At 44.4% G+C, this 288358-nt stretch overlaps 3 long non-coding RNA genes across 5 annotated transcripts; all 3 read right to left on the bottom strand.

Moving 5' to 3' along the window:
- Positions 1 to 11991: 11991 nt before the first annotated feature.
- LOC148123263 (uncharacterized) lies at positions 11992 to 13366 on the bottom strand. The gene is made up of 2 exons (XR_015736397.1): positions 12892 to 13366; positions 11992 to 12806 (listed from the first exon to the last, which is right to left on the bottom strand). It is a non-coding gene; the product is annotated as an uncharacterized LOC148123263 (long non-coding RNA).
- A 59283-nt stretch (positions 13367 to 72649) lies between these two features.
- LOC125416400 (uncharacterized) lies at positions 72650 to 202983 on the bottom strand. The gene is made up of 3 exons (XR_015736280.1): positions 202847 to 202983; positions 202073 to 202158; positions 72650 to 73250 (listed from the first exon to the last, which is right to left on the bottom strand). It is a non-coding gene; the product is annotated as an uncharacterized LOC125416400 (long non-coding RNA).
- A 28771-nt stretch (positions 202984 to 231754) lies between these two features.
- On the bottom strand, positions 231755 to 288099 carry LOC125416299 (uncharacterized). Of its 3 annotated transcripts, none has more exons than XR_007236836.3 (3): positions 287420 to 288090; positions 284027 to 284142; positions 231755 to 232941 (listed from the first exon to the last, which is right to left on the bottom strand). It is a non-coding gene; the product is annotated as an uncharacterized LOC125416299 (long non-coding RNA). The 3 variants fall into 3 exon arrangements; XR_015737514.1 differs by lacking the exon at positions 231755 to 232941 and adding an exon at positions 250753 to 251103 and having other exon boundaries at positions 287420 to 288095; XR_015004533.2 differs by lacking the exon at positions 231755 to 232941 and adding an exon at positions 271549 to 272567 and having other exon boundaries at positions 287420 to 288099.
- Between the last annotated feature and the right edge of the window lie 259 nt (positions 288100 to 288358).

The raw sequence follows: 288358 nt of genomic DNA, 5'->3' as shown, positions 1-288358 counted from the left end.
CCCAACCCCCTCTCTCCTCACGTGGCCCAGCTCAGTCTGGTCATGTCCACTCTGGACTCTCCCAACGTCCCTGCCTCTGACTATGCTCTCCTATCTATTGACAATAAACCTTCTTCTCCACCACACCTAGGAACAGTCCTGTCCTTCCTTATTTTACTGTTTTTCTCCACTCACACATGAATTGTCATCTGCTCCTCCTTACCGCCTCAAGAGTGCTCACAGCTGACGAGATGCCTGGTCAGAGACAGAGAATGTCTTTGCTCATGGCACGACAAGAAGTTTGGATATAGACTTGAGCTCCTCTTGTCTTCAAGTCCCACAGGAATGTCAGTGTGGGCCCAGGTGAGGCTGTGCGCACAGTGGATTTGCAACATCGAATGAGGGATGGTCAAGATAAAGAACATGCTAAGCTAAGGTAAGCAGCAGGCTACTCATTTTAGTACCCCAGAAAGAGCAATTTCCATATACCCCAGTATTGCAAAAGGAGCAGCAGGTTGCATTCCCGCCAGGGATCCCAGCTCCCCGGCTAGTTTACACCCGAAATAATTACATGGAAACTGTAGTCTTTTAAATACTGCCTGACCCATTATATCTAGCCTCTTCTTGGCTAACTCTCATATCTTAATTAACCCATTTCTCATAATCTGTATGTCACCAAGAGGTCGTGGCTTACCAGCATGAGTCTAGCCAGTGTTCAGCTCGGGAAGGGGAATCATGATGTCTGCCTGACTCTGCTTCTTTCTCCCAGCATCCTGTTCTGTCTACTCCGCCCATCTAAGCTGCTGTCCTATCAAAAGCCAAGGCAGTTTCTTTATTAACCAATGAAAGTAACACATAGACAGATGACCCTCCTACATCATCCCAAGCCTTCTCAGGAGAAACACCATCCCGGGAAATGATAAAGAATGGCCTGTATTTTGCCCCCTTTAACAAACTTAGCAAGAATGGCCCAGATACTCAAGACCTAGATCCTAATCCTTGACTGTTAAGCATACTGGCTATTGCCAGCCAGTGAGATCAGGCCTGTGGCACGATGTGTCACCAATCGACCTCTACATAAAAATCTAATCCCAATAGTGTGTGTGTTTCCTTACCTTTCCCTATACTTCTGCAAACCCATGGGTAAACGATCTTTGCTAGTCAAAGTTATAGCTTGAATTACAGAGAAGTTTCTTTAAGTGAACTCATTTATATGAAAGGACTCATCTGTGTGTCCACTTGAGATGCTACACCTTCTGTCTTTGCTTACAGCAATCCATACCCGCAGCAGGGCAGCCCTGTATAGAGAGAGCAGCACCTTACAAAAATCAGAACTTTCAACAGTAGCTGATTTGACCGCATCCTTAGAACCAGACCGTGCTTGAATGGCTCCCATCCCAACTTCAAAGCTACATCCATTTAATTCTTTAAAACTTTCCCAGAGCTGCAGTTCTATGCAGAACGTTCCTGGGTCAAGCCAGATAGTTCTGCATTGAGGGGATGATATCATTTATTGGAATGCAAAGCCAAAATATTGAAGCAATCTCTTTGCACATAATCCTCTAAAACCCCATCCACCTGGGCAGGAGGAGCACAGTGTAGTCAAAGACCCGCCAGAATTTCTATTTTCTCCCACCCTCTTTCCTGCATACTCTTCACAGACTTCCTTCCCTAGGGCCTCTGGGGCCCTCCCCCCCACAGTCTCTGTTGTTACCTTACTGATAAGAATTTGGAAATCCCATCAGTGTGGCTCAGAGCGATGTGGCAGACGCACAGGGCTTTCTAGGATGAAAAATGTCTGCTTTTCCCTTTACTAGATTACTTTTCAGAAAGGTATGAGTCACAGCCTGCAACAGTAAAGTCAGGTCAAAATGACATAAAATATAATTTCCCTGACATACCAGGAAAACAAAAACACTAATAAAAAGAAAAAGAACTTGCAGCCCCTGCCAGTGGTTCTTAATGGCTCTCGAGGAATCTCACAGAACTAAGAATGTGGGAAATACAAAATAAATTTTGAGTGTGAAAAATAAGAATGCACGCTGCTCAGTATAACCCAATGCCAAGTTTTATATTAGAGTAATACTTTCTGACTCATAAAATATGTTTCCATGCATGCTTGCATGAGGTGCTCACAACAAGCCTATGAGGAACAGTAGGCAAAATATTTGGGTCAAAAACAAATAAAAAAATTGATTTTCATTTGTAGTACAAAAACCAACCCTTTAAAGGTATCTATTCTTTTCCACAATTTGGTTCCATACTTGGGTACCAGATATTACCGCTACCAGCTACATCAGAAAATAGGACCCAAAGGATCTGCATATAGCTCTCTCTCTCTCCAGTAACCACATGGGTAGACCCTCAACTGGCTGACACTCATGGAGACACAGGGAGAGAATTGGAATTGTAGATTCATGTCTTGCTTGCAGGACTCAACACACTGGTCAGCATGCTTCCACTTGTGGCTAACTGTCTGGCCCAGCAGGGGCTCAGAACCCTCAGGTTTGTTTTATGGTTTGGTCAGGTAAGACTTTCCAATAGCCTAATTTGTTGTCTTCATAACATTTTGATGCGCCATCGGGTTTCCATTTGATGGAAGCTACTTTCTCTCCATGTCTATGGTTATGACTTAGTCACTACAACCGAGTGCCTGAATTTGCTGTGGCACCTCTAGTTATTGCACCCAAATTCATCCACTCTAGCGTCTCTCTCTGTCTCTCCTTGACCCCACTGTCTCATGCTCAAAAACAAAACAAAAAGCAGATTTTGGTGGTATTGTGGTTATGTGTCGTAAGACAAGTTAGATCCACAAGAGAAAACATGCAGATGCAATATATGACAACTGAGATTTGATTTGACATAATCCAGGAGTAGGCTCAATGAGAGCAAATACATAAAGATGGAATGCGACTGGCCATTTTTGGGTATCGCGTGCTGCTGCAGAAGGCAGAAAATCAGCCATAGACAGCATCCACATGAATGCACATGGCAGGGTTCCAACACGGCTCAATTCAGGGACACTCAGTTTTGAATTTCATGCGGTTATTGTGCGTCACGAAATATTATTCTTCTCTTCATCCTTTGAAACCCTTCATAAATATAAGAACTTATCTTAGTTTCTGGGCTTTACAAAAGTAGGGGACAGTCTGGGTTAGATCCATGGGCTAGTCCATAGTTTGTGGACTGGGCTGTCTAAAAAGTTGATCATACGCCCCACAGATCCTCAAAAAGCCCCTGTCTTGTTTCTTGTAATAATTTTCTGTTGTGTATATAAACAAATTGTCCCAAACTTAGCAGAATAAGACAACATGGGTTTAGTCTCTCATTGCTCTGGGGGTGAGAAGTCAAGTGTGAGGCTCGCAAGGCGAGAACTGAAGCGTTAGCAGGTGAGAGTCTGCATGGTGGCGCCAGCAAAAGTCTACTTCTTCCTCCTTCCACCATCCAGAGGCTGCTGTCATTTGCAATCAAACCACCCCAATTTCTATTTCTTTTATCGCATCTATTTTTCTGGCAGTCCTGCCTCCCTACTTATCTTTTAAAGACTCTGGTGATTACACCGGACCCGGTGGATAATCCAAGCTAATCTCCCCATCTCAAAAAATCCACCTCTTAATCCCATTAGCGTTGCCATGTAAAGTACTATATTCCCAGGCTTCTGAGATTAGCATGGCTTGAACACCTGGCAAGGGGCTGGTATTTGGCCAAGCACTCTAACAGCTCCATGGCAAACAAAAGAAGCTCCCTCCACTAGCCTCACCCGGATGCAGAGTGGATTCTCCTCCATCTCCATTGCCTCCCAGGAGAGTCACCCACCCACTCCTGAAAATAAAAGCTGAGGTCAACATTTTCCCAATTTCACCTCTCTAGCTTCGTCCTGTGGATCACAACCACTAAATTAGACACATTTCCAGTAACTGACGCGAAAGGAAATGAGCTCAGAAAACCCTCTCACTACTGGCCCTGTTTTCTTCTGTTTTATTTTTAAAGTTATCCACATTCTTCTCAAAGGCACACCAGAAATGTTCTCGTAGCTTCTTATCTATGCACAGCACAGACAATTGCATTATACCTAAGAGAATTAATGTGATTTAATTATATCATATTTGGGGGTAGTTTAATATCAAACTTCTTTTGTATAAGAAATTATTTCTTGGTGAAGTTAAACTCAGTTATTATGCTCATTCTTTATTCATTAAACTCATTAAGATCAGCTGGAGTTGCTTATAAATAACTATATTATTGATTCAAAATATAGTAGATAAGTGAACATATTCTAAGACTAGGAAAACATAATGCTTCTTAGTGACTTTCTCAGGAATTCCTATGCTGGAAATACAAGCATAGCATGTTTTGCAACAATGTATAGACACCATTTGAAAGTTCCCTTGCAAAGTTCTCTTGCAAAGAGAAGATGTACAGTAAATTAACTACTATTGTTCTCAAAATCCAGGGACATTGTGTCTGGTTGTATAGTTTATTCACCACACCCTTAAGAAGACACCCCCTTCAAAGAAGAAGGAGTCTGATATCTGATATGTGTTCTACTTGAAAGCCTTGTACCCTAGCACATCAGAGGGCTAGCAAAAGAAAGACTTTCATTTCTCTATTTGAGCGATTCTTATACTTATACTATGTGTTTTGATCAAGTTCACCCATAATGCGTCCTCCCAGTTCCTCCCAGAACTCCCCCATCACATCTCCCTTCCAGCTTCATAAACTCTTTATCTTTTTTAACCACTGAATCCAGTTGGTGCTGCCAGTATGTGCATGGCTGTAGTGCCACCCACTGGAGCAGGGGCAACCAATCTGGGACTACGTGTTTAAAGAAAGCTGACCCTCCGCCACCCAGCAGCTGTAAACTACCAGTAACTTCTCAGCTAGGTGTGGGGTTTTGTGGGCCCTCCCCCACATGGTGACATTTTGACTGGCTAGATCTTACAGAGATCTTGCACATGTAGCCACAGCAGCTCTGAGTTTGTGTGTGCAATGGGCCTCTCGTGTCTGAGAAACGCTGTTTCCGGGCGTTTTTCCTTAATTCACATTAAGACAAGATCTTCCCAAAAGCCCTTGCAGCCTCCGCATCGAGGGGATGTCCATCTGCTTTACAAAGGCACCTCGGGGACTATTAGAGGTTGTAGCTGAAATCTGCTGGGGTTGGAAAAAGAATCAAGAAGTTACAGCAAGGACAGAAGGGACGGCTGGTATCAATTGAGGTGTGAGCAAAATAATAGAAGGCTGTCAGCGGAGAGAGGTGACAACCAAGCAAGTCAGCATTTGCTGGCGCTTAAGGTCTTCACAGATTTGCCAGGTCAAAGTAATTCAGCCCACTCCTGAATGAGGGAGCTGAGAGGTGAAGAAACTTACCTAAAGTCACCCAAGGGAGTTCAGATCTAGGTATATTGTCTGCGGCATCCTCTGCTGCCCACCACTACATACAGCCTCCCTCACCCTGGCCATGTGGGTGGTGTCTCTATTCCCCTGTTATTCTGCTATAACAAAATTCCTAACAGTGGGTAACTTATAAGAAACAGAAATCTGTTCTCATGGTTCTGGGTTCTGGTGAGTTCCAAGATGGAAATACTGACAGATTTGAGTGGCTGGGAAGGGCCTGGCCTCCACTTCCAAGATAGTGTTGAATGACCATGTCTTCCAAGGGAGAGAATTCTGGGTCTTCATGTGGAGAAAGAATGGAAGGAGAAAAAAGCCTAAGCAAGTTTCTTCCAGCGCTTTCACAGGGTCAGAGCTGAGCCTTCCTGACTTAATCACTCCCTCAAAAGTCCCATCTCTTAATAGCATCACAGTGGGGACTAGTTTTCCATACATGAATTTGAGAAGACACATTCAGACCCTAGAGTGGCTTTAGAGCTACTCCAATTGTTTCCTATTGTTATTTCCTGAGCATGAAAGAGGGGCACAGTTTTCCTCGTGGTTAAGCAGATAGATGTGATTTCCTGTGGTCCCTGAAATATGAGAAGAGACACACACCACATCTCATTTGAAACCTGTAAAAGTCAGCACATGTTTCCCTTCTTTCCCCCACCACAGATGATCAGAGATCAGGTGATTGGTGGCTTTGTCAGCCCGCATCGCTGAAGGAGGACAGTGTGAAACAGAGTGAACTAATGAATTTACAGCTCAAGTGAAAAATAACCTGCCCCATTTAAGCCACTAATATTTGGGCTTGCTTGTTACTGCAGCACAACCTATTCCATCCTAGCCTATACAGTTCTGAGAACCTTTCCTGTTATTTCTACGAGTTGATAAATTGCCTCACTTAGTAAAACACACAAATTCCTCCCTATTTTCCTCAAATCTTGCCCGTCTCTAATAGACCAGCTATATCGCTCCTGCCAAAGGAAAATCGTGAACATTTCCATCTATATTAGTCCTTACTCTTTGCAATTGGGAACATATATACCATCAACATCATTTAAGTTCAAATTCTGCTATCTGTATGCAATGCCTATTTGTCATGTGCTACTTTTACTTATTTTTCAAGTGTGTCTCTTAACTGTTTAACTAAATGGTTAGTCTATTGTGGGCAGAGGTTCTACTCTATATTTCCATAGCCTCCGAAAGAGTGGCCAGGATTTGGCAAGAAGATGTAGGGACCCAAAAATACAAGATACAAAACTGACCCAAAAGAAGAGGGAAGACAGAACACCTTGACAGCTTTAAACAGTGGAGGAAGGAAAGAGTTAAACTTCAGTAGACTATATCCTGAGACAGCTCCCAGGGTTGGAGGCTATATTTCTCATTAATATAAAAGAGTTAATTATATATCTTAGAAATTCTATTCATGCCAAATCTTCTTTTAGGGTTAAGTCATGCATGATCCATTCCTATTCAGGCATCAGCCCTGACAGTGTCTTGTTCTGTAGGGCTGTCTGTGTGCCTGCCCAGTAAGATCCACAGGGGCTTGCGCAGGTTGTGCGCATCCTGGAACATTTTGCTGAGAAGATGACCTACACAGCAAAAGACTTTATATAACCAAAGGCAGGGTATAAATATTTTATAGCATGGAGTCCATGAAAACACATCTTCCTTCCCATAATGTGCAATCTCAGGACATATCACTGGGGAAGAAGACTGGCCTGAAGGATTCAACAGTTCCAATTTGCTGCTGCTCATTAGAGTACCCTAGAGAATAGTACAGCAAGTCCAGATCTCTGCAGCCTGTGGGCTCGTTAGCATGGACTGACCACACAAAAGCAACCTTCCCCCCCCCCCCCAAAAAAAGCCGCCTTGTGTTGCAAAGCACATTAATGAAGAGCCAGGCGACATGAGCCAAAGGGAGCCTGTGAGACATCCTTCTCCTACACATGACGAAGGGTAGATCCTGGAGACAATGGGAAGGCCCCCAAACAGCACAGTGAGCTGGGGCAGGACTCACAGTCTTCCCCTGTTACTGCCATAACCACACAGTAAAGACTCTTGGGTAAAGCAGGAGACATGAGCTCACACAATGGTCAGCCTTACACGCCCAGTTCAGAAATAGAGGCCCATGTCACCATCAGGCTGGGACATCCCTCTGCATAATTATCTGTTAATAATGTCAAGTTTCTCCTTGATGTGTTTTCTTTCAGATTTTAAAAAACTCTGCGTGTGTGTGTGTGTGTGTGTGTGTGTGTGTGTGTGTGTGTAAGGAATGTGCACAAGAGTGGAGGTCAGAAACAGACATTAGATAGGAACCAAACAGTGATCCTCTGCAAGAGTGGTACCCACTCTTAACTGCTGAGCCACCTCTCCAGTTCCAATAATGCTTTCATAAAAGCCAAGCCTCACCAGAACCTTTGCCTTGCCTTGGTATCTCCTGCCATTAATAATTCCATGAGCGACTATCTCCCACTTAGTGTTCTGAGATGCTGACTCCAAACCTCAACAGAAATTTCACGTCTTCATACCGTTTTTCCCTTTGTTCAAAATCGGTTCTACCCACCCAGATCTCCTGAGTCAATATGTCACTATACTGCACAATTAAATCCTAAAATAAAACAGTGAAACCTCCACACAAAACTGACTTTCCAATTTAGAGAGTTCTTCAAACCCTTGCCATGACCAGCAGAAAACTCTTCACCAGAGTTGCCGGTGGTGCTGACAATGGCTTGGTTTTCCTTTGCTAAACCATAGCTCACAACTAAAAGGCTGACTTTCTTGTTCCCTATCTGAGGTTTCTTTTTTGCTTCCTCCCCAAGAATGGTAAGTTTAAGGAAGTGATTATATAATCCTGTTTTTTAAATGGCCCTTTAAAATGTGATTTGAATCATTCAGAGCGGAAAGAGGCGTGGGGGGGCACTCTTTCAGATGTAGGCTAGGTAGAAACAGGCCTACTGCTCCAACAGCAAGATCTTGGATCGCCTTAACAAATACTGATGGCTTCGGGAACTTTGGTCAGGAAGTAAAGGAAGCCAAGGAGAAATGGAAACACCCCTGAGCTCTGAATCTCTCAGCTGAGAAATCTCTCAGCTATGGTTTAAATGTGTCTTGTTCCCCAGAGGCTCAGGAGCTCAAAGTCTGTTCCCCAGGGTGGGGGACTTTGCTATGGACTTAAAATAATATTTCCCAACAATGCCCCCGAGAGCAGACTGTGCTAAGAGGAAGCCCCTCCCAGTCTGGTCTCCTACTTCCTTTCCCTTGCATAGGCTCCTTCAGGAACTGGCCAGTTCCCATTCTACTTCTTTATCGCCTGTGACAGAGCCAGAATGGCACTTTTGGAACCCCCCAAGCCACCAGAATTGTGAGTCCCCAGAAGCCCACATTTACACTGTATTACCCAACCTTCATTATTTTGCCATAGCAATGCAAACGCTTACGTACTCTCTTAATGCCAGCTAATAGAAAATAAACTAGGAAAAGCCCACACTCTTAACAACAAAATTAAACGTGGTAATCCATTGATTCTAGGATCTATCCTTTATGCATTAAACTAAGATGATCCCCAAATATCACTTTGTACTACAAGTAGGATTCCACTTTGTGAAACAAATGACGTCAGAGACTGGAAGGGCGGGTGCTGGAACAGCGCTTTCTATCTTAGCCCACTCAGAACTCAAGGCTGTGTGTAGCCCGGAAGTCTGTGTAGGCGCAGATTCTCTGAAGTCTGGCCATCTTGCCATTTTCCGTATTCCCTTCACAGTGGCTTTGCATCACCCCTTTAGAAACAAGACTTTGTGTAGCCTTTAAAAACAAACAAACAAACAAACAGAAGAATTGCCCATGGCACATGGGAAATCTACTCTCTGAAGTAATGCAGTACTCTGGAGGCAGGGAGAGCAGAGAGAGCCAAGAGGAACCTGGAACATTCTAGAGATGGTGGTTCCTTTGCACAGGCATCGTTTAAAGGTAGCAGAAGCTTAGGTGGTGAACTCATTGCTGAAATTGCGGCTAGATTTGGGGATCTTCACTCACACAGTCGTGTGTTTCAGCAAGACTTCACTTCAGAGAAATGCGAACATTTACTTCCAATCAGACAGAGAAAGGGTTCATGGGCAGACCAACTAATGGACGGGAATACTTTGTAACTGTATTACAGGGGGAACCTTTGTAACTACAGAGATCTTGCCTCATGCAAAGAGAAGACAAAAAGCTATTCCAGTGTTGATGCGAAAATACAATCAGACAAACGAGAGAAAGAAGAGCAACAAACAGATGCACTTCCGAAATTATCTTACCATGAATATAGAAGAAAGCAGAGCCGAATAAAAAAGAATATTAAGACAATGCTTTTATTAAAAAGACAAGGTACACAGAAGACACTTGCACAATGGAAAGAAAAACAGACAAGTAGGTAGAGGAAGACAGCTGAGAACTAAACACAGCCAAGGATCCATGATGACAAGGACAGAGATAATGCGACCACAGAACCTTCATATGGCGAAGGATGGAGATAGAGACAGAAACACTTATTGGAACACTGGGCTTAACTCCCTAGGTCCAAATGAGAAGCAGAGGGAGGGAGATCGTGAGCAAGGAAAGCAGAACCAGAGGGAACCTTCATCCAACGATGGATGGAGATAGTGACGGAGACCCACATTGGAGCACTGGACTGAGCCTCCAAGGTCCAAATGAGAAGCAGAAGGAGGGAGAACATGAACAAGGAAGTTAGGACCGCGAAGGGTGCGTTCACCCACTGATACAAGGGGACTGATCGAATGAGAGCTCACCAAGGCCAGCTGGACTGGGACTGAACGAGCATGTGATCAAACCGGATTCTCTGAATGTGGCTGACATGGGGGATGACTGAGAAGCCATTGACAATGGCACTGGGTCTTGTTTCGTCTGCATGGACTGGCTTTTTGGGATCCTGGCCTGTTTGGATGCTCACCTCCTGGACCTGGAGGGAGGGGGGAGGAACTTGGATTTCCCACAGGGCAGGAAACCCTGACTGCTCTTGGGAATGGTAAGGGAGTGGGGAGGGGAGCGGGATGGTACTGGGAGAATAAGAAAAAATTTTAGAATTAAAATTAATAAAAAAAAATGGAAAAAAAAGAAAGGAAAAAAGTCACCTCTGCAAGCCGCAAGATTAACATCTCAATGCCTTCTCTGTTTGCACCAGGCAGAGCTGAAGACAATGAGGGTAACTGGAGGGAAGACACAGAATAGGTAGTAAACACGAATGAAGAATGTTTCTAGGGGCTGGAGAGATGGCTCAGTGGTTAAGAGCATTGCTGGCTCTTCCAAAGGTCCTGAGTTCAATTCCCGGCAACCACATGGTGGCTCACAACCATCTGTAACGAGGTCTGGTGCCCTCTTCTGGCCTGCAGACATACACACAGACAGAATATTGTATACATAATAAATAAATAAATAAATAAAAAGAATGTTTCTAAATAAAATACTGGAATTAAAAACACACACAGCAGAAGAGAAAGCATCCCAGGCAGAAGATACACTGTTTTCTGTTTGGAAGGATGTTCTGTGAACCAGAAGGGGGGGAAAAAAATCAATGAAAAGCAGCATTTCACCTAGATTAAATTTTGTAATTTTTGAAAAGCACATGAATAAAGAAGACAGACTTCAAATTTTCAAAAAGAAACAATAGGTTATTGATGAAGGGAAGAGAACCGGGCCAGCCCAGCCTTGTCTTCTGCAGCACTAATTGCCAGAACCTAACTAAGAGGGAGCTGTCGTTTTCAAAGCGCCCATTTGTCTTCTCCAAGCAAACACAACATGAAGCGCTACTCAGACAAACAAGGGCTAAATTATATATTACTGACCTGTCTTCCCTCCCCACCGAAAAGCCGTGCAATGAGATGCAATTGGTCAAGAGAGTAAACAAAACTAAGGGGTTTGTTTTTCTAATTTTCTCATTATGTTTATTTGGCGGATGGGGGTGCCATGGTGCACACATGGAGGCCAGAGGAAAACTTGCAGAATCATCTCTCCCTCCACCATGTGGGTCCCAGGCCTTGAACTCAAATTGTCAAGCTTGGTGGCAAACACCCTTATCCACCAAGTCATCCAATAGCCATAAAAGAAGGCTTTTAAGAATTGGGGCTTTTGTTGTTGCTGTGTTGTTGTTGTATTTAAAGTAGAGACGAGGGAGATGGCTCAGTGGGTGAGGGGACTTGCTTTGTAGCATAAGGACCTGAGCTCAACTCCACTCTACCTACTCAACAGGGCCATAGCTGTTTGTGTCTGTAACTCCTGGGGAAAGGGGGAGCTTCCCTTTCATTGAGAGTTCCTATCTAAAAGTGTAAGGCAGGGAACCGTTCTCTGGGCCCTCCATTCACACATGCGCACATAGTCATATGCATGTACTGACCATATGTGTATACATACCAACACACACACACTCTGTCTCTCTCTCACACACACATATACTGCAAACATTCTTACATACACACACTCATACACACACTTGCACATACATTCACACACACACAGAGACACATACTCTCACCACACACTTGCACACATTCATATACACACATACTCATACATGCAATAGTTCAGTAGCAGAAGGTAACTTGGTGGGTTGCAGCCAAGAGACACAACAAAGTCACATCATGCAACAGAGCTCACATGGGAGGTTTATTGGGAGGAGGTGCAGAGGCAGCCTCTGAGCAAGAGCAGAAGGAAAGAGAGGGGCAAGAAAGGCTTGTCTTTTATAAGAGGAATATAGTGCATACACATAGGAAAAGTTCTCTACTTGGTGGCTGCAGTAGCTACAATGTCACATCTTAGCTGCTGCTGGTGACTTGTCCTGCTACGTCCCTGAGAGCAAGTCAGGTAAATGCCTGAATGCTAAAATTCCTCCCCTTTGTTTATTATAAAAGATGAGAGAAAAGGGAAAGGCTGGGTTATGGGTGTGGTCTTTTAGACTGCTTCCTGTTGTCTAGGGACACAGATATATCTGGGGTACTTTTGCTTCTCACCATCTGGGCACATTTGGTAGTCTTGTTCCCCTAGCTCTGGGACCAACGGTTGATAGTCCTGTAACAATAGTTGATTAGTTGTTTGATTGGAGATTTTTGAATATGTCGTTGGGGAAACAGAAGAAACTGATAAATCAGAGTGTGGTTAGTAAAGCCAGGAAAACGAGGAGAGGGGACAGGAAGGAAAGCTTCCTCTTCCATATGGGATCCTCAATCCAGTAGAGTTGAGCATGGCTGCCAGGGTGAAGCCTCGTTCTTCTGGAGTCGGGGACAAAGCAGTCGATCTCAGTGTCCAGGCTTTGTGCGACAGTCTCCGGCGATAGTAGCTAGGAAAGTACAGGCCTAGTTGAAGCAGTCAGTGAGGTTAGATCACTTAGGGCAGCCACTTTGAAGCTGTCCTTGATGCAGATTTTTGAGGGGACACCTGGACCTGGACCTGGCAGGCTGCTGGCAGAGCAGAAGATAAAGTTAAGAAGTTTAGGGGGAATTTTTTTCTTAGGTCCTGGTAATTGAGGGAGGGGAGTGCCATTACCAGGGAAAGGTAGTCAGGAACAGGCGGTAGGTGGGGAAAAGTAGACTGTTGGTCGACAGTACTTATCTGGAGTCCATTGGACCTGTTCAAGGTGGATCCAAGTCAACTGCCTGGAGCTTGTAACTCTTCTAGTCACCGGTAAGGCTGTACTGCACTTCCGGGTTCTAAAGCAGGCGCATGTACCTGTGTGCGCATGCGTGGGTCGCCTGCCATCTGCATCATCAGCATCACGCAAAAGCCACTGTACGCAGGTGCAAGGCATAGCGTCGCCCGTCATCAGCGTCTGTAGTAGGCACGTCTTTCCCCTCGTGCGCATGTGCCAGGAAGCCTTTAAAAGCTGGACACACCATTTTTACGCTCTCTCTTTCCTTCCACACCGTTTTCTCGGGCCGGTGAGCACAACTCCTTTTAATAAACTCTTAAGTGGGTTCGTTTGCGTCTCATGTCTTCTCATTCCCGCCAGATATCTTCAGAGCTTACAAGATCTTTTTGAGTTTACAAAAGACAAAACAAAACAACAAAACGCCATAAATTTTAGACACATTAGCATTCCCACTCTTTATAATCTGTACTGAAATCCACACTGAAGAAAAGGCCATATACGTATGCCCTTGAGTCATAGAGGACCCAGAAAGTATTCTGGTTAAAAGCATTGACACTCTTTCCTCTATCCAGAAGACTAGGTGTACATAGATTAGACAGATGCTTTTAGCACAAGGTGACGCCCTTTTAAATCTATAGTTAGAAAAAAACCAAAAAGAATTTAAAATCTTGCACTTGTGACTATGATAATAGCAGTAGTACTTCGGCAGAGCTAGATTAATAGCTTATCAAAATACCATTGATTAATGTTAAGACTATGAACTTTTGGAGGCTTAATACAACAGACCAGCAAGAGAAAGAAATCTAAAACATGTTTCATTCTTTTATACACCTCGGGTCATTTTCTTCTTATCACCACTTAAGATTTTTCATCCACAGGCGTTTATAACTTGCATTTACACACTGCTGTAGAACAACCCTCTTGTATACCATGAAGATTTGTCACTCGACTTGGCTTACTAAATACTGATTGGCCAGTAACTAGACGGGAAGTATAGGTGAGGCAACTAAATTAAAGATGATGGGAAGGAGGACAGAGTAAGAAGTCACTAGCAGATGTAGAGGAAGCGGGATATGAATGTGCCCTGTTAATAAAGGTACTGCCATGTGGCAGAGTGTAAATAAGAAATAAAGGTTAATATAAATATATTTAGATAGATAGATAGATAGATAGATAGATAGATCTAGCTCTTATAAGAGCTAGATAGTAATAAGACTCAGATATCAACCAAGAATTTATAATTTGTATTCAACTTCTGAGTCAATTATTTGGGACTGAACAGTCAGGACAGAAAATGTCTGATTACATGTGATGCCCATTGTGGGGCACCAGATGAAATGTAAATCTAATTAATCTTATCAACAAAAACAAGGAGTCAGCTATCAGGGTAAAAACCTGAAAAATCAGAGAAGCAGGAAGCAGTCACCAGTGACTTCCTACCTCTACAGTTCGTTTGACCAAAAAGGCCTAGATCCTCTCTCTGCCCTTCACCTTAAACCTACAGTCCTCTATGGCTAACTAGTGGCTACCTCTTTCCTCTGACTCCAAATAAGCTTTATTTTTGAGAACAACAAAAAAACAGTCACATAACAATGTGCCTTAATCACTTACATTTATACACCTTAAGTCACTCTCTTAGACCTTAAAACAGTCTTATGTCCTCACATCTTAAGTTTTTGTCAGAAGCCAAGACCTGTATTTTGAGACCTGTATTTTGTTTATGCCATCTTAACTTCACAAGATGTTTTTTGCAGGGCAAGTTCAGCAGGTAGGAAATTAGCCAAGTGAGACCTGCAGGCCCCAGGCTTTAGAAACAATTGCATTTTCTTTGTTAGTTAACAATCACAGACCCTCAGTATTTCCTTATCAGCTACGAATGTCTCCAGACCTAAATTCCAGCAGACCTGACACCCTACCCCCCCCCACTTGCTTGTTTGCTATATAATAGCTTCTGAGGAATTAATATAAAGTGGCAGCTTGATCAAAAGGCCTGTCTTGCTGTTATTTCTCGTGCCTCTTGTCCTTCTATTCCTCTTCCTCCTCCAGGTTTATCAGAGACCACCATTCGTATCTCACTGGCTGGGATAGCTGGTGCCCAACGTTGGGCTTGAGGACACCATGGAAGTTTGGGGAATGTCACTGCACATGGAGGAAAGGCTTGTCCACTCACTTGGACCACCATGGCCAGTGGGCAAAGTACCAGTCCAACAAGAATCGCCATGGGGAACCCAACCATGAGACAGATTCGAGGTGATTCCACAGTGACATAGGTTAAAAATTTTTTTTTTTTTTTTTACTATTGGGCAAGCATCTTGTAAACAGGATATGTTTATTCATGGACTCAAGGAGTCCCTCAAAACATGAGAAGTAAGGGTAAAATTCACACAGCTACGCCTGCCAGGCAGGCTGGCTGACAGGCTGAGAGAGCCTGTGTTGTAACCCCCTGAAGTGCTGAGCACCTTCAACCAGAAGCTGACAGGCAGATTAGCAAAACAAGGAACTAGCCTACTAAAGAGGTCAGAGATAATAGGTTTAAGTCCTCTGAGGCTCTGTGTACTGGGCTTGGGTGATGTACCAGGTAGGGCCCTGTAATTGGATGATGGTGGGGGAATGGTGTTTAGCAACAAACAGATTTTGGGTATCCCAGATTTGGGGATTCACTTGGACGGCTGGAAAAGGAGATAACATGTTGGAACCAGTAGGTTGGGTAGCTAGGAGGAAGAGGAGAGGGGCTGCTGGTGAGCTTGAGGTCAGACAAATGGAGGAAGCAAAAGAAATAGAGGTTCCCACTTTGGCTAGAAGATCCCTTCCTGGTAAGGGGATGGTACAAGTTGGTACCACCAGGAAGAAATAAGAGGAGAATATATATATATAATATATACTGAAAGTAGTAGATTTCAGGCTTCATCACTAGCAGGAGCTGAGTTGCATGGGAGAACAGGAAGGCAGAGGGAGGGTTTGAAGTAAAGATAAGAGAAAGCTTGGACATAGGGTACCTCCTTCATTGTACTTGATCCTATATAATATTGGGATCTAGGGTGCCAGTAGGTAGGCATTTGGATTGATTATCTAAGGGGTATTGGGGCCAGAATTGACTGCAAAGATAGATAAGTTTAGAAGACCTTAAGTCAGGTGAAAGGTATAGAGCTCTGAGATTTTCTAAAAATCACAGGGGAGATCTTGGAGGTATGGTAGAAGATGTAATTCCCATGAGTGAGGTAGAGGAAAAAGATCCAACGCCTGAATGTCCTGGTGTCCCAGGGATATAGGGAGGATCAGATTGAGTAGACAACAAACTGTCCAGTGAGTTGTCACACACTGAACAGGGGCAAAGGGCTAGAAACCCAAGTGAGACATGGTCACCTGGTATCAGAGCTTACAAACAAGGCCAAAAAGCAAGAAACCATGCTCAAGAGATTAAGTCCCATGATGTGGGATTTCCCTCTGTATCCTATGAATGTTTTATTACCATTGGTTAATAAAGAAGTTGCAAGACCTGCCCCCCCCCCCCCCAGAAATGTCTCCATGAACCTAAAAATACTTTGCCCAAGGAAGAACAGAAAGCAGTTCGGAGAAAACAATGCCCAAGTTCCCAAAATGCTTGTTTATAAATGTTTGTTTTCATTTAAAGGGGGATATGACCTTTAAAGATGAATATTTTGCATTGGTATAGATTTTGGTCTATTAATACAAGTTTGGAGTTGATTTTGTTACACTGTGCATATGTATTTCTGTTCTTGCTTAAGGTATTGTGCTTGTGAAGTTTATTTAAAAATATAATGAGTAAAAAAATATAATAAGTAGTTAAGAAATACAGATTAATAGATAGTTATCTGTAATAATCAAATGTGTAGTCATGTTAGTTAGGTTTTCTAGATATATAGAGATATTTTAGTTAGATAATCTTCAACACTTCAAAGACCTACAGACTATGGCATTTAAAAGGTTTTGTTAACTTAGGATTTTTCATGACAACGAGACACATCGGCTCCTAGCAACACACTATGTGGCCTGGAAACATCTCTGTGTATGGCAGCAGGAGCCACCATGCTCTCCTACCTGTGCATGCCTAGCAGACCTGATTCAGTTGTTTTCCCAGACGAGGGTGTTGAGTGGCAGGCACCCTCTCAGCTACTTTCCACCTAACCCTGAGCAGGCAATACATCTTAGCCCCCACGTTGGATGCAATTTTGTAGGTGGAGACTGCTCGTTTGTTTTCTGGCTGCCCAGACCCGAATAATAACTCAGAAATTATATTAATTGCAATATTATTTGGCCAATAGCTTAGGCATATTTCTAGCTATCTCTTACATTTTAAATTAACCATTTCTATTAAAATGTGTATCACCAAGAGACTATGACTTACTGATAAGAATTCTCCTGGTGGTTGGCATCTTTCTTCTTCAGCAGCCACATAACATCTGCCTCCTTCAGCAGTTACATTACATCTCTTTGACTCAGGCAAAAAATTAGCCTGGAACACACACACATATATGTTCCATATATATATATGTTCCAGCCTAATATATATATGTGTGTATGTATATATATTCCAGCCTAATTTATATATATGTGTGTATATATATATATATATGTTCCAGCCTAATTTTTCTTATATATATATATGTTCCAGCCTAATATATATATGTGTGTGTGTATATACATATGTGTATGTATATATATATGTGTGTGTGTATATATTCCAACCTAATTTATATGTGTGTGTGTGTGTGTGTGTATATATATATATATATATATATATATATATATATATATTCCAGCCTAATTTTTCCCTGCCATAGGCCAAATCAGCTTTATTCATTAACAAGTAAGAGTAACATATACACAGAAGGACATCCCACATCACTTGAGTCATTGGCCAAGCAATGTTTTAATTAATAGTTTCTGTGTTATTATTTAGGTCTGGGTGGCCAGAATGAACAAGCAGTCTCTGTTTATGGAGCAACCATATCCACATAAAAACTGAGAGAGCTTGGGAAGGAAATCCATACATAAAAGAACAGAGTTAAGCACAACATTTTGTCGTCACATTTTGGTAGGCTGTTTGCAGCAAGCAGAATCATGGCTCCTTTAAGAGAAGTCTTCCTGACTCAGTATTAGTAGCAAAAATTACATGACTTCTTTAAGATCCAACTGTCTGGTTCATACTGGCAGCAAGAACTGGTCTGGATTTTTCAGGAGGTCCTGCTATGAAGCATTTAAGTGGGGTTTGTGAGCAGAGTGCTAAAAGTTGCATAATAGTGGCATGGAAATGATGTGTCCCTGGAGCAAGGTGGTGAGCACGGCTTTATTCAAGTCAAGATTTGAGTTTAAGGATATGTTCATTTGGAAAAGAGGTTCTGTTTTTGTTTCCACAGAGGATATGAACCTGTGGATTCTTCCCAAACTAACGTGTTTTGATGGAACAAGCTCCCCCCTCAAAAGGTCTCTATAAACCGTAAAATTACTTTGCCCAAGAAACAGCAGGAAGCAGTTTGGAGAAAACTATGCCCAAGTTCCCAAAATGATTATTGATAAATGTTTGTTTTCATTTAAAGGGGGAATATGATATAGAAATGAATATTTTTATATTGGTATCTATCTGGGTCTATTGATATAAATTTAAGGTTGATTTTGTTATACTGTGTATATGTATTTCTGCTCTTGTTTAAGGTATTGTGTTTGTGTAACTCATATAAAAATGTAACACACAATTTAAAATTGCAGAAGAATAGATAGTCATTTATAATAGTCAAACTTACAGTCATGTTAGTTAGGTTTTCTAGATATACAAAGATATATTTCAGTTACATAGAGATAATCACCAACACTTCAAAGACCTACAGAAGATGGCATTTAAAATGTTTTAAGAACTTAGACTTTTCTCAACAATGAGATATGTCTGTTCCTGGTAGCACCAATTACTTCGAGAGGAAGATGGACACTGAAGAATCTCCTTATGGACTTTGTGAGTCATTTGGGCAAGAAACTGCTCTTGCCTGTACTGCTGGTATGAACTGGACATGCAGGGCCCACAGAAAAGTGACTGCTGAACTTTCTGAAAGATGGGATAGTCTTACTCCACAGAAGAAACTGCCAGACAGTCTGCAGGACTCAGGAGAAAGCAAGTGATGAACTTTGTCATTACAAGGCAGAACAGATCTTTAAATTTCCTGCTTCATGGAAAAGTCTGCTGAATACTATGGGCCTGTAGGTTGAATATGGATGCCCCAATGTTACAGAAGAACTTCGGGTAACTGTCTAGGCAGCAAAACATCTCTGTCAATCCTAGAGTTTTTGGAAGTTGCTTACAATGCATTTCCTGATTACTTAGGTAATATTATATCCTTCTGGGATCTTTGAGAGTTGAAGACAAATAACTATAGTTTTCTTTAGTTATGATAAAAGATAAATTAGATATGGAACTTTCCAGATACGAATAGACTAAATATTGCTATTGTAATTCTTGCTTGATACCTGTTTTATTATATGTAATTTTACTACATTCAAGTTAAAAATCTTCCTTTTTATTTAGACAGAAAAGGGGAGATGATGTGGGATTCCCCTCTGTATGTTATGAATGTTTTATTATAATTGGTTAAAAAAAAAACTGTGTCATCCTATAGTAGGGAAGAATATAGCCAGGCTGAAAGGAAGACACTATGTAGTTGCCAAAGGAGAAAGATGCTTAGAACCTTTAGCAGTAACACAGCCTTGTGGTGATACACAGATTAATAGAAATTGATTAATTCAAGATGTAAGAGCTAACTAGAAATGCGCCTGAGTCTTTGACCAAGCAGTATTTTAATTGATATAGTTTCTTTGTGATTATTTGAATCTGGAAGACTGGGAAAGAGTGAGCAGTCTCTGTTTACAGCCCCACTCATGGGAAATTGCCAGAGGTGAATGTTGGCAATGGGATCTCCTACAGCCTTTAAGACCATGGCTGGAAGTTTCTCCTCCTCCAAGAATACCAGAGGGGTGACAGATGCTCAAAAGTAACACTCACTCCCACAGATCCAGGGAAGCGTTTACTGGGAGAAGGGGGATTTGCCAATCCTTGCTGGTGGTGGGTGAAGTGACCAGCAATTGATTAACTGGAAAATGAGCCTGTTGTAGGTAGACTGGGTATAGGGTAGTGGTGTGTCTCAGATGGCCAGTGGGCAGGAGGAGCCACCAGGAAGGCCTGCCAGAGTCTTGGTACCGATATAATAGTTTATTGGTGAAAGGCGATCTTGGAGGATTGGAGCCAAGGGTCACCACAAAGTCACACCATGCAACAGAGCTCACGTGGGAGAGAACTGCAGGGCTGGCTACTGAGCAAGAGCAGAAGGAAGGAGGTGGAGAGAGGTGAGAATGGCTTGGCTTTTATAAGGACACACACACACACACACACACACACACACACACACACACACATTGTGCATGTACATAAGGAGAGCTCTTTACTTGGTGACTACAATATCGCATCTTGGCTGCTTCTAATGAAGTACCCTGCTAGGTCCATGAGAGGAGCAGGCCAGTCAGTGTAAATGCCTGAACTGAACAATACACACATAGAATTAAATGATCAAGTTATAAAAGGACTAGTATTGTACATGAAGCTAATCAGAGAGATAAACTTATATCATTGCAATAGGATCAATGTAATATCAAAATTCATCTTGAATGTAAAATCATACAATGTTAAAAATGCTTCATATTATAGTTGATTTTAGAGGGAGATAAATCTGATTTAGAAGAGATTTAAAGGACAGAGTATCATTAACAGTAGACCTTTTCCTCACTACCGTGGAACATAGGGGCCTTTTATAAAAATAGGCTCTCTCTAGTCTATGTAGCACTAGCTTTTCTAGCACTTGTACCATAGACCAGGCTAACCTCAAACTCACAGAGATTCTCCTGCCTCTGCCTCCTGAGTTCTGGTATTAAAGACATGCACCTCCACTGCCCAGCTCAATCCTAATTTTTTAAATCATTTTTTTACACATTATGTATTTTAGGGTATCAAAAGTTATACACAGGGAGTGGAGAAACCCAAATGACTTTTTCCAGCAGGTTCACGGAAATGAACACTGGCTTGAAAATGAAGATTTATATTTTCTTCCATTTGCTTTTTAGTATACAAGTAGTTTGTGCCAAACGGTGCTTAAATATAAACACCATAAATATAAAACAGCCTTGTAATATATGGTAGGGGCTAGCAAGTTTCTTTTTCCCACAGAAAATCAAACACGGTAATAAATATTGCAGACTTTGGAGTCATATAATATTTGTTTAGCCACTCATCTTTGCCACTGTACTGCAAATGCAGCCAGACAATATGTGGCCAAATGAGTGTGACCGTGTCCCAGTGAAGCTTTATAGATGCAGCTTAGGCTATAATTCAATTCACCATTCACAAAGTCTTGGGTTTGATCTCCACCCTCTGATCCCAGAACAAGAGAGGTAGAGCAAGACTATCAGAAATTAAGGTCCTCCTCAGCTACATAGCAAGTCCAAGACCAGCCTAGACTACGTGAGACCCTAAACTTCAAAATCAAGTGCTATTTAGAAAAAAAAAAATCTTTGGAGACCATGACTAGATAACCCTTATTATACATCAATGACTCTAAAGACTTAATGTCATTATTATTAGTAACTATTTAAATGTATAATATTCCTGTTTTCTACAGTTAATCTGAACAAATGGCATGCGTCTAGATCCTCACTGTCTTGTGGAATTTTCTGTCATGAAGAAAACTGGGCCTATACTACCTCGCACAAGAGGAACTAGCCACATGTGATACTGAGCTGTTTAACGAAGCTAGTGCGACTCAGGAATTTGTTGTTAATTTAATAAATATAGATTTAAATAACTACATGTGAATCACTTTGTGGCCAAATGACCCATCACTAAGCTACAGCCCCGACAATGAGGGCCATTTTGATCACAGCTCTAGATCACAGGCTTTGTCTATACGTTCCACATTCCATATCCCAGAGACAACTGCCTATCACTTCCCTTCAGGCTCATTGCTTCTCAATTCTTATAAAAACTCCCTTACTATGAAGGACCATTCTGAGGGCTGGAAAGACGGCTTAGTCAATTTAGTGTTTACTGTATAAGCATGAAGACATGAGTTCAAATCCCAGGCACCCATGTGAAAGCCAAGTGAGATGGTACTACAGCTGCAATTCCAGGGATGGGAGCACAACAAGACAGAAAGATCTCTGCAGCTTGCCAGCCAGTCAGTCAAATTAGCTCCTGAGAGAGCCATAGAGGAAGACACCCAGTGCTGACCTCCAACTTCAACAAACAGATTGGCTGGGTACACATGCATACACCAAACACATAGAGAGAACACACACAGAGAACACACACAAAAACACACACACACACAAGCATGCACATGTGTGCACAAGAACATCATGAGGATTCTCTGAAGGACATTTATTTACCCACATGTGTCCAACAATGTTCACTCAGCTCCTACCACGTGCAGGGCTCTCTGCCAAGCTCTGGGAACAGTACTGAATGGATTCCCTAAGTCCCTACTCTAACATTTTGTTTTACAAATAAGTTAAGGATGATATTTTTAATCTTTTGCTATTACAACATACATGACACCAGGTAATCTATAAAGAATAAAAGTTCAAAAGCATGCTGGAGGTTTTGTTGCATTGTAATTTGCTGGAATCTATCACATGGCAAGACAGAGCAAGCATGCTGGTTCTGGTCACTCCTCCTCTTCTTGCAAATATATTAGTGCCATCCTAGAGGCTCTATTCTCTACCAACCCACCAAATTAGAAAAGCCCCACCTCAAAACACTATTAATATGTGAACTGGGGGACTGTTTCCAATACCTGAATTTGGGGAGACACATTCAAATCACAGCAATTACTTAAACTTAATTACCAGTAAAAATTGATAAAATGAGTAAGAAGTCCAAACATGTACTGCTCATAGGAAGAATAGATGTAGCATGTGTGAGAGAGTACCATCGAAGGATAAAAGGATGCTACAGAAGGATGGGATCTATGGAACTACAAAGAGTTAATCAGTAAGGGCAGATCACATGTATATGTATGTTTATACCACTTTGGAGGCCAGCTAAACCTCTCTGTAGGCAAGAGCCATCCCATCCAGCCAGCAGCCACGTGCTAAGCAGCCACCTAACTCTCGCCTTATTTAAACCCAAAGATGTCATTTCTATCCTCAAAAGCTGGGTCTCAAATGACTGACAGATACATACTCTTATCTTATGGAAACTGTGAATCTTTCCTTAAATATCATTTACATTATACTTTAAATTAAGCATAAAATAAACACAAAGATTTAGAGTTTCATCCGACACGTTTCAAAGATTGGACATGCCCAGGTAACTGCCACTCCAGCTGAGATGTAGGACAGGAGTTGGCAAACGATAGTCAGGTCCGTGTCTATTTCTATATGACCAGCAAGCAAAGAATGGCTTTCACATTTTTATATGGCTGGAAAAAATGTAAATAGCACTTCAAGGCATGTGAACTACATGTAAAATTTAAATTTCAATGTCCATGAATAAAATGTTGTTGGGTTGCAGCCACACGCCTTCATCTGCATATTGTCTGTGGTTGATTTGGGGCAGTGATGGATGGCAGGGGTACACAATTGCCACCTAGTTCTTCTGATGGGGTAAACCCAAAAGCTTTACTATCTAGCCATGATAAAACACTCTGACTGAAGGCAGCTTAAGGAAAAGAGGGGTTTACCTTGGCTTCCAGTCCAGAGGGATGAGTGAAATGGCAACAGGGTAGAGGCATGGCACCAAGTGGCGGGCACAGTGGTGAAGCTGAAGACTTACATTGTCAACAACAATCAGGAAGCAAAGCAACCTAGAAGTGAGGTGTGATGACTAACCTTGGGGGTCAGCTTGACTGCACCTAGCTAACAGCCAAGCAGCTGGGCAAGCCCGGAAGGGTGTGCTAGCTACTTTCATGTCAACTTGACACCCGCTAGAGTCTTTTGAGGAGAAGAAATCTCAACTGAGGAAATACCCACACCAAGCTGACTGGTGGGCAGGACTGTGGTACAAATCTCTTGATTGGTGATTGGCAGGAGATGGCCCTGCCCTTTGTAGGTGGTGCCGCTCCTAGGCAGGTGGCCCTGCATGATAAAAGGAAGCAGGCTAGGCAAGTCAGTAACCGGCATTCCTCCATAGCCTCTGCTCCAGTCCCTGACTCCAGTTTCCAGCCTTGCGGTCCTGCCCTGAATTCCTTTGATGATGAACTATGATATGGAACTATAAGCTGAAATAAACCCTTTCCTTTCCATGTTTGATCATGGTATTTTAATCACAGAAAAGAAACCCTATCTGAGACAGAAGAATTTTCTTCTTGACTGGGCTGTTTGAGGTGAGTAGATACACCCCAATACCTTCTGGTGTCCACCCACATAAAAGGACATGGAAGAAGGAAGCTTTAGGCCTGCTTGCCCTCATTCTCACTGGCAAACCCATCTACCCTGTTACTGAGGCACTCCTTCCTTGGCATTTGAACCTATTTGTTCAGGATTCCAAGATAAACCAGAGAGCAGCAGCTCTCTAGGAATCCTCCAGAACTCTGGATGTTCAGACATCCTGTCTGGTGGCCTGAACAACTTGCAGATCTTGACCCTTCCATCAGGAGACAGAAAACACTCACTGGCCTCTTCCTTAAGAGGATTGCTATTGGGTTAGAAAATTCTCTCCAGACCTTTTTAATGAGTTTTCCATGCCCTGTATCTGGTAATGACTGATCTAGTCTCTGTTGCTAGAGAAATTTGCCTGATACAGGATTTAATATAAATGAGTGGAATATACCCTTCTTGTCTACCTTATATCTCTCAAATGTCTGTGGAGTAGATCCATGCCATTGTAAGCATCAGCAGCTGTTTGCCGTTGTTGTTAAATGGTGTTCTATTATTTAAATAAAGCAAGGTTGTTTATCAATCCACATGTTGGGAGCTAAGTAATTTCAGCTCTTCACTATTATAAACAAAGCTGCTGCTTCTGTTCATGTCCAACCCATGAATAAGTCTCCAAACTAGAAAGTGAGAGACAATATTGGGTCATACGTATGTATGTATATTTAATTTCACAGGGAAAGCTCCCAAAGCAGTTAATACAGAGATCCACAGCCAGCCCGAATGCAGAAGACGCGTTAACTGTGGAGCACTCAGACCTACATGAGACCTACATGAGACCCCCATCATGCTTCCTTCCCACATGCAGCAGGGTGCATTATGGAAGTAGGCACAGAAAGAGTGTGAGAACCCGTGGGAGCCAGGTTTCCAGGGCAGCTGTGAAACAGTGTCTTCTGGGTACACTGGGATCGTTGGAATCATGAACTTACAGTGACTGCAGCTGCTTGCACAAAACCTACACAAGACCAAGCCGGTAAAACGTCCAGCATAAAGAAAATTGGACGAACAAAAGGAGGAAGAAGTCCCTGTGCAAGCTTGCAGTCTGTTCTCTCAGCTTCCTGTCTGCCGGCAGCTTCCACCACCATGTGCTCCTGTCACCAAGATGCCCCCTGATCCTCTCAGGCCCAAAGCAATCATCCAAACAACCCTGGACGGAAACCTCTGAAGCCAGGAGCCAAAACAAACCTCCTCTGGGATTTTCTTGGGGACATTCTGTAATTCTGTTTGGGAACACACCAGGTGACAACAGAAAAGGGGGAACAAAGTGGTTGGCTGGACTCACATGACAGAGCATTGAGAATCCAAAGGCTATGTCCCTGTGCTTCAGGTACTCGCAGGAAAGGAAGGCAGCCGCAAGACAAGGCCACAGGTGCTGTGCGGCAGATGACTGCCTGAAGAACCGTGAGGTGTCGGGGGTGGGAGGGAGCTATGGGCACGGAGCTTCTTACTGAGTGTTGACCAGTGATTCTAGCAATGAATCACTATTTGCTAGAAAATGGTAAAGCCCTGAGGGTTCTGGAAAAGTGGGTATCTAACTGAATCTTGCAGAGTCAGGGAATGTCTGGCAAAAAGTATGTGAGGGCTGCCAGGAACATGAAGAATCTAGCCCAACTTCAGCACAAAATGTGAGCTATCAGAGAAAGGAAGGGTGGGTTGTGTGTCTCCGTTAGCTTCCTGCTGTTGTAATAAAACACCGTGGCAAAAGGCTACCTGGGGAGGAAAGGGCTTATTTCGCTCATACGTTCACATCACAGTCCATTGAAGGACGTCAGGACAGGAACTCAAGGCAGGAACTGAAGAGGAAACCATGGAGGAATGATGGCTACTGGCCTGTTCCAACTTGCCTTCCTATACACCCAAGGACCACCTGCCAGAAGTGGCACAACTCCTGATAGGCTGGGCCATCACCCGCAGTTACTAATCAAAAATATAACAGCGGCTTGCTCATAGGTCAACCCTATGGCATCATCTTCTCAATTGAAATTTCCCCGTCCCAGTGATTCTAGCTTGTGTCAAGCTAGATAAAACTAGCGAGCGCATCGTGTGAGCTCCAACACCCCAGTGAAGTCACACAGCCAAAGCCAAGTCAAGGGACAGGCAGAAATTGCCCCTCTGTTATGATGGGAACTTCATAACATTGTAAAGAATGTGGCCATGGGGGAAGGTAAAGAATTGAGGCCATGCGTGCAATCTACCACCTCGGCTTCTACCAGGGAAAGGTGCGGGCAGAAAAAACAAACAAACAAATAAAAGCAAACAAGCAAAACCACGTAAACAATAGAGCTTTGAACTGGATTTCTGAGCAAGATGTGGGTATAAGCATTGTCTAGGGTGTGATTTCACACCACCAGGACACGGCAGGGAAGAACAGGAAGAACAAGGCAGTCCTCCACGCGCATGAGCAACAGTGCAGGTACTGCCAAAGGCAGAGGACGGTTAAGTGAACCAAAACCACACCTGACAAACTGAAACCCACCTAGCGATGGTGTGGTTACTGCATTGCTTTCTGCACATGTTTGCTTTTTTTATATATATATTCAGAAATTCAGCCTGAAAATCCCACGTCAGTCGCCTTCCACCAGCCAGTTATCATTAAGCATGTGATTCCAGTCATCGGATAATTAAACTGGAATGGAGATCCAGTGCAGTCGCTGCGCTTGCGTTGGTAAAATATTCCTGAGCAGGGAGCTCAACCCAGAACTAGTTAACTGCTATGCTAATGTCTTGGCACATGTGACTAATAACGGGATGAGTTATAACTGTGTTTGGATCACATTACATTGCTTCAAGTGTATCATAATATTTTATAGCTTAATGGAGAATCTGGCTTATAGCAGTACAGGAAAAATAAATCCCAGCCAATCGTCATCTGGTTTTTCTGTATAAAGAAAATCTACATTTTGCAGCTGACAAGGCTTTTTTGCCATCAATAACAATTATTCTGAAACCTTTCTGACACAATAGGTAGGTATTTAACATCAATAACGTAAGACACACCCTCACTAATGGAGATATATTAAATATTGATTAGTTATGCAAGAAAGTTTATGCTTATTCCGTTCCCACTCATAATTATGAGCATGCGATTGACTACTCCTTGAACTCCATCTTTTAGTCCATTTACCGTTTTCTACCCCGGAGTACACTTGGCTGGCAGATAATCAGAGCAAACAGGCGTTCCTAGAAAATGCGAACCATATGTGCAAGCGGTGCTGCCAGCACTTACTGAATGCCTACTAGGTGCTCGTCTAGGGTTCTGGAGGAGGGGAGGGTGCCCGAAACACAGAGCCCCTTTGCTCAAGATGCGTGGAGTCTAGTTGGGAGGACTACAAAACATAAAGTGGGGCAAACAGGGTGGGAGATGCTTTGAGAAACAGTCAAGGCGCCTTGTGGGGAAATGGACAAGCCACTAATGATTGTACCAGAAGGCGTGGGAGGGAAGCAGCCGTGGGGCGGGGAGGAAGTAGTGGCGCTGGAGCACAGCCTCCGAGCTTGGAACCCCTCAGCATTTGTCTAAGGTTAATAGGTGACTATGTCAGCCAGTCAGTCGCTAGGATTCTAAGGGGGCGGGGATGTTAAAGGAAGTCAGGAGAAAGTTCACCGCAGAGGTGTGAATAAGGGATTCACCAACTTGATTTCAGCGTCCAGCTCAATCCAGGTTCTTACAGGGACGTAGAAACCCAATACCTCTCCTCCCAAAGTCAAGGTCAGCCTTTCAAAAAACAAACAAACAACTGCACGGGATTCTAGAGCTTAGAAGGGGGGAAGTGCTGAAGACCAAGGGTAGTAAAGAATGGGCAGCAGAAATTCTGAAGAAACTCCTCCATTGAAGCAACAAAATAGCAGAAGTATCCTGTGTTTATAGAGGGAGCTAATTAGCAGAAGCATCACTGTTCTTGGACAAATTAAATCCCAATCTCTCTGTCTCTCTGTCTCTCTCTCTCTCTGTCTCTCTGTCTCTCTCTCTCTCTCTCTCTCTGTGTGTGTGTCTTTCTCTGTCTCTGTCTCTCTCTCTCTGTCTGTCTCTCTCTGTCTCTGTATGTGTGTGTGTGTGTGTCTATCTGTCTCTCTCTGTCTCTGTCTCTCTTTGTGTGTGTCTCTCTCTGGGTGTCTGTGTCTGTGTCTCTCTCTTCCTCCCTCTCTCCCTCCCTCCCTCCCTCCCTTTCTCCCTCCTGAAGAGATTCTTGTCTCACTCCCCTCCAGAATCCTCGCTTCTGCATGGTAAGCACGGTGGTCAGGATTCTCTGTGCATTTCAGGATTATCCAGGGAGTCGGAATCACCACTTCTGATCCCCAGGCATCCGAGCCAGCAGTCACCCTGGACTAAGGAACACGGGTAACTCTCTGGGCAGCAGGAAAACAAACGTTAAAGGTACCTCTGAGCTCCCTTAGGCCTTCCTGGGACGGAAGCTCATCTGCAATGCAAAGCAGCAAGGAGTGCATTCTCTCCATTCTCTCGGCACTGAAGATCTGTACCAACTCCCCCAGACAGTAGGCTGGTTCTTGGTTCTTTTGTTTTTTAAAGAAGATTCCCGGTTTTTTGTTTTGTTTTGTTTTGCTTTTGACACATCCCCATGAATGGTACAGAGGTAAAGAAGACTCTTTTAAGAACATGATCTTTCTTGTGTGCAGACTGCTGAGAATGCCCACACCCGCAGGCTACAGGAGAAACCATAAGAATTTCCTTTGCTCTAAATTAAAAGACAACGGAGCCGACACCTCAAAGCTATTTCTGCCTTGGAAACCGTCCCTCAAGCATGGTGTTTCACAACTACAATGCTATTAACAAAGAATGATTTTCTCTGAGCCAGGAGTTGAAAGGAAACCCGGAAGCCCTGCTGGTCAGCTGGGCAGCGAGGCTGTTGCAAAACAAATAACAAAACATCCGAAGCTGTCTGGGTTTCTCAACAGAAAATTTACATGTGGCGGTGATGTAAAACCTTATTTTCTGCCCTCAGTGCTCAGGAGGAGTTCTCTGCCACGTTCCAAGAGTCCCTAAAGACCTTCTGGCACAGACAAGGCCAAGAAAGAAGTGCCTCCCCCAACACCCCAGAGTTCAGGGAAGACCCCCAACTGCCTCTACTTCAAATTGTGTGAGTTAGGGCAAATGCTAATGTGCCTTTGGCACTGTGGGTCCCCCATGCTGTCCACTGAAGACTCATCAAGTCCTTCTAACGCCCATCTAAGGCTGTGGGACATCTGTCTTCTTCAGCTGGCTGATAAGCAGCCAGTAGCTGAGTGAGTCCCATTCCAATTCTCAGCTCCTACCACTGGTCTTGGCTACTAAGAGGCAATTAATACATGCTTATTAAATTAGTGATGCAGAGTGTAATACCCCATAAGCTGGTCACTCTCCCAAGATCACCGCTATAACAGAATCAACCTGTCTGCCTGCTCCCAGCACCGTGTGTTCTTCTCAGTGTCTGGACATGTATAAAGATAATCACAACTAGCTTCCATTGGTTGAATATTCATTTTGTGTCCTGCCACTCCCCTGGCATTTATATGTATATTGTTCGTTTATTCTTAGTGTGTGCCCAGTTTCCAAATACTGAACCAAGTCTCCACTGTCCAAAGTAAATGAACAAGTCAACGGAAGAGCTGGAACATGAATGTAGACCTACCTGCCTGGACCTACATCTCTCCTCCCACATCCCCAGTCCAGAATCACCTGCTCCTAAGCACCAGAAACCAAATATGTTTGTCACCATGAATCGTAAAATCTTGGTATGACTAGAAAATGGCTGCTGTATTTTTTGTGGTGTGTGATTGAAGATTTCTTTTTGAAAACAATTTTATTTTTAAAAAAATCAGAATCTAGTTAAAATTAGAAAAAGAAAGGAAAGCAAGGATTTAAAGAGGCTACATATTGATTTAAATAGTAATTAAATAGAAAAGTTCAAAATGAATTCCACTAGGTATAAAAATAATACAGAGACACGAACTTCTAGACACCTAGAAGGCTGCGGAATAGCAGGAGTAGCTGTCTGCATGTGCCTCGGTCCTGTGGGCTCAGACATTTAAAGGGCTCCTAAAAAAAGCAAACAAAGCTTGAAAGGCTGGACCTATGTCTCCCTTAAACAGCCAAGGACAGCAAGCTCCTGCCCGGAGACTGTCACAAACACGCGGAGAATCATGTTACACCACAGCAGTCTTTTACCTACAGTTCGGAAATGTGATCTGTTCTGTTCAAATGTGGTTGAAATTTGTTGGGACTGGAAAATAGATTATTCTTTCCTTAAAAAGGCATACCGACCGCTCTGTGGCTAGTGCAAACAGGTTTGATCTCGGCTGATTGAGACTCCACTGTGTCAGATTGGACCCAAACAATATGTCTAGTCTAATTCCTTTCCCGTATCTTATCTAGACAGTGAGGATCAGGGAGGTTTCAGTGGTTTGCGTGCCAGAATGTCAAATACTAGCCTTGAGGTTCAAGTTACACATACACATACACACGTACACACACACACATGCACATATACGCATATATACATATGTACACACAAACACACATGAACATGCATACATGCACATACATGAGCACATGTGCACACATGCACGCACATGAACGCACAAATGTACAGGCACATGCATATACACAAACACGTGCACACATACACAAAAATGCACACATGCATACACATATGCACACACAAATATGCACATACATGAGCACATGCACACACACACACACACACACACTAAGAACCACAGTGAGAATTAGACTTGTTAGGTGGTCTGTCTGTAACTCTAATTCAGGGAATAGTCACCATTACACACACATATATGCAGGCAAAACACCAATGTACAAAAAATAAAAATAAGTAAATCATTAAAAATACAATAAAAGGAAGACACAAAGTTGGGTGGGTAGGGAAGGGGCAGTAGATATTGGAAGAACTGGGAGAGAGATGAATTTGACCAAATACATTGTACAAAATTTGTAAAAACCTATTGAAAAAAATTTAAAGGACCGCAATCATTGGAGTACAAATCCAAATCATATGTACTCCAATCCCATGAACTGTTTGCATGAATAGAATCAAGAATGACGCGATCCGGTCTCCTCGGGTTGCAGGCAGGAAACTTGGGCATCAAGAAAAGTAACTCGGGTTTATGAATCCTTCAACAAAAGGAATTTACAGATACATTCAGAAACAAAATATGGTCTGTAGACCCAGTGGAATACGACTCATCCTTTAAAAGGATGAGAATTGTCATACTTTTCACAGCGTGGATGAGCTTTAAAAGAGAGCGTGAATGAAGCCAGTGATAAGATGGGAATATTGTGAGATTGCATGTCCCTTAGATACCCCCAGGGTTCAAATGCAGAGGCAGCAGGCAGTGGGAGCTGTGAGCTAAAGGGGAACAAGAATGGAAAATTAATGTTTAATGAACACAGAATTTCAGTTGAGAAAGATGAAAAAAACGGGAGACAGATGGTAAAGACACAATAACATCGACGTACTTCGAAATGGCCAAAATGATGAATCCATGTTACATATGTTTTATTAGGATGAAAACTTTAGAAGTTTCCACATAAACACCCAAACTCCCTGTGTCATTTGATAAACAGCAGAGTTTGTGGCACTGGGCCCGTGTTCCCACAGGAGTCTCCAGTGCCTTCTCCATAAGCAAACGCCCTCATGTTTTACATGGCTGTCCTCTCAACCACTTCACCAGCTGGGTTCTGAAGGTCAGCTCATTCCCAGACAACTGGAGAGTACAAGCAACAGAAGGGGGCACCACACTCAGGCTCCACCCCAGATAATCTCAGCAGAATCTCTGTAGGGCAAGACCCAGACACTGAAGTTCAAGAATGTCCTGTGTGATCTGGCGCATATGCAGAACCCGGGACCGCAGACCCCGGTTTCATTTCTCAGGGTTATCTGCAAGATGGTATCACTGAGGTTCTAGAAACCTCTGGGGCCTCCTCTATAGGTTCTGAAGTAACTGTCACGAGGGGTAGCTGCAGATCAAAGTTATCTAAAGTTCACTGGATACCTGAATATACAACAAAGACTGGGGACCAGTGCCCACTGTTGCCATTTCCACTGCATGTCACATAGAACGTCTTCCTTCCCCACAGTCTGAACACACTGTGCTAAATGGTGTGTGTGTGTGTGTGTGTGTGTGTGTGTGTGTGTGTGTGTGTACTCTGCTGCTATATCAGAAAACATGAGACTAGGTAATTTATAAAGGAAAGAAGCTTGCTTGGCCTCACAGTTCTAGAGACTAGAAAATCCAAAGGTATGTCCCTAATGATGAAATTGGCGCTGTGTGACTTCAATTCACAGAAGGCAAAAGGGCAAGCAGAACAAAGCGAACAAGAAAGAACATGAAAGATGGCCTTGACTTTCTTACAGCAATCTGCCTTTGGGTACCTAATCTAACTCTGGGTAAATGAAGAACTCACTGGAGAGAGGCAGTGTCGTTCAGTGGTTCTCAACCTTCCTAATGCTGTGACCCTTTAACACAGTTCCTCATGTGTTGTGGTGACCTCCAACCATAAAATTATTTCATTGCTATTTCATAATTGCAGTTTTGCTACTGTTGTTAATTATAATGTAAACATCTGATACGCAACCCCCAAAAGGGCACAACCCACATGTTGAGAATCACTGGCTTAGATCATGTGATCCAAACAGCTATGATTAAATCCCACCTTTCAACACTGTCAGCCCCATTGAGAAATTAAGAAGTAAGGCTCAACATGAATTTGGGTGTGGACAAACTATATACAAACCACAACATGTTCACTTTACACATGCACACGCATACTCAACACACACACACACAAAATCTGTCCTTCAGTCACTTTATTGTACGTGGTTCAACATTTACCCCACAGACCAAAGATGAATCATTGAGACATCGAGGTCAGGTTTCAGGTTGATGCTCTGTGATCTGAGTGACTCCAACCTCCTTGGAATTGAAGACAAAAGCTACCATTCTGCAAACATTCACAGCACCCATGATCTCTTCTTACACATCTCGTCCAAGACTCCAGCAACACGCTTGGGACAGACACACTGTCATCCTCACCTGGGGTGAGGTAGGTGTGAAGCCCCACGCACTCATTTTGTTAAAGGGAACATACCACCCCTTTGAATTTACAAGTTCTGGACTTTTTCTTCAAATCAGCCATAATCTTTTACAATCATACCTTGTATGTTTCCAAAGTGTCCTGTTAAATGGGATTTTTGTAATGTGAGTCTCATTTTAAAGGCACCAGGGGAATTTGGTATTTTAGGGAGCACCGGAGAACCTTAATATAAAACAAATTACGTCTCAGTGCTAACCCTAAACTATTAAATGTGGCTATTTTGTGAGGTAGGGGTTTGGCAGAAGTGGCTTGCTCATTGGTTACCGAATCTCTTTCCAAGGCATACCCACCCTGAAGTGGAGATGAGTAAAGAGAAGACTGCAGAAGCTGGAGCTTGAGAGATGGCTCAACAATCAAGAGCACTCACTGCTCTTTCAGAGGACCCGGGTTCAGTTCCCAGTACCCACATGGAGGCTCACAACCATCTATTAACTCCAGTTTGAGGTTCGGACATTCTCTTCTGGTCTCTGCAGGCTCGGGGAACACACGCTGTGCACAGATGTATAGGCAGGCCAAGCTCCTGTACTCATAAGACCACGGTTGTTTGTTTGTTTGTTTGCTTGTTTAAAACTTTGAAATGAGAAGATTGAAGCAGTGCTCTGGGAGAAGTACTAAGCTGAGGAAGTCTACTTTCAGAAAAGACGAGATGGGGATGGGGTGGGTGATGTGGATAGTGTTTAGATGATGATGATGGTGGTGGCTGTGATGAAGATGATGATGATAAAAATACTTATTTTTCTTCCTCCCAGTTTTCAACTGCGAAGTTTATAATCACTTCTTACTGGAAGAATATCTGAACTTAATACTCTCTCAACTTTCCACCCTACATAAAAGGTCTAGCTATGATGAATTTTCTGTCCTTATGTCAGATAGTTCTTCTCCCTGCTGGAGTAATTTATTAACTAAAGTAACACCATGTATCCCAAACTCAAACGATTGCTCATAGACCATGTAGTGACCAACAAAAGACTGACCGAGCAGAAAGCAGTGCTACTGACTGTGTCATAGACAGAGAACGAGAGGCCTAGACCTTTAGAATGGAATGTTCCTTTAAAAACAGACCTTAAAGAAGTAACCCATTCTTCCAGTTAACAGCCAGGATGTAGTAGATTTCAGCCACACCCTCTCTGGAGCTACTGGGAGAAGAAAAGGACAGAACACAGAAGAAGCCCATTGGTTAGAAGTCAAGAAGGTTTCATGCTAACATCCAGGCGGTTTTCATGAAGAAGGCAGCTCCTAAAAGGTAGACCAATGGTTCCTTGCCTGCGGTTCCTTCTGTTGGCAGCACCAAATGTTAGCTTAATCCTTAACATCTTTGGATAGAAACACAGGTGCAAATAAATGTTCCTAAGTTCTGGGTCCCAGGACAATGCCTAAAATATGGCATGTGGTGCAAGGCCCGAAGTGGAGAAGGAAGACGGGCAGGGCTAGAATCTAGAGATAGTGTTCAAGCTATGAGCCATTGGGAAGGAGAGAGAAAACGAAGTGGAAAAGGATGTAGAGCTCTATTTTCAATGTTCCTAAGTTTGGATAAAGGCATTAACTTTGCAGATTCAATTAATCCAAAAAATAAATAGAAATACATGAGTAGGCACATAATGATCAAACTGCTGAAACCAAAGATAAAAAAATGTGACTACAGCCAGAGAAAAACAACATAATACATACAAGGGTAGATGATCTGAGCGACCACTGACATTTGATCAGAAAAATATGATGTCCAAAATAGTGATATAACATATTTAAAGACACAGAAAGTAAATTCGGACATACAATCATTTTAAAGACTTATATTTACTTTTATTTTTTATGTGTACGTGTTTTGTTTTCATGTGTGTACATCATGTGTGTGCAGTATCCTAAAGAGGATATTCCATCAGATCTTCTGAAAATGGAGCTACAGAAAGTTGTGAGCCACCATGTGGGTGCTGGGAACCAAATCCTTGCAAAAGCAGCAAGCACCTTAAATCACCAGACCATCTCTCCAGAATCATCCCCAGTTTTATTTATTTGACTTGTTAGGACTCAGTATAGCAACAACAACAACAAAATCCTGCAAGAATGAGGAGAAAATAAATGCCTTTTTATACAGATGAGAACAGAGAGAATCTATTTAACTAGAAACGTTAAAAGAATTCTCCAGCCCTGATAAATAAACAAACAAATAAACAAACGAACGAACGAATGAAAGGGGGGAAATGTCCAAGGACATGATTTAGATTGAAAAGAAATAACAATATATTGACACTTAAATCTACAGGAAGAAATTAAATCTCAACGGTGAATATCTGGGTGAAGAACATATTCCCTTCTTTATTTAAGATGCATGACTCATGTAAAAATTATAGTGTCTTATTCTGTGGCATTTCTAACACATAAGCTCAATAACTATGGCAACTACAGTCCAAGGAGAGAGAGTAAGGGTGGAACAAAGTCTTCAAGGACCTTTTTCTAAATAGCACAGTTTAATTATATAAATACACTGTATAAAAATTCAGCATTGTATAGTATAATCTCTATACTTTTTTGTTTGTTTGTTTTGGCTTTTGGTTTTTTGAGATAAGGTTTCTCTGTAACTTTGGAGCATGTTCTGGAACTAGCTCTTGTAGACCAGGCTGGCCTTGAACTCACAGAGATCTGCCTGCCTCTGCCTTCTGAGTGCTGGGATTAAAGGTGCACGTTATCACGGCCGGGCAACAATTTCTATACTTTTAAAAACTGTATAAAGGATTATCCGTTCCTATTCAACAACAACAACAACAAAATATCCAAAAGCACAAGACCACACAAAGAATTGAACAGAAATGTTGGCAACATATTTGCTCAAAAGTCTCAGACCTTGGAAATGGCCCAGGCTGCACAAACAGTGACTAAGCAACTGAATTAAAACTGTATGCTGCAGACCTCCAATAGCACTCAGTATGGGAAGGGAAGAGCTGCTCAAACACGCCACAACATAGATGAAGCTCAAACACACTACACTCATCAAAAGGCTTTCAGAGAGATTAACGCTAGTCAACAAAAATCAGACTTGAATTGGAGAAGGGAAACATCAGACTTGTAGAGGAGTCAGGCATGTGTCTCCGAGTCTGTCCTCCAGAGGGGTGTGTGTCTGTCGAAGCACTGTGTGACAGGCTTCTGATTCAGCCATTTCACTCTATGCAAATTCACCTCAAGAAACAAATTGATTTGAAGCAGAGACTAAGAGAGGATTACACTAGGTGATGAGGGAGGATGGAGAAAGGGCAAAAGAATACAGGAAACAGGAGGAGGAGTCAGAGGAGGCTATGGGGAGGGGGACAAAGATAAGGAAGATTGAAGGAAAGAGAATCACAAAAACACACTCTATTCAAGTGTCGTATTTGTTCAGCAGAGGAGAGGGTACCTGAACTGGCCTTGGCCCATAACCATACTGACGAATATTTTGCATATCACCATAAAACCTTCATCTGGCGATGGATGGAGATAGAGACAGAGACCCACATTGGAACACTGGGCTTAACTCCGTAGGTCCAAATGAGAAGCAGAAGGAGGGAGAACATGAACAAGGAAGTCAGGACCGCGAGGGGAGCGTTCACCCACTGATAAAAGGGGACTGATCTAATGAGAGCTCACCAAGGCCAGCAGGACTGGGACTGAATGAGCATGTGATCAAACCGGATTCTCTGAATGTGGCTGACATGGGGGATGACTGAGAAGCCATTGACAATGGCACTGGGACTTGTTTCGTCTGCATGGACTGGCTTTTTGGGATCCTAGTCTGCTTGGATGCTCACCTTCCTAGACCTGGAGGGAAGAGGGAGGAACTTGAACTTCCCACTGGGCAGGAAACCCTGACTGCTCTTAGGACTGGAGAGGGAGGAGGAGAGGGAGCGGGGGGGGGGGGGGGAGAGTATTGGGAGGAGGGGCGGAAGTGGAAATTTTTATAAATAAAAAAAATAATAAAAAAATAAAAAGCAAAAAAATAAAGTGTATATAAATATCAAAATAAAAACAAATAGAACCCAAAATGTTAATTATATGTAGGGGGACTATACTAATGTGTACTATTGTGTTTGACTTATTTTGAAATGCACCTAAAAAGAGAGAGGGGGGATGGGTGGATATGGGCATGAATGGATATATAGATATATGATAAGCAAAATGGAAAATTTTTTTAAAAGGTGGTAATTTGCCCTGAAAGATGCCACATAATTATCCCAAGACATGGTAAATACATTACCTTGTATGATAAAAAAAAAAAAAACCAACTTTGCAAATGTAACTAAGAACCTTGAAATAGGACCATTACCCTGGAGATTGTCACCGTTTGTCCAGTAAATCACAGGTCCTTAAAGACAGAATTAAGAAGGAAGGGGTAGAAGAGACATCATAACCAATGAAGCAGAGAACACCCAGCATGGCTGGGAACTAAGTATGTGAATAATTCATAGATGTAGGAAAAGGCAGCCATCGACCTCCCCGGGACTTCAGAACACACAGCACGATCATAATTTCACCTTAGTCTGATACGATGGCTCATTTTGATTCCCAACCACAATAACTATAATATAATACGCTTGTAGTCTTCTAATCCCACCAAATTTGTGACAATTATAGCAATGACAGAAAGCTTATACCTAAATGCATGGCTCTCTAATACATAATTCTTTCAACTTTTCTCTATTTTTCACTATAAAAACCCTGAAAAATATTTTTCAAAGTTCCTTGGTCAAATGTAGAATTTGGTGAAAGTCAAACTAGAAGACCATGTCACACTGACAACTGTACTGATATTTTGTTTGTGTTCTAACAAATAAAGCTTGCCTGAAGATCAGAGGGTGGAGCTAACCACTTGTTAACCATAGAGGCTGGGCAGTGGTGGCACACACCCTTGATCTCAGCACTTGGGTTCTCATGCCTTTGATCCCAAAACTTGGGAGGCACAGGACTTAAATCACAGCACTGGGAAGCTGGAGACAGGATCTCACCCACTCAGTCTTAGGGTTCTTAGATTAGAGACAGGATCTGGCCCATTCAGTCTGAGGATTCCTCGAGACAAGAGCTCAGGCCTTTTCTGTCTGAGGATTTTGTAAAGGTAAGAACTAGTGGCTGACTCTTTTACTGATCTTTCAGCATTTACCCCAGTATCCAACTCCGGGTTTTTATTATTTAGACCAGTTAGAATTCGCGCTATAGACAACTTCATCTTTCAAAAGTTATTTTGAAATTTGAAGTATAACCCTCATTAGGGATTAGAAGGAGGGAAAATGGAAGAAAACTTTCTTAAAGAATCCACTCCATGGAGATCCCAACCTGACCAAGCAGCTTTCTTGAATCATAGTTCCTAAAATGCTACAGTTTTCCATTTCTTCCTCTACTTCTGCACCTGTGACTTCTCCAAAGCATTCCAGATTTGTTATCATTTATCCTGTCTTTCCTTTGGAAGAATTCAGGACCAGAATGAAGAATGTAAAAGACTGGGGTCAATGAGACAGCCCAATGACCCAATGACCCAAGCCTAGTGACCTGAATTTAATACCCATGATGGAAGGAAAGAGGCAACTCTACAATGTTGACCTTTGACCACCACATGTGTACCCTGGAGATGTATGTATGCATATACAAGCACACACACACAACTGATAATAAGAAAATTTAAATTACATTTTGTGTATGTGCGTGTGTGTGTGTGTGTGTGTGTACCACAATGCATATGTAGATGTCAGGATAATACACAGGAGTCATCATGCAAGAGAGATATCACGTGGGACCCAGGGATTGAGTTCAGGTCATCAGACTTGGTAGAAAGTGTCTTTACCCACCAGGCCATCTTACCAGTCCTTTAATAAAAACTGTTTATTCTGTATGTGGAGTAATTTATTTTACAAATTGAGAAAGCAGAAAGGAGATAAGGCTAGGCAGCAAGTATATGATTGTTTGGATCAGTACTAGGATAGACAGACAGGCATGCAGGGCAAGAAGATAGGCAGGCAGGCAGGTAGGCAGACAGATGGACAGACATACAGACACACAGGTGGACAGATAGACAGTCAAACAGATAAATATAGCCTCTCTTTTCCCAGACAATGACAGGTGTCTCTCCTCTTTGCCTTTTCTTTTTCTGATCATTCAGACTGACAAAGTAGCCTTCATTGCATCATTCTTGAAGTGCAAACTGTCTCAGAAAAGAACAGTAAAAATTCACACTGAAGAGAAAGCAAACAAGCAGGCAAACTTTTAAGTTGGTCTTAAAATCAACGCTCCAAAATGGCAAACAACGCTCGAAAACTTTCAAGTTTATAGCCCAAGCCACGGCTAAAAATAGGAACTGTAGTCATGCGGGGAGGAACTCATACACACTCTCCACAGAGCCGCGTTCTCCGGAAAGGGGAGAGCTGATTTCTCAAAACCTGTTTCTCAAGCAGGATGAATAAAATATCTTAAATATTTTATTGCAAGTGCCAAACACGGCAGATGGCATTTGCATGGGGATTACATAACCATACTGAAAGCCAGCAATAAAGCTTGGAGACTATGCTCAGAATGGCAGTGTCTCTACCATGCCTCTCTGTATAGGGGGCTCTGCTCTTCTCTCTGGAAGAACACAGCCTGATGGACCAGACAGACCCATCAGGGAAGCTCTGACTCAAGGATGACCCTGAGATTGTAGCTTAGTCACTTCGCTGGTGTCCGCTTGCAGTCACAGACATCCTAAAGTCAGCAGAGCTGGTGAATTTTAAAAGGATCCCCTTTGGAACTCTTACATACTGTTCCCATGAAGCATCCAGATTTTCAATCCAAACAAATTATTTAGAAAGCAAATTACGTTTAGTGATCCTTTCAATGGCTAAACCAATGCTAGCATTGTTGTTTCAAGAGGTATTTTGTGTAAAAGAATCACGGCTAGGTGAAGTTCTAGTTTAGATACAGCGTTGCTCTCTACTGGGACATGAGAGAAAGTTATTTTCCTTCTAGAAGGCCCTGTGTCAGTCACTTTCCACCAGTCTACTAGACACCAACGAGTACAACCTATAATGAGGAAGTGCTTATTTGGGTTCATGGCTTCCAAGGCTCAAGTCCATAGCTTCTGGGGCAGGGAATATCCCTGAGCAAAACTTCCTCCTCATAGCTGCCCAGCAAGAAAGTGGAAGAGAGAGGAAAGGTCCAAAGCACCTCAAAGGGACCCTTCACCCAGTAACCTAGCTCTGATCCACTAGGCCTAGTCCATCCCTCACCCATAACATAGCTCCAATCCAGTAGGCCTAGTCATTTATTTATTTATTTATTTATTTATTTATTTATCTATCTATTTATTTATTTATTTATTTTAATGACTCTGGGAATCAAGCCCAGGACCTCACACATACTAGGCAATCACTCCATCACTGAGCTACATCCTTAGCCCCTCTTTTTGTGAGGTGAGGTCTCAGTATATAAAACATAGGACGGCCTTCAGTTTTCTGTGTAGCTTGGGCAGATGTCAAACTGTAGATCCTCCTGCCTCTTCCTCTCAGGAGCTGGTATTGTGGGTATGTACCACTGCTCCTGACTAAGCCATACCTCTTAAGGATCCACTACCTGCCAGTAGTAACATTGCAGTAGGATATAACACCTTAAACTTATTTAAAACATTATGATATTATGATGTAAGTGTGTGTCTGTTTTGTTTTGTTTTACAACTCAGTTGCATGACTCTTGAATGTGAATGCGGTAGATGATACTATGCTAACATGTATGTGGTGATGCCATGATATACATAACATGGTGTTAAACCATTAGACATTCCTGCTTTAACACACGGGACCCCTGAGAACAGTTAAGATTCAAACCACAACAGATCACAGCTTCCTTCTTTCTGACAAATTATACAACATTTGTCCCTCTACATCTAGCAAAGATGGCACATGCACCATCTCCACAAACACATGTTGAGTGGTTACTCCATTAAAAGACTTTAGTGAGCTATAAACTTGCATAAAGCAACACTTGCCGTGTTGAAGACTACGATCAGATCTAACTCAAATTTTCTGAGTCCTGAGTCTGAAATGTGCAGTGTCTTCAGCAGTAAGGACTTACCTCCAACCTCTGAGACACAACCAAGGACCACAGTCATCACCTAAATTGTTTTGGATGTCACCTGGGTCACCCTGACCAGCAACTCTAGAAATGACAGGGACGCTGTGCTCATAATACCTCAGCAATAAGGCTACCTAAATAATACTAACACCAATAGACATAATAATTTGGAACATGGAATCTCAGGGGATCCCACGCTGGACAAAAAGCTACTGGGGACAAACTATTGCTCAGAGAGGGAGAATTAGCCTATCCCAGGAATGAACTCCCTGATATAAATTGGTTAGCCCTGAAACCACATACACACAAACAACATTAAACAAACTCAGCAGAATTTATGTGATATACGTAGCATATATATGTAACAATAATAAAGAAAATGAGGTTATCATTTGAGATGGAGGGGGTATGGAAGGGAGCATGGGAAAGGTCGAAAGGGGAAAGTAAATGATGTAGCTACATTGTAATTAAAGATTTCTTTATAAAGAGAAAATATGATTAAATGATTTTCAAACAAATATTTACAGTCACGGTCACTATTGCTATAACTGAGACAGAGAAAATGCTGTCATATTTCTTTGCATTGAACTCCCTGGCCCCAGGAAGTTGCTGTGTATCCCGGCTGATTCTCCCTTTGTAGAATTTCACATATATTGAGTCATAGAGTATGTAACTTTTGAGTCTGGCTGGTTTCATTAATATGCAGCATGTGTGAGATTTACTCACGCTGTCGCATGAGTCGATTGTACATTCATTTTTATTCGTGAGTAATGTTGCTTTGTGTGGATACACTGTAGCTGGTGGGCATTGGGTGGCTTTCGGTTTTGAGCTGTAGGAATGGACTTCTCCTGACCATGAGTGCACAAGTCTGTGTAGGCAAAGGTTTTATGTTTCCCTGGGCAGATTCTAGCAAACAAATTCTCAGGTCATACAGTATGTGTGTATTCGAATTTGTAATAAATTGCTAAGCTTTATTCCCTGTTGGGAGTCATATTTTTGCATTCTCACCAGCAGAGGAGGATTCTGGGTGTTTCACATGCTCATCGGTATTTGGTACGGTCATTCTTTTTAATTTGGACGGCTCTGGTGATCATACAGTGGTATGTCATTGTACAGTTTTAATTGGTATTTCCCTAATGACTCATCCCATTGAGCATCACTCTGTGTGCTTAACATATTAATTCTGGTCATTGGGTTTTATATGGTATATTATTAAGCTTCGGAAGGGTCAAGTCTTTCCTCCATTAAACGTGTACTTAAATCCAAAGCCAGGCATTGAAAGCTACCTTGGAATAAGACTGCCCTAAAGGAGACCCACATTTGAGACAAAGGCGTCAGAAAACCCCAAAACCAGATCAATTATCTGTCTTCTCTGCCTTATGGGAGAGAAGCAGGAGGGGAGGAAAACAAAAGCTTTCTGCTCTCAAATAGAAGAAGCTAGGCTGAAAAGGCAGTTTCGTCTCCAACAGTTTTAACAGACACCCCCACATAACATATCCCGAGCTATCTGACGGCCATATGAGATCCGAAGGCTTCAGCACCCTAAATTTGACTCTCAGAAGAACCAAATGCTAAGCTATGACACACATGTCGTTAGTCTCTTGCAGTATTCAATTTTCTCCTCCACTTAGAATTTTTAGGTGGGATTCAAAACACCCACCAGGGACTTTTTTTCTTATTTTAATGAGAAAGAACGTTTTTCTGTTTTGGTAGAAAATGTGTTCTTTTTTCTACCAAATCATTTGTTAAGGTCTGTTCATTTAAGGTTTTGTATCTCCATAAGTATAATAAGCTGCTCAAGTTCATGACATCAACCCTGTCACCTCTCTGCTTAGGGAAAGAATAAAGCCAGTCCACACAGTTATCCTCTCCATCAGTAATGAGGCTGAAAGCCATCCTAGGGGACTCATCTCTGTAACCCTTCCAAACCCACCACTGTGAACTGGTAGAGACCCTGAAAGCCTCTCTCTCTCCTCCCAGGTTCCTATCCTCGCTCTGGGAACTGTATATACAGATATTCTCTCTCCAGCATTTAAATTAGAGAACTGACCTTAATAAATAGAATATTTTTCAAAGGCAGAAAGTTTCTTCAGAAGCAACTTATATAACAATCTTTTTTTTTCATCAGTAAGAAGAATAGAGAAGAGGAAAAAAAAAAAGATGAGGCAAAAACCCAGTCACGGCTAAGATCAGTTAGTTCAGACTGTCTTTTTCTAACCTTGACCTGTATGATGTCTGATGGGAATTGTAAATTTAGTTGGCCAGGGATATTTTGATCCTGCACGTGTGAATATAAGCCTGTGATGAAATGTGTGAGTCTTTCTAGGGCACTGAATAGATTCTCATGTGTAAACTATGGGCTGATGGTAACTACATCTGTACCAAACCAAAGATTCTAATTTCAATCTCTGAGATGAGGGGAATATTCCATTTTCATGCTTGACATTTCTCTGACAAGCAGATTTTCCACTCCGAGACATGCCACTTCAAATCTAAACAGAAGTGCAAATGCCAGACCTTAGTCAAAGGCACAGAAGTTGGATATTACATGAGAACACATGTTTTTCCTCACATGTTAATTACCCCAACCAGGACTGAACTTCCAAAGACCTGTGGCTTGACATTCATCAATTAATCCTTTCATAAAAATTGAAACCGCCTAATCAATTGCAAAACTCAGAAAGATTGATCAACACAAGGATGGCTTGCTCCTTTCACGTATTCTTTTGGGGAATCCTCTGTCACAATCCATCGCAATATCAGTGTTCGAGCCCTTTAAAGTCCCAAGGGATTGCTCCTACCGCCAATTCCAATATGTCCCAAGACCCCAGCTTCTTCGCTATTCATAATCCAACCCACAATCCCTTCATCTCTGCCGTCAGAGAGAGAAGAGTAATAGTCAAGCCCATGTTTGTAGGTGTGCCCCGTTATGAGAAGGTGCTGATCTGCTAAGGTCAGCTGCAGAATGCAGGAAATAAGAGAGAGATCTGAAAGCAGCATTCCCACAGCTCATGGCATCTTCTTAATAAGCAGAGCTACTGACTTTGCCTTTGCTAAAAATATCACCACACGCAAGTCATGCATTAGTAATGAAGCATATGTGTGTGAGTGTGTGTGTGTATGTGTGTGTGTGTGTGTGTGTGTGTGTGTGTGTGTGTGTGAGAGAGAGAGAGAGAGAGAGAGAGAGAGAGAGAGAGAGAGAGAGAGAGAGAGAGAATGCATGTGTGCACATCCCATGGCTATTCGCCTTAACAGTAAGTTATCTGGGGTACAGGGTAGAGGAAAAAACCCTCCCTTTTACCTCCCCTCCACACACTGAGGCTCATGCCACCTTAAATAGCTGGAGACATCAACCTTAAAAACACAGTTCAGGTCACTAAGAGAATGGGCAGGCAGGCTAGAATTCTCTAGTCCACACATACCAATGGGTGTCCCCCAATACATGCCTTTGTGCCCCACCAGTATAGAGCAGGGCTCTGACCACATGTGGGACCCAGCTCTTACATCAAGACCTTCATCAATATTTCTTCCTCATTTCTGGCTTCCAGAACATTTTTGTCCTGCTTCCCCTAGCAATCCTAGGCATCCAGTCCTTGCAATGCAACACTTACGTCCGGCTGACTGGCAGCATCTCTGAGCCCAGCCATCTGCACTTGCAAACAACCCCTATGGTTGAAAGACCTTCTCTCAGCCAAGCCTGGTCTAGGATACACTTTGATGTGGTGGCAGAGACACTTAAAGAACGTTTTTCAGACCAGGGATCTTCCCCCAGCTAGAGCACAAAAGTGGTCGGATTCCAAGTTGTTCAAGAAGCAGCATTAGATGGTGGCTGGAGGGAATGGATGGACCTCAGTTTGAATTTCCCATCTTACACACCATAGGTAAGTTTGTGTGTGTGTATGTATGTATGGGTGTTTGTTTATTTGTGTGTATGTGTATTTGTACATTTGTGTGTATGTCTCTCTCTGTGTGTGTGTGTGTAAGCCAGAGTCAATGATGGGTATTTTCCTCAATCTTGACAAGTTCTTTACATCTCTAAGCCTATTTACCCTTCTACTGAAGAAAAAGAATAATAGCAGTTGCCTCTTGAAATAAGAATAAGATTGAATGAGATAAAGTAAATACATGGCTTGAAGGCCATAACAATGACAGGGATCTGGGCTGCCTCCTGGACCCAAGCAGGTGTCTGAGAGCCATGCTGCCAGGGGAGGGGAAGGGCAAGCCTACTGAATGGCCTGGGCTGCCACCTGGGACCATGGTTGTTGTATGAGGTTGCTGGTTTGTTTCCTGGCCGCCCAGACTCCTGAAATAATCACACAGAATCTGTATTAATTTAATCACTGCTTAGCCTATTAGCTCTAGCTTCTTATGGGCTAGCTTTTACATTTTAATTTAACCTATTTCCATTATTTTATATTTTACCATGAGGTAAAAACCTACCAGCAAGTTTCCAACAGGTAATTCATGTCTTTCTCGTCTGGCAGCAACATGGCATCTCATTGACTCTGCTTTCTTTCTCCCAGCATTCAGTTTAGTTTTCCCTGCCTAGCTCTACCCTACCCTATCAGGCCAAGTCAGTTTCTTTATTAACCAATGGTATTCACAGCATACAGAGGAGAATCCCACATCATCTCCTCTTTTCTCTTTAAATAAAGTTAAATTACTTTAACATAGTAATTACATATAACAAAACAGTTATCAACTAAGAATTATAGTTATAACATTTATATTTACTTTATCTTTCATCATAACTAAGGAAAACTATAATTATAACTACATATTCTTTGACTCCATCAAAGACTCCAGAAGGATATAATATTACCTAAGTAAACAGGAAATGCTTCAGAAGTACCTTCCAAAACTCTAGAATTGACAGAAACATCTCACTGCCTGGACAGTCACCCCAAGTTCTTCTGTACCATTGAAGCATCCATCTTCAGCCTACTGGCCCACGGTATCCAGCAGCCTTTTCCATGAAGCAGGAAATTTCAAAGACAGTTCTGCCTATATTGGCACTTTGTCAGTCACTTTCTTCTGTGTCCTGGCAGAATGTCTGGCAGATTCTTTCACAAAGCAGGAACCCTGAAGGATCGCCTCACCTTTAGACAAGTTCAGCAGTCATTTCTCTGTGGGTCTTGCATGTCTAGTTCATACAGCATAACATCAAACAGTCCAGGCAAGATCAGTTTCTTGCCCAAATGGCTAACCAACTTCATAACAATCCTCTTCAATGCCCATCATCCTCTTGAAGTAGATTGGTGCTGCCAAGAGCAGATGTGTCTCATGACATGAAAGTACTCAGTTCTTAAAACATTAAATGTCATATTCTGAAGGTCTTTGAAAGACTTGAAGAATCCCTATCCATCAGAAATATATCACTGTACATTTATTTTTAAAAAAATATTTATTTTTATTTATTTATTATGTATACAATATTCTGTCTGTGTATGCCTGCAGGCCAGAAGAGGGCACCAGACCCCATTACAGATGGTTGTGAGACACCATGTGGTTGCTGGGAATTGAACTCAGGACCTTTGGAAGAGCAGGCAATGCTCTTAACTTCTAAGCCATCTCTCCAGCCCTATCTCTGTACATTTAGAGAACCTAACTAACATGACTATAAGCTTAACTATTAAGACCAGGAGGACAGAAACCTTTGTCAACAAATGGTGCCAATGCGGACAACTGCATCTACATCAAACCTGAGAGAGTTTGAGAAATAATTCTAGACACAAAAGAACAGAGTTAAGCATGGCTTCTTGGTAGCAGCATTTTCTAGGGTGGGCTCTGTTTGCTAGAGGCAAGAGCGTCTTATTTAAAAGAGGCTTCCTGACTCAGTTTTAGCCGCAAAAACCTTGCAGCTCTTTTAAAAGAACCTACCAACAAACACTTAAATGGTGTTTATGAATACCCAACATCATGCTTCTTGGTTGTGGCATGGACCTTGAAATGCCATAGAGTTGTGGCAATAAACATGACTCTGGCCAGTATCTCTGCCATGAGACTAGAAAGCTAAGGAATAGGGTGAATCCAGCCATCAGAGCCACGGCTTTAATCCTAGCCATATCACTTAGCAAATTAAAGACTCATGTGGTCAGAAAAAGAGAGATATACAGTAAAGATAGATTCAGATGAAGAAAACCTCTAAATGATTTACAGTGTGTTTAAAAATATGTGTAGGGTTGGGAGATAAAAGAAAAAGGATAAAGTCCTTAAAATAAAAAAAGAAAGAAAGAGAGTAATTGGTTTTGGTGGCAAAAACCTTTAATCCCAACACTTGGGAGGCAGAGGCAGGCAGATCTCTATGAGTTCAAGGAAACTTGGTCTATAGAGTGAGTGCCAGGACAGCCAAAGATACACAGAGGAACCTAGTCTCAACAAAAAATTAAAAAGAAAAAGAAAAAAATAGAGTTTAAAATAAAGCCACATAAAGATGGAAAATACACAGAGATACTGTATGTTATTATGTTGTCTTTGAATTGTTTGAATGCTGAGAAAGGAGCAACAACTGATAAAAGACATTTGATTATAAATGCCGCTGGATTAACCCAAGATAGGTATTTTGAAAATGCCTTAAATTCAAAATTTAAGTCAAAAAATATGTTACTTTGGAGAAGAGGTTTTGCTTTTGTTTCAACAGTAATGAGAGGGTGTGGATTCATTCTGAGTTGAGAAAAATCAGGTTTGATCAAGGAAGACCCCCTGAGAAATCTTCTGTAGGCGCAGATGGCCCAGATGTCTGAGTTCTACATCCAGAACAGTTTCAAGACTCCTGCCTGATATGATCAAGCCTCACAGAATACTCCAGTCAAGACTTGATCATAATTCTAAAATTTTGCTTAGGTCCCCATAAGATTATCAGCACCCCCAATCAGCAGGATGTAGTACAGAAAACTACACTTACAGTCCAAAAAAATGGATTATGGATGTTTGTCTTTGTTTAGAGTATTGGTTACAAGTTATTATGGATAATGGTCAGTAAAAAAGATAAACAAGGGAGATTAGATTCAGAGTTCTTATTTTTTTTAAAGGGGGGTGCTGTGGAACAATGGTCTTGTGCCTTGTCACTTATATTGCATTGTTTTAATAAAATGCTGATTGGCCAGTTAGCCAGGCAGGAAGTAGAGGCGGGGTGACCAAGCAAGAAGTAGAGGCGGGGTGATGAGAACAGGAGAGTCCTATGAAGATGAAAGAGTCAGTCTACAGTTGTCACAGAGGAAGCCAGACACAGAGCAAGCAAGATGAGAATGCCTCACTGATAAAAGGTACCAAGCCATGTGGCTAACATAAACAAGAATAATGGGCTAATTTAAGAAGTAAGAATTAGTTAATAAGAAGCCTGAGATAATAGGTCAACCAGTTTATAATTAATGTAGACCTCTGTGTATTTCTTTGGGACTGAATGGATGCAGAATTGGGCAGGACAGAAACTACTGTCAACACACGGTGACTTCTAGGCCCAGGTTGGTGTTGAGGAACATGTCTGAGTCCATGGTCCTACCACAGCTGGGTCCCTGGTAATGCCTGTGGTCCATGATGCTACCAAAGGCTACATAGATGCCCAGGATCTAGGCCAGAATCTGTGGCCATGCTGGTATCTGGAGGCCATTCCACCACTAGGGCTATGCTGATCTGAGTGGCTTGCTCTGCCATGTAGACCCATAGTCTCATCTGGGCCCAGGTTGCTGTCTAGGTCTGGGTCTATGGCCCTGCAGAAACTAGGGTCTGAGCTGATATCCATGACTCCTGTTACTACCAAGGATTGTACGGATGCTTGGGAACTGGTCAGTCACCTGAGACCATGTTGGTGTCCGAAGACCTTGCTGCCACCGGGGTCATTCTGATCTGGGTGTCCTGTGCTGTCACCGAGGCCATGGTGACCCCCAGACCCAAGTTGCTGCCAAAGGTCATGTCTGAGTCAGTGGTCCTTCTGCTGCTGGGGTCTGAATTGATATCCATGCCTGTGTTACCACAGGGGGGTCATAGGAACCACACACATTGAAATCTTAGGGCTATGCTGAGCCAACCTTGCCCTTCACTGACCCTGGGATAACTACCCTGCCCCTTGCTGAATACTGTAGCAGGAACGTTGGTCTCACCCCTCATCATAGGTGTGGGAGAACTGACCCGGATGGCACGAACCTAGGAGAGTTGGTTCCACCCCACACTTGAAGGGATGGTCCATGTGGCCCTGACAGACCAACTCAACTACCCACCCAGACCCACATCCTGGGCTTTTGGTTGGCCCACCCTGACACCTACTTTATCTATGACCTGCTGGAACATGTGAAGGGCCTGGCCCTTCAAAACAGTAACCACAGGATCCCCATGACTCGGGGCAACAGCAGCACATCCAAGAGGAGTTTTGGTGAGGGTCCAGTGACGATGGTGTGCCTTGAAGCAGACCAATGACTTATTGCCATGAACATTTTGCAAGTAGGGCTGAGTGGACAAATGCTACAGTGAATGGCACACTGCAGCTCCCAGTGCTACCAAGATGAATGGGGAGGTGTGGGAAAGACAGAGGAGCAAATGGATTTTAGATTGTGGTTTTATTATTTTGTTTTGAATTAATTTTGGGAAGGAACACTACAGGGATCAAGGGCAGATATGGAGGGACTTGGAAATTAGAGAGATTTGGTGCATGATGTGAAATTCCCAAAGAATCTATCATCTATCTATCTATCTATCTATCTATCTATCTATCTATCTATCTATCATATATCTATTTATCTATATACACATATATACATACATATATTTAAAAGGTGGGCATGTGATACCATGCCTGTCACCTGGCAACACAAATTAATAGCTGTTTCTTGTGGAGATTTTGTGTCTACATGTATGTGCTCAAGCTTGTGTGTGTATGTGCATACACGCATGGGTGTATACATATCTGTGCACTTATCAAAGTGTGTGCAGGTGTGTGTACAATTTAAAGTGATGGGTCAGATTACAACCTTAGAGGCCATTCCTTAAGTGTTATTCACGTATTCCTCTGTATCTCTAATTGGCCTGGAAGTTCCCAGCTAGACTGGAACTCTTCTGTCTCTTCCTCTCTGGTCCTGGGATTGCAGACACACACCACCACAATTGTTTGTTCATTTATAGGAGTGCTGGGGCTTGAACTCAGGTCCTTCTGCTTGCGTGCTAGCCATTTTACCAACTGAGCTATTGCCTTAGCTTACATTTTCAAACATTTTGTTGTATTAATTCCACCTCTCTTCACTGGAAAGAGAATTTCTCCTTGTTTTCATTCAATAAAGAAGGATGACCAGGACGGGGCAAAACCAGAAAATACTAATGCTGCTGTACCCTAAGGCTGGGAAAAATCTAAGGAACGATTCTGATCTGGCCATGTGTAGAGGGGAAGCAATTCCACCTGCTTTCCAGCACTTCTTAAGTATGTATTTATAGTCCATGTTTAGGTATTTGTGCTGTTTATATAATTAGCTGTTTTCTCCGGCATATCCAGTAATTATTTTATCAAATACACATCTGTTTTAATTAGGCATATACACACTTTACTATACTGTAAAATGTCAAACACACTGTAAAATAGCTCCCAGCCCATTAACACATTAAAAGCAAAACTTCACTTGACATATCACAAACAGCTGCAAGAGGCTCCTAGATCCAACCAGCTGCTGCTCAAAGACGCCCAGGCTAGAGCAGCTCTGTCAGCCCTCCAAGAAACCTCCCAAGCTGGAGCCCCGCTTCCTGTTTTCAGTTCTCACGCCTGAACTTACTATAAGGCATGTGGGAAACACGGATGACTTGGCTCGTACCACGCATGCCACTTCATCTTCTATTTACCAAGTTGGGGGCTCTCCGTGCAGATGCTAACACCCACTTCAAACCCAGAGCGGCTTCTGCTGTAGACTGCTACAACTCCCTATGGCACTGAGTTAGTGACTGAGCCAGGATCATGCCAGGTCACGTGATGCCCAATTCTGTGCTGCTTCCACCAAGCTGGCCTCTATGCCAAGCTGGTTATCAGATTCCTGAGAGGGGTGCATGTAAAAATATTGACCCCCCCAGAGTCCAACCCAGGGGAGCCGAGGAAAGGGCTGAGGAATGTGTATTTTAATAAAGGTTGCCAGAAGTCTCAGAATGGTCAGTCCAAGGACCTCTGCCGATGAAGCCAGGCCTACATCTCACCACCGTTCCCCGAAAGTTCTTTATATGTTGTCTCATTGCGGCATGTCTTCCCACATCTAACTGGCAGGTGCTGACAAGGCTGTACGGGTCTACCATGTTCACCTGCTGGGCTATTATTTCTGAACAGACTCATTCCTGGCAGGTTGCCACCACTGCTCACATTTGAAGGCTTTACACTATGGTAGAGTGTGTTGCAAAAGTATATATTGCCTCCGCACTGCTATGAACCGCTATCTCTCCAGAAGGTTTGGAGAGAGAGCATGCTAAGTACACAAACTAATTTTAGTATTCAAGAAAGGAACATTAATTACTCACCCCAGGAACCAAATTCTTGACAAAAAGCAATGTATAGAAAGCAAGGTTTATTTTACTCATGGTTTGAGGGGATACAGTCCAGTATGGAAGGCATGGTGGTGGGCAGCTCCACTGTGGTGGGAACACACAGTGGTTTCCTCACGTTTCTATGGACCAGGAAGGACCACATGCATGCTGTCCTCTGACCTCCACATGTAAGCTGTCCCCTGACCTCCACATAAGATACTTCTGAAAAACAAAGGACCAAGAGAGTCTACCATGAGCAACTTTTGACCATTAAACTGGACAACCAAGAAGAAATACATTCCTAAAATGTCACCTATCAAGAGTGAACTATGAGGAAACAGAAAGTCTGAAAAGGCCAAAACGAGTCAGGGAACTAAACCTATAGTCAGAAATTCCAAGCAAAGATGACTCCAGGTCCTGGTGCCAACTTTTATGGAAAAAAATTAGAGAAACACTTCCAAACTCAATTTCAAGGCCAGTGTTACCTTGTGTCAAAACCAGGGAAAGACACTATAAAAACAAAATTACAGGTCAATCTCTTTGAAGATGGGGGGGATCCTAAAAACATATAAATAAACACTAGCAAACCAAATGTATTGAAAAGCTCATACATGACAGTCAAGGGGAAATTAGCAACTGTCATCTACCCTATAAATAGAATGAAGAATAAAATTTATATGGTATCAATAAGCACAAAAAATTAAAAATTAAAAATCTCCTTATAATAACTATTCACAAGTTAGGTATATAAGAATATACCACAACATGAATGATAGAGGGCAGCAGGAGGAGGTGGGGCTAACATCATACTCAATGATGCAATGTTTCAAGTTGTTCCCCAATGAACAAGGCACAAATCCATGCACTTCTTCCATTATGGCACTGGAAATCCTAGCAAGGACAATCAGGCAAGAAAATGAACCAAGATTCCTGAAATGGCTGTTCTCGGTTGTCAACTTAACTATCTGGAATTAACTCAAACCCAAACAGTGGAAAGATCTATCTTTAATCTGTAATACATCGTTTACTAGTAGCCTATATAAAGGCGTGGGTTAGGGAAACTTGCTGTTTTTCTGTCTGCTTGCCCTCACTCACACTAGCAAGTCCAATTACAGCCTACTTTTGAGGGATTCTGGCATATTCTGAACACCAGCTGAGACATCCAGGCCAGTGGACTGAATAACTACTGGATTCTTGGACCTTCCATTGGTAGGCAGCCATTGCTGGACAAGCTGAACCACGGCCTGTAAGTCATTCTAATCAACTTGATAAATTCTGTTCCTCTAGACTGTAGAGTCTAGAGAACCCTGACTAACACAGTTAGCCACGTCAGAAAGGAGCATCTACAGGTTTCTCTTTGTAGCTGGTAATTTAGAAAAGTCTGCAGGTGCCATCAAAATCTGATTAGAACTAATAATAGTTTCTGGAAAACACCAATATAAACCTTACACGGAAAAAGATCACGTGTGTATCTATTCACTAACAATAAATAATCTGTCCAAATAAGAAAGCAATCCCATTTGTAACTGCTTCAAAATTATAATCACATCCTCAGGAATGGGGTAAAATATCTGGAGTGTTATTGGAAAAGGCTGAACGTATTTATATACGTGTATTTATATACGTGTAAATACAAAGGTCAAAATAATAGTGTTAAAGTGAATTATAGATTCAATGCAATTCCTATCAAAGCTATCATTTTTCTGTTTTTCACACAAAGAGGAAAGCAGTACAAAACCATATGAAATCAGAAATGACTCCAAGTAGGGAGACACACACCTGCAATCCCAGCATTCTGGAGGCTGAAGCAGGAGGATTGTCGGAAGCCAGTCTGGGCTGCAAAGATTGGAGGCTAGCCTAGGTTACATAGTAAAACTCTGCTTAAAAGAATACTATCTTTATTTGTATTCTTCATGGTGTTGCAAAAATAAATCTGCTAACCTGGCCAGTCACCTAGGTACCCTGCTCCTTTAAGAAACAAGTTCTACCCACTCCCAATCTCTCCCTTCCTGCTGAGGCAAGATCTCCTGCCTCCACTTCTCCTCTTTCTCTCTTTCTCTCTCTCTCTCTCTCTCTCTCTCTCTCTCTCTCTCTCTCTCTCTCTCTCTCTCTCCTTCTGAAGAGGTAGCTTCTGCTTTTTTTCCTTCTCTCCTTCCCCGCTTCTTCTCTTTCTCTTTCTCTCTCCTCCCCCACTAAATAAACTCTATACCCAAGCTCTCTCTGCATGGCGTATCTGTTTGTCTCTTATCCCCCAGGAGTCCTGCTGAGGTCACCCGCATCTTGTATAACATTGGTGCAAGACTCGGCCAGGCTCTCTCCATCTTCCCTCCCGCCCATGAGTGGGTGGGCTGAGGCAGGCAAAGACCCTAGACTCGGGCCACTTTCCACCTTCCTGTGTCCGCTCTATTGCTGCACACAACACCAACTAAATGGCAAGGTCCCCTTCTCCAAGTCAGCTTTCATTGACATTCATCTTTGCTAACTCCCCAGAGCTGAGGACTGGGATCTCTTTCTCGTGTCTCAGACTGTAGTCCCTCGGCCACTCAAAGTGGCCCTGGTCCCCACCCTCCCGGCTGACAAGGCTGAGCATGGCCTGACCTATTGCTGGACCTTTGGTCTGTCTCAAAGACGTTTGCAGATAGCTAGTCTTTGGGTCTCGTCTCTCTTTCACATCCTGGGCCACGGGAAATAAAGTTGCCTTACTTACAGATTCCTAACCTTACCCGTCTTTGCACTAACAAATGACCTACGTGCCACTTAAATAACCACCTAAACTGAGAGATTTCTCATCTCTATCAGCAAACAGGCAGATAAAAAAGTTCAGCCATGCTAAACTCTGTCCTTCCAGCATCTCATGCTGGGCAGTCCCCACCCCCACCCACCTGCAAATGCTCCTTTTTTCAATTCTCCCCTCTCTCTCTCTGCCACTGCTACCACTGGGATCCACGAGGCAGCTGTCCATGCAATGCTGAGTAATTTTCCTGTCTACTTCATGTACGAAAAAAATGTATGAATGGTGTGACCACATGGATGTGATTCTGTTTTAAATGTATGTTCTACAATTACTCAATGTCTCTCTTGTTATTTGTATCTGTTTAAAACTCCTGCCATGGCTCTGAAAACATGATTTCTCCATGCAATAGGTGATAGCCGCCATTTTGACTAAGGGCAAAGATGGCAGGTCGGATGACCTCACCACCATCTTGACTAAGGGCAGGTCAGGTAACCAAGTCTCAGCATCTTTACTGAGGTACTCCTTGCCCGTCTTGCCATCTACTTACATTTTTGTCTCTAAACTCCTCTTACTGACTCTGTTACATGTATGTTTTGTGTGGTGACATGCTTTTGGTAAAGAGCATACAGTTCATCCAACTCCTGTTTAATATATGTGTCATGCATGTGATTTTCGAGTTAACTTTATGTGTGAACCTAGGTTAGCTTTAGCTCTGTGTGTATATGCGTATGAAACTTGAATTCAACTGTGTATATTTGTACATGTACTTACTGTTAAAAAAATGTTTTAAGTAGTCCCAGTCCTAATGAGCTCTGTTCACTGTATCTCATTCCAGACTAAGAAAGCAATGAGTCTCAAACATTTTAAGTTGACAATGTACTTTCAAATCTGTTACAACCTACTGTATATGCAATCCGACTCTGCTTTAAAATGTATTAAGCTGTTCTCTACTTTTGTCAATGCTACTGTTAAGCTTCTATTGCGAACAGGTTTTTCTTCTTTGTTCTTCCACAAGTATAAATCTCACCTGTTCAGTTAAAAACCAGAACAGCCACGCTTGGACTCAGCATTCCATGCAGATTCTGTACTATAGTTATAGCTATATCCACAAACAGCCTCAAGTGCTCAGAGATCTGGGAATATGGTATTTAAATGTTTAATTACTAAAGGGCTTTGCATAACAGATTTGCTCCTAGCAGCAGCACCCCATTTTCTACGAAGAAGACAGAAGACAAATGGGCACAGAATGGGCACAGAACAATATCCATCTGCAATTTCTTTCATCAAGTGAAAGCACTAACCACTGGGAAAAACTGCCTTTCATTGAAACTTCTGAAGTTCTCCAGACAGTAGACAGAATCACGGGAATCGATTGCCCAGTTGCTCAGGTAAAGGTAGGCTTGTCTTCCTACAGATTCCTAACACAGAGAATCTTCTGAAGCCCTTCGTTTGTCAAATACAGCCCTGAGAGTCCCTCCCCTCAATGACCATGGAGGACCCTGAGGAGTAGCTCTAGGTATCCAATCAAGTTCCCTGTCATTTTTTTAAAATCAATAACTCAAGAAAAATTTTATTCTTCTCAAAGATCTCTAATGCAGTCTAAAAACTGAGAGCTTTTGATAGTTTAAGAAGAACAACCTCAACAAGAGAGAGAGGGGGGGGAGGCGGGAGATTTGCTTGTCTCTCTGTCATTCTTCTAAAGAGGCAGCTTCTGCCTCTTTTCCTTCTCCCTTCCTCTCTTCTTTCTTCTCTATCTCTTCCCCCCCCCCATATATAAACTAAATAAACTCTATACCCAAGCTCTCTCTGGATGGCAAGTCTGTCTCTCACCCGCCAGGGGACCTGCCGGGTTCACCCACATCATGAATGCTAACACATGGCTATTCCAAAACCCAAAACAATGTATAACCACTTACGAAGCATGTATCCACATAATGGAGTTTTGGTCAACAATAGAAAAAGCCAGTGATATATGCCATAATGGATTAATCTTATTGATATTGCCAGCCAAAGTCAGATCCCAAAGTTTACCCACTATAGGATGCCATTTCCAGGAAGTTACAGAATGGTAAAAAACCATCTGTGAGTATGGAAGTCAGGATGACTGATTGCTTTGAGAGGACGGCCAGACCCACCAAGAACGTCCCTATCACATAACAGAAATGCCTGGGCATAGCACGGTAGCACAGCTGTTTCCTCTGGATCGGACATGATGACCGCCATTTGAAAACAAAGCTGCTATGACGACACACCAGAGACTCCCACAGGACCACGCCTATTAACATTCTCTTGTGTGTGGGAGGCTCACAAGACACTCTCCAACAAAGTGATATAAGAGGTAGTCAGTTGACCAGGGTGTGGGTGGGTTTGTGGTGGTGTAGTGGCTTAGTTTGTCGGTCATTCTTGGATAAGGAGCTCGGTGAACTCATTGGTTCACCAAGTGGGGCTTGGATGGAATCCTTCATTTTGGCCTGTCAGTGTCTAGTCTGCCTGGGGTGAAGAAGGGTTTCTTTATACCTCACCAGGAAAAGTCATGCAACAACAGAGGTATAAGTCCATAGATGTTTACACTAATAAAGATTCATCAAGGAAGGCTAAAAGTGCTACCTCATGCCTATAAGTCCAACACTCATGAGGCAGAGGGCAGTAGGATTGTGTGTTCTAGGCCAGCCTGGGCTACTTACCAACAAACCATCTTGGGAAGATAAAAATCCAACAGAGATGAAGATGTTGACCAATAGCAAATTGCTTATCTAGTATACACACGTCCACAGGTCATGGGTTCCAGCTTTAGACTCACCGCTGACCACTCCTCCAGACACTACAAGACTGATAACACATATGAACTCATAAAGACTGTAGCAGCAAGCACAGGGCTGCAGAGGTCCAAGCCAGATAGGTCCCAGTGCTGAGTTAGGGAAATAGACTTCTAACCAAGAAGCTATCTCGGCAATTCATACTCACTTGCACAGGAAAAATTCGTCTTCTCCAATGGAGTCTCACTGGGTATATTAATCACACTTAATGGCAGGCTCCACACCTAGCAGTAGATGGCTAACACAGAACAAACTCTGGTGTTTTTGTAGACTTCTTATCTCATATAGTTTTGTTTGGACATGTTTTATATTATTAGTCTTTTACTTGTGTGTTTTGATTTCCTGTGTGTGTGTGTGTGTGTGTGTGTGTGTGTGTGTGTGTGTGTGTATGAGAGAGAGAGAGAGAGAGAGAGAGAGAGAGAGAGAGAGAGAGAGAGAGAGAGAGACATGAAGTTGGGTGAGTAGGGAGGTAGGGAAGATCTGAGGGAGTTGGGAGAGGGGAAGTGTGATCAGAATATATTTTATAAAAACAAATTTTTTCAATAAAAATAAATAAAACATCACTTTCATATAATAACAGACTCAGGGAATAAAATTTAAAATATAGCATCAGGTAAATTTGCGTATAATAATGCATAATACAATAATGCACAAAAACATATACATGAATACATATGTATGTATACACAGAGCATAGGTCTAAAGTTATATACATTTATACAGTGTGTACTCACAAACATTTCACACTATCGCAAAAGGAACTAATACATAATAATGCTTTTCTACTCTAAAAACTAAGGAGAAAATGGCAAAACATAACTCAAGCATAGAAGATAATGAAATACAAAAAATGAATTTAAAATACAAAGACAAAATTGATAAATGGTACCAAGGACTGGTTCTTTGAAAATTCAATAAAACAGACAAATATCTGGAAAAGCTAATCAATAAGTATAGAAAGAAAAATCATAAGTGAAGTCATTTAGGAATGAAAGATGACAGAGCAATGGGTCCCAGAGGTTTTTAATCATGAATTTTAAAAAATCTCCAGGTACACAGATGTACTAACAAATTTCGGTAGATGGGGAACCTTTGGCAGGGTCAGGTTATGTGTGAGAAAAAGTATCCTGAATCAAGATATAAGCTTATTTTTAATTATTCCCAGTGAAAGTTTTGGAGCCAGGCAACTTTATAGGCAAGTGAGTATAAATTTTAATATGAATCTTCTTTCCTAAGACAGTCTCAAGTAGTCCAGGCTGGCCTTGAACTCACTATGTTGCGGAAGACAACCTTGAATTCTTGATGCTCCAGCCTAGCCCGTGTGCTGGCATTACAGGTGTGCTGCCATACCCAGTTTAACTCTGCTATGATTAGAAATCCTCAATGACCAGAAAATTCTCAATCAGTTCTACAAAAAAAAAGGATTCAACTCATTTTATTAAGTTATTGTAAGTGTGACAAGCCACACACTGACAAAATGACACACACACACACACACACATACACTCACAAGTGTGTATACACATAGACATGATAAAGGTGAATACAGCAGGTCACACTGCTACACCTTGAAAGAACTGTTTACAAATCTGGCCCCCGGCAAGCATCTGGGATCTTGGCATTGGCGTACATTCCTCTCCTTCTGAGTGATGAACAACTCACCGAGTCCAAACTGTTTGAGGAAACAGTATGTTTGACGCTCACAGCAATTTTCCTTCCATCCATCTGGGATTCTTTGATTATGCCAAGCAGAGACTTGTCATTGGCTCATCCTCCAGTAAAATCCCTGGATGTTTAGTCAGGAGCCCTCCTGTGGGCATGGCCTCTCCTGTGTTGTCGTTGAAGTTGCTGGGAAACAAAGAGCTTCCTCTATGACTGACTGAATGAGAACTCTCAGGAGTCTGTGCCTCGAGTCTTCTGGACTCTGTTGCATGTACTCTCCTCCCACTAAGTTTGCTCTCTCTCCTGGCCAAACATCATAGCCTGAATTTGCATGCTGGGGCATATGAGTTCCTCTCAAAAATGAACCAGCTGAAGACAGTCAACACAAGAGGCAAAGCTCTTACGTGCAGATGCTGAAAGTCGATGTAAATCTGACATAAGTTGGTTACAGGTATGATGGCACATTCCTGTAACCCTAGCACTGAAGGGAGAGGAAGATTGAAAATATAAGACCGTCCTAAGCTATAGGGTGACACTGTGTTTCAAAATACAAGCACAAATCTAGCACAGAAAAAGAATATTCAGTAACAGAGTCCCCTTAGATCAGTAAAATTTATTTTAAAGTATAATTATCTTATCAAAGAAGTATAAAAGGCATTCCATAATATTTAATATTCCTACTAAGAAGGAGCTGGGGAGACGGCTTAGTGGGTGAAGTGTCTGCCATGGAAATACGAGGCCCCAGAAGCTACATTCAGTCAGATGTGGCGATGCACACGTGTAATCCCAGAATGCCTTTGACTAGCTGGGAGGTGCAGTCAAGGGAACCCCAGAATCGCAGGGTTCAACTGGACTGTCACATGCAGTCAGTCACAAGCAGCAAAGAGACCACACCTCAAACAAGGCTCAAGGCCGGAATAGAAGTCAAGGCTACCTTCTGACCTCCTCGTGTGCACCAGGGCACACCTGTGCCCACACACACACGTGCACAAATAACACACACATGCTTAAAACAATACCAAGGAGGTTTCAAACCGAAAAGAAAAGGATCTGCCATTTAGAGTACGCTATTTCTTTGGTGTGATACAGAATGTGCTCAAATCTGTACCGTCTCATACTAAGTTACCTTCCCAGCGCCAGGCCCATCGAAGTTAAAACCAAAACTAAGAATTTCCACCATCGGTCACTACAAGTAACGTTGTTGGGTAAATCTTTTTTCTTTCTTATTTATTTTCTAAAAACTCCATATATGAGTATTATATTTACATCATTGAGTACTGTACTACATCAATCCCTCTGCTGGGAAATCCTTCAGGATATAATAAAACTGCATCAAAAAAAAAAGGAGATACTTATCTGTCTAAAAAAATTCAGGTGTTTGAGAAATTATCCGAATATCAGGAAATGATATTGTTTAAGCAATTTGCTTTCTCCCACATAGTAATGGTAAGAACCGAGGAATAACCCGGTCATGGTACTTTCTGTCTGTAATGCTACCATTTGGGAAGCTGAAGCAGGAGGATTACTGTGAGTACAAGGGAAGCCTGGGATACCTAGTGAACTACATACAGGCCAGCCTGTACAGAGTGAGACTATCTTTAAAAAGCAAAAAAAAAAAAAAAAGAAAAGAAAAGAAAAACCCTACACAATGTCTAGAAATAGCCTTTTAAAGCCGCATAAATGATCCATAAAAAGAAAGCTCAGAACTCTATAGACTATACAAATAAATCAAAAGTTATTTCATGGATGACAATGCTTAATAGTGTTAAGATGCTACCTCAAGATGGTTTATAGTTTTAATAAAACAGGAAACTAAATATACAGTGACAAGATCTTGTATAAAAATAGAACTCTGGGGCTGGAAGGATGGCTCAGCTGTCAAGAGTGCTTGCTGCTCTTGTAGACAACTGGAGTTCAGTTTCCAGTACCCACAACAGGCGATTCACAACTGCTCCAGGGAACCTGACACCACTGCCTTCTCTGGTCCTCGCCAGCACCTGTCCATACATGGATGTGTACTTATCATGACACCTACAATAGCGACCTAGTATAGCAGCCTGTTACATGGCAGACTAGCAGAAGTCAGGCTACTATGCCTAGGAACAACCGAGGATGTTAGATCTAACTTCTCTAACAACCTATCCCAAATCGGCAAGACCTGGTTAGTAAGTGATAACTTCTCTCCTTTTCCTCCTGCTTTCTCACCGAGCACTAACAGGGAAAGTCAAGTGCACACCTCCAACATGTAAGTGAGAATCTGCTGGTAAGTCCATGACTTCCCTGGGATACAGCTGCCAACTTGACACATCTGAGCCCTTCATGTCTTCCACTGTGACACCCTCATCTCTTCTGTCTGCAGGGGAGTGGCTGTCACCAACACATGGGTGATAGAGTTCAACTCGTTATCATGGAGAGCTCTGAGCTCTGAAAAGCCTTGGCTTGCTCACACAAGGTTAGTCTTCGTTTCCACAATGAGGCAGACAAAAATTCCACAGAGGCTTCTTTCCAACCCTGACGAAGTAACTTTAAAGTACATCCTAAAGGGTAAGCATCTGAAAATAATCAAGAACACTAAAAAATAAAAGCAATGAGCATATACTAGCACTGCCTTGTTTTAAATCAAGGAGGATGATAATCAATCACCGGAATAGTAGTATAAGACATGACATGGTAACTCGATAAAGCACAGCATCAGTCTGTAGCTGACAACAATATGTAAACATTCGATATACAGAAAGACAGTCAACACAGGTAGGGAAAGATGAAACTCTGTCCTGTCAAAAAAATCCTAACAAGTTGGGGAGGGATTTTCATTTAAAACCTCATCTCAGAAGTCTTCCAACATGAATTCTAAATAGATTTTAAAAAGTGAAATGGAAGAAATTACAAGATTAAAGCATAAAATTCCACCATGAGTTGAGGAGCTACTGGCATTTGATAGCTGTGGGAGAAAGACCATCGGTTTTCTTTAGTGATGTCATTCATACGCATCCCCCAGTAAGTCGACCTTCCTTCCAAGGCCAGTTAGGCAGTACAAATTGGGCTTTATTGGAGAAAAAAAATAAGAAGAAGAAAACTCGAAGTTGGGAGTGTAGGGAGGGCAAGGTAGAGAGGGTGGTTATGGGAGGAGTTGAAGGAAGTGGGGCAAAGACTTCAAATATATAGAATTCTCAAATAGTAAAAATTACTTTTTAGGAAAAGATGAATTAAAACAAAATTATAAGAACGTATTTGAGTAGCATCTAATGTCCAAGTGACCAAACTGAATGAAAAGAGCAAAATGAAATAATTCATAATTCGTGCATTTGATTTGAACAAGACAAAAATAATTTTAACAGTGGCTGAAGAGATGGCTCAGCGGTTAAGTGAACTGGCTGCTCTTCCAGCGGTCCTGAGTTCAATTCCCAGCAGCCACATAGTGGTTCACAACCATCTGTAATAGGTTCCAATGCTCTCTTCTGGCATGCAGGCACAGGCAGAGCACTCCTACATAAAATATATAAAAATTGTAACAAATACAAATTAAAACTATGAATCTCTTTTATTTCTAAAGAGCCATTAGTAAGTAGATGGACAGAGAAGTGACCAATGCACAAAAATGTCACAAGCAAAAATGCTAACAGTGGAGTCTAAAACAGCAGTTAAAAGCACTTGCTGCCCATGCAGAGCCCCTGAGTTTGTTTCCCAACACTCATGGTGGAAGTTCACAACCACCGTATCTCCAGCTCCAGGGATCTGATATGACCTTCTGGCTTCCCCAGGAGCCTGCACGTGTGTGTGTGTGTGTGTGTGTGTGTGTGTGTGTGTGTGTGTGTGTGTCTACATGCATGCCCAAATAAAAATAAAATAAATTTTTAAAATATACACAGGACTTGCAAGCAAATATGGAAAAATAAAAAGTTCCAAGTATAACATTTTACCTCTAAATTGAGTCATTTACTTAACAATAAGATTACACAGGGCTGAAAAGTGTTTTGACAGCGCATATGAAGAACTCAGGCTCCTGTCAGTCAAACCAGTTTGCCTAAAACCAGGGGAGGAAAAGAATCTCTCCCCCCCTCCACACACACACACAGACACACACACACACACTCTCTCTCTCTCTCTCTTTCCCTCTCTCTTTCTCTCTCTCTCTCTACACACACACACACACACACACACACACACACACACACACACACGCTGCTAACTGCAGTGCTACTTGTAATAATAAACAACCTGGAAATGCTAAAGCTCCCCAAATGGGAGATCAGATAAGCAAATGGTGGTGCCTTAGGAAGAAACCATTCGTTGCTCTGTTAAAGTGTTTATAAAACCCTTTTGGTGATATGGAGAAATGATTATGTTAAACATTGAACTTGGTAAAAAGCAAAAGACACACAAATATTCATTTATTTAACACCGTATGATCTCAATTTTGTAAACAACGTAAATACATATGCATCATATGCACCTATAAATATACTTGTATATATGCCAAAATGTATATATAAGCATGTATATATAATACATATAGTGTGGGTTTGTGTGTGTGTTGTTTGTGTGTGTCTGTTTGTATGTGTGTGTTTGTATGTGTGTGTGTGTTTATGTGTGTGAGAGAAACTGTGCGTGGAATGTTAGTAGCAAGCACACTTTTTGATTCTTTCTACTTTTTGTCATTTTCAATTTTCTATTATAGGCTGGAGAGAGAAAAACTTGGCTTTAAAAAAATGGCATTTCTAAGTTTCTTATACCAGCAAGCCATTCGAAGAGATTTTCTTCAAAGAAAATGAGTTTTTCTTTGAGAAGGCACAATGTATATTGGTGCCTGGGGTAAAAGGGCAACCTGATTAGACACTGTCAAAGAGAAAAGGTTCAATATGTAGCAATGCCCTGTGCTCAGGCCAAGGAGACATAATTATCTTGGAAGAGTCCCCAGAACCTTCCAGAAACTGCCTGTTCTTGCCCTGTGTTGGAAAAGGTGGACTTGAAATTCGTAGCAGCGGGAAGCAATTTTTAAGTGCCATTTTTTTTTCTGTCTCTTTGAAACCAGTCACATGGAGTCCCACTAATATTTGTGGGTACAAAGGCCTTCCAAGCCCCCGATGTCACCCATGTGTGCTGGAATCCAGCATGAAAAAGTGGTATTCTTTACTGTAGTTTCACCAGGGAGAAAACCCATGCAAGTCACTATAGCAGAGTGATGGAGACTTGGAATCAAGAACTTTGAGTCTTCCTAGGCCTTTTCATAATTGCCCTCACCTCACCTTGGTTCGCCCTCCTCGGGGAGGCATAAATCATACACAGCTGCTCAACACTGCTCCATGAATGTGAAGCACAAACTCTGTTGTCCTTTGTTTTTCCAATCAGTCAGTCAGATCTCCATACATCTTAGTAGCATGGATTCTGGGCGCTCCCATGGAGACTCCTCGAGCCTCTGTTAATTCAGGCTAGCTAAGGAGACTTCTCCTGGACAGTGGTCACACTTCTCTCTAGAAATGCCATCCATTCCTTTGATACTGAGCCCCTTTGATGAAGACCTTGTGTTGAACCCCAAGATCTAGTCTTCACTGCTTCCTTCACAGAGGGTGTCACTTCTAACTCTCATACGGGTCTAGCTAGAGATCTTGCTCAAGATGCATGAACACAGAGACCTAGGAAGGTCTCAGGACCTTTTTCTTCCTCTTCCAATACGTATCCAAGACTACTTTTTCCCCCCATTTGATTTCTTCGAGACAGGGTTTCTCTGTAGTTTTAGAGCCGGTCCTGGAACTCACTCTGTAGATCAGGCTGGTCTCAAATTCACAGAGATACACCTGCTTCTGCTTCCCATATCTAAGACTTTAAAGCCCTAAAATACAAAGAGCCTGACCAGAAAACTCCTCAGGCAATGCCTACCTTTCTTAAAGTAGGCTTCCGGAACTTCCTTCCCACTCTCTGGAACTTCCCAATGACTCCAAGTAGCCATTCCCTGCTCCTCTACGGGTCCCCTTCATGGACTGGGAGGACAGGAAAGATCGTAACACATATAACATACTCTGCTGTGCTCCAATACAAAGACTTCCATTTCCGTAACAGGCATAGCTGCCATTGCGTCCCCATTAACAGACTGGGAACTTGAAGTCCAAAGTCTTGCCTACAGTCAGCAGGAGAAGCTACTCTGCCTTTCACAGCTGCAAACGCTGGTCCTGTTCTTTCCCTCCACGTCTTCTCCTCTTCTCCATCTTCATACTCATCAGCAATTTCATAGAGAACAAGCACCAGCCTAAATCTGTACGAGGATGCAGATGTGAACCTGGTGAGTTGTTATCCATGCTCTCAAGAAGGCTGTGATCTAGCTAAAGGGAGAAGGTCAGCACAGGGCAGGGAGCAGTCTCTGTTTCCACGCCTCATTTTGTCTTCACCACAGTCCCTGCCATTTCCTTGCCTCTTCTGTCAGAAAACAAATGTTGTCCCTTTTTTTCTCTTTTAAACATTTTGTTATTTAGATACATGTAGGCAACACATACATATATAATTCATAATGGCTAAAATTCATACTGAAGTGTATAGAATAATGATAAAAATCAGCATCTATGTATTTTCTGCTTTCCATGTCATGCAAACATTACCAGTCCATAGTTGCCTCTAAGTAAGTCAGATCATCTATTTGCCTGAGTGTTATGGAATAGACAGTTGTTTTGTGCTTTTTTGTTTGTTTCGTTTTGTTGTTCTTTTTCTCAAGGTTGAGCTTCTTTATTTTTTCTTTCCAACGAAAACACAAATGAAACAAAGCATGGTGCTGTCGACACATCTACCTTCTGTGGGCAGCCCTTTGCTCAGAGACACGGTGATGGCTAAGACATCCAGGCACTTGACTGTAGCAGCCTGCAGATGGTTAAGGGAGTCTTAGCGCTGGTCAAGGAAATGCAACCCCCATGCTTTACTGGAAAACACAGAGATGACTGAGTCCCTCACATAACGAACTGCCCACAGGAAGGTCCAGGAACTTCTAGGAGAGCCAAGTACCTGAGAAGGGGCTTGTGTCTAGGTGATGCCCTCAAACAGGAGGGTGGAGTGTCTCACTCTGGAGGCCTCATCTTTCAGCAATCGGAAGATGCTAGGTGACGTCTCAGAAGCAATACAAGGCAAGTAGGCCCATTTTAAATAGCTAAATATTTGATTGCCGTGACTATTTTTAAACCACTGAATGTATGAAATTTGCATTTGACACCAACAGCCTTTAGAATCAGTGGATCTTAGTCTTGTAGTGAAGAAGCAATCAAGGTAGGATCAGATGCAAAGAGACCATCTTAGCCCATGTAGGTAATAGACACTCACCTACTCAGTACGGAGGTGCCATCAGCTCCTAGAAAGATATTCCTTTCACTTGCTCCTTGTTCTCCTCTCTATAACTCCCAGTCCCCAGAGTTCAGCCTGACTGGCAGCCATTGGGTGATGCTGGAGAGAAATGGAAACTCTTAGTAAAGCAAATCTTTGTGTGAACCCCAGGCCTGAGAGTCGGCAACAGCAATAGACCTGCATGCCACCTCCATGGAATCACTATGTGACCTTCTCCTTTCTGTGACCACAGGGTCCTGCCGCTGTGATCACAGGTAAAGTGCCTTCCTTTCATGTATCTCTCTAAGTAGGGAATGGATTTCTCCTCTTCTATTTAAACACAAGCATACTATATATACACAGCAAATACATAGCAAACACTACAATATCACACACATGTGTGCATGCACACACACACATGCACGCACACAGTGTGATTTAAATGAGATTGACCCCCGTTCCAGGCTTATATACTTGAAAACTTGGTCCCTAGTTGGTTGAACTGTTTGAGAAGGATTAGAGGAGGCGTATCACTGAGGGTGGGCTTTGTGATTTTAGACTTGTTCTCTCTCTACATTGGGGTGGTCGATCGAGATGCTCTCCCAGCCATTCTTCCCCTCCCCATACCATTATAGACTTTAGCCCTCTGAAACCACAAGATACTAAACTAATCAGTTTCTTTTGTAAATACCTTGCTCATGGTGTTTTATTATAGCAGTAGAAAAGTAACTAAGACACACACCAAGTACCTAGCATATACCACACACATGTCAAATACACGCCATACCACACACACATATAAGCACACACTTACCCATACACCTATGTGCATGTTCTCTTTTTTTTTTAAAACGGCAGGCATAAGCTAAGCCTCAGAAAACAGAGATTTAATTGTGAGATTTTCCTCATCTTATTCAAGGTCAAAATGTTAAAAAAAAATCACAGCAAATTTTCTCAAGTCTTTCTTTTAGAGCAAAGCCTCTGCATCGAATGTCATCAGATATTAATTTGTAAGGAAAAAAATATCCAAGGAATATTTAGTAAGACGCTTAATAGTCATAATTCCTAAGAGCATATTTCTTTTAACCTAGTCAGATACAAAGAGAGTTAAAAATTTAAGAAGCATCAGGTCAGCCCGAGGTCCTGATGAGAAGATTATTCCTATAATGTACTTCCTAGGAGGCAGCTGTCTAATGGATGCTCCGTGGCATCCTTGGAAGACAACAGCACGGTTTTTCAGAAGACAGTCTCAAAGAGAGAAGTTCAGGTAGCAGTATAAAAGGAGCCAACTCCAGACAGGCTTGACCTCCTGGGTTGAGATCATCTCCCTGCATAACGTGAACTAAATTGAGGCAACTATCTGAGCAATTTCATCTCACCTTCTCCTTTCCTTTTATCTCAAAACACACTCCCAAGAGTCCAGTAAGAATGTAAACGGGCATCTTGTTTGATTGCCATTGTGCTTAATCAATCATCCAGCTGAACCCATCATTGGCCACCGTGTCCAGGGACAGACAAAGGATTAGGTGGTGCCCTCGTCTTTACTAGGTTCATGGGGAAAATATTCCTTTTTCCAGGCAATGTGACAAATTTTTGTCAGTTTTCCTTTCCCAGTGGGTGAAATTTAACCAATACTTTCTTAGCAGAGGTCTGGTCGTCCCCTGGGGGAAAATTACAGGAGGGAAGATATAACCTCTGCCATGCCATATACTCGTTTAAAAGGGTACGTTCCTGGGTCTTGCCTCCGTTTTAAAATTAGACTTTAAAAGGAATAGACTTGCTACAATGGATTTAAGGGGCAACATTCACTTACACTTCTCAAAATTACAGTGAGCAGGAATATTTCCATCTTATTACAGTCTGAAGGGGGGAAAAAAGAAATGCCCTGAGGAACAAAAGCAAAGCCATGATAGAGCATATGCTAACAGCATTAACTGTGCATTACACACACACACACACACACACACACACACACACACAAACCTTTCCATGAAAACAGTCCCCAGATGAAAACAGACATAACCAGTAACAGGAAACTGATAACATAGGACCGTCTGCCTGTCACTGCCAGGCTCCCCACAAGGCCATTTCCCCTGACAGCTTTTTTCTGGGATAGTACAACCCACTGTGAAAGCTGCCTGCTCCTTCACGCCTCCCTTTAAAGGAGAGATCTGCCAAAGCAATGTGGTCCATTTGTACAGACTTTATTAAACAACTTAATCCATCTCTGCCTGCTTAGTACGGCCTGGGGAGTCCTAATTAATCAATAAGCATTTATTGAGTGTCCTAATGTGCATAACAGTCCTGAGTCAGGTGCTGTGGGACCTTCAAGGATCTCGTTAGGAAAACAGAGCACATTTTCCTGTGAAGGGCTTCCTGACGGGATGAATTAGAACTTGAGGAGAAGGAAGTCACAGTGGTGGAGGGTCCTGAGCCACAACCCAGAGCTTCCGTTTGTGCTAGTCTGTCTGAGCGGCCACAAGGAAAAACTGTGCACCAGATGGCTTCAGTGGCACAAATGTGCTTCATCTGGGTTCTAGAGTCTTGAGTTCAAGGCTTAATTCTGAGGCCTCTCTTCTCAGCTGGAAAAGGACTGCTTTGGTTTGAAGCTAAAACGTCCCCCCATAGGCCTGTGTGTTTGAATACTCGGTCTCCAGTCCGGTGTGGCTGCTTTGGAAAGTTGTAGAGCCTGTGTGAAGGGGAGACTGGAAGAGGAAGTGCGTCACTGTGAGCAGGCTTCAGTTTCTTTCACAGGCTAGCCTCAGTTCCTATTTGTGTTCTGCTTCTTGGTTATGGTCACAATGTGACCAGCTGCCTTGTGCGCCTGACTCCACACTCTCCCTAGCATACTGGACTTTATGGAGCTGTAAAGCAAAATAAACCCTCCTTGTGGGTAAATTGGCTGACTGGGTAAATGCCTGTTGCCAAGCCTGATGCTGGGACAACATGGTGGAAGGATGGATAGATCAGGCTTCTGGAAGCTGCCTCTGAACTCTACACACATTCCACGGCATGCTCATGAACACACAGACAGACAGACAGACAGACAGACAGACACACACACACACACACACACACACTCGAGTTGCTCATTCCAGGCATTTGATTATACCAATGAGTCTAATACAAGGCCTACCCATCCTTTCTTCCCTTTCCTCTATGAGTGCACATAGAACATCCATATTTCTTTTGCTTCTGAGATCTTTGTCATACTGGGTATTAGAATCAACTCTTACTTAATATAATGACTTCATATCCAAGTAATGGCAGCTGGAGGTTGCGACTTCAATATATGAATTTAGGAGGGCATGATTAGGCTCATAACATAATCCTACCATTGGGTGGAAGGATGTCAGCTAGAACTCTTATGTTAAAAAGCAAACAGACAAAGTTGGTGGGGTGAGTCCAGCCCGGATTACCAGCTAAAGAAACTGAGGCACCAGGAGTCCAAGCTCAAGACCAGCCATGGATATAGAGGAAGTTCAAAGTCAACCTAAGCCAGCTTAGTAAGAACTTGTCTTAAAAATAAAAAGTAAAAAGCCAGCTGAGGGTATAGGTTTAGTTTAGTTTCTAGCATCTGCCCCTTATGTACAAGGCCCTAGGTTCAATACTCAGTATTAAGAGAAAGAGACAAGGAAATGAGAAAAAGCCCAAAGTGTGAATTAGGAGCAGGTTCATTTATGAACAACAACAACAAAAAAATCAAAGTGACTAAACGCAATGGAACATTATTCATTACTTCTCATCTCTAAATGTCAATAAATAGTCCCAAATTGGAATCCTCCTCTGTGGTATCAGGGATGCACATTTTCTGTTTTCATTTCCAAGGTCACTCTCTTGTCAAAGATGGCTGCTAAACCCCACCACGTTTACATTTTACTGCACTGATTCTTTTATCAGAAAAGCTATATCCCCTCACAGTTTTAAGATGGTTGATCCATGCTCAAACTTTTTTTTTCTCCCTACACCTTAAGTCCAGGAGAAAACAGCAAAAGTGCTTCTTCTTGTCTGAGCAGACTGACATAGCAAAGTTATGCTTGTGTTCCATTATCCTGATTAGATACCCTAGCAATCGCAATGACTGGGAAGATGTGATGCCCCAATTGGCTTGGGTTGAGCATCTTCCTACGGTTGCTCTAACCAGAGTATGGCTGGGATGGGCTCCAGAGGGAAATTACACAATACAAACCACAAATGTGCACAGAGTGCTATCCATGTGTTGAAGGCATATATTTTGAGACTTAGAAGATCTGGTCCTTATCCGGGTACTAGGAGTCAAACTCTGGTCTCAGTAACAAAGTCCTTTCTCTGTTTGCTGGTGTGGGAGAATTCTCTGTATTCTGTCAATTATGTTTTAAATAAACACTGATTGGCCAGGCAGGAGATGTAGGTGGGAAAGCCAGACAGAAAGTGGAAATGATGCAAGGAGAGCAGGAGAATTCTGGGGAGGAGGAAGTTGATTCCTCCCACTCCTGCCCAGATCACCGAAGCAGCAGGATGTGAGCTGCCCCACTGAAAAAGGTACTGAGCCACATGGCTAACATAGATCAGAAAAATGGGTTAATCAAGACATGAGAGTTAGCCAGTAAGAAGCCTGACCTAATGGGCCAATCAGCTTTATAACTTACAGAAATCTCTGTGTGGTTGATTTTCTCTGGGGCCTGCCGGCTGGGGGGTCAGGCAGAACAGAAACCCCTGACAAACAGGCCCCTTCATGTTACAGTTTGCCCTGAGCATCAATAGCTTCAAAATGATGGGACACCACTATGGGAGGGAGCAAGGTGGGAAACTTCCTGGGAGAGGTGAATTAATGAAGGTGAGATAAGACTAAATACACCCAAACCCAGGAACCTGACCTACATAAGAACTTGACAGACAGGGAGGTCTGGGGAGGTGTTACCTAGCCAAAGAGCAGAGGATCCTCAGGAGCAGCCACTGCCACTACCTTTGTGCTTGATGCTCAGACCCCTAATAAGCCTGGGAGAGAAGGGAGTGTTTCACAGCTAAGTGACTTTGGGGCGACAAACCATTGTGCAGCACTTTGAGGAGTCACAATAGGCATCAAAAACTAACACCCCTATAAACTCCTGGGATAACCTATGGCAGTGTAGAGTAAGCAGTATTCTCTACCACCACCAAAATTTTATTTGTTCCCTAGAATTTCTGTTTATTGGTTTATTGATTCTGACTATTTATTAACACCATTAATATCTTGAGAAGTCAGTGCATTTTTTAGTGCATACTACAGGACATAAGATCTACTGATTGAATTTCAAGTTTTGTTTCCGAATGAAAACCTGAAACTCAAAGAGGTCTTAAGAGGTGCAACCGACCTCTCTAGCAGGTGGATGGGAGCTCTGAGATGAAGCCTGGTAGCCTCGTTTCCAACTCATTTGTCCCCAGCCCATTTGTACTAAGCAGCATGTAAACGGTCCTTTGTTGGGGACTGCGAACCACTAGACCCTGAATTTCTTGTAAAGAACTGTTTTTCTCTGCTCTGAGCAGCCTGTAGCTGCTCTGAGCCTGAGACCCTGCTGGCAGGCTAGGGGGTCTGCGGCTGAAAGGTCCTGAGAGCTGGGGCGTGGCCAGAGCCCTAGATAAGCTGCCCCCTAGCACAATAAAGGGGGCATTCTTGGCACTCTTGTCTCAAGGATGTCCCTGTGGCCCTATCTCTGTCTGTATTTGTGTGTTTTTAAGTTTTCAGCCTAGTTCCCCTAACACATAGAGAGTAGAGTGTGGAACGGATCCGGTGGAGTTTTACAATCCTTTACAGAATATCCTTGTATTAGATATTATTACACTGAGCAAGACCAAATGTAATGCCTTCTCATTTAACACTTCCGTTTCATTGGGTAGCACTAGACAGGCTCATCTAAGCATCTGTTTCTATGTGCATGTGTGCATGCACGTGTATATGTATGTGAACATGTATTATTTTTTGTAAGGTTTTGCAGTCATCCATACCAAAGACTATCCCTCAGTAAGGTCACAAACATCCAGTCAAAGCCGGCTAAGGAATCTTCCTGTGCCCTCCTACTTCCTTTCTACAAAGCAGAAATACTAATCCATCGGTCAAGAAATGTTTATTAAGTGTTTACTACGCTCTCAGTGTTGTTCTAGACCACGTGGGGCCCACAAAACAACGGAACATCAATCCAACATGTTGAAGGTTTACTATGCATGAAGTATTATGGGAGGTACAAAGTTAAACAAGCTGTAGTTCCTTCCTCGAGAAGTCTGCTGTCTACTGAAGACTACCCAGTGCTCACGTAAGCGAGTGACAGGAAAAATGGGATCAAAGAGAGGTGGTCACTTGTCCTCCGTGGAGTGGGGAAGAGAGCTGTTCCTGTTGGCATAGATAGCGCTGGGCTGGCCTGGATGGCAGGACTCTTCACTCTGCAGGAGGGAAAGCAATGCTCTGGAAAGCTGCTGAGCTCCGGTTTTGCAGCTGGACACAGGAAAGCCTCTAGCAAAGTCTCAAGAGGACTGCAAATGATTAGAATCACCTGGGGAGGTTTGACAACACAGGTGTGTGAGGGTCCATCCTGAGCAGCTGGCTCCGAATTTTGGGGGTTTGGGCTTTAGGGCTGGATTTCCTCTTTCCTCGGGAGACTCAGGCATGATTGGGTTGAAAACTGTTGGCCTCGGGGGCTCTTGTAGTGGGCCAAACTAAAAAGGAAGAGCAGTAAAGTCGGGTAAATAGAAATGGAGAAATCATTGGACTTTAGGGTTGTAATGGGGATCTTGATGAGAGACTAGACACGGAAGACAAAGGAATCATTGAAAAGGGCCCACAGAAAATAAACAGCAAGGCATTCCTAGAGTGTTTTTTGGTGGCTATTAACAAAGCATTTGAGTCTGCATAGTCTTCTAGTTCTAGGGGCTGATGAGTCCAGGAGCATGGCAGCTGCGTCAGGAGAAGACCTTCACGTTACGTCACCATAACATCCATGGTGGGGAAGGAGAAAGAGAAAATAACCTGTAAGAGAGAGGGCCAACCTTGATTTTTAAGAAAATGCTCTCTTGCCACAACTAACCCACTCCCTCTGATCCTGAGGGCAGAGCCTAATCACCTTTTATTGGGTTTTTATATCTCAATACCATTGTATTAGGGATTGGGTCTCCAGTATTTGAATTTTAGCGACCGCTTTCAAACCATGCTAGTCTCAATCTGCCATTATAGAGACTCTACTGACCAAAAAGTACAAGTTAAATGAAGGCTTCAGGGGCTAGCAGCACAGCTCACTGTAGAGTACTTGCCCAGCATACACAAGGACCAAGGTTCAACTAAAAGCACGGCCTCCCCTAGAACAAGTACCAGGAGTCCAGCTAGCGTTAAACAATGTGGGTCAGGCTTTCTCTTCTGTTCTGTGAAGTAGCAGAGTCTAGGCTTTAGGCCTTTAAAGCTCCTAAAAAGCCCTGGCCATGCCAGGAAGCCACAACCCACTTCCCTTTGTCTGGTCAAGCTCTCCTGGGGGTGTAAGAAAATCTACAGGTTGCTGAGTGTCTACCAGAAGCTGTGGCCATGACGTTGAATCTGCTCTTCAACAATTCCATCCACCTGCCCCACGACTGATCTTACCTGGGTGAGGAACGTGTGACACATAGAAATCCAGGACTTTGTCAGTCTCCAGATCTTAGAAATGGGAGCGTGGAAAGAGGGAAGAGCGATGCGATTAAAGCAATGCCTGGATCTGCTTCGCATTCCTTTATGAAATGTCCATGTTGGCTGAATACTGACAGCTGCATTTGGGCTGATTTCCTCGCTACAGAAAGTCAAGTAACATCCAAGATCTGGTCAGAGGATGCCTGGGAGCTGATGTGATACACAGGTCTATCCAAGTCTAAAAAGAGGTTTCTATCACAACCCAGGCTACTTTCTCTGTAGCAGGGGTCTAACCTAGCACCCTGGCCTGATGTGCAACTCTTCACAAATCTCTTTGATTTGTTTCTCTTTGACCAGTGACAATTACTCCCTCCCACCGTGGACCCCAGCTCCCTACCGTGTGGCCTGTCACACTACTAAGTGGCTTAGGGTAACAATTAGGACAAACAGACAGAAGGCCCCCCTCATCTGTGGAAAATGTGATTGGAACAAAAGCCGGAGAGAATTCTTTAGTAGCCATTTGGAGCCCAGGAAATGTTTCCCTGCAGGGCAAAAGGATTAAAATTCTGCATGCTCACAGGCTAGGTGTGACTAACTAGAGTTTGGGGGGTGGGGCACTCTCCACAGGCTCCATCGTTTCCAGGATAAGCTGCATGCAGATTGACACAGGTCAGCCAAGGAGGATCCAGCCTGCCACGGGCTGCATCCACAAGCCACCTGGCTACTAAGGAAGGGTGTGGTAACAGCCTGGCTAAAAGTAGAAAAATAACCATCTCAACTGACCAGATGCAAGATTAGGCTGTCCGCTAAGGCCAGTATGATAACCCTCTGCCTGGAGGTGGTGGGAAGGGTGCTTGGGAAAGTAACTGTCCGGAAGTTGATACAGTGGCTAAGGCATTCGTCACACAGCTGGGCAGGTATGGTGACCCCCTTGTAATCCCAGCACTCAGAAGACAGAGACAAGGGAATCCCTGAAGCAAGCTAGCTAGACTGGCCAAATCAGCTAGCTGCAGGTTAAAGTGAGAGGTGTTGCTTCAATATAGGAAGTGAAGAGCCATCAAGAAAGATACCCAGTGTCCACCTCTGGCTTCCACATACATGTAGACACACACCTGCAAACATGTGCACCTAGGACATGAGAACACACACATAAGAACATCAGCAAGACAGCTCACAAATTCCAATGCCAGGCAAGGTCAGCAAAATCATCAAGTTCTTTGCAATTCCTCGTGGGGTGCCTAGTTATATGATGGCTAATTTTATGTATCAGTAGAACTGGGCTACTGGGTACACAGATGTTTGGTCAATGTTTCTAGGTGCTTCTAGGAGTGTTTATATTTTTTTTAAAAAAAAATTAACCATCTTTTTTAGGTTTTGATGTTGTGTGGGGTTTTGTTTTTATTTTTGTTCTTTTTTTCATTTGTTTTGCATTTTTGCTTTGAGACAGGGTGTCAGATAATCCATGCTGGCCTGAAATTCTGTAGCCAAGAATGACTTTAAACTGCTGATCTTCCTGCTTTCAATTCCCGAGCTGGAGATATAGACATGTACCTCCATACCCAACTTGTGGATCGAACCCAAGGCCTCCTGCATGTTACAGAACTGCTATACCAACTGAGTCACATCCCCGGCCCGGAGAGTAACCTTTAAATATGTGGGCTGGAGGGAAAGCAGTCTCCCTCTGTACTGCAGGTAGGCCACATCCCATCTCTCAAAGACCGCCTTGTGCATAAAAGAGGAATTCTACAACCGTTAACTGGATTTAAAGGGAAAACATTGACTCTTTCCTGGATCTCCAGGATGCGGAGGGTGAGACTGCCTGCCTCCTCAAGTGAGAAAGCCAGTCGTTTGGAGCAAATCTCTTTCTCCTGCATCCTACTGAATATGGTCTCTGGGGAGAGCCCTGGTGAGCAGTAAACTGGTCCAGGGACCTCTGTATCTCTAGAACTTCTTAGAAATGCAGTCGGGTAGGGCAAGATGGCTCAGTGGGTAAAGATGTTTGCCAACAAGCATGACAATCTGAGTTTGATCTCTAGGACCCATGTGGCGGAAGAAGAAAACTAAACTTATAGAAGTTGTGTACTGAACATCCACACATACATCATGACTTCCGTGCCCATGCCCAAACAAATAACTAAATGTAAACGAAAAACTTAAAATACAGACTCGCAGCCCCCAACCTTGAACCTTCCGACACCATAACCTTACCAAGACCACCTCCCCACATTCCGCCACCCCTACCCACCTCCCCACCCTGATTCCCTACCCACCTGGAACTGATGTATACATTAACATTCCAGAAGTACTGATCCTGTGATCTGAGGCCTGTTTCACAGATGAGGAAACAGCCCTAAGGAAGTCAAAGAGCTGTGGCCAGATTCCATGGCCACATGATGGCCAGCCTCTGATGTGTTAGAACCCGAGCAGACCGCATTCCTTATGTTATCCGGTCCTCTCAACACGTGCGTGGAATGGACAAGTCAGAAATATCCTCATTTACGAAGGAAACAAAGCACAGAGATATTAAGAGACTCGTCTGCAGAGCCATAGGAGCCAGCAGACCTAAGCAAACTCAAGGCAAGGATCCTACTTCTTTTTCATCAGGGTTCTGAGGCAGGGGTCTGCAGATATTGTAAAAGATTAAATGGCAAATGATACATATATGCTGAGCCAATCCAGCCTCTATAACAACAGTGCAACCCCACACACACACACACACCAGCCCCCACGCAAAGCAGCTATGGGCAATAAACCAATGGGTAAAATCACTTCCCAATAAAGCTTTATTTGTACATAGAGGCTGTTAACTGGATTTGTCCCCGGGCAACCCTTGTACTATGTCATCCAGTTCACGATCTCCATGCCAGCTTTCTTGGCCTATTGAGAGGCCCTGAAAAGAGGGAGGAGTTCCCGGGAGAAGGAAGTCTCTAGCGGCATCACACGCCTGAGAAAATGGACCGTTTTCATCCACCAGGGATGCAGAGTGTGAGTGAAGGGTGTGTGGGCGCCAGTGAGAGTCTAACTCCTTCCTTCTTGGCGCTCACCAGGTGGGACGCCGGCTCAGGCTGCACTAGCTGGAGGGAGCCCTGCCCTCTGCTAATTGCTCTGCCCAAAGAGGCTTCCTGACTGCCAGCTCCCTCCCAGTGGGGGTGCCTTTCCTACTTTGCACGGAGGAACTTCAAGTTAGCAGCAGCCCTGGCAACTCCGGTGCCCCACTATGGGCTGAGTTCTCCCTCCCCAAACCTTCCTGCAGGGAAGACTTGCTACAGCTGCTTCATTGTGGTGCGTCAGGGTGCAGGAGACAAAAGGAAAAACCTCCTGCCATGGCTGTCTGACTCAGGAAACAAAGCTGGGCACCAGCCTTTAATGTTTGCATTCATTAATGTTCCCGTCAATTTTAAACACTGGGGTAGAATTTCCAGACTTTGCAGATCATTTAAAAGCTTAAGGGATTATCAAACCAGTCATTTAAAATGACATTTTCACTGCACAAATATTATTCTATTAAAGAACACGCATGGCACAGGCCAGGATCGGCTTTGGCAGGGTTACAGGGCCCTTCCTCCATCGCAAACCCCACTGTTTCCTCATAAAGCTGTCAAGCCCCTGCTTAATGAAACATATATAAATGTGATGATGTTAGCCATGTCACAGCAAGCTAATTCATCCTGGCTTTTTCCCATTGCCCTACCCTGTGAAGGCTTTTATCATTGTACCCTCTTAGGATCGCCCCCAGAGGGTCTGCCATCAGCCTGAGGAGATGAAATCTAAGAAAGTGTTTAATTTCCAAACAGGCTAAACATCTTACATAAATAAATAACCAACAGACCTGGCTAGCGTGGTGGGGTGACATGCCTAAGACAGACCACTGGGTTTTATTAGGAAAGAGATACTAGGAGACGTATAAACAACTCCGATTCCTTCCTGGGGTCCCCTGACCTGATGCAGCTGCTAACTTCAGTTCGTGGGAGGTCGGTTTCCGTCTTTAGTTACCGAAAGAGAATCTGCTGGCCTGATCAGGGCTCCGCAAAACCCTTTCTAAGCTCCATTTCTAAATTGTCTTTCCAAAAAGCATGTCTGGAGGGGTTTTCAGGTTCTACCCGTCCCAGAATCCTTTGCGTGCGCGCTGGAAGCCTGAGAGGAATAAGGAGGGGCTCTGGGCTGTTGCGGGGCTTTTATTATTATTTTCTCTCTTTCTGAGCAGTCCAGTAAGATTAAACGATTTAGAAAGAAACTGTGGGGACCTTCAGAGACTCAGAAAATTCCACAGTTCAAGCCCTCTTAGGGACCAAGGGAAAATGAATAAAATGATGGACTCGTGAGAATTGGGCCAGCCCCGGAGGAGTCCTTACCGATTTACAGAGGTGCTGAAAACTGCTATCTCCTTTCAAAGGGAAAATAAGGAGACATGACTTTTCCGGAAAACAGCTACTTCCAGAGACTTTCTTGCCCCAGAATTACTTCCCTGCTTGCTTGTCCCTGAGAAAAGTCACACAAAATGGGCCCAAATGACTGCATATCACTATATTTGGCTACAGAAATCTGCTTGTGTCTACGGCAAGCTATAAATACCATAGCACTTGGGAATGTTTTTCAGTAGTCCCACCTGGGATTAGGCGTTGGCGTGTGTTTTTTGGGGTAATCCCTGGGCTGGGGTCTTCCTGAGCATAAATGGTAGGCAGGTCTATATTCTCCTACCACCATTCCAGCTACCTACCGGCCTAGACTCAGCATAGCCCTGTGCCCTGTGCTGACAAACACTGAATGGTCACCTGTCTAGCCTCCTCTGCAGGGAGAGTCTGGCATCTTGGCAGGAAGGCCAGGGGCGTAGCCTTCCAGGAAATACCTGCTTGGAAGTTCTGCTCAATCTACCTTACACCCTGGGGTCACTGCTGCCTTTGAGAGAGAAACACTTCCCAGGATGCAACCAGGCAGCTAAGTCAGAGTCAGAGAATGTGTGAAGTTTTAGATTTTATTTCAGAGAAAACGCTATATATCTGTTTCGGTGATTCGAAACTGATTTGCCTAGTGAAGGTGCTGCATTGGTTCTCAACCTTCCTAATGCTGTGACCCTTTAATATAGTTCCCCCATGCTGTGGTGACCCCAATCATAAAATTATTTCATTGCTCCTTTGTAACTGTAATTTTGTTACTGTCATGAATCATAGTGTAAGTATCTGATATGCAGGCTGTCTGATATGTGACCCCCAAAGGGGTCACGACCCACAGGTGAAACTCACTGTCCCAGGAAGTACTACAGTAGAGGTGTCCATTCACTTCTGTCAGACCCAGCATTTGGCTTTTGAAGCCATACTCCAGTTAAATCAGACTCAAGAACTGGTAAGACACAAACCAAACGAAAACTCCCAGAAAGAAAGACGCCCAAAGGACACTAAGTCTGTCACCCTCAAACAGTATATTTTCAGACCGGCATGGAAACTTCAAGGGAGTGGAGCAGCATCTGATTTTATTATATTCTGATTTTTTAAACACTACCAATCTCCCCGCTGTACTGTTAACTAGAGCAAACACCACATGGTGTGTGCAGCTGTGTACAGAAGACTCAGAGGCACGTGTGTGACCTCCCAGGCCATCCAGGGGAGAGGAGAATTTGTTGCTGAGAGGAAACCTAACAACACACTGCCAACACCAATAGCCTTCCTTCCACAACAGACTCGGTGCCTGTGCCAAAAACAGCTCTCGGTCCCTTTTTAATTCTGCCGCCCTTTATCCATGAAGACTGGGGGAAGATTATTTTGATTGGAATTAGACAACCACCTGCAGCTAGGTCTTCAGCTGCTATTAGTGTGCGTAAGCCCTTTCGCATCATGCTCATTGGAAAAGACAGTGGACTTTTGAAGTTGCCCAATACTATCTCTGGTGATTTTCTCAAGTTAACGACCTCCATACCAGTCACTTGTGTTGGCTGGGGGGGGAGGTGATAATCTCCTCCTCGGGGTTGTGGTTAGGAATTAAAGGGTCTGGGATAAATTACACAAGCGATCTCTGCCAAGAACGCTCTCCTCCTTGATCTCGCCCCACATCTCCACAATAGGTTCTTACTTTGACCCAATGTTCGGGTGTTTTTCTGTCATCGTTTTCCCAGACACCTTCCACCCCACCTCTGTGTCTCTCCTGGCATCACAACTACCCCAGGCTGGACCACTTTTGGGGTGATGTCTCCAGGCATTCTCACTTAAAGTGGTTTCTACTGGTTTTCCTACAGTCTCACTGGAAACACACAAGCAGTCCCTTCCGGTTCAGCATTCCTAACACTTCAGCCTCCAAGAACCTGAAAACTGTCGTAATCAGCTTTCCTGTTTTCTTGCCCATGCAGAGCCTCCGAAAACCTGCACATGACAGATTGCCCACTGGCTTTCAACCGGCCTGTTGGACACAATTTGGGGGCAAGCTCAGCGAACGCTGATTATCCAACTGATTGAGCAGGGAGCCAAAGTTGTTTCCAATTTTCTGGATCAGCAGCTGGAAGAATTCAACCAAGTGTGCGCTGGTCTCCATGACGAATTACGGAAAGGGACAGATGACAGGGGGATTCTGAGCTTCCTTCCCTGGCCCAAGGCAGAGTCCTAAAACTCAGAGGGCCCCTTAATCCCTCTTCACGCTTAGGATAAAACAGTGAGCAGTCTCAAAGAAGCCTTTTTCTCCCTTCCATCTTCCACTTAAACCTGTCTACTAATACTCAAGTATTGCATGCTGCTAGTTCTTCATCTGATTGGTTGCTTTTTCCTAAACGGCGAATACCACATTCTTCATTGTTAACTTCTTTCCACACAGAAAAGCAGAATTTTCTACAGAGGAGCTAAAGCAAGAGATGAGCTCAAAGGACGGTTCCCTGAGAAGTGGGTACACCAGTGTTCAAAGGCTAGCCTCCACTTCTCAGGGCCTTGGTTTTCTTGTCTATAAAATGGGCATAATCATAGGACCTCCTGCTTGGGGTCATCATGAGGGGTGAACAACAGGCAGTTTCTAACTCCTAACAAGCTTTAGGGGGCGTTTTTTCATCATGTGTTGTTGAGTTTAAAGGAGCCAAGACAGAAACCTAACCCAGACTTGAGTTTTTGAAACACTTAAGTGCACACTTGTGGTTTGGATCTTGAATGTTCTAGAAAGAGCTGTATATTACAGACATGGCTAACAGTTCATGGTAACTAAAGGTGATGAAATCTTTAGGAATGGCACCTCGCGGCAAGAAGTTGGAAACAGTGGATCCTGGTCTCCTTCTGTATTAGTCATGGTTTTCAAGAAGAACAGAACTAAAAAAATGAATGTGTGTGTGTGTGTGTGTGTGTGTATGTATGTATGTATGTGTGTGTATTTGTGCATGTGTCTGTGTGGTCTGTGTGTGTGTGTGTGTGTGTGTGGTGTGTGCCTGTGTAGTCTGTGTGTGAGAGAGTGTATGTGTGGTGTGTGTGTGTGTGTTTATTAGACTGGCTTACAGGAAGTGGTCCAACTAGACCAACAATGGTCTACCAAAAGAAACTCCAATAATCTATTAGCCGTTAGTTTCATGAAGCCAGATGTCTCAGTGAATCTTCAGTATACATTGGAATTCCAAAGAAGTAGACTCAAAACCTGATGAATCGAGAGCCAGGGCAAGCAAAGAGCAAGAGCTTCCTTCTTCCTTGTCCTTTATATAGGCGGCCACAATATTCAAGGTGGAAATTCCACCTCTAAAGATCCAGGTTTAGGGTGGATCTTCCCACTTCAAATAATGGAGTGAAGAGAAGTCCCTCGCAGGTGAATTTCCCCAGTCACTCGGGTTTTCATTTAATTCCAGATGTAGCCAAGCTGACAACCAAGATTAGTGTTACACTTCTCTCTCTCACTCTGTTTTCTGATTGTCATGAACCCACCATGGTGGATTGTGCTTACACGGGTCCAAAGCGTTGTGGTCAGGTGACCATGGACTGAATCCTCTGATATGTAAGCCAAAATTATTTTTTCCTGTGTTAAGTTAATTTTTTAACTTAATTGTCCCAGCAGTGGGAAGCTGAGCAACACATAGGGCGACTCATGTGTACTTCAGTCTTGCTACAGCCTCATGTCCACCCGTGCACTTCCTTCAGCCTTGTTGCAGCCTCATGCCCAACTCATGCTGTCTCTAGTTCATACAAAGGGCAATCAATAGTCCAGGACCATGAGAAACCATACAAAATCATGTTACAGAGACAGGATCTATTCTCTTCCAAACATATCCCACCAATCATATCAGAAAGAGGAAACCCACTGAAAAAAACAGTATCTCACTCATGGGTTGCTAAGAAAAAGCAAGTATCTGGCAACTCCAGAGAGATTATTTAATAGTTTCATGCAAGCTCGCTATTCCTTAATATATACCCCCCTACAATCATTCAATCAAACCAGAGAGAAGAGAGATAAGATTCTACAGCAATTTACCTGCTCGTCAGAATCACTGTGTCTGCTAAACCCACATACTATGATGTTTCAGAAGTTTCTAGAATACTGTACATCTGTGGGTTCTGAAGAACCAGAATGGTGACAGCAATGAATCAGAGCTGAGGAACAGCCTGCAGAGGCCTTTTTGGGTTCTGTTGCTGTTGCTTTCTGGTGTGTGTGTGTGTGTGGGTTCTGTTGCTGTTGCTTTCTGGTGTGTGTGTGTGTGTGTGTGTGTGTGTGTAGAGGTGGGAATACAGGCCAGAGGTCAACATTCAGCACCTTCCTCTATCCCTTCCACCTTGTTTCCTCAGTCAAGTTCTCTCAAAAAACCTGGAGCTCATGGATTCAGCTAGGTAGGTTGTCCAGAAGGACCCAAGAATCTTCCTGTCTCTGCTTCCCCAGGAGGAGAATTGCAGGTATATACCACAGTGCTGGCCTGTTACGTGTGTTCTGGGGGATTGAACTCTAGTCTCCAAGCTTGTTCAGCAAGCATCTTATTAGCTGGGCCCACTCCAAACCCTTGCTTGTTTTTTTGTATTTTACTATATTACATTATTTTATTGTTAACCCTGCAAATGAGACGACTTGTTCCACTTGAGAAAATGGAATATGCCTTCACCTTGCCAACCTGTGGGTGGCTGAGCCCATATTGTTGTAGAATAGAGAGTGGAGTTCCCGGGGAAGGATTCTGAGTGTACCCAGGGGGCCTGGGCAGAGCCTCAGAGGTAAGCTCCGCCCTCTTCACTCACTTGGGTTATCTGCTGCCTGCCTCACTGCAGCTATTACCCCATTAGCCAAAATGGGAACAGGATGGATAGTCAGAAGTGGAGTCGTCTGTCCGCTGCACCGACCTCTCATGAGGAGCTGTGAACTCAAGCCCTGGGAGTTCAGGGCAGTGAGGAGTACTCCATCTCAGAACACAGCAAATCTGGCAATGGGCATCCACTCCCTCACATTCTGGATGTAGAATACCAGAAGAACTTGATTTTCATAGTCAAGACCACAGAGTGAACTCCTAAGTGGAGAGAGGGTCTTCCAGGACTGGTATAGCGATCTAGATGTCACTCTGTGACACCTCCCTTGGCCATGGTGTTTTTTTAAGGCAGAAGATCACAGACAGATAAGCAGATCCTAGTAGCCAAGTAAAGACACCACTAAGACATGTGGGCAAGCCCTCGCACACCCACTCTTGAGAAGGAGCCTGCCCAGGCCCATGTGACATTGAAGCAAAGAGCTTTTCTTTCCAGGTATCCACTCTGCCCAAAGGCATAATGGAAAGACAGATGAGAAGCTCTTCCCACCATGCCCCAAGCTGCTCTTCACGGTGTCCTTTAGTCATGCAAAGGTAAAGAGCCAGTACCAAAAGGCCAGGCTAACAGCTCTGAAGGACAGCAGTGAGCAGTTCACAAGCTTGGAGTACAGGCTTAATTCTCCTGCCTCTGTCTGCTGAAAGTTGGGGAAATGAACAAGAACCCTCTAGGGGCACCTTAAGGTATTTAGATTCTCACAAATTCTCTTAAAGAATTTGGAACTTTACAGGCAATACCTTATAGCAGTGTTTCTCAACCTTCCTAAGGCTGTGACTCTTTAATACAGTTCCCCATGTTGTGATGACCCGAACCATAAAATTATTTTCATTCTTACTTTGTAACTGTAATTTTGCTACTGTTATAGATCATAATGTAAATATTCGATGTGCAGGTTATCTGATACATGACCCCTGTGACCAGACCATTCGACCCTCGAAGGGGTCGAGACCCAAAGGGGTTGAGAGCCACTGCCTGAAAAAAAATCACTGCCAAAATAAATAGCACAATAGCCTCGTACACACCCAAAGCTCTGAATCAAGAGGATGCCCTCCTGTGACCCTTGGGAGATGTCCTAAGCAAGGGAGTAGTTGAGTTGCATCTCAGAGTTCGTAATGCACCTTGGAATTTTCTCAAAGGTGCACCCCAACTCCTGCAACTCTACTTCTTGTCCCAAAGCTGGGATTTGTGCGACACGTGTGTTTGTGATGCTTTTCTGTCACATTATCTTCCGAGGTCCCATCTAACACATGGCTTGGCTAGGAGAAAGGCCGGCCAATTCCATAAACCTCCACAATGCCTAGCAGCCCCCTGGTCTCAGCCTGGTGTGGTTTTATAGACCAGGTGCCCGCCACAATCACACAGACTGGGCCTCACCACACACACACATACACACACACACACACACACACACAAAACGGGCCCTGTTTGACTCCTGTTTCAAATTAGCATAAGAATTTCTCAAGGCCCACCTTGTATAAAATTGAAAAATAGAATCAGAGGGAATCAACCTGATAGCCAATAAAACGGGAGGCTCCCTCCTCCAAAGGCTGCCTGTTTTGGCTCCCAGGTTTATACTGTGAAGCTCATTTGGGGCAGGCAAAACGAAGGCTGTGTCTTCCCCAGACTAGACTTGTAAGTGGAGGAGGAATTACCTGTCACCCCAGAGGAGCACAGGAACCTCATTCAGAGCCCTGCTGTTCTCTGGTGGCTGGAATGGGAGCTGGATTTCTGGCTAGGGCAGCTAAGCCCTGCCCCTATGAACCGCTCAGTCCTGCGTGGCCCTTATGCTCCTCCATTCATCTGGCAGAGATACAGGCTGCTGAACCCTTGGATGTTACTGTAAGTCTTCCTTACCAGGATTTTCAAGATGATCATAAAGTGAAAGCTGCCCCCTGGGGGCCGAAGGTCATGGTACAGAAGATGAGATTTATAGGGTGTTTCCAACAGCTCCATTGGCTCTGGGGCAGGAAAGGACGCCTGTATCCCAGTGGCAATGTCTAGATGCATGAGATGGAACGCAAACTCCAGACACAGCGCCAGCAATGGTGAGAATGAGTAATTCCTGCCCCTGTTGCTTAAAGTTCTTACACTTTAACTGTTCACCACCCTAAATTTTATTTTCACACTCATTTTAACACTCCAACTCTAGCAGTGCAATTGGGTAGAGAAATCACATTTTATGAAAATCATCTAAATATGCCTGAGGCTTCCACATGTTCCAGGATTGGCCTTCCTGCCAGAACATGAGTTCTGCATGGGGGCTGTGGTCTTAGTGGGCTGAGAACCTGGGGTTCAGGGAAGTCTAGGCTCAAATATTTGCCATGAGCAAAACTGCTTCATTCTACACCCCTCCGCCCCCAGGCTGAACAAGAGCTAAAGTGGCCACTGACTCTGGCAAATTCGACCTGGATCTCAAAGCAAGAAGGACCAGGATAACACTGTTTCCTGACTGCCAAGACACGTTGAGGATCTCACCATCTCTGGATCCTGGATCAGATCAGTGACTTGAAGAAAAGATAAGGAAATAAAAAGGAACAAGGCTAGAGAAGCCAGCATAGCATTTTGTGCATGGGGAACTGAACATGCCCAAATTGAAAGCTACCGAAATGACAGGCTCCGCCAGAGGCTTGCCTTGTTCCACGTCATGCTTACCCACCTTGCTGGTTTCTAAAAAGGTTACATGAGAATCTTAGAAGAAATGGAGTATCAGGAAAACTCTGTCCTCTGCCTTCAAGGCTAGTTAGAGTCTAAGATTCAGACAAAGGGAAGCCTCTTACAAAGGCCTCCGGTACTTCTGGTACTTGGGGCTGTTCACTACAGCGTTGGGAAGGACCTCACATTTCAGAAGGAGGTCCTGGCATCTCATACACATCCTCTCTCACTGAGACCCTGTGAGGTTGGAGACATGCAACCATGCAGGTCCCTCTCTTAGAGGTGGGAACGTCTAAGCTCTGTCTGACCCCGAAGAGAAGCTACCTCCTTGAGTGTCATTGCACGTCACAAGCCCTTCTAATAGATTATGGCCTGGGAGTTATTTCACAGTACCTGTGATTTAAATAACAGTGGCTGACTCATATTCCAAGCTTCCACCTTGAGAACCCTCTCTCTACTTAATGTTAAGTGTTGCTGACAGTAGGCACAGGCTCAAAACCTGCCTTTCATTGAAGCTCCATGTTATAAGTGGGTGTAGGAAATCTTGGTCCAAGAACATCCCAAGGGAAATCTTGATCTCATGGCAGGTGTGGTTCAGTGAATGAGGACACTCAACCTCCTGGATTCTAGTCTTTACCCTCCCGTTGTGTAGAAAACCTCATACTGGACCAACGTGGTAAACTCCTTGAATTGCAAATGCCCCGTCTTAATTATCCATGTAGCTATAGGACCTAGCAGAGAAATTACCACATCATGAACCCTTCATACAGGTTTGCTTATCAGAAGGATAGATATGACCAAGCCTAGTCACCCAGTTTCTTGGGATGCTTGGCTGGCTCCCCAGTCTGGCCCCAGCTTCTCTGGTCTCAATCCCCATCACTCCCTGGGAGAGCCCTCTGTCCCTGGCAGGTTGGCGTCCTCCCCATCCTCTGATGTGCCTCACGCATGCCAGATTCTGTGACTGCAGCCTTATAATTTTTCCCATCCACCCACCTTGGAATCTAGCCCACCACCTCTTCATCAAACACCATCCATCCATCCAGGAGAAAGAGCTCAAGACCTGTCATCACCAAGACGCTATACTTGCTCCAGTCCATAGGCTCTTCCTCTGCTTCTTCCAGCTAGCGAGCACATGGACATGAGTTGTAGATTGTTGTGTCTCTCCAGAAATATTTGCTGAAGCACTAACACACAATACCTTTGAATGCAACCTTACAAGATCTCTGTAATAATTAAGTTGAATTTATACTGGCTTGAGATTGGTCTCAAATCCAAAATCAATTCTCTGTCTATGGAGAGAGACAAATAAGGATACAGAAGAGAACACCATATGCTAAGCTATACCAAAATCTCTGCCATCTTCCAGACACTGGATATGGGGAGGGAATCATCTAGAGTTTTGGAGAGAGCATAGGCCTGCCTACATCTTCATCTAGGATTTCTAGTCTCCAAACCTACTTTCTGTTGTCTCGAGGCATCTGGATTAAGGTACTTTGTTATGTGAGCCCCAGGAACCCAACATGACATCTCAGGCCTCCCATTGGGTGGATGGATACCTGGCCCATTTTGTACGCCTAGCCACCCTCTCGACAGCACATCACAGGCTTGAGAACGGTTTGAGTACAGGAACCGACTGTCTAATGGCCTTGCAGCCTCTCTCACGCAAGGTGCCTGATAGTTGATTGCTTCACCCTCAGGTACGGTGACTTGATTTTCCATCAGGAAGAAGGCTACGGCAGGAGGGTAGTTTACATATAAACATGCACATGTGTGCATTGGTCTGTGAAAATTTTATAATGAAGCTCATTCGTAAAATAATTTTAAAAGTCAAAGAAAGGGGCACTTGCTTTCTACTCAAATTCAACAAGCGCTAAGACAAGGTGAGAAAATATTGAAGTCACTGTTTCCTCAGAGAGTAGAGCCCTGCCTCCCAGCTATAACTCAGTGTCTCAACTTACAGGACAAGCTCATCTAAATCTTATTTTTAAGCTCTATTGCCTCCAAACCCTATGTCCAGTACAGTCCAAATACATGTCTTTGACTCTCTGTCCCTCTTGGGCTGGACTACCCAGACCCTTTCCTTCCACCGCCACTACCACCACCCCCACACACATATGCCTTTGCCTACCATATAACCAAGCTAGATTTGTCTCTCCCTGTAGAGTGTGCAGAAGATTTCAAGGTGTGTGCTTTTCTCACAGCATAGCTCTAGAACCACTTGCCTCCCTCGGCACAGGACCCAAGCTGCAATAACAAGAGAAAATTTGATTATAGGTGATTCTCAGTTAATTGCTGACTATCGCGTGGCGTCTCAGTATCGTTTCATGTGCTTCCCCCTTCATAAGGACCGCCATTTGTCTATCGTTTCGCTTTGCAAATATAAACCCAGTGCAACCTACAATATCCAGTTCAAATGTGGCATTCTCCAATAAACTTCCTTCTGTTCTCCAAGAACTGACTCCAGTCTCTTAGTTCCCATTAAAACTTCTCTTTTGGCACGTGATTATAATTATCTTATTTCATGGGCGTCTGGCTATGCCTTTTATCTATTACTTGATCCTAGACTGGATGGCTCTTGAGAGGCAAGATCTTGTCTTCTAATTTCTCCCTTTCCAGGTTTAGGAAATGAAATGAGAAAATGTAATCACAGGGCCCTCACTGTGCCTGGCAACTAGTATGTGCTCAATAAATGTCAGATCTTCTCGCTCTTACACATCACTGGATCCCCAAGAGCACTTTGCAAAACCGTTTGAATCTCGGAGCTGTCTAGTAAATGTTGAGCACATGAATCAGGGACTATAAACGCAGTGTCCGACTGCTCTCCTAAGGTCAATGAGGGCATTTCAGACATTTTAATTTTCCTGCCTCCATTTCTGAGTTTGTGGGCCCATAAATATGCTCCTGTTCCACGGCTCTGAAGTGGAAGCAAGGCCGTGGTGCTTGCGGGGTGCATTGTCATTCAGTCATCAATCCAGACATGACAGCTACAGCCTTCGGGAATACGTTAGACAAAACCATGGCAACAGTTAAGCACACCTTGAAACCAGTTAACTAATTTTATCTTTATAAAGAAGTAATTGATCATGATTTCTGCACACATCTCAGTTCTTTCACAGATTTCTCGCATTCTCACACTTGCACATGTATGGTCATTTGAACATGTATGTTCAGCATCTCGCCACACTTCTGGGCAAATTGAAATCCTCAGAGTTTGAACCCAATAAGCACCAAGCGTTCTCACAGACTTGAAGCCTCGGGTTCTACAAGCTGGATACGTTTTCCATCTCTCTGAGAGGAGAAAGCAGAGCGGAGAAGTTTGTGAAGATGCTGCAGTGTCCTCCCACCCCTTCCTCCATTTGCTCTTTGCACTTGAACAGAGCCATGAAGCCCCCCTGAAGTGCCGCAAACCAGCTGGTCACTCCAGAGTCCTTGGGCTGTGTGCCTTGGGGAGGAGCAGGCCTTGCAGGAGCATTGAGTTACCTTTGTTTACATTAACAGAAAGAAAAGCCAGTGCAGAGCCCAGGACCCCCCTGGCAGAGGCCTGATTTCACACACATTTTCCCCAGATTCCTATTGGCTTGGCTGGAAACCACATATTAAAACCCACCAATCTTTCCACTTGAGTCTGATGAAAGCCCCAACAGAAACAGCTGCACTTCACATGTGGTTCCCGTTAGTGTCTGATCCCGATGGTTTAACTCTCGCTGGCTGGGCTGCTTTTTAATATGCACAATCTTCTTTTGTTTCGCATTAAGAATATGTCTTTCATTACTCGCCAGAGCAGAGGAACACAGTGAACCTGGTAGCACTTCATTTTTGAGATGTCTGAAATAATTGTTTGTATTGTGCATTATTCAAGACGCACTATGTGTGAGCAAGCTCAGAGGCAGGGGAAAGTGTTAAACAACCCTCATGCAAGCCTTGCTACACTGATGCGGAATGCTTCCCTCTTTAAAAAGCAAAACCACACACTAATGGCTCAGACTTAGCTTCTAAATTTCAGAGCTCATTGAGTCAAGTAACGTGATAACTTCATTGTTTTCTTCCTTCCAATGGCTCTCAAAACCATTGTGCCTTTTTATATGTAGGAAAGTGTAATCAACATGTAGCTAGTTCCCCATGCAGGCACATCACACACAATTTTCACATCCATACACATGCACACTTATGCACACAAAACCAAGATATACATATACATACACAAACATACGCACCAACACAAACACACTTCATAGCCTTGTTGGACATGAATAACTTCCAAGCTTATTGAAAATACACAAGTCTGCTTCTCTCACAAAATGCACATCAAATTCTAGAGGTTTTGCCTCAGCGGTAGCTCTCTGAAGAACATGACATCACCTACCACATCTTTACCAAATGATGTCATTGAGTATACAATGATGAGTTTGAGATCCTGGGAATATTCTGTAGTTTCTGTTTGCCGTGCCCAATGTCTTTAAAAAGTTGAACTGGAAAGACTTCGACAAGCCCCTTTTATTCACGAGTCCTTAAAGGTATGGCTACATTTCTGAACAGATCTTGAAGTTTTCTGGCGTTCTATTTCTGTTTTTCAGCCCTGAAGGAAAAGGGAGATATTGCCAATGTTTTGTGAGCTTTTAATATTTGTGGCACATGCATATGATCTAACTTAAACCTCATAACAAACCACCCATGAGGCACTGTTACTATCCCTGTCTGTGGGAAAAGTTAAAAGACAGGGAAACTCAATAGCTTCACAAGATGGCAGCGCTAGAGAGTTATTGGGTGCAGAGACCACCACGTGACCTCAATATCTTGCGTTTGAGTCTTCTCTAGTTGAAGAACTGTAGAAATCAGAATGGAATTAGCTGCTATTGATCAAGTATGCAGCCAGACAATGAAGATTATGTTGTAGGCAGAATTCTAAGATGGTGACAAGGACTCACTCCTGTCATCGGGTGCCCATGCCCTATAGATTCCCTTTCCTTAAACATAGGTGAGACCTATGAACAAGAGGAGATGCCTTCTCCCTTGATTAGGTTACACTACATGACATTAAAGGTGATTTTATATATGTGATTGAACCAATCTAAAGAGAGATGACTTGGGTAAGGTTTCTTTTTTTTTTGGTTTGTTGTTGTTGTTTTTGTTGTTGTTGTTGCTTGTTTTGTTTTGTTTTTCGAGACAGAGTTTTTCTATAGCTTTGGAGCCTGTCCTGGAACTAACTCTTATAGACCAGGCTGGCCTCGAACTCACAGAGATCTGCCTGCCTGCCTCTGCCTCCCATGTGCTGGGATTAAAGGCGTGCACCACCACCGCCTAGGTGAAGATGTGAGCTCTTTGAAAGGACCAGGCTGTTGATGAAGAAAGAGTCAATGACATAGAGGTACTCCTGTTGACCTTGAAAAGGAAGTGCCAAGTGGCAACATCAGCACCAACCTCTAGAAGCTGAAAAGGTATTCTAGCTGGCAGCCTGAAAAAGTGGAACTTTAGTCCCAAACACCACAGAGAACTGATCCTGCCCCCAACCACAGAACTTCAGATGAGGTGACATAAATGACAGCATGTTTTTTTCTACTTTAAGACACTCTGAGTCCAAGACCCAACTAGCCCTGCCAGTCCTCCTGACCTTCAGAAACTATGACATAATAAAAGTCTTCACTGATTTATTATACAGCAGTAGAAAAATTAATACAAATTATGCTTTCTAAACGCTTTTGTAGCTGTTGGATGCAACACATGAGTATTATCATGTGTCTAAGTTCTAGTGAGTGGATTTAGCTAGTGAGCAGCTTCCCTCTCATGCCCACTGCTTATTCCTTCTCCCTTCCTTCCTTCTGGTTAAGTGCGGGCATCATGGCGAGCTACCATGAAACAGGGAGACGAAAACAACACAGTGTAGAAGGTGGAGGTCAGATCCCTCACATCACAAGGTTGCCTTGCTGGCCTTGAACGACGTACAGTCATGCTGCTATGTGAATGGGAAATGGACCCTGGCCTTGCCTGTTAAAGGCATTGTTATTTGGTATGCGTTATGGAAATTGAACATCTGTACTCATTGGCAGAGTTCACCTGAACCCAGCAAGTGACTCCGGAGTCTATTTACGCAGAATTCTCATCACCCTGCCTCCCTGATTCCATACTGAAGCATGACAGAATTTGAATCCAATGTTATTAAAGCTAAATGCAGTGTAACTGGCCAGCAAGGTTGGCCAAGCAGGCAGAGAAGGGAATTCAGTTCACCATGAGAGACAAGAAGTCATTGCAAGAATCCATGGGGAAGATGGGGTATCACAGAAAGCTGCTTCCTCACCTTTATACCCCGATTCTGAGATACATAGTACTCACAGTGTGTCAGCTTGCGTAGCTCGAGAAATGGTACAGTGCACACTCGGGGGTGTCTGTAAAGATGTCCCCAGAAACAATTACAACATGAGAGTTCTGACCTCATGGAAGGACTCATCCCTCGATCTCTCTGAGGGGTGAAAGGTCAATGAGGCTATCCCCCTGGGGATGTATGCTGCTTTGGCCTCTTCTGGTATTCCCCCTTCTTCCTGTGTCCTGGCCACCATGATGCGAGCTGCTTAGCTCCTCCCACTGTCTCTCAACCATGAAAGGCTGGAGTTTCTGAAACCAGGAGCCCACGAAGCCCTTCCTCCCTTACGTGGTTTCTGTGAGGAGCTTGGTCACAGCAATGATAGGAGTAACCGACACACACAGCAGGCCCCCCAAGACCCACTCGAGTCCCTTATCATTTTTTAATAGTACTAAGTTCAGGTGAGTGTCAGAGTTCCTTAGCATTAAATTGAAAGAGAGTTTGGTTTGATTCAGTTGGTTTTCTGACCGTCAAATGAACACAGGCCAGTTCTTCATCAAGCATCTCAGAGTCTTGAAAAGATGTTCATCCTGAACCTCAGCACATCTGTATAACCCAATATATAACCTGTATATGGATACAAGGGTTTGCTTCTGTATTAGTTCTGTTGCTTAGTGTTATAACCAAATGCCTGACAGTTAGCAATTTCAGACAGGAAGGTTTCTTTCGACTGAGAGTTTGAGGGGATCTATCATGGTGAGGAAGGAGCAGGGAAGAAGCATGAGGCAACTGATCACATTATATCCAGACCGGAAGCAGAGAGCAGACAGGAAGTTGATCTGAACTCTGAAGCCTCAAGGCCTGCTCCAGTGACGTACTTCCCCAGCAAGTTTCTACTTCTTCAAAGTCCCACAGCCTTCACAAACAGTACCACCGGCTGGGGGACCAAGTGTTCAAACACAGGAACCTGTAGGGGTGTTTTACATTAAACAAGAACACTTTCCCTCCACCCATGTTAAGATAACATATAGGAAATGGTCTAGGCTGTTTTATCTGGAAGGGAGTGCTTGTGGCTACCACTCCTATCCTGAGGCAGGATGGGTCAGTCATCGTAGGGCAGGGCCCAAGAAAGGTCAGTGTTCTGAGCAGCTTCTTTTTGGCTAAGCACGACTGAGATTTCTCTACGTCTTGCTTTCTGCTTCTAGACATTGTCCCTTACATCACCTGGATGTCACCCAGGTGGGACCCCTACCTTAGCAGTCTGTCTTTCGCTTACTTGTGAGGGCAGCTTTCGAATCTCTGTCACTTCTTGCAGAGCACTGTTGTAAAAGACAAGACACACTGCGCCATACAGAACAAGCAGAGAATTAGGGCGAGGACTGAGCTGGCTTCAGGGGCACAGATTCAGAATCACAGCACTCCAAAGGAGTAAAGCAGGGAGATTGCCTTGAGTTTGAGGCCAGCCTGAACTATATAGTCAGACCCTGTCTCAAGAAACAGATGAGAACTATTTAAGAAAAGAGAGAGAGAGAGAGGAATAAAAGGCGAGAAAATAAATTCTTGAAGTCTTTAAAACCACTGGGTTTTGTTGTTGTTGTTGTTTTGTTTTTTTAAATATCTACATAACTCTCCAAGACCTCATCTTACATGTGCTGTTTCTTTGTAAGCTTGACCCTGGTGTATTTATTTTTCAATAAAGTCCAAAACCCAAAGTAACTCAACAGCGAATCCCCTCTGGGGTTCTACAGGCTTGGTAATAAAGCTCCTTATTGGATCTCACTTAAACCTTTCTGGAAATAGCTGGGTCCTCTTGCGCTGTCTCTGGGAATTCAGGGCAGCCAGTGTGCAGGGGTGGATTACAGGGAAGCAGGGCCGCAGATCTGGATATTAACCCTCCCCGCTTCTCCATACTGTCTGGTGACTGCCTTTTGAGATCACACATGGCTTCCACTGCTAGACATATCATTTAAGGGAGAAATTAAGCAAAAGTATAAAGGGGGACCAGCAGCATTTTAAGATATTTTGTTTCTTCTTAGAGTTTGTGCTCCTGTGCCAGAACCCACGAGGAGGTATTGTGTGATTCGGGGTCTCTGGAAACACTCAAAAAGACCCAGGCCCTTGGCCCAAGCTTCTCAGAAAACAGAAGCTAAAAAGCAAACAATATATCCACCTCTGTTCCTCTCACATCACCCTACGCTAAGTGGCTTGGCCCTCAGCATCCTGTCTGCACCAGAAAGTGCCTGAGAGTTGGTCATCCCCTCTACCCTCTAACCTCTGACTGAGACTGACCACTAGGCAGACGATGGTTAATTTCATTTGTCTGCTTGACTGCGCATGGTACTCATCGACTTGGTCAAACAATAGTCTAGGTGTTTCCTTGAAATTCTTCATGGATAAGGGATAGATTGAAATCGGTAGACTTGGGCCAAATGAGCCTAAATAAATGGAGGTGAGCTTCATGCAATCAGTGTAAGCTTTGAGGAAGCGAGCACTGATCCTCCCTGCTCAGTCCAGACCCAGAAGAAGTCCTGTCAGCAGACAGTCCTTGTTCTCAAACCTCAACTCTTTCTTAAGTCTCAACCTTACCCCAGCAGACGAACGCTGAATTCAAGACACCTCCATAATCACATCATCCAATTCTTTAAAAGAAATAAACAGCAAGCAAAAGAAGCACAAATCTCTACTGACTCCATTTGAGCATATGTGTATGCACACACGTGTGCATGTGCAGGCACACACATGCGCACACAGAGATGGTCATATGCACACAGGTACACATGTATGCATACGTGTGTGAAGGCCAAGGGATCTAGGTGCAGTCCACTATTCTTTTTTGGGGGGTGGGGTGGGGGACAAGGTCTCTCACTGGACAGGAATTTATCAAGAAGGGTTGGTTGGCTAGTGATGCCAATCTATCTGTCTCCAGGGTCAAACTTGTACTTTCTTGCTTACAAGGCAAGCATTCTCTTAATGGAGCTATCTCCCCAGCCCTTTTTACTTTCTCCTTACACACACACACACACACACACACACACACACACACAGACACACACACACACACACTGTTTCGGTTTCTCTGGAAATCCTTCTAGGTCATCCCCCTTAATTTATTGGAGTATGATTATTTGTGAAGGAGAGAACCGGACGGGTGAGATGTTCAGGGTTAGTGCAGCTAAATGTGCAGAGAAACATGGGCTGATGACATCCGAGAAGACTGCCGGGGCCGTGTGCTGACATGCAGGGGTCATGGCAAAAGTGGTGTGGCATTCCTGGCTTTTCTCCACGTCACTGCAACTGCTACATCCAGGGTCATTTTCCACATGCCCATTTTCTCCCATGACGTCATGCCCACGGGACACTCAACTTTTCCTGGGTGAAGATGTGTGTAGATGTGTGCATGGGCCCGTGAGTAGAGAAACCAGAGGCCAGTCTCAGGTGTCGTTCCTCAGGAGCGTTGTCTGCCCTCCTTTGTTTTTCCCTGAGGGGATGGAGGGAGACAGTGCAAATCACCATAGTGTGTCTGTGTGGGTTAAAGGACAACGTAGAGTTTCAGTCCTTGCCTTTCTGCCGTGTTTTCCACTGGCTCTTGTTTGACAGTGTACCCTCCCGCTTCTGAAGGTGAACAGAGGTTACAAATACTTGCAGGATTGTATCTCTCTTAGGTGGGTTCTGGGGCTCCAATGTTAAGTCACCAGATTTGCAAAGCAAACACTTTTATCCACTGAGCCATCTCCCAGCCGCCATCTTGGTTTTTGAAGCACAGTTTCTCATTGGCCTAGAGCTCACTAAGTGGGCTAAGATGGCTGGCCGTCAAGCTCTAGTGATCTTCCTGTTTCCACCTTCCCAGTGTTAGGATTACAGACACACCAGCTATTGTCGTTTTTAATATGAGTCCCCACTTTAATTCTGGAGCCATCTCCCTATCACCACACCCAGATTTGCTAGTACCTCACCTCACCTTCCCAGCAGCATCTCCATTCCCTCCCTACATGTCAGCATTGTATGCTACCCTACATCCCTGCATCCCATGCTACCCTATATCCCTACATCCCTTGCTACCCTACATACCTGCATCCCATACTACACTACACGCCTGCATCCCTTGCTACCCTACATCCCTATATCCCATGTTACACAATATCTCTGCACCCTATGCTACCCTACATCCCTGCATCCCGTACTACCCTACATCCCTGCATCCCCGATATCCTACATCCCTGCATCCCCTGCTATCCTACATCCCTGCATCCCCTGCTATCCTACATCCCTGCATCCCCTGCTACTCTACATCCCTGCATCCCCTGCTACCCTACATCCCTGCATCCCCTGCTACCCTACATCCCTGCATCCCCTGCTACTCTACATCCCTGCATCCCCTGCTACCCTACATCCCTGCATCCCCTGATATCCTACGTCCCTGCATCCCCTGCTATCCTACATCCCTGCATCCCCTGCTACCCTACATCCCTGCATCCCCTGCTACCCTACATCCCTGCATCCCCTGCTACCCTACATCCCTGCATCCCCTGCTACCCTACATCTCTGCATCCCGTGCTACTCTACATCCTTGCATCCCCTGCTACCCTACATCCCTGCATCCCGTGCTACCCTACATCCCTGCCTCTTGTGCTACCCTACATCCCTATGTCCTGTGCTATGCTTACATGCTACCTCACAACAAAAGAGAAACTTAAACATGAGGAAAAACTGGGCACCACTCCTACTGCTGTCTCTGCCCTGTTTTCTAGGGTTTCATTGCATCTCAACTTCCCATCTATCTTCCTCTCTCATGCAGCTCGCCAGCCAATCAAATGGCTTCAGTTTGTTTATTGTTGTCGCCTAATTCAAGTCTCCTGGGTACCATCTGCCCTGTACAGTCATGTTTGCAGCCAAGCCATTCTGGCGTTGAACAAGGTATAGGAATCTGTTGTCGCAGGTGATTGCTTTCGCTCCATTTTTATGTCGTGTGCTTGAGAACCATGGCAGTCTTTGTTTTCCGATGTTTCGTTTTCAGTGATTATTTTTTTAAAAAAATATTCCCCAAGGACTCTGGTTTTTAAAATAAACAAATACCTTGGGGAAAATGAAGATGGTGCAGATCTCAGGAAAATTTATGCTTGCATCTTCTTTCCTTCTGGATTTTGCTAGGTTGGGTTAAAAATAGCGATGTGCATTTTTTCAGCCTGCCTCAGTGTCTACCACGGAAAAAATGAAAAGCAATGAGAAATGTAAATGAGCAACATGACAAAGCCACTTCCCCCAAGGGCTCAGCTGAAAAGCAAAAGGGGACATGTGTAACTAGAGCTGGGTTGTAGAGTACCCACAATTAGCATATTCAACATCGGGGAGGTGCCAAGGGGTCTGAATTAATAAGCCTTTGGTCAGCCACTCAGGTAATGGTCTTGGAGTCAGAGTACACAAATACGGACTCACAAAAGCGACGCCCATGCTCAGACAATGGATCCTGAAATTCCCTTTTCACTCTGTAGCTCACGCTGGTCTGGAACTCATGACAATTCTCCTGTTTCAGCTTCCTAAATACTTGGGATTCTAGATGTGAACTACTATCCCTGGCTGGATTCTGACAAAATAAAATCGAGCTAACAAAGCAGTCAAAAGGCAAACTGCACACATCAGAGAAATCCTGCCTCAGATAGCAGAGAACTGAGCTACTGAACACAAATGCACTGTTCTGGACTGGATAGGTCCAAGAACGTCGTCGATAATAAAAGAATCATTTCCTCAACAACTCCCACGGAAGCAACTTTTGATCTGACACTGTCCATCTGTGGAAGAGTCCCACAAAGCCCCGATCTTGGCTTTCTTTAGATGTTGAAGCTCCCAGGGACACGAGCCCAACAAAGCACACCCTGGCTGCAAAAGAGACCGACCCTCATCTGCTGTGCTCCGAGCTCTCCAAAGATGGTGCTTCAGAATGCATGCAAACTTTGTGTGCTGTGTCTAACTGAGTCTGGCCACGCTTTAGTATCAAAGGAATAGTGTGCCTGTCTTACCAGGTAGATGGCAGCCTTTCTGGAGGCAAGAGACTGTATTATGTTTATCTTACAGGCATATCCATTCCGGGGCATGGCGATTGGAGAACTATAAATTTAAAATCAACTCTTGGGGCTGGAGAGGATGCTGCAGGGAAGAGCTCAGACTGTTCTTGCCCAGGACCCAAGTTGGGTTCCCAACCACAGCACCGGATCTCTTCCAGCTGCCTGTGACTCCCGCCTCCAGGGCATCTCACACCTCTGGCTCGCACACCTGCAAACCCACGCGTGGACACACACACACACAGTCATAAATAACAAAAAATAAATCTTTAACTTCAAATTTTAGGTAGTTGAATTTCAGTGAAAGGTTTTTGAGCCAAAAGGAATGGGTCCAAGGGATGCATCTGTGATGTGAAAGGCACTCAGCTGGGCTGGTGCTTTAGAAGAGGGCAGATGCCATTTCCCTGCCCGTGTTTCTCCTTCTGCAACAAAGCAACACTGGCCCTGGACTACCCTACTACCTTTCTAGAAATAATTTCTTTCTCTCAGGGTCATAAGAGGGACTCACTGAGATGTCTATCTTCATGCAGAGAAACAATGGACATATTCTCTCTCTCTCTCTCTCTCTCTCTCTCTCTCTCTCTCTCTCTCTTTCTCTTCTGACCTCCCCTAGAGTTCCCTGTGTCCTAGAACCCCACACTATCTCCTTAGAACGTGAACATTGGCCACTCTCTCCTCACTTTTGGTTCCAGGTCTTAGTCTGACAGAAAGAACAACTAGCAAAACTACCTGGGCCTTGGTTGCTGGCAGGATATAGATTTCTGAGTGGCCCAGACCACTCCCTTCATCTCGGGGTCTCTGGGGGATTCTGCCCACATATTCATGCAGGCATGCTCATCCATCCAGGAGGAACTCAGCCAGGACCTTCCCATGTATATGTCCATAGATCTAGCTCCCTGCTTGTTCCCTTTGGAGGATGTAGTAGCTAAAAGAAAAAAAAATTGTTTTTAAAAAGGAAGCAGAGTTACGGGCAGGCACCTGCCTGTTATCACAGCACTTGAGGAGTGGAGAAGGCAGGAGGGTCTCAAATTCAAGGCCAGCATGAGCTACATACCAAGACTGTGTCTCAAAAACAAACAAACAAATGAATAAACAAAAATTAAATTGCTTTCCCAATGCTCTTCTGAAGAGGCAGGTTGGTCCTTGCCTCTCCTTCCTCTTCCCCTTTTCTCTGTATTTCTCTCTTTCTCTCTTCCCTCCCCCACTCCCCTTTATCTCAATAAAACTCCCACATAAGCTCTTTCAAAAAAAAACTAAATTAAAAGTATTCTTGTGGATCAACCCAGAACTTCTGGCTTAAATGTGATAGAAAGCACTGATAACATAAACTGACTGCCTTCCTTGGTCAAAAAATAAGTTAGTCTCTTTTTAGGTCGATTAATGGCAAGCGGACTAGGAAAGTGAGTCGAACACCTACCGTCTGCTCTAAACCACATGCAGAAAAAACTCTCCTGCCTGGGGCCTGGCTGTAGAAAGGGAGACATTTTCACAGTGAGTGGGCGCAAATGTGAACGCCAGGGTAGCTTTTGTAGAACTTTGACTGCAAACAGCAGGGGCCTCTTCCAGGGCCCTTCCCAGCTCTATCACACTCTACCACAGGCGACCTTCAGGGGCTGGAGAGATGGCTCAATGGATAGAGGTATCTGCTGCCAAGGTTGATGACCTGACCTTACTGACCTGGTGAAGGAAAAACTGACTCCCGCAAATTCTACTCTAACATCGACATGCATGCCAAGGCACGCATGCTCCCCCCATCATTAAATAAATGGATAAAAGATGTCTAAGGGCCAGCAAGATGGTTCAGCAGGTAAAATCACTTGCCAATAAGAATAATGACCTAAATTTGATGTCCAAGATTCACGCGCTAGGAGAGAACCAATTTCCACAAGTTATTATCTGATTTCTACATGTGCGCCATGGCAAACACACACACACACACACACACAAATAAATAAATGTAGTTTTAATTTAAAAGATTATAATAAGGATGCCTCAGGGCTATCCTGTAATGACACCTGCCTTACTTACTCGGGCTCAGGTCCCCCTCCAAGGGAGGAGGTCACTAGGCAACCATTTCCTGGGCAACACAGATCATGTCCCAACTCTTGCCAGCTACATGTTTCCTCGGACCACGACAGAATTCCAAGGTTTCAGAATCCTTTTAAAGAATTCCCATCCTCCGTTGGTATCAGCATGAGATCTCTCTCTAGGATCTCTCACTCGGCCCTAGGTTAGAACTTGGCCTCTTCCTCAAACCAAAGTCATAGCAATCACTGGCTTAGTCTAGCTGGGCTTCTTGTCTGGTTATGGGGCTGAGGCTCAAAGTGTTCTCTGGATCAAACACTAAAGACGACTGTAAGTTGTGTGACTACTCCTTCTCTTAAAGTCATTTGTTTTCCGCCTATCAGAATCCTTGCCAAGTAACCCTACTGCGTCTTCTGAGGACCCCATGTCCACACAGAACCTGCAAGGGAGCAGAGGCAGCAAAAGTCTCCCTCCCATGCTCACACCTGCATAGACCTGGCTGTTAACAGGGGGCGCCACAATCACAGCCACACAGCAGCTGGCTGACGGTAGACACGGCCATATGTCCAGACATACATCCCATGGCTAGTGCTTGGTAACCAACAAACACCCCTCAACTCTTGAATGGGGACTGAGACCCCGTTATGTCTGGGATCGGATACCAGACAGTAGATTCTCTCTGTATAAATGCACTCCAACATGCCCAATCTTAGATGAGTTTACTCCTTCCTCCTGAAAAGGCTGTTTTCACTCATTGCCCCCATCCTGGCCCTTAATATACAGCATCCTTCTACTTCCTGTGTCCTGTGTGAGTTTTGGTTTTGTTTTGTTTTTGTTTTCGTTTTTGTTTGTTTTCGAGACAGGGTTTCTCTGTGTAACAGCCCTAACTGTCCTGGAACTAGCTCTTGTAGACCAGACCGGCCTTGAACTCACAGAGATCCATCTGTCTCTGCCTACCTAGTGCTAGGATTAAAGGTGTACGCCACCACTGCCCAGCCTTTTGCCAGTCTTAAAAGGGTCTCATGGCAAAATGGTAAGTTTTCAAGTGTGTTAAGTAACAGATAACAGAGCCACACAGCAGCCTAAGACTCCTGTCTGAACACAGAACACTTTGCAGATACGGCATAAATTCAGATTAACCTTTCCACTGAAGGGTGTTATCCACAAATCCCACCCATATGATAGCTGGCTCCGGTGAAGAGTGCATCGCTACCTCTGTTCCTTCAGCCTGGGTATCGCTGATCAATAGATGAGAGTAAAAGTGACACAGCACCAGTTCTGAGAACAAGCCCGAAAAGCGTTCTCTGATTTTTTTTTTACCTCTCGGAGTCCTAAACCACCATGTCGGAGACCACATTATGCCGATGAAGACAGAGACCATACCTAAACATCACTAAAGTACCGGTACCACCTATCTGAATCAGGTCAGCTTGGGTAGCTCTGTCTCCATCCATTGGAGCCCTCCCATCTGAGGCCCTAAACATGTTGGGACTGAGATGAGCTGCCTCATCCAAACAGCAAACATTAAAAAAAAAAAATTAGGAGAGTTGTCAGTCACTAAGTTGGGGGTGAGTTCTTTCTCAACGCCAGATACACAATACCAGCGAAAGTCCACTCTGATAAAAGAGTTCAAATTCTGGACTAGGAAAAGCCTTTATCTGCAAAGACTAAAGACAGGAATGCCGACTTAAACAAATCCTGTATTTCTTTGCCTTCATAACAAGAGGCAAAGGTTCCCCCGCATCACATCGGCCGGCGGTGCGGAACTCAGGTCTTGGCAGTCCTCTTGTTTCCCCTCATGTCCCTGGTACCGAGTAGCTCCGCACCAGTGGCCCGCCGTCCAGGCTGCGGAAGGAAGACGAAGCGCAGCTCTTATCAGAAAAGCACCATGTTCTAGAAATGTCCTTCGGGGATTCCCATTTAGATTTGTTTGCTAAATCACTCCGGGGATAGAAATAAAAAGGCCTGAGGAACAGCAGGCTCTGACTCACAGCAGCTATCTTAAACAAAATTGCCGCTTGGTTAGTAAGAGGAGAGAAAGATGCTGGAAAGACAGCGAGCTTGGGATCAGCGAGGACATCAACTGCATTAGACAAAGTCCAGAAGCTGAGCAAGGCCCCTGGGTCAACCCAGTAATGTTCTCACGCTCCCAGGAATCCCCATCCCTCTACTCTGCCGCTCAGAGCCTGGGGCCAGGTCCCCTCTACTTTGCAGGATGACAGCCAACAGTAATTAGGCGGCATTTGCCCACCCTGGTATCTGACAGGAAAACCTCGTATCTGAATTCACTTTCCCTTGCTGTGATGAAACACAGACCAAAACCAACACGGGGAAGAAAGGGTTTGTTTTGTTTTACAACCCCCAGGTCCTAATCCATCACTGAGAGAATGCAGGGCAGGAACCTGGAGGCAGGAACCGAAGCAGAAACCACGGAGGAACGCTGTTTCCTGGCTCGCTCTCCATGACTCACTCAGATTTCCTTCTACAACCCAGGGTCTCCTGTCTGGGTTGATATCACCCGTAGCGGACTAGACCCTTGCATATCAATCATCAATCAAGAAAATGTCCTCATAGACATGTCTATAGGCCAGTCTGAGGAAGGAGACTCTGTAATTGAAGTCTCTCCTCCCAGGAGACTTTAGTTTGGGTCAAGTTGACAAACAACCAGCATACCTGATTTCTTACCCATCTCTCTTAAGAGCAAGAAAGGCGCCTCTTAAGCACAAACACTAACTATTTCTGGTACAAACTAAGTACTTTCTCCTTTTCCTCCACCAGTGGAGATCTCACTGGCAACCACAATTTTCATGCGCAGGTTTTGGGTAGGCTGAGTGAGATGGTCTATTTCCATCCACCTCTTTTTCAAGCTGCAAAGACATAATTTCTCCGAGACTCCTTCTCTCTGCATGTGAGACTGGACAGACCAATAGTGTGTTCTGACACAGGTTAAATATAAGCAGTATATATGAAAATACAGACGAAGTACTTAGCATGGTGCATAGAAACCAGAGGGCAGCACTGGAATATGATTAGGTAGCATTTTGTAGACACAGAAATTAATGTCAGTCAGAGATGCCCAGCCATGCCCTCACCTCTCTGTGGCAATAAGGATGTCCCTTCCATGAGCACTTATTCAGAAGTGACCTGTTCCATCTCTCCAGGTAGACTTGAAATTCAAACCATTCATTGAGCACGCGGACGTAACCGAAAACACATCTGTACATTCATGTCTAAACAATCCACTGAAGGACCCCGTAATTAATCCAATTCAGCCGTTATCGCAAAGCTACTAAACGTATCATTAAATCGCCAATGTGGTACTTTCAGCTCTTTCCCACAATTCGTTTAAAAAAGAATCTCAGTACCTAGTAACCAAACACGTTCGTCTGTGCAGTGACTCCACCAATCGTATCATTGCCCGCACTCACAGTTACTCTGAAGAGCTAGCATTTTCTTCCGCTTGACTGAATGATCTAGACAGAACATAAAGCTCACTCTTCAATAAGAGCAAACTGTTAACTGTCTTTATTAACCATAACTACTGGCATTGTTCTAAGTTACTAGCTACGGGTACCACACTGAGGAGTCAGTAACCTTATCAGAAGCTACTGTTATTATCCTTTTCCTCCAGATGAGGAAACTGAGGGTCTAGGGAACTAAGATCAGAGTTTCCAAGTAATAATAGCATCAAGATTTAGAAGGCTGGTTCTATTCTGCCCCAGGAATATGGACTCCTTTTTAAAATAATATTTTATTATTCTTTGAAAATTCCAAATCTGTGTACAATGTATTTTGCTCCTTTGCTCGTAGCCACCCCAACCCCCCCTACCCCCCCCCCCGCAGCAGCTCCTCCCTATCACATCTTCCTCTTAACACTGTACCCTTTTTTCTTTCTCATAACCCACTGAGGTCAATTACCGCTCCCACATGCAATTGAATGGGGCCATCTGCTGGAGCATGGGCAACTTACAGGTGGCTTTACTCCCAAAGAAAACTGACTCTTCCCATACACACACACACACACACACACACACACACACACACACACACACACCGTAGCCATCATCAACCATTAGCTCATCATTTGGGGAATGCTCAGGGCTAAAGGGGTAAGGAGAGAACGAACTCTTGATAGCAAACACGGCTAGAGATCGCCACCTCTTTGGGAAAATCTTTCACAAACTCTTAAGTTTAATGTCTGAATTAAGAAGCCAGGAGACACGGAAATCATTTAGCCTGTATGAGTGTGATCTCTGTCCAGTTACTGAAACTTTCTGAGCCATACTTTCCCTGTCCCATAAAGGTGAGTGTGAGTCAGTGCTTAGCCCTGGCCCTCAATAAGCAACTGCCACTCCTGCCCCCTGGTTTCTGTCGTTTTTTAAGTCTAACCTGTATATTCTTCCGGAAAGAGGAAAAAAAAAACACCATTTAGTCAAGATTGGTCATTGGCTCAGGCCCTGGTCAGAATAGATAGTTCTATATTCAAAATTATTTGCATTCTTAAACGTCGGTAATGTGTGTGTGTTGCAGTCATTGTGTCTTCGAAACAATGCCTTACAAGGACTCTGGTTGTTTCTGTCAAAATGAAGTCCGTCCTTAGAGTCTGTGGTGCTTCCCTGCAGGGCAAAACTGGCCACAAAACCAGGCATGCATGGTCACCTCCTGGGTGTGTACCCATGAAGCTAGGAGCTAGACAGAATCCCCAGGAAGTCAGCAGCCTGGCAGGAGCCTGGGAATGTGAATGGGTGAGCTGCCTAGGCCCAACTCAGGAACAAGCTGACTGTCTCCCTTTGTCTCTTGCAGCACCTTCAAACAGCTTCTCTACCTCTGAGGGATTCCCCAGCCATGGAGTCCCCATCCCCCAGTCAGTCAGGTACTCTGACCAGGTCACCAACCACATGGCTCTCATCTCCATTTCCCATGAGTCTTTGTTCCTCCCAACAGGAGTCAGAGCTTATTTCCCAGACATAGAATCTGGACATGAGTCATGTCTGGGGGCTCAGAGATGAGGCACGGAGAGAAGCGGCCACTTCCACTCTTACCATCGGGGAACTTGTGCTGTCTTGTGAGGACGTCTTAGCTGGCCTCCTTGAAGAGGAGGCCTTGTAAGAGCGAGGACTAGTCAGAAAGACCAGCTGCCAATCATATGAGTGAGTTCGCACAGACCCTCCAGGCCCACCGAAAGCAGCCACACAGCCCGCAAAGCCCAGCAGCCAGTCAGCTAAGGCTGTGTGCTACGGAAGGGCTCATCAGGCGAGTTCCTCGCTATAAAAACATCACCAAGTGCATTTGTGCAAACATAGAGGGTAGCTCGATTATGCAAGGTAGCCTCTCGATGCAATCAAGAGATGGGGTAAACAGAAGCTGTACACGGCTGCTGCTGGCACAACACGGCAAATTGTCTCTCCATAAATGTTGTTTCGTGTACGTGGAAGGATTAACTTCTGAAATAACAGTTAAAAGCGTAGCATAATAATTGCGGAAACCAGAAACATGGTACTTTCCCATCCTTATCAGCTTTGTCCACTGAACTCAAATGTGCATATTATACCTTCGTACAACGGCTTGGTGGGACGTTTGACACCAGCCTCCCCACAAACACACAAGTAAGGCAGAATGCTAGGACGTTCAGATGGAGACGCGGCTGTTTCCAGCTCCATTATAATCTTAAAAGGTCACGGGTATATATGGGAGCTGTTGATGACAAAAATATCATTAAATGACAAAAATATCATTAAGCAGCGCCGGACTAGATGTTTTCAGCCACTGTACTTTGAGGTGCTATATTATACAACAATAAATGGGAGGCAAAAGAAAAAACAATGCTTTTCTTCAACCTTCATCATAGATAGAAAGAAATCAGGGAAAAAAACTTGTGATCCAAGGCCCAGCAATAAGACACCTTCACTTCAGATTCTAATAAAAAACAGTGACCCCGAAGAAGCCTCTGGGAAGAGGAGAGGTGATGTGTCTGGTTTCCAAGGGATGGTAGCAAAGGATCTTGAGGTCTCTGGTACCCAGGATCAGCAGTGATACTGTGGCCCTACGGAAGTGGCAACAATGTTGCCAAGGAACCACCTCTAGAGATAACTTAAAGTATTCCTTCTGGGTATGTGGCCTCCCAACCTTAATTGGGTACCCCCAGAAGCAGAGGCCAAAGCACAGAGTGAGGGTGTCAAGAGGAAAGAAGAGGAGAAAGAAGCCTGAATGAGTGTAAGCAACTGGGGCTCAGACCTCCTGAGGAACCACTGAGGAGCTCTCAAAATGAAGCCCAGAGACTCCACTCAAGTGTGGGAGCTAGGGAGTTGACCCAAAAAAATCAACTAAGCAGGACTCATGGGGGCTAACAGAGACTGAAGCAGCAACCCCAAATCCTGTATGGGTCTGTGCTAGGTCCTCTGCATATATGTTATGGTTGTGTAACTTGGTGTTTGGGGGGACTCCTAATAGTGGGAGTCTGGGAGTATCTGACTCTTTCATCTGCTGTTGGGACCCTTTTCTTCCTACTGGGCTACTTTGTCCAGTCTTGGTATGAGGGTTTGTGCCTAGCCTTATTGTAACTTGTTATTCCATGTTCGGTGGATATCCCTGGAAGGCCTACTCTTTTTGAAGGGAAATGGAGAAGCGGAGGGGGAGGTAGGGCTGGGAGGGGTAGAGGGAGGGGAAACTATGGTTGGGATGTAATGTATGAGAGAAAAATACATTTTTTAAAAAAATTAAATAAAAAAGACAAAAATGTGAGCATCTCACCCCAATCTGTTTAGGATGACGTCTGACAGCAGTAACTGCCTATTCCCTCCAGACTGGTTGCCGAGTGAAAGAAATGGGGAAACTTTGGGGTTTCTGGAGAAGCCCTGAGCCCCCAAAGGGGGAACAGAGACAAAACTCTTAGGGCAGGAGTAATCCTTCTGCAGCGGGACAACTACCGCTGAAGTTAGAGGCGCCCATGGAGACGGAAGGTGAGCACAGACACACCTGTTGTGCTTCCCCACTTTCCTCCAGCTGTATGCAGGCCGATGAGAGGAAGCTGGCGCAACAGGCTCAAACTGGAATGCTTGCCCACGCCCCTGGTGTGAACACCCCTGTCCCGGCTGAGTTCAAGCCACCAATACTGACCCACAACTTTAGAACTCGCCCAGGGTACAAATGCTGACTAGTTTTGAATGGATTCCTTTTCCAGGGCCCTGGAGACTTGGCCTCCTTGGTAAAGTGTTTGCCATGCAAGCATAAGGACCCGAGTTCAATCCTTGGCACCCACATATAACTGTAATTCTAGTGATGAATAAGGGAAGGCAAGAGGGTCCCTAGAGGCCACTGGATAGTCAGTATAGCTGAGTCAGTGCGCTTCAGACTCAGAAAAGGACCCTTTGTCAGATAGATAGATAGATAGATAGATAGATAGATAGATAGATAGATAGATAGATAGATAGAAAAAATGATCAAGGAAGAAGCCGGATGGCAACTTGGCTTCAATATATTCACACACATACATCCTCACACACATGAATACCTGCTCACACATACACACATGTGCAAACATACACACATGTGTACACGTACCCATGTTTTAAAAAAACATAAAAATAAAGCCCTTTTCTACATAAGCTAACTTAGAATGCTAAACCAAAAGCTTAAGCATTGAATGACAGCCGCCAAGAAGGAAGAATAAAACACAGGTTGGAAGCTAAGGATTGGGTAAGGCCACTAGGCTTCGTAGATGAATATATGCCTTTAAGCAATTTCTCCAAACTGCGATGTCCCTGCGCCTTTTCTACATCTCGGGACAGGAGTCCTGAGCTCCAAACTAGGGAATGCCGTTGACATCTGCAAAAACCTTGACGGAGGGGTTGGGTAAACAATAACAGAGTGTCTTCCAACAAGAAAGTCGTTTCAATGTCAGAAAATTCTCCTTTGCCTGAAAACCAAACCCCCTGTGTAGCAGTTTAAATGTTTTTCCTCCGGTTTTACTGGTGGTGGAGACAGAACAATTATCCACAACCTTCTACAAAGTAACCTTTCAGGTACTTGAAGGCTTTTCTCCTCCCGAGGAAACAGTCCAAGGTTGGCCTCTTGTCAGAAATTCAATTTTCGGACACTTTAACCTTCTCTGGGGCTTTCTTCCTAACCTTGCCCACACTCTACATGTCCTTATTAGCTATGGAACCCAGCCTGGGCCCAGGCTTCTTGCTGAGTGTTGGCTGCAGGGGAGAAAAGGAAGCATGGGGCCTCTCAGCCGGTGGTGTGTCTCAAGGCTGTACACAGGGCCAATCATTAGCACTTTTACCAACAGTGACAAGATAGTTGGGACAGAAAGAGAAGCCTTTAGGATGTGGTTACCCCACCCCTTTCACAGAGATCACAGAGATCCCAAAGCAGGAGACACATGTTAAATCATTTCTGTACCTCCGCATCCAAAGACCTGGCTGTCGTGGCCCAACATCCCACCAGGGGCTCAGCCCAAATGCCATTTTTGTTAACACCAGGACACTGGGATATTCCTTCAAGCTCCAACAGACAGACCCGCCAGAGGGAAACTGTTTAACTCTCAGAAAGGACACTAAATTCAAGAACTCATCAAAGGGACCCAGGGACAGGTCAGTGGTAAAGACCTCATGGTGTTCCTGCAGAAAACGAGTCTAGTTCCCAGCATCCATACCAGATATTCAGAAGTGCCTGTAACTCCAGCTCCAGGGCAGCCGGTGCCTGCTGGCCTCTGTGGACACCTGAGTGCATGTGCCTACACACACACACACACACACACACACACACACACACACACATCACTTCTTTTTTGCTCAGTTTGATTTGATTTTTCCAGACAGGGTTTCTCTTTGCATCCTTGGCTGTCCTGGAACTCACTTTGTAGACCAGGTTGGCCTCGAACTCAGAGCTTCCCTTGCCTCTGCCTCCTGAGCACTTGGATTAAAGGCGTGTGCCACCAAACCCAGCTACACATAATTTTAAAATAACAATAAATCCAAAAGGAAGCCATCACAAAAACGAAGGATTTTGACCTTAGACTCAAATAATGTTCTTGAAGAGTACCCCCAATCCCGTAGACACACAGCACGAGCCTGGTTTGCCAGACATCTGATTAAATCACAAACGTGAGTCACGTGTATAACTTCACTTTTTCTAGTGACCATATTTCTTTTAGCCATTAGATCCCATGTAGCACAGGTTACCCTTGAGCTTACCACCAAGCCAAGAATGATCTTGAACTTCTGGTCTCCTTTTCTATACCTCCTAAGTGCTGAGACTACAGGCCTACATCGCCTCTGCCCATTTGGGTGACCCTAGGGACTGAATCTAGAGCTTTATGCAGTCTGACACTTATCAAATGAGCTACATTTTTACCCCTCCACAGCAATCTTATCTTTTTTAAGAGAAAGAGGTGGAATTTATATTAAAACATATTTTACTTCACTGAGCATATATCATTCCCACGTATAACCAACACTCTCCAAATACAGAAATACTCTACATTCCTTTTTTTTTCTTTCCTATAGGGAGTCTTCAAACCCTCCTATATATTTGTATTCATGGCACATTTCTGTTTGGCCCAACCATATCCCAAGCACTAATGGTCACCAAAGGAAGCGGCACAGGTGAAAAGTATTGACCCTCAAAGGGGAGTCCCTGGAGCGGCTGCAGCAGATATGCAGAGGCTTCTTCTCTCCAGGGGAAGTACTCCAAGGCTGACCTTTGGGGAACTCGCTAGAAATGCAAGGTATAAGGGGCCACGTTAGAACAACTGAGTCCAACTCGGTGTGCCGCTGGCCACTGGTGCTTTCACAAGGCCTCTGGGTGCGTGTGATGCACAGCCAGGCTTGAGAACTGTGGCCAGAAATGCTTGATCTGTTCTTGCTTCCCAGCATCTCCAGTGTCTAACAGGGACACAAATCTTTAAGAAACTAACTTTCTGCCTCTTCCTGTTGCTAGGGAGCTTATAATAGCAAACCTTGTTCCCAGGAGATATGTTTTTATTTTTATTTTGGTGCCAATTCAATGAGCTTTCCATTGGCCTGCTCCTCTATCTAGAATGACCCGCTTTATTCTTCTTTCCCCTTGATGTTTGGGATTGGTTCTTTTGTTTTCTTTGCCTTTTATACTAACCACAACCTTATGAGATCCACTGATCATGACGTCATTTGTCATCTATTTGGCATTCAAATCTAACTGGGAACCTTGTATTGTTTCTGAAGATCTATTCATAGCTTTTCCAGCCTTCTAATTCTGAATTCCTTCATGGCCAGATTCTGAGGGTCTCTGGGATCAGTTAGGGTGGGGATGGAAGCTACCGAGGTGCAGTAGTGAGAACTGCAGGCTTTTGGTCCCATTCCCCAATAACTTGACTCAAAAAAAAAAATTCCCTAGATGAAGCCAGCTGCCCAAATGTCTTCCTGGACTTCCCAAGGATGACTCCTTTGGCTTCCAATGAGTGCCAGCTGCCTCTCAAGATCAAGCTCTCAAAAAAAAAAAAATCAAATTAAACAAAGCGAACACTGTCAGTCAATCAGAGCTGAACAAATGCACACACTTAGCTCCCAGCTCAAATTGGACCTCCAGATTTGCGCTATTGAAAGGGAAATTGGCCTCACTTGCTTCAAAACAGCCCCAAAGTGGGGAAATTAATACAGAAGACGCCAAGTCATAATGAAATCTGGCAACGGTAGCGGGTTGTGTGGCATCATCCAATTACAGCAAACATAGACACTGCCCAGGGGGAGAAGCCAGTCTGGACAACAGGCAAAATTAGGACCCTACACAGTAATTACCAGCCGAGACAGGAAATGTGTTAGGATGGTACAAAAATCACAGCTTAATGAACGCAAACACCCCAGCAACTGCAAAGAATCTCCACTCCACATAACTCCCAAATAAATGTTCTCAACACATACCAGACCTTGAGTTCCTCCTGCTGACAAAAGCCCTTTAAAACCAGGCCTTGGCTTGTGCACCACCTTTTCTGTTGCCCAGCATGGCCCCTCTGCAATCCCATATTGCTGACGAATGGATGTAGGTCTCCAGAAGAAATCTCCCCATCCCTAACCTGGTGCATTTTTCTTCTCCTGCTGGTAGACTATCTAGAGCCAGTGCTCAAGGACCGAGCCATGATTAACCTGCAGCAAACGGAGGTCTTCTGGAGAACCAAGATGATACCAAGATCCCGGCGAGAGAGAACTTGAGAATGGCCGAAGAGCAGAGGGAGAAGAGTCCAGCTGTTCTCCAAGTATCCATCCACATGAACCAAATAACCAAATGCTGAGGAAGTAAAGAAATGTCTGCGGTGCTCTGGACTCTGCTGGAGTGTATAATCAGGTAACGTTGTTTTAGGGAACCCTGAGATCTCTTCCACACTTAGGGGAACATTGACAGAGAGTTGGTGCTGGATGAAGTGGCTTCAACCTGAGCTTTCAGTTTTGAGTTTCTTCTGGGAGTCATTTGTCTGTGAGATTGTTGGTTTCGATTTCTGAACTTGCTAATGGCAAGAACTAATATCTCACAAAGGCAGCACAAAGACAAGATAGTGAGATCTGCCTGCCTTTGCCTCCCGAGTGTGGGGACTAAAGGCGTATGTCGCCACATCCATTGGCTGGTTTTTTTTTCCGAGGAAGATTAGTATGGTACAAATGCAGCAGGCCTTCAATAAGAGAGAGAGAAAACTGGGAAAACACAAGTAGCAAGAATTCAAAGGACCGAAGCTGCATGTGACATCCTCAGAGGGTTGTGGGTCTGAAATGAGTCTTACTGTTCTGGGAATTCCTTCCCTGGGGAGATATAAACACCCATCCCTTCCTCATAAGATTCCAACGTAAAACCCTAACCCCAAGGTTCACCCTAGGGAATCAGTGGGCCCACAGGGCTTCCTTACAGAGCATGGATGAGAAGGGACTATGGGTAGAGTGGAGGTGACTCCAAGGCAGCCACACTGGGCCATTTTCATGCAGCATGAATGATGGCTTCCCTAGAGCCACATAGACGAACCCTTTCTATTAACCTTCCCCAGTCTGGACCCTCTAGCACCTTCAAAGTTGTGAGCAATTGGAGTAAAACTGCACACAACCAGCTTGGGAGGGCAGTGAGAGTCCTGGGTAACACTCTCTCCACTCTCCTGTGAGGGAAGGTGGCCGTCGACAGGCTCATCATCATGGTCTCTTACAAGCAGCACAGGTGATCTGGGGAAGAGATCTGACGGAGGTTGTTTTGCTTGGAGGACAGAACTCTACAACACCAGGTGATGGTGCAGTTAGAAAACTCAATCTGATTACTGCTGTGGGGCAATGGTCTGTACCTTGTCACTTGTGTTTTAATAGAATGCTGATTGGCCAGTAGCTAGGCAGGAAGTATAGGCGGGGTGACCAGTCAGGAAATAGAGGCGGGGAAATGAGAAGAGGAGAATTCTGGGAAGAGGAAAGCTCAGTCTGCAGTCGTCACAGAGGAAGCCAGACACAGAGCAAGCAAGATGGGAATATCTCACTGTTATAAGGTACCAAGCCATGTGGCTAACATAGACAAGAATAATGGGCCAATTTAAGATGTAAGAATTAGTTAACAAGAAGCCTGAGCTAATAGGCCAACCAGTTTATAATTAATGTAGACCTCTGTGCGTTTCTTTAGGATTGGATGACTGCGGGGCCAGGCGGGACAGAAACCTCGGTCAACAGATTACTGAAGGTATTCAGCAACACTTCCATGATGACTTCCGGGGCACGAATCCTGTCTATGACAAACGTGCCCTGTGATCAAAGAAAAGCAGACCGCAACTGAAGCTCACGTTGACGTCAAGACTACCTATGGTCATCTGCTGTATCTGCCCCATGTTGACTTGACTACAAAACTCAAGATATTGAGAGTATACTAAGATACTGAAAGACTTCCTGAGCTCAGAACCATGAAGGCTACTCAAGTCTACAAGAAGATAACAGGAGGAAGTCATGACCTGAGAGGTGAAGAGAGCTGTCTTGAAAGAAGCAGTCAGTAAACTGATTTCTGACAGCTTTGGGAAAGGCAGAACAATGCCGAGGTGGCCTGTTCATCTTTATGATGATGAAGAAGCTGGCATCAGAACTGCAAACCTCCGTGCAGAAACACAACGGAAAGCAGTCATTCTGGAAAAGCTGCTGGAGACAAGACAGGATCTAATAATAGGACAAACCAATGAGAGCAAACCACCAGGCTAAGATCCATCAATAATTCAAACTTTTAGTAATTTCAAATAAAATGTCTTATTTGTTAGAGTCAGAAAGACGATGGCTCAGTCAATAAAAACCACCTGTAAAAACCCAAAATTGTCCTGTAGCTCCCATGTCACCACTGGACTGGTTGCGTGAGCCGGAAGTAAACTGAGACTTAAAAACACATAGACAGAGACATACAGAGACACAGAGAGAGACAAAGACACGGGTCACTCTTGATACAAGAGTGCCAATTGCCCCGTTTATTGCGTTCAGGGGCAGCTATATAGAAAATCCTTAGCCACGCCCAGTTCTGGGGATCTTGCAGGTGCAGGTCTCATCAGTCTTCCATCAGAGCAGCTGCAGACAGGGTCTCGTGCTCAGCTCACCCAGCAGGCAAAGAATCTGAAGTAGGCAAAGGAAATCAAGGGGCCAGGGATCTATGGCTCCCAACACTCATCTTTCAAGCATGAGAACCTAGGTTTGATACCTAGGATCTGCGTAAAAGCTGGGTGATGCAGGGGAATTGTCTGTATTCTGTCAATCATATTTTAATAAAACGCTGATTGGCCGGGCAGGCAGTATAGGTGGGAAAACCAGACAGGAAGTAGAGGTGATGCAATGAGAACAGGAGAATTCTGGGAAGCAGGGAGGTTCCTCTGCCATTCCTGTGCAGACCATTGAAGAGGCAGCATGTGAAGCTGACAGCTGGAAAAGGTACCAAGCCATATGGCTAACATAGATTAGAATAATGGGTTAAGATAAGTCATAAGAACTAATAAGAAGCCTGACCTAATGGGCCAATCAGTTTATAACCTAATGTAGACTCCGTGTGATTTTCCTTGGGACTTGCTGGCTTGTTGGGGTACTGGGCAGGACAGAAACCCCAACAAGCTAGCCTCATGCTACAGCTGGGCACAGTGGTAATCCCAGTGCTAGGGAGGCAGAAGCAGGAGGATGTCTGGGACTCAATGGCCACCTAATTGGGGAATGTAAGACCAGTGAGAGAGCCTGTCTCAAAGAAATCAGGTGGAAAATAACTTGAAGAACAACAGCCTGGGACATCCTCTGCACCCCGATAAAAAAAAAAGAGGTAAAAGTGATTTTCTTCATTTGTTCCATTACAGGCAGAGCAGCTCTTTAACACAAGTAAGGGTTAAATGTCAAGTGAACTAATGGGAGAAGTTTAGGCTCTGTGTCACCTTTCAGAGGCCAACAGGAAATAAAATAAAAAGATATAGCAAGGGTATGAGTCTCAAACAGATGATGTAACAGGAAGGAAGAAACTGTTATTTTTATAAGCAAAGTGTATTTTGAGCCAGGAAACTTAAAAGACTGGCAGGATTTCTCATAGAAAACTTTTCTTTTGGTTATATTTTAAAAAATAGGCATCAAAGTATTTTATTTTGGAAGGACGGAGCCCATGGAACTTCCTTAAACAAAGAATTAAATTGCTTTAGCAAGGGAAATACTAGGGTTGAAGAAATGTATTGGTGGTTAACTATCACTGAAGGAAGAGATTGGAGGGAAATGAAACAAAGAAAGAGGATAGAGACCTGAATAGGGGAGATGTGGGTACTTAAAGGGGAAACCTAGAGAGCAATTTCCATGCTAGAAAGGCCAAGATGAGTTTAACAGTCAGCAAAATATTGTCTGCAATTTGAAATGTGATCCTAAACCTTTGGTAACATACACGAGATCTTTCTGTTGTTGGAACCTTGTGAATTGGAATAGAGGGTGCTTGCAACCACATTCAAGATGATGTGGGACAAGGGGGAAAATGACATAAAAATGGCTAGACATTTGCTGGAGCAAGAGTTCCAGCAAGAACAGGAAACTGGAGTGAGAAGCCAACACAAAAGAATTTGAAGAAAAAAAAATCCCTCAAAAGTAGGAAGGTATGTCTTTCTTTCCTAGCCAAAATTAACTCCTGTGGTGGTAAACAGCAATTGTCAAATTGACAGGATCTAGAGTCTCCTAGGAGACAAACCTTTAAGTGTGTCTGTGAGGGGTTATATAGTTCCGGCTGATTAGAGTAAGAAGACCCATTTTAAATGTAGGTGGAATTATTCCATAGACGGGACCCAGGCTACATCAGAAGGAGAAAGTCAAGTGTGTAACGAGCAGTCATCTCTGTTGGATACAATGTGCCTCAAGTTCTTGCTGCCTTGACTTCCCCACAATGGTAGATGGCATCCTTAACTGAGAGCCAAAATAAACCCTATCATCCTTCAATTGCTTTGGCTCGGATATTTTATCACATTGACAGGAAAAGTAACACAATCCCCAACACTATAGCTATTTGGTTTGTACCTCAAGAATCAAAGCCAGTGAATACTTGAGAAGAAAACAGGGAAATGGGAGTGGAGAGGGTAGAAAGGATGAAAAGGAGAGACAGAGAGAGAGAGAGAGAGAGAGACTGAGATTGAACTAAACAAGAACAAGGTTGAAGGGGAAAGACAGGCTGCCAGTGACTGTTGTATCTGGCATTGGTTTAGTTCTGAAGGGTGTGCATCACTTTGATATAATGGACAGGAAGCAATACAGATGGACCGCATTGAGCGCAAAGAGTAAGTCAGGATTGGATCAACTTCCGCAGAGAATGGAATTGAAGTTAGCAAAATCTGAGTGGATTAAGGTTCTCTGCCTTTTGGTCTAACCCGCTGCTTCAAGAAAAAGGCAGTGTCCTCTGGGCTAAGCGCAACTCAGAGCCACAAATTATCTTTACGTTCTTCATACAGAATGCCCATCATGTAGTCAAAAATGAGCAGACAGGAGCTGGAGAGATGGCTCTTTAGTTAGGAGCACATATTTGCACTGCAGAGGGCTGAAGGAATCTGCTTCCTGGAAGCCATTGCATGGCCCTCGCCTGTCTGTAACTCTGGCACCAAGAGACCCAACACCCTTCTCTGGCGTTCACAGACACTGAATTCACATGCACAAACCCATCCTCAGATATGTATAAATGCACAACATTTAAAAATAAAAAAATGAAATCTTTAAAAAAGAACGAGAAAAAACATAATTGAGAGACAAAATCTGTTAAAAACAAATAAACAAAAAATAAAACAAACACAGAAAATCCAGACCCTGGAGATAGCCGACCTTAACTTGAATATAGGTGTCAGTATGCTCGAAAGATTAATCTACTCGAGACCACATTTTTATCACAGAATGGAAACTGTATGAGAAAGAATTCAGTGGAAATTCTAGAACCAAAATGTGCAATTCCAGACCCCAAGCAGTCAATGGTTGGGTTTAACAGCTGAGGAATTGCAGCTGAGAACTGGTACCCCCGAAAGACAAGGTCAGAAGAATGGACGTGCACACACTGACAGATGAAAGCTAGGAGCTGAGAGAGAGACACACACGGGATACAATAAAGAGACTCGGATTATGTGATATTTTGAGGACAGAGAACTGAGCCAGAGCAGTATTTGAGGGAATGACAGAGGCTTAGAAAATTCATGAAAGGAATCAAGTCACACATTGTAGGACCCCAGGGGATTTGTTTTAAAAGGAGGTCTAGTCATGAGAAACTGCTGCTGAAAAAAGAAAGAAAGAAAGAAAAAGAATCAAAGGCAAACAGCAGGATCGGCTGCATAGTATTTTTCAAGGTCTTCAAAAATAGTCATTCCCAGCTCTGATTTTACAGACCTGGTGTCGACTGACTACCGAAAGGAAAGAAGTACAGTCTGTTTCTAGATACCAAAGGAAACTTGAGCTGGAGAGGCAAGTGTTTAGATCATTTTAATTAATTAGGATTGCCGTGATAGAGAAGGCACTGGGTGGGACTAACACGTTCAAGAGGTGGTTCTCCTGATGGCCAAGGAGAAGAGGGAAGCAAGGTCGGGCTCAGGAGGAAGGAGAGTTCCGCCTAAACTAACCTAACAAGATTCTCATTGAGAGCAGGCCAGGTCCATCGTCAGTCCCCTGGGGGATGGTGGAAGATGAGCAAGATAATGAATAATGGACATTGAGAGTTGACCAGAGATGGAGGGCAAGCAAAAGAGAGCTGCTGATCGGACTGAAATAATACAATTCTTGATAAAAAATGAGATGATACAGAGCAGGAAGATGGTCACTGCAAGGAGGACCTGAGTTCAGATCTTCAGCACCCGCATAGTAAGATGGCCATGTCTGTAACCCAAAGGGGGAGGGTCTGAGAGAATCGGATCTCTGACACTCACTGGCCAATCTGAGAGCGCCAGGTCCACAATGAGACTTTGTCTCAAAAGACAAAAAGTGGAGAGCAAGAGAGAGAAGACATGAGCGAGTGATCAACCTCTGGCCTAGTCACATCTGCACACACGTACGTACAGACTCCTCCCCACCCCACTCCTATACCGTATACACATAGGCAGAGCGGCGATTCCTACCTGAAAGAGCATTTGAGACACCACAGAAACTCGGCCTGCAAGATAGCCTTTTATATTGTAGCCGTTTTCATTTACTGCTTTTCTTTGGATTTGCTATAAATTGCTCTATCTCTGAGCTCCATCCCAGATCCCCCAGAGATTGTTTTTAAACAACAAACAGCCAGTATATCACTAACACCACGTAAAACTTATGAGCGCTTTTACTGGTAGGCGAAAAAGTCAGAGGAAAGAAGGACACCAGAGGCGGTAGGCTGGACAGAAGGTCAGAAATAAAATAGCAACAAAGAAGAGGAGAATCAAGAAGAAAACGAAATAAAGGAAGGAGGGGGAAAAAGGTAGAGAAAAATGAACCAAGTGGACAATAGCCAAAGTCCTAGTGCCAGCCACAAGTCAGGGTGAGAGGGCAGGGGACAACCAACCCAAGGGCAGGGAGGGCAGGGAGGACACTGCATTTGCTAACAAGCCATTGTTGTTTGTGCTGAATTTGTGATCATACTCCGTCCTGAGCACACGCCATTTGATTTACATGCAAATATAACTAATGTGCTCCAAGTACTTACTATTCAATATGCATTCAAAAGCATTTTCTGGGCCCACTTTTTCATTCAGCTCTCCTACCAAAAATATCAAACTGACAATCCAGCACATCTCATTCATCCTCACAGTGAACTTGGGGGAAAATATGAAATTCTTGAAAACCATTCTCATTGTTTGTATTTGGTGGTCTCATGTTGGAACTTGTATAGAAAATAGGAGGCCTGCCTAATAAACATGGCCCTACATATGGTCTGTATTGTTTTGGCCACAAGGTAACCCTGCTTTTCATTACGTCAGTAAGGGGGATGTACGTCAACACGTGGGGGGTAGAATACTAACCAGTTTTACATAAACTTTCTTAATCTGCTAAGATTTTTTTTTCCAGAACACCAAGCAATGCCCCCATCTTTACAACTGAAAACACGTGGTTTAGATAAGGAGAGAGGAGGACTCTCCCAGAGAGAATGTCCATTCCTAAAATCTGGGGACCAAGATCTCAGAGACAGTGGCGGTGACTGGACCAGAGCCTGCTCAGGAGGGCTTCGTAAGATGAGATTGGGGAAAAAATGGGCGCTAAATTCTATACCTGACAGCACACTCTTTAACAAGCAGGATCGAATTAAGGAAAAATTCCACATCTTCATTTGTTTTTGCAAAGACATTGTGCCTGCTGCTCTTAACTTCTGCTTGACATTGTGGGCTAACGTTGACTTTATTGGTCCTTGTTGGTCGTGGGAGACTGCAAACAAGGACGGGAACACAAATGAGAGGGGATCTTCATGCTAGAACAGATGCTCCTGGGGGAAGCAGCACATTCTTTGGTCTAGATGGCCACTTCTAAGTTCTAACGACACACTGAGCGTCCTAATCTTAGAGAGGAGTGTGGTCAAGTATCTGCTGCAGAGACAAATTCCAGACACCTTGAGAAGCTAAAAGCCATTAAGACGCAGTTGCTATCCTCAAAGACTTCAAGTCAAATTGGAAAAATGGGAGGGACTGGGAGAGTTAATTAGCTAGCAATGCAGGGTTAGTTAATAAAAACAACAACAAAAGACAAGTCGTGAAGAAATGTGGCTTTAATTTCCAGATGAATGGCCCGGCTAATACCGCAAGAGAGTGGATAGATGGCTTCAAGCTGTGGTGGATATGAAAACTTTCATGAAGGAAGTTGGAATCAAACTGAGCCTCACTTATGAGTAATAATCACCAGAGCTATGTGTGGCCACCAGCATCCTGTGCTTCCGATACAGACCTCCTCAGACAGTAGCACGAATCCTCATAGGGTTGGTACTGTTGTCTCCGTTTTGCAGAAGGGAAAAAAACCAAGATTCAGTAAGACTGTGTAATGTTGCCCAGAATCAGAATTCAAACTTAAGCTCACCCCATAACATATTTACTTGGTTACTTGGGATGCCATTAAAGGCCTCAATAAAAACACATGGCGGCTGGGGATGCCAAATATACTGTAGTGACTGAGACATCAGTTGGAGCCCTCAAGATGGAAATTTCTGGAGAAAAGAACGATACAGCCATCCAAGCAAATGGAGCCTGCCATGCTACATTTATAAGTCACCAAATTATAAGTAGCAGGTGCTATTGTAGAGCTGAGTTAAAGAGGACGTCACCATTCAATTCAAAATATTTCTCTCTGCCCAACTCGTGGCTCATCAGCACTGAATTCCTATTAAAGAAAAGCACAAGGCTGCTAGTAGTCTCCATTCTGAACCCAGAATAATCTACATATGTATTTGCATAACTTTGCATATCAAGTTCCAAAGCTCCCCCCATCCCTTGATTATAGAGGATGTTAATTAATTGACCAAGGCAACCTCTGGCAGTTTCCCCTCCGGTGCCTCCTTAGCCTGGTACCCACCTAAGGCACAGACTTCTCACTGCAGGGAGGATCAAAGGCCGTTCTGGCAGGAAACAGTTGACACCACTGCTGATCAGCCTCTGCTCCAAGGCTTTGGAGGAGAAAGCCTGCCCAACCTTGTCCAGAAGAGTGACAGTGAGCACCTGGCCTCCTGATCCCTGCCCGCCCTCCCTGCGGCTCAGAGGCAGAGAAGAAGTGTCCCTAAGCCCTTGGACTTGAAATGATAACTCAGGAGACAAAGGAGGGTGGGGGAGAAAAGTAGCCTTGAATCACCTACAGAAACAAAAGAAGAGCTAAAGATAGAAAGGAGAACAAGGACATCCCAGCCAAAGGGGCTCTGGGAAGACTTTCAACACTTCTGCCTTCTCTTTGTTCAGCAGTCCGTTGAAAGCTACTCCAGACCCAAAGCCCCAACGCCATGTGAAACGGACAGTCCCCTAACCTGGAAGGGGACTGCAAGTTCCCCAGAGTGCTGTGGAAAGGACCGTCACCAGACTTGCATGACGGCCACATCAGTTCCTGAATTCCTCTCTCTGGCAGGCTCCACCTACATTCTGAACCCTGTCTCTTATCAGACCCCATACACTGCCCAGGCAGCAGAGATTTATTGTGCAGAATTGGCAAAGCTGAGGACTCTCCATTCCTAGCAAGCCAGGCATGACTGTGCCAATGCACAGGTCCCTAAAAACTGAAAAGGGTCACCTAGTTAGCATCTAAAACGCCTCCCTCTTGAGCCCATTTTTTTGGATGTAAGAATGACATCAAAATGCTACTTCCCTTTGAGTTCAGAGAACAACTACCTAGACCAGTGAATGATTTTATCAAATAGGGGCTGATGGAACAAAGAAAAGAAGGGTCGTTCTCTCCCTCAAAAAGCATCATGCCCACAGACCACTGTGGCCTGGTCTTGACTGGGTTTGTCTGCCTTATTTTTTTGTTTGTTTGTTTGTTTAGGCTGAAGTTCCCTATCTACAGTCTGGTCTGAAACTCACCATATAGCCTAGGTTAGTCTCAAATTTCTAAGCCTTCTGCCTCAGTTTCTTTAATGCTAGGATCAACGCATGTGCCACCACAGGCAGCTTGTAAAGCCAACCTAGAAGGCAAGCCAGATTTGATTATTTTGAGATATTCTGGAGATAAAAGAAATGTGTGTACTGAGCCCCGTAGCTCTTGATGATGAAAGAATAGTAGAATCGCCAGACCCGATATTACTAAGGAATTTGACTACAGAGCTCTCTGTTAACTAATTGTGTAGCTGGTTTTGGGTCCCTACATGAGATGTGAACTAGTTCCATGTGGCAGACAAAGAAATAGCAAGATAACTGTTTGGGGGCCCATGACTGAAATCCTCTGCAAGCATGAGGACCTGAGGGAAGGTCAGGAAAATACTATATCTCAAAAAACAAAGTAGAAAATATTTATCCAAGGTTGACAACCTCTGGCCTCTACATATATGCAAACAAATGTGCATGCACACACACACACACACACACACACACACGGGAGATTGCTATTGTTTAAAAGCATTGAACTTGAAAAGACAGAAAAAGTACAGCTATAAAAATACAATTTTTGTGTTAGAAATAAATATGACCACCATAATTTGCATAAACCATTACCATTTATTACCTAATTAATATACAACAAAACAATAATCATGAATATTATTGCTAGATTAAGTTTTAACATTTATTTATTACCACCCTGAAATGTTTATGTAAATGTAATGGGGCAACGTTATTAATATTCTTGGGCTTTCTCTTCCCACTACCTCAAAAACATATTCTAGGTTCCTGTACTCAGTTGCCCTTTCCTTTTAAGGGTGGGAGGAGCTTTGCCTTTGATGGATGTGTGACTGGGAGCTTTTGAGAAATCAGACTGGAAAAAAGAATGGAAAGTAGAAAAAGACTGAAGCATCAGTACATGTCAATAGTCCTGAAGGGTGGTTCCAAACAATGCAAAGGAAAGGCACTCTGGAGAAGCAAGACAATATGAAGAACCTACCAAATAGGAAGGTGATCAGCTTCTGCAGGTCCTCATCTAATTTGGGGTTTGTGGTAGTTTGAATAAGAATGGTCTCTAGAGTGGTGGAGGAGGTCTTTCTGTCTATGCATTGTTTTTATTGGTTAATGAATAAAGAAGCTGCTTTGGGTCTGTTGATAGGGCAGACCTTAGGTAGGCCGGCAAGACTAAGCTGAATGCTGGGAGAAAGAAGGGCAGAGTCAGAGAGCAGCCATGGATCCTCCACCTGAGACAGATGCTGGGAATATTACCCAATAAGCCACTGCCACATGGTAATACACAGATTAATAGAAATGGGTTAAACTAAGATGTAAAAGTTAGCCGATAAGAAGCTAGAGCTAATAGGCCAAGTAGTAATTTAATTAATACAGTTTCTGTGTGATTATGTCAGGTCTAAGCCGGGTGGCTGGGAACCAACAAGTGCCCTCCCCTAACAAGTTGGCACCTACATAGCCAACTAAATCCACTTAAAAACCTGAGAGAGTTTGAAAAGGAATTCTAGACACAGAGTTTAACACAGCTTCTTGCTGTTTACCGGCAGTGCACCACAGCACCTTTAAGAGAGGTTTTCCTGATTCAGTGGTAGCAAAAGAAAAAAACCACGCCATTTTGAAATGCTGACTTTTTGGGCTGTGCTGCCAGTGCAAACTCTGACTCTTTCAGGCAGGAAGTCCAGCTACAAAGCATTTGAGTGTGGTTTGTGAGCAAACTGCTGCAGCTTGCTTACTAGCGACTTGGACTAGCTGTGTGCCTGGAAGTGGGGCAGTGTGCTTGGCGCTCAGAAAGGAAGCAGTGAGCAGCTCTGCCATGTTGGAATGGGCAAGGCAGTACCATATATATCATAGTAATGGCACAGCTTAAGTTTTAGACTGAGTGGGCAAGCACTAAGTACTATCATACATACCATAATAATGGTGCAGCTTAAGTTTTAAGAAGCACTTAGCATTTTCAAAAGCACTCCTGGACAGTAAAGAATAACAAATACGCAATAGAGACAAATCCAGATGAGTCATAGTGTTGTACAAATGTATGTAGGCTTGGAAGAAAGAAAAAAAGAGTATAGAGAGTCAGAAAATAAAATTAATGCTCTTTTTTTAAAAAAGGGTAAAGTCTTTAAAGAGGCAGAGTACAGATAGTCATAGATTAAAAGGAGTTAAAAAAAGAATAAGCCATGTAAAGACAGATTTTACACAGGAGTCTGGATTATGTATATTATTGTGTTACCTTTGAATTTTTTGACTGTGAATGAGCTAAGTACAGAGAGACATTTCATTGTATGGGCTGCTAAGCTAAACCAGCTTGTATATTATAAAGGTATCATGACTTCTAAGTTTGGGTCTAAGAATATGTTGCTTTGGAAAAGAGGTTCTTCTCTTGTTTCCACAGAGAATGAGAACCTGTGGATTGCTTTCAGACTGGGTGTGGTTTGATGGAACAAGACTTCCTGAAGGTTACCGTGAACACCCCCAAAAATTACTAAAGCTAACAATCAGCAGGAATCAGTATGGAGAAAACTATGCCCATATTCCCAAATATTGTCTATAAATGCTTGTTTGCAACATTTATAGACAATACAAGGGTGATATGATAATAATTTGCATTGGTATGGATCTTGGTTTATTGATACAAATTTAAGGTCTATCTTGTTATATGTATATGTATTTCTGATCTTGATTAAGGTATTGTGTTTGTGTAGCTCATGTATATGTATATCATACATAATGTAATGTATAATTAAGAAATAAAAGTTAATAGATAATCATTTATAATAGTCAAGCTTGTAGTCATTTTAATTAGATTTTCTAGATGTACAGAGGTATATTTCAATTAGATAGAGATTCTTCAAATCTTTCAGAGACCTTCAGAATATGGCATTTAAAATATTTTAAGAAGTTAGGACTTTTTATGACATGAGACACATCTGCTCCTGGCAGCACCAAGCTACTTCAAGAGGAAGATAGGCACTGAAGAGGCTCCTTATGGAGTTTGTTAGCCATTTGGGCAAGAAACTGCTCTTGCCTGAACTGTTATATAAACTGAACAAGCAAGACCCACAGAGAAATGACTGCTGAACTTGCCTGAAGGTGAGACTGTCCTTCAGGGTTCCTGCTTCATGAAAGAGTCTGCTAGACATTCATTCTGTAGGACACAGAAAAATGTGACTGACAAACTGCCAATATTTAGGCGGAACTGTCTTTGAAATTTCCTGCTTCATGGAAAAGACTGCTGGGTGCAATGGACCTGTGGGCTGAAAATGAATGCCCCAATGGTACAGAAGAATTTTGGGGTGACTGTCCAGGCAGTGAGATGTTTCTGTCAATTACTGAGTTTTGGAAGTTGCCTACAATGCACTTCCTGATTACTTAGGTAATATTATATCTTTTTGGAGTCTTTGATGGAGTTGAAGAATAGATAATTATTATATCGTTTTCCTTAGTTATGATAAAAGATAAAGTAGATATAAATATTATAACTGTAATTCTTACTTGATAACTCCTTTGTTATATATAACTTTACTATGTTAAAGTTAAAACCTTCCTTTTTTTATTCAAACAGAAAAGGGGAAATGGTGTGGGAGGTCCTTCTGTCTATGCATTGCTTTTATTGGTTAGGGTTAGAGTTAGAAAAGAAGCTGCTTTGGACCTGTTGATAGGACAGAAATTAGCTAGGCTGGGAAGACTAAGCTGAATGTTGGGAGAAAGAAGGGCAGAGTCAGAGAGAAGCCATGGAGCTGCCGGAAACAGACGCTGGGAATTTTACCCAGTAAGCCACAGTCACATGGCGATACACAGATTAATAGAAATGGGTTAAATTAATATAAGAGTTAGCCAGTAAGAAGCTAGAGCTAATGGGTCAAGCAGTGATTTAATTAATACAGTCTCTGTGTGATTATTTTGGGTCTAAGCTAGCCGGGTGGCCAGGAACCAACAAGCAGCCTCTCTTCTCCAACATGCATTTGAATGCTTAGTCACCAGGGAGTGGCATTGAGTGAGATGGATCAGAAATATTAGGAGGTATGGCTTTGCTGGAGGAGGAGTGGGCTTTGAGATGTCAAGAGCCCACACCAGGTCCTGTCTCTGCTTCTCCGCCTACTGCCTGCATGTCAAGCTATAAAGTTCTCAGACACTGCTCCAGCACCAAGCCTGTCGACTCCCTGACGTGATGATCATAGACTAACCCACCGAAACTGTAAGCCAGCCCCTAAGTAAATGCTTTCTTTTATAAGAGTTGCCTTGGTCACGGTGTCTTTCCACAGCAGCAGAACAGTGACTAGGACGTGGTATCTGAGAAGGTGTTGTGAAACTGACTTTTGGTTCCAGGGTTACCTCTTCAACTATGAAATGGAATCTGGGCCATATGTGGCCACAGCTCCAGTGGGGCTGTGTGTGTTAATCCTCCTCAGCTTGTACTTAAAACATATCAAACAACTTGAAGAGAAAATGGAAAATTTTTTCAAAGATATGGAATGAGAGATTGCTCTGTCACTCCCATCTTTGGCCCTTTTCTCCTCTCCAAGAGCCCCATGATACCAAAATTGTCCTCTCTGTCTAGACATTGGGTTAGGATTTCTGCTACTGTGACGGTGTGCTAGAAATAATGATCTTAAAGGGAAGAGAGGTCTGCTTTGAATCATTGTTTCATTCCGTGGTTGCTTGGCAGTATGGTGACACAGTCTATCAGGATAAAAGCATATACAATAGGTATTGGACCCAAATTATCTCAGGGCCTGCACCTCAAGGCCTGTAGGACAGAGAAAAGTGTGGCTCGAGTTTGAAGGATAGCCTCTAAGCTACCGAGTGAGGTTGAGACAGCAAAATCTAGGTAGACGCCCCTCCAGCCAGAGGGAGAGCTTGACTGTCTCTCATTGCCTGGAGGTACCCCCACATCACACAATGTCACTTAACCTATATAAGCTGACACTCACAGTAATAAACTGAGTTCCTGCTTTGACTTGCAGAATGGGCAGATAGCACACTCACCTTTCCCTGGGGAATAAAGCTAAGGAGGCCTGGAACATAGGAAGCTGCTCATAGAGAAAGAGATAAGGGAGAGGAAGAGACACACAAACAGAAAGACTGAGATAGGCAGGGTGAGCTAAGAGTGGCTCTTAGCTCAATAACCTTTCAAGGACACGTTCCCAAAGATCTAACATCATCCACCTCTTAAAGGCTGAAGACCAAGCCTTCAACTCATGAGTCTTTGGAGAAGCATTTTAGGCCAGAGCTATAGCACTAAGTACACTATTTTGTGAGAGCAAACTAAGTCAATAACCATAGACTTAGAGTCAATTGGTCCCAGAGTGACTTGACTTTTCAGCTTCCTTCCAAAATGGCTGTGAAGTTAAAATGAAATAATACAAGTTCTCATTTAGTAAAGAATCAAATGAATGGGATGTAATGGGATGTGTCTGGCAATTTACCTTGGACTAGGGTCTCTGCAGAAAGATGGAGGTAAGTCTGAAGGAGGAATCATCCAAATTCAAGAAAATAAATATGTTCTCCCTAGGGAACTTCTGGGGTCCCATTGCTTTTACATCCGAGAGGAAATCCCATGTACTAAAGGACTTGGGGCTGGTACCCCTTATTCATGACTCACAGACAGTCACATGTCCTCTTCTGTAGTCATACTGCTTTCTGCCCTGCACCAAGATGAATGAGCCTTTTCTTAAAAGGTTCCTACAATGCCAGCCACACTGAGGCTGTGGACAGAGGTGGGTGTTTCTTAAAGGGGGAAGCTGTAGAGGAAGTCATATCAGAGCACTGTGGACACATTAAAACAAAACTCCTGGATTCTTTCCAGCTCGGGGGGGGGGGGGGCATTAGTTGAATGCCTCTCTCTCTTTTTCTCTCCTCTCTCCTCTCTCTCTCTCTCTCTCTCTCTCTCTCTCTCTCTCTCTCTCTCTCTCTCTCTCTCTCTTCACCCACCAGCTTTCCAATTATCCTCTAGAGCTGGGGAAGTGTGGAGGCTTCATCTTTCACGCCACACAGGCCTCTAGGGTGGGTCCCTGAACACGGACCTCTTTCCCTTAATGTGAAATGCAGATGGCTTGGCATGGCATCCCAGCTGCTCCTCCTTACTTGTTGTAGAGATTATCTTTCTTCCGGATCTAAGTTCCTGTACCAATAAAAGAGAGGGAGGGGCCTAATGATCGTTTCCTGAATGATCTAGATTGTTCCTTGTGTCGAGTGCTTGCTCCCCGTAGCTGGAGAACGCAGAGTGCTGCGGCCCTTTGCTGTTTCACGTGTCTGCGCGGCAAGAGAACAGCTGCTGTCCGGCTTTCCAAAGCCCAGGAAAATAGCCAATAACTTATAAGTGACAACTGAAGTTGTTACACTGGCATAAATTGGATAAATGGCCAATTAAGTGGCCCTGTGGAGGTGCACTCCATCATGGGGGTGAGGACCCCCCAGGTACGGAGTAGGCAAACATGAGTGGAGAGCCGCGGTGCAGATTCGCCACATGAATCCAGCTGAGCCGGCTCTTGACAAGGCGCTGGATTTTTGAATTGACTGTAAGGGTCACAGAGTCAAAGGAGAGTGACAGCAGATCCAAGTTCAGGCCTTAACCCCGCCTCGCCCTAGCTTTGAAACTTTGAAACTATGTTCTGAAAACTACCTTAACCCACTTCTGGAGGAAGACAGAAGTGGACGAGTGGGCGCATGGATGGACACATCTGGATGGTGCCCATCCAGCCTATTTGGAGGGCTATTAAACACAACCTAGTGTTATTACAGGCAGCTTACTTTTTCTCCTGCAGCCAGAAAGGACACTGGCATTAGACTTTTCTGGAAACACAGATCCTAATGCAATTCTAAAGGGCTATGGAAATTCTGTATTCACCCATGACATAAGGAACAAGACCCAAGCAAGCCCCACAGCTAGCTCCACTAGCCCCCACCCCCGGCCCCAGGACTCCCTCCTCCCATAGGCCACATTTGTTGTCCATCATTTCCCATCTGTCCTTTCTCTGAAAGCCGTACTTGTTAAAGGCTCTGTGACCACTCCAGCGATTTCCTTTGAGGATGATAACACCGCTGCCGAAGCTTCATTATTATGCTAATCGAGCTTGGTCTGAGCTGCTTTCATAACTGCCACATTAAAGTGTCCCAGGGAGGAGAGACCTCCAGAGCTATTTGCATTGTGCTGGATGAATATTAATGAAGAGCCCAGGGAGGAGTTGTTTTTGAACTAGGCTATCAGGTGACAGGTGACAAGGTCCAGCTTACACTGCCACGAAATAAATAAGTAAACAACTGACCAAACAAGTAAACAGATTGGAAAACACAAACAAGAGGAGGCAAAGCCGCAGAGGAGAGTAAAAGGAGATGCTTGCTTAGGGAGACCGTGGTACACAGTGCTTTTAGCAAGCCGGGGATACTTGTCCCTATTTCAGAGACAAGGAATTGCAACCAAGAGCTTCTGGTTGCAAAGAGGCTGAGAAGAGCTTGCCAATTCAGCTAGCCTGGCTGACCAGCATGCCCCAGCATGATTGTCTCTGTCTCCCTCAGCGTTGGGACTCTTGGCTTTTGACGTGAATATTGGGGATCCAACTTCATGTCTGCATACTTGGATGCAAGAGCTCTGCTGACCGAGCTCTCTCTTCACCCCCTATTTCTGTTATTTACGTGCCTTCATCTACCCTAAAAACCATTTACTAGAGTTGCCTGCATCCCCAACTTCCCTGTTCCCTATGAAGAAGTGTCTCTATGTTTCTAAGTCTCATTTGGATAGTGGACTCTCTTTCCTGGGGTGCCACATGCACATAATAATATTGCATACGTTTTGACCTATCAGTCTGTTTCTTGTCAGTTTGTGCCAACTGGCTTAGTTAGCCTATCTTCAGGGGGCTTGAAGAAGCAGAGTCAATTGGTTGCCTTTCAATTTCTCAGTTGCAGAAAAATATATAACTATTTCATGTACTGATAAAAAGCCACAATAAACAACAATTCCATTTTCCATATCAGAAACATAGACAGACATATCTGCAGCTTTCCACGATGTCAGGATTTATTGAATAGCATCAAATTCACCATGTATTACTGCGATCACTTGGTAAATGCAGCCACTGGCAATCAGTGGTGTTTTTATTCCCATCTTAAATCATCTTAAATGTGAATATAAACCCTAATGTTGTACATTACACCTCACACAGAAATGCCTGAGAGGCTTGCACAACTTCGAGAGATATTTCTAGACAATTCAGTGGGAATGGGGAAGGAAAGGCTCCTGTGCCAGCAGCATTGTGAATGAGGATGAATTGCTCTTCCACCCTGAAATTCAGGAAACTGGGCTGGAGAAAAAGGGCTGTGCCCTTCCCTGGCCCTTCAAGCCAGAGGTCTTCCGGGTGAACTCTTGCTAACGCTTATGTTTTCTAAGGTATTCTCTCTTCACTCTTTTGGGGGCCCGCCACCTAGCCCCCAAATAAATCACATAGAGTCTTAATATTATTTTTAAATGCCTGGTCTTAGCTTGGTTTATTTATAACCGACTTTCCTTAACTTAAAACATCCTATCTTTTGTCTCTGGGCTTTTTCCTTCTCTTCTGTAACCTTATTTTCACTCTTACTCTTTGACTGACTGTATCACTGAGTGGCTGGCCCCTTCTTTCCTCACTCCTGATCTCTCTCTCTCTCTCTCTCTCTCTCTCTCTCTCTCTCTCTCTCTTTCCTTCTATTTATTCTCTCTGCATGCCAGCCCTGCCTATCCTTACTCCTGCCTCACTATTTGGTCATTCAGCTCTCTTTATTAGACCAATCAGGTATTTTAGGCAGGGAAGGTAACACAGCTTCACAGAGTTAAACAAATGCAAGATAAAAGAATGCAACACATCTTTACATCATTAAACAAGTGTTCCACAGCCTAAACAAACATAACACATCTTAAATTAACATTCTGCAACAATTCTCATTGTTCTGTGGTTTTAGAACAAAGGTGAAGAAAAACTTTAAGTGTTATTACTGCTTGTTACTCCCGTGCATTAGAGATAGATGACCTCTTCCTCACTGAGACCTGTGGTCCTTAACATTTTTCCAATCAGTCGCGAACAACCTTTATATTAGATTCATGGTTTCACACTTGCTGGTAGAGAAATACTCTGATGTGTGAGTCTCTACATCATTCCCAGCACTCTCTTTCCTTCTCAACAGCTGCCTATCACTCTCCAGATGTTTGCAGTAACTCTCCCCTCTTCATCTGTGTGCCTTCAGCCAAGGATCAATGCTGAGGGCAGGTTGTGTATAGTGCCATATTTATTTCATCCACTTGCCAGCAGCATGACTAGGTGAAATCACATCCTATAGCATGGCTAAGGAAAAGACTGGTGTGGACCTTAGGAAAGTCTCCAGCATTCAGAAAAGGATCAGGAGTCAAGCACCTTGCCGCATTCCTGCATCATGTGTTACAACACTTTGAATTATGGAAGCTACAGGTAAAGCCAATCATAGATAATGACAAGAAGACCATGAAGGAGACAATAGGATCTTGACTTCCTTGGGCAGCTGAATCCATCAACTCTGGGACCACCCACTATAATTGTATTGTTATGTAAGATGGCGACATCCTCATTATTTCTAGGTCATGTTTACCTGGAATTTGTAACCAAAATTATCATGGAATATTCCCTAAATCTAATCTTCTCTAGTCTTTTGTTAGTTTCTTTGGAACAAGGTGCCAACTTTGTTTGAGCAGCCTAAGTCCTACAAGACTACATGGTTAACTATGGGAAGTGGCACAGATGCTTCCGTCTATGATGGGCCATATATACTATGATGTGTCACTTGGTGACATCTTCATTACCTCAGTTCATGTAAGTACACTCAGATGTTTGGATCGCGATGGAATCACCTAAGGATGAATTTCAGAGAACATGATCCATCACTAAGTGTGACTGTAGTTTCATCGCCTTATCAAGGATTGGTCTAGTATATAAATGTGACCAATTAAATGAGAGTAGAGACTTTCTGGATACTCTTCAGAAAGGCTTCTTGCTTTCGGATGAGGAGAAGACACAAAGAAGAAGGACTCTCTTTCCCAACTGAACATCCTCACGCTTGGAGTCTCATGCAGAGAGCTACAACAGCCATCTTGCAATTATGAAGGGCAGTAGGCAAGAGATTGGTGCAAGTTCATTGTTAAAGGACTGCCAAGCTGGCCAGGTCATGATGAGGTTTAACTTCACAGTTTAAGAACGGATTGTTTATAGTTCCCCAGTCATGTATTTTCCAAATATTCTCTTGAATGGGAAAGGAATTTACAGGCACTCATAGTCTGTCCTTTGCAGGCTACGGGAGTACTGAGTGCCCAGGAAGGGTGTCCTATTAATATTTGTGGCAATTACAAATTACCATGGTGCTTGTGAGTTTTTATTATGACTTCCCGTTTTCATTTGAATTTAATCATCACTAAATTTTTTATAAGGAAGAAGGAAAGCAAGGACAGATTAAGAAAACCTGCAAAATGCATTACATCTTAAAAGATGGAGTTCATTATTCACGTGCTTGTAAAATGCTCTCATGAATATCAAGTCCCTCGCGCTATCCCCCGCCACACCAAAAGAATGAGCACAAAGAAATGGTTGTGACTCAGTTGGCTTCATTTTGCTGCAAGATGATTTAAATTCGGTAGAAAATATGGGCAGACTCATTACTGCGTATGTCCTGGGGTGTTTGGCATCGAACACTGTCAAGGACCACTGCTCTGTGACCAAATGACCATGCCAGCCTTGGTTGCTACCAGAGAGACTGTGTGTACTAGAAGAACATCAAATGGTCCTAACCTTTCCTGCCAGAGACAAGGTATAATTGAGAAAGGTATAATTTTAATTAGTAAAAGTTTGAGGAGTTACTATTGAGCACCAACAAATATAACTGTACCAGAAAGATACAACCCAACCACAACAAAAGTGATGCTCAATGCAATCTTAATCAAAATTCCCACATTCTTCACAAAATAGATAAAAAAAAACCTCTTAAAATCCTTATGAAATCACAAAAGACCCAGGAAAGCCAAAGCAACCTTGAACAGAACAATTCCAGATTTCAAGACATATTCTAGATTGAGAGCGGTAAAGGCAGTATGGCGCTGGATGAAAACAAACATGTAGGTCAACGGAACAACTGTGTGTGAGCCTAACTAACCCTTCCCATACCTGACATGGATCTGAAAACCCAAACTGGAGAAGAGACAGCATCTCTGAAAATGGTGGTGAGGCAATGGGATGTCCATGAGCAGAAGAATGAAATCAGGCCCCTATCTATTGCTTTGCATGGAAAACTAACTTCGGCTAAATCAAAGGCTTCAATCTGGAATGTCAAGGAGAAAATGTAGACAGCCCCCTGCAAGAAATAGGTGTAGGGAAGGACTTTCTGGATAGGACTCTACTTGCCTGGTCATTAAGGCCAATGATTGACAGTGTGGACCTCATCAAGTTAAAAGCTTCTGCACAGCTAATGAAATAATTGAGTAAAGAAACCCACAGAGGGGGAATCTTTGCCAACTATACATCTAACAGAGGATTACATCCAGAATATTTCAAGATCTCTAGAAACAGAAAGATTTGGGAAACCAAATAACCCAATTTTGTAAATGGTTTTTGGATCTAAACAAAGAGTATCTTATTTTCCAATAGAAAATTTAAAAAATGTCGCCATCACAAACCACTTTAGCCATTATTCAGATTGGATTAAGTGACGTGGCTGTGGCATTTTCTGTCACTGTGATAAAGATGTCATAGCCTAAAGCAGCTTAGGAAGAGAGCTTATTTTGTCTCACTGTTCCAGAGGGATAGAGTCCACTCCAGTGGGAAAGGCACGGCATGGTGGCAGGAGAAAGAAGCTATCTGGTCACATCTTCATCCATTCACAGGATGCAGAAGGAGAAAGGAGACAGTGGAATAAAACTATGACTCCTCAAAGTCACCCCAGTGACATAATTCCATCTCCTAAGGGATCTATAATCCTCGCAAATAGCACTGCTAACTGGGGACAGAGTGTTCAGACACACGAACTGACAAGAAACAGTTCCCATTCAAACCACCACAGTGGCCTAAAGAATCAATTCCCAGATTATGAAATAGAACATGTACTACATATAACCATTGCTAGAAACCAGAGTTTTGTGTATGTGTGTTCATGTTCATGTATGCATGTGCATTTGTATATATGTGCCTATGAAAGCCATTAGTCTATGTTAAATGTGGTCTTCAGTCATTCTCCACTTTGTGTGTGTATGTGTGTGTGTGTGTGTGTGTGTGTGTGAGAGAGAGAGAGAGAGAGAGAGAGAGAGAGAGAGAGAGAGTCTCTCTGAACTTCAAACTCACTAACTCAGCTAAACTAGCTGACCCTGGGATACACACACACACACACACACACACACACACACACACACACGCCTCTGCCTCCTGAGCTCTGGGATTTCGGGAGCATACTCTCACTGGTGACTTATTTACATAGATTATGGGGCTATAAACTCAGGTTCCCAAGCTTGTGCAGCAAGCATTTCACCAACCAAACCATTCCTTTAGTTCTTTCTTTAGTGTAATTTTTAAAACTATGGTTGAGTACTTTGCCTGCCTATATGTACATACACCATAGGCATGCCTGGTATCCACAGAGGCCAGAAGAAAGTTCAGATCTCTTAGAACTGGAATAACAGATGGTGGTGAGCTTTCATGTGGACACTGAGAACAAAACCTGAGTTCCATGAAAAGCAACACGTGCTTAACCAGTCCCTATATTTCCCACCCAATCAATACTACAGAATGAAAAGACCAAATGATAATTGTGGTTAGGATTTTATTCTTAAGAATGTATGGAACAAGCATACCCATGAAATAAAGACACTGACAAGCAACAAGGAAACAGCGACACAGAGAGATGATGGCAGAGGCAGAGACGGGAGCAACTCTATGAGTGTACCAGAGACTACAGCTGCCCCCAGAAACCTGGGAGCTCTGGACAGAATCCCACTAGCACCTCTAGATGGGAGCTGCCCACCCATAGGACAGATCTTGATTTCAGACCTCTAGCCTGCAGGACCAAGTAAATGATGTCCTGTTGGTTTAAACCACCCAATTTATGGCACTTAGAACACCTATAATGTTGGGAGAAGCTAAGAGAGCATAAAGAATATTATGTGTGTATACATATACACATGAAATTTTTTAAGTAATGAAATAATTTTTTTCAACTCGATTAAAAAAAACATAAAAATTTCTCCAGTTCAGAGATATACCTGAAAGAATGGCTTCATTAGAGTCCGCTCTGCCCATCCTGTGGTTTGGGAAGAATTATTGGGGGAAATTAGTTTATATTTAAATGATATTTCTGAATCCTTTTGAGGGGGTTAAAGGGAATGGTGCTCAGGGTTCAAATAATTTTTTTAAAATCTGAGATTATGTGCCTGCAGGGTAGTAGTGATATGGCTCCTTTTCACCTGAATAGAGGCTCCTTTTCACCTGAATCGAGGCACTGAAATACTCAAGAAAGAACTGTTCAGGTACCTACTTGCATTCTAAGCCCTGACCTTATGGGCTATCTCACTGTTCTCTCTGAAGGCTCCCCCATTGCTGACGCTAACTCAGAGGCATGACTCTCTCTCATTTCCCCATCTGCCTCCTCCCAGGAACACCCTAGGCTTACAACTTGTCCCATCTGTGGTGCATGTGAATTGTGTGTGCATGTGTGAGTTCATACATGTGTGTGTTGGTAGGCAGGCACGCATATGTGCACATACATGCACATGCACAGGCTTGTACAAAGGTGTGTGTGTGTGTGCCTACACATACCCATAGAAAGCCCAGAGGAGGAGGACGGGTGTTTGGCTCTCTCACTCTGTTTTATTCTGTGGTGATCTTCCATGTGGACGATGAGAACTAAAAGCTCAGTCTGTCACTGAACCTGAAGCTAGACTGGTAACCAGCAAGTCCCACTGCCCGTCCTATGTAGACAGAGACTGCAGGTTAGCTTCCCAGATGCTCTGACCTGAATAACCACACAGAAACTATATTAATTACAACACTCTTTGGATGATGACTCTAGGGCATCCCTAGCTAGCTCATACATCTTAAATTAACCCAATTTTATAGATCTATGTATCGCCACAAGGTTATGGCCTGCCAGTAAGGTTCCTAAGATCCTGGCATGTTGTTTTCCTTCAGCAGTTACATGGCCTCTCCTTGATTCTGCCTACTCTCTCTATCTCTACTCTGATTTTCTGCCTGGCTTTACAGTGATAAGCTATTGGCCCAAACAGTTTAATTCATCAACCAATAAAAGCAACACATATACAGAAGTACATCCCACATCATCTCCCCTTTTCTGTCTAATTAAAAAGGAATGTTTTAACTTTAACATGTAAAATTATATATAACAAAACAGGTTCAAGCAAGAATTACAGTTACAATATTTAACCTACTTGTATCTGGCAAAATGAAAGGAAATATACTATCATCTATTTTATCTTTGTGAGTCTAAAGTTTCATATCTATTTTATCTTTTATCTATAACTATCTGTCTTCAACTCTTCAAAGACCCCAGAAGGATATAATATTACCTAAGTAAACAGGAAGTGCATTGTAAGCAACTTTCAAAGTTCTAGAATTGACAGAGACATCTTGTTGTCTGGACAGTCACCCAAAGTGGCTGCTGGACTCAGTTCCAGTTCCCAGTGCACACAGAGGACTGAGGATCGCTACTCTTTCTGTGAGTTTATCCCAGAAAATAAACCTTTGTTATACTCCATCCTGGGCTAATGTGAAACTCTTTTGTACAACAACACTCCTGTCTCCACTCCCCAAATCCCCCGGGTTACAGGTGTTCAAGGCCACACCTAGCTTCTCCAAATTAATACTAGCATGTTCACAGCAAGCTATCTTACCTGCTGAGCCATCTCTCCAGTCCCGTCCCCTGTGGTTTTTCTCTTAAATTCTAATAAAATGGTCTTTGAAGTTCAAAAAAAAAATCAGTCAGAATTAGCAAGATGGTAGCCAGTAAAGGTACTTGCTACCTAAGTCTAATCCTTTGGACTTACATGACAGAAAGAGAGAACCAACTCCCACAAATTATCCTTTCTCTCTCTCTCTCTCTCTCTCTCTCTCTCTCTCTCTCTCTCTCTCTCACACACACACACACACACACACACACACATGCACAAAGTTAAATGTAAACAAAAATTAATATTTTCCCATCTGTCAAAAATAAAAGCAATACAAACATAAAAAGAAGAGCTGTAATTTGGCAGGACAGTTGGAGTCTGCATTTTCTCTGGTTAAACTCTATAAAAATTCCATCTTGTTGGGATCTTCAGAACAAAGAAAGCAAAAGGGATGCTTATTTAGCAAGATTGTTTTATCTTTCAAATGTGTCCTAAGATATGATGCATACAACTCAGGAATGAATCCTGTGTTCAAGTTGACAGACAGCTAGAAACAAAGAAGTTACTGAAATCCTGCATCCATTTGCCTATTCATTTAAGCTTTTTGTTTTGTTTTTTTCCCCCTTTTTGAAGAAAGAGTCTCATTTACTCTGGGCTAGCCTGGACTATATTGTATAACCCCAGGATGGCCCTGAACTTCTGATCCTACTTCATCTCCACAGTGCTGGGGTTACAGATGTGCAGCACCACAGCCAGTTGACACGGAGCTGGGAGAAAAACCCAGGACGTTGTGCATGCAGGGCTAGAAGTCTACTAACTGGGTCCCATCCCCAACCCAATTGTTCATACATCTGATGAGCAAGGGTTGGTTCCTCACCACTCAAGACATCTCCTGGGAACTGGAGTGGAGGACAATATGGCCTGATTGGAGCTACCATACAGAGAAAGGGAAAACACAGGGGGATATAAAGTAACCGATATGCAATGGTTACAAACAAATACGCAGTTACAAGTTGTACTCAAGTCTATAAGGCAGTGCAAGATTTGACAATGGCCATAGAGGTTTGGGGGTATGGGGACTCCCCTCTGTGGCTGATGGTTAATTTCTATCATCAGTTTGGTTAGATTAGGAACGCAGTTTGGTTAGATTAGGAACGCCGAGGGCGTTAGTGTGGAACAACTTGAAAGTACCTGTGAGGATGTTTCCAGAGAGTCTGACTGAGGACTGCCCTGAATGGAAGGGGCACACTCCCATAGGTGACGATCCCACATTCACCAGCTGAGCACCCATGTTCAGTTCGTTCGGGTGCCAAACTGCAGATGCACCATGTCCAGTCTGCTGCCCAATTAACTATATATCCTCACACCATAAACCAAAATAAATGCGTCCTTTTAGAGCTGTTTCTGTCAGGCATCTTGTCACAGCAAGGAGACACTGACATGAGCCACTGACTACGGAAGGGCTAGTGGCCCCAGAGATGGCGCAGTGGCTAAGAGCACTGGCTGCTCTTCCAGATGATCTGGGTTTAATTCCCGGCATCCATATGGCAGCTCACAAATATAAATCCAGTCCCAGGGGATCGATATTCTCTTCTGGACTCTGTGGTGATCAGACATACATGCAGGCTAAACATCCACATCCACACACATTAAATTAATCAATTAGTAGTTAATTAAAATTAAATAAATATGTAGGGTCCGAGGATAAAAAGGAGTCAGCCAAGCAAAGAGCTAGTAGGTGTGTGAGGAAGGGGCATTTTAGGCAAAACAAAACAAAAACCTATGTAAAAGCTTAGCAGAGGAGAAAGAGCCAGTGTGTCCAAAGTACCTGAAAGGTAGCTAGTATGGATACAGCATGGCTTCAGAAAAAAATAACACAAAATATCCATGGAAACGGAAGCCAGGGTCAGATCTTCCAAATATGCAGTAAGAAGATGATGAACTGGTTTTTTGTTTTGTTTTCCCAATCTCTACTTAGAGCAAAGATTAAATAGATACTGTGAAGCAGGACTGAGCTCCTCTCCCTGCATCAAGGCTGGGCTAGGTAACCCAACATGGGGACCAGGGTCCCAATAGTCAGCCTTGTGACAGGGACAGGTCCTGATCTTGTCTAAGCCCCATGCAGGCTCCTAACTGTTGTCCTGCCTCAACTTGATGTGCCTTGCTTTGTTCAAGCCCATGGGAGCCCTGCCCCTTTCTGGATGGGGACAGAGGAGTGGATGGGGAGGGAGGTAAATAGGGGGTGAGGGTGGGGTGGAGATGAGAAGAAGGAGGGAAAACTGTGGTCAGCATATAAAATAAATGAAAAACAGTTAAATAAAAAAAATAGCTACTATGGGGGCTATGCAGAGAACAGACAAGAAAGGGGTAGGAAAAAGCACTATGAGGTCATTCAGGAGCTCCTGCCATAATCCAAGACTGCAGTGACAGTGGTAGTGACAGAAGGAACTAAGTGTGTGGATGGAGAAGCATCCCCACGGGGAGCAAGCAGATGGTTCTCTGGATGAAATCTCCAAGGAGAGCAATGCAAGCAATTCTCCCCTTGAAATGCTTAAATCCAAATTGCCAGAGGGGAAAGCAATATCTACACACCAACAGTTGGAATATGAACTTGGAGATTCACTCTAAAATTTCCTAGGAAACCACTTTCATATGCAGAGATTACTGACCCAGTTCAGAAACCCAGGATTAGCATCTACCCAAATGGACAAGGCAGTTAACCAGTCCTCAGAGACCCGCAAATGCTCTCCCATCCACACACTCTAAAAAGGAACACAGAAGCAAGGGTACAGAAAGCAGACCAGGGCAAGGACAGTAGCAGAAATGTGGTGGCAAACCTGCAAGCGAGGTTTAGGGGACACCCAGCAAGCACCCCTGAGTTTCTGAAGAACTCTGGCAAAGGGCAGCCTGTTCTGTCACCACCAAGACCCAAACTCTGACTCAAAGAAGCAAGAGAGCCTGTAACCATCACAGCGGCCACAGAGGCTATGCTGGCCAGAAGAAGAGCAGAGCGCCTCCTCGTGGATAGAGAGAGGTCTTTAAGCAGATAGGAGAATACAGTCAATTGAGAATTTTGTGGGATTCCTGGATCTGCTATGAGCCAGTATTCCCTAAGAACTAAATCTTCCTTTTAGAACCTGTTCATGAGTGTGATCAAGGGTGAACATGGGTTGGTAGATCTACTCCTATGAAACGTTCTCCAGTCTTTCAAAAGACCATTCAAGACCGAATTCTTTCTTCCTCCCCGCGAGCAGTGTACCAGCTGACACTGTGGATCCCATAGTAAACAAAGTTTGTGCCAAAGCGCTTGGCACTGACTGAGTCTCTCCGTCATTCTTTTCAGCCCGTTTCACTGCCAAGTGACATCAGGCCTCTTGCTGGCACCCAAAGAGCTGCCTCGCTAACCTTGCCGTGTGAGATGCCACATCAAAACCTTGTCATGTGACGATGCCTTCCCCAAACAATGCTAAGTCAGGCCGGGCTCTCACTTCGCGTGTGAGCCATCATTAAATATCATGACAGGATGTGAGGAAAACATCGGGGGCCTTGGGGATCAAAGAAGTGCAGCCTAGTTGAAAAGCGCCTCTTTAACGGGCAACCAGAACAGGAAGTTCCCTTTGTGAAGCTCCGGCCCTAATGACTTCTCCCTGCTTTGCCCATAAAGGCTGCCTAATTAAGTCACATACGTCTGCACCCCACATCCAGTGCCCCTCGGTGTCTGGGTCCCCTACTGTCAGTTTTATAGCCTCCAAGGTCATAAAAGCCAAGGGAAGCTGCTGCTGGATTGCTGATCCGGTGGCTGAGTTTTCAGGATTGGACACACCACCCCTCCTTTAGTGAAACTAGGCGATGAAGGCCAAGCATCCTTCCTCAAATGAATCCCCATTGGTTTCATTTTCTTTCAGTCCTGTGAGGAAATCGCACTGGGATTCAAGATTAAAAGTGACATCCCATTTCCATTGAGCTAAAGAGACCCAAACTATATCTCAGTGGTGGGTAGACCATAATCCAATTTTTCAGCTCAGGTCTCAAGACTGAGACTAATTGGATCCTGGCTTGTCCCACCTTCATCCCTGGTGACAACCACAACAGACAAAGTGGCCACCCCATGTCCTATAAAGGCCTCCCTCATTTAGGCCCCTGCAAAACCCCACTCCCTGCAACGCTTGTTTTAATAATCCAGGATGGCTTTACTCTGTGGAATATTTTCATACAAGCCTATCTCTTCCCAGCTTCCTCCAATGTCACTTTCAAGGTTATCAGTCAGCTCTTCATTGCTCTGACAAAGCACCTGAAGTGACAGATTCTGAGGGAAGGTTCACTCCTACTCACAGTGAGAGGTCTCGCCCACAGTTGCCGGGCACTGGCTCCGTGGACCTGTGGCAGCAAGGCACATCACGGTGACAGGGGCGCGTGATAGAGAGACCTGTTCACGTCACAGTGGGAAAGCTAGGAAAGAGCAAGAGACAACAGACAGGATCCCAACATCCCCCTCAAAGGCACACCCCCGATGGCTTAGCTTTTCCTACTGGGTATCACAACCTAAATTCCTGCCCCTTTTCAGTAATACTACAGGCTAAGAACTCAGTCTCCAACACGTGATCTTTGAAGGACATTCAGGATCCAAACTACAGCACAAGGAGTCTATTTGTTTTGGTTTAGTTGCTGATGGATGGATGAATGGATACATGGGTAGGTATGTGGATTAGACAGATGGTTATGTGGGTGAGTAGGTAGATAATCAGTGATGATGATGAAGATAGACAGACAGACAGACAGACAGACAAATAGATAGATAGATAGATTTATCAATTTACTGTCTTCCAAGCGGCTTGCATGCTGCCCTGATCACATCTGCCGTGTGTGAACCTCAGCTCAGAAAGAACGCTCACCTTGGGTTAATTTCAATTGTAGGAAACCTTCCTTCACAGAGCCGTGACAGTCCACGCTAAAGCAACTCATGAATATTCCACAGCCATAAATCTGAACTCTGGCCTTGGGAACAGATACATGAAAATCTTACCTTTTTTTTTTTAAGAAGTGTTTTTAACTCATATGATCTACCACTGCCTTCTGTAGCTCCCACCCAATGTTTGCCTTCTCCTGGCTTAAAGAGAAGGGGTCTAAAAGAGTCAGCATAGCAGGGCGAACATTGCTTCTTCGGGATGAGACAATTCTGAGTGTAAAGCCGAGCTCTGCCTCTCTGCGGTTGCGGTGTTTTGGGTGGACAACAGGACAGCTATGCTCAATCTCTGCTGCAAATTAACCGTCCTCAGCCCCACTGTTACAGAGACTTGGGAAGTGTGTGTAGTGGGTGAACAGAACGTGCTCTAAACAGCCACTGTTACATGATTCCTATTCTGGGACCACCCGGCTTGTTCTCCAGGGTCTGTGATGACGAAAACTGCTTACCTACAGAAGATGCAGCTGAAGCACAAATACCCCGTCATTCGAAGGAGAATATCCCACACAGGCTCCTGTGTTTGAACACTTGGTCTGCAGTTTGGTGGAGCCTTAAAGGTTATGGAACTTTAAGGAAGGACCGCTTTGCTGGCGGAGGTTCATCAGTGCAATCGGGCTTTAAAGGTTTATAGCCTCACCCCTACTTTCTGTTTTCCCCTCCTCACCCCTGCCTCCAATGTGTAGGTGAAAATGTGACCAGCCATTTTCCTGTTTCTGTGGCCACACTTTCCTCACCTGTTGCCATATCTTTGGGGCCATAATGAATGTGATCCCTCTGGAATCAGAAGCCAAAATAAACCCTTTCATTCTTCCTTAACTTGCTTTTTGTCAAGGCATTTTGTCGTAGCAACAGAAAGGTAACTAATACAACCACACACCGAAGAACACAAACGCTCAAAAATATTTTCACAAGCACAGTCATTCAGGAAAACATCAGGCTGTTGAGACGATGTTCAAGAGGTTCCCAGATGTAGGAAAAGATTTAATGACTGATCCAAGACTTTGATCACTTTCATCAAGAAAACGAGGCAGTCATGAAACCTGTCACTCAAAGCCACAAAGGGAAGGTGAGTGAGCCACACCATGTTCCTTCTAAACACCAAGGCAACCACTTCACTCCATAGCAAAGGGGAGGGGAGACGGCCCAGAAATGCACTTTGTGCTTTGCTTCTTCCTAGGCGTAGTTAGCTGTGACAAAGGATCTCAGACACCTCACTAGATGACTGTGTAGCTCAGAGCTGCCTCAAAGAGCTGACACAAAGAATATTTGTCAAATTGCCACTGGTCCCAGGCAGCTGAAGCCATGTTTACTGCCATTATATATAAGCCTAAAACTTAAGTTTGCTTAGGATTTTGAAAGATTAAAACTCTATACTCTCTCTGGGGTAAAGGTCTGAGCGCATTGGTCAAGCAGGAGCTTTGAATATGAAGACACAGGAGCACAGAAAACCTCGGTGTTCAAAACTGATCCTGGGCAGGGATCCAGTAAGGGGTTTGCTTGTTGTGTGTGACAGGCTTCTGTTGTCAGCTCATTACAAAGTCTCCCCACTATGTGGTCCAATAAACAATAAAAGAACTCCAAGGGTCAGAAGCTGATCCAAGCAGACCACTTTCAGTTTCTCCTCTGAAGCCAGCATCGGATCAGATTGCTGGCACTGGAACTAAGGACCGTTTCAGCCCACATAATGCTTTATCTAGAGACGCTAATTCATCACGCGAATGCTCAGAAGCCTCCATGTAGCACATCCTCAGATGCCCAGGGAGCCTTAGGGCTGCCGACATTGTCCCTGAAGTACAGTCCAATCCTCAGTCACCTGTGGGGGTCATAACTCAATGGAAGTCTGATCAAATTTAGGCTTCAGCCATTCCACTATCATCAAGTCATTGTGGAACACTGACGTTCAATCCAAATCCTCTTCCCATACGAGAAAATTATCTCCCAGTCATTCTGACAACCCAGAGATCAGCCTGTCAATTGCCCAGGATTCTCTGGAACCAAGATGGTTCAGAGGCTCCCTCTGAACGGAGGATATTTTTCATAATGAGATGAAAGATGCCTCCAAGCCAAGCGTGGTGACAAGAATCCCAGCCCTCAGGAGACTGAGACAGGAGGAGCTTAAGTTTAAGGCCAGCATGGGACCCATAGAGATATTTCATCAAGAAAGAGAGAAAGGAAAAAAGAGAGGGGAGAGTGAGGAAGGGAAGAAGGGATGAAGGAACGGACTAAAGGAGGGAGGGAAAGGAAAAGATACCATGTGATTCCTACTTACTGGTCTTAATTGGGATACTAACAGCAGCACACTAATACAATATCGTGATATATCAAATAATTATATTATTTTCTACAAACTCTCAAATCTCATTTTGAGTATGAAAACCAGGTTGCAAAACGTATAGAGCTCAATTTCTTTCCTTCCCTTTCTCTGCCCTATTACCAACATATCCGCCAGGCCCCATCTCTACCTCCCTCCTCCATTCTTCGTGTCTCTTCCCTTCATTCATAAAATTATCGCTAAGCATGTGTTGTGGAATACTATTTTAAGATGTGTTACATTTGTTTACGCTGTGGAACATTTGTTTTAATGCTGCGAAGCTGTGCTGCACTTGTTTATGTTGCATTTGTTTAACTCTGTCAAACCATGATTCTTTGCCTGTCTAAAACACCTGATGGTCTAATAAAGCGCTGAATGGCTGGCTGCGAGGCAGGAGAATGATGGGAGAGGCTGACCGGCAGAGAGAATAAATAGAAGGAGAAATCTGGGAAGAAAGGGAAGGAGCACAATAGAACAAGGGGAGGAGAACAGAAGGAGTCAAGGCACCAGGCCACCCAGCCAGCCACAGAGTAAGCGTGAAACTAAGACATACAGAAGTAAGACTAGGAAAAGCCCCATAGGCAAAAGGTAGACGGGATAATATAAGAAAAGCTGGCTAGAAACATGTCAACCTAAGGCCAGGCATTTATAAGAAAGTATAAGCCTCCATGTGTATTTATTCGGGAGCAGGGTGATGGACCCCCCCAAAAAAGTCAGAGTAAAAAAAAAATCAAAAACATTTTGGAGTCCCAACATGGGACTATAGTAAAAGAAACTCCAACAACAAGGAGCCCCAAATGAGATAGGATCCTCAAGGAAGACAGACCGACATGGGTGTCTGGATCACCTTGAGGAGTAGGAGATATAAGCTGTGTTATTTAAAAGGGGATGGGGGTAAAACGAGCCAGACTTCCACAGTAGAAAGGAAGAAAGCCAGAACACACCGCCATAATGTTGGGCTGAAGTTGGAAGCATCCATCTGAACTCAAGGGTTTCAATGCCAATAGACAGGTCATCTTTCTAGTATATGACATCAATGTGTAATTTCCAAGTAGTTCTTGTTCTTTCATTTGTTTAAACAAGGTTTTGTTTATTTCAAGCTGGCCTCAAATTTCTTATGTAGCTAAGGCTGGCCTTGAAGTCCTGGCTGCTCAGTTTCTCAGATCACAAGGATTACGGGCACACACTGCCACATTCAGCTCTTAATATGTGATTCCCCAGCTCAATCCATTGATGAGGCCTCAAGAGTGACATCCCACCATCAATGAACACATCTGTCACTCAAATCTTAGTATGTAATTCTCACTAAAAGAGCGGAGTTCCCTGGAGGAATGGGTGGCTCCAAAGCTAAGACAGAGGAAGCAAATGCGTCTGGACCAGTGTATGCTGCCAGAGAACAAGAGTGCACTCAAAGAAAGCTCATCAAAGGATGCAAGACTTTGATTTCCAGCACAGGGAGTGACTTCCATCTGAGGTCCAAGGCAAGCCCCTGTGTAGATGACCTAATCATTACGTGTTGGATGTAAATTGAAAGACAGCCAACAAAGTAACTGACCTCTATAAAAATCAAAGAAAACCAAACAGTTCCAGAATAAAAATGCCTAACGGGACACGACAACAGACAATCCATGTGACCCTGAATCAGACGCACTGCTGAAAAGGAAGTCGCCAGGACACTGGTAACATTTGAGTGAGGACCCAGGGCGAGGCAGGTGGGAGTGCTTTGTAGTATCCTTACAAATCTCTGTGAGTTGGAAATAATTTTAAAATAAGATCGTTCATGTAGATAGTAATTCTGGGCTTTCTAAAAAGTTTCCTCTCTTAGGAAAGGCCTCTCTTATGGTAGCTAGAAATTTCACCAATGTGACATGTCCCGACTGTCACCCTGCTGCCCTAGGAGGGGAGCTTTGTTAAGGACAAGTGTGCCAGGGAGGGCTGACTCTTCAAATCAACGCTCATTCTCAGTAATGTTTCCCAAATAATTCTCAGTGTGTTGGATTCAGGAGCTATTTGTGAATAGATCTAAGGAAAGGGAAGCGTTGCGGTTAAGGACTTTGGGAAACCTTAAGTTCTAGCTTCTTTGTTTCAGGGCTCCTAAGGACCTCCAGAAGCTGATGTGTGTTTTACACTGACCTGGAGAAAGTGGCATTTGGAGCTGTTTGACCCCCTCAAGATAGGCTCCAAAACAACACATGCTGGGAAATTCTGGTTGGCATTTCCTGATCAGCTGGCAAGAGGAGTATGAGTTTAGAGTCTGAGGTGAGACAGCCTCGGTTCAAACCCTGACTTCTCGACTTGACAAGTGATTAAATAAACTCTCTGTGCCTTAGTTTCTTTATCTGGAAAATTGAAATAAAAGCTCTTGACTGGCTTTATGTAGATAACTAGATGTGATGAAGACAAAAAAACATGACAGCTTGAGTCTTGGCATGTATAGGAACTCAGTGTGCGACAGAAGGTGTTGTTGTTACCCCTGTGGTTGTCACTGTCTTAGCAGTCTTTGTGCTATACCAGAGCCTAAGTGAGCGGACATTAGAGAACGCCATCAAGGCTGGGCAAGACGGGAACTGAAGCAACAGCTAAGAAGCCTGGAGTAGCCTATCTTCTGTTGCTATCACTAAATATCTATTCCTGGATGCTTTATAAAGACAGAAGGATATTTATTTTAAAGGAGGAATGTTTACGATCAGACGGCACTGTCGGTAATGTCTCTGGCGAAGGTCTCAAAGCAGATGGTACCAGGCAGGGAGCTGAGGAAATCACACTGTGTGGCAAAAAGCCAGAGACCAGAGCAGGGTCATTCTCTCTTACAACAGTTTTCTCTCTCAAGAACTACCTTACTCTGCAAAACCAGCATCAAGTCTTCTGAGGCAAGTGCCACCAGGACCTAAGTTCCTTGTATTAGGTGTCACATCATCAAAACTCTACGGCATCTCAGTGTTGCCGTTTTGATGGTCAGATGTCCCGCACACGAACCCATGAGATACAAACAGCATCTGAACCATGTTAAAGCTCAATGTGCTCAACCCAAATTCCTCCAACACTATCACTTTGAGGGTATTGCTACCCAGGCACTCTCCCTGAGGACACATGATGTGCTGGTGTGCACTGCTGTCAACTTGACAGGGTCTAGAATAACTCAGGGGACAAACTTTGGGTCATGCCAGCGAGAGAATTTCCAGATTGGGTTCATTAAAACTCATCCTACCTGTGGGCAGGGCCATTCTGTGGGCCCGAGTCCCAGACTGAGTGAGAAGGAGAAAGCCAGGCAAGCGCAGGATTCATCTCTCTCTGCTCCTGATGGCTCGTGCAATGTGACTCCATTCCTTCCCCCATCGTGATGGACTGTGTCCCCAAACTGGGGACCAAAGGAAATCTTCCCTTTCTTCAGCTGCTTTGTCTCAGGCATTTTATCACACCAAGGAGAAAAGTAACAAATAGGTAATCAAAGAATCTCCCCCAAAGCCACAGTGTGCTGTGGAGCAAAGGCATACCTGAGTCTAAACTGCCCTGTCCCTTACCCAGAATGCCCAATCTCCCCCAGTGGGGAAGGGAATAGGGTCCAAGAAAGCATTTGCAAACAGCTATAGTTAATTACCTCTCTGTAAACATGGTCAACTGGTCCACACAGCGAGCATCCCCCGCCTGCTTCTGGCCTCATGGTCACTCTCTTCACTTCTGCAGGGAGGAGAAATTTGAAGAGTATGGCTGTCTGCCAAACAGAGTGACCCAAGTCGAAGCCCCCATGCCCCAGAGTCACCATGGAGAAGCTGACCCCAGGGGGCTGTCAACTCACCACAGACAGGCTTCACCAGCGCTTCAGAAAATGAAAAGCTTTATTAAACTTTCAAGTCCGGAACAGATGTGCCCAGACATAAATATTCAAAAGATCCCATCTGTTAGGTAAATCGTCTTTGGATGTAGGAACGGAAGGACCGTACGTTCATGAGACCCCATTGCTGAGGGATCCCAGGAGTGCTGGAAATCCTGAAAGCAGATGCCCTGACATCCAAAAAGAGAGAAGAGTTGGGGCAGAAGAAATTGTATGACATACCCCAACCATGAGGAATTTCATTGGCATGCCAGTCAGGGTCAGGGGCTGCCAGAGAGGGATGGAAAGAGGACCCCAAAAAGATGGAAGGGAAGCAGGTTGGAGAAAAACAGCTAAATGTACTCCATGAGCACCTCAGCCGATTTGGTAAGAGAGGTTGAGGTTCTTCCTGAAACAACAGCAATCTTCTTGCCTCTTCCAACTCCCAATCCCCTACTGCCTCCATCAGGGCTTCTAACCATGCTGAGAGGAAGTAGCCTCGTTGCTACAGCCATCCCTATACCTCCTCTATGCCATTCTCTCCATGAGCACTGGTAACGGAAACAGCAGTAACTATAAGCCTAATCTGTGTCAACTAACTATGCTCCAGGCACAGGATCCTTTGATAATCCCAGCAGCCCTGGGGAAAGAGGCTCTGACCATTCCCATTTACAAATGGGACAAGGGAGGCATGAATGGGTTGTGTGTGTGATTTGCTCAGGAGGTCCAGGCTGGCAACTGGAGGCCAGGATGAAAACCCAGCAAACCACTCCTCAAATTGCATATTGTATGACAGGGTGAAAATGGTCCAACCCCAAGTGGCAAGGTGCATCCTGAAAGGATGAGGTTCACATCCTAACATAGAGAGACGAAAGATGCCCAGGAAGCAGTAACTGAATACCCCACCCCCGTATCCCAGTCCAAGTAGAGTATAAGGGACTGGCACTCTGTAGCATCTAATACCTGAGATTTATTTGTGTTCTGTGTGGCAAATATTTTTCCCATTCCAAAGTTTCTGAAATTCAACATGCACTGTGTATAATCCACATTATGGAGTTCTCCCCACCCCCACCCACAATTGGCTTAATGTCTTATGATCAGTCTCTATTATGATCAAATGAATGTGGTCCAGACTGAACAGTACACTCCCTGAGCATATGCTAATTCATCCTGTATCCTAAACACCTGAAGTCTTTCAAACATTGGTTGATTAACCCAAGTAAAGATCTTCAAAGAGAAGGCTCTTTAACGTTCCTTTGACAAATATTTATTGAGCACTTCTGTGTGACGGTCATTGCAGGCAAAGTAGGGATACAATGTCCAAAACCAATCTGGCGAGGTCCCCGTTCACACATCTTTGTTTTGTCTTGAAATAGACATGACTCAGAGAGAGGCAAAAGCAGAGCCATGCCCCAACGCCAGCAACTTAGGCAGGTCGTATCAGGCCAAAGCTAAGATGAAAAGTCAGAAGGTTGCAGAAGATGAGGGTAGTTAAATGTGAGTTTGCCAAGGACTTGAAACACATGCTGAGGAGGTTTAGATTAAAGGTGGGAGGCAAATGGGAGCTCCTGCCGACTTCTGAATGGACAAATGACAAAATCAAAATAGCTCTCTGAGAAAATTAGCCTAGCCGTTGGGTATGGTGTGTACAGAGAGGGTTGAGGCTTCAGGTGGACACGGCTGCCGGGAGGAAGGCTGCTGTGGAAGTCAGCAGGAGCGGTGATCAGAGCCTGGACTCCGCAGGAGGCTTGGCTGTGTCGATGGCTCAAGGTCAGACTGCAGAGGCAGAATTGCCAGCCCATTCTGAGAGGGCCAGACCAAGAGAGGAAGTAGTCAGAGGTGAGCTCAGGGCTGAAGAGAAGCCAGGATGACCCTGATAACGGTGAATAAAGAGGCAGGCGAGATGAGTGTGAAGCTAGGTAGGTGCCCTTGTGCAAGCCAGGCAGAAAGATAATGGAAAAGTCAGAGCTGGGGAAGAAGTGGTAAGAACGTTCACTGAGTCACATAGGCAGCCCTGCGTCTTCTGAGTCTATAAGAGAGGCTCCAGGTCTCCTGATGACTCCGGGAAGAAGAACGCTTTGACACACTTTGTTCTGAGTTGAGTTGACAGCTAGTCAGAAGACCCAACCAGAAGGGTAGCTACTGGGTATGTCCTTGAGTCCCTGCAGGAATAAGACTCTCTCTCTCTCTCTCTCTCTCTCTCTCTATCTATCTATCTATCTATCTATCTATCTCTCTCTCTCTCGGAGCACACGCGCACTCGTGTGTGTGTGTGTGTGTGTGTGTGTGTGTGTGTGTGTGTGTATTGGTGTGTCGTCAGCTTGTGCACATGTGTGCAGGTGCCCATGGGGGTCAGAAGAGGGCATCAAATGCCCTGGAGCTGGAATTTCGGATGGTTGTGAGCCACCCAATATGGGTGCTGGGAACTGAACTCTGGAAGAGCACCAAGTGCTTTTAACTGCTGGTCTTTTTAATCAGTCCTCCAGCCACAACTAATACAAATTCTTTAAGCAATAAAGTAAAAGATGAAACTCTAGGGTCAGAGCCCAGAGTTCAGCACTGAAATCTTTTTGAAGTCTGTTGTTCCATTCTCAGAAGCTCTTGTAGGAGGTCTTCAATGCTCTCTTGAACTTTTGGTCATATTCTACTGCGTTGATGGGAAAGGCATTCGGTGATTGTCTTACTCTGTTTTATGTTTCTGTAACAGATTTCCACAGTCTTATTAGATTTCTTTTTTAACAATTGAAATTGATTTCTAATAGGTTTGAGGGTTGGAAACTCCCACTTCAAGGTGTGTGCATCCGCTAAGGGAATTTTTAGCTGAATCCTGTGTCAGAGGTGAAGGGACAGGAGCAAGAGAAGACTGGGGCGGGGGGGGGATTTGAACTCACAACCCACCCTCAAGGTAAAAGACATACCATTGTGATAACAAAACAAATCCACGAAGCAGCGCCCATATAACCGTCAGTCTATGCTCAGCAACACCACCTTACCACAGCTTAAGATTCCAACCCACGAACTCGCTAGGACACAGTGGAACACCGCATCTGCTAAGGATATTTTTTTTTGCTTTGGTGACTCTCAGGACAGCAAGCATCTTCCAGATGTTAAAGGAGAATTATGTGAAACGAATGTATGTGCCTATACAATGTCTGACACATAGCAGGTGCTCTGTGAATTGTAGGTGCTGAAGATGCCTTCGGCTCCATCCGGGCACGCGAGAGAGGGAAAGGAACACCGGCGCCGCCGCCTACCTGTGATATGCGTAAACTTGCCCCTGAGATCCAGGGACACTGCCTTGGTCCTATGATTTAAAACCAGAACAAGGACCTACACCCCTGCTCTTCTGTCTCTGCCATCCCCAGGCACCTCCTGGGTTATCTGCAGTCCAGCCTGTTGTCGTTGGAGACTAGAGAGAGAGGACGCTGCTTCTCTCCTCGGGTGATCCTGGCTGAGAGGAGTGCAGTGGTGCATCTCTTACCAGGCTCCCAGTGAGTGTCAAGGACCGGTGAAGAACAGAGGTACTGCAACTTTGTGCATTTCTTGGAAAATATGAAATGAGGCAACTAAGGCTGGGGAGATGCCGCGGATGTTAAAGCTCACACAAGAACAAATACTGTATGATTCCACTAATATGAGGCACGTAGAACAGAGAAAGCTATACAAATGCTTGCCTCACATATGTGAGGACCTGAGTTCTGGTGCCCAGTAACCACGGGAAACAAAAGCTGGTTATGGTGTTACACACCTATGATCCCAGTAAGCGTGTGTGCTCTATAGCAGTGATGTTCTCGGCCAATGAGAGACCCTGTCTCCAAAAAAAAAAAAAGTGAAGATACCTGAAGACCCAAAGTTATCTTCTGACCACCACACATGAGCTATGTATGCTTGTAAACACACACACACACACACACACGAACATACACACATATACGCACTAAAAGGAAATGCTATAGAAAACGGTAAGCTGGTGCCTTAGAACCACTGCGTGGCCCAGCGATTCTAGGAATACACCCAAAGAACTGAAAGTGGGGAGTCAAATAGCTATTTTTATACCCGTGCCCATGTTAGCATTGTTCACAGCAGCAAAGAAGCCGGTGAGGTCCAAACATCCACCAGCCAACAACGGGGTGAGCGCAGTGTGCTGCACGTATGGTGCCGCACAACTGAGCCTTCACCAAGAAACTCGGACACATGCTACAACACAGTGACCTGGGGGGAAGCACGCCAGTTGAAATGAGCCAGTCCCACAAGAATACATACTAGAAAATTCCAGGAATATGCGGCACCTAGAGCAGTACAGAGATATAAACTGACTTAAAATTACCAGTGCCAGGGCCTGGAAGGAAGAGAGCTATTGTTTACTGGTTATGTATGTAGTATGTAGTATACATGTGCAGGTGTGTGAGTCCATGTATGCATATGGAGGCCAGAGGAGGACAGGAGTGTCCTTCATCACTTCTTACCTTATTCTCCTAGGACAAAGCTTCTCACCGAACCTGAAGCCAGGCTGGGGACCGACAAGCACCAGCGATCCCCCTTTCCCACAGAAGCTGGTTACAAGTACATACAGCCATGCTCGGCTTTTAACATGGATTCCGAAGATGTGCACTCAGGTCCTTGTGTTCGTGGAGCAAGAGCTGTTACCCACTGAGCCATCCTGCCAGCCCCTAGACCTGGCTATTGTAATGAGAAAATTCATGGATGGAGGCAGACATGCAGAGATACCTAATACCACTCCTCTGTTCACTTTAGGAAGATGAAAAGGACAAAATGTACACTACGAGCATTTTTTACCACAGCTTAAAGATGCTAAAACCAGTCGGGTGGTGGTGGCACACACCTTTAATCCCAGCACTCGGGAGGCAGAGGCAGGCAGATCATTGTGAGTTCGAGACCAGCCGGGTCTACAAGAGCTAGTTCCAGGACAGGCATCAAAGCGACAGAGAAACCCTGTCTCAAAATACCAAGAAAATAAAAAAGCTAAAACCCCCAGAAGAGTAAAGATACTTCTTTAAAAAAAAAAATCAGTCAAAAATCGTGATACTCATCCAACAAATAACAGGAAGGAGGGGTTGGAGGGAAAGTCGTCCTTTTTCTCAGATTTCAGCTTTGTGTGGCAGTTGGAGAGACAAGGCAAACCTTGGGGTCCTCTCCAGCAGCCTCTACCCAAGGTCATGAGTTACCTTTGTGCTGCTTCCTCCCCAGGCAGCCACCTAGCCCCTGGTGGAGGCCAGGAACAGCCAGGATGCTCACCGTACCTGCCCTGCCTGCGGCGGGCATTCCAGATTCAGTGGCTCTCCTTGGTGACAGCTGTCCCTACCGGGCCTCTTTCCTCTCCCACCCCACTCAGCCTTCCCTTAATCACATTCCTGGGAGGAACCTAATTAGTCCAACCCCCCTCTGCTGTTTTCCCACAAAAAGTAGAGAATCCGACTGTTTTATGGAGGTTATGGCTAGACCACAGGGCACCTGTTTTGCTTTATACTGTCTTAAACTGAGGAGGCCTGGGGAGCTTCTGTCTTCACCAGACAGCAGAGCCGGGAGCACAGAGGTCCAGAATTTGCCCCTGGATGGTAGCAATGTGGATTCCGGTTCAGGGAAGAGCCTCAACTGTCTATAGACTGCAGACCCACAGAAGAAGCAGGATAATTCATAATACAAGTTTGCCATGGCTGCTGAGTGACAGCACCAAGAATCTAGCCAAGAAGAAAAATGAGAAGAAAAAAACAACTGAAAATATTTGATTGGAGAAAGGCTCTGCCGGCCTGTAGCTGTCACAGTCAGACCCTTAAAGAAACATTTATTAAAACAGGAGCAGATTGAGGATTTCCTCCCCATGACAGCAGTGAAGATGCCAGCCCCCAGGAGGCCTGGCTCCTGCCCCTGCCTTCCCAGCACAGACCCCGCACCTCCTTTGCTGAAGACCTTGTCAGAGGCTCGCTGTCACACAGTTTGAACTTGGCAAGTCATTGCACTTTGAGGACCTGAAATGCTGGGTTGTGGAGACATGACCCTCTTCCTGCTTTGCCATAGATAAAAACCAGCCTTAGAGGTGTCTACATTTGTTGATACTCTAGTCCTCACAAGAGAAGGGTTTGAATAGCCAGGAGATTTGTGTTGACCAAATCAGGCCAAGACTTCCCTAGAGGAATATATTCTCTACCAGTTGCTTTGTAGGTGAGGTCTACGGAGTCGGTAAGGGAAAGGCAAAGTAGAATGGAGCTCCAGGCTAGGTTGAGCTGGTTAGCCCACCTCAGTCTGCATAACTCATCTGAAACACCCCTAAAGGCTCTCTAAACTCTCCACATCTGTTAGTTCTTTAAGGATAATGCTGGGAATTAACTATGTTCCCTATTCCCCAAAGTGTCCCACCCAATACTGAATGTGTGGTCGGGGCTCCACGAATTCTTTCCGAATGAGGGAATCCCCACAATGGTCCCAGGAAGGGTATAAGACACCGATTAGAGTCCTGGCTTACAGAGGAGGAGGGCAGGGCCCACGGAAGTTCCACTCGACTCAGCCAGAGCTACAGGGGCTGGCTATGTTTTGAGATGGGGCCAACCTTCCTTCACTGCTCTCTGATGACATTAACGCAGATCAAAGGCCGCCTCTTTATGTGTTCTTGTGAGTCCTGGCACCGTGTTAGAGTCCAGCCAGGACCTCTTGCAATCTCACAACCTCATAGCTCTTGACACTCGAGCCTGCCCTTCCTGTTGGAGTACATTCTCTCTCCATTAGACAGCGAACACTCCAAGTTCCACAGCATCCCTCGGCAGAACAGCCCGTCTCCACGCTGTATGTGAAACAAGGCAGAATTCCTCCTCTCTCACACAATGTGCCCATCTTTTCAGCACTGTCAGTGTTCCTTCAAAGGAGAAAGGGGCAGGTGGTCATGTACAAAAGAAATTGGTTTCTACATAGTTGTCCAGATGGCCACCATATTCCACTAACTGCTCAGGCGTGGACCCGCCTTTCTCAGCAACAGTAACGTTTCCCGAAAGTACAGTCTGGAAAATAGACAGCCTGGTGGCTACAGATGGGTCCAACAGAGAAGCAAATCCATGTGTCTAATTCTTTGGGATCAAAGGTCAAGTCAGGTTTTCTATTTCATCTTTATTTATGCCTCTCCACTGTACCCATCTCTTTCTCTTTATAGTCCATGGACTCTCCAAGGAGAGATCTGCTGTTTGCCACCTCCTGTCTGCCTGATGGCCTATCATTCCCCCACCCTCTCTGGTCCCAATAAAGCTGGGTGGAACCATTTTATTACGAAGTCACTGCCCCATGGTGGAGATCAAGGCCACACATGCACAGGCATGTACCACCAAATTCATTGCTTGGCTCGTTTAAGAGAAAATAGAAAATATTCAACTGACTTGGTTTTTAAATTAAGAATAGGGGATGTGAGGCTTTCTCTCCAGTAAACAGTTCCCACCTCTAGCAACCACACGAGACGGGTAACATGCATTTGTTTCCTAATTCAACTTTCTCTTATTTATTCTATCCATTCCAATTTATACAGCTGTTTACATCATTCTGCCGCACATATCTGGGTGAATAACTCAAATCATTTTTTAAGTCAAGACAGAAAAATGTCATAAATTCAATTCATGTCACAAACAATAAGAAATACTACATTTTAACCATGTGAACGTAAATGTGGACTAGATAGAGAACGGAAGAGGGAGAAGAAGAGAGGGGAGGACAGTTTTCAAACTGGAGGGAGTCTGAAGGCAAAAGGAGAATGAGGGGGCGCTGAGGAGATGGTGCTCCTGGGAGCATGGGGGGATCCCAGTGGAGTCATCACATCTCACCTGGGAAATCAGGGTTCCTTCTTGGGATCTTAGTCTGGTTTGTAAAAACGTTGAAGAAGAGACTTCAAAGAAAACTCCGGGATAATTTTACTAGATTTTCAAAGAAAGACTCCAAAGAAAGCAAGCTGTCCCCGCAGCTGCCCAGAGAAGGGAAACAAGAGAAAGACTTGTTGCTGGAGTTAGGCATAGAGGACAGTCACATGGCATACAAGAGCCACCTGGCAAAAGGCAGCCCGGCCGTGGTGGTACAAGCATTTAATCCTAGCATTTGGGAGGCAGAGGCAGGCAACAGGTCTCTATGAGTACAAGTTTGAGGCCACCCTAGTCTACATGATGAGTTAAAAGACAGTCAGACGACATAGAGGAACCTTATCTCAATAATATTAATAATAATAATAATAATGGAACATTTTTTAGAAGAGAAAAAATGGCACAACAGAAGAGGGACTTTAGAAAGAAGTAGAATCTGAAGTGTTGGGGAAAACATGCTTAGGACAGAGATAGAAAGAGGAAAAGAGAAAATTTACATTTTTCTGAGCAATTCAAAAAGGCAGACAGACTTACAAAGCTGCAAGCATTTGGCTCTGAAAGAGGGTGTGCTAGGGGAATGTTATTAGAGGGACAATTACCTTTAAGGAGATAATTTACTTCTCTTTCCTTGTATGTCTTTCTCATGGCTTAGGGTAAGTCAGCGGGGTGGTTTCTAGGGCAAGTGATTGACTTGCCCAGCTGGAATGTTAGGCCTGGTCTACCCAAGCCACAGAGTCTATTCTCTTGGCCAGAAGAGGTTTTCTCTCAATGAGCCTTCAATGCAACTATATTGATGGCTCAGTCAGTGAGTACCTGCTATGCCAACAGAAGACCTGCGTTCAGACCCTCATAGAAGGCAGGAGTGGAAGTATGTGTCTATAACCCCGGTGCTGGAGGGGCAGAGGTAGGCAGACCCCTGAAGTTCACTGGCCGGTCAGCCTAGTCAAAGTGATAAATTCCAGGTTCTGTGCAAGAGCCTGTCATAGAAATAAGGAGGACACGGCTCAGGAAACATCTCAGAAGAGGAGGTGGAGACAGGGGAAGCAGGATGGAGAGAAGTGCTGTGTGTGCCTTCTTGATAGCGCATGGCGGTCACGCTGGGGAGCTAACGGCGGCTGTACTTGCACAAGATCCATACAAGACCAAGCCAGCCAAAGACTGATGCAGTTGGAAGAGGTGCTCTCCAGGCTCCACCCCTACTGAGGAATGTTGGCAGTAGATAGCTACAGGGGAGGAAAACCCATTCTTTTTAGGGTATGGTCAGTGGCAGGTTTTCCATGCACACATAGGCAGCACGAACAGGAATCAGTGGGTTAATCGAAAGAAGACATGGAGGTGGAGGTGGGGCATGTGGGAATGACCTGGAAAGGGTTGGAGGGGGAGCATGTATGATATTCTCAAGAATAAAGAAAATTATTTAAATTTAAAAATAAAAATACCAAGGAAAAAAAGGTCATTAACACAGGAAAGGAAAAATATCACACACACACACACACACACACACACACACACACTAAAGGAAAATGCCTGAAGTCAACCTCTGGCCTCCACATGCACACACAGGCATGCACACCCACACAACTGCATACATCACACACGCATACACACATAACCTTCCCACTAGGTAAAATTCTCCTCTCACCATCTGGCTCTGCATCTAATTGCTGAAGGTCTGACACCTGCCAGGTGCTGGCGTTCATTATTTACAGTTTTCACAGCAGCTCTGTAAAGTAGCAATTTTACCTGTGAAGACGCTGAGCCTGATCCGAGGCATCATGGGATTGCGTTATACCAACGTGGACCTGAGCAGGTTTGGCGGACAGCAGACGCTCCTTTAGTAACCCAACTCCACTCGCCCTTTGAGAAGGCGCTCTGCTAGCCTGTCTGCATAATCCGGCCCCTAGCCAGATTTAGGGGTGAACATGTAACCTCATCCAGGTCAATGAAATCTCACTCTGAAAATCTGTTGAAGACCCAGAATTCTTTCCACTGAGATGGAACAGGAAGTAAAAGAAGAAAGAGGAGCTAAGGGTGGGAAAACAGAAAGAGCAGGCAAAGGGAATCTTTACAAATCCCTTAAGCTCTTAAATACAACTGTGGCTGAACTTTCCAGTTGGGAGAACCAATATCCTCTCTCCCTCCCTCCCTTCCTCCTCCTCCTCCTCCTCCTCCTCCTCCTCCTCCTCCTTCTCCTCCCTCTCTCTCTCTCTCTCTCTCTCTCTCTCTCTCTCTCTCTCTCTCCCTCTTCCTCTCTCTCTCCCTCTCTCTCCCTTTCTCCCTCCCTTTCTCTCCCTCCCTCCCTCTCTCCTTCCTCCCTCTATCTCTCTTTCCCCCTCCCCATACTTCAGGTTTCACAACACCGGCCAAACCAAAGTCCCTGACTAATATTGTGCGTCAGCAGCTGGTTCCACCAACCCACATGCATTTACTCTCCATCTTCCACCCCTGCTTTCCTGGAGCATGGTGGGGTTTGCCAGCTTTCCCTGCTCCATTCCTTATTTGGGAGATCTACATACCTGGCTGCTAAATCCCACCACTCCCATATTGGCCGGTGACAACTCATCCCTTCAAAAAGACTGTCCACAAAATCATAGAGCAAAGGCTTGGTACAGCTGGCCTATGGAGCTGGTGCATAGAGAAGCTGGGCCGTCTGAGAGTAGCATGTCTGTCCGCGCTATGGAAAAGATGGGGGTGCTGAAAAGACCACTGAGGCAACTCCCCCAAAGAAACTAAAGCAAAGATAAAAATCCAATCCAATTCAGGGCCCAGGGGTCCCCATCATTAATGTAGTCATTTCTAAAGATGTGCAAAAAACTAACCAGATTCTACTCTGGTGTCATAGCACAGTTTAAAGCAGAAACACAAATGTAAGCCTAGGATCTTACATGGGCAAGAGTATTTCATCTGATTCGACATCATCAGAACCTATTGTCAACGTCCCTGAACTCTCACAGTGGCAGGAGAATCTCTGCCTAACAAAGGGCTTGATTGCTGCAAGATATTTGATTATACTGTGTAAGGATGTGTCATTGTGATTGGTTTAAAAAATGTAAATAGCCAATGGATAGGCAAGAGGTATAGCAGAGACTTCTGGCAAGAGAGGACTCTGGGAAAAATAAAGGCGAGTTGTCAACCAGACTCAGCAGGAGAGGTAAAAGCCACGAGTCATTTGGAAGCAGGTAGATAAATAGAAGTAGATTAAGTTATAAGAGCTAATGGAACAAGCCTAAGCAATAGGCCCAGCTTTCATAATTAATAATAAGTCTTTGTGTCATGTTTTGTGCACTGGAAGCCCAAAGAAAATCCATCTACAGTTGATCTGATCACTGAGTAGCTCTGATTATCAACTAATGATGTAAGTATCAAAAATAAAAGCGATCAATGTAGACTTCAAGGTGGGAGAGGGATAGACAAGAAATCCACAAGGCATGATGGGGAGTCCTGTTTAGAAGGTAAGTGGAGAAGAGATCATTCTGGTGATCTCAGGAGTGGAATATATATGAACTATCTGAGGTGGGGAGTTTAACAAGTCTAACTGTACACTTAAAAGTATATTTACTTCCCTTAATGTTCTTCCCGGGCACTCTAGAAGTTTTAATATAGTTTAATTGCTTCTAGTTACTGGACTGTGCTCCTCAAAATGTAATTCTGGGCCAGCATTGCTAGGCCAGGTGAGATGAGTGCTGGGTGGAATTATATTTATATCTATAATTCGACTACTTTATAAATCTCCCTTGGGTTATAGGAGAAAAGATTCAGGGATGAAGAAGACATCAAACCAGTTATTCTGAAAGAGATAGAAAAGATGTCCTAAAGATGGAGCCTGTGGTCTGAGGGGGAGACAGTGAATCATCTGAGTCAAGTAAGTGCCCTAAGGACATCATCTCTTCTCTCATCTGCAGGCGGAGTGAAAAGTGGAGGACTGAGGGGCACGAAGATGGGGCCCATGCACGTCATCAGAATACACATATGTCACAGTCGTTTAACTGCAAGCCATAGAAGCTGCCACTGGAAGATTGAGCAGAAAATAAGTTTATGGAGGAGATTTTAGATGTCCTGTAGAATCTGGGGAGGGCTGGAGAAACAGCTCTCAAGGTAAATTTCAAGAAATGAAACACAGCTCTATGCATCATGACATGGATTTGGCTGGTCGAAAAACAAAGCAAAATGAGTGAAGAGACAACCTTCAGAATTGGTTTTAAGAAATCTATTTTCAAATTGTTCATCCAGCAAAGGGCTTGTGGATAAGAACCCCTGGGAAGAAGCTGTGATTACAAAGATTGATTGACAGATTAGCCCATCAGTGACACAGAGAGGTTAAAATGTTCCAAGTTCAGAGCCAAATAGTTTGGACCACCTTCAGCCTCCTTTAAAAAAAAAAAGCTATTTATTGCTCTCCTCTCTACATGCCAAACATCTTTGTGATGACTGGATGGTTTTGTGGATCCTTTGGAACGATGATCAGACCCCCTCGTTTCCACCAACCAAAAGCTAAGAATGCCACTAGATCAGCATTTGGGGCCTACAGATGACATTCCCCCAGTTTTCTGCAACCCACCTATCTGGTACACACACAATGCCTTTGAAAAGGGTCTTCATTTATTATTTTCTTTGTTCTGTTACTATAAACACTTCACAGAACTCTGATCATGTTGGAACATGGAATTTGGAGAAACCCAAATCTATGTTTCTGGGTCAAGGTCACACATATTTGGCTCCAGAATAAACTATTTATTTTGTTCCTTTGAAAAGAAAACTAGTAACCTAATGTCCAGAACACAGGAGGGACTAGAAGAAATTTACTAACAAGAAAATTAAATGTCCAATGCAAGAAATGAGCAAATGATCCAAATAAACATTTCTCAAAAGATAACACCCAAATGGTTCTTTAAAGCAAGTCTTCCCAGCATAGACAAGCTGAAATCACTATCAAGCAATTTCCCATTGTGATATTCAATCTTATAGATATGCATCTTTCAGATTGTGTATGGGAACACACTGCTGCTACTCAGCACACACACAAACACACACACACACACACACACACACACACACAGAGAGAGAGAGAGAGAGAGAGAGAGAGAGAGAGAGAGAGAGAGAGAGGAACAACCCGTGGCGGTGTCTACTGTCAGGGCAAAGGCCACCCATGACTACTCTATCAGTCTGACCTTAAGTCCCTGCTTCCCCCCAACAACCAGTTGCCCTCACTGTCACCATCCACAGACACATGAAATCAACACTGAGTCTGTGGTTCTCCTGATACTCCTGTCTGAGCAAAAGTCGATCTTTGTGGCCTCTTCAGACACTAAGGTCATTTGTCTTTGCAGACTGCCGAAAACTTTTCCTTCTGCAATCTGATTATTGAACTGGGGCATTGGGCTTCCACTCTTTGATGGAAATATATACCACCAGATCCCCTGGTTCTTACGTAATTCATATTAACTGCCTCACTGGTTCCCAGGGGTCTCTTGCTTGCAGATGACGTCATGGGTCTTCTCAGCCTCCACAATTGTATGAACCAAGTCCTCTAACAAGTGAATGGAGGTACGGATATGCTCAGAGGATGCAGTAAAGTCAAACACCCGCACTCAATGGTAATAAATGAATGTGTTGTTGTGCTAGTTCAGGTGAAACAGAACTTAGCAAGTCAGCATGGCACACTCTGGGTGGGTCGTCACCATGAAAACCCTGCTTACTTTCTACAGACCCAGCCATAGACTCCTAGGTTTTATTCTGTCTGCTCGCCCCTCACCAAGAAGTTACTTATGTCTAAATTCAGTTTTTAATATGTTTGTATTATCATCACATATTACCTTCAAAGCACCATGGAATGGTACACTAATAATTATAAGGTACCTACTGTGTGCCTACACATGGATCAGTGTGTGTGTGTGTGTGTGTGTGTGTGTGTGTGTGTGTGTGTGTGTGTGTCCCCACCACACTAGGTGGAATTGATGAGAGTTTTCCATTTTGAAGTTGATAGAACTAAAGCCTGAAGAAACTAAATGACTTACCAAGGTCACACAGCTGTTATATGATGGAACCAAGCATCAAAGAAAGCCCCTTTAATGCAGGATCCTTTCCCTTGCACCAGGCTGCCTTCTAGAAGGCATGCCAATAGCACTGACACTTAGGGGGGCCCTAAAGGGCCTCTCTTCCAGCTTCCTTACTCCATGGATCAGACACAGACCATAGAGTGAAGTGGCAAGCTGGCTCAGGAATCCATGTCTACTACTGTCCTGAGCTGATAGGAGCAAGCAAGGCCCACAGGGAGTAAATGATTTATAGATCAGGGCCCACCACGAGGAAGTAATTTACAGACCGGGGCCTGTGAATTAGCAACAACAAAACCCCACCCGGGTTCCTCCTTACACCACCTCAACTGCTTCTTTCCTCTCTTGAGCAACACTTTGGCTCCAAGACTTGAATAAGATGTTGACTTCCAGACCCTGCACTACAAGGCAATCATCTCCTTGGGGAGTTTGATCAATAGACTCAGAAAAAGAAACAGGCTGGGCAATAAACACTCCACCCTTCATCCTCTCTGCTCCTCGACGCATAGACCTCTCGATCCAGCTGCTTAAGTGTGCTCACAGCGTGGCTGCTGGCTCCCCGCCCCCATCCTCCCAAAACAGGGGTTTTGCAGAGCAGGGCAGAGCCAGAAGCATAGGATCTTCTTGTGGCCCTAACATCATAATCATATACTATCACTTCAGTATCTCCTATTGGTCACAGAGAAGGATCCTGGGACGGCACACAGGATTCAAGACAGCAACCAAGGATCAATGGTGACTGTTTTAGGGGCTGGCAGCCAAATGTAGGTCTCTCCAAACTAAGGGGACTGAGCAGCCCATGTATTTTATATCCACTTTGGGTTTGTTCCCTTCGCTGTTGGTACTTCAATAAGATAAAAACAGGCTTGGGATTTAGCTCAGTTGGGAGAGTGCTTGCCTGGCCCATATCAAGCCCTGGGTTCAACACCCAGTACCAAATACACCGGATGTAGTGCCACGGTTGAAAAATAAATAAAATAGAAAATTACGAAAGGGCAGTGGAGGGAAGAGGATCAGGAGTTCAGTGTCACCTCAGATATATAGTGGCTACAAGGCTAGCTTTGGCTACATGAGACCTTGTCTCAAAAATAGAAATTTAAAAACTACATATAGCATAAAGCTTTCTTAGTATAAACATGTCAAGTTATACATGCCCGGTGTCACAGCGCTACATGACCTTGGCTCTAGAAATAACCATTAGTGCAGACAAAACTGCAACTCAACAGCAAAGCAAACATTTCTTCTTTGTTCAGCATCTCAGATGACCCCACTAATAGACTAGGGACAAGAGAAACGTGACCATCTAAGGGGCTGAATCACGCTCATTACGGCCCTCTACCCGCAGACTGGACTCTTCCATATCTGATTACAAATCCAAGAGAACGAACATGCCTGAAAGTCTGGCCAGGTCATGACAGAGCATAAGTTCCTTCTCTCCACCTCCACCCCTGACCCATCACTTGGTGCTCAGGCAGGAGAAGTACCACCAGGCTTCTTTCTCTGGGGGAAACCAAAATGACAGCCTCACTCCTCCCTTCGTATTCCTTTCAGTCAAGCATGAGATTGCCCTTACATATTTCCAGAAAAATAAGGCTAATGGAGGAGAAGAGGGACAAACTTCTGAAATGGATTCTATTCAAAATAACCAAATACTGTCCTTGTGAGTCTGAGCCGAGTGCCCACGAGGAAATGGAGTCACTTTAAAGTATTGAGCTCTCTGGAGAGTCCCTGAGGAGCTAGATGCTAAGACATCCTTACCCTACCCAAAGCAAGGAACGTAATAATTCTTTCAAGCTTCCCAGAAAACTAATGTGAGTGTGGTGAGATCTGTAATCAATAAGGAATTTGATAAAATGGATACAAATTGACTCAGAAGGGGAGCGCAACATCCTAGGAGGCAAATTTAGCCCCGACCACTTTCAATCAGCCATATCAAAATGCAGAGCCCAGATACCCAAGTCTCTGTAGGGAAGCTGGATCAATATTCTAAGCCATAACGCCTTAACTTTGTGCTCACAGCAAACAGAAGTGGGGGGGTGGGGAGGAGAATGAAGTCTTCTAAATTCGAACAAAGGGGGAAAGAAAGATGGGAAAGGCAGGGGAGGGGCAAGAAATATGTAGGCTGTAAGTTGCACACAACTCGCAAAGAATAAACCTGCCTTTCCTGATGTAGACAAATGCGAAAACCCAGCCTAGCCACGAAGAGTCCCTCATGAATACTGAAAGAAGAGAAGGAAATATGCAGCTCACAGAGTTATCTGATTGAAAGTCAGGAACTAAGTGAAGCCTGCAAAAGTTTGATTTCTTTTTTTATTAATATTGGGAGAGGAATGAAAATATTCTGGGATGGCAGGCACAGAAGAAAGGGAAGCCAGTGCAGGTTGCAATTTTTTCCCCAAATTGTATGAATACTATCATATATAAATATTTTCATTTGCAAGGAAGTGTGATTCCATACGAAAGGGTCTCATGAATAAGTACCAAGCATTCAAAGCGGATCTCCATTGGAATTCCAGGAACATTCCTGCTGCCCTACCTGAGCACCGGCCTCTCCTTACCCATCCACAATAGCCAATCAAGAAAGCAATTCTCAAAATTATAGTCTTCGGAGAGGACATCAAAGGCAGAGTCTTGCGGTGCTTTGATTGCATTCTCGCTTATGGGGGTCATCAAAGGTCTACTCCTATAAGATCCTCACACACACACAAATGACGCTTGAGAAAAAAAGTTGGAATGATAGGCATGATGAATTATGTTATAGACATCTCCCCTCTGCTCTTCTGAAAAGAAATGATCTGATTAAAACTATTTCCAATTGCAGATCAACTGTCTGCAAATTTGTAGAACTTTTGCTATGTACTAAGCAATGCATGATGTATAGAAAAAATGCATATCATAGGTCCCTAGGGTGGTTTGAATGAGATTAGCCCCCTTAGGGTCATATATTTGAATACTTGATCCCCAGTAGGTTAGAACTGTTTGGGAAGGATTCAGGAGTGTGGCCTTGTTGGAAGAGGTATGTCACTGAGGGTGGATGGTTAGTTTCAAAAACCCACACCATTCCTAGTTAGCTCTCTCTGGTCAGTGGTTGTGTCTCAAGATGTAAGTTCTTAGCTACTGCCCCTATGCCATGCCTGCCTATCAGCCAGTGGCCATGATGCCTACCATAATGGCCAAACACTCAAAACCTCTGAAACTATAGGCCCCAAAGAGAAGTTTTCTTCTTAAAATTCCCTTGGTCATCATATCTTACCACAGCAATAGAAAAGTAACCACACAGCCCCTCTCTCAAGTTACCCTGAACCATCCAGTGATGTCCAGGTGATAGACAGCCGGTCTGGTAACTCCTCCAGGCGCCTTTGAAGACAGGAGTGGAAGATGCTGCTATTCCTGCATCCAGAGTTCAAATTGCGACTCAGTGGGCATGAAAACAGCGTGGTCAAGAGCCCAAGTCCCAGTCATGCTACTAGATTTGGGCAAGTTATTTGTATGAGCCTCACTTTCTCTGCCTGTGAAGTGCAGGCAACAACACTGGCATCACGGGGTTGAAGAGCAAATTAAAAGAGATCTATTAAGCAGACTGCTAGAAAAACATCCAAAACTGAGTCCATTGCTTCTTCTTTTTTTTTTTCATAAAGAAAATCTTTGGCAGGAGCTCAAAGCTGGCTCAGAACAAACAAATGTTTAACTACCACCCCTTTGGTGTCTAGTGCACCTGGACACGAGGAAGGCCAAGCCTCCAGCCGACCCAGGTTGTCAGCTCACCCGCTCACTGACATGGAATTGCTTCAGAGAGGGAGAAATTGGATCCAACCCTGGGAAAGATGATTGAGGTGTTTCAGAAATTGGAAAGATAATGTGACTGGGCCGTTTCCAAGGCCATTTCTACTCAGTAAGCTGAACGAGGTAGCCTGCTGACTCTCAGCGGAGAGAAGGGCCTCTCTCATGATGGGCCCCTCATTCACTCAGACTCCCCGAATAGTCCAGAGAAAAGAACTGGGATCTACATTTTGAAGGATTCAAGGATGTTAGATAGAGGAAACAGATTTGAATTCAAAGTTATGCCTCTTGTGCAACAATAGCCAAAAGGCAAAAGCATGCCAAATGCTCAATAAGTAAACAGATAAACAAAATATGATATATGCATTCTATGTAATATTTTACTAGTCTAAAAGAAGGATAAAATTCCAATATATGCTAACCATGGGTATCCTTGAGGACATTATGCTGAGGGAAATAAGGCAGATGCAAAGGGACAATACTGTATGATCTCACACACATGAGGTACCTCAAAAGAGGCAAATCCATATAAATAAAAAGTAGGGTTTTTTTTTTTATTGAGGTTACCAGGAGTTAGGAGAAGGGATATTTGTGAATCACTGCATTAAATTCATTAAAAGTCCAGAATTGCTGTTTGGAGTAATTTTTTTTAAAGTTCTGGAAATTAACCTTTCTGGTGGCTATACAGTGTGAGTGTGTTAAATATCACTAGACAAGCAAAATTATTAGACAGGAAATCCTTCATACTGGCACCACCTTCCTATTCTACCCATGATTACAGAGCAACAGTTCTCAACACAGCCTCTATTGACACAAACACACGGACTAAGAAAACATAATAGAAGACCCAGAAAATGAATCTACATGTTCACAGTCAATGGATCATTGATAAAAGTAGCAAGAATACAAAGTAGGAAAGATGGTTATCAATAACTCATGTTGGGAAAGCTGGGTTTCTACCTGTAGATAAGCGAAATCTCACCCTTTTGGCTCCATGCCATACTAAAATCAACTAAGCATACAATAGAAGATTAAACACAAAGACTGAATCTGGGAAACTACTCAGAAGAAACGGAGGGTTAATCTTCTGATTTATCTGGGCAATGTTTTAATATTCTTTTAATATGATTCTAAAAGAACCGGAAACAAAATCAGAAATAGACAAATGATAGATCAAGAAACTACATCCAACTAAAAAAATGTCTGTTATTGAGAGGTAAAAAAAAAAATGGGTCAAAGACAACTTACAAAATGGAATGTTTCCAAATAATAAAACTAATAAGGAGTTAATCCAGGATACAGAGACAGAAACAGCACAGCAGCAGGAAAGAAAATAACCATGTTGAAAATGGATGGTCTGCATAGACACCTCTCAAAAAGACACATGCAAATGAACAAAAAATTTGGGGGACAAAACCAAAATTCCCAACCTCACTAACATTAGAGAAATGCAAATCAAAACCAAGAAATCATCTCATCCCCGTTAAGCCAACCATTTTCAGAAAGTTAAAAGAGGGGCTGGAGAGATGACTCCGTGGTTAAGAGCACTGGTTGCTCTTCTGGAGGACCCAGGTTTGCTTTGTTTTGTTTTTTAGCCCAGTAACTACCTGGTGGCTAACAAGTGTCTAACAAGTTGCTCCCGTTCCAACGTCCATGAGCACTGCATACTCACTGTACAGACATATACACAGGCGAAACACCCCTACACATGAAGTAAAAATAAACTAATTAATTAAAAAGTTAATGAATAATTTTGACGAGAATGTTGTCAGTAGGTATGTTAAAGGGTACAGTCATTATAAGGAAGAAAAGACTCCTCACGTGGTTAAAAAATAGAACCAATATATGGCCCAAGAATCTCACTGTGAGGCATATATCAAAGGAAATGAAATTACCATGTGGAAGAGACTTGTTTACTCCTATGTTTATTGCTGTGCTATTTACAGTAGCCAAAATGTGGAAATGTCCAAAGTGTCCACTGACAAAGAATGTGGCATAGACAGTGGAACACTGCTGACCATTTAAATCCTTGCCATCTGAAAGAACACAGAATAACAGTGGGCATGTTGTGCTAAGTGAAACAAGCCAGATCCAGAAATCCAAATGCCACAGGATCTCAATTGCATACGAATCTACAGACGCTAAACTCATAGAAGCAGAGAGAGTCCAAGGGCAGTTATCAGGGACAGGAGGCACAGAAGAGCTTCAGGAGATACGGCAAAGGATATAAATTTCCAGTTAGAGTGGGGATGTATTGTGGAATAGCATGTCACGGTGAACACTAATATATACCCAGGTTGCTAAGCAAGGAAATCTTCAGCATTCTCACCACAAATATGACAAGTATGTGTGGTGATGGATATATCCACTGGCTTGATTTAATTATTTCATAATGTGTATTTATAGCAAAACATCCCACTATGTATTACAGCCATAGGCTGAGGAGACAGGTCAGTGGGTCAAGGCCTTGGTGAGCAAGCACCTGAGTGTGCATCTGCAGGACTCACATTAAATAGGGTGCAGCGGTGCACACCTGTGACCCCGCTGCTGAAGGGGGAACAGAGAAATCAGCCCTCCAGGGGCTCTCTGGCCAGTTAGCCTAGCTAAATCTGCGAGTTATAGGTTCAGTGAGATACCCTGTTTCAACAATATAATAGAGAGAATAGAGTAAGATGCCCAAGTTGACATCTGTCCCTCAAAAATGTGGGGGGTACACCACACCTTCACAAGCATAAACAGGTGTAAACGACATGCACACATAACGAATAAATAAAAGTTCATGTCAGTTACAGCGCCTGCAATGGCCACTCCTCATCTATGGAAACCACCCCCAACCATCACCTGCCGTAAATATTCAATACTATGTAGTTACCTGAAGCCAAAGCCACTGAGTGCGGAAAGAAGAGCATTTTGGCCAATTTAGGAGTTTTCAGACACATATGATATGGTCTAGAAGTAAGAATAGCTCAGCTGATACTCACTCAAAATTTTTAATTAGCAGTGCGACGAGATAGTGACTTGCAATAGCGAGAGCTGAGGCTGTACAGTTGTGATGTAGCAAATGGGGTTAAAGCGGCCACGCACAGGATAAAGCTGGAGGGCGTGAGCCTTATGAAGAAAAGGGAAGAGGCCTTTTTTTTGCCAATGCTGGTTGCCTCTGCCAGTCCTCCCTGTCGAGTTCCTGGAAGGTGAAGGACAGCACACTCAACACAGACGTCTGAGAAGGGCTGGATAAAGTGACTGCTTTCAAAGCCGGGATGAGACTGAGAGCCACTAGCACACAGCAATAACAGGTTTCTCTTACCACCCCTGGTCCTGATGGGGAGGGTTCTCCAGAACCAGGAGAGACAAGCTGAACAGAGTAGGCTGCTCTGGGAAGGACAGAGCTTTCGGCTCTGACAAAGAAAACCAGAGTTGTAACATGAAGGGCCAGCTTGTTGGGGTTTCTGTACCACCCAGTACCCCACAACCGGCAAGTCCCAAAGAAATCACAGAGTCTACATTAGGTTATAAACTGATTGGCCCATTAGCTCAGTCTTCTTATTAACTAATTCTTACATCTTACGGCAACCCATAATTCTTGTCTATGTTAGCCATGAGGCTTGGTACCTTTTTCAGCTGTCAGCTCACATGTTGCTTCTTCAGTGATCTGGGCAGGAGTGGCAGATGGAGCTTCCTCCTTCCTAGTCTTCTCCTGTTCTCATTGCCCCCCCTCTACTTCCTGTCTGGTTGACCCGTCTATACTTCCTGCAGGGCCAATTAGCGTTTTATTAAAATACATGATTGACAGAATACAGACAATTCTCCTGCACCACAGAGTCAGTGGCAACCCACTTAGGTAGAAAAAGAACACCCTCCAGATGAGCTCACACCAGTCACCCACCATGACCCGGCAATGACCTACCTAGTACTACCCTTCTCAACCCAATAGGCTGTGGGACTTGCTTAAACAAGTAGAACGCAACCTATCAAGCATCCATCCTAGTGGCCCCTTAATTTGTATAATCACGCTGAAACTCTCTAAGTGGCTTTTTTAAATAAATAAATAATGAAAAAACGCCATGCCAGGCTTTGTTGACACCCATGGGAGGTCTGCCCTTTTCTGAACAGAAACAGAGGAGTGGATGGGGCAGGGACACAGAGGGAGGTGGGAGAGGGAATGGAAGGAGAAAAGGGAGAGGGAGAAAAAACCAAAGAAAGAATGCTGATTCTACCAATCCCTGAGCGTCAGAGGTCCTTCTGTGCTTCCTTTTTTTGTTGTTTGATAATTCTTATTGTAGAAGCCATTCTCGTGTTCTGCTGGACTTATTTCTACATGGTTTATTTTTTCCAGCTACTACAACTAGAACTTTCTTAGAATTTCTTCTTTAGTTCATTGTCACTGTTTAGAAAAGGTACTTTTATTTGAAAACAAAACCTTTTTTTTTAAAAAAAAAAAAAACTTTTTCCTGATCTTACCCCCTACAAACAGTGGGTTTAATCTCCTGATAAGGATTTGATTTCTCTGTCAAACTAATAAGCTCAGTTTACATAATTTTGATTTTTTTTCTTACATAGGTTAACCTTTCTGGGGACAGAACAAGACAGGTGAAGAAGGGAGGGGGGTCTGGAGAGCTGAGGAAGCAGAGTAGGTGAACGGAGGCATTGAAGAACATGGGTTAGCAGGGAGAGCAACAAGAGATGGCCAGAGCAGAGGGCATCGTGAGACGGCTGAATACAGACCCAAGCCCACAGACTCTTAGGTTCCCCAGCACCGCCTTCAAGGTCCTGTCTCCCATCTCTGGTCCTGTGTATCCTGAGACTTGCTGGTCCATTTTTTCCTGCCTGAATTTCAATGCATTGTCCACTTGAGTACCAACACGTATGTGACACATAAGGTCACCATGTGCAATCGTCTGTGTCCAGTTCCCCAGCCAGTGTCTCTCCCCTCACCTACGGAGCTTTTCGAGCTCACATCAGGAAAGGACTCAGTCAGCGGTCACCAACAGCATTGAGGACGTCCATGCCGTTTTCCTAGATGGTAGGACACTCCAAAGAAAGCATTCCCCTATCCCACAGAGGTTATCAAAGCAGGGGAGCTGGGAAATCCCTTTTATCATTTTATGCTCAGTCTCATCATTTTCCCCCAAACTTCTACATCAAGCTCGGAAAAGACTTGGGAAGTTCTTTACTGAAAAATTAGGACACGCTGCAAAAGAATTTCATAACACAGGCACAGACCAGTTCAAGCTTTTAATAACTTAATCTTTCCAACATCATCCAAAAAGAAATGTGGTATGACTTCCTCTCAATACGATTCCTGGCTCCATCTCAGAGGCCAAACACGGGAGGAAGAAACTCTTATCTTTTAATGGCTGCTCCATACACACCATAATGGATCATTCTAGAAAGGTCAGGATTAAATGTTGTCCTTTTGCCAAGATGAGAGAGAGGAATAGAGAGGGTGTAGCTGGCTTCTTCCAGTTACATTCATAAGAGGGCTCAGGATGCGTGGGCAACTCAAAAGATATTTGCCACAGGGGAAAAAAAAAAAACAGCTCTAACCCACCCAGGGAGAAAGTGTCCTGTGTGCTCACAATGAAGTGTGTGTTAACATTTGTGAAGTTCATGGGAGGAATCATTGACACAGTATGTCTGACTCAAAAATGGAGGGTAAGGGGGGGGTTAATTTCAGCAGACACACAAACTATTTAATCTGCAATTGAAACTTCTAGAGCCAAAACATGTGGAAAGCAGTCCCATGGGTAGCATGTAAGGGAGTCTTTCTTCAAAGAATTTCTACTGCCTGCTTCTCTTGGGCTCACTTCCCAAGAGAAAAGGAAGTGAACCCGTGAAAGATGCTCTCTGAGCCTTTAATTGTGTGTGTGTGTGTGTGTGTGTGTGTGTGTGTGTGTGTGTGTGTGCTGTACATTTGGGGCAACCCCAGAGAAGACAGCCCGGAGTACACATCTAAACTATGTGAGAGAAAAGAGACTCTGGCGATGTCCATGGTGGACCAGCATCATTTAGCGTCACTACCCAGGACCAACTCGAGCAGTGGCCACGGGGTAGAACTCACACTCAGACGGAACAGAGAATCCTATAGTAGAGCAAGAGAGGAGACAGATGTTCCCCTCAACTGTATCTCTTCCACTAACCTGCTTAAGAACTCCAGGCTCAGATGGGAAAATTCAATTCTGTCTATGGCTGCACTCTACCCGCGGCAGGCTCGTAGGGGCCGGTCTCAGGATTCAGCCAGAATCATCTGAAGACGGTCAATCACACGGGCCTGGATTCCTCCCACAGTTCTTAGCCTAGAAGTGTTTCCATTTCTAGACGTCTCCAGATAGTGCTGATGCCTCTGGTCTATGGATCACATGTTTGAGACCTGCTCCCTGGCTTACACAAATAGAAAGCCACACTGAACTGGTCCCCAGTACTGAGGACACAGGAAATTCAGGAATTCCAACCGTGCACACCAGAAAAGGGCAGTCTGCAGGAGCATGTGTCCCTGCCACCACCTACCTTGTCCCCAAACCTAACAGAAAGCAAATTCCCGGGAGAAAGACAGCTGAGACTTAGAATCCGGTAGGATTCAAGAGGGCCTTTCCCAGTTGCCCCAGGAGGGGATCCTCTTGGCTCCTTCCCAGGTATGCAGACAGCTTGCAGGAGCTCTCAGAAGCTCAACTCCTCAGGTGTGGGACAGTCCCACAGCGAGGCTCCAGGGCCACCTTGTTTATGTTTACCGTTCACGTCCAAAGCTGTTCCCCCAGACTCTGGGACAGCACAAATGGGAACCCCATGTGTAACATGAAGACATCTGTTTCCTCTTCGCGTGTTTCTCATTCTGATTCTCCTCTCCCGCCCTCCCCCTTTGTCTTACTCAATCACAATGCAACCTCCCAGAAATAGAATTCCGACAAGCTCCGAGAAAATCCGAAGGGTCCACTCAGCTTAAACTACAATTGAAAATCTTCCTGCTTGATTTGTCCACTTTGAAACCGGGAGCACGTGTTCCTTGGAGCTGGAGACAAAAGGCTGCCCCTTCCCCCACAGCACATAGCTCCGCAGGATTGTTTCAGAACTGCAATTAGAAAGGGCTCTTTGGGTTTTAAAAATGGATTTCTAAATAGCCCATATGGTACTTTTTTTTCCCCTCCAGAGAGAATGGCTTTCAAAGGTCCAGTTAGCTATGCCTTTGCATGCTAAGGAATTCTTTTTATCCATCAAAGGTATCCTATGGGTCAGACAAAGACTGGGGATAGAACCTTAAAAGATCAGTCGATTGTCCGCTGAAAGATGCCAGCTACCGCTTGATATGGGCAAAGGGGCAGTCCTGCAATACAAGGCATGATCATGCAAAGAATTCTGACCTCACATAGTAAAGGGGCCTGTTGGAGCAGTAATGGCCTGTTTCTTTCAGTGGTTCTATACACCTGATTTTCTTGCTGAGGGGACAGCTCTTTAGAGAAAATGTGCTGAGTCCCAACTTTCTGCCTCCCCACTTCTAGCTCCACACAGACTCTCTCTGTAATCAAAGACCAGTCTGTTCCTAATGGGAACCTTACAAGGACTTCACTTAGCAGTCCTGTCCTCCATCCACCGTGTTAGTCTAGCTCATGGCAGTAGGACCTTGTCACTCCAACGCGCATGCGTAAAATACACACACACACACACACACACACACACACACACACACACAGAGAGAGAGAGAGAGAGAGAGAGAGAGAGAGTAGCTACCTTTCCCTAAACTAGCTGCAGCTATCATGAGACAGGCTCCCATCACAAAATCTGTGGGCTGTTTGGCATTTACAGCAACACCTTGTCCGGTTCCCCCAAATCCATAAATACTCTGTCACAAAAGGCCTCCTCTTACAGCCCCACATGGAGGAACTCAGCCATCTGTTTTTAGGTTTCAGTCTTCCACTTATCTTCCACTTTGTTTTATGGGCAAGGATTAGGTCTGGATTTCCTCCGTTGCCCGCGTTTCATTCTACCCGCCAGTCAACTTTTCCACCTCCAGCCACATATGGAGGCCGATGAGCGAGCTCAGACATGCATCCCACCTAACGAATGGCCCCTGTCGGTGAACTTTAGCCTCCTTGGTGCTGCCCGTTGCAAGGCACATCCTTCACTCTCTCGGGAATAAGCTTCAGCGTAAAGCTTCCCTGGAAGGATGTGGTCACATGCTATTCCACAAAGCACAGGGCTGGAGGATTCCTCCACAAAAGGACAGTTTGTCTTCTAGGTTAACAGGATAGCAATTTGGAAAAGCAAAGAGAAACATCAACAAAGAGCAACGGCAGAAGAGCCCAGGTTCACTACCTGGGTGCTGAGGAGGTGTGTCATAAGTAAGGTTGAAACCCCAACAGAGTTTAAAACAGTAATCTTCAAGTGGGGTCTTGGGCCACCAGATCATCTGACAACCTGTTAAAAATTCAAATATCAGCCCTGCTCATGACCTGTGAATCAGAAGCCAAGTTGCGAAGACTTCCGAATGACTAGAAAACATGTCAAAGTGTGACGTCACCACAAGCTGGCCCTGTGTTGCTGGAGCCTGGGGGCCGTGTGGGATAGCACTGTACTGCTATAGAAAGCCCTAGATTTTAGACCTAATTTTGTTCCGGTTGGGAGTCAGGGCAGTTTGGGTTAGTCACCTCACTCTGACTTTAATTTAATCATACTTTAAAATTATCTGAAAACTTTCAGATACCCAGGTTCCATTCGTCCCCATAGGTTCTGCTTTCCTTGTTATCTGCTAAAGCCTGGATGTCAGATGAGTGTTTGTGTGTGTGTGTGTGTGTGTGTGTGTGTGTGTAAGAGAGAGAGAGAGAGAAAGAGAGAGAAGAGAGAGTATGTGTGTGTGAGAGAGAGGGAGGGTGTATATGTGTGAGAGAGTGTGTGTACGAGAGAGTGTATATGTGTGTTGTATTGTGTTGTGTTGTGTTGCTAATAATGAATTGCGAGAGTTGTACAGGGGCCAAAAGTTGGCATGGAATATCTTCCAATATAACTCTCTACTTTTAAAGGTAACGTCTCTCACTACACCCAGAGTTTACTGATTGGCTAGAATGGTTGGCCATCAGGCTCCACGGATCCACCTGTCTCCACCACCATGGGGCTAGGACCACAGAGATACTCAACCACCCCCAGCTTTTACAGGGTGCCAGGGACCCAAACTCACATTCTTGTGTTTTCCTGGCAGGCACGCTACTGACTGAACCATATCTCCAGCTCTAACACGAGGGTTTTTAAAGGCGATTATAATGTGAAGCCAAGGTTGCAGTCACTGTGTTAGGGGGCCTTTCTAGCACTTAACCCCAACAATTTGACCAATTCTGTGGGTCTAGATAAATAATACCAATTAAAAAAGTTTGAAAGTCATAAAGCATGGACAATGTTGGGACAGATCTGTTTTGTTATACACATGATCTAAGCAGGTATAAATAATAATAATAACAATAATTGAAAGCTCTGATGCATTAGATTCTACTCAATTGAAGTCTGGCCCTAATATATTCTTTTCGAAGATTTCGTGTTTTATACAGAGAGATTTGGAACTTGAAGTCTTTCGGCTGAGTCTCCACTCTTCAGGGTTTTGTTGTTGTTGTTGTTGTTGTTTTTTGAGCAAGTTGGTGACTTCCCTACCTATTTTTCCTTTGAAGTCTTCTTAAACATGTATAGTGAGTGCTGTCTTCTAACACCGACTTGGGATCCGCTCCAAAGCCACATGCTCACAGAAGCAGGAGGAAAACAGTTCAAAACGAAGTTGAGCTCTTTTCCATACCCCTTTGGCGTCGTTACACTGCATCCCTCCCCTTCCTGGGGGGATTCTCGCTGTTTTATTTGGGAAAAGACGCCATGCTTTGGACTTCCATTGACTGACCTATTTAGCATCCCTACCCTGGGTAACTTTAGCTAGGTGAATCGATTTCTACAGTCTCTTCTAAGTTGTCACTTTTAGTGACAAGCCGAAAATTGAAATTTGCAAGCCATTAGCTGTTAAGATGATACATAACATTTTAAGATTTGCTGGGGGAAAAATATCCTCTACTGTCAGATAGGGCACTTGTTTTTAATTAAGAGCTCCTGTAGATAAGGGGGCTTTACACACATGATGTACATGTGTGTGTACATACATATTTATATACATGGTATATTTGAAAGAAAATCTTAACAAATAAGAATGAGTGTGTTTCAGTTTATAAGAAACAGAGTCGTAGGCTGTAGAGAATCAGGAACCAGGCAGCTCTTCCCCCATTCCCTACTTCTCCTCGTGTCCTTCAGAATATTTCAGAGCTACTTTCTCTCAACACTTCCTCCTTCTCCTCTAAAAACCAGTTCTCTCTGCTTTCCCATTCTTCCAGTGAAAGGTGGTCCTCTGTGTTTCTGAGCAGATACTACTCAGGTTCAAGCCTACGACTCACAGCCCATCACCATTCGTCATAGTTCCCAAGACCCAGAAGGAGAGGATTGTGACAGCCCACTATGGCTAAAGAGACAAACGTGTCTGCTGTCACCGACCATAGAAGTGGAGCTCAGAGGTAAAGTAACACAAGGCAGGAGTCTACCCTAGGTACCCATCAACCTGAATAACAGAATTTCAGAAGCTGGTTCTCTGAGAGCTACCATTATTCCTCCAGGTTAGGCTTGTGCCATGGCTAAGAAATCATCCCCCACTAGCCTCCTTCTTAACAGTGGGGGAGATAAGAGACCATCCTGTTTCTACAGTTTGCATATCAGTGACTCAGGTGTCGCCAACATCTGCTTCCTCCTCCCTGGTGAACTACGACTTGAGTCAGTAGCATGGCCAGACAGAGGGAACACGGCACTTCTCAGCCCTTCACATCCAGGCAAGGCCAGTTTCCCAAGTTCTGGCCACCGAGGTTGGAGCAGAAGGAATGAGCACAACATTTGAACTATGCTCACGAAGAGAAGGGACCCTCTTTCTCCTCCTTTCATCTTGCTGCTTAGAATATGAACGTGCTGACCAGACCTCTTAGACTGTAGACTGTGATGATAAGAAAATACTCTAAGTTTGGCAGACCAGGAATGCAGAAGCAGCCTGGGCTCCCGATGGACCTTCCAATGGGAGACATACAGGTCTGCCTTCCTTAAATCATTGCTGTTCTATATGCTGTGGAATCTAGGAACCACGAAATACTAGCTACATACACAACCATTAAGTTTCAAAGCTTTCTTGTTGTAGTATAATGTAGAAATTACCCCGGCCCAAGCTTCATGGCAACAATGAGAATTTTGGGGATCAGAAAAGTGACTGCCTTATTGTCTGATCTGGGACTGGACCAGACGATCTTCTGATTCCGTCCCAGCTTGCTCCCAGACTAGGAACCTTTTTTCACATTGTTTGAATTTCTCTACTAAACAGGTATTGAATATTCAGCAATGTGTACTCAAATTTGGTTTTAAAAGCCTTTCCTCAATTAGATGTGTCGGTACACACCCCTAATCCCAGCAATCCAGGGGCTAAGGCAGGATTTCAAACTTGAGGCCAGCCTAGGGTACATATCTCTAGATTCCAAACTCCCATTTTTCAGGGGAAGGAGAGATATATAAAAATCTTTCTAAATAGTAGAAAAAGACAAGATCTCCTGAGTAAATTGGGAGCATGGGGACCTTGGGAGAGGGTTGAAGGGGAGGAGAGAGGCAGGGAGGGGAGCAGAGAAAAATGTAGAGCTCAATAAAAATCAATAAAAAAACCCTTTCAAATACAAACATGCACAGAGGCATGCATGCACATGTGTGAGCACACATGGACATACATGCACACACACACACACAAAATCTGATCATACCCTGCCTCGTATTGCTTTCAGTAAACCATCAAAATGAGAAGAAACCACAGATACCAGATGATTCAGAAGCAAAACAAAGACAGTCTCCTCGCTGCTGCAGGAGGGAAAGCAGAGCCCAAAGGGACGCCTTCACTCTTCTGCGGCACCTATTTGGGTCCTCATGTCTCCACAGTTCCTCGAAACAAACCAGATTTAGCATGAGTGAGTGCGTGCTGTAGGTCACTCAGGAAGACATTTCATCTCCCCGAGTCTCTCATTCCTCCTTTGAAAAATGAAATTGGACAGGAGCCATCCGGCTCTGAAATTCTAGACTTCTGTTAAGGCTACAGTCTCTCTAGTCCGAATCCTTCCCAACACCCTCAGAAAAGTGATTACCTTTTAAAAATCACTTTCCACCTTCAAAGGACAGAATCGAGATTTTTAAAATAAAGGCTTCAAGCACCACGTATCTCACACTCCCCACGGCCCAGGCCTCAAGAAACCCTTGGAGGGACAGAGGAAAGGGCTACAAGCTAAGGAGCAGCCCGAGCCCACATAGCAGCCTGAGCCGACATAGCATGTTGTCCTAACCCCTTCCTTGCCCTCTTCCCTTGGTTTGTTATTTTGGGGAATAGGATGGAGACAGCTGTGATTCACTGGCCCCGAGAGGGCTTCTTGGAACTGGCCTTCCAGAGCAGCCGAGGAAAAGAGAAAGCAATAGAAAAGACCACATTCGATCTTTCATGCAGTTGGCGCTTCTCGGCATGTACAATAATAGGACCTAGGTCTGCAACTCCCATTTTCACCCATTGTGTGGGCGAGGAAGGGCATAGAATCCTCAGGCTCTGGCGCACACATACATGCCTGCGTACGCACGTGTGTTCACTAAATACATTGGGAGAGAACAAGCGTAAAATGTAGAAAGGACCTAAATTTTGTTTGGTTCTGCTGACCAATGGGAGTGAGAGCAGAGTGCATAGGAAACTTAAACCAGCACTCAACAAGGCTGGAAATAATTTTTTTTCCTATTTTTAAAAATCATTACAGCCAGGCAGTGGTGGTATACACTCAGAAGGCAGAGGCTTGAACTCTGTGAGTTGAAGGCCAGCCTGGTCTATATAAGCAAGTTTCAGAGCAGGTTCCAAAACTACACAGAAAAACCCTGTCTCATTACAAATTAAGCATTAAAATATTTGACTTATGTTTCAATGCCATTCATACTTTAGCTGCCCTTCTATTTTAGAATAGTCAGCAGGGAATGGTGGCACATGCACCTTAATCCAGCACTTGGGAGGCAGAGGCAGGGGGATCTCTGTGAGTTCGAGGCCAATCTGGTCTACAAAACAAGTTCCAGAACAGCCAGGGCTGTTACAGAGAGAAACACTGTCTCAAAAAAACAGGGAGAAAACAAGGAATAGAATAATCGTCAGACTAAACCATGCCTTTCCCTGCCAGAAATCCCACAAGGACCTAGTTGCTACACTGTCCACTCTGGGCTCCGAAACTTTCCCCTTTGCCACTAAGGAGGTTTGACTGAGAATGGCTCCCGTTGGCTCATATATTTGAATACTTGGTACTTGGGCACTTCTTGGGAGGAATTGGGGGGTGTGGCCTTGCTGGATAAAGTGTGTCACTGGGGGCAGTTCTTGAGATTTCAAGAACCCAAGCTAGTCCCAGGGCCGCTTTCTCTTCCTGCAGCCTGCAGCTCAGGATGAAGTTCTCTCAACTTCTCCAGCACACGTTTGCCTGTGTGTGGCCATGCTCTCTGCCATGACGACAACGGACTAGACCTCTGAAACTGTAAGCCAGTCCCCAGTTAAACCCTTTCCTCCATAAGAGCAGCCATGGTTATAGTGTCTGCTCACAGCAAAAGAACGGTGACTGAGACAGGCAGCCTTCTCCCAGCCACTGGGCGTCCTCTCCAGACCTGACATCATCTCTCCATCACTAACGGTAGATAATAACCGTGCAAACTCCAAGCCAGCAGTTCAGGAGATAAAAACCAAGGAAGGTCTAGACATGCTTGGTGGAGTCGCAATGTTTTTGCTAGATCAGTCTGTAACTGATTGACGTCGTGACTTTAGAACCCACTGATCTGGTAGTTTTCCTGCATTCTTTCCCCCTACTGCTGATGGGCAGACCCCTGAGGATACCCCTGAGAACCTCTGACGACTGGGGAAGCCTCGTTTTCACTCTAGCCCTTTTGTTTTATTGTTTCACATGTGGGGAAATTTGTAATCAGGATAATGAACTTTTTCTCCTAGGCTTATGGTTTCTAGCGTTCTCTACTTAAAAAAACAGTGGTTGTAGAAGCCAATTGTTCTATGATTGGCTTTCTCCACACAGCTCCTCAAACATATATATACATATATATGCGTGTGTATGACATCATCTTTTTCTCTTGTCACATATAATCTCTCTAAAATGACTTGTCATTTCCATGCTTCTAGATGCTCAGCCTTTCCCCTAAAAAACAAAGGCAAGACCTTTGCAAAGGGCAGCTCAAGTTTCAAAATCATGTCAAGCAGTCTTTCATCTCTGCACACTGGATCAAGGCTTAATGAGTCAGTTTCTATTTGCTCCAGAAGACACTTGGACAAGGGTCTTGAGGGACTTGGGGTAGCTACCATCCTCCTGGCCTCTGCCTCAACTGATATCAATCAGTTGATATCAATTACAAATGAATATGAATTATAATATTTCCCACTGAAAAAAAAATACCCTTAAGGGGAAAAAGGATTCTTTACTCACTTTCAACTCAAGTAAGTTAAAGAATGCTAAAGAGGCCAAAGTCATCACTAAGCCGTGCTAATTAAACTTGAATCGAATTAGTAATTAAGGATAAACCCAGGAAAACAAAACTTTATTCAGCCAATTTGAAATCTATGTGTGAATTTCGAGTTGAATTCACAGCACTTAACCTTTCAACTGCAAGTCTCAACACAATTCACTAAGTGCTCACGAGGACAGCCGCTCCCAGGATGCCATTCACTGTAGCCAAATCCCAGTATCCCCTTCAGGGGCAACACTGGAAACTGAGAGGAAACATTAAAATGGCCTCCGCTTCCATAAGTTTAACCTTGTCAGTCCTTGTGAAGCATGAATTCTGAAAACCACGTCATAAATAAAAACAGAACAGGCTGCTGTATCTTAAAGTCAATCGTGAGCTACAAAAGAAAAAATAATAGATGAAGTCATATCTCTCTCAAATGTGCCTATCTCCAGAGACAAGGCAGCCATGGTAGATCAGAGACAAAGGTGTGACCCCAGGGTCTGGAAGCCTTTCATCCAGCCCCAAGGGGCTTCCAGTTTGTAATGCTTGCAATTTGGTACTTAAAGAAAATTTTCAGGGAAGGGCTCTCTTCAACAACATGGGGACCGGAGCTAGAGCCTCATAACCAACAGAAGAAGGCAGACATAGTGATGTGTCCTCAAAGTCCCAGCTCTGGGGAAGCAGAGGCAGGAGGATCGCTAGCTCTGTTCAGACTACTGAGCTGAACAGGCGAGTCCCAGGTCCCAGTGAGAAAATCTGTCTTAAGAAATAAAGTAGATGTCTCCTGAGGAAAATTTTGACCTCTGGTCTACACACACTCACACACACACACACAAACACGCACATTCATCCACAAATGTGCTAATATCGATACACAGTTATTTTCGTTAAAGATGAAACAGAAGCTGATAGCAACAGATACTCATGCAAAGTAAAAATGAGGATAAGAACCATTCCTCCTCCTCAGATACAATTCAGAAACCTCATGTTCTTCCAGCTGTCCTCATTGACTTACTGGTGATTAGATGGCTTGGGGGAGGGGATAGGGTTCTGAGAGCACCCATTGAAGAAACTGGAACACCATGTTAACTGTCAACAAGTACCGCTTTTTAATCCTTAAGATGATCAGCTTGTAAAGAAGGGTTTATTTTAAATAGGCTCATGGTTCTAGAGTTGCAGCCCACAACCAGCTAATCTTGTTGCTTTCACGTATGGGCCAAGGCATCACATCATAGTAGAAGAATATGACAGAGCAAAACAATTCATCTCACAAACAAGGAACAAAAATAATAGGAGTACAGACTCCAGAAACCTCTTTAAAGATACACCTCACACACACACACACACACACACACACACACACACCAGTGGCCTAAAGAGCTTCCCTTTCCCCCAGTGGCCCTGCCTCCTAAATAGTCTACCACATACCATAGTAATGCTGCTTTGCAGAGGAAGCCTTTACCAATGAACTTTTGAGGACCACCTAAGATTCAAACATCAATCTCATGGCATGTACTCACTCTTTCTTTCAGTGCTTGACATGGGATTCCCCTCTGTATGTTGTGAATACCATTAATGAAGAAAGAAACTGATTTGGCCTTATGATAGGACAGAACTTAGGTAGGCGGGTGGGGGGAAAACTAAACTGAATGCTGGGGGAAAGCCAAACTTAATGCTGGGAGAAAGAAGAACAGAGTCAGGGAGAAGGCATGGAGCCGCTGCCGGAAACAGACTTGCTGAAACTTTGCTGGTAGGCCATGACCTCATGGTAATGCACAGATTAATAGAGATGGGTTAAATTAAGATGTTAGAGTTAACCAATAAGAAGCTAGAGCTAACGGGCCAAGCAGTGTTTTAAATAATATACTTCCTGTGTGATTATTTCAGGGCTGAGCAGTCCGTAACCAACAAGTGGCCTCCCATATGACAAACGCTGACTTGTCTAAGTCTTCTCCGTGCCAGGCAATACTGCATGCAGCAATGGGGCTGCTGAGCAGAGTAGCCATCCAGGCTGACTCTGCAGCCGTCCTTGAAAATTGCTTGGAAGGAACAGACCATGTAGGTAGCAGTCCAGTTCCATTTGTGCTGGAAGCATGCCTTTCTCCCTTCTTCCTTCTCCCTTTCTCCCTCCCCTTTGACCTCCCCCTCCCCCTCTTTTCTTCCATGGTGCACCTCTTTCTCTTCAGACCCCTCAAACCTTCTGGAAGGACAGCACCTAAAGTCAGTCACTCCCCTCGGAATTCACCACATCCTCTTTAGTGGCATAGGGGAGGCAACTTGGGTTAGCGTGGTTTTAGCAGACCTCTCCCAGAGACAACCGCAGGCCTTCTGCCTCACTCAGGAAGACCCCAAACATTTCTCATGGTGTCCCCAGTCTCCTCCTCCTTTACCTCATCATTGACCTCTCCTGAGCCCCCACCTCATCTCCTTGTCTTGCCCTTCCTTTTCCCCCTTCCTCATACCACAACGTTTCTGCCTGAGGGCCTTAGTGTTGGTATTGCCTCTGCATGCTCCTCCCAGAACCAGCTGGGCCCAACATCTCTTTCAAATCTTTTCACAATCGTCATTCAATGTTAAATGTCTCTGCATGATTTGGTCTTACTAACTGAGCTATTAAGAAGGTAGTGGTGGTGTTAGATCCTTAGGAAATTGGGCCCAATAAAGGAAGTTAGATCATGGGTGACATACATTCTTGTTCATCTCTCTCTCTCTCTCTCTCTCTCTCTCTCTCTCTCCCTCCCTCCCTCCCTCCCTCCCACCTTCTCCTTCCCTCTTCTTCTTGGGCACCATGAAGCCAGCAGATGTCTGTCACGTGCTCCCTGTCATGATCTGTTGTCTCAACACAGGCCAAAAGGCCACAGGGCCGAGCTACCATGAAGAGGCAAAAGAAATCTTTATCCTATCTCAATGTATTCAATTCTTTATCTCAGGTTGTCACAGAGATGAAAAAAAGTTGCCTGATAAATGTGGTAAGGTTTTCCCCAAGCACCCCATTTAAACAACGATTTCCAGCTTGCCCCATAAACACACACACACACACACACACACACACACACACACACACACACACAATCTGTCTTTCCTGGTTCATTTGTTCTTCAGAATCATCACTATCTAAAACATGGCTTGATGGAATTGGAGAGATGGCTCAGTGGTTAAAAGCATTGGCAGCTCTTGCAGAATACCCAGGTTCAATTCACAGCACCTAAAAGGCAGCTCACTAATGTTTGTAACTCCAGTTCCAGGGAATCCAACACCCTCACACCAAGGCACATAAAATAAAAATTACAACATGACTCTGTCGTACCTATTTTATCTTCCTGCACCACCCCCATTTATATGCTATGAAAAGAAAGGATGTTTGTCCACTTTCATTGTAGTGGTTTCAGTTCTTGGAAAAGGAGCTGAACATAGGAGGTTCTCAGTGAATTTTTGTTTAATGAATAAGCACAAGAAGTACATATTTAAAAGATTTTGACTCTGTGGCCTCCAACCACCTTCCTGATAAGGCTTAGTATGGACAGACTATAGCTGGGCAGCAAAACTGGATCAGGCTATCAATCCTTCCTTCTACCAAGTGTGTGTGTGTGTGTGTGTGTCTGTGTGTCTGTGTGTGTGTCCGTGTCTGTGTGTATGCCAGTACATGTGTGCATGTGTGAGTGCCTAAGTGTGTCCCATGTACATGTGTGCAAATGTGTGCAGAGGGCAACCTTAGGTAACATCCTCAAGAACACTGGCCATCTCCATTGAGACAGGGTCTCTCTCTCTCTACCTGAAGCTCACCAATTAGGCTAGAATAACGAGCCAGCAAGTCCATCGATCTTCCAGCCCCTCTCCACAGGGCAGGAATAACAAGTGATCTCACTATGCCCAGATTTTATATGTCTTAGGGATCAACTCAAGTTGCAAGTACTTTACAGTTTATCTCCCCAGCATTGCTTCCTTCTTCCCTTGGGTGGGGGGTCGTTGAAACATATGGTATTTTGCTTCTCAATCCTGGAATACAACAGAGCCACCACCATTGTGGGGGGCTACAGCTATTCCAGACCCCAGAAAGTGTCAATGAGAACAAGTTGAACACAAATAATATCAGAGTCACGGGGACAGCAAAGGAGGGTCAGAGCTCACATGCACATCTTCCGGCCCCGCATACATTCTTTTCATGGAAGTATGCCTCAAATAAATAATCCATATATAACATTTCACATAAAGAGATGTCCCCTGTCTATCAGCACGGGATGCAGCACCTGCAGCACCTGCAGCCTTCAGAGTCTAATGCCCTGTGGAGTAGGGTGATGGGCACAAAGTCCCCCCCTAGCTAAGGAGCTATCAGCAGCTGCTATCTGCTGAGAGAGGGAGTCAGTTTTCTAGAAAGTCTATCACATTCCAGCAGACAGACACACACCCAAGAGTACGTAGGCGGGCAACACAAACTCTGTGTGAGGGGTCAAAACAAAGAACAGGAAGTTGGGTGGATAGAAAAAGGGGTGGGTCTGGGAGGAGCTGGAGGAGGGCTGTGATCTGAACACACTGTACAAAATTCTCAACTAACTAATAAAAAAAGGAAGGGCAAAGAAAAATCCTAGTGCTGTGCCAACAGTCCCATCTCTGATTTTGTTTATTCTTAAAACTGTACTTGGTGCTGCTGAAAAGGCCTTGCGCACACACCTTTTTAAGAGTAGGGGAAAATTCCAATCAGACAGGCAACCTTGGGCTCCAGCTGTTGCTTCTCCGGCTCACAAAAATCGCTACGAACCCCCAGAGTGCTAAATTACCACCCCAGTCCTCTTCGTTTAACCTCAAACTGGGTCACCCTCTAATCAAGAAAAATTAATGACTGCCAACATATTTTTCCTTTCCTCTTAATTAGAGTAATTCCACCCTGGCAGTAACTCTCAGGCTGAAACTATGCTAATGACAAAGTTTCAGCCCGGAGAAAAGGGACCAGCAATCAAGGATAACTAGCCATCGCCCCATTACTGGTGAACTGCTAGACATGGGTTTGGGCCAGTGGCCCATTTACTGTATTCCTAATGAGACTTCAACTTCAGAGCCCAGAGCGGTGAGTTCATACGGACGCGGGCTTTTGTAACTTTCAGACATAGGACATTCTAAGTGCAATGGTAGTGCTTGCTCTTTTTCGGTTCTGTTCTCCCCTGCCCTCCTTACCCTCAGACTAAACAGTAGGAGGAGAGTGGCTGCCGGCATGTTTTAGAAATCTACTTAGGGGAAGTTTGGAATTACAGAGTATGAGGATAGAGAACTGTGTACATGCGGCTTGTAGTCAGTTTTGCACATAGGTGTCCCTACCGGGAGTCATGATACAGAAATAGCTTTTTTCTGAACACTCCTACTAAACAATGGTCCTACTCACCTCTGCCACAGGGAATGGGTCAGAACTCATACTGCATTAGTGCCCATATCGGTCAAAGGATTCTACTTCTTGGAGTCCAAATGTCTATTCTTAAATGAGGATAATATCAGTCTATTTCAAAGACTGACAGGGTTTATGAAAATAGATTATTGTTCTTAATATCAGTGTTACTCATGCTGTATCAGGCAGTGTGACTTGTATAATGTACATGGTCTCAGTAATTGCCAGGCATAGGGAAATAAATCTGATAAAGAAATAAATGTAGGCGATCTTTTAAACATGATGCTGTGCGGGCTCCATCTAGAACCTAAGTACCACCATTAATGGCTAAGGTTATAAGAAGCAGAGTCAAACCAAAGTCAGGTACCTCTCAAGATTTGAAAACATCTAGGTTGAATCAGAGAGTGTATGGGGTGCACACAGGTCTAGGTTGTGGTCCAAGGTTCAGGCTAAGTATCAGAAACCCCAGAGAAACACAGCAGAACAACCCCTAACATGTAAGTGCCAGGTATATCATATCATGATATTGGGAGGGAGATCATTTCATATTTACTAAAGCAGCAAAAAGAACTTTAAAATAAAATAATATTCAACACTGGGACTCCCTTACCAGAATGCTACACTTATTTATGCATATTACATATATTGTTATAGTCCACTGAGAAGCAATTTAAAGATAACTACAGGAGCCATGAAGATATTGATGCACTCTGATACTTCCGTTCCACTATTGGAAACGTATCCGAAAGAAATCTTTGAAAGAAAGAGCAAAAAATGTCTATTAACCCAAAAAACTAAATTAAAAAATGTTTGTTGAGATATTATTTGTCATCCTGAGACTTTGAAAGCTTCCAACATGAGCGAACAAAGGGTCTGACGGGTAAGTAATGGCACATCCCTGGGATGGGTAGTACAGATTAGTTAAAGTGATCGATGGCATCTACGTGAGAAGTTAAAATAATCTACGGAATCTACCAGGTGGCAAAGAACTCAGCTGCAATTACATTATTTTGCAACAAGGAATTCATATGGAAAATGGCAGGAAACCAAACATTTGTCCTAGGATGAGGTACCGTGAGAAAGCTCTTTCGTCTAAGACTTGGAGTATTTTTATTTATATTTATTTAAGGATTGAGAGAAAGCATAAAAAATACAGTAAACAAATGCCAGCGTGAGCTGGAGGAACAATCAAACAGACAGGACAGCAGAGCCCACCAAGGACCACAGGAAATCCCTGAGTATGGCTAGACCTGAGTCTACCAGCCACACTGGAATTCCACAGTCAACACTTCCGAACAGAGTGCCATCTCAGTTGCTATGGCTCAGTTTCTTTCATCTGCACTACCAGAGACTGGCATTTGCCAGCCTCAGCGGTTATCGGGAATATCCACTCCAAGTTATGTCACTTCATGGCAGAACATTTTCATAGGAGCAGATTCGCTGGTATCGTTTCTCCATCCAAAGTTTCGGATGGAATAGGCCAATTGGCCAGGCCCAATATCTCTAATTCTTGGTGTTCACATGTGATAGTCTGACCAACTCACACATTGTAGGAAGATAGTCCAAGTTAACCCACTTTCTATGAGAGTTGTCAGGAAACAAAATACAACCATCTAAAGATCTCAGTTGGCTTTATTGTTTTCATTCTTAAGGCAAGCAATACTTCATTGAAAAGTAGAATATGTATTCCAATATCTCAGGCAAAAGTTGGTTTTATAGACAGAAAGGGGCTGAAGAAAAAAAATAATAAAGACCGAACATTTCTATGTTACATTCCCTATAACACAGGAACAAGGAGACATTGGTCATTTTGGGATGCGTATATATACAGACATACATGAATTGGGAGCTGCTAGTTCCAGGACAGGCAGGGCTGTTACACAGAGAAACCCTGTCTTGAAAAACAAAAAACAAAAGAGAAGAAGAAGTAGAAGAAGGAGAAGGAGGAGGAGGAGGAGGAGGAGGAGGAGGAGGAGGAGGAGAAGAAGAAGAAGAAGAAGAAGAAGAAGAAGAAGAAGAAGAAGAAGAAGAAGAAGAAGAAGAAGAAGAAGAAAAAAAAAAGAAGAAGAAGAAGAAGAAGAAGAAGAAGAAGAAGAAGAAGAAGAAGAAGAAGAAGAAGAAGAAGAAGAAGAAGAAGAAGAAGAAGAAGAAGAAGAAGAAGGGGGCTCAGAGGTTAAGAGCATTGGCTGCTCTTCCAGAGGTCCTGAGTTCAATTTCAATTTCCGGTACCCACATGGTACCTGACAACCATCTATAATGAGATCTGGTGCCCTTTTCTGGTGTCTGTATACATAATAAATAAAGAAATCTTATACACATTTAAAAAAATAATTAAAGCAGAAAGGATTTATCAGGCAATTGAAACTGATCTATTTGGGAAATTAAGCTATGATCTCCCAAGTCCTGATTTCTCGGGTCAGACAAAAAGCTTTGTTCCACTTTGGTGATGAACTTGGAGGGGGAAGCATGAGGCCATTCAGGTTGAATTTTAGCCTAAGTTGTGAGCTCACACAAGGGCTTGGTCTGTCATAATGGCATCCTATGCTTCATTTACCACAGTTCCTGTCTCAGTCCTTCCTGTATTACACTGTCCATCCTGCCCGCCCCCTTCCAGTCCAAGAGAAGGAAAACTCCTTAATTCTCCTTCTTCAATTGCCACTAAGAAGACAGGGTGTTCTCCTGCCCAGCTACCCCTGGCATGCCCTACAGTGAGTGGAGAAAGTCACTGAACCGTCTCTGCTCCACTCAGGGACGCCATCACTACTGATGCCCTACACCCAGAGCCTATGATATTGTCCCCTCTAGGGTCCACAAAGCTATCCCCAAATAATGAAGCTTTTAAACAGAAGGGACTTGCTTATTTGATGCCTAGCAGACTCAGTCACCTTTCGGGCCAACTCAGATACTACGTTTAGTACTGCCTCCCAATCCTTGGCCTTTAGAAGCAAATACGTTTTGTTTTTCCCCTTAATGTTTTTAATATCAATAAAAAGGTAAAAATCACTACTTTATTTAATGATAACTGATATAACAGACAAAAGGATCTGTGCTATGGTCAACTCTCGTTTAGATTTTTATTGCTATTATACCGGTTGCGTGGATACAGGGCCTCCCTCCCCCCCACAGTTCTCCAGCATGGTGTCACCTTTGGTCAGAACCCCTCCTCCAGCCTTGGGGAATTTCTCCTTTTGATTTAATATCCTTGACTGGAGTGGGGGTGTTTTAAAAATTATCAATTCACTTCATTATGGACAAGATAGCAGCCTGGATAGCTAAGGACACTTCAGTTGGCCCTTGAGTGAATTCATCCAAGGTACCTTGACGATTGCTAGAGCTTCTACTGACCTCTGTAATGGTGCTCACCAACTCACGGGAAGCCGTGCGACACCTCGTCAGGTGGTTCGTAAGCAGCCGCTGAAAAGCTAGCGATTAAGATCAACTTGGGTGATGTTGGTCTTAGGTGACCCAGTTGATCTTGGGCGACCTGATTCAGGTCAACTTGGGTGATGTTGATGTTGGGTGACCCGACTGGCAGCCTTCCTAGCCTTTTGACAAGGAGGAATAAAATAAACATATCTCTCATACGCTCTACCGCTGCCTTTCTAATGTTCTCAGAATAGATCACGGAAGTGGGCATTCGTGTTCTTGCAAGTGTGTCTTTACAGCAACCACAGGTCTTGTGTGACCAGTACATAATCAAATCTGCTGAGTCATTGGGCAACACTAGAGACAAACTGAATAGCCCTTCCAGTCATAATTTTGATATTTTCAGGGGAAGGGGAGTCATTTGTCTAGAAGTTGACTCTTCAGTTCAGCTAACCTAACTCTTAATTACCAAAATCTTCTTTTGCTAGCTTACATTGTTGTCGCAAGTGATTCAGAGAGAGTGGTTGACCAAGTCTGTGTCTATTGAATGACTGTGTCCTTATCTTGGTGATCATGGATGACTCCTCCAAAGAGCATGCTTTGAGGGACATTTTCTCAGGTTTCTCAAACTATGGTGTCATCTCCAAGGGCACCAAGCGTGAGGTTAAAAGTTGGAAATCGAGTTTGCCTCTGAGGATGTCGCCCACAATGAGGATGTCCTCCACAATGTGAATCTGGACACTTTGTTCCCCAGAGAAATAAGATTCTTCCTCATCAAGAGAAGGGGATGGAGACATACTATGTGGACCTTATTTGGAAGTTGAACTCAGATCTGACAACTTGTTAATAATGCTCTTTTAAACCAGCTGATAGAGGTGCACACCTTTAATCCCAGCACTTGGGAGGCCAAGGCAGACAGATCTCTGTGAGTTCAAGGCTAGCCTGGTCTACAAAGTGAATTCCAGGTCAGTCAGGACTGTTACACAGAGAAACACTGTCTCAAAGAACCAGAAAGAAATAAAAAAAAATGCTCTCTTAGATTTTCTTTTCCTTATAGGAGAGTTCCCTGTGTGTTGTGGGATGTTTGCCAGTGCCCGGGACCTCTGGATAAATTTTGTCACGCATCTTCTAAGAGTAGAATTGCCAGCTTTCTCCACCTTATGCACTTCACAAAGAAATGATCTCTCTGATATGATACACATGTGTAAATAAGCACATCTGTACTTATCACCTATGATCTTTATTACACCATACCATGATGAGTCCTGTCTCTCACCCTAAGTAAATCTTTGCTTTTCCCAAAGAGGAGTTATGTGCCAAGCAATGTCGCATTCTGCAGGCCAAACAGCACATGTCAGTATTTCACAGCTGGGGTTCTAAAGTTCCTGTGTCATCTAATAATTTTTGGTGGGGGATCCCAGGAACTTGCAAGGAAAATAGCCATGAGCCCAGTCTCAGGTTCTAACATTTGGTTCTCTCCAAACTCGGGGTAGGAGGACAAATGGATGCCATTTTATTTATTGCCATCAGAAGAGGAAGACAGAGAAGGAAACTAGATTTCATTCTTTTTTGCAAACAGAGATATAAAAAAAAAGTGTCTGCTTATGTTGGGGACCATTTTCAATAAATGTCTGGTCTGAGATCTCACTAAACCATACCCATGCGGCTCTGCTGCATAATTCCAAGAAGGAAGACAAGTGGGGATCCCTGAAGCTAAGGCTCGGATTTACAACTGCTCAAAAGTTCCTAGAATCTCACCTGACATTTACAATACGATGTCCTCTATGTCCCTGGTGGTTAAACAACACAAGCAGTGAGAATGTGTTCAACCCTAGAAGAAAAGTAGTTACTCAGAGACCTGAAGCATGGCAGCTCAGAGCCGCATTCCAAAAAGATAGAGTGAGTTGTCTCTGATACTTTTGAGAATAGACTAGGGGCAGGGGACTAAGACTACAAAGCGGATTTGCTTTCTGTTGGATAAGCAATAACCTTCCCTATGGCAAATTCTATGTAAATAACCTTGACACAAAACAACTCAAAGACAAAATTGACCTTCTAGTGGATAAATGGAAACTTAGAAGAGTTTCCTTGAGATTTTGAAAGAGCTTAGAGAATTTGGGAAGAGGGGATCTCCCCCCTACTCTCCACAACATGTGATCCAGTACCCTGCGGACGTACCCTGGGCACCTCTTTTCCTACGAGGGACACAGGGTCATCCTGCATTTATGTGTGGAAACCAAGGAAGAGAGGTAGGTGGTTCCGGTGAGACCAGGGGTTCTGCTTCCCCTGTTCACACACTCTAGTATCAAGCTCCTTTCATTCTAGCCCAGTGTCCCAGTGTCTCAAAAACACACCTATTGAGCCCGAAGTTTCTTGGCTTCTTCCTCCAATAGAATAGTAAAGTATCGGGCTGGAGAGACGGCTCAGTGGTTAAGAGCACTGCCTGCTTCTCTAAAGGTCCTGAGTTCAATTCCCAGCAACCACATGGTGGCTCACAACCATCTGTAATGAGATCTAGTGCCCTCTACTGGCCTGCAGGCATGCATGTAGGCAGACTACGGTATACACAACAAATAAAAAAAAAAGAAGAAGAATAGTAAAGTATCTTCAAGAAGTACTAGGAAGAAAGCAGGTAGTGGAGTCCTGGGGTCCTTCTAAGAGCTCAGGAGACTCCCCAAAGGTTAACCTACCTATAAAGGCAAGGAAGGACTCTCCATCCCTAAATAAACTTTTTCTCCTTGTCCACCATCTTTTCACACTGAACAAAACTTGTTCCTATGGTTTGGATATAGGTGGGTTCCTCCAAAGGTTTAGATATTGGAAGCTTGCTCCCTGTTGTGGCCATATTAGAAGGTGGAAAACCCCGAAAGGGAGGATCACAGTAGAGAGGATGTAGCCATTGGGAACTCTGTCCTAGGCAGGCATTAAGCTAATTCTCAGGGACTACCGTAGTTCCATGAAAGTCACTACAAACAAGGAATCTTAGCCCCTGTATCATTCTCTGTCTCCCCATCTTGGCATGTGATTGCTCTTTCAGAGGTCCCCAAGGTCATAGTGACATTCATCGAGAGGCTTCCACACACCAAACTACCCAGCCTCTGGTATGTTACTATAGCAACAGAGAAACAGACCAAACACCTAACATCTCCTCATGAAAACTAAGATTCAGACAATCAAATGTGATGAATTACCGTGAAAACATGGTAATGGGCAAACTACTCTTCACTGAGACCATCTCACCCTGCCTGAATCTGTTACCTTACAGTAACCACTTGAGTATGAGATAAAGAGAATCCTGTGACCCTTGGTCATGGCTCCATGTTCAGGCCCTTTGTGACCTTCTTCTGAATGAGGTGTGAAGATATACCTTATGCCAACTCTAAACTATTTGAGGCAACAGGTCACATTGATCTTGTTCATCACTTACATACAGACAAGGGCATAGTAGGCTCTTAATAAATACCCTTAAATGGTTTGGCTTGATCATTTATTAATCATTCATCAACAAATAATGATCTTTCTCTGTAGAGGGTGTTGATCAAGGGGTAAGTCAATGTGTTATTTTCATGTTGGAACTTACAGGACTCAGTTTTCCTCATTTAATGCTATAGCAGCAGAGTAGCATGACCACAGACTGGACATTACTGTGCAACCCCAGAGCTACCAGGCACAAATGGTTTCTATTTGCCGAGTGGCTTGTGGTTAATGCCAGAATTCACTGGCACTGTTCACACAGTATGACCTTGTATCTAGAATTGTGGTGATAAATCCTAAATAACAAGATCTGTTGCATTGTCAACACCAAATAAAAAGGGCAGAATTTCAGGGAGACACAGGTGAGGACCTATGGAGTTCTTCAAACTTCAAGGGTTCTGCCTACCTGTTTCAACTCTTCTGGCTGGGCTGGAGACACACCACCCTCTGAGTGACTACCTCATGTGAATTCTAACATAACAATCCTTTGTATCTTATGCTGAGACCCCCATCCTCTAAGCCAAAGACTGTGGGATGTGATTTATATGAGATATATCTGTGTATGTATGTGTGTGTCATATATATATATATATATATATATATATATATATACAAAGCATATATAAATGTATACATACATTTGCAAATATGTAAAGTCAGACATTTATTAGAGTAACCCAGAGGGATGGGGAAAAGAGAACAGGATGAGGGGTGGGGGCACCAATAGGTTGCTGAAAGACTTATAGATAGACTTAGGATGGGAGCTGTAGCACTGTTGAGTTCCTCAGGGTCCAAAACAGGATAGAAAATCTGTGTTCATCCTGCCCCATCCTCATAGGTCTCCTCATGATTGTCATGCAGGAGGATTTGTCTTCTGAGACCTGGGGAAGTGTGAACAGAGCAGGGACTGCAGAGCAGGGCTCCATGTGTCAGAGGCATCCTCTTAACCCCAATAGAGAACCTTCAGGAACCGGTGACCCTTCTGTCCTGCAGAGGCATGTTCCATCAGTCAGACATGACCTGTCTAACTCATCTGGTAGCTAGCTAGCACATAGCAATAGACACACTTCTAAGAAGAGAGCCATTTCAAAGAAGCCTTCAGCCATACAAAGCTTGGATCCAAGAAGTTTAGGAGCTCAACGGTCTCACTAATTTCCTAAAGTATTTCATGTATTCACACATTTATACAAAACTGAGCATCCTGAATCCCACTCTGGGTTATCAATCTTTGACAAATGGAGGAAGAAGATTTAAAACTGCAACTTCCAATCCTGGACATTCTTGGCAATTTTGAGGTCACTGAAGACTTCTGATAGGATTTTTCTTTCTTCTCCCTCCAAATCTCCGAGTTCCAAGAAGAATTCTTGGATGACAGAGCTCAACATGGCACAAACTTCACAGAGCACAACTCAGGAGGGTGTTGGCCGAGACATTTTGAAAGCAGTAACTGTCAAAACTGCTAAGACCCATAAGGATTTTTTCCTTTTCCTTTCCCTTATTGTTTCTTTAATGTGACTTTGGTATGCAACATCCTTAAGTGGAGCTGACCACAAACGACTTAAAGCCATTTTAAATCTTATTGAAAAAATCTATTTTCCCTGATAAAACTAATAAGCAATGGGGTGCTCTAAATTTAACCCATTAATGTGATGGAGATGTAGTTCAGTGGATAGAGTGTTTGTCTTACATACATGTAGCCCAGGTCAAGCTCCAGTACTTCATAAACCAGATAGGTCAGTGGTTCTCCACCTTTCTAATGCTGTGACTCTTTAATGCAGTTCCTCATGCTGTTGTGACCCCACAACCCAAAAACTATTGCTACTTCGTAACTGTAATTTTGCTACTGTTACTAATCATAATATAAATATCTGTGCTTTCTGATCATCTTAAGCAACCCATGTGAAAGGGTCGTTTGACGCCAGAAGGGGTCGTGACCCAGAGGTTGAGAACAATTGATAAAGGTTACCACATTCCTATAAGCATATTCCCACCACAGCACTCAGGGGGTGAAGGCAAGAAGATTAGATTGAGGATATACTGGGATACATGAGACTTGAAAAGTAAAAATAAGTTTAACCCATTAGTAGCTGAGCCTTTCTGGTCCCAAATGCCTATGAAATGCCTCCAAACTACACAAGGAAAAAAGTGGATTGTTTCCACCTAGATTTCAACATGAAACACTTTTGGCAGAGCCACGTTTATTATTGCCTGCAATTCTGACTCTAGACCCTACATGCAAAGTTCTCTAGTGAGTTCTGAAAACCCTTAAGTAAAGCAAGACAAAGCTGTTTCTCTCACCCCTGCAAAAGCCCAAATCAATATTTGAATTTTAATTTACTGATCCAAGGCTATCCTAAGGCAACCATACATACTTTGTAACGTGGCTTATGACAGGAACAAGCAACCAGCATCCCAGGATTCTGTAGTTGCTCTCAGACACAAAGCTTTTCTATAATCTATAGTTTAGCTTTCTTGAGCTCAAAGACAGCTCCTAAATTTTTTTTGTCCTCCAAGTTAGTCTCAGGTCTGTTCTTTACTATCTGGTGCCCTCACACAACTTATCAGATCTTTCTGTAAAATTATTTGCCTCCTCCAAAAAAAATAGACTAAAATGTTACTTGAATAGGATTGTTATATGGCTTACTTGAGATAATGAACTAGTAGGGTGATGCTAAATTGATACAACAGCTGGGTATAAAAGTGTACAATTTTTTTTTTCCCCAAAGGCGTGTACCAGTCAGTCATGTGTACCTGATTGGCACTGAACTTGTTCTGCACCGTGAGTCAAGTACTATATTAGTCCTACTTCCTGTTACTGTTTGAAAATACTTGAAGCTGGGACTTTATACAGAAAGGAGGTTAACCTTGTTCATAGTTTCAGGAGTAGTGGTAGCATGCCTTCTGCCTTTGGGCCCTGTAAACTGGGTGACAACATGGAATAGGAGTGGAAAGGGAACAATGTGCAGAAGAAGCCAGTGTATAAGTTGTTCTTTCTAACTACCCACTTTCTGGAGAAATAACCCACTATATGATAGCATTATTGTGTGCCTAGTTACCCAGTTAACTCCCCAATGGGTCCCATCTCTAATGTTTCCACGTCAGAACTGCTACACTGAAGTCTAATCCTCCAGCACATGACTGGGGGACACATTCAAACTATATTCAATCTATAGCAAGTGTCTAGACCCCCTCCATCTTGGGCCTCTAAGACTATGATGTCAGCATCATCCAACCAACCATCAAAGGAGGCTATGGGAAGTAAGCCAAAGGATAAACTACCAGTCATTTCAAGGGCCACCTGGGAATAGCATACATCATTTCCCCTTCTGTTGCCATGGAGAAGATTTGATCAAAAGTTACTGCAAGAGAATCTAGGAAATGCAGGTTCAATGTGCCTGGTTGCCTAGGAGAATTGGAAGCTGAATTCTGACAGACAGCCTGAAGTCCCTGCCCTCATACTCAACAGTTACCATTCTGGTACTCTTCTGTTTGTTGGGTAAATAATAGGTCTTTTCTGGTTAGTTAAATGGCTCAATGCAAAGAAAAAGTAAGAGAAGAAAATGGATGTTTGTAAGGGATCCCTGGGGCTCACTGGTTAGCCAGAGCAGCCTAAAAATTGACTCTTTAAATGAATGGATGTTCATCCTTTGACTTACTTCCCACAGCCTCCTTTGTTGGTTGGTTGGATGATGATGATGTCATAGTCCTAGAGGCCCAAGATGTACAGAGTCTGGGCACTTATTATAGATTGAATCCTAGGTCTCAGTAAGATACTCCATCTCAAAAATTAAGAGAGACAGCTCCTGAGGAATTGAGAGTGACCTGAAGTCTCCACATGTATGTGTATACATATATGAATACACACAGGCATGCACACATACAAAAGATATAAGAATGAAAATGAGAGACTAGGCATGGTGGTCCATACAGCAATCCCAGCATTTAGAAGGTAAAAAAAAAATAGGGCATGAGTTCAAGGCCAGCCTAGAATACATAAGAATATACAGGCCAGACTGGGTTAAATAAGGAGACCCTCTGCACAATGTCCTCTGTGTATATACTATAGCTTTCAGCTTTGTATTTTTATGGGACTCGCGAGTGTATGAACAAGTGTGTCTCTGATGCTTGTGCATGCTCTTGGGGCTCTTTTCCTTCTGTTGGGTTGCCCTGTCCAGTCTCAGTCTAGTGGGTTTTGTTTTCATCTTATTATATTTTATTTTGTCCTGTTTGGTTGTTTTCTCTTAGAGCCCTGTTCTTTACTACTGAGAGACAGAAAGGGAGTGAATCTGGAAGGGAGAAGAGGTGGGGAGAAACTGGGAGAAGTAGAGGAAGGGAAAACTGTAATCAGAATATATTGCATTGGAAAAGAATCTATTTGCAAGTAAAGGAAAAATGAAAAATAAATAAATAAGGAGACCCTGTCTCGATGGGGAAAAAAATAGATATAAATATTGAAGGAGGGCTGTATACGCTGGAGCTCAGTGGCAGAGTGCTTACCCTGCGTGCACAGGGCCCAGGCTTCAAGCTCCTAAACCACAAACTATTTCAAAGGTTATGTATGTAAACAGGCAGCAAGCGAAGTGCAGACTCAGAGGGAGGCTTACCCAGTACCTTTGCAGGGATCTTCCACAAGGTCCCAGTGCATGCATGCAAACAAACTCAGCCTACCAAAGCTCCTCAACTCCGTACCAGTTTTGAGCATCCACCCTGAACTAATCTGAATTCACAACTTTGGATGGGTAAAGGACCAGGAGAAAAAAAAATCTGCCAGAAGCCCCGCATCTGAGGAGAATGTAAATGTTCACTGATGCTAATTAGCATCCGGCTCCTTGCCTCTGCCCATACAGTATTTTCTAACCAATTGCTCAGCATTACTGATTCTGCTGGGATTGATTTAATAGTCTAATATGAAGTTTCATCCCTTCTGTACAGGTTAATTACATGTGGTCTTATACATTCTAATTTAAAATACTGCCTTTGCAATTATCATCAGCACTAAAACAGAACCCTAGTAATGAAGCTGGGCTTGGATTTTCTTTCTTTTTTTTTTTTCAGAAGTAATGAATTGAAAAAAACCAAATGACTTTTAATTTCTTTGGCACTTAACACTTCAATCTCTCTTCCCTTCTGCGGAGAGTATAAATCAGGGTTGCCTGCTTCTTGCAGACTGTTAGACAAACAGGCAAAATGGCCTTGAAGAAAGCGGAAGTCTTCAATTGTGAAACAAGGGTTAACTGTCTGGGTTCTGACCAACCAGAATGTTCCTTCTCTCCCCCCCCCCACCACTAATCTCCTAGGAATAGTGCACTGAAGTGTGAAGTTGTGTATTTGACTAAAACCAGTTCAGTGTTTTCAGTCAATTATCATTCTGAAGCTTATAAAAACCATACAGCAGGCATATAATTATATATATATATATATACACACACACACACACACACACACACACACACACACACACACACACACATATATATATATATAAAATAAACCATCAGGTTGCATGAAAACTTACCCCCAAACGTTATCCACTTGAAACAAACTTCAATTCTTGCATAATCTCTACAGGTTAGGAATGTGGGAGAGGCTTAGGTATTGGTTCCGGTTCTGGGTCCCTTACCAGGATGTAGCCAAACCTCTGAACAGGCCTACAGTTTTCTGGGGAGTAGAACTCCACTTCCAAGCTCACTCATGGTTTGTAGAGGTCTGGGTTTCTCACGGGTGACATCCATGTCCTCGCTACACAACATCTGGTTACCCCTGAGTAAGTGACCCGAGAGTGGGACACAAAGAGAGGAAAGGAGTGTAACTGTGGCCACAGGATCTTTTATAACCTGGTACTGGGAGCGATGTGCCACCACCATTCTTCCCACTGGTCACACAGGAGCCCCTGGCATGCCCTCAGAGGGAAGTAGAAGAGGCTGTGAATCCCAGCAGGCGAGGCTCACTGCAGGCTGGGCCGGCTGCCAAAGTAGCCATGATCGTCATGAGGCAATTGAGGCAAAGAGAAGTGAAGGGGCTGGGCCAAGTCATTATTAAATGGCACAGTCAAGATCCACGCCTGGCTGTTCATCCCAGCTCCAGAATCCACAGTCTTATTAGCTATTCACACGTAACTGTTCCTACTCACTTAACATGTGGTCCAAAAGCAGCTATCAGGACTTTGCAAACCTGACTGTTCTAAATGAAGAGTTGGCAGGAAACCTTTGCTGAGATAAAGACTTAAACTACTACAAGTAAAAAATAAGTGGCCAGGCGCTAGTGATGCACTTCTTTAATCCCAGCACTGGGGAGGCAGAGGCAGGTGGATCTCTGTGACATTGAGGCCAGCCTGATCTGCGTAGCAAGTTCCAGGACAGCCAGGGCTACTCAGGAAAAAAAAAAATACACATTAAATAAAAACATAAAATAAGTAAATCACTCATTGGTGTCACTGGTTCGTGTTATATTGTATCAAACACCCCCATTTCCTAGTGCTGCTTCACTTCCCCAGCAAATCAGCTTCGGAGCCATTATTATCATTAGATTCTTTCTCAATACTGAGCCTCACACACCTGAACTATCCACCTATTTCTTCCTGATCAAACCCCCAGACTCCTCCGGTAATCACTGTTTGTTCCATGCAATGACATGGCTTGTGTCAAAATCATATTTTTGCATGTGCATGCAAGCATGTGTAGTGTGTACATGCGTATACACACATGTCCTGGTGTGCCTGGTGTGTGCGTGTGTGTGTGTGTGTGTGTGTGTGTGTGCGTGTGAGTGTGAGTGATATTTTCATCTATTGCTCTCCACCCTATTTTTTGAGACAGGGTTTCTCACTGTACCTAGGACTCAAAACTTTGGATAGTTGGCTGGCAAGTAAGCCCCCAGGATCCTGTGGCCACCACCCAGTGTTGCACAGGTACTGAGCATCTGAACTTGGGTCCTTATGCTTGCCAGCAAGCACTCTTCTCACTGAGCCCTCTCTCAAGCCCTCAGATCCCATTCTTAATCGCATGCAAGGGCCCCTGTTGTGACTCTGGCTTCAGATACACAAATGCATATCTGTCTTTATGTCTCTGGTGCCATAGATCAGAGTGGATGGCAGCGGTGGACCTGAATCAGAATAATACCAAGTACCTTGAGATCCTTCATGCCACAAAAGGCATTTTTGTTAGTATTCTCGGCACTTCCCACATTATTTCACTTAATTCCTTTATCCCACAAATACCATAATTGTACTAATCAAAATTCACAGCAACTTGTAAAGGTCCGGGCTTAGCGACAAGTGTTTTATGTACATTGACTCATTTTATCCTCACACAAACCTTAGAGGTGAATTCTATGTTTGTTCCTCTGTTACAAATGAAGAGCTACAAGTTGAGAAAGGTTAAACAATGGGCAGAATCACAGAGCTGGGTCTGACTCTCAATGCCATGTCTTTCCGCCTTGGCAAGAAGGCCCAGAGGTACCTTCCTCAGCTGTACCCAGAGGTACCTTCCTCAGCTGTAAGGACAGGGCAATGGGTCCTCTCCTTAACTAGAGGGGATCTATTCTTCCATATCCAAATGGCTAATCAGAAGGTTTAAAAGACATCTCGCTGTTAAGATGCCTTTTGTTAGCTTATTATTTTTCAGTTAGGGTACGGACATAACGGGTTTTCTTTTGACATTTTGTGGGGTGGTATACGCGAGTCTGAGTGCACGTGGGTATGGAGGTCAAAGGTCAAGCACAGGTGTCATTTCTCAAGAGCTGGTCACCTTGTTCTTTGAGACACTGGCCAAGAACTAGTTCCAGCTGAACTGGCTGGGCCCCTGAACCCCAGGAATCTGCCTGTCTCAACCTTCCCAACACTGGGATTGCAAGAACAGCTTTTCACACGGGTCCTAGGACTTGAACTCAGTACTTGAACTTGTGTGCCCAGCACTTTAGAAGCTGAGTCATCCCCCAGCTTCTCACAATAACATTTTTATGAATATATGACATTGTACTTTGCTCAAGTTTATTCTCCTAATTTTCCTCCCTTGCCCCTGCCCCCACTATTCATTTTCTTTCTCCCCTCAAATGGTCCCCCTTCTGGGTTCAGATATAGATGTATGTGTTTATATGCATGGATATATGTATTATTAAACCTAGAGTCCACATATAAGAGAAAACATGTGTTATGTGTCTCCTCCCATTATTTTCTCCCTTCCACATAGTCCTCTTTCTGTTGTCTGGGTTTTTTTGTTTGTTTGTTTGTTTTTATTAATATGCCTTTTTAAAAACTTATCTACTAGCAAATAAAGTAATACATCAGGAGTTAATAAGCCTTCTTAAAATACTAGATAATGAGCATTTTCAGCTTTATTTCTGGAAAACATGGCCTCTATTATAACTATTCAATCTGCCGTTGTATCAAAAGCAACTATGGGCAGTTCATAACTTAATGAACATGACTGAGTTCCAATAAAACTTTATTTATGCTCATGCAACTTTGAATTTTATACAGTTTTCTCCTCCCTCAAAATACTCTCCTTTGGATTTTTTTTCCCATCATCTAAAATACTTTCTTAGCCCATGGGCCACACAAAACTCGATGGCCAGAGTTTGTTGATCCCTGCAATATGTACCAAAAGCTGTTGGAAATCCTCCCCCCACCCCATGCGTTGAGTGCTAAATTTTATCAAATCATCCAAAAGCCAGTATCTTGGGCAACATATTGTCTGGGTGGTGATTTAAATGTAAGTGTAGAGAGAGAAAATCAAAAGAAGGAAGGAAGGAATCCCTCACTTTAGTCTGCTTCCAGTAAGGTTGGTTCGGTGTGGTGGGTACTCATTAATCCGACCTCAGGATAGCGGGACAGATACCATCCCTGTTCACCACCTCATCCCACACCTGCCTAGGGGCTCTCTCATAAACAGTGAGGTTTTTAATAAATGTTAAATTAAGTAACAAAGAGAGGAGGAAGGGAAAAGGGAGGATAGAAGGAAGGATAAGATGAAGGAGGAAAGAAGGAAGGGAAAGAGGCCGTGGAGGGGGTGGGGAAGGCAAGGAGGCAGAATTTAAACCAGGCGAATCCGGCCTTCTGACACTGCAGTATGATGCTGCATTGACTGCCATCCTGGGACCGCTCCCTATCCGATGTTTCACTAATGTAGTTCAATATCTACTTAATTGGGAGCTGCCAGCTAATAAAGTAAAAGTCAATGATTCATCCCCCATTGTCTTTGAATAATACGCTATTTCCCAGAGATGCCATCGTTGCTTCCTGTTCAACTACCTTTTATAATAAGGAAAATTCTATCTATGCATGACTCTAGAGAGACATGCTTCAAGACTTTGAGACCACTGGGATTGTGTTCAATCTTTTCACACAATGCATTAAACTCCCCTGATGCACAGGATAAGATAACTAAACTCCTCACAAAGCAGAGCACAAGTTCCCCCACACAATGGGACCAACCCCACTACACGGGGGTCTTGGAGGGCGGGGCCTATCTTGTTCATTTCCGGCCCCTGAAGACCCAACACTAGAAAGCAGTTGATAAATGTTTGCAGAATGAATGAAAAGTAAACGAGGGAAACGATTCACTACAGGAAAATTCGAACCTCTTTTCTAACAAAGCAACAGCACTTGAACACGGCAATGTTCCTGAAAGATAAGAGACACCCGGGAGACGGGAGGCACGAAAAGCAAAGGGGCGCGTTGCCAAGTGTCAGCGATAGGAAAGCTAGAGGGGTATTCCCGAGCTTACAGCAAACACTTACAGATGACTTGACACTATTCCAACCAAATCTACCTCTTTGTCTAATGGGAAAATAAACCTTAAATTGCCCTAGGTTTAAGAGGAGCTAAGTTAGAATCAATTTTCAGTGTGAGGAGGAAAACACTGGTGTCTAAAGACCCCTGTCATTATGAATGTTTGGGCTACTGTTGATGTCATGTTCTCATTTAGCAAAGAAAATTAGATTAGTCCCCATCATTGAAAAATAGCAGCCATCTCCTTTTGAGTCTGTATCTAAGTAGGTCCTTTAGACAATAATCAACTTACTTCAGCCATAATGAGTTAATGCTTTTCTAACTTCCTAAATGTGCCTGAGGCTCCATCCTCACCAAATTAGCACAGGTCAGCAATGAAGGAGTCATTAGGTTCTCGGCATAGAGAATCCAGGGTAATTTTCCAACTAGGACACCCACGGGGGTACGGGAGGTGGCTTTGTTGTGGAGCTGAGACACTGTCCCTGTGAGGTTTAGCTGATCATGAGGACGAGATCCTACCTGGTTCAAGTCAGCTGACCTCCCTCAGCAGGTTGGGTACAGCAGCAGAGGAGGTTCTGGGCATGAGAGAGCCTTGGGAAGCTGATCTGAGGAAACACAGAAGAAGTGGGTCTTGCTTTCTTCTGCTTCACAGTTCTGCATGCTTGTTTCTGACAGCACAAGTTAGTTTAGAACATTTCCCTCACAAATATTTAAAGAATCCACAACCGTCTGGCTGCACAATCTGAAACAAGTCATTTTGTTTCCCCAAGCTACCTCTCCAATAGCATAGGCGGAGAGCTAAGGCTGAAACTATCTCCAGACCCATTTCCTCTTCATCTTAGTAGGGCACAAAGCATCCCATTCCTGTGAGAAAATGCCTGCCAGAATCACCTTGTAAAGAAGAAAACATTATTTTGGCTCACAGTTTTGTGATTTCTTTCCCACCCATGGTTGGTTTGACTTGTTGTCTTTGGATCTGCGGCAAGGCAGGAATATGCGAAAGAAAATAGCTTACCTGGGGAGCAAGATTGTGGGAAGGAGGGAAAATGGGGCCCGGAATACCATCATATCCTTTAAAGTAATGCCCCCAATGGCCAGAAGGCCTTCCATAGGTCCCTACCTCTTACAGCTTCCACAGCTCCTCCCTAACAGCACACTCTGGAAACAAGCCCCCACTCAACACATAGGTCTTTAGGGAACATCTATAGCATCATCCCAGCATCCTTTGCTTTAGGATCCCACATGATACATTCTAGCCAATAGACTGTGAGTGGAATGGTGGGTACTACCTACCGAGGTGGTCCATTCTCTTGTGTTCCTCTGTGTTCTTCCCCCTCCACAGTCTTCCTGCATACCAATGCAGCCATCTTGGGAGCCATGTGTTGAAGATGGCCAGACAGTATGGGACAGACCTGGTTCTCTGGTGTCTCTTTGGCCAACAGCCACCTAGATGAACGTATTGGCTTGTTAGAGTGGCCATAAGGAAATTCACAAACTAAGTGATTTAAACAGAAAAAAATGCTTTGTGCCATGGTGCTGGAAGAACCAGGAGAATGTATTGATAAGGCTGGCTCCTTCTGAAGGCCCTGAAGACAAATGTGTTCCTGCCTCTCCTCTAGCCTCTGTTGGGTTTCTGAAAGTCTCCAGCATCCCGTAGCTTATAGGAGCATCAGTCTGTTGCTTCCTCCTGGTTGTGTCTCTGTGTCTGAATTTCCCCCTTTTCATAAAAAGAACCCCAGTCATGTTGGGCAGAAAACACCTCCCCCCTGCAAATAAAACCCTTCATCTTAACTAGTTCCATCTGCACCAAGACCCTTTCCAAAACAAGTCACATTTTTGAGGTACTAGGGGCAGGATGTCAACATATAGGTTTGAGGATGATTCAGTATACAGCAAATGTCATGTACTAAGTCCCTGGGACTCTTATGTTTTATCTATCACTAACTGAAACAAATCAATAATTATCAAATATGCAGCATGATTCTATATAAGTATGCACAAACCAATGGCAGTGGTTATTGGTATGTCCCTCTGGTAGAGGGGAATTTACTATGAATCTCACTTCAATGGGCCTTGTCCAAAAACTAATCCTTAACTTTACATTCACAATTTTGTACGCCTTGACCTTCTCCTGTGAAGAAGGCCTCCAGAGCTAAGGAGACAGCTAACCATGTAACTATTAGATCTTAAGTTCAATCTCCGGAAGCCACATTAAAAACAACCATTGTGGCTTATGCTTGCAATCCCAACACTGAGCATGGGAAAACAGATATCTGGGGCTTGCCAGTCTAGCCTACTAGCCTATTTGATGTGTGCAGGCAACTGAAAGACCCTACCACAAAAAAAAAAAAAAAAAAAAAAACAAAACTAGATGGCTAGATCCTTAGGGATAATCCCTAAGTTTGTCCTCTGGCCTTCACATGTATGCACACACATATGCACAAGCACCTGCATACACACACGAAGACCTCCAAAGTCATAAGTGTCGGCATCCTCAGGACACGGGTCCTCCCAACACCTGATGTCTTCATCCTTCCCAGACCATCCACTACCCTGTTTTCTCAACCACTGTCAAATTCAGCTTCTCCAAACCTACATCCTCTACTTGCTCAAAACCTCAGAGACTCGTCAGTGTTCCTTCATGAATTCCAGAAGCATTTGCTGAGCAAAAGCTGTGTGGCTGTGTGACAGTTACCATGACTGACCCCAGAATCTTATAGTGCACAAACCTTGTCCTTATCAATCTTACAAGCAAGTAGAAGAATGAATTTGCCAACTGCTGCTCAAAAATGCTGTGTGACAAACAATCCCTTAAGTTCAGTTCTTCTAGATGCACAAGTTTTTCCTACTCGTGAGTCTGTGGGCATCTAGGATGGCAATGCTTCAAACTACAGGCTAGGACTCCTCTACACCCTAAGATGGTCTGTCTCGAGTCAGCAGAAGTCCAGCACATGGCAGAACCACAAGAAGAATAAGCAAATACTTAGAAAGCTTCTTAAGGCTTGGGCCCAGAACTGACCTAGTGGAACTTCCTCCTGCATGTCTTGGAGCAAATCAAGTCATAGAACAAACATACCAGTTTACAAGGTCTGCCATCAAAAACATATCAGACTAGGGGGATTTGAGTGACAGAAATTTATTCCCTCACAGTTCCAGAATCAAGGTGCTGGCAGGCTTGGTTTCCTCTAAGATTTCTCTGTGGGGCTTATGGATGGCTGCCAGAATTTTCCCTGTGTATTTGTAAGATCTGTCCTTTGTCAAAGTCTGTGTCCACATTTCTTCTCCCAGTAATGACACTAGCCATAGGGGATTCAGATCAAGCCTAATGTGCTGTTCTCACTTAGCTGGCTTTAAAGGATCTCTAAGGACTGTCACACACCAAGGCACTGCATCTTATGACCTTAAGGGTGACACAAGTCAGCCCTCAAGCCATGGGCAAGGCCAACATCAACGGGGATAGGAAAGCCTGCTTGATCCACCATGAAAAAGGTGGGGAAAGCAACATGAACGGTGAGCAAAAACGAGGTCATTTTCCACCAGGAGACAACCATGATACCATGTAACAAAGACAAAAACGCAGGTGTAGCTCAGCTGGAGAAAAATCTAGACTCCTGGCATTCTAAGCTCCTCTAAAGCCTGCCCTCCTCTTTGCTGGCCTCACTGCTTATGTTGAAAAGCTTCCAGCCTCTTCCCTCAGAGGCACAGCAAGGGCCAGTGTCAAATGAAGTGTGATATGGTGGGAAGGGCTGAGCCAGGAGCCCTGAGATGCGTTGCTGAGCCCAAGATGTTCTGGGTTCTCATTCGTCATAAGCCAAAACCATCTGTGTGACGCTGGGAAAATCATTTTCTCTCCCATGGTCAATAATCCTTTTCTGGAGAAAAAAAAAAAAAGAAAAAGGAAAGGAAATAGACTTCAAGATCCCTAAGATTCTTTGACCTGGTTTCGTTCTTTACAATGTGGATTCCACAGAACATTGGTCCCAAGGGGGGCTGGGCAGATAAATGATTCCATGAGCAAAATATACTGGAAAGGTTGCATACAATCTCCCATTCCCAGCAGAGGTTATGAAAAGTCCTGAGATTTTGGGTGTAGCTGGAAAATAATACAAAGACTCAGAAAGACAAATAGCATATGTTCTTTCTCATTTGTGGATCCTAGTTTTAATATTTATATAGGAGTCCTTATAGGGTGCGAGTACCGATCAGGAAACTAAAAAGGGAACCAGGAGAGGGAGTTTTAAGGAAATGGGATGGGGAAAATAGTGGAGGCAGAAGGGTACAAACAGAAGTGGGAGAGAAAGATGAGGGGAGCAGAAAGGACTAGCAATCAAAACAAAAATGAATGAAAATGAAATTTATGCCCTGGCAATGCTGAGGCACACATGGACAGCCCATATATGGCGGTTCTGTTGAATTTGTCCATGTTGGGTTTCATGGTCTGAGCTGATAAGGACGATGACTGACCAGGTCTCTTCCTCAAGAGGGCACTAGATCTCATTACAGATGGTTCTGAGTCACCATGTGTTTACTGGGGTTGGAACTCGGGACCTTTGGAAGAGCAGGCAGTGCTCTTAACCTCTTACAAAGTATTACTTACATATCATAGGGAAATGTTACCTTGGATCCTAATTAAATTGGAATGTTCATGTTTACTGTTAGTGTGTGGGTTTACACACATTCCATGGCCCATGGGTGGAGGGGAGAGGACAACTTAGGGAATTGGTTCTTTCCTTCCATCTTGTTGAAGAAGGGTCTCTGTTGTTTCTGTCCCACTGTGTGCTCCAGACTAGCTGGCCCATAATCCTCTGGCAATTCTCCTGTCTCGTGTAACAATAAGAGTGCTGGGATCACATACGTGGGTACCAGGGATTATATATACGTGGGTACCAGGGACTCAACTGTATCCATCAGGCATGGGCAGTGTGGTCTAAAAGAAAATGGCCCCCAATGGGAGTAGCACTATTAGGAAGTATGGCCTTGTTGGAGGAAGTGTGTCACTGTGGGGGCCGGCTCTGAGGTCTCTTTTCTCAAGTATCACTCAGTGTGGCAGTGTGAGGACCCAGAGATGGAAGCCTGTGCCTGTTCCACCTTGACTGGAGGTCAGAGTTTGAGCTTCTTTTTGCTCTTTCAAAGTTGTTGACAACAGATGTGGCTACAAACCAGTGATTCTGACCTAGGCTGTGGTTAATTAGTGTTTTGGATATAGAGGTGAATCCACACCACCTAGACCAAAGGCCGAAAGAATTTAAGTCTATTCCTTATATCATGTTAATGAAGCCTGTTGCCTCTCCTCACCCCTTTCAGAGTAAAGTATATAAGCATACGGAAAATAAACTAGGACAGATTCAGGATTCACTGAGTGTCCCTCCCCATGCTGTTCTGTGTTTCAGTCTCCTTTTTTGCTTATATCTCTGTTCCTTTTGTGCAGTCATTCTAATCCTCATGCTCCTACCCTGGAAGGTACGAGTCCCAGGGAGGCTGGGTTTTGACATGACAGTCAGTTGACTTCCTGTTGCCTGCCAGGTATAGCACTCTCAACTCCCAAACCACTTCTTCCTACACGGTGCTATGTTCCTCTTCATGGACTGAACCTCTGAAACTGTAAGTGAGTCACCCTTAGTTAAATTTTTTCTTTGTAAGAGTTGCCATGATCTTGGTGTCTCTTCACAGCCTTAGAGACCCTAACTAAGATGGTCTTAGTGGCTAAACATCTTGCCAGCCTCATTTTTTTCAAGAGGGCATGTGGGAGAAAAGCATGAAGAAGGTGTAGAGATGCCGTGTAGAGATACCATGAAGGGCTCTACATGTCAATACGGGTATGATTTTGTCTCTGTCCTCAGCTCACTAGACCCACTCCCATTCTTCAAAGTGCCTTTCTAGACCAGGTGGTGGTGGCACACGCCTTTCATTCCAACACTCAGGAGACAGAGGCAGGCGGATCTCTTTGAGTTCAAGACCAGCCTGGTCTACAGAACAAGTTCTAGGACAGCCAGGACTACACAGAAACACCAAAAGAAAAAAGTGCTTTTACTTTATATTTTCTGAGGTTTACTTTATTTGTGTGTGTGTTTGCACATGTGTGGAGTGACCCCAGGGCTTCAGGTCCTCTGGAACTGGAGTTACAGGGGGTTTCTGAGCCTCCTGGTGTGGGTTCTGGTAACCAAACTTTAGTCCTCTGGAAGACTGGAAGAGAAGTCTGTGTTCTTAACCCTTGAGCCATCACTCCCGCCGCCATTTTTTTTTTCTTAAAACGCCGTCTGTTTCTATTTGGAAGAGCAGCCAGTGCTCTTAACTGCCGGGCCGTCTCTCCAGCCCATGTTTCTATTTCTGACATGTGTCTCTGGTGCAATCTTTTGTCCTGGGACACAAGAGCCTGGACTGGGGGTGCCCTCTGAACTTGGACCCACAGCTGGACATTAAGCGTCTTTTCACTTTTTCTTTTCTTTATCTCCTTTTGGATACTGGCCAAACTCCTAAGCCTCCTTTCCCTGGCACTCCAGGCTTCTTCGCTTTCTCTGAGCGCCACACCTAACTTAAAAGGCACGACATTTTCTTCATCTCCCCTCCTCCTAGCAGTCTGTGAGAACTTTCAGCTTGCTTCTCTTTTATCTCTCAAACTTTAATGCGAGTGTCCTTGAGTTTCAAAACCGGAAAAGAAAGAAGCGGGGTGGGGAGGGGGGGGGACACACAGAAAAGACATAGCCATCTTATTCCAATTGTTGCCCAGATGTACTTGACCCAAGAACTTCTTTCTTCCCTTTATAATATGGCCCAGAACCTATACAGTGAAACCCTTATCACACATCACCTTGCAGAATTAGATCTGTGCCTATGTACGAATGTATGTTTGTGTATGTGTACATGTTCGTGTCTATATATATAGACAGATGCCAACATGTGTGTGAAGGGTGTCCTTGTCTGTCTCTTATTTTTTAAGACAGAGTCTCTCACTGAAGTTGAAGCTCCCTGATTCTGTGAGACTGGCTGGCCAGCTAATCCTAAGGATCATCCATCTTGTCTCCACCCAGCCTCTCTGCTCACACCCAAGTTCGGAGATTATGTGCTCACACGACCAGACCATGCAGGGTGTCACACAGGTGCTGGGATTAAACTCTTAAATTAACACTTGCATGACAGGTGCTTTACTGACTAACTTGAGTCCTTAGCCTGTTCAATTTTTCTTCTTCGGTTTTCTGAGACAGGGTTTCTCTGTCTGGCCCTGGCCTCACTCTGTAGACCAGGCTGGCCTCAAATTCACAGAGAGAGCTTCTACCTCCTGAGTGCTGGGATTAAAGGCGTATGCCACAACCGCCCAGCTAAATTTTAATGATTTATTGATTTTTATTTTTATATGCATTTGTGTTTTGCCTGCATGTACGTCTTTGTAAGAGTGTCAGGTCCCTTTGAACTGGAGTTACAGACAGATGTGCCACGTGGATGCTGGAAACTGAACCCAGGTCCTCTAGAAGAGTGGCCAGTGCTCTAGCCACTGAGCCATCTTTCCAGCCCTTCTGAGTTAGATACTTAATGTTGATGTTGGGTTTCCCCAGATGGATGCTCCATGCAGTGAACCTAGTGCCTTGTGAACATTTGCATCTAAATTAGAATCCACTACAGGCTGCAGTGTGAATATCCTCCCGGAGATTCCATCTCCACTGCCCACTTTTCTTCAGTCCCTGGAAGTTCCATGAAGAGAGGAAAAAGAGCTCAGCCAAGCCAAATGACCTGAATTCAACACATAAGACTTTCTTGGTGGAAGGAGGCAACTGACACACATGCACACTTACAGGTTGTCCTCTGACATTGGTACCTGTGCCATGGCACATGCATGCATACATGCACACAAGTGCTCACACACACACACACACACACACAAACACACACAGAGTAAATAAGCATGTAACCATTGGGTAGATGACTCAGTTGGTATACCAATTGCTATACACGCATGCAGATTTGAGTTAAATCCTTTGGGATGGTGAAGCTGTCTTATAATTCCAAAACATACATAGGTCCCTGGGTGCGACTCTGTGGCAAGCCAGCCTATGGAGATTTCTAGGCCAGAAAGAGATTTTGTCTAAAATAAATTATAATAATAACAATAATAATCAAGATGGAATCTTGGTACCTTAGGAATAACACCTGAGGTTGACTCATACCACGCCTCCAAAAATAAAGTATTAAGAACCATGCCATGCACTTCTTCCCAATGCCACTCAGGACTCCCCTTTGGGTAAATTCTTTCTGAAATCTGCAGCAGGTTTTCAAAACATCGTCAGTAGTTGTTGTAGTGAGAAGGAACTGCTTATTTGTCCCAGCCGCCCGGCTAGCTTAGCCCCAAACTCTTACATCTCAAGTAGTGATTCGTCATTGCTGTTTGTGGAAGAGACCTGGGATTTGGAAACAATAAAAGCCTTTGGGGACCAAATTTAGCAAACAACTCAGGTGGTAAACCTGAGAAACACTGTTCAGCGACAAAACAGTGAAGCGCATTTCACATCCTGCCTCAGCCAGGCCCATTGTCATCTGGCTCCCAGATCTCTGGTATGAGAATAACCATTCTGAAGAGATCTCTAGTGCGCTCTGGAATCTCCACACGCCATATGCTGAGCTTTCTGCAGCTCCTCTGAATGGCAAACAATCATGTCCCCTGGTTTGTTTTGCTCCCTGACTCTCCCTGCTCTCTTTCTGAACAGACATGTGGAATCCAGAGTTTCTTGCTCCGCGAGCTCTCACGGGACCGTTCACGATTCTGTTCCCAGCCATTGTTCAGCACTCAGAACGCTATCCCCAAACTGCACAGCTATGCTTTTAATTGAGCAGAAGACATTCTAACGCTCTCCTTTCTTCCCTTCTCCCCTTATCCCCGGCACAAGCTCTATGCCTCTCTGGCTTTGATCCAGGCAAAGGATTGTTTTGCTTTGTTAATGCTATTCTGTTATTCAGTAGTCAGCCTGCATTCTTTCTTTCCTCCAAATAACATTTAATTGCTTTAACACAACTTTTTCAAGGAGCCGGAGGAGTGCTCTTTGAAGATCCAAATTACCCTCCAAGCTGCTCTCTCAATGCGACAGAAATTTGTGCTGACTTTGAACAACCTGGACATGAGACAAAAGAAAGAAGTTTGTAACACCTTCTCTGAGATCCCTGTGACTGCGGCTGTGTAACCCAGAAGGTCAGCCTGGAAGGTAACATGGAGGTCACAGACACGCTTCCTGTGAAGGCTTTCAGAATCCTAGAATGTGGGCTGGGGGTTTAGTTTACCCCCCCCACAATATGCACCCAACACTGCAGAGGAAGAGGAGTAGGAGAAAGATAAGGAGTATGAGGAGGTGGTGATGGTGGTGATGATGATGATTCCAGTATATGAAACAAATTTTTAAAAAATATCTGTGTATCTCAAAACAATCTAAGTCTTCAAGTGAACTTTACAGTCTATCTGTCTCATTATCTACAGGGTGCCTAAGAACTTTGCCCTTGAATTTTGACCCTAGGTTAAAAACTCAGACACGACAGGGACTAAGGAGATGGCTCCATGGGCCAAGCACTTGCCACAGAAGCATGAGGACCTAAGTCCAAATCCCTAGACCGCACACAGAACCAGGCACCGTAGTGAGCACATGTCCCCCAGTGTTGTGACAGCAAGCTGGAAGGTGGAGGCAGGAGAAGCCCTGGAAGCTTACGGGATGACTGGCCTGGTGCACAGACAAGATGGTGGGTGAACTGAAGGGTACCTGTCTGGAAACAAGGTAGAAGGCAAGGGCTCACACCCTGACCTGCACACGGGTGTTATGGCACACATATACCCTATCTCTCTCTCTCTCTCTCTCTCTCTCTCTCTCTCTCTCTCTCTCTCTCTCTCTCAAACACACACACACACACACACACACACACACACACACACACACACCACAAACCACTCAGATATTTTACAGGTAGGAAAAGTTAAGCCAGAGAGACTCAGAGAATGCTTGACAAAGCTAGCGAGGGGCCTTCACTCCTGACCCCTGTCACTTCCACGGCCTTCCCACTGGTCATGTTTTCAGGAGCTGACCTGAAACACACACTACATATCAGGCTTCTGTATGATTACTACACGTTAATGTAAAAAAAAAATAATGTTTAAGAAGATGGAAATGTTAGCTACCCTGACTTGATTCTTGCATAGTATCAAATGATAGGTGAAGGCAACACAACTCAGAGAAATTAGACCTAGATTTAATATCAAAACCTTGGCTCCTATATCAGTTTGTCTTCTCAGACACACACCCATGTGCGTATGCATGCACACACATGCACACACACACATTTACACTCACTCGCAGGGCCTCACACATATTAGACAAACACTCCCAGGTTATTTACCACTGTTCTACAACACTCTAATTCCATATGCAAGAGCCTCATGTAGCCCAGGCTGGTCACAACTTTCTACATATCCAAAGATGACCTTAACTCTTGATCATTCTGCTTCTAATCCTTAAGTGTTGAAATAGCAGAATATGCATCATCATGCCCAGTATATGCAGTGTTGAGGGTAGAACCCAAGACCTCAGGCATGCTGGGTAAGCATGCTACCAACTAAGGTATATCTTCAGCTCACTATGCCTTTCTTCCTGTTCCCCCACCCACCCCAAAATGTCGTCTCAACTATATAGTCCAGACTGGCATGGAACTCATGATCCCCTGCCTCAGTCTCCTGCCTGCTAGGATTACAGACACTTGCCCCCAGACCTGGTTCAATAAGCCTTCTTAATGCACATTACCAGAGCCACCTCTTTTCTGCTCACTCCTGCATAACCACAAAGGGCATTATAAAACTCGATAACTCTAATAGCTATTAAAAACACTATTGATACCCATAATGCTTATTCTAATGTCCTCATTGACTACTACACTATCACTGGGACATGAAAGCCGCTCAACAGAGCCACAACCGCTGTCTTTCTGGAATCAATTTCCCCTTGGGCTAGGAAGTACAATAGCAGGTTAAAACTCAGAATGAGAGAAACCTGTGTCCCAAGTTATTCATCAACCACAGCAATAAAAAGTCGATATTTATTCAAATTTTAAAAGGAAGCAGAACTTGTTAGGAAGCACAATAAAAGGGAAATCTACTTAAGAAATGCAAGCGTTTCATATCTGAGTTACATTCAAGGGAGCCAGGCTGGCCACGGCCTGAGTAAATTGATGCGGGTTTTATTGTTGGGTTGCCTTTTTCTCTCTCTCATCATAGTCAATTTCATGTCAATGAACTACACAGAGGATGTTTGATTTGGTCTGATTATTATGCTGGCTGAAGTTATTCCCCACTACAGGAGTCTACCACATTAATCTCAGGAACACAGCTGTTGGCTGCCCGATTCTGTATAGACACAGAAAAGAACAAACGTTCGTATTGAACTTTCAGGGATCCTTCGATTCCTGTACATTAAATCAGCATCACTCCCTCTGAGGAAGCAGGGAAACGCCCAGGATACCAAAATCTTTTCAATCAGAAAGGAGTTTCCTGGCCTCTCCAGCAAGCTCTCCAACCTCTCCCCATTTCTCCTGACATATTCTTCCTCTATCTCTGTTTAACCTTTCTTCTTAAGAATAGTTTTTAAAAGGGACAGAGAGATGGCTCACCAATTAAGAGATCATGTTGCTCTTTCAGAGGTCCAGGTTTGGTTCCCTGCACCCACATGGTCATAACCATTAATGTAACTCTACCCTCTTCTATCCTTTGAGGACACTAGGCATGCATGTAGTGTCATACAAGCATACAGACAGGACACTTATACACATAAAATTAAGTAAATCTTAAAAAGTAGTTTTAAGGGTCTTGCTATGTCCAGCATGAACATGGACTACAAAGCGATAGCATACAGAACAATGTAATGGAAATCTAGGACAAGGAACTGTATCTCAGACTCTCATTACCTTTCTCCCTCTCTACCTCAATAAGTGGGTATGTAGGTAAGATGGATGAAAGGATGGATGGACGGACGGATGGACAGAGATAGATAGATAGATAGATAGATAGATAGATAGATAGATAGATAGATAGATGGATGGATGGATGGATGGATGGATGGATGGATGGATGGATGGATAGATAGATAGATAGATAGATAGATAGATAGATAGATAGATAGATAGATAGATTGATTTGATGGATACATAATCTCTGGCTCTCAGCGGAATAAATCTTTTTTATGCCCCTCTAAACATCTAAGCTGAGAAAAGAGAATCACCTGGTAGGACTTAGTATGGAAAGAAGGAAGGAAGGAAGGAAGGAAGGAAGGAAGGAAGGAAGGAAGGAAGGAAGGAAGATCAAGTGAGCATGGAGGTTTCAAATTGAAGAGGAAGCATCCTTTATTTTTTTAAAGGAGGTAAAAGAGATCCAAGAGAATGTAGCTCAGTAATAATAAGGACTCGCAAAGCAGAAGAATCTGGAGAACAATGCTGTCTCGGTTAGGGTTTCTGTTGCTGATCACGGCCAAAATCAATTTGGAGAAGAAAGGGTTTACCTCATTTTAACATATGGATAGTCCATTATCAGGGAAGATCCAGACTGGGAACTCAAAACAGTAACCTGGAGGCAGGAACTGATGCAGAGGCCATGGAGGGGTGATGCTGGCTGGCGGACTCAACCCACTTTCTTATGTACCCCAGACTACCTACCCAGTGATAGCACACAGTGAGTTGAGCCTTCCTACATCAATCATCAATCAAGAAAACGCCCCACAGCCATACCCACAGGACAATCCAAATGAGGCACTTTCTCAGTTAAGAGTCTCTCTTCCCAGATGAATTTAGCTTGTGTCAAGAAGACACACAAACTAGCAGCACAAATGCCTAACACTCTGTGTCTGCTGCTGTTAAGTGGACTGTCACCTTTCTGGATCTCACTCAGCTTCAGCGAAGCCACAACATCACAAAATCTTGTAAGTGCCACCTCAGCTGTAAAGACGAGGTAAGCTGAATTTGGAAGGACATTTTGTTTGGATTTTTGTAACAGGCATATATCCACATATACCAGATGGTCACTTTTGATCCAGAAGGTCTAAGATTCACTCTATGAAGCATAACTGGGCAGAGTTTTCAAAGGTATAAAACCATGTTTGTCCCAGAGTCATTTATCACCGTGAAATCTGGAAACAACTTGAGGGTGTACCAACACCTCAGATTAATTAATACGCATCCATCAAATAGTCTATGTGGCCCTTTGAAAAACTAATGTGTGGATTTGTGTTTATTGTCACAGACACCACCACAGAATATTACAAAGTGACAACAGGCAGCTAACAAGAAAATAGCAAGAGTAATATGAGGGTCTTTTTTCATATGTTGATATTGCACAGGAAAATATCTGGGAGAATGGCAACAGTGGATGGCTCCAGAGTCCTGTTTCCCTCCCACCTGACCTTCGTTAGAGAAATTATTTGTCTAGAATGTATAGCTAAATATACTCTGTAAATATTTGCAAATAGAAAGAGTTACTTGCCCATCTGGCCATCCATCTTCCTACATAGAAGATTTTATTTCCTTCTAACTAATATAAAAGATGTGCCTTGTCTACTAAAAGGATAGCATTGGAGGAAGATTCAAATTCAAGTTCTGATCTGATCTGAAGGCCAGAAATAATTATCTCTTTCCATCAAACACAGCATGTCTAGAGATGCCCAGGGGTAAAGTTCTAAACATTTGGATTGAAGATCTGTAAGGTCTCCATGGAGGAAGCCACATCTTGGAAGAATGCTAATGAGTGAATTTCTAGCTCAGGAATAGCCAGTTTACATCCAGGATGATTAGACAATTTCTGTATTCAGTACTTGGAAGTTATAGGTGAATGTGGTGGTACATACTACAATGCTAGCACTTGAGAGAAAGGAGGCTTGTGAGTCCCAGGCCAGCCTGAGCTATATAGATGTTATCAAAAGAAGAAGGAGGAGGAGGAAAAGGAGGGGGGAGGGGAGGGGAGAGGAAGAAGGAAGAGAAGAAGGAGGAGGAGGAGGAGGAGGGAAGGGAGGAAGGGAGAGAGGGAGGGAGGGAAGGATGGAGGGAGGAAGAAAAAAGGAAAGAAAGAGAGAGGAGAGGAGAAGAGAGGAGAGGAAATAAGAGAAGAGAAGAGAAGAGAAGAGAAGAGAAGAGAAGAGAAGAGAAGAGAAGAGAAGAGAAGAGAAGAGAAGAGAAGAGAAGAGAAGAGAAGAGATTAAGGAAGAATACTGAAGAGGCCTGGCAGGGTGTTGCACACCTTTAATCCCAGCACTCAGAAGGCCTCTCCCTGTTCTACATAATAAGTTTCAGGACGGCCTGGTCTACATAACAAGTTGCAGGTGAGCCTGGGGTTCATAGTGAGATCTTGTCTCAAAAAGAGAAAGGAAGGAAGGAAGGAAGGAAGGAAGGAAGGAAGGAAGGAAGGAAGGAAGGAAGGAAAGAGGAAGATGACTTTGCCTTCTTAGCAGTCAAATTGAGTCATCCACAGCAAACTTATGCATCCTATCTTAATACCCTCTTGATGAGGGCGCCATTCCAACCACCCCGGTTACCACATCATCCCTCTTAAACATGGAGAGAGTGAATGGCCAAGGGAGGGGGGATGGAGGTTTCACAGCCTCTATTCCCAGGATTGGTATCACAGTGCTCACTCTTCTGTGTGCAAAGACACAAGCAGATCCCCAGAAAATTCTAAAATTATTTGCTTTTTAAGTATTTATCTTATCTTTATGTGTGTTCTGCATAACTATGCACAATTGTGCCCTGAAGACCAGAAGTGGACATCAGATGCCCCTAAAGCGGGAGCTGCCTTATAGGATGCTGGGAATCAAGCTCGCGTCTTCTGCAAGAGCAGCAAGCGCTCTTAATCTTAGAGCTGTGTCTCGAGGTCTCTGAAACCCTTCCTTTGTGGGTGAGAAGAGTCAGAGGAAGGCTTAGTGTGGAATAAAGAAAAGAAAGAAGAGAATGAAAGAGGGAGAATGCACAGTGCCCCTTTTTTTAGCCCCTGATACAACCTCACAGCCGAACCTACGCCAAGAGCATAAATCGGTTTCACAAACACGACAGATCTGAGAAACAGAGTCGTCACAGGTTCATATGTTCCGCTGATTTGATGTGGCTGTAAAAGCATACTAGCCTCAGGACAAAAACCTGGTTTCTGAGATCATGGGTCCTATTACAGTAAAACACCCCTGTAACAATTCAGACGCAGGTATATGGAAAACACTTTGCTTGCATTGCTTTCCCAGCGTGGTAAAAGTGTTATTTCATCCACTGAGCGGCCTGTCCCTCCCCCAGTCCTCGCAAAGAGACCCCAGAGGTGGAATGAGGGAGTGGCTTTTTGTTGTGATTGTCGCGGCCACGCTTCACGGGCTTGCCATGATTCAGCCTAAGACAGCCCAGAGACAACCTTGGCCCCACATCTGTCAGCGATCCAGATGCTGACTGGCGGGCCTCTTGTTACTGTGACAGGCCCTAGAAAGGTATGAAATCGAAGCATTCGAGCAGAGCTCAGGCAGCAGAGAATGGTGACACCACCGCTCCTATGTCCTTTCCCTTACTCTCGGTGTCCGGTTCCTCGGCCGAGCTAAAGCTTCCCCTTGGGAAATGAGCTCTGCCCGGCACTTTAGTGAGAATCCACATGTCTTCTCTTCCAAAGTCATTTTCATGTGTAGCCCTTCCAACTGTGAGCAGGATCCTCTGGTTTTTCTTCAGATCGTGTAAATCTTTGACTTTTATCAATTGGGAGAACATTTTCTTCTTATGGGAATTGTTTAAACTCCAAGAAGTAAAAGTGAAAAAAAGACTCTAGCTCCTGGAAATCCCACCGTCTTCGGAGTGGATATCTTATACAAACATGGCTTGCAACCTAGTAGAACTGCCCTTTGGGAAACCGGTTCACATGCACAGAGCAAAACCTATACCCGCCCTTCTCTTTGAAGGACACATGTCACATAGACCAACACTACTTCCGCTCCTCACACAGGGTTCCTTCCCCCCACACTGATGGAGAGTACCTGGCCAAAATGGATCCTGCCCCCAAGAATGACAGCCGCTGGCTGAAGAATGGCTTCAGCACGGCAAATCAGCCTGTGACACCCAGCAACGGGTTGCGTATTTACAGTTATTTTAATTACCCCTGAAAGGACAAAGATCAGGAACAGATGTCAGACATAGGAATTAAAATTAATGATCGTTTGTTAACAGAGTCAAGAGCCATTCATCGTGGTATCAGAACTAATGCTTAAGGACGTACGGCTGCTTTTACAGTGGAGCAAACCCTGCTTCCATTTCGAGCATTAACATTTCAATTAACAAAATGCACAGGACGGAGTTGCCCAAGCAAAATGACTTATTACATGGTGGCGGTTCCCAGGCAGTATCGAAAAATGGCTGTAGTCCGTTGAAGTGAGCATTCAAATGCTGGCCAAGCTACATCTATAACCTGCCCTCCGTGCCTTTATCAGTCTAGTCAGCCAATACTTGAGAGTCATACAAGGCACAGGAACGCAATGGTGAGCAGACATTCACAGGATCCCCAGCTTCTTCAATCTAGCAGTATTAAAGAGGTGAGGGGGTCATCATAGGTCACACCTGGGCATTTATCTCATTCCTAAGTACAGGAAGCCATCGAAAGGTTTTGAGGGGATGAGGGACTCACACAGACTTGAGTTTCAAGATGGCGTCCTCCCGAGAAAGAGAAAAGAAAGAATGAGTAGACTAGGCGCATTGGCAAAGGATAGAAGCCAAGGAGAGGTGGCATGCTGTGAGAATTCCCTCCCTGGGAAGAGTTGCACAATGTCTACCTCTCCTCCTAAGCTCCCAAACCATAGTACCATTCAGAGGATGCTCTCCTTGGCAAACAAGCAAGTCCACTGTGCTTACCCGCAGAGCACAGGTGAAGGGTTGCTGGCAAACCCATGGTGATGCCAAAACAGTCGCACCAGACAGTTCTCCAGTACCGATGATGGCTTCCCCATAGCGACATAGACGTCACTCCCAATCAACTAATCTTCCCCAGCCAGTGTACCCTAGCTCCCCTCAAGATCCCTCCCCCAGCCCCCAGCCACATGCAGCCAGGGCAGAATTGCATGCACATAGCCAGAAGGAGTGCCTAAACTATGAGGCAGAGTCAATGGCTCCACCCTTTCCTTCTATGAGGGCATGTCAGAACTCAACAATTCTACCTCCAATGGTCTCCAAAGCAGGTACAGCTGATTTGGTGAAGTGGTTTGGTTCACATAGACCTCGTTCTACAGTAAGCAGAAGTGGTCATGGTGGGGGCCTGGGACCTCAGCTGGAGCCAGAGATTGCTTTGAGCTTAAGAGCTAGATGTCCAAAACCTTTCTGGGTCAGATATGGACCAGAAGGAGACTGTGATAAAAGACACACAGGGTGTCAAAGAATGGTCCTAGGCTTTTATCTCACCAACAGAATGGATGGTATTGGCACTGGCTGAGGTTGACGTTTCTAGAAGAAGCCTATTTTAAAAGAGAAGGTTCTTACTGTTTGTGTATACTTTTTCCTGACCATACCCACCCTGACTATAACAGCTATAGCTACTGGGGGTGGGAGGATGGCATAGAGGGGCAGCCATCTTTAGACAGTCACGGTCCTGCATTCTCCTTCTCTAGGGTTCTCGCACCAGAAGTGCTATGAAGATCATCGACTCCGCCCCCTCCGCGGACAGGTGAGTGAAGGAGTCTCGGCCAAACATGGAGCAGCACGGCACCGGGGTCAGACCGAAGAAGAGAAACCATAGGGGCCGCAGTTACTCAGCAAACACAGTCGACTGCCTGTATGTCCAGCACGCCACCAGAGACCATGACCAAAATGAACAATAAGACAGTGTTCCTGGAAGAGGAAGCGTGTTACCATAAAACTGGTCCCCAGTGGACAGCTGTGGCAGAGCATGTGACAGGTATTCACAGGTATTCACAGAAAGACTGATAACCTCCAGGAAAGAGAATCAGGAGGAGTTTCCAAGGCCTTGTCTAAGCTGGGTTTTACAGTGACAATTGGGGGTCACTGTCCCCTAAAGGACTCTGAGCAAACTAGACCCCATCCCCTTTCTCCTTCTGCCCTCTCCTCCTTGATCCTCCAGCTTGTTCGATTTCAGCCAACTCTCACCTCCTTTTCAGAAAGCCTCAACCTCCCTGGGACTGAGCAGAACCAGCCGCAACCTTTAAAGACGCACATGGGGTTAGGATTTGAATGAAAACTCCAATGAGTATCTCACGTATACCGGCCTTCCGCAAATGTTCTACAAAGCTTATCGTAACTGCAATGTGGAGAATCAATTGGAGGGGGCGGGGGTTAAAGAGAGAGTACTCTGGCCTGGAATCGGGTTGAAACATTTTTCTGTGGGCAGCCAACAGATACTTGAACAAGCCTGCAGCATTCCATCATTCCACAGAATTGGCCATCCTGTTGCCCAAACACCGCAAACATGGTGCCATGGTGGGTGGGGAACCCGTACCGGGGATGCATTGGGGATTTTGCATGTGGGCAAGAGGGCATGTTGGGAGGGCACATACGAAATAGTGCATGTGCACGTGTGCAAATGGAAACCAGATCACAATCCAGACACCTTACACTTTGCTTTTGAGGCACTCTCACTGGCCTGAATTTGCCAAGGCTCCAAATGCTGTTTCAGGCCCTTGTGATCCCTCCTCCTTCTCCCTGTCCCTATGGCCTCAAGGTACAGTGATGGAAACTCCAGATCCCCTTCTCATAAGGTGATGTGGACACTCACGAGCAGCCTTGGGTGACTACATGGCAGAGTCGCTTAAGAGTTAGGATCGAGCCAGCTAAAGAAATATCTTTTCCCTAGTCACTGCAGAAAGCTGGGGCAGAAGCAGAGTTGACAGAGAACACTGTCCCTCGGAGGTCCCTGGCCCCAAGGACATGGCCCCAAGATTCCTTGGGAACTCATGTCGCATCTTGTCCACGTCCTCAGCTGTCTAGAAATCTTGGCACGCTGTCTGTGCCGTTCTCCCTTAGCAAATACAAGGCAAAAACGAGTTTGTGGAGAGCGAGCCGCCAGGCCAGCCAGAAGCAGTCCTGAGAGTGGATATCCCCAGGGCTGAGCAATCAATCTCATGGCTGGGGCTGGGCCTGGCCACGAGCAAGCCCAAGTGTAATTTAGGGCTGTGCTTATTACAGGCTCAGACCTTGTTTGATGCACCGGAGTGGAAAAAAGTTCCCTCTCTGCATGTGGCCATGTCTTGTATGTCTGTCGGATCCTTAACAATGTAAACACCAGAAACAGATGGGGAAATCCAGGCCAGTGCCAGGCCAAACAGTGCTCACCACAGACAATGTGCCACAGTGCCAAGACAAATATGTTCTGTCGATATCACTAATTTATAGCACGCTGAAACCAAGCAAAACAAATAACGATTAAGGCCCAGAAATCTTAAAATGAATAACCTTTCTGCACACAAACTCAATGCCACTATTAAAAGGCCATCAACTGAGACAAATACATGAAGCATAACAATGAAATCCTTCTTATGTGAATAATTACTGAATAATTACCAGGAAGGGGGCATTGCTCCAGCCTGCAGAGTCTGCGGGTTTGAATGCTAAGCCTCGCTCGTGCACAGCACACAGGGGCTTTCAAAACGCCTTTGGAGACGTGCCCCCACTGTGACAACACTGGGAGGCGGGGAAAGGACGCGGCAGGTCCACATGTTCCCATTGTCCAGATGGGACAACTGTAGCATAGAATGATGTGATCAGCCCTTGTTGTATTGTTTGAGTGAGCCAAACCAGGTGTCGGGCTGTCGGGCTTCTGGTCTCTCACCCAGCATCTCTCCCAACACTCCACATGGTGTTCCTATGCTCACATGCATGAGCTCCACCGCTAGTGTTTACTCTACCCCACCCCCGCTGTGTGTGTGTGTGTGTGTGTGTGTGTGTGTGTGTGCTGTGTGCATATATGTGTGTGGTTTTGGTGTGGTGTGTGTGTATACGTATGTGCGTATGTGGTGTGTGTGGGTGTGGGTGTGTGTGGTATGTATATGTGTGTGGTATGGATGTGGGTGTGTATGTGTGTGTATGTTATGGTGTGTACATGTATGTATGTGTGGTGTGTGTGTATGTGGGGGTATAGTGTGTGTGTATGTGTGTGTGGTATGGGTGTATAGTCTGTGGTATGTGGGGGATTGTGTGTTTATGTGGGAGAGTGTGTATGTATGTGTGTGTGTTTATGCTTTTGAGATAGGGTCTTGCTATGTCATCCAAATCAACCTTAAACTTAAAATCCCCCTGCCTCAGCTCCCCCAGTGCCTATATCCCCTTTTCGGTATATAATTTTGATTTTATTATAAAATGACAAATTACAGTTATCTATGGGCATAAGGTGTCAGAGAACAGGGACACAGTATGGGAGAATCAAGTTGAGACAATTAGCATATCCACCACTTCAAACACTTATCACAGTTTTGATAAGAACATTTGAAATTTACTCACCTGACAGCTTAGAAATACACAATGATCTATCAAACGGCAATCCACCTCGAAATAAAACCTACCCCTCCTGTCCGGCTGAGGTTTCCTAGCCTCTCACCATCGGCTCCCCACTTCTGGTGCCCCACCCTCCACTCCCTGCTCCTCCACATACAAGGGAGAACACGTGGTGTTTGTCTTTCCGGGTCTGGTTCATTTCAGCCGTGCCGCGTGTTGATACAAATGACAGTTCTTTCGTTTTGAAGGCAGAGCAGTTTTTGACTGTGCACATGCGTCCTGTTCTCTGTACCCATTCGAAGGGCAGTCAGGGCTGACTGCCTAGATAGCATCTTAGAGTTGGGCCAGGAAACAGCTGAGCACTGATTAAGCTCCTAGGGATGGTGTGACACACCCATGACCTTTGCTGGAATTCAAGGTGACAGGTGTCTATTGCTGGATAGAGCCTCGGGGTTGCATCTAAGCCTTGAAGACCAGCAGGTAGGGATTAAAGCCAGGTAGACTGTTCCAGCATTTCTGAGTACACAGAGCCACCATGATCTGTGTGCTGGTCACTGTGGACGCTGCCTCAGTGGTTTTTGTTGGTTCGTTTGTTGTGTTTTAGCTGTTCCCAAGTAGCTTGACTGTGTCATGAACCTTCACAATTCCTGGGCAGTGGCACAGGAGTGGGCACTCAGGATGCTGGAGAGGCTGGATGCCCACCTCAACTTCTCTTTAATGCCCCAAAGGAATTTGTGGTGTCATTGCCCCAGCTTTTGAGAGGAGGAAGAGCAACATAGTGAAGAGAGACCGTGTCTCTTTTCATTCTAATGCAACATCCAGCCCTCTGGTTCGTATAGGTATCCCAGGATTACTCCTAACCCTTGGGGCTTTTACCAAGTGTTCTTGTCTGTGGGTAGATGCTAGCTGAAGTTTCTATGAGGGAACCTCCTATTCCGCATCCTTGGTGACGCTGTGTGTGTGTTTGTGTGTGTGTGTGTGTGTGTGTTTGTGTGTGTGTGTGTCTTTGTGTCTGTGTGTGTGTCTTTGTGTCTATGTGTGTGTGTGTGTGTGTCTGTGTGTGTGTGTCTGTGTGTGTGTCTTTTTGGTTGAGGTTATGGAAGCAAGGTCTCATGTAACCCAGACTGACCTCAAACTCATTGTATAGCCAAAAATGACCTTAAACTCCTGATCCTTCTGCCTCCACTCCCCATGCCTTCCTATTCCCACAGACCTTTGGTAGGGAGGCAGCACCGGAACGAGCAAAGCTAGAGTATAAAGCACAACAAGAATTCATCCCTGCATCTCCAATCACCTTTCCAAGCATTCGACCCCCATCAGCTTTCTCTCCTAGCCAAGACTAGGAGGAAGGGGGAAGAGAGATCCACCACACAACATCTTGGCTTCCTACTGGACCAGGTGTAAGCCTGCCCCGAGGTGAGCTCACTCCAGGGAAGAATCTGCATGAGATTGTAGCCAGTCCTTTCTCAGCCTGAAGTTCACCCAGCTGATGGAGCACTCATTCTGCTGGGTCCAGCTGAGGAAATGCTGCTCCTTTGGGGTAAGCGTGCCCAAGAAATCTGGCTCTGGTGAGGAATAGCTTCCTCCAGCTGCAATGGCTCTTGAGACTCTGTGACAAACACAAGAAAGCCATTCTTTGATTTTGCAGAACCTTTAAAACACTGCTCATTCAAATTGCGGTAATAGAGGTAGGGAGATGGGTACCTTTAGGAGTTTGTAGGGTGAGGATAGATTCATGCAAGTGAAAACCCCCAGTTAAAAATGCACTGGGGTGAGCCATACAAAATTCAACCATCTTTGGCCTATAACCATTACGTATGGTTCAACCGAGAACAATCTGTCTGACTTTTAGCGTTGCACATCCACTCCTTAGGAGCTGCTGAGAAAAACGCGGGAAGATGTTACTGGCACATTCTCTCCAGCATACGATGACAGCGTGAATTAGAAAACAACCTAAAAGCCTATCAACAAGACAGCAACAGAAATAAATCCTGAGGGGCATCCCCACAACTGGGCAACCCTATGCTGAGAGCACTGGCTTCTCCCCAAAGAAATGCAAGGAAAGGAGGGAGAGAGAGAAAAAGGGAGGGGCCAACTGAAAAGACTGGGACATTAACCAATTGCAATGCGAAGTCCTTAGCAAGAACCTATTAAATAATCTTTAAACTAAGTGAAGACCGACACTAAGGGATTGTTTATTTTCAAGTGTGACAATGGCATTATGTTCATGTTTTTAATAGCTATTAACCTTCAGCATCTGTAAATCTGTTGATGGGTAGAATGACGTGCCCAAGGTCTACTTTTAAAGGGGGTGGTGTCAGTAGGGTCAGATGTTCCAGACTGGAGGAGATAACGGTTGTCGGAGGTGAGCAGTTGGCACAAAGGGTCCGTTATATTATCCTTGTCTGCTTTTGCATATGCTTTCAGCTTTTCCATAATTAAAAGATTACAAACGGGAGCCAGGCTTGGTGGCGCATGCCTGTAATCCCAGGACTCAGAAGGTTGGAACAGGAGGATCAAAGACAACCCAGGTTACACAGCAAATTCAAGGTCAGGCTGAGCTACAGTGAAAAAGAAAAGAAAAAAAATGTGTTCAAAAAAAATCAGCTTCTAAACAGAACTCGGTAGTTCTATGTGTAGTGTTAAGGAAGGAACATGTTACACAGAATCACACGTTGCACAACGTTTAGACTATGGCAGGAAGGAAGGACAGGAGGAAAGTGGAGGGGAGGAATCAGTGACAGCTCTTAGGAATGCAACAAGCAGCCCCAGCCAGCTCACACTGGTGTCAGTGGGGCTGCTGTCCTGGTAAAGGGCAGAAGCGTGGGAACATGAGTTCAGACCCAAGGAACCCAGGTTAGAGTTTGTACCTGCAACTCTGGCACTAGAAGGTACACATAGGAGGCTCAAGCTCACTGGGAGCTCATTGGCTAGAGAGCTTAGCCAGTTGGTGAGCTCCAGGTTCAGAAGTGACCTATCACACACACACACACACAAAAAGACGGAAATTTAGGATACCAGAAAATGGAAAGATCTCCCTTACTCTTGGATTGGGAGGATCAACATAGTAAAAATGGCAATTCTACCAAAAGCAATCTATAGATTCAATGCAATCCCCATCAAAATCCCATCGAAATTCTTCACAGACCTTGAGAGAACAATAATCAAGTTTATATGGCAAAACAAAAAAACCCAGGATAGCCAAAACAATCTTATACAATAAAGGAACTTCTGGAGGCATTACCATCCCTGACTTCAAACTCTATTACAGAGCTACAGTATTGAAAACAGCTTGGTATTGGCATAAGAACAGAGAAGTCGACCAATGGAATCGAATAGAAGACCCGGATATTAACCCACAAACCTATGAACACCTGATTTTCGACAAGGGAGCTAAAGGTATACAATGGAAGAAGGAAAGCATCTTTAACAAATGGTGCTGGCATAACTGGATGTCAACCTGTAGAAGAATGAAAGTAGATCCATATCTATCACCATGCACAAAACTCAAGTCCAAATGGATTAAAGAAATCAACATTAATCTGACCACTTTGAACCTGATAGAAGAGAAAGTGGGAAGTAGTCTACAAGACATAGGCACAGGAGACCACTTCCTAAGTAGTACCCCAGTAGCACAGATAATAAGAGAATCAATGAATAAATGGGACCTCCTGAAACTGAGAAGCTTCTGTAAAGCAAAGGACACTGTCAGTAAGAAAAAAGACTACATTCTGACTGGGAGAAGATCTTCACCAACCCTTCTTTAGACAAAGGTTTGATCTCTAAAATATACAAAGAACTCAAGAAACTAGACACTAAAATTCTAATTAACCCAATTAAAAAATGGGGTACTGATCTGAACAGAGAATTCACAACAGATGAACTTTGAATGGCCATAAGACACTTAAGGTCATGCTCAACCTCCTTAGCGATCAGGGAAATGCAAATCAAAACCACTTTGAGATACCATCTTGCACCTGTCAGAATAGCTAAACTCAAAAACACCAATGATAGCCTATGCTGGAGAGGATGTGGAGTGAGGGGAACACTCATCCATTGTTGGTGGGAATGCAAACTTGTGCAGCCACTGTGGAAATCAGTGTGGCGGTTTCTCAGGAAACTGGGAGTCAACCTCCCTCAGGACTCAGCAATTCCACACTTGGGAATATTCCCAAGAGATGCCCTATCATACTACAAAAGCATTTGTTCAACTATGTTCATAGCTGCACTATTTGTAATAGCCAGAACCTGGAAACAACCTAGGTGCCCCTCAATAGAAGAATGGTTAAAGAAGGTGTGGAACATATACACATTAGAGTTTTGCTCAGTGGTAAAAAACAATGACATCTTGAATTTTGCATGCAAATGGATAGAAATAGAAAACGCTTTACTGAGTGAGGTAAGCCAGACCCACAAAGAGGAATATGGTATGTACTCACTCATAAGTGGATTCTAGCCTTAATTAAAGGTTTTTGAGCCTATAATTCGTGATCCTAGAGAAGCTAAATAAGAAGGTGAACCTGAAGAAAATCATATAGTTATCCTCCTGGATATTGGAAGTAGACAAGATTGCCAGGTAAACTTGGGTGCACGGGGAGTGGAGGGGTGGAAGTAAGGGGAGAGGGCTAGAGAGAAGGGAGAGGGGGAGGATTGGGGATAGCTTGGGGGAATGGGATGGGGGAGGGAGGAAGGATGGTTATGGGAGCAGGGAGGTATATATCTCAACTAAGGGAGCCATTTTAGGATTTGCTTGAGACTTGATTCTGGAGGGGTTCCCAGGTCCAAGGAGAGGTCCCCAGATTGTTCTCTGGGCAGCAGAGGAGTGGGTGCCTGAACTGGCCTTGGCCCATAACCATACTGATGAATATTTTGCATATCACCATAGAACCTTCATCTGGCGATGGATGGAGATAGAGACAGAGACCCACATTGGAACACTGGACTTAACTCCCTAGGTCCAAATGAGAAGCAGATGGAGGGAGAACGTGAGCAAGGAAGGCAGGATCAGAGGGAACCCTCATCTGACGATGGATGAAGATAGAGACGGAGACCCACATTGGAGCACTGGACTGAGCCCCCAAGGTCCAAATGAGGAGCAGAAGGAGGGAGAACATGAAAAAGAAAGTCAGGACTGCGAGGGGTGCGTTCACCCACTGATACATGGGGACTGATCTAATGAGAGCTCACCAAGGCCAGCTGGACTGGGACTGAACGAGCATGTGATCAAACCGGATTCTCTGATTGAGGCTGACATGGGGGCTGACTGAGAAGCCATTGACAATGGCACTGGGTCTTGTTTCGTCTGCATGTACTGGCTTTTTGGGATCCAGTCTGTTTGGAAACTCACCTTCCTAGACCTGGAGGGAGGGGGGAGGACTTGAACTTCCCACAGGGCAGGAAACCCTGACTGCTCTTAGGACTGGAGAGGGAGGAGGAGAGAGAGTGGGGGGAATGGGAGGGTATTGGGAGGAGGGGAGAAAGTGGAAATTTTTATAAATAAATAAGTAAGTAAATTTAAAAAAAAAAAAAAAAGACGGAGAGCGGTAGATACCTAATACTAACCTCTGCCCTCCGCGGGCATGCACATACACCCCGATTGTACCAAGTCTTTGCCTCAAGCCAATCAGACCACCAATCTCCTCCCCAGTCCTTCCTGTGTGAGGCTCTTCGGCCGGAAGCCTCAGTCCATCCTCTGCTGAGCTCCTCTCTCTCCCTTCCATTCTCCACGAAAATGCCACCCTCTCAAGAAGTCATCCTGTCCGATCTAAGATGTCCCAGCCAGCCCCTCTCCTTCCCTCGGGTTATCCCTTCGAGCATGAATCACGTTTTTTAATTACTTATTTTTTTTTTTGCTCGTTAATCACCATAATGAATCAGAAACTCCACGTAGGGCTGAGAGGGTAATGACTGGCGGCAGATACCGCTGGTTTTGTTTGTCTTTGCTCAGGGAAGCCAACAGAGTACCTGGCACATGGTTAAGGCTCGATTAATATCTGAAGGGCAGATTGATTTAAAAAAAAAAAAAAGAAAAGCAGTGAGGGAGATAGAAGGGGGCAGGGGAAGAGAGAAAGTGACATGGGAAGAAAGTGGGGTGGGGGAGGAGGAGAGGAGGTGGATGCAGAAAGATGTCACAGCGGTTCACTGTGGCTCTCTGCTTCTCACGCGCAATGATGTCTCTGGCAGCAAAGAGAACTCCCTTGCACATTTTTTCCCCTAGAAATTCTCCTAAGTCAGCTTCTCGGCTTGAGAGCCCCGGCTGTAACCCTTCACTGAGATGGTTATGCTCCGGCTTTCTCCGCTTCCCATCTTCTCTCCGCTCATCAGGACAACAGAGGGTCTTCTGGAAACTGTACGTTGGGCTGCATAGAAAATAATGGGCGCGTCTGAAATATTCTTCACGTGTCTGAGAGCGGCTAGACCACATTTGAAGCTGACTTCACAGGGTATTTGTAACCCCGAACGGGCTATTCCAAAATTAAACGTGGCATTTTTAGCCCAGGGCCATTGATAACCTGGTTCATTGAGTCGTCAGCTCAGCTCCATGTCTACAGTAAGTAGCTCACTCCTGAAAATGCTCTTCAGTCCCTGAGTGCCCAGCCCACCTGCACTGGCTGTGCCTTTGGGAGGTTGGCCAGTCCCCTGGGGGAGCACCATCCACATGCTCACCTCCTCTGATTCCTCCACCTTCTTTGGGTGGCCAGCATGGGAGAGCCGAAGGAGGAGGCAGCAATGACCATGAAAAGGGAAAAGTGGAAGTGGGGAGGGACAAGATTCTGCACGGATACTGGGGCTACGTCTCTTTGGGTTAGGGCCAAACACCTGACCAAAGAAAAACAAAATGATACTTCAGGATTTGCTTTGGCTCAGGGTTTGAGTACCCAGTCCCTTAGGATGAAGAAGGCATGGTGGCAGGGATGTGAGACAGCTGGTCACATCTCATCCATAGTCAGGATCCAGAGACTTATGAACACCGGCTGCCCAATTGGCCTCCTCCCTATTCCCTCATTCTTGTCTGGGGCTCCAGACCATGCCCACATCGAGGTGAGTTTCCCCCAGGTAACCCTCCCTAGAAATACCCTCATGGACACACAGAGGTGTGTCTCCTGGGTCGTTCTAAACCCAGGGAACTTGACAGTGAAGATTAACATTTGCAAATACTAAAAGCAGTCAAGAGTCACAGGAAAGAAGCGAAAGGCCAAGCAGGCTAAGAGAAAGGAAAGGCAAGCAGAGGGCTCTGGAGTCACCCTGGCACGACACAGACCCTGCACGTAAGCATGGCATGCTCACACACTTCTGAGACCACAGAGCCTTCCATCTTCAGCTTTCTCTGCTCTGAACCAACAACCTCCTTCCCGTGCTGCTGCTGAGCGACGGTGAAGCAAGTCAAGGGCGCAGCCCGGAGAGTTGGCATCAGCCTGCCTGACCAGTTGTGGGACTTTGGGCAGCTTACTTTCCCTTTCTCGGTCACAATTTCCTCAACTATGAACCAAGCATGGTAACCTTATAAGAAGGCGGGGAAAACAAATACAAGGATCCTGAAGTGCCCGCCGCAGAGAAGGACCTCGAGAAATAAAGCCTCTTGTTTTCATTTCCTTCTGCAGGCTCTCCCCCAGTCCCTCTCTCCCGTGTGACTAATGTGTCCCTCGAGGCAGGGTGGCTAGGATGTGGACAAGGACCATGAGAGGAGAGAGACTCAAGAACTATTGCTTGGGAACAATCAGCAGGACGAATGATGACAAGACCGTGATATGTTTGAGGCTACCGAGTCAGCCTGGACTGACTTTCCATTCATCTCCGGCACCCACTCACGATGCAGCCTTGGACAAACCTATCAGCTTCTTACAGCTGCTATAACAAATTACCACGAACTTGGCAGCTTAGCACACAAATTTATTCTTAAGTTCTAGAGGTAAAAGTGTCCCGAGTCGGTTTTACTGAGGTCAAGGTGTGAGTGACGCTGCAGGTTCTAAGAGAGAATCTGTTTCTCGGCCTTTTCTAGCTTCTGTGGGCCCCCTGAACCCCTGAGCCAGAGCCCCCTCTGTGTCCTCAATGGGCACCATGCTAGCCTGACTCCAACTTTCCTCGCTCCTCATCAAAGAACCTTTGATTACATCTCTGGGGCCACCTGAATAATTCAGAGCCACCTCGCTACCTCAAGGACCTTAAATAAATCACAACTACAAAATTCCTTTTGGTGCGTAAGGTCATATATATAAGTCCTGGGGTAGGGTGTGGATATAGTTTAAGCTCTAACCAGCCCATTTCTCGGAGACGCATTTTCTTCACCTGTACAGAGGATTCTAAACCTGGTTAAATGTATCAATTTGGCAGTGCCATGGCCCCTAGGTACTTAGCCAAACAGTAGGTCAAAATATCACTGTGAAGATGTAGTAGTCTGAATGTAACTGGCCCCTATAATCTCACAGGGAGGGGCACTATTAGAAGGTGTGGCTTTGTTGGACTGGGTATGGCCTTTTTGGTTGGAGGAAGTGTGTCACTGTGGAGACAGGCTTTGAGGTTTCCTAGCCTCAGGATACTGCCCAGGGTCTCAGTTGACATCCTGTTGCCTACAAGATGTAGGGCTCTCAGCTATTCCTCCAGCACCATGTCGCCTGCTCCCACCATGCCTCCCACCATGCTCCCCACCTTGATGATAATAGACTGTACCTCTGAAATTGTAAGCAAGCCCCCCCCCCTGAGTTAAATGTTTTCCTTATAAGAGTTGCTATGCTCGGAGTGTCTCTTCACAGCAATAAAAACCCTAAGAGAGAAAGTATTTTTAAACCAATTAGCACTTAAATCAATGGGCTTTGAAAGATGATTATCCCTCAAAATGCAATAAATACCACCTAATCACTTCAAGATATTTTTTGCATGTGTATATGTGTGTAGTGTGCACGCAATGTGTGGATTCCTGTTCAAATGTGTGTGTGTGTGAATATGAATGTATACATATAGAGAAAGACTAAGCTGACCTCATTGGTGTCTTCCTCGTTGCAATCCACCTTATACATTGGGACAGGGTCTTCATCTGAACTCAGAGCTCACTGACTCAGCTCATCTAGCCAGCCCTCCTGTTCTGTGTTCCCTTCTCTTTACTCCATCCCCACCACAAGCACTAGGATTCCTATCTATTTCCATGGATTCTGGGATCTGATCTCTACTCTTCACATTTGTGCAGAAAGTGTTTTATACACTGAGCCTCCTCCTCGGCCCCATCAGTTAAAGAACTAACATCTCAAGGGGCTGGAGAGATGACTCAGTGGTTTAGAGCACTGACTGCTCTTCCAAAGGACCTGGATTTGGTTCCCAAAGCCCACATGGTAGCTCACAACCAACTGCAACTCCAGTTTCAGAAATGTAATGCCCTCTTCTGGCCTCTTTGGGTACTGCACCTATGTGCACAAAGCCACACATAATTAAAAATAAAATAAATCTTAGAAAAAAGACATCCCCCAAGAAAGAAGGGAGTCTCTCTGTAGATAACCTTCCAACTCTGCCTGAAGCATCGGATTCCAGGCTCTTCCTGATGAGTCTCCAGCACAGCATGCCAGGCAGATTTCAAACTTCCTAGCATCAATAATCACATCAATCAATTCCTTTAAAAAAACAAATAAATGATAAACAAGTAGATTTGATAAAAATAGAGTTGAAGTTTTATAGTCAGTATTGAGGTGAAAACACACAGACTGTTCAGTATACTTCCTAAAACACTAAAACAAATAAAGGCAATAAATAGCAAATAGAGTGTTGAATATTTTAGGGCTTTATTTTTGTTTTTGAGAATTTCATACATGAGTACACTATATTTACATCATTCCCAACCTTTCCTCTCTTTGTCCCAATTCCGCCTGTGTCCCTCCTTCCGCCCACTTCTCAAATTCATGACTTCTTCTATAATTATATATTATATATACCTATATATTATATATAATATATACATAAATATTACATATACACACATATATACATATAGAGAGAGAGTCTAATTTGTATTGTCTGCATGTGTTTAGGGCTCAACAGATATTGTACATTTTAACACACACACACAGAGCCTCCTTATGTGAAGTGTCATTATACCAGCGTGGACATTAAGTTAATATGGAAGAACTGGCAACATCAAGCCCACGTTTGCTTGCTTCTTAGATCCAAGGAAATGTCTCAGAACACTTCTAGGATCTTCTATGTGCCCTTGGGAGAGGGCTGTGCATCTATGGAGTCACTTCCTCCAGAGGAAAGAGGCCGAGAGAACACTGGGCCAGCAACAGTCAGTAACCATCAACTCTTTCAAAGCCTCCACAATTGCAGACGTAGTCACGGGGTGGACACAAGGCCACAAACGAAAGTCAGAGATGTCTAGACACAAGCAGACTCTGGAGTCATGCCTCTTGGTCACAAGCATGGAGACAGGACGAACAGCACACCAAGTGTGTTCAGAGAAGCTTCAGAGAAGAAGAAGGCCTCCCACAGCAACCTTCTGCAGCGTCCCTGACCCAGTGAATGAAAGAGGAAAACAGGAAAAATAAGAAAGGCATTACAGGTACATCCCTAAAGATGGCGGGTATCGTGTCTCTAAGGCACATACAGTGTCATACTCTAAACTGTTCCCAGTTGCCCTCATGGACCGGACTTTACAGAGAGAGCCTGCTGACAGGTCAGGGAGGATCACCTACCAGAGCCCACTCTGTCTAGGTTGTCATACTCTCCAGGTGCTCATTTCTACCAAAGCACTCTGGAGGCAAGCCCAGGAGGCTCGCTGTTTAGGTGGTGCAGACGCTCGGCTTCAGAAAGCACTTCACGTCGCCCCTTAAGTGGGAGTCACATAAGCTCCGTTGTTGAGCCGCCGCAGGCAAAGGTGTCTCCAGTTCAGACACTGTGGCAATTTGCATGGTGATTTCCACTGCAGCCCTTTGTCCTCCTGTCATCCTGAAGAAGCCCTGCAAAAGTCGAGGAGAAAGCAGCTCATATGTTTACAGCCTGCTTGACACACTGTGATTTTACCCCCTCTCGCCAGACAGAAGGGGCGGGGACACCGGGGCTGGTTTTATTGTGGCGGCACAATTTCTTTGACATTGTTCAGTAGAGGACCTGGAAGGCAGATGGGGTAAAGTCATCAGTGGGCTGCACTGCAAGAAAACCTCATATTGGAAACCATTTGTGATTAGCTACAAGGCAACCTTCCACATTGCAATAAAAAGTAATTTCTTCCACTGATACAATGCTCCTCACTTTTCCCAAATATATGTCTATTTGCAGTCTACAGTGAGATGGGGGGAGCTCCATATTAAAGATTAAAGGGGGAGGGAAATCTTTCTTAAAGATGCAAAGGATTAGAAAGAAGATCTTTCCAAGGAGTCCATGAGGAAAACCACCCCAAAGATGGGTAGAGGATCCCTCATGAACTCGGGCAAGTCCCTTCTATGTTCTAGAATCCAGATCCTTTCTTGGGAAACAGAGAACCCAGTGAGACGGCTGATGCGGGTGCTCCAGAAGGCTTGAAGGTGATGTAGATAATGCAGGTGATGCAGATGATGCAGGTGATGTAGATGATGCAGGTGATGCAGGTGATGCAGATGATGCAGGTGATGCAGATGATGCAGGTGATGCAGGTGGTGCAGGTTATGCAGATGATGCAGGTGATGCAGATAGTGATAGAGGTATACATAGCTATGATGAGAACTCACGTCGGGTGGCAATGGAGGCTCAGCACAATAGAACTGATAGTAAGTAGTCTTAGCTATTTGGGAAGCTGAGACAGGGGGATTTCTGGGTTCCAGAAGTTCAAGGCTATCCTGAACATCACGAGATCCTGCCACATCATGCCAAACACTTAGTAAGCGAATGACCCTGGGGATGATGCCAACGGCCATGGTGATGGTGGCAGTGGCAATGCTGGACATGGTGACGAAGATCCCAGCTATGAAGCTAACAGCTGGTTTGTATTAAGCGCTTCCTATATTCACACAATTAGTGGGTACTATTTGCCATAATCTTAGCAATTCTATGAAGCTGCATTTCTTCGCACTTCACTGAAGAGAAAACTGAGTCTCAGAGGAATAAAGAAACTTGTTCAGGGGTTGGGGATTTAGCTCAGTGGTAGAGCGCTTGCCTAATAAAAGCACAAGGCCCTGGGTTTGATCCTCAGCTCTGGGAAAAGAAAAGAAAAAGCAATTTGTTCAAAGAAATGTTTTGAGATCAGGGCTGGAGGGCTCAGTGGGTAGGAGCATTTGGTGCACAAGGATGGGGACCTGAGATCAGACCCATATAAAGAGCCAGGTGTGACCACAAGCATACCTACAAACTCAGTGCTAGGGAGGGGAGATAGAGACAGGAAGATCTCTGACCTTTCTGGTCAAGCCAGCCTAGGCAAAAATGGGAAGTTCCAGGCTCATTGAGATACTCAGCCTCAAGCGGATAGGTGAGCGGTAGGGCAGGATTCCCAACGTCTTCCTATTTGTGATGTGCACACTTTCGCACACACACACATATACACATGTACTACACACACATACACCACATAAAACATAAATAAATAATTTTAAATATAAAAAAGCCATGTTGAGATCAGAATTCACTCTCAGGCTGCTAGTGCCCCTGAGTTTGGTCCTAGGCTTCCACGCAGTCCTAGCTGCCCCTCAGCTCTGTGACAGATGAGGCAAAATTTGTTCCATGCCCCTTGTAAAAAGTTTCCACCAGCAGTCTCCCGGGAAAAGAGAAGAAACGTGGAACGTTGAGAGCATGTGGCACTTCCAACATCAAAGAGGCTGAGAGCCCCATTCTGTGAGGCCTGAACCACCAGGTGCACGCTGAAGGCTTGCACAGATGTGGCAGTGCTGGGAGGGTAGGTCTGAGGGCAACACCCCCACACACACACCCCGGCACAGGGAGGCGGGGGAAACCTGCGATCATTGCTTTGTCCGTGCAGGGAAAGAGCAAGTCAAAGGGGAGCACTAGGGATTAATCCACCCAAGAGGAATGAGCTACAAAAGCTGCATTTGGAAAAGGTGCGTGTCGCCCCTGACGGCATCAACCAACCTGTCACAAATACCTGCGGATAGAGAAGTCTAGCTTTCCGTTAATGGCAGAGTGCTTTGTTTTGCTTGCAAATGCCTCAAAATAATAATAATAATAACCTTCTCAAGGTGGGTGGCAAAGTACGTTTCCATCCTATGGGAAACTGTCACGAAAGATGATCACAGCCTCCGTGAGCACGTCCCCCGTGGGAGCCAAAAGAAAATACCAACGCTGCAAAGCCCATCTCTGAATCACTGCTCCTCAGAGGTCTGTGCCTCTCTGTGATCTACAAAGATCAAAGGGAAAACCTCCTTCACATAAACTCCAATGACAGCAGTAACAGGGAGCTGACACAAACCTGAGGTAGAATTCAGCACATGGTCCTGGTCACTCCTGACATAGCCATGGCTGTTGGCCTCTCTCCTCCGATGCAAGGGATGACCTGCTTCGTTGCTCTAATTTGCCCCCACAGTAACCAGCACAGGCTTGGCATAAAATAGTCTATCGAGGAAAAAGTAATCCTATGCCAGCACACATTAGGAGCCCCCAGACACATCTGAGACCATGTCTCCCAAACCAGTGAGAGGAGAATCTTAAATTTCCCTTAGCAACAATTTCTTGCCTGGGAGATATCCCTCAAGCCAATCATTAAAATCGTTATAATCACATCAATGGCATCCACCATCATTCAAATGTGTAAAATTATTCTTGGGCTGGGACATACTTCAGACAGTAGCAAGGATGTGCATTAGACCCCCAGAACCCTCATTTTAAAACGCTGAATGTGGTCGTGTGTGGTTATCATGCCGGCACTGGGAAGCTGAAAGAGGCAGATCCGTGGAGTTAGCTGGCCAGTCAGCCCCGCCTCCGTGCTGAGTTCCAGTCTAACGAGAGACCCTGTTTTTGAAAAGTTGGACAGGCTCTTAGCAGTGTCTTATACACTCGTGTGCACACACAATCATGCCTACCCAAAAACAAGTGCACAGAGACAGACAGAAACAAGGAGAGGGGCTTTCCAACAATAACCCTTTAGAGAATCCTCAGTATGAGCAACGCAGGGACACTGGATAAGAACATGACAGAGCTGGAAATTGGCTTCCGGTCTGGAATGCTTTTTACAGAACACCCCTCTGTGCTGCTTGTCAGTCTAATACATTGGCATGGGTGCACCGTCATTACTCATGGGAGATCTCAAAGTCCTTGTGTGTGTGTGTGTGTGTGTGTGTGTGTGTGTGTGTGTGTGTGTGTGTGTGTGTTGGTTTTTCGAGACAAAGTTACTCTGTGTAGCCCCGGCTGTCCTGGAACTCTCTCTGTAGACCAGGCTGGCTTTGAACTCACCGAGATCTGCCTGCCTCTCCCTCCCCTCCCGAGTGCTGGGATTAAAGGCGTGTGCTAACATCACCTGGCTTCAAAGCCTCAGTTTTAAAACTCCAGTTCTGTTCTTCCACAAGTCAGTCACCCTGGCATACTTCTCCGAACACCCACTCCACCAAATGCTAACAGACACTGACAGATGCTCACCATGAGCTGTTAGCCTTCCTGCCAGCCCTTTGTGAAGAACCATAGAGGAGCTAGAATCCACAGACGGCATGTCTCCGAGTCCCTTATAATAAGACTAGGTCCTTCTTACCCCACATCCTCTCCAGCATAAGTTGTCATCAGTGTTTTTGATCTTGGCCATTCTGACAGGTGTAAGATGGAATCTCAGAATTGTTTTGATTTGCTTTTCTCTGATGGCTAAAGATGTCGAGCTTTTCCTTAAGTATCTTTCAGCCATTTAAGATTCCTCTGTTGAGAGTTCTCTGTTTAGGTCTATAGCCCATTCTTTTTTGTTGGATTATCTGTTTTTTGGATGTCAAGTTTCTTGAGTTCTTTGTGTGTTTTGGAGATCAGTCCTCTCTCCAATGTGGGGTTGGTGAAAATCTTTTCCCATTCTATACGTTGCCGTTTTGCTTTGTTGACCATGTTTTTACAGAAGCTTCTCAGTTTCACCAGGTCCCATTTACTAATTGTTGCTCTCAGTGTCTGTGCTACTGGGGATGTATTTAGAAAGTAGTCAAGTATACTTCCCACTTTCTCTTCTACAAGGTTCAGTGTGGTTGGTTTTATGTTCAAGTCCTTGATCCATAATGACATCTTGAAATTTGCAGGCAAATGGATGGATGTAGAAAAACCATATGGAGTGAGTAACCCAGACCCAGAAAAAAAAATATAATATGAACTTCTAGACATAAAGCAAAGAAAAACCAGCCTATAGTTCACAAACCCAGAGAACCTAGACAACATAGAGGACCCTAGGAGAGACATACATGGATCTACATAGGAAGGAGAAAAAGACGAGATCTCCTGAGTAAATAGGGAGCATGAAGGTCACGGTAAAAGATTAAAAGAGGGGAGGGGAGGAAAAGAGGGGAGTGAACAAAATTGTATAGCACAATAAAAACAATTGAAAAATAAGCCTCAGTTCTAGCAAATGCATGAGAAGGGCAGGAGACTAAAGGAGGGAGACTGTGTTCATTCTCTATTGCTGCCATAGCAACTTACTCCAAACCTGCCGACTTCAAACAACACTCACATTCTCACACAGATCTGTAAGTTAGAAGCACATTGGGCTCAAGAGATTCTCTGCTTCGGGTCTCACAAGGCTAGAAACAATCACTAGCTGACCTCGGTTCTCATACTAGCTCAAGGATCACTTGAAAACAGAAACGGGTTTCATGAAGTTGTAGAACCAAGCCCTCTGTTTTCCCAGACTGCTGGCTGGTCCTCGTGAGCGCCTCCAGGTTACCCACATTCATTCGCTGACAGACCCTCCCTCTTCACAGCCAGAGATGGTTCACTGAATCCTCTCATGCCTTGAACCTCTTCAGCATTCCATCTGGTTTATTCTTTGTCTTAATTAGGGTTTCTATTGCTACGATGAAGCACCATGACCAAAAGCAACTTAGGGAGGAAAGGTTTTATTTATTCAGCTTACACTTTCACAGCACTGTTCATCACTGAAGGAAGTCAGGACAGGAACTCAAGCAGGAGAGGAACCTGGGAGCAGGAATTGATGCAGAGGCCATGAAGGAGGGTTGCATACTGGCTTGCTTTTTATGACTTGCTCAGTCAGCTTTCTTATAGAACCTACAACCAGAAGCCCAGGGGTGGTACTACCCATAATAGGCTGCGCCCTCCCCCATCCATCACTAATTAAGAAAATCCTTACAGGCCTGCCTGCAACCTACACACACACACACACACACACACACACACACGTGCATATAATGCAATCTACACACATACACGCAAGTGTACGTGCATGCACACATAAACACACCCACAAGCACACACACACTTACTCACACCTCTGTCTGGAGACCAGGGGCCAACCTCATGTCGCTTTCCTTAGGTACCATCCACCTTGTTTTCTGAGTCAGGGTCTCTCATTGGCCTATAACTCACCAAGTAGACTAGACTAGATGATCAATGAGCTCCAGGGATTCACTCGTCTCCATGTCTCCAAGTTGGGAATATGAACATTTACCACCATGCCCAGCTTTTTTATATGCATTCTAGAGATCAAATTCAGGTCTTCATACTCAGACAGAAAGCGTGTTGTTAACTGACTGAGCAGTCAACCCAGTCCCACATTTTTAAACTAGAACATGACTCATCTTCTCAAAATTACGCAATTTGTCTTTATTTTACTGACTGGACTATAACCAATGTAGGTGCCATAGGACAAAAAGCCACTGGGCCTTAGAAAACACTAGATCAACCAAACGCAGCCCTTTTCCTTCCTGCAGGACTTCTCAGGGTACTACATACATGAACGGGCGTTAAGAACATCCAAGAAAGAGGCCTAGCACACAGCGTTACTGTTTCCCCAGAGGTTCTCAGGGGAAGCCTTGTTTAGCAGAGGATCATGCCTGGTGTGGAATTCCAGCTCATGGAGTGCAGGGAAGCCGACATCACTGGTAGGGCTTGAAGAAACACCAGCTTAGCTGAAATCCTCTCGGTTGATCACGCTCACTCTAATCAGCCCTAAACATCTGATTAACAAAAATTGGAGCTCTGTTTGTGGAACGCAGAAGAGCATTTGAGAGTTGATGCTGACAGCTGGGAAAGTTAAGGCCCTCAGGGTAAATGTATTTTCAAGATCAGCTTCCTATAGCAGACTCCTTTCTTCTAGGCACCCAAGGTCATTGCAAAGGCTTGCCATCCCCAAGAGTCATTAACGAAGGGGCTTACCAAAAGATTAGGGTGGCCCTCCAGTTCTCACCCTAATTGTGCATTGTGTAACAGAATCCTTTTACTTTATGTGTGTCAGTTGCACATTCGCGCATGTTGACAAAGGTGTGTGTGCACGTGTGTGCAAATACATTTGGAGGAAGGCCAAAAAGCAGCATGTGTGTCTTCCTCTACCACTTCCTCCTTATTCTTTTAAGACAGGGTCTCTCACTAAACCTGGAACTCACTGATTAGGATAGAGTGGCAAGCCAGGAACCCTCCCGTCTCTACATTCCCAGGGCCAGGGATACAAGCATGCATGGTCACGTGGGTGCTAGGGTTCTGAACTCAGGTCCTCATGGGTGCAAGCACTTCACTGGCTGATCCATCCCCCCAGACCCTATCACAGTGTTACATCCTGCTGCTTGCTGCCCGCTCTGGTGTCATCTGCTCCTCCTGCTCCATCGACTCCCCATGTCGCTGCTTGTCTCCCCTCCAGTCACCCAAGAAGAGCAGATGGGCATGACATCAAGGGTGACCCCAAAGGAGAAGCAGAACAAAAGAGTGCCCCCAAAGCCCAGGACCCAATAAGGGTTAAGTAATGCACTCCCCTCTTGATGAATTCTCATACAGTCATTAAAAATGATAATTATGACGACTTTGCAACAGCATGGAAAATGCTTATGATATAATTAATTCTAAGCGGAAAATGCAGAACACAAAATGATAGCTATACTATGATTACAGCTCCTTAAATTATACGTTCACAAGGATAAGCACTGGAAGGGAACATGGAAGAAAATGGTTTAATGTGCCGGGGATGCCTGGTGACACGGGTGGATTTCTCACTTTATGTTAGGCTGGCGGTTCTGTAATGTTGAGCAAATCTTCAAAGCTAAAATTTAAAAAAAAATCAGTTGGAGGATGAGTAGGCAGACAGGCATCCAATTCACCTGCAGGTGAGAGAATGACGTCTATCCAAAGGGATAGGAACGGGCAACCTGATGTTTCTCCAGATGCAACTTAATCTTTGCTACTTAAAAACAGAGTAACCCACTGGGCCTTCACATGAGAGACAAGCTTTATCAGACAGGGCACTAATGATTTGGGGCTCTTAGTCCGCTCAGGGTACACTAACAAAAATACCACAAATGAGGTAACCTATAAACAACAGAATTCCCTGAAGTTCTGACAGACAGATTCTTATAAAGGCTCACTTTCTGGTTCATAGAGAATAATTTCTTGGTATGTCCTTAGATGGTAGTAGAGACAAGGGAACGCTCTGGGATCTCTTTTTTTTTATTAATTTATAAAAATTTCCACTTCTGCCCCTCCTCCCACTACTCTCCCACTCCCCCCACTCCCCTCTCCTCCTCCCTCTCCAGTCCTAAGAGCAGTCAGGGTTTCCGGCCCTGTGGGAAGTTCAAGTTCCTCCCCCCCTCCCTCCAGGTCTAGGAAGCTGAGCATCCAAACAGACTAGGATCCCAAAAAGCCAGTACATGCAGAAGAAACAAGTCCCAGTGCCATTATCAATGGCTTCTCAGACAGCCCCTGTGTCAGCCACATTCAAGACGCTAATCCTATATAAAGTTATGAGCATAGCACGAATTCTAATTGGTCTTAATAATAAAAACCCAGAGTCAGATATAGAGGTTAAGGCTGAAAGATCAGAGAAGCAGAGCAGCCGGTCACTAGTTCTTACCTCTACCTCAGACCGAAAGGGCGACCCTGCTCTACGAAAGCTCAGACTGAATTTTCTCTGAGCTCCTGTCTCCTCCCACCTCATATTCCTCTCTCTGCCCAGCCACATCACTCCTGTCTTTACCTCCCTAGTGCTGGGATCAAAGGTGTGAGCTCTGTTTCTCTTTTAGCCTGATTCAACCTTGTGCACCCCAGGGTGGCCTTGAATTCACAGAGATCTGTCTGCCTCTGTCTCCTGAGTCCTGGAATTAAAGGTGTGAGCCACCTCTGCCTTGCCTCTATGGCTAACTAAGGTGGCTATCTCCACACACTGATCTTCAAGCAAGCTTTATTTGTTAAAACACAGACAAAATATCACCACATATGAGGCTCCACCCACATGATCTTATCAGCTCTTCCAAGACTCTGCCTTTTAGTACATCAACCTTGAAGGCTATATTTGAACACACGCCTGCAGAGGATCACATTCAGGCCACCGAAGGCTCTACTCTGAAAGGTGGGCCTTAAGGGTCCATTGCAACGGGGAAACAAGATGATAAACCAGAGTTCTACTGGGTATGGGTAAGGACTGAGACCTTCCTAGGAAGGACTAGCATGATGGAGACTCAATGGAATCCATTTGCCCAGAATCACATCCCACAGGGCTGAGTGACAGAGAAGGCTGGTTGATTGGCAGGGCTGAGCCAGGGAATCTTGGGATCTCACGAGATGACCACCCAGCTTCCCTTGGGAGGATACTTACATGCAATCTTCTCTCATAGTACCCATCTCTAGAGGCCCAGTACAGCACACATAGGCCAAGTTCTTGTCTGAGCCTCAGCCAGGGACTGGTGGTCATCCCAAAGGGACCCAGAGAACTAAGCAAATGATCGTGAGATCCAGGGGTCACACTGAACAAACGAAGCCAAATGAAGGGGAGCCTGGAGTAGATGAGGGTAAAGAACCATGTCTGTTGGGGTATTTCATGGAGGGGGCGTTGTGGGACACTAGCTGAAGATGTGTTACATTCCTTTACACTGTGGAACATTTGCCTAATGATGCAAGGATGTGTTGTGTTCTTTGATGTTGCATTTGTTTAACTCTGTGAAGCCGTGTTACTTTTACTGCCTAAAACACCTGATTGGTCTAATAAAGAATTGAATGGCCAATAACTAGGCAGGAGCAGGATAGGTGGGGCTACCAGGCAGAGGGAGTAATTAGGAGTAAAAGAGAAACGAGAGAGGAGCAAGAAAAGAAGAGGGGAAGAATGTTAGGAGCCAGCTAGCATTCCAGTTAAACAGACGAACACAGAATAAGAAGGAAAGAAAAGATACACAGAAATTTAAAAAAAAAAAACAAAACAGTAAAAGCACAAAGGCAAAACGTAGATGAGTTAATTTAAGTTAAGAAAAGATGGTAGAAACAAGCCATGCTAACACCAGGCATTCATAAGTAAGAAAAAGTTTCTGTGTATTTATTTGGGAGCTGGGTGGGGGGCCCCCCAAAAGTAAAAAATAACCATCCACAAGAGAAGACATGGTGAGCATGTGCAGTGAGTAGGGCTCCCTGGTCACACTTTATGGGGGAACTTGGCTGCCCTCACCCTGGAGAGAGAAAATGGGGTTCTCATAAAGATCACTGCGGAGGACCTAGAAAAAGGGAGAGCCAACCAGCATTCCTTTTCCCTTGGCCAGGGGCCCTAGTGAAAGACTACATGACAGCAGAGAAAAAACTGGGAGATGGCTCATTGCATGCCCCCATCACAGCCCAGAGGATCTTGGGATTCTTGCCAGTTGACCACTCCAGCTTGTAATTGGAGGACACTTGTGTGTACCCCTGCTTCACAGTGCCCACCTCTGGAGGTCAAGCAATGGCATCCACCCCACGCCATGAGCAGGAAGTTCCTGAGGGTGGTGCAAAAAACACATTTCTAGAAGAAAACCCACCCCATGGATCAACCATATAGGGTGTATTTGTACAGCGCCAGGTGTGCACAGAAAGGGCTCACCTTGCACAACTGTGACAATGCGCTCCAAACCACCCACTCTGACCCTGACGGCCCACATGCTCACGACGATGAGGAATGAGCGGAACAAATTACACTTGGGTGAGCCTGTGAAACAGTGGGCGGACACTGTAAAGTGATGATACAGACAATATGGATCTATATGGATTGACGTGAAGAGATGCTCCAAATACATTGCGAGGTCTAACAAGCAGGCAGTGTGCATATGCAGGGAGGAGGGGGAGAGGAAGGGAGCGAAGGAGTTGGTGATGCATTTTTTGACTGTTAACAATGATGCTGCCCAAGAATAAAGACACAGGTGATATACATGTTTGGCTAGATTTTTTTCCCTGTTTGTTTTTCTTTTTACTAAGTGTTCTATAATTGAGAGAGAGAGAGAGAGAGAGAGAGAGAGAGAGAGAGAGAGAGAGAGAGAGAGAAGATTGCTGCTGCAGGGGAGATGACTCATTCAGTCAGTAAAGTATTTACAGAAGAATAAGGACCTGACTTCAGAGTCCTTGAATGTATATAAAAAGCTGGGCATAGCAGAATTTGCCTATGACCCCCTTGAAGAAGATGCAAGGGCAGAGGTAGGAGTGTTTCTGGGCTCACTCACCAGTCTACACAATCAGTGAGCAAAGCATAATTAAAAGCAGAAAATACCCAATGTCTGGCCTCTACTTGCACAAGTGCCTAGACACACATATGCACAGAGACATGTAAATGTACCCGCGAGCGCGTGTGCACACACACACACACACACACATACACACACATACACACACACACACACACACACACACACAAAGAAATTGAAGTTTAATGGGAAATAATTTCAGTGAAGTTAAGATAGACTAAGTGACTTGCTCCAGCCAGGTACATAGACTTGCCCCTAGAACCTAGAATCCTAGCCCTCAGGAGGCTGATGCAATTGGACTGCTGTGATGTCATTTTTAAGGCAAGCCTGAGCTATATAGTGGATTCCAGGCCAGCTTTGGGTTACAGACTGAAACTGTGTCATCATCATCATCATCATCACCGTCATCATCACCATCATAGTTCCAATGCCAACCCAACTAAAGGCCCGTGGTTGGCATTTAATGCAGATCTACCAAGCTCCACCACTGCTCTTTCTGCCACGAGGCTGTCATGTTTTAGAACCATGTTGGTCCCAGCCAAGCAGGGATACAGAAGGAATGAGAGTGGACCAGAAGATGCTGGAAGCAGAAAAAAAGAAGTGTCTCAAGGGTCCCCAGTACCCCGAAGCAGGGTTTCTCCACCTCAACTCTACTGATGTTTTACAGACCCTCACTCTTCGCTCCAAAAGATGGGTGAGAGGTCTACGTACTGCAGGTGGCCACCAGCATCCCTGGCTTTTACCCATTAGGTACTATAGCAGCTACTAATAATGTAGAACAACCATAACAGTCTCTAGACATTACCAAAGGTCACCTACAGGGCCAACTCACCACTGGCTGAGGAGCAGCCTGGCACAGCAGCGACCCCACATTGTGGTTTGATATTTGCTGCACGTGTCTACACTTCCACCAACCAAACAGCTCACTCCACAGTGTTGGGTCTGTCCTCCTAATCCTCTAGTCCTTATTATTCTGAGCTGTAACAGCTCCTGCAGGCATTGTTAAAGACAAATGCCCTAATTGGTGAGCCCCAAGTGATAGTTGTTAACTATTGCCCGGATCCCCAGGGAGGACAAAAACCTGAGTTTCACAGCTCTAAGAATGGCCCAGAATGGGCCTTTTGCCACTCCTTCTGTGGGGGTTCATCCACGCCTCTGCATACCCTGAATTAAAGTAAGGGAAGCTGGCTTTTTCTTGTAAACAGCAAGCTGTGCAGTCATTACAAGCTTGCTTGGAGATAATCAGGGCTGACACTCGCTGTACGAGCAGGGTTTATTGGAGACCACCCACAAAGTTGACTCAATGCAAAATGACACTACTAAGTAATCTAATCCCAAAATGTAGATTCCATTCCAACAAATTGCACACAAGTGGTCTCCTGCTGGTTTAACTGTTGCCTGGAAAGGCAAACCCAGTGCATTCATGGGGAGTGTGTTAGCACAAAGCATACGGACCGTAAACAATGAAAATGCAGTACCTGGTCCATCACCATGGAATGCCACGAAGAGAAATTCTTCATTTATATTCAGCCTTTTATACCAAATAAAATTATGATGAGGAGAGGGCCCTGAGCACACCACCTTTGTTCTGACTCATTTTCCCTTTGAGCCAAAGAGCAAAAACAGGGACAGAAATATATAAAAATTATGGCCACTGAGATTATTGTAGGGTCTTATTATTTTATATTAACCAAAATTGGAGGGAACCAGCACATGACTTTATTCCCCACTAAGCAAGTATGCATCTTCAGCTCTGAAACACAGAGTCCCCATCCTCTAACGGGAAGGACATTTATTTGTCCTACAAAATAATCAGAATTAGTTCTACTGTAAGTAAAGAATTGACGTTTTAGAAGCCAGGGTTTGCGGCAAGTCAACAATTGGACAAGGCTGCCTCAAAAGTCAGTTTCACTTTAGGGTACATTTAATAGCATTTACCGCTTCCATTCGCTAGAGTCCACTGACCGGAACACACGTGGAGAACATGTGTTCTGAGGTGGACTTTAGGGTGGACAACTGTGGTGTCTGAGCCCTGTGTTTTGGTATCTTTTCTCATTGCTGGAACAGAACACCTAAGTTGAAGACCATAGAGAGGAAGGTTTTCTTTTGGCTCACATCTCATAAGTTTTTGCCCATGGTTCTGAGCTTACAAGCTATGGAGGTTTGAAAGAAAATGTTCCAGAAGCTCGTATGTTTGCTTAGTCGACAGTTAGTGGAACTGTTTGGGAAGGATTAGGAGATGTGACCTTGTTGGAGGAGGTGTGTCGCTGGGAGTAGGGTTTGATGTTTCAAAAACTCAAGTTGTTCCCAGTTAGTTATCTCTCTCTCCCTCTTCCTCTCTCTTTCTCTCTCTCCCCCTCTTCCTCTCTCTCTCTCTCTCTCTCTCTCTCTCTCTCTTTCTCTCTCTTTCTCTCTTCCTCTTCCTCTCTCTCTCTTTCTTTCTCTCTCTCTCTCTCTTTCTCTCTCCCTCTTCCTCTTCCTCTCTCTCTCTCTCTTTCTCTCTCTCTCTCTCTCTCTCTCTCTCTCTCTCTCTCTCTCTCTCTCTCCCCACCCTCCAAGTTTCAAATAAGATGCAAGTTCTCCACTGCATGCCTGCTGCTTGCTGCCTGTTGCCATGCTCCCACCATGATGGTCATGGACTCACCCTCTGAAGCTACGAGCAAGCCTTCAATAAACTCTCACTCTTATGAGCTGCTATGGACTTGTTATCTCCTCACAGCAATATAAAAGTAATTAAGACATAGGCATTGCTGATTCTGAGCCCATGGTGAGGCAAACATCATGAAAGCAAAATATGCAATAGAAGGAAAACATGCAATAGTAGCTACTTGACAAATGGCAGGTGAGCAACAGACACCAACTGGAAGGGACCAGGTATAACCTTCAGTTAGGGTGTGCTACGAGGGACCTACTTCAGTTAGACATCCCTCCTAGTTCCCACCACCTACCAAAACAACACCAACAATCAGGGAGCAAGTGTCTGTGGAGAACAATTTATAGTTGCACTATTTAATGTTGTTAAATTGACGGGATCTCGAGTTATGCAGGAGAGAAGCCTTTGGGCATGCCTTTGAGGGATTAGCTAGCTTAAGATAGCATCTGGGCAGTCCTGTGAAGGATTATTAGATTAGGTCAATTGAGGTAGGACCACCTTATTGGGGGTGACGCCATTCCATGAGCTGGGTTCCTAGACTGGGTGTTATAATTTATTTTAAAAAAAAATCAGCGTGAAGGAGGAATGCCATACACAGGGCTCATGTAGGAGGTTTATTGGAAGAGGAGAGAGAAGGGACAGAAAGGGGGACAGGGTGGGAGGGGCGAAATCGGTCCCTGGAAACAAGAGAGTGATGGAAGGGGGGGGTGGTTGTAGACAAGGCCCACCTTTTAAAAGGGAATGAAGCAAACGGGTTCAGGAAATGATCTTAGTGGCTACTACTGAAGACAGTATCCTGTCAGGACCCCAAGGGCAGGCCAGTGCAGATGCCTGAATACTGGCACTGGGTAAGCAGAAGAAAGTCAGGTGAATGCCAGCATTCATCTCTCTCTGCGCCCTGGCTGCAGATACAATGTGGTCAGCTGCCTCACACTTCTGCCACCTGACTTCTTCACCTTCAAACTGTAAATTAATCCTTTCTTACCCTTAGCTGCTTTCATTAAGGATTTTGTCGCATTAAAGAAACTAACATTCAAACCCCAAGAGCCTTCAGCATCTGTAATGGCGATTCTTGTTGTCAACTTGACTCCAGCTGGAGTTAACAAAAGCCAAAAATGGAGGGCCCACATGAGAGGGACTTTTGCTTAATTTGAAGTAGGAAGATCTGCTTCTCATCCTGATCTGTGAGGTAGGGAGATACACCTTTAATCCAGATCTTTGGAGATGGGAAAACCCACCTCTAACCTAGGCCACACCTTCTGCTGGAAGCAGAAGGACAGGGAAGATGAAGCTTTATTTACTCTGTACCTTCTTTCTCTCACCTCCCTAGCAAGTCCACTCCTTCACAGACATTAGATCCTACTTCTTAGGAATCCTCGTGTATACCAAAGACCAGTTGAGACATCCAGCCACAAGGACTGAGAAATTACTGAATGCTTGAACTTTCTGCTCATAACCAGCCATTGTCAGATTAGCTGGACCACAGCCTGTCAGCCACTCTAATAAATCCCCTTTCTATATAGAGAGAGATGCGTTCTATACGTTCTGTTTGCTCTAGAGAACCCAGACCAATACAGCATCCATTGAATATTTTAGGCAATAACTTACAATAGTGTGGTATCATCTCTGAGTAGCAAAATCTGGCCCAGATACCTAACGAAATGGGACAGCTAATCGATCAGTGTGTACCTAATTCAGGCCCTTACCACCACAAAGGAAAAGCTGTGTCTTATCATAGATGTTTATCATCACCATTTCCCCCCACACAGCACTGAAAACTGTGCTAGGCAAACCACGGATGCTTAATAAATGCCCGATGGATCCCCATCCCACCCTCAAGGTGGTCATCACTGAGACCATGTCTGTATCAGGAAACCAAACAAGACTTTAATGCAGCACCCAGGAGGCGGAGGCAGCTGGATCTCTGAGTTTGAGGCCATCCTGAGGCCACTTAGTGGAACTCTATCTCAAGAATAAAAAAGTAAGGAAAGAGAGAGGGGAGGGAACCAAGTTTCAGTAAGCACGGGGAGGGCAGTGGGTATGGGGGAGGATATGCTCCAAGTCCATTATGTACATCCATGAAAACTGCCTTGTATAACTCTAACTAAAAGAAAAGAAAGTCAAAAAAAGAAACGAATGTGTCATATATAGATCAGTGATTTTTCAAACTATGTGTCACCACTCATGAACGTGACAAATAGCTCATAGTCTATGACCAGTACTCTTCTCTTGGGGGGAGGGGTAAATAAAGGTGATTATTTACAGAAATGGACAGAGATGCTTGGGTGTCCCTTCCAACTACAGAAACCCACTGATGGCCCCAGACATCTACAGCTCCCATCCTGCACCTGTGCCCCACCACTGGGTGTGGCTGGAGAACATCACACTCTTGCTTGTACAATCCACTCCTGTGACCTCCAACCTCTCTCTCTTTACCTCGGGCACCTCCCTGAACGTCCTCACCTTCAGGTGCTCGCCTGGCTTCCTACCTCCCCAAGGAAACAGAAGCATCCGGAAACAAACTGCCACAGTGTCCCACCTCCACTGCTACCCACCCACCATGATCTGTCCCCCAAAACACTATCTTTTCCACCAAAATATAAATGATTCTCCCTTGCAGGAAAAGCTGAATTCCACCGGATCCCACCCACCTAACACAAGAACGTGACTCCAGAAGCTTCCCCTCAGTCTCATACATCGTAGGTAGGGATTTTCCTGCTCTACTTAGATATTCCCATCCCTATATTATTTCTCTTGTCTTAAAAGGGAAAGTAAATAGATCAATCTTTTCTTACTCTTCACTCTACTTCATCCCCAGTGACATTCCCTGTACAGGATCCCTTTACAAGAACTGTCAGTGCTCCTTGACCCAGTTGACAGTGCTCCTTGACCCAATTGACAGTGCTCCTTGACCCAATTGACAGTGTTCCTTGACACAGTTGTCAGTGCTCCTTGACCCAGTTGACAGTGCTCCTTGACCCAGTTGACAGTGCTCCTTGACCCAATTGACAGTGTTCCTTGACACAGTTGTCAGTGCTCCTTGACCCAGTTGATAGTGCTCCTTGACCCAGTTGACAGTGCTCCTTGACCCAGTTGACAGTGCTCCCTGACCCAGTTGATAATGCTCCTTGACAAGTTGATAGTGCTCCCCAGAAAAGTTGTCACTGCTCCTTGTCACAGCTCTCTGTGTTCCTTTGCTGAATGTGTTCCTCTCATTCTCTCCACCCAGATCATTACCCCCCCACACTCCACCAGAATTGTTTTCTCGTCAAAGTCACCAGCGGCATCGATGTGACTCCAACTGTCAGAACTCCAGGTTTGTTGTAAAAGGAGCAGCGGGCTGGCCCAGCTCCCAGCTGCCTGGCTAGCTTATACCCCGAAATAACAACATACAAATTGTATTCATTTAAACACTGCCTGGTCCATTAGTTCTAGCCTCTTATTGGCTAACTCTCACATCTTGGTTCAACCCATTTCTAATAATCTGTATGTCACCACGAGCTCATGGCTTACCGGGAAAGATTTAGCATGTCTGATCTGGCAGCTTCATGGCGGGCAGCTCTCTGTCTCTGCCCCCTTTCTCCCAGCATTCTGTTCTGTCTACTCTGCCTATCTAAGTTTTGCCCTATCAAAAGGCCAAAGTAGTTTTCTTTATTCAACCAATGAAAGCAACACATAGAAAGAAGACTCTCCTACACCACAGGTTCATCCTACACTGGCATGGGTCAGCTGCTCTCTCCCTCCTCCTTAGAACACTTCCCCCACTTGGCTCTTGGTCACTACACTCGTTTAGGTGTTCTCCTACCTCACAGCCATTCCTCCTTCATCTGCGTGTGTGCCTCCTAAGGTCTCTTCTTATACTAGAAGGCCCTGGGCTCAGCATTCAAGCCTGCCCTATGCCTGCCCCACTGTTCTTCCTTGTAATCTCTCTTAGCCCCTTGGTTTAAAGTGTTTTGTGTCCATTGATGACTCCTAAGTTTCTTTCTCAGTCAGAACCCATCTCTGAAATCCCAGTTCATCCAGATGCCTACCCATCCCTGCTATTCAGATTCTAGCATATATAATTCTCCTCCAAACTCTCCCTCTGTAAAACCTTTCTCAACCCAGTTGCTGGAAACTCAACCCTTCAAGTTAACCAAGCCAAAACCCTCAGGGGCATCCCTTATTCCATTTCCTTCACACTCATGTTCTAATCCACCAGAGACTTCTCTTGGCTCTACTTCCAAAATATATCCAGAATACAGCAAGTTGTTATCACTTCCAGCAAAACCTCATCCCCCAAACCAGCATTTTCATCTTGATTATATTGCTTTTTTCCCTTCCCGTATGTCTCCACCCTAGCAGTCTGAGTGTGCCTGTTAAAACACAAATCCAGTCAAGTCGTTCATGTGTTCCACAGTCCCTACGCCACCCACCACCACTGACTTCCAGCCCATTCGCTTCTGCATGAGGGGACACCCTTCACAGGACACATCCAGGTCTCATCAATCCTGCCCCCTTCTCTCATTAGGGCTACAGAAATGCCGTTTGCTGCTGGCCTGATGAATAGATGTCACTGATGAGTACGATCTGTTTATTAGGAACTGTTACAGGCAGCTAATCATTTCATTCCTAAATGACCAACTAACCTTCTCCTGAAATCCTTTTGACTAATTCAAGCCAGGTGTGATCCCCTGACCTCCAGGTGAGCAGCGGGATATCCAGTTTGCCACCCCAGAGCCATCCAGCCCTCTAGCCTTCGAGTCCTAATGTCCCATTGATAGCTCCCTCCTCTGACAAATCGCCAGTCACCCAACCCCATGCAGGTGCATGCCTCAAATCTGTAGCGCCAGCAGCTCCTGCTGGTCTCCATGCAGCTGTTTCTTCTCACGGGCCTCTTTTGTGCACTGACTTATCTGGAAGAAAAAAAAAAGAAGAAAAAGGGGAACATATCGAATTTCAAGAGATGAACCAGCTGGCCTAAAGAGAGACACGGAAGACGAAATGACACAGTAGGTGGGACCCTTTTCATGAGAACGTATTTCCAGAAAGCCCGGTCCATCTGGGGTGTTGCACAGCGTTAATCTTGCCCCTGAGATACGGATTAAAGAGATTCTGCCCATAAAAGATGCATGTTTTTCAAATATTCTCCCCCAGTCTGGAATGCAGAGAGAGCTTAGGAACTTGGAATCTCAACACTGTCACTAGAGCCCTCGCTCTGGTTTCAAATTCACTTCTCTTTCTTCTTTCAGTCTTTATTTTTTCCAGGTGTGGAGACAGGCTAAGTGGCCACAACATAGCCTTACTTAACAACATCAGGGCTCACCGCTTGGGGACTTGGTTAGCTAAATTGTCACCGGGGCTGACATGTGACATTTTGACCCTACAATTGCAAATATGGAGCTATTTGTTTTTGCAGTCGTGTCTAAAACATGTGGGGTAGGTATACAGTTTCCACGTGAGCCAGCATCTCTGGCTCATTCTGGTGTAAACAAACTGCTTCCCACAGCTGGGCCAATGCAATCCTTTCAAACCCCATCTTTTTGAGCAGCCTAAGCTCAGAGCCCTACAAAATGGAACTTCACCAAGCCTTGGATGTGGCAAAACCCTTTTCCAATGAGTGTATATGTGTGCACATGCATGTGGCAGTCAGAGGTCAACATTAGTTATCATTCCATTTTAACATTGTTTCCCTCCATTGATCTCCATTTTATTTTTAAAGATTTCTTTATTTCCATCATATGTGTGTGAGTGTTTTGTCTTCCTTCATATATGAAAGCCCAAGTGTCTGGTGCCTGAGTAGTTCTGCTTGAGTTTTCAAACCAACACAGCACAGCTCACCTGGTTGCCCATCTCAAAAGCAAGACCCATCTCTCCATGGAGCAACCATCTCGTGAAGGAAGGCAGATTCATTGTTCCACTTTTGACTAAGTCTGGATCTTAAGTATTTCCAAAGGCCCATGTGGGGAAGACTTTCTTCCAGCCTAGCACTATCAGAGTATGGTAGAAGCTTGAAGAGGTGGGGCCTAGGGAGAAGTCCAGTTCAATGAGGACATGCCATTGAAGGAAAGCCTGGGACCTCCATCTCTTCCCGTCTCTCCCTCTCTCTTTGGATTCCCACCATGACTTGAGCAGTTTCGGCCCACCACAGGCTACCTCTGTGAAGCACCATCCCAGACCCAAAGCAATAGCCTCGAAATGGCTCATGAAAGAAGCTCACTGTAGAGCTTTTAGCTCGGTAACTTGAATGTGGGGTTAAAAATCCATTCAGAAGAGACCCATTATGGTGTTTTGAATGAGAAATGTTCCCTACACTCTCAGGCATCTGAATGCTACCCCAGTCCTGGCCACATTTCAGGAGGCCAAGGAGATACGGCATTGTTGGAATATGCAAGCCACTGAAGCTAGGATGTGAGAGTTGAAAGACTTGTACCCTTCCCAGAGCAGTCTCCATGCTGCTTGGGGCTCAGGATTTGAGCCCTCTGCCTGTGGCTCCAGCTGCCACGCTTTACTCTGCATCCTACACTCTAACTCTTTGAAATCAGAAGCCCAAACAAATTCTTCTTCAAGTTGCCTTGGCCATGACGTTTTATCACAACGCTAGAAAAACCTAATAAAAAAACCACCTTCCGTATTTTAATGCATTAAATAAAATTAAGTGTGAATTTTTCTAGTAATTATTCATAATATAAATATGACAGAAATGAATCCATACATGTTCACAGTGGTTTCTCATATGTTAATATTATAGATCCTTTTAGACAGTAGACACTGTTATTCTGCCTCATAGATTCTTTGTAGTGAAAATTGGAAAATGAAAGAAATCGTTAGTGATTAAGTAAGGGATAATCATGCTACAATCCTGGACACAGAGAGGCTAAGAAACAAGGAAGACTCAAGAAGGGACACATGAATTTCTCTAGGCACCAGCGGCAGGACAGCCCAGAGACCCAGATAGAACTAAACACGACTGAAAAAAAAAGTTAATGAAAGGGTTCCTAATGATATTCTGCTCTGCTCATAGATTGGTGCCTAGCCTGATTGTTACCAGAGGGGCATCATTCAATAACTGATGGGAGCAGGTGCAGAGCCCCACAGCCAAACATTAGGCAGAGTCAGGGGAGCTCCTGCAGAAAAGGGGAGGAAGAATTTTAGGGTCAGATGGGTAAAGAGCACCATGAGAACATGGCCCACGAACCAACTAAGCAGGGTTCATAGGGACTCACAGAGACTGTAACAACAAACATGAACCCTGTATGGGTCTGACCTAGGTCCTGTGTATATATCTTATGGTTGTGTAGCTTATCTTTCTTGTAGGACTTCCAACAGTGAGAGTGGGGCCATCACTGACTCTTTGCCTGTGTTTGGGACCCTTTTCCTCCTACTGGGTTGCTTCATCTAGCCTAGATATGAGGGTTTGTGCCTAGTCTTATTTTCTCTTGTCAGGCCGTGTTCAGTGGCTGTCCCTAGGAGGCCTGCTCTTTTTTATGAAGGGAAACAGGAGGAGTAGATCTGGGGGAGAGAGGAGGTGGGGGGAGAGACTTGGGGAGTGAATGGGAGAACTACAGTAGGAATGTAATATATGAGAAAAGAATAAAAGAAAAAAGGGAGGCTGGAGAGATAGCTCAGGGGTTAAGAGAGCATTGACTGCTCTTCCAGAGGACCCAGCACCCACATAGCAGCTGACAACTGTCTGCAACTCCAGTTCCAGGAGACCTGACACCCATGTCAAAATACATAAAATAAAGAAATCATGCAAATAACTCAACCCAAATGTTCTCAATGAATCAATGAGAGAACCATCTATGACCAATTCCAGACTTCCCAGCCCTTGGTTGCTTACATCCACACACACTGCCTTCTAAAGGAAGCAACTTTGACACTTTGAGAAAGTTAATTGTTGCAGCTTTGATCAGTGTTGCCTGTGCAGATGAAGTTGAAAGGGATGGTAGAATTTTTCCTTCCTTGCTCTCCTACCCCAACTAAGTACGACTGTGTTTACATGGCTGTAACCAGAAGAGTTAGCTACAAAACAGACAAGCAGTCTAGCACAACGCTGTTTCTCACCAACCCCCAAGGACCAGTGGCCCAAGAACTATGCAATTCTTGTCACCTTTCTGTTCCTACTCCACATGTCACATGTTCTCTCTAGAGTACATGAAACAGGTACCCGGTCATACTCACCAGAAATGGTTCTGGTGTAGAGTCTTTCACTCAGCAACTGTTAATTAAATGGCCACCATGTGTTTATCAGTCTGTGCAAGTAAATGCCTTGATGGACCAGAACAAGAAGCATAGTGTAGACCACCTTGCCTCCTCAAAAGTAATAATGGAGGTGGAGAAGATCGCTCCATGGATAAGACCATACTACACAAGCATGAGAACCTGATTTCACAATCCATACCTACATCTTTAGAAAGCCGGGTGTTACCAGGCACACACCTATAACCCCAGCACAGGGGTCAAGGTCAGAGACAAGAAGATCAATGGGGATTCCTGAAACTAACCTTACTCCAAGTTCAGGGAGAGACCCTGCCTCAAAGGAATAAGGTGAAGGATGGTAGAGAATGATACATGACGTCCTCCTCCAGCCAATGCACAAGTGTACTTAGGCACACATACTCATACTCACACATGTGTACACACACACACACACACACACACACACACACACACACATACCTCACTCATTTCTGAAAGAATGAGAAAGATTAAACACCCATGGACACACAATGCCAAAACAATGGCCTGTGTTCGACACCCTCTGGGTTTTGAAACCACCTGTCTTTTTCTACTTAAAGGTTTTTATCCATGAAATATCCTTTGTACTCAACATAATAGCACATAAAGAGAGTAAGTCTTAGACTCCACCATAGGAAGTAAACTAGAGGAGACCGACTTCTCTATGACAGCTCCATGAGTGGGCAGGCAGGCAGCATAGTACCTGTTTGGGACACTGGAAAGTTGTGGTTAGACAAGAAACAATTACATACAACAAGTCAAGGTGTCTTAAGAGTTCTGTTGCTGTGAAGAGACAGCATGACCACAACACCTCTTATAAAGGAAAACATTTAATTGTGGTGACTTGGGATTTAGTCCATTATCGTCATGGTGGGAAGCAAGGTAGCATACGGGCAGACATGGTGCTGGAGCTGAAAGTTCTAGATCTCGACACAAAGACAACAAGAAATAAACTGTCTCACTGGGTGTGACTTGAACATCTATGAAACCACAACACCCCACCTCCACAGTGACACTTCCTCTAACAAAGTCACACCTCCTAATAGTGCCACTCCCTTTGGGGCCCATTTTCTTTCAAACCACCACACAGGGTAAGGCATTAGAACGTAGACTCTCCTTTGACTTGTCCATAGCAGACATCACCAGTAGATCACAGACAGTATCCTTTAACTCAACTATTGTGCATCTTCACAGCCTCCTGAGCCCACAATTCCTGCTGTCAGCTAGCAACCCAATGAAAAACTCCTGGATTCTTGATATCTATCATTTTTACTGACCCAGTTCTGATTTTCTCCGGTTCCTGATCCTTCTTTCCCCGGCTCAGATTTTGCTTCACGCCCAGGGACCAAGTCACGATCACCTTTAGGGGCTTCATGGCAGCACAAGAATGCTGAAGAACTGAGACAGGCATGACAAAAACAAGAAAACCCATAGCTCTTAAAGGCGAAGGATGGAGGATTGTTCACAAAACCTCCCTGTGTTCTGGAGTGCGTCCGGAAGATGCCCAGTCTTTATGCAGCCCTGCAGAGAAGGTGAAAGATTCCAATCCTTGCTTTGTCTGCTTTATGGCGACATTTCTGCCTTGAAGGTAAGGAACAGATGTTTCCTAAGCTCCCGGGGATTTATCTGCCTTGTTCACACCTTCAGCAGACAGTTCATTGCTGGTTTAATTTATATGGTTCTGTTTCACTGGTGGGACAATAACTCTCGCTCCACTTTAAGTCACAAAATGGCGGCATAAGAGAAAATCTAGCTGAACCTCATTACACCTAGCTTTTGGTTCCTCTCCCGCTCATTGTTTCCCGTGTTGCCTGGATCCGAACGATACCATCAACTCGGCCGGCTGGATTGCTTCCCCTCTCTGGGTGTCAGTTTAAGTGATCTGCAAACTGAAGTACCAAGAGGCTGATGTCATTGATTTCCAAGGTCCATTCCAGCTCTGACATCTATTAAACTCTTATTTGTAAAAGGAGGCCTTCAATCTCTGTGTGGTTTGTGCCCTCCAAAGCCTGGAAAAGCATCCCACGATGCCCTTCTGCCGTGCCCCACCACTGAGGCTAACACCAACAGAGGGAGAATCTTTCCCAGCTGCTGGGAGCCTAATCCAGCTGCCATGTGGGGAGTTTTGTCATGCCTATTTCACAGTGGGTCATGTCAAGTCAACATGTATTTCTTAAGTGGCTCTGACAAGCCCAGAAAGAGGGTGGACCCCTCTGGGGCCCCAGTGACTTCATCCGTGAATGAAAGGCTTGCCCTTGCTGGATTTCTGAGGGATCTCCAGCTCTGAAGTCTTGCGATTCAGTAATCCACTGGGGGAGGGAAAGATGCTCAGTCCTACTCCCAGTCTATGCCCCTGTCCCAAAGTCCAGATACAACCCACGTGGAGATTAGGGAATATGTGTGTGTTTCATAGTCAAACCTCTGAAACGTCTATGCAACAGCGTCCCAACCCTGTCCCTTCCCCAGCTCCCAGATCTCTGGGCCATTCTGTGGTGAGTAGGGAAGAGGCAGTTGAAATCTACACAGTGAGATTTGAATAAAGTTCCCACACAACCACAAAATATCTCCCTCACGGTCCAACCTGAAATTCTCAGCCACAGGCAGCCAGATTCTTTACAGGCCAGCAAGCATCTTGCTTCCAGAAGTTTCCTGTTAAATGCAAATGCACAGAGAAGAGTAGCGTGTACTCAAACGTCTTTTCCCAATGTCACCAACATTTTCCACCTCCTGTTGCTCCTCCCCAGGTCTCCAAGTACAGAACAAAGAAAGGCTTCTAAGAAACACAAGAATTTCCCCACCAAGAGAGGGACGTGAAAGCTTTTTTTTTAGAAGAAAACTAAACAGGAGTAAGAAGTACACAGACACATATGCTCTGCAAATCTCACTGTATTTTCTGCCCTCAACTAGCAGAGGAAATGGGAACAGAGGAAGAAATGCATTGGGAGGAAGAGAAGAAGAGATGCCGAGAAACTTCAAATCCACTGTTTCAAGTTTTCAGGGCAAGCCTGCCTCTGCCTTGAAGGAACTGTGAATCCTATCGCTGGTTGGCCATCTGAACATCTCCTCAAATTATTACACAGGTTTGTCACTTAAATGTGAGTAGATAAAAATCAATTTTGAGTGGAGAAATTCTGAAGGGTAAGTGCAGAGATGCGCAGGTGGGAACCTCAGGTCTGAATCAGGATGAATCCACTGCCCTCCTTATGGGGTCATAGGGAAGCAGAAAAAGAACATGACTTCATCCCACCCCCACAGGAACTGGACCATGTGGATGGGTTCCCTAAAGAGATCTGTTAACCCTAAAGAAGGGATTAAAGGAGACAGTGGTGTCCTCACCTTTTTTTTTCTTCAAGTGTTTCCAAAACCATTGGTTGCCATTCATTGTGGATTTAACGGTGACCTCTCATAGTTTGTATAGAGGATCCCTAAGGCCCAGTTAGACCGTATTTGGATATAGGCCTTTTAGGGAGATAATAAAGGTTCATGGAGTCCTGAAGGTGAGGTCCTAGCCCCATTAGGAGTTGTGTCCTTGTAAAAAGAGTCAACAGAGACGCACTCCATGGAAGAAGATCCCTCCATGACCACACAGAGAAAATGTCTGCCTAGAAACCGGGAAGAGAGCCCTCACCGTAACTCGGGTTTGGGGGGAACTTTTAGCCTCCACGGAGAGAATATAAATGCCAGTCACGTAAGCCTCCTCGTGTGCAAAACCTCATTATGGCAACCTGAGCAGCTAATGCAGCATCTATGCAAAAGATGCGCTTCTGTCTGAGGGCTGGGAGCCACTGAACAATCAGCAAGCAGGAGTGACCCACATTCCAGACTATGGTTTATAGCGGAAGATACGGCAGCATCCTCAGCAGGACTCTCCCGGCAGTCACTCGGGCCTATCCTTCTAGAATCCACAGCCTCCTTTCTAGGCTGGCCCCCACCTAGCGTGCCTTCGTCAGGCTGGGGAGGAACAATGCTCGGTATTCTGGTAAAGGCAATGGGTAGACGGCCCGTCGCCTCCCTTGCGTCCACAGCAGTGACTTGGGGTCCAGACTTGGCCTGTCAAGAAGTAGGACGGTGCCCTGGGGAAACAAACTGGCAGTCCTTCCAAGCAAGCACTCCACTCGGTCTGCGCACGCAGCCCGGGTGCGCCTGGGCTCCTGGGGCGGCTTTCTGAGTTCTAAAGGACCAGGAAAGACAGGCGTTTAGGCCAGGAGCAATGGCAGGGGACAATCACCCTCAGGAAGCCGGAGTTTCACAATGTGAGGAAAAGGAGCCAATGTTGAAGAAAACTGGGGGGAAGGGGGACAGAATAGCTAGGTCAAACATAGATTTAAGGAGAGGAATCACACTGAACCTGGAAGCTGGGATAACCTCCTCAGCTTTTTACTAAACTTTGGCTAAAGGAGCAAAAATCTGTACTTTATAATTAAAAAAAAATAATAACTTTTGTTACAAAGGTTTGAAGTAAGAGAAAAAAAATCTGGTTTTTTTTAATCCTCTATAAATATTTGCTTTTTTTTTTTTTAATTTGTCACTTCCATAGTTAGGTGACGCGGGGATATGTTTCCTTCGGTACCACGGAGGGTCGTGGAACGGGACAGAGGCATGTGGTTTGTAGTGCTTCAAATACTTCCACCGAGGCTGACTTCAAGCTGCCAATGGTCCACCGATCAACTCACAAATTTCCTGGCTACTTAATCAGTCTCTAGCAAGCAGCACCAGCTGGCTCCAGCACACTCGTGCAAGGCACTCTGGGAAGGCAGATGGCAGGTGGCCCAGCGCAGAACCACAGGCCAGAGAAAATAGCATTTCAGCGCGCGATGTGAGGAACCCCAATAGCTCTCCTGATCCACCTCCCTCGGACGCAGCTCCTCGCAGGCACTACAGGAAGACTGCCGGCCTGGTCGTTAAGCTACTCACACCTAAAGGACATGTTTTGTTCTTTAAGAAGGGTTGCCTTTGTCCCAGGAGCACTGGGATGGCGCCACCTGGAGCCCAATGGAAGCTCAGCCACGAGGAATCTCAGAATTCTCCCGCGTTCTCAAATTCTAAAATGTCAGTAAGAAATTGGCATTTCAGGAAAGGAAAAGAGGAGGGGACGGTACAGGCAGGGCTGGACAGGGACGCGACCGAGGGTGGAGGGGTGGGGGGGGAACAGGTAGAAAGAGCAAGAGTTAGAAAAAAATCTTCACTAATCATTGGAAAACCAAGAGCTCAACTTTCCCCGGGCACTTCCTAAAAATGCCCATTATGTCCCCCATAAAAGAAGATATTAAAAATGAATTATTGAAATACTTTTAATGATTTGGCTAGACAAGTGCTGAGTGTTTTACCCTCCTACAAGGCAGTTCCATTACTCAGCTGCCTGTGACCGGCCATAGATACTTATGATTGGCCTATACTTTGAATAGTCATGTATAATTCATCTAAATCCATCCTATGGTCTAGCCTTCAAAAGAATTGCCAGCATATGCTTTTGTTTCCAAACCAAAACCGAACCCGGGAGCCAGGCCTGGGGTTTGTACCTCTCTAACTTACTCCTCAGTGCCTGGCACTGGGCTTCCTGCTTGGCCAGGGTTCAATACATCCTGGTCCTATTTAGTTCTTCCTGGTTCCCCTGCAGAAACTCACTAGGGGACACTCTCTGAAGGCTCATGCCAGTCACCTGCAGGTAGTTACGAAAATCTTGGTCCGTAAGTCGGAGAACTGGGCAGAATCTGAGCTGGCAGCAGTAAGAATTAAAGTAAGACTTGATGAAGCCAATTAATTAAAGCATGGCATTAGCATGTGTAACCTGGTGGCTCTTATTATATGTATGTGAGCTATCCATTTAAGAACCCAGGTAGAGAAAAATTTTTAAACAGTGCGTGTGTAAGAAGGCAGCAATGGCCTGGGTGATGTTTGTATTTCCACAGCCTCCGGCTGTGCTTCAAGCTCAAACTCCGTGAACTAAGAAACCGCAAGAAGCCGTTACTGGGATCGATAAAGGAGAAAGAGTGACCTCTACTGGCCAAATGAGGTTTTCCACCCCTCTGGTCATTTTCCCAACTCTGTAAGTGAAGGGTGTACAAAATGCAAGAATGCCCTCTATGAAATATAAGTCGGCTGGGTTTTTTTACACTGTGATATTTACAATCTCATCAGCCAAAGGCCATTATTTACTTGGCTCAAGAACTCCTTAGTGATGTGTAGAAATGAGATTCAATTAGGTTTGTACATGCTTAATAATTATCCACTAGAAAAGTAAAGAAATGTTTTCATTTGACAAACAATAATTCCTTTTCTTCGCTTTGTATTTATATGCCACTGATAAAATGAAGAATTTGTGACTTACTTTGAAGTACAGAAATTAACTAGGGTAATGATGAAATTGCCGCATCTGTAATCATTTGATGGATAAACCCTCGGTTCAGGAGTTGAACTTTTGTTTTCCCTACATCTACTTATTCTGTGGGTGTGCGTGGGCTCCCGGTGTCACCAATGGAGCCAGTCCTCTCCGTGGTGTATGTGGGCCCCGAGGATTGAACTCGGGTCATCAGGCTTGGGAGCAATTGCCTTACCCGCTGAGCCGTCTCCCCAACCTTAAAATGATTTAGTTCTTTCAAATAGTCCCCATATTTTGGAATCCATTGTGTTATGCAAGACAGGAAATGAGTTTCTTGAAGCAGTGTTCGAAACACAATCACTTCCGTTCCATCCTGTGTGGCCTGATCTCTCCACAGAGCTTCTGCTGCCTTTGACAAGCAGGTGGGCTTCATTGCTGCTGGCTCTCAGATACTAGCCAACCATCAGGTTTCTTGATTGCAGATGCCACTTTGGCCTTTAGTTTGGCTAAACTTTAAACAAAATACCTTATTTCAGGTTTTCCGCAGAAATGCCAGGGAAAGTCTTTTTAAAATATTTTTAATTGACTAATAATGTTGCCAGTGTGATTCTTAAATCTATGAAAACAGGCTGTTAGAAAAAGGCCAAAAGAGGAAAATTATCCGGAAAGCAAGCCCAAAGCCCCATTCAGTGAGAGAAACTGGACTATCTTTCGATAAACTATAAAAGTTCTCAAATGCCTATAAAAGACATCAGTATCCAATGTCATACAACTCATGCTCCATCGTTACCAATAAAATATCCAGATTAAATAAGGGGTTTATTTTAAATCCTTTTTATATTCCCTACATAATAAAAGACTAGCATTTCTGTCGCATGTCTATCTGAGGTCAGCGCTCTCGCTCTCCCTGCTCTCTGGCAGACGAGAGGCCAGACCGTTTCATGCTCAGCTCCTCATTGAAAACTAGGCAGAGGATGTGGAAGGACAGTGAGAAACGACAACGCAATGGTAGACCTTGCCATGTCTTGAATGTGTCCTCCAAAGCTCATGTGCCAGGAACATGGTCCCCAGTATAACAAGGCTGAGATGTGGGACCCTCCAGGAGTTGGTTAGATACTGAGAACGACTGCTTCAAGGATGGGTCAGCAGCCAGGCATGGTGGTGCAGGTCTTTAACTCTACCTAGCACTCGGGAGGCAGAGGCAGGTGAGTCTCTGAGTTCGAGGCCAGCCTGGTCTATAGAAAAAGTTCCACTACAGCCAGGGCTACACAGAGAAACCATGTCTCAAAAATTAGATATATAGATAGATAGATAGATAGGTAGATAGATAGACAGACAGACAGACAGACGAATGGGTCAACATCAGTGCTTGAGGAGTGGGCCTCTCACCAGAGTGAGTTTACAATAAGAGCCATCCAGACCTCTTCTACTGTATCTCATGTGCATGTGTTCTCACACACCTGCTGCCCTCCTCTATGGAGGCCCTTGTCAGATTCTGGTGCATTAATATTGAACTTCTCAGCCTCCTAAACTATAAGTGTGTGTGTGTGTGTGTATGAAAAAGCTGACCATAGTAACATGGGCCTTTAATCCCAGCATTCATGATGCAGAGGCAGTCAGATCTCTGTGAATTCAAGGCTAGCCCGGTCTACAGAGCAAATCCAGGCCAACTGCAGTTACATAATGAGACTCTTCTCCACAAAAATTAAAATTAGAATTAAGTAATTCAAATTGTTCTTAAGCGTCAGTATACATTCAGGTTTTTTATAAAATCCAAAACATTGAAATAATTTTATGTAATTTTTATAAGAAGAAAAAGTAATGACAGAAGAAACCTATTCCTGAGACTATCCATATTTCTTAACAAAATAATACCTCATGCAAATAATCATTTATATTGGCATCTAAAATCAAACAGCAAGTGCCACTCTACAATTGCCTGTCATTTCTTATTTGATTGATACTTTCTAAGCATCCACTGAATACAGTGTATTGGGCTGGGCACCAGGGAAATGGTGGTCAACAATGCCACACACTCTCCTGGTCCTTCTGAAGTTCATCATACCTCACCAGACTTCAGTCCACTACCCACACCAGAAAAGACAAACCTACAGCGTGAGTGCTGACAGCCGAGAGGCAGATGGTGCTACTGAGCACTGTTTAATTCTTAAATCTGTTATTTGGGGGAGGACAGGGTTCTGTCTTAGGCAAAACCAGCATTGTTGAACTGAAGCCTAGAGTGAAAAAAAAAGCTTAAATCAAAGAGCAATAATTGACATTTTAATCACAATCTGACCAAACAAACTACAAAGAACCTGGTCGAAATGATGCCTGTATTAATTAAAATATTGTTTATCATTTACGCTGTATCAAGCTGTGCTTCTCAGACTCGGATATGCCGGGAGTCAGGAGTCCCTCAGGTGCCTCGTTCAAGTGCTGGTTCAGACTCGGAGGGTCCAGGGTGGAGGCTGGAAATCTGTATTTCCAATAAACACCTAGCAGATGCTGATACTTAAAGTCTGTTGTTCAAACTCTTGAATGGCTCCAGTTGAGGCCAAGATGGTAAGCCAGCATGGCTGTTAGGTCCCCACCCCTACTCCTAGTGACTTCCTCACCCCACGAGGCCAGAAAAGTACAGACGAGAACTATGAGAAGTTCTTGAGTTGTCAGTGGCTCAGTCCTAGGGGAGGGCACAAGTCAGCCGCACCGTGAGAACAAAACAGAAAAATTAACAGAAACTCTGTTGCTGGTTCTCCCTTCTCACAATGTATCTCCTGGGGACGGAGGTGTCTGCACCTCACCTGACAGACGTAGACATCTGAGCCAGGTGTCCCCAGAAAACCAGGGTAGACCAGCTGACCTCCAGAAGTCATTTCCATACCACTTCCTCGAGCTGCCAGTACTGGAGAATCCCAATGGAATCTTGATGCATCCGAAACGTGACTGCACATGAAAATCACCCGTGAGTCTCCAGAAGCACAGATGCTTAGATTCCACCAGAGTCCCACGAGCCTGCTCTGGGGCATGGCCTGGGCATCAGAACAGAGGAGCATCCCTGGTGATGGATTCAGAACCACTGCATCCCTGGCCTTTCTTGTAAATCTGTTTCTCTCTGTGCAGACAAAGGATGGGGACCCGACCTGAAGGCTTATTCCATGGAATAGGAATGAATTGAATGGAAATTCACAGCATCTGGGCTTTCCACCCTAAGGTTCACCCACTGCACCCCAAGTTCACTGTGGGTCTGACATCTTCCCTCATCATGGGTTGCCTGGGAACCAGAGATACGTGGGGAGGGAATAAACACACAAAATAAAATAGCAAGACATTTGAAGGGCAGTTATCCCACCATGAGAATAACCTGTATCACAGGTTACATCAAAAGCAGACACATTAGAAGAGATGGATTATGCACTTTTAATCAGCCCGACAAATATATTTTAAAGAGGAAATAATAAGCAAGAACAGGAGAAAAGAACCAAACAGATACATCAATAGTGAGGATACAGTGGGAGAAATAAAAGCAGAATGGATGCTACTGAAGAACAAGGTAGCGATTTGGGAGATGGAAGGACCAGGCTAGAAAGAGGACGTTGATACAAAGAAGAAAGAGAGAGATTATATAGAGGAAATGCTAACAGAGAAGAAAGATAAAAGGGTAGGTACTAACATCAGGGTAACAGGAAGTCCATAAAAAGAAAGGGAGAGGACCAGCAAGATGGCTCATAGGGAAAACACATTTTCTACGCTCATAAAATCTCGCCAGCAGGGGTGCCTAAGCAAGACCAGTCTAATGACCACATGGTCGATGTGCCAACTCAGATGGGCAAAAGATCACAAAGCCTACCCCTGAATGATGCAGGTTATCAATGGCTGCTGAGGGAGAGAAAGGATGTCTATGAACACTTTCATCAGCTATACTCTTAGTAGCCAAGAACTTGATTGCCAACTGTGAAGGGATGAAGCAAACGGACGGGCACCCATGCCATGGAGCATGACTCAGCAATAGAGAGAAACAAAGAACTGACCCACATGGGACGGAGGAACTGTGGGTGAAAGGAGCCAGGCTCAGCACTGTAGGGTTCCATGGATGCATCTTCCAGGAAGCTCCAAAATTACAGAGAGAGGGCTAAGCAGTGGTTGCCAGGATCTAGGCGATGCCCACGCAAAACATAACTCTTACCTCAAAAGAAATATGAGCGCATTTATTCTGAACCAGAGTGAGTGACCACGACCCAGTGTCTTAGTTAATATTCTATTGTTATGAAGAGACACCATGACCGATGCTATAAAAAGGAAGGCATTTAACTGGGGACTTGTTTGCAGTTTCAAAGGATGAGTCATGATCATCACAACAGGAAGTATAGCAACAGACGGGATGCATGGCACATGAGCAGTTACTAAGAGTTTGCCTCTAACCCACAAGAAAGAGGTAGAGAGAGACTGAGCCTGGTATAGGCTTTTGAAACTTCAAAGGCCATGGCGTACTCCCTCCAACAAGACTACATCTCCTAATCCTTCCTAAATAGTCCACCAACTGGGAGCAAACCACTGAAATCGATGAGCCCATTGGGGTGTTCTCATTCAAGCCACCACACCGAGGAACACAGATTCGTGTTGCCCCAAACCAAGTCACATGAACTTTTATAGTCACAGATAAAGAGAAAGTCACAAATCAATGCATTTGCCAAACACGTTGGTGGGAATAAGTTGTCACATCGTGGGAGAGGGACTGCTTTGGGTTTCAGACGATATGTGATGACATTCTTGGCTTTTTGGTTGCTGGGAGCTAGTGGAGGTTTTAGTGAAATATATACTCTGAAGGTTTTACCTGATAGTCAAAAGAACATTATGTCATACAGCTTGGTTAACAAACTGTGGACTAAAGATAGCCTGAGATAATTTAAGTCTGAAACGCATAACATTCCAGCTCTCTACAACCACAGAGCTCATGAGTAGCTATGTGGAATCTTTGACAGAGGCATGGCTTCTTTTCCTGGACACTTCTGTTCACAAGGCTGATGTGAGTTCCTTCATGGCAGCAGAGTCTTCTTGGCTTTGTTGTTGATGTTGCTGTGAATAGGTATGGTGTTGCCTGTGTGTCTGTGCGGTACATAGATGCAGTGTCCATGGAGGCCAGAAGAGGGTGCCGGATCCCCTGCGACTGGAGTTAAGGAAAGTTGGGTACTGCCACGTGGGTGCTGGGAATCATGAAACTAGCCACCATGCTCTTAGCCACTAAGCCGTCTCTCCAGCTCCCCTTTCTTGACCCTTATGAGCTTAACTCAGGGAGCTAAGGGTACCAGACAACCAATAACCACCAAAGTCACCCTGAACTAAGGGTTGTCAAGTTCATTGTTCCGTGCCCAAGAATAAGGAAATTCAGATAAGGAGTAAACAGAGCAAATGTAGATTGATGAAAGAAAAGAAAGACAGAACTCCCAAGACAGAGAGCGGTGATAAGGGAGAAAGAATACTGTGCGACACTGTCCAATGGCCTTTCATGTCTCATGGTAAAAATAGGGTAGAGATTGCGGTGGGATATATTGGGATTGGTCATTTTTCAGCACATCACTGACTGAGCCAGTAAGGAGTCCCGTACTTTTTGCACACTCCCTCGACCCAACCAATTACTTGTCCATTCAGGGGAGGGGTCATGTGTGCTACCTGGACAGCCGATGGTCCACCATGGCCCTTAGTTTACTTCCTTCAGGGAACTAACTCCTGCCCTAAGGCAAAAGGAAGGGCCCACAGCAGAGAGAGATGAGAGGATGCTTCTGGGTGGCAAAAGGCTCCTCTATCTTGGTTTTTGGCGGTTTTATATCTGAAAACAAAATTAGAAGTTTAAAGAGTCAACCTCACTGTGTGAATTATACCTGTGTGTATGTGCGTATGCAATACATATATATGTTATATACACACATCAAGTGTATATACATACATCTGACAACACATGAACCAGGTCCTCCATTACACCCAATAGCTGCGTTCCACCTCCTAAACAAAGGACCAAGCAAGAGGTTGTAATACTGGAAATGCTCTAATTAAGTCACTGTAGGGACCAGGTTGAATAAGGACTGGGAACTACATGGGGGAGTTTTAACAATCAAAGTGATGTATTTAAAAGGGAGCCTAGAAAGGGGACTGAACATGCATTTATTTCCTTTGGGGACTGGGGATATTTAACTCAAAGTCAGGAGTCACCGGGTCAACGTCTGACAGACCACCTGTGATACAGAGTGGCCCTCCCAAGTCGGTAGCCCGAGTTCCTCCCCGTTCCCTTTGCCCTGGAACATCCTGATAAATGACCCATTAGCAGCCTAGGAAGAGATTAAGAAGCACTTTCCTCGAAGGGTACACCGTTTAACCAAACGATCCTTGTGTCCCAATGTTCTGCCTCTGGTGTCTTCTATGAACAAAGGGAGCAAAGGTTTTGAGGTCACAACCAGCCTGGCCATATTTCGTTCTTATCTCCCTATTTTCTACCCCGTAGTGAAATTTAAATAGCCTGCTATCGCAAAGTAAATAATTGGCGCCATAACAGCCTTCTGGAAGCTTTTAATTGTGTCAAACCGGCTCTTCAACTCTAAACATCCCTTGCAGCCGAAAGATATTTAGAGCTTTAGGTATCTTCCTGGCAGACGGAGACAGAAACACAAAACGGTGTAAGAAGGCAGGAACTTGCCATTAATCACGACCCAGGCTCCTTTATGCAAAGATTGTAAAATGCCTGGAGAGACCTCGCTGACTGGATTGGAGGAGGTCAAGGGGTCTGACTAAGAGGAGGAAAGTCTGGAATTTTATGCCCGCTGTGTCCCTGCCTAGCTTCTGGTTTGGGACAAAGTAGTCAATAACCCCTTTGCACCTCGCTGTCTTCTCCACACCAGGTTCTGTAACCAGGGTGCCCCTCCCCATATCCTGAGTCTCGGGTCAGGATGCTGGAGTAGGGATGAAACTCCCACGAATCTCCAGAGCTGGGGCTCCTCTGCTAAATGTTGTTGTGGGCACAGAGATCTGTTTTGAACTTATCAGTATCCTGGGAGCGTTACAGAGAAGTGTCCCAAAGGGTAACAGAATAACGGAATCCAAAGAAAGCACCAGGTATGGCCTCATACTGCTAAGTGAGGGTAAAGCGCTACCACCTACGGCAAAGGTTTCTAAGATGAGAAACTACGGGAAAAAACAAACAAACAAACAAACAATTGAAACAAATCAAATTCCCTTGCTGTAAGACTTCCCAAAGACTTTACTGGCTGATACACATTGGGATTTTTCTGGAAAAGGGTATAGTATTTGGCCAAGAAATCCTTTCTATAAAGATAAATGTTCAGATCTGGGATGTCATGAACATGTAGATAGGTCCATGGGTGTGCTTCTATCTGGTTAGTTTTTAGTTCATTCTCTTCTATCAGAAGGTACTCAAGCCTGACTGCAGAATAGCATCTCTGGGGCCCGTTACCTGGACCTCATCCCGGAGAGTCAGAACTAATTGGTCTGAGAGCTTAGGGGCTGGGCAATGGAATTATTTTGGTTCCTCCGGTGAATCTAGAATGCAGCTCCCCCCGGTATGGAAAGCAGCCAGCTCGGAGACTGTGAAAGCCGTCCACTCTTTTCCTGCCTGCTCTAGAGCATATAAAGAGAGTACACCCCACCTACCTCCACATACATGAAAGACAATATTCACCTGCGCTGCTAGAGACAGGCCTGCTCTACTGGGACGGTCTGTTTGGAGGGTCCAGAATGAGGAACACACATTTCTTACCAGTCACTCAATTAGGATTCTGGTCCCAATTATCTCTTTTTAAATTCTGCAGACTTTTCCTTTCAACGTGAAAATAGCTTTACTAATTTTTGATTGTAATTTTAATGCCTGCTCACCATGGGGTGGGGTAGACTACATTAAAGTGTAAAGTGAAAGCTAACCATTCTCAGTTTCATTGCTGTGAACATTTTACCTTTACTTCTAGACTTTATATGGTCTTTTGCTGGTGGTTTATCCAATGCTGGGGATGGAACTCGGGGCCTTGGGCATGCAAGTACTCTACCACTGAACTAGATGTCAGCCCAATTAGGTAGATGGATAGATAGATAGATAGATAGATAGATAGATAGATAGATAGATAGATAATAGGCAGATATATGATAGATAGATAGATAGATAGATAGATAGATAGATAGATAATAGATAGGCAGATAGATGATAGATGATAGATAGATAGATAGATAGGTAGATAGATAGATAGATAGATAATAGATAGGCAGATAGATGATAGATAGATAGATAGATAGATAGATAGATAGATAGATAGATAATAGATAGGCAGATAGATGATAGATAGATAGATAGATAGATAGATAGATAGATAGATAGATAGATAATAGATAGGCAGATAGATGATAGATAGATAGATAGATAGATAGATAGATAGATAGATAGGTGAGAGAGAGAGAGTTAGAGAGTTAGCTGGCATGTATGTCTGTGTAATATGCATGTATGTATATATGTATGCATATTTATGTACCACATGCATATCTGGTGCTCACTGAGGAAAGGAAAATGCATTAGATCCTCTGGAACTGGAATTGTAGAAGGCTATGAGCCACCATGCGGGTGTTGGGAACCAAATCCCATTCCTCTACAAAAACACCAAGTTCTTATGACCACTGAGCCCCCAAGAACATCTTCACAGTGTTTCGTGACCTGGTTCTTCAGTGATCAGCATCTCTCAACTGTCATCTCATCGCAGCATAAAGAAAGCCATCCCACCATTCCCAGGTTTGCTATCATATCCGGATCAGGCTGCAAAGTCACCAATCCCTGCGCATTGCTGTCCTGTTTTCCCACCAGAGGAGGAATAGACATTTGTTCTCAGTTATCTGATTGTTTCCTTAGAATAAATTCATGAAAGAGGACGTGATCAGTCCAGATCCCCAGACGAAACTGAACCATGGTACAAGGCTTCCCTGTCTAACCCTCCCAGCTTTCCCTTCGCCTGCTCACACCGTCCTAGCGCCGAGCTCCCCCTACTCCTCAGCCTTTCCAAGGTCTTTTCCGTTGCTCTCCTTGTTAAGTTCCTCCACCCTTTGTCATGATTTCCGGTTGCTCCAGTTGTTAACTTCCTCCACCCTTTGTCGAGGTGATTTCCGGTTTGATTTCCGGTTGCTCTCGTTGTTAGCTTCCTCCACCCTTTGTCAGGTCGCCTTTTTCTCCTTTAGAAAACTCGGCCTCTTCTCTGCACCTCCTTGTCTCCTCCCCAGCAGAGGTCACCAAATCCTCTTTGAGGGAGACACAAGCTAAGCTTGTCTCTTCCATAAAGTCTTCTGTAGCTGCACCCCGGCTCGTCTCCGGCACACCCCTGTCACTGGGTGTTAGAGTTGTTTACTGTCTGCCTCCCACGGGACACAGAGCCACTTGTTTCCTGGATCCCTCCATCTCCAGCCTCAAACGTGGCGCTGCAGAGAAGACGCCTTTTGGGTTTCCTGTATGGTCTGCTAGTAAAAGGCCATGATGTGCTTGCTGTTTCTCCCAGGAAAACCCCAAACTGCCTCCCTTTCTAACATAAAAGCACCATATAGGACCCACAGGCTACTTCCACCTCCTACAGCCAAAAAGCCACAGCTTCAAGTTCATCCCTAGGCTGGCTCATGGGACCTCGTCAATCAGAGAGCATGTGCCATGTATGTGAGCAACCAGGAATACATAGAAAATTTGTTTTTTCCACACCAGTGCCCCTGACCATTGGCAAAAGCAGTTTGCTGGAAGAGCCCCATGCCTTGCTTGTAAGTGACCTTATCAGCAACAGACCCAGTGAGTTTTGCTTCAGTTTTAAACATCTTTTATTAGATTTATTCATTTGGATGTATGTGTGTTTTGCTTGCATGATTATCTGTTCACCATGTGTAAGCCTGGTGCCCATGGAGGTCAGAAGAGGGCATCAGATCCCCTTGGAACTGGAACTGGACCTGGGGGTGGTATGAAGCACCATGTGGGTGCTGGGAATCGAACTCAGGTCCTCGCAAAGATGGACCAGCACTCTTAACTGTTGAACCATCTCTCCAGACCCAGGTTTTGCTTCTGTAGCTCTGCCTAAGAACATTATACCATTCACCGAGTACTGGTTTATTTAGTGAGTGTTGTGTGCCTGGCAGTTGTGAGATAAAGCCGGGCAGGCAGAGTCCAGTGTTCAATGAAGTTATACCACAAGCAATCAAATAAAAAGAAGTTTTCATGATTGTTTTGAAGGAAACAAAAAAAGAGAAGGAAAGGGCTCTTGCTGATCACCGCTCTGTGAGCAGGGTAGCATGGAAAAGCCTGCCTGAGGACAGGGCAGAAAGAACCACTCAGGTGCCTCTGGTGAACTAGGAGGAGCATTCCAGGGTGGGGAACCTTGGGACAGGGCAGGAGCCTGGTGAGGGAAGGAGGCAGGGACCACAGGTGAGTGTGGGAAGGTGGCATTCACTAAGGATATTTAAATATATGAGTTTTAAACTTTCTCAGAATCTAGGGTCTGATTACTAATTGCTATACAGGTAACCTGGATTCAAAATTTACATATTCTGAGTTTTGCTGATTTTTTTTAATCTCCCATAAATAATGACTGTCCTTGACTTCCAAAGACTCCTAAGCTGTGATCAGATCCAGACAGCCCCTCTGCATCGGACAAAACTGAGACAATATATGGATGAGAATTTGCTGAAATTAATTTCACTGTGTTTCTAATTTCTTTTAATGAAAGAAACAGCATGAATATACAGATGTCATTTTAGTTTGGTTTTTTTTCCAATGCTTTAATTACAGGATCTTCACAAATTATTCTTTAAAAAAGGGGGACACAGGAAGAAGCAAGGCAGGAAAGAACCATTTTCAGCCACTTTCAAAATAGAAATGTGAACCCTTTGTGTACTCTAAATAACATCGCTTCAGGCTTCCTATCCGTACCCATCCACATTTCCTCTCCATCTGGGGCCTCATCTCCAACGCTGATGTCATTGAAGATCTTTTCGCCTCAGTCCTCTTGCTTACACGTATGACCCCAAAGTTTGGCACTACACAGCCAAGTGTCCAAGTAAACAGGGCCACTTGAAAGCTCTACATGTATGGAGAACCGTTTTCTCCTTTAAGGAAGGGGTGTGTCACACTGGCTCATCCAGAGGTATGTTATTAGAAAAGAGAACATTCACACAGTCTTTCTTATTAGGGTCGTGAGTGAGAAAAGCTCGCATTGGCTCCTTCCGAGCACTGTGTTTAATACCCTGCCTCCAGGTAAAATGCCTCCAACTATTCTGCTTCAGGGAGGCAGCTTGGTGGATTCCCAAAAGTGGAATCCAGGTATTGGTGGAGGAAGCAAGAAGGAATGAAGACACAGTTCTACCACCCATTGCCGGGATTAGCATCGCCCTGCAGCCTTTTTTATTCTTACCCTGGAAACTAATTCCTAAAACCAGTGTTTAGGAAAGAATTCACTTTGCACGGTAGGGTCTGAGAAGGCCTTCACAGCAGTCTTTGCAAGGCTGTCAGAAAGGATGAGAAAACTGGGACGAGATGTGCAGCCACAAGCCTCCTAACGAGACACAGCTGAGCATTCCCTGAAAGGCTCTGAACCTCCAACGGTGCAGAAGAGTCCACCAGGGACACCAAGACCCCGCAGGAGAAATCATCGCTGAGACTCAAAAGAGGGAATTATCCGCCCATCTGTGAGCACCCAATGGAGCCCTCACGGAGAGCACAATAAAATCTCCTCCTTCGCTTCTTAGGCTTCCTTATTGAGGTCGATGCCAACCAGGGGTTTGAGCAGGGTCAGATTTTTCTTGGCACTTAGACTACGAGGAAATAGAACAGTGTTTATCCAAGTATAAGAAATGCCAGCGTTCTGAACTCTTAAAAAGACTGGGATTCTAGATGTCAGGATAAACATGCCAGTCAGATAAACTCAAACAAGGTGCCATGGGGCACGATGTACTGTGCTCTGCCGTCTCCTGCACTGAGGGTTTCCTTGTTGCAATGGGAAGAAATGTGTGTGCAAGAAAAGCACCCAAAGTCTCAGCAAGGGGTCTGGGCTCTCCTCTATCAAACCTGGGGCACCACAGACAATCTTTCTTGTTTAGTAAGAAAATACATAAAATGACTCCATTCTTTCCATATAAACAGAACCATGAAGAACCACATAAACTGTTACCTGATCAACTTTCCAATTCTGTACCCCCAAGCAGGCATCACAGATCAACCACAACACTCATTCTTATTAAATGCAAATGCTACTGGAGACGTATCCTCAATACAGGACTCGAGGAAGTTACTACCAATCAATGGGGAATATCCTAAGCCATGAAATCTTTAGGGGTAGGGGTGTGTGTGTGTGTGTGTGTGTGTGTGTGTGTGTGTGTGTTAGTTTTTGGGTTTTGGTTTTGGTTTTTTTGTTTGTTTGTTTGTTTTTTGGTTTTTCAAGACAGGGTTTCTCTGTGTAGCCCAGGCTGTCCTGGAACTTGCTCTACAGACCAGGCTGGCCTTGAACTCACAGAGATCTGGCTGCCTATGCCTCCTGAGCACTGGGATTAAAGGCATGCACCACCATGCCCAGCTTGTTTTCAGTGTTTTAATTATGTGTTCTTCGCAGGTTTATCTGAGGAGAGGGAAGGATCCATGAAGAAATTAGGCAGCTCCCTTACCTTTTAGGAGCTCTGTGTTCAAGATTCAGCTTCCTGTGGAAAGAACTGTGGGCCAGATGCAATCACAACCTGGGCCTTATTAAGATCCAAGTTGCGGTAAATCACTAAGACGATCGCTGTATTTTCCAAAAGAAACTTCATGAGTTAGGTACGGCCCTTCAAAACTCAATGAAGAATGTTGTGTTCCTTGTCTCTTAGCCATAGTGTGATAAATACACAACAGAAACAACATTAGGTAGCAAGGGTTTGTGTTGACTTTCCTAGACTGTTCTTCTTGGAGCTGAGAAGCCTGATACCTTCCTGGGCTTTCACAAGCACAGCCCACCACAGCGAAGCAGGCATGGATGTAGACTATATCAACTCATAATGGCAGGGGCTTATCGCTCTGCTTGCTCACATCTTGGCAAATATAGCTATAAAGAACTCAGGCCAGAGCCCAAAGTACATGTCACCTTCAAGATCTACTTCCAGTAGCCTGGCTAGCCAGATAGCCATGTCCCTAAGGGTCCACAACCACCCAAATACTGCCACCATTGGAGGCCAAGTGTGCAATCCATGAGCCTGTGGGGCAGTTCCTATTCAAACTGTAATAATGTTTTACAGTTTAGTTTGTTTGGGTTTGAGTTTAGAATGAAATGCATCGAGTCCGCCTTTCAGAACTTGGGGAAGAGTGCTGGTCAGCCGTTCTCCCAAAGGGTTTGCTGAAGCCTCTTCTAAATGCCACCGCCCCTTCTCCTTTAAGAACTCTTAAAGGAAAAAAATAAGAAGAAGGAGGGTTAAGTAAATACAAATCCTACCAGCAGTGAGGTGCCAGGGCCATTTAAAAGGGAGCTCCAAGTTGTAAGAAGATATTTTTAAATCACGAAGGGGCTGGAGCGATGGCTCTTCAGTTAAAAGTACAGACTGTTCTTGCAGAGGACCCAAGGTTTGTTCCCAGCACCTACATCAGGAGGCTCACAACCTTCTGCAGTTCTAGCTTCAGGGGATATGTCACCGTCTTCTGGCTTCTGTATGTACTACATTCATGTCACACAGACACACAGACACACGGGGGGGGGGGAGGGCGGGAAGAATTTAAAATAAACAAAACCAGATGGATATCCCACTCTTCTCCTAAATGTCCCTCTAAATTTCACAGCCATAGATGATTATTGCTCGATCTACCTAGAAGAAAATGCAATTCTGTCTACCCTGTCTTTATCTAAATATACTCTGAAAGAATCATACACTGGGCTTGACATGTAGGGCCTCATCACTACATAACTGGCACAAATCACAAGTCAAAACCATCTTACAGAGAGCAAGAACAAAACCAGTCATGTGTCACTGAGAGCACACATTAAGCCTTGTCCACAGACACACGCCAATTGTTGTGAACTACTCTGAGGTTTCCATCCAATCACAAAGCACCTCTCACTCCATACTAAGGTCACAGAGACCATGTCCAGCTTAATTTAGAGCAATGGTGGCCAGATTCCCCTGGAGGCTTCTCCATCTACCCAGCCGGCAGCAGGAGGTAGAGTGGATAGGACCCTGATAAATCAATACCCACAGTTTCCATCAAAGCACCCTTCCTGGCATCTCCTCTACAGCTTGAAGTTCCATGTTTGCTATGAAAGGGTTCCGTGACCAACCAAAAATTTTAATCGCTATTGTCTAAAATGTGATCAGACATCAACAGGGCTCCTCAGAACCAAAACAAGCAAACAATAGGGGTGTCTTAGTTACGGTTTTCATTGCTGTGATGAAACACCTTGATCAAAAGCAAGTTGGAGAGGAAATGATTTATTTATCTTACACTCCCATACCATAGTCATCACTGAAGGAAGTTGGGGCAGGAACCTGGAGACAGGAGCTGACGCAGAGGCGATGGAGGGGTGCTGCTTACTGACCTGTTCCTCATGGCTTGCCAGCCTGCTTTCTTACAGAACCCAGGACCACCAGCCCAGGGATGGCACCACCCACATAGAGCTGGACCCTCCTCCACCCATCACTGCCCTCAGCCAGATCTGATGGAGGCCTTTTTCTCAGTTGAGGCTTCCTCCTCTCAGGTGACCCTGTGTCAAGTTGGTATAAAACGGGTCAGTATGAGGGAGAAATAAAAGTTCCTGATTTAAAGTAAGATGTTCCATATTTTTTAACTTTTAATTTGGAAATAATTTTAAAAGTAGGGAGGATGGAAGCATAAAAGACTGCAGGGTTTGGCTTGTTTGTTTGCTCTCCCATCAGAATCCACGAGTGGTTAACTGTCTACCCTCGGCTCCATCGTGGGATGCCTGTTTTGTGCTTTCTTGTTCTCTTTCCTTTCACGTGTGTGTGTGCATGTGTATGTGTGTATGCGGTGTGTGTGTTGTATGTGATATGTGTGTGGTGTGTGTTGTGTGTGTGCATGTGTGTGTGTGATATGTGTGTATGGTGTGTGTGTGTGGCATGTATGTATGGTGTGTGTGTATGTGATATGTATGTATGGTGTGTGTGGTATGTGTGTGATGAGTGTGCATGTGTGTGTGATATGTGTGTATGGTGTGTGTGTGTGTGGTGTGTGTGCATATGTGTGTGATATGTGTGTATGGTGTGTAGTGTGGGTGTGTGTGTGTGGTGTATATTTTCCCCTCAAACCATTTTAGAAAAAGTCAGATACCTCGTGGCCTCCTATCTCTAAATTTCTTGTGCATAAAGATGTCCTCTTATGTAACTAGGGTATAGCTAGCAATCTCAGTAAATTTAACATAAAATAACACTTTCACTTCATTGTCTCCGGTCCTTTTTTGTCAACTGACTCAATGGTGAATTTACAGAGTCTTTCCCTCTAATACAGAAGTCAGTCTAGAGTCAAAGATTGCGTTTGGCTTTCAGGTCTATTTATGGTTCATTAATCTGGAACCTTCTAGGGCCTTCCTTTGTAATGTACAATGATGACCTTCTCCAAGCCTGGCATTCTCTAAATGACCATGTTTCTCATTTAGAGCTTGTCTAATATTTCTTCGTGGTTTGGGTTATGTATTCTTGGCCAGGACGCAACACAGATATCACTAGGCCCTCAACATGTCACGTCTGTCCGTCTGTACACTCTCAATGCTGATGCAACCCACTCAAGATACTGAATTTTCCTGTAATGGGTTTAACATTATCCCTTCCATAATAACTATCAGCCTGTAGAGTCTTTTAAACCATACAAATAATCTACTCTTTACCCTAAATTACACATACATGGATGATTCTTGCTCAATCTAATATTTGCCATAATGGCTGAAAATGCTAACATTCTGGTTTCAGCACTTCCTCCTAATTTACCTGTTGGTTCTTTGTATTTCACAACAAGCCAGATTCCCTCATATGCTGACAAAATACGTGTTTATTCATTCATCAACATGAAATCATAGTTCCTATTTTAAGATTTATTTTAGTTTTAATTATGTGTGGTTTTGTGCACTGGGTGCAGTACCCAAAGAGGCCAGAAGAGGGCATCAGATCTCCTGAAACTGGCATTACAAGTGGCTGTGAGTCACAATGTGGGTGGTGGGTACCGAACCCTTGTCCTTTAGAATAACAGTCAGTGCCCTAACCCTCTGAGCCATCTCTCCAGTTCCATAAGTACCTATTTCTAATGGCATAATTAATCATTAAACTTAAATTATCCCAGATTTAGTTACTAGAAACCTATTCCCACCTGGCCTTCCAACTGTGTCCTTGTGAAATACTCTCATCTCCTTATGACTGCTTCCTTGATTTTTCACCTAACAGCACATTCTAAGTTGACCTTGTACAGCCTTGCCCTGGCCCCAGAATTGCCTGTTTCCCCCAGGATCCTTGGTATAGTAGTCAGCGTTCTCAAAAGGAAAGGAACTGACAAAATGAATAGATATTAAAGGAGGATTTGTCATGATATGGTCTATGTCAGTGGTTCTCAATCTGTGGGTTATGACCCCCTTGGAAGCTTTCACGGGGTCTCGCGAGGCCACTGTAAAACACAAATATTTACATTGTGAATCACAACCGTAGCAAAATCACAGTTATGAAGCAGCAACGAAAATAACTTTGTGGTTGAGGGTCACCACAAATGAGGAACTGTATTAAAGGGTTGCAGCATTAGTAAGGTTGAGAACACAGGTCTAGGTAATCCAACAATGGCTGCCTTCCTACTGGAGAGTCTGAGAACATGGGGACTGCTCGATCTACAGAGCCACGCTTCAACAGTCCCAGTCTGGCACTGAAGGCCTGGAGGACTTCTAGGGAGCCATTGGTCTCCAGTCTACGCTAGAAGGCTGAAGAAGCCAGGATCTAATGGCAGCAAAGAGTGGTGGCAGCAGTGACAAACAAAGATGCCAGCGGGGTAGATGAATTTGTCAACGGAACTTGAAGACAAGAAGGAGTGGAGGAGAAAAACGTGAACGGTATTATCCACATTTAGAGTGAGCTTTCCCATTTTAATAGCTGATCAAGGAAATCTCCGGTGCAACTGTCTGCCAAAGTTAACCAATACAGATAAGAATGGTATTACAGACCAAGATCTGGATACCGGGTGTGCTCATTGCTGCTCTGATGTCTGCTCTTTAACCCTTGCAGCAAAGCTGCCATGGACACACATGATGCATCCATATGCATGCTGATACATGCATGCATACGTGCATTTTAGAAAAATGGAATACACTGAAGCCTCAGTTTCGATCCATTTCAACAGGGATTTTTTTTCCCTTTCCCCAACTCCATATTATTTAGTTTCTTTCCTCCTAATGAAGCCTAGATTGCCAACAATGACATGTTAGCGCTAGGTTGCTGTGTTCTGTAACATATCAAAGTGTTTCAGATTGCTTTTCCCTATAATTATAAAGGTTGTGTCTCCCTCTATTCCTTCATTTAAAATGAGGATTGGGAATAAGGGCAATATTCTGTGGTAGGGTGCTTATCCAGCATGTGCAAAGCTCTGAGTTCAGCATCCAGCACTGGACAGGGACTTAAAACTTAGGGCATATAGTCAAAGGCAGATCTCTCCCCCCTCCCCTTTTCCCCCTTCCATCTTCTCTCTCTGTCTCCTTCCATCAGTGTGGTTATGTTATTCATCTGAACTAAAACTGATGGGTTAGTTTCAGTTTGTTTTCAGTTTTAGAGGCTCTTTTCTATTCAGATTAACTTGTGAATATACAAACACTAACATGTGTCCAGAGGTCAAAGCTACACAACAGACACACTCAGGGAAGTATTGCTCACTTCCTGTTCTTCTGCCCGTTCCTCTTGTTGGCAGCCACTTTAATGTTTCCTGACTGATCCTCTCTGAGTTGTTCCAGGAGAAATAAGCAAACACAGATGCTGACCTGTCTTTCCTTCTTTCCTACATAAAAAGTAAAACGCAGCGATGTTAACCTTGATGGTTGGATTGAGAAGTGCCTAAAGTGGGAAGGCACACTTCTATGAGGGCGTTTCCAGAGGGCATTGACTAAGAACCCTTGAATGTGAGAGGAGCCCACTCTACTGGCTCAGAGCTGGGTGTCATAAAAGGAAGAAAGGAGAAAAACACATATTCTCCCTCCCTTTTTCCCTTCCTTCTCCCCACCTCTCTTTCTTCCCCCTCTCCCTCTCTCTCCCTCCTCCCTGGCCAGTACAATGAACTACTGTGCTCTACCATGCCCTCTGCTGGAATGGACTTAAGCCTCTGAAACCTTGAGCAAAACAAATTCTTCCTCCCTTATATTGTCAGTAACACAGTCTGATATATAGATAAATGATAGATAGATAGATAGATAGATAGATAGATAGATAGATAGATAGATAGATGAATGATAGACTATATTTTAATTTATATATTATTTAACTTCAAATTTAGATATTTACTTCATATATCATATATTATTAGGGCAAATTAAGGATGAATTACTATAAATCATGTTACTGTGCCAAAGAATAAATACCAAGGTTTATTAAATACTGCAAAATATTACCCTGTTCTAACTAGTTTTCCTGATAAAACATTAACCAGAACAACTTGAGCAGGAAAGAGTTCATTTGGTTTATGTATCCCCACCATGGCCCATCCGCCATCAGAGAAAGTCAGGACAGGAACACAAGGCAGAAGCCGTGGAGGAGCGCTGCTTCCTGGATTGCTCCCTGTGGCTTGCTCAGCCTGCTTTCTTACATAACCCAGGATCACCTGCCCAGGGTGACACCACCCACAGTAGGTTGAGCCCACTCATGTCAATCATCACTCAAGAAAATACCCCACAGACATGCCCACAGGCTAACCTCATGGGGACAACTCCTCAGCAGAAGTCCCTTCTTCCCAGGTGACTCCATCACAAGGATTGTTAAACTAACCGTGTATGTGAAAAAGATCCAAGTTTGCAAAGTGGCAGCTTAATTCCGGGGTTTCCCATTTACATGTGACCATACCAGCTGCACATTGTGCCTTCCTGTTGAAATGTCACCTGCATGGATTACTCAAAGGATATTTGTCCCACTGAAATAATTAATTTCAAGGTTGTCTTCTCTCGGTCTATAAGACTACTGGGGATATAATTATTCTTGTCTATATGATGTTCTTTATCATAGGAAAATTATAAGTGAATTTGATCCCCAGCAATTGAAGTTTGTCTGAAGGGAAAGGAGATGTATATGGAAGATAGAAATATTGAGTAACAACCTAGAATGGGTACCATCTATCAATACATCAAGGTTTGACCCAGTGTGAGACTGTTGTTCAGAGAAATCTATTTCTTGGTGGCCAGGAAGACAGCTCAGCTGGTAGGGGGCTTGTTGCTGCACCCACATAAAAACCCAGGCACTGTAGCACAGGTCTGTAATTCCAGTATTGGGGAAAGAGAGACCGTAGAAGCCCTGAAGCCTGCTGACCAGTTCAGTTCAGCCAAGTTAGTGAGCTCAAGATTCAGTGAGAGACCTTGTCTCAAAAGATGAGGTGGTGCGTGGTGGCGATGCCCTTAACCCTAGTACTGGGGAGGCAGCAGCAGGTGGATCTCTGAGTTTGAGGCCTGCCTAGTCTGCAGAGAGAATTTCAGGCCGGCCAGGGCTGCAGAACAAGCCCTTCTCTCATATAAATAAAATGGAAAGTGATTGAAGAAGACACACAGTCTTGACCTCTGGCCTACACAGCTGCACAACACACCTGCACACACACATGCGCGCGCGCGCACACACACACATATGCACATGGACAAGAAAAGCAAACTATTTCTTCCCAATTGCTTTATTATAATTTCAGCCATAATTTTGATTAAACAAATACATTTCCTAAGTATGCTTAAAAGCAACTCTCTAGCAGATTAAAAGAAAGATGTCTTATTCCAGGGATGGTGGCCAAAGCCTAGGGAACTTAAAATAAGTAAATGGATAAATTCTGTTAAGATTGATCTTAGGGTGCCTAAGTAAATCTCCAAACTTTGATTAGAGGTGTCATTGTAGAGAGGCACCTTGGAGAGAAATGGAAGCAACTGGGATTCCCTGAAGCATGAAATCTAAGTGCACCATTCTTTACCAACAGGCGCTTATGACCAGTTAAGGCAACCATCTTACTCAGGGAATAAATAACCAGCCTTGAGAGCTTGACAAAGCATCCACACACTATTTCTTTGAATCTTAGTTGCTTTAGAAAATGTTTTCTAACAGTTTTCTTCTAGAAGGAGAAATCAGGTAGGTCTTGCTTTATCTAAGACCAATGGGTTGTGGTTTCCTGAGCTCTGGAACTTACACAGCACAGACAAAAGAAGCCAAGTTACAAGCTACCTGGTGATTGGAGCTGACTGGAGAAACAGGAACCCAACTTTAATTAAAGAAATTGCTAATTACCCTTCTCTCTGCAGACATTACTGCGCCCTCGATCTTTGGCCCTGGCACGGACAAGGCTTCTATCAGGCTAAGAATATCCCTTCCAATTCTATTTGGCCACAAAATAAACCTCTTCTGTCCTTCCTAGAGCCATATGTCCCAGCCTTTGAAGCTCAGATCTCTCACTGCCGCAGAAACTATAACAAGAAACCACTTAGCTAGCTCTTTTCTCACCCATGTATGAGATGTGCAAAACACTGGACCCTCCCAGCCTCCCTCCTGATTTTTCTTCCTTTCTTAGTCCATTTGGACCTAGGGACATAGGTTCTGGGCAGCCTACTTCCTGACCAGCTGGGAAATCTGAGATGCAACCCCCAAAACTAACCCCAGAAGCCAGAAAGCGTTGCCAATGTTCAGTGACCATCAGGCCAAGGCTTGAAACTGCCAATGACCAAAGTACGTGGGCAATCGTCAGCACTTTGACAAGTCTCCCAAGCCCGCATGTGATCAGGTTCAGTACTTGACACTTGGGACCAGCAAGTTCTCCTCTCTGTGACTCATTGTCGTCATCCACAAGGTAAGGACAATATATCCATTTCTTTCCTTACTGCTGTGACAAAATGCTCAAAAAAAGGAAAAGAAAATCCTAGTCTCCACACGAGGCAGGGGTCAGCCATGCCCACCCACAGCTGGGAGGCAGAGAAAGACATGAATGCCGGTGGTGAGCAGGGCTTCTTCTTTTATTCAGTAGAGAACCCCAACCCACGGAATGGGGCCACCCAGAGTCTGCAGTTTTCCTACCACAGCGAGCCCAAGGATGTGGAAACACTAACATAGCGCCTGCCTGTTTAATGTCTACTATCTCGTCCACCATGCCACTTTATTCCTGTTCCAAACCTCTGATTTTCGCCCCATTTCCAACCAGTTGACAAGCCCAGGCATTCTGCCTGGGGACATTTCATGTCTTCTTCCTCTCCCCTACTTCCTCTTTGCCACTGCTTGAGTTCACCTTCTGAGACAGCATCTACAAGTTGCCTTCTCCAACATCCCATCCCTTCCTCCCCTTTAATAAGCAAGTCCTGAATTTCAGCAGGTCACAGAGCCAGCCAGCCAGAGGAATACATTTCCCAGGTCTCATTGAATTAGGTGACTATGCAGCTAAGTTCTAACCAATGGGAAGTAAACAAACATGATAGGTTAGACTTCTGGAGTTTCCCTTTTACTCTTTAATATTTTCAAATTATGTGTATATGACTGTGTGTGCTTATGGCTATGTGCACACAAGCGCAGTGCCTACAGAGGCTCGAGGTATGAGTGTTCCCTGGAGTTGGAGTCACAGGCAATTGTGGCCGGCCCAACACTGGTGCTGAGAACCAAACTCGGGTCCCCTGCAAGAGCAGCATGTGCTTTTAACCACTGGGCCATCTCCCCGGCTCTGAAGTTGCCCTTTGACATGGTTTTTCGGACCCTCTCTTTATTTCACTGCTGATATGGTCTGAAAAGCAACGGCCCTGCCCCAGGGCCAGCAGCACAGAGAACAGGAAGATGACATACTCCCTGATAACTTTACAGCCTACGCAGCCGTTCTTGGCCGCCTGCTACTGTCTAAGAGACAGAAATAAACTTAAACTTGTGACAGTGACAGATACAAGTGGAATTAATCATGGCTAGTACCCCATCGCTTCTCTCTCTTCTAGATGACAGCAAAGGCTTTCTGTGTTTAGTTTCTTTTCCTCTCAGTATCTCTCCCAATCCATCCTCCTCTGCCTACTTCACACACACACATACATACATACATACATACGTACACACACATACACACACATATACATACACACACATACACACACTTACACACATATACATACACACATATATACACACACATACACGCATGTACAGACACACATACACACATTCATACACACATACACACACATAAACACACATACATACATATACACACATACACACATATACATACACACATACACATATATACATATACACATACATGCATATACACAAATACACATATACACACACATACATACATATACACTCATACACACATACATGCATATACACACATACACACATACATATATACATACACACACATACATGCATATACACAAACACACACACACACACACACACACACACACACTGCTTCCAGATCAGTCTCCCAAGAACACGGTTCTCTCTATTCCCTCACAGAACCTTCAATGACCCCCCACCCACATGGACCAATCACTTCAGATACCATCATTTGGCCCCGCCTACCTCTCACCCTTACCCTGACTCCTTCACTTCTTGCCCAATCACACTTAATCTCTTCTTGTTTGACTCCCTTACTCCATTCTCCCCTAGCCTTGCATCTTCACCCATATTCTGTTCTTTCAGAGTTTATATGCTCAATTGGAACTGTCTTTCAGGGCTCAACTGGCACGTGACCCATCTCTGGAGCCAACTGATCTACTTCCAAGCCAGAAGTCTCTGCCCTCAGAACCTCCCCAGCGCTCTCCTCCTATTCATGTCAGGGAGCCCTGAAGGCCTTCCTGTACCAAGACCAGTCAAACTCCTGCCCTTCTGGCCAGACATCTCCTTTGCCTAGTGAGGCCCTGGGACTCACTCAACTTGTGTCTTGGTTCTCTTCCTACCCAGAGACATTGCTCTTCAGCCTTGTCTAGCCCCATCTCCTCAGGTCCGACCCACCTCCTGGGGGTGGAGCCCATAAACCATGTCCACTCTTCTTCCTAAGATCCCAACCACAAACCAAGGCAGGATCCCACCCAAGTTCACTCTGGGGAGCCAATGAGTTCATTAGGCTTACTTACCAAGCAGTGGATGAAGGGTTATGGGCAGGTGCAGGGATGGATTTAAAGCAGCCACACTGAAGGTCCGCACCCATGGATGATGATTCCTCTGTGTCTGGAGATCAATGGTTCTCAACCTGTGGGCCACAACCCCTTTGGGGTCAAATGACCATTTCCCAGGGGTCATATATCAGATATCCTGTATATCAGACATTATCTTCATAATTCATAACAGTAACATAGTTCATAACAGTAGCAAAATCATAGTTATAAAGTGTCCATGAAATACTTTTATGGTTGGGAGTCCCCCACAGCATGAGGAACTGTAGTAAAGGGTCGCAGCCTTAGGAAGGGTGAGGACCACTGGTGCAGACAGAGCCTCCTTGCCCTGTCCTTCCCCTCCTGTATACTCCAGCCCCTTCCTGGGGTCATGGGCAATTGGTGCAGAGATGCATACAACTGACTGGGAGGAGCCGCTTAACACCCAGGTAAGGGTCCCATGACCCTCCCCATCCCTCTTTCTCTGAGAACATCAGCAGTCGACCAGTCCAGCAGTGATGATCTTTTGTAAGCTGGTACAGCAGGTCTGATGAAAATGGTGGCAGTTTGCCCCGAGGGCAGTCCTCTACAATAGAATGCCACAGGATGGGGAGATGGGAGCAAACACGACGAATGTGGGAACTTCATGGTGTAGTTAGTATCATTTTAGTTAAAACTTTTTGTCTCATGCTAACTCTAGATTTGCATAATGCTGTAAAAACTGCATAAAGAAATCTCGTGTGCTCTCTACCCAGTTTTGCTAGCCATGCTTTATTGTAATCTCAACCAGAAAATGGCATGGTATGATGCACAAATTTTATTAAGAAGTTCCCAGTTTTATCTGCTCTGAAGAGTAGTCTCATACACTTTCCTGGTGTGTGTTCACTAAAGCCAAGGTACAGCAGAGGTCCATTGGGAAGGGATTCCTCATGCCTTTTTCCTAACTATCCGCCTTGCCCCAATTTTTCGATCCTTCCCTAACACCAGCCATCCCTACTCTGCTGGCTGTCTTTGCAGCAGGTACTGCTTGTGGTAGTTTGAATAAAAACAACCCCCATAGGCTCATATATTTGAATGTATAAGAATCAGGGAGTGGCACTATTTGAAAAGGATTAGGAGGTGTGGTCTTGTTGAAAGAAGTGTGTCCCTGGAGGTGGGCTTTGAGGTTTCAAAAGCCCACATTAGGCCCAGTGTCTCCATGGTCCCTGCCATGATGGTAATGGACTAAATCTCTGAAACAAGCCCCCAATTAAATGTTTTCTTTTATAAGAGTTGCCTTGGTCATGGTGTCTCTTCACAGCAATGGAATGGTGACTAAGCACTACTTCAGGAAAGTCACATAAATGGAATCATGCGATTCTAACTCTCGGGTTGACTTTTCCACTCTGAATATTTCCTTGGAGATTCCCATTGTTGCATGGGTTGATAACTCATCCTTTCTGACTGCTGGGCCTCATGGCACTGGCCTGTGATCCCAACTGCTTGGGAGGATGAGGTGCAAGCCTTCTTGGGCTACAGAACTAGTTCAAAGCCATCCTGGACAACTCAGTGAAACTCTGTTTCAAAATAGAAAGTATCGCTCTTTGTTTTGCCTTCTGCTCTTAATCTGTATAAAAGCAAGTTCTGAAATAAATTCTGGGTGATTAGGCTGTTTTGACATGACCAAACAGACCTCCCGATTCTATCCTGTGTTTTCTGTTTCAGTTTCTTTCATATATTTTCTTAGCCTTAATGTCCCTCCAATCCAGGAACCCTAGCTGACTTTTGAAGCAGGCTCCCACACAATACTATAAAAAAAAAAACAGTGTGAAAGTGTGGGGTCAGGGAGGGCAGGCACTTGCGTGAGGGGTGTGTGTGTGTGTGTGTGTGTGTGTGTGTGTGGTGAGTGTGTGTGTGTGGTGTGTGTGTGTGTGTGGTGAGTGTGTGTGTGGTAAGTGTGTGTGTGTGTGGTGAGTGTGTGTGTACGTGTGTGGTGAGTGTGGTGAGTGTGTGTGTGTGTGTGTGTGGTGAGTGTGTGTGTGGTGAGTGTGTGTGTATGTGTGTGGTAAGTGTGTGTGTGTGTGGTGAGTGTGTGGTGTGTGTGTGTGTGAGTGTGAGTGTGAGTGTGTGTGGTGAGTGTGTGTGTGTGGTGAGTGTGTGTGCGTGGTGAGTGTGTGTGTGTGTGTGGTGAGTGGGTATGTGTGGTGAGTGTGTGTGTATGTGTGTGGTGAGTGTGGTGAGTGTGTGTGTGGTGAGTGTGTGTGTGTGGTGAGTGTATGTGTGTGGTGAGTGTGTGTGTGTATGTGTGGTGAGTGTGTGTGTATGTGTGTGGTGAGTATGTGTGTGTGGTGAGTGTGTGTGCGTGTGTGTGGTGAGTGTGTGTGTGTGTGTGGTGAGTATGTGTATGTGTGTGGTGAGTGTGTGTGTGTGTGTGTGTGTGTGTGTGTGTGTGTGTACTGGCATAAACATGTACAGTGCACATGCTGAGGCCAGAACAGGATACTAGTGTCTACCACTCTCCATATTGCTTTAAGACAGGGTCACGCATTGAACAGGAAGCTCAATGGTTTTTGGCTTGTCTGGCGAGTCAGTGAGCTCTACCAGCCTGCCTGTCCCTGTCCTGCAGTGCTGGCGTGGCAGGCATATGCAGCTATGCCCAGAGTTTTACATGGGTGCTGGGGATTCAAACTCGGGTCCTCATGCTTGCACAGCAGGAGCTGCTACCCACTGAGACATCCTTTTTTTTTTTTTTACAATTTTCAATGAAGAATTTATATTGCTGACAGAAATAAGAAATGGTGCAAGAGGAGGCTGTTATAACCTGAAACTAATGTTTAGTTTATGAAATCTTCCATCTGCCTCTGTTCAAAACACAACCCCAGTGTACTCTTGGAAGCCTGGAGCTACGTGGCCTTCTCAGGAACACAAGTATTTCTGAAGCAAGGCATCTAGGACCCTAGGATCCTAGCTTTCTCTGGATAAAGAGGGATTTTGGAAAATCCAATAACTGTATCCAGGGAAGCCTCAGAGCCAGCTCTGAGAGCTTGTGTAATTTTCCCATCCCTATAACTTCAATCCAGTTTTGGCATTTAATAACAAGAACCAATGACAGTCAGGTGGTGGTGGCCCACGCCTTTAATCCCAGCACTCAGGAGGCAGAGACAGGTGGGCCTTTGTGAGTTCAAGGCCAGCCTGGTCTACAGAGAGTCCCAGGACAGGCTCCAAAGCTACACAGAGAAATCCTGTCTCAAAAACCAAAATAAAATAAAAAAGAAAGGAAGGAAGGGAGAGAGAGAGAGAGAGACAGAGACAGAGACAGAGAGAGAGAGAGAAGGGCTGGAACAAAGCTTGTCAAGTAAACATGGCATGCCAAGTTCTACAATCTAGATAACTCACCTCAAAGAAAAAGTCAGTAGACTCAGAGCAGGGATCATGTCCACGAAAACCTTGGGAGTGCAATAGTTTGGACTTGCACTCAAAGCAAGAAATTCTGTCTTTGGGAGGGAATTTGTTATTATACAAGACAAGCTACCAACCCCAAAATAATTACCAGTGGCTAAGGAAGGATCCAGACCAATTAGGGGGTTTTGTTCATGTTGATTTCATCCCAGCTTCCAATATTCTGAGGCGTCGCTGCATAATCCAGGGCCGTCCCTCCCAACCGCAGGAGGTCACAGATGAGACGGAAGGCCTGACCCAAGCTTCATGCAGAACAGATGTCCCCACTTGGTGTCAATTAGGAGGCAGGAACCACGCTCTCACGTTCTAGCCTCCGATTATTGGGTTATGTGAAGTTCCCTGCAGCCGAAACTGCCTTGAAAGCGGTGCCACATGGGCAGCTATTTGAAATCATCTCGCTTCTAATTATAAACCAGACAGAGCTGGATGTCTGCAAAGGGGCACGGGGACGGTGCAGGGATAATCTGGGTTCATGACATTCCTTGGGTGACAGGTGGTTGAAATATTTAAAGAACTTTCGGTGCCCAAGATAACCTTGACTGGAGGAGTGAGTAGGAAATATGAACTTTGCACACAAAACACTTACTTAGACCTGATGGTAGAGGCATGGTTGGGTTGCACCACTCTTTTTACAAAGACACATGGTGGCAAGAGCGGACTTAGGGCTTCAGTGCTAAACTGAGTGAGCCTGGTACGTTCCAAAGTCTCTAAGAGCCTCAGGTTGTGTATCCATAAAAGGGGAAAGCCGTGCCATGTTTCCAGGGTGGCATCATGGTTTGAATAGGTATGACCCCCATAGACTCATGTGTTTGAACGTTTGGCTTGTAGGGAGGGGCACTGTTAGGAGGTGTGGCCCTGTTGGAGTAGGTGTGGCCT

Source organism: Myodes glareolus, chromosome 1 (genome assembly GCF_982192425.1).
Source record: "Myodes glareolus chromosome 1, mMyoGla1.1, whole genome shotgun sequence".
Classification (NCBI taxonomy): domain Eukaryota; kingdom Metazoa; phylum Chordata; class Mammalia; order Rodentia; family Cricetidae; genus Myodes; species Myodes glareolus.
The sequence above is the reverse complement of the archived record's forward strand: the minus strand, read 5'-3'. Positions and strand labels throughout refer to the sequence as shown.